Source organism: Miniopterus natalensis, chromosome 8, assembly GCF_054644295.1.
Source record: "Miniopterus natalensis isolate mMinNat1 chromosome 8, mMinNat1.hap1, whole genome shotgun sequence".
Classification (NCBI taxonomy): Eukaryota; Metazoa; Chordata; class Mammalia; order Chiroptera; family Miniopteridae; genus Miniopterus; species Miniopterus natalensis.
The window spans coordinates 392,472-614,238 of record NC_142088.1 but is presented as its reverse complement, the minus strand read 5'-3'; the positions used below and the strand labels follow the sequence as shown (position 1 = coordinate 614,238).

The 221,767-nt window shown below is 59.4% G+C and overlaps 8 protein-coding genes across 8 annotated transcripts; 4 read left to right on the top strand and 4 right to left on the bottom strand.

Annotated features, from left to right (window-relative positions):
* Window positions 1–2,153: 2,153 nt before the first annotated feature.
* On the bottom strand, window positions 2,154–11,263 carry MAB21L4 (mab-21 like 4). The gene is made up of 5 exons (XM_016203606.2): window positions 10,613–11,263; window positions 6,727–6,952; window positions 5,082–5,235; window positions 3,424–3,780; window positions 2,154–2,596 (listed from the first exon to the last, which is right to left on the bottom strand). The coding sequence occupies exons 1-5, from the start codon at window positions 11,094–11,096 to the stop codon at window positions 2,504–2,506; spliced, it is 1,314 nt and encodes a 437-aa protein (XP_016059092.2). The 5' UTR covers window positions 11,097–11,263; the 3' UTR covers window positions 2,154–2,503.
* A 5,430-nt stretch (window positions 11,264–16,693) lies between these two features.
* On the top strand, window positions 16,694–61,394 carry CROCC2 (ciliary rootlet coiled-coil, rootletin family member 2). Its single transcript, XM_087819461.1, has 30 exons — window positions 16,694–16,771; window positions 22,741–22,891; window positions 23,825–23,973; window positions 25,897–26,003; window positions 26,970–27,135; window positions 27,425–27,522; window positions 28,071–28,298; window positions 29,372–29,468; window positions 29,540–29,629; window positions 29,731–29,937; window positions 30,162–30,361; window positions 31,101–31,283; window positions 31,798–31,942; window positions 32,212–32,349; window positions 32,659–32,808; window positions 35,499–35,692; window positions 37,426–37,553; window positions 38,013–38,182; window positions 38,810–38,986; window positions 42,292–42,405; window positions 45,483–45,626; window positions 48,574–48,791; window positions 49,303–49,462; window positions 50,127–50,273; window positions 51,621–51,945; window positions 52,164–52,345; window positions 52,852–52,972; window positions 53,226–53,359; window positions 58,502–58,651; window positions 61,223–61,394. The coding sequence occupies exons 1-30, from the start codon at window positions 16,694–16,696 to the stop codon at window positions 61,247–61,249; spliced, it is 4,578 nt and encodes a 1,525-aa protein (XP_087675587.1). The 3' UTR covers window positions 61,250–61,394.
* Window positions 61,395–66,545: 5,151 nt separating this feature from the next.
* On the top strand, window positions 66,546–112,200 carry SNED1 (sushi, nidogen and EGF like domains 1). The gene is made up of 32 exons (XM_087819466.1): window positions 66,546–66,758; window positions 76,377–76,664; window positions 77,652–77,792; window positions 78,466–78,628; window positions 81,207–81,332; window positions 81,657–81,770; window positions 82,566–82,679; window positions 83,460–83,573; window positions 87,449–87,574; window positions 87,727–87,828; window positions 88,089–88,202; window positions 88,703–88,819; window positions 89,512–89,628; window positions 89,815–89,931; window positions 90,097–90,210; window positions 90,502–90,675; window positions 94,021–94,134; window positions 94,722–94,835; window positions 95,191–95,304; window positions 96,202–96,315; window positions 96,728–97,024; window positions 98,248–98,431; window positions 99,023–99,135; window positions 99,757–100,038; window positions 101,131–101,275; window positions 101,368–101,450; window positions 102,006–102,098; window positions 102,758–102,874; window positions 103,278–103,365; window positions 106,512–106,595; window positions 107,376–107,413; window positions 107,660–112,200. Exons 1-31 carry the CDS (start codon window positions 66,546–66,548, stop codon window positions 107,410–107,412), a joined length of 4,233 nt encoding a protein of 1,410 aa, XP_087675592.1. The 3' UTR covers window position 107,413; window positions 107,660–112,200.
* MTERF4 (mitochondrial transcription termination factor 4) lies at window positions 111,274–116,944 on the bottom strand. Its single transcript, XM_087819464.1, has 4 exons — window positions 116,866–116,944; window positions 115,326–115,824; window positions 113,545–113,729; window positions 111,274–112,942 (listed from the first exon to the last, which is right to left on the bottom strand). The coding sequence occupies exons 1-4, from the start codon at window positions 116,884–116,886 to the stop codon at window positions 112,586–112,588; spliced, it is 1,062 nt and encodes a 353-aa protein (XP_087675590.1). The 5' UTR covers window positions 116,887–116,944; the 3' UTR covers window positions 111,274–112,585.
* A 2,331-nt stretch (window positions 116,945–119,275) lies between these two features.
* On the bottom strand, window positions 119,276–140,358 carry PASK (PAS domain containing serine/threonine kinase). Its single transcript, XM_016203639.2, has 18 exons — window positions 139,789–140,358; window positions 137,924–138,151; window positions 136,199–136,431; window positions 135,477–135,647; window positions 134,749–134,889; window positions 134,104–134,238; window positions 133,670–133,930; window positions 132,311–132,470; window positions 130,900–131,050; window positions 128,224–129,518; window positions 126,876–127,057; window positions 126,359–126,526; window positions 124,453–124,578; window positions 124,213–124,347; window positions 122,702–122,901; window positions 121,807–121,940; window positions 120,318–120,464; window positions 119,276–119,737 (listed from the first exon to the last, which is right to left on the bottom strand). Exons 2-18 carry the CDS (start codon window positions 138,117–138,119, stop codon window positions 119,592–119,594), a joined length of 3,981 nt encoding a protein of 1,326 aa, XP_016059125.2. The 5' UTR covers window positions 138,120–138,151; window positions 139,789–140,358; the 3' UTR covers window positions 119,276–119,591.
* A 3,862-nt stretch (window positions 140,359–144,220) lies between these two features.
* Window positions 144,221–157,319, top strand: PPP1R7 (protein phosphatase 1 regulatory subunit 7). Its single transcript, XM_087819956.1, has 10 exons — window positions 144,221–144,230; window positions 144,580–144,744; window positions 148,318–148,370; window positions 149,038–149,103; window positions 149,650–149,780; window positions 150,131–150,293; window positions 151,801–151,917; window positions 152,726–152,830; window positions 154,857–154,943; window positions 156,342–157,319. Exons 1-10 carry the CDS (start codon window positions 144,221–144,223, stop codon window positions 156,516–156,518), a joined length of 1,074 nt encoding a protein of 357 aa, XP_087676082.1. The 3' UTR covers window positions 156,519–157,319.
* A 4,815-nt stretch (window positions 157,320–162,134) lies between these two features.
* On the top strand, window positions 162,135–184,052 carry ANO7 (anoctamin 7). The gene is made up of 23 exons (XM_087819462.1): window positions 162,135–162,251; window positions 163,166–163,223; window positions 164,621–164,763; window positions 167,582–167,689; window positions 168,337–168,473; window positions 169,405–169,462; window positions 170,241–170,351; window positions 171,243–171,408; window positions 171,902–171,992; window positions 172,517–172,613; window positions 173,752–173,895; window positions 173,961–174,098; window positions 174,715–174,813; window positions 174,917–175,019; window positions 175,905–176,016; window positions 176,258–176,312; window positions 177,534–177,631; window positions 178,708–178,838; window positions 179,860–180,065; window positions 180,157–180,299; window positions 183,154–183,244; window positions 183,691–183,810; window positions 183,936–184,052. Exons 1-23 carry the CDS (start codon window positions 162,147–162,149, stop codon window positions 184,050–184,052), a joined length of 2,631 nt encoding a protein of 876 aa, XP_087675588.1. The 5' UTR covers window positions 162,135–162,146.
* Window positions 184,053–186,066: 2,014 nt separating this feature from the next.
* Window positions 186,067–218,338, bottom strand: HDLBP (high density lipoprotein binding protein). Its single transcript, XM_016203642.2, has 28 exons — window positions 218,159–218,338; window positions 216,638–216,702; window positions 215,226–215,337; window positions 213,405–213,562; window positions 212,097–212,312; window positions 207,679–207,885; window positions 207,349–207,564; window positions 206,624–206,830; window positions 206,380–206,487; window positions 205,108–205,212; window positions 204,731–204,809; window positions 204,333–204,472; window positions 202,874–202,978; window positions 202,639–202,752; window positions 201,652–201,738; window positions 201,362–201,493; window positions 199,239–199,457; window positions 196,947–197,168; window positions 196,639–196,857; window positions 195,775–195,913; window positions 193,556–193,701; window positions 192,761–192,865; window positions 192,397–192,531; window positions 191,128–191,271; window positions 189,266–189,451; window positions 188,625–188,741; window positions 188,392–188,520; window positions 186,067–188,248 (listed from the first exon to the last, which is right to left on the bottom strand). Exons 1-28 carry the CDS (start codon window positions 218,262–218,264, stop codon window positions 188,162–188,164), a joined length of 4,005 nt encoding a protein of 1,334 aa, XP_016059128.2. The 5' UTR covers window positions 218,265–218,338; the 3' UTR covers window positions 186,067–188,161.
* Window positions 218,339–221,767: the final 3,429 nt, after the last annotated feature.

Here is a 221,767-nt window from a genome sequence, read left to right as displayed (position 1 = left end):
TGACTCTCTGTCCCTTCCCTCTGGCCCTCACTTGGGGTTTCTGGGTGTACTCAACTCCCTCAGCCTCTCTCTAGTTTGAAGTTTCAGACTAGGCCCCCCTCTGGCCTACTCTGGACCAGGGCATGCTCTGGGCAATCCCAGCCAAGCCCACATTGCCAGGTCCTCACGGGTCCTAAGATCCCCCAGGAGGAAGGTTGGGCAGGTGGACTCCGCAACCCAGCACAGCCCTGTGTCATTGTGTATGGAGGGGTTGGCCTGGCTCTGCCCCGCCTCTCACCTGAGTGTGGCTGGTACTGGGGTGGGCCCTGAGCGGACCAGAGGCCGTCCGCTCCGGGGTGCTCATGGCCATCAGGAGAAATGGGCACTATGGGACACTCCCATCACAGCTATTGTCAGCACAGGACCTGAGAAGCCAGAGGGTCTAGAGTCCAGAAGGCAGGGGTGGGGGCTCTTCCAGAGGAGGCCAGAGAGTTTGGGGGCCGGGACATGCAAGGCCACATGGGTCACCTTCAAGACTTTGGACTTTGTCAAGCAGACACTGGAAATTCAAGCATAGGTACCATCCAGTGCTAGGTCCCCTGAGCTCCCCATCCAGTCAGCCCCCCCATCACCCCTGATCAGTTCCACAGGCAGTTGGGGTTCATATCAATGGAATCACACAGCATGCTCTCCAGCGTATCCGCTTCTTTCACTTAGTGCTTGGTTGTTGCAGGAATGTGGCAAGTCTTTGTGGCTGGGGGCTACTGCGTTGCACGGCTGTACCTCGACTGGGTGGCTGCCAGCGGGGGGCTGCTGGGAACACGGAGCTGATGGACATTCTCAGACGGCTTTGCGTGGACACCTGTTCGTTTCTCCCGGGTAACTACCCGGAGTGGAACTGTGGGTCATGCAGTGAGCACAGGCTTAACCGGAAGGCCCTGCTACAAAGTTCCCGGAGGTGGTTACAATGTTGCGTTCTCAATGTGTGACATGGCCCAGCGTCCTCACTTCACTTGGCCTTGTCTTGTCTTTTTTCCCCCAGCGGGTGTGAAATCGAATCTAATTTGGTGTTATTATGTGTTTTCCTGATGATTGACGGTGTTGAGCATCTTTTCGTGTGTTTATCGGCCATTCGTGTGCCTGCTTCTGAGAAGAGTCAGCTCCAGTGTCTGGCTCACATTCTTCAATTTTCGTCTTTTTATTGTCGGTTTGTGATAATTATCTGATAGGTTCTGGATACTGTCCGATAGGTTGTCATGAGCATTTTCTTCTATTCTGTGGCTTACCTAGACTCATTTTCTTAATCGTGCTACTTAAAAAATTTTTTTTTGTTAATTCTCACCTGAGGATATTTTTTCCACTGATTTTTAGAGAGAGTGGGAGGTGGGGGGGAGAGAGAGAGAGAGGGAGAAAAACATTGATGTGAGAGAGACACGTCGACTGGTTGCCTCCCAAACACGCCCTGACTGGGGGCAGGGATCGAACCTGCAACCGAGGAACATGCCTTTTACCAGGAATCGAACCTGCAACCCTTCAGTGCCCGGCGACATTCCAACCACTGAGCCACACCAACCAGGGCTCCAGTGGTTTCCATTCAATATATAGAAGCACAGTTCATTTTTCTCTGTTTACCTTGTATGTCTTGACCTTGTTACATTCACAAAGTCTAATAGTGTCTTCCTAGATTCCTTAGAGTTTTCTATGGAAATCATCAAGTTGTCTGTGAATAATGACGGTTTACATCTTTTTTTCAAAAACTCACGCCTTTTACTTATTTTTTCCTGCCTCATCGCAAGGAGCCTATACCCCGTGGCTTGTGGTGGGCAGCTCAGGTCGTGCCGTGGCCTGGGGTCTCGTGGCTGGGCCCATCCTCCGCTAGGGCCCCGCATCCTGCCAGACGCTACGCTTTGAACAGTAGACTGCTATCCTCTGCAGCAGAACCTCGGCTTCCACGTTAGGGTTTTCCAGGGACGCCATGTGGCGCCCACTCTCCGGGGACCCCGGCCCACAAACCTGCTGGGTAGCCAGCCTGTGCTTCAGCCCACTCAGAACTAACAGCCTCTGAGCCACCCAGCAAATGGACCCTCCCAAAGAGGTGGTGGCCTCTCCAAAATCTACCAAGGCCCCGTCTTGTTCTCTGTGGTAGGTGGGCGGGAACGAGAACCCCTGCTATCTGTTGGAAGTGCATTAATTTATTCAAGATCAGACACATAGCATTTCTTCTCAGGGTGGCATCCGACACAACAGAACGCACCCTCAAGGTCCAGGTCTCACTGGCGCAGACACTCAGTGTTCAGAGTCCTGATGGCACCAGACAGGTGGGTGGACACAAGTTCCAAGAAGCACACGGCCCCTCTCTTCCTGGAGATGGGGCAGCTGGCCCAGGAGGCCTGCAGCCCTGCACTTAGGCTCCCATGAGGCCATCCCTGGGACAAAGTCCCTCCACCACCCACCACCCGCCTCGAGGTGCAGGCTCCGTGGGGCCTCCGTAGGGCAGCGCCCGACAGCAGAGCTGGACGCCCGCTCAGCTGTCCTCTCCACCCAGCGTCTTGGTCTTGCGGAAAATGCTCTGCATAGCTGCGATCCGGTCCTTATCCTGGATGTGGAAGACCTGGAACTGCGGGCGGGGCGGGGACAGAGGGGTCACAGAGACACCTGGAGTCCGCCACAGGGCCCCAGACACAGCGTGGGGCAACATCTGCTCCCTGGCCACTGGGCATTCCTGCCTCTGGGTCTCTCCTGGACAGTCCCCCCTGCAGCTGGATCTGCCTCGGTCCCCTCTCCCTGGCCTTCCCCACACGCAGGCATCCCTGACGGGCCTGACCCCGAGGAGACTCGGCCAGGTACTTGCTGAGGGCTGAATGTGGGTCACCCCTCCCGCTACCATCACTCCATGCCCCCAGGTGTGCCCTGGGAGGGGACATGTTGGCTATTTGGGGTGCAGGAGAAGCAAGTAGGGGCTCCTTGGGGTAGGAGAAAGGAGGGCCGGCAGAGCTGGTGGAGCCTTGGGGCTTGAGAAGCACAGCTGGCAGAGCAGGCAGGTACCCCCAAATGCCCAAGGGACATGACATGGGACTGCTGGGCCCAGGGGTGCAGCAGGAACCTGCTGGTGAGGCCCTCCCTCCTGAGGAATGGAGCCCAGGGCAGCTGCTGGGGCTCTGAGCTCCAACTGCGGGTTTGGGGCGGTTCTGGGGGGATGGGCAGGCTTGGACATGCTGCCCCGGCTCTCAGGCAGCGGCCCTGGGCCTGTGGGGCCACTGGTGGGCAGGGGGCGGTGTGACCCCCAGCGTCACATCTTTCCCTGACAGAGGCTACCCAAGGCCTGGCCTGACCCAGCCTTGCTCACGGTCCCGACCCTGGGGCGGGGGGCGGCAGGGCGGACCCGGGCTCACCCCACTGAATGTGACCCGGGGCCTGCCCGAGCCCTCAGCTGCCCATGCCCACCTTGTCCAGCAGAACGTCAAAGTAGGCGGTGGCCCAGTAGGCGGGGTCGCTGGCGGGCAGCTGCAGGAGCGCCTTGACCCCATGGCCAATGCGTGGCGGGGGGTTGCGGCCCAGGTGGGTGGCATGGATGCGCAGGGCCGCCTCGGGCTGGCTGGCGAAACGCTCCACGCGCAGGTAGAGGGCGTGGAGGTCCAGGCTGGTGCCCTGCAGCAGGTTGCACTCGGGGTGGAGGAAGTGGGGCAGGTTCCTGGTGGCCAGACAGCACAGCAGCACCACCAGCAGCCGGTACACGGCGCCCTGCAGCTCCGCCCAGTCCTCGGGCGCCGGGAAGAGCACTGAGGCCCAGAGCAGCACTGTCTGTGGGAGGGGGAGGAAGGCAGCGGGCCAGGCCCTCGTCCAGGGAAGGGGTGGGCAGACCAACTAGCCCTCCCATCACCCCCGCCCCTGGAGCCCCCGGCCCATGGGCACTTTCCCCCCACTCTTTATGCCTCCCCTGGGTGTCCCCACATGAGCCCCAGATCCTCCCCACCCGCTGCGCCCACCTTGGTGCCTCCCTTGACTCCCTGGGGTGGGGGCACTGCAGCTGAGCAGCACCCCCCCGACCTCCCCTTCACAGCACCCCCACACCAGCCACCAGGGTCCTTCTCAGGGGAGTCGAGGTTCCTGCCCATCCTCTGGGCCTTTCCTCCTGCTCCATTCCCACGGACTCCCACTTGTGCCCTGCAGCTCCACCCAAAGAGCCCTGCCCTGCTGCATGCCCAGTCCTAGTCTGTGTGCCCAGCACATCTGGGCCCAGAATATGTCTGAAAGCCATAACTGGACGTACTTGGCTGCCCCAGGTACCCTCTCCCACCCTGGCCCTGAGTCCCCTAGCCAGGGACCCCTCTCCTGTCACACAGCTGCTTTGCATACCCCGCCCTCTCTCTCTGCCGGCCCCATCACCCCTAGTTCACTGCGGGAACCACCATGTGTCAGACCCCGAGGGACCCTCTCAGAAGTTAGCACCCCCTCGGTCGTGGGGTGGAGTCTCACGGGGGTTCCTGGTGGAGTTTCTTCTGCACCAGATGGGGCCACATCTCTTAACCTGCCCTTGTCGTGGAGCAGCCTGAGACTCCACGACCCCACCCGCTCCCCCTGCCCCACCCTGCGAGCCCCTGCCCCTGCTCTTCTCACTGCCCGAAGGTGCCCAGCCTCAGGAGAACATGGTTCCAGCCCTGTCACAGCGTCAGTGAGCAGCAGGGAAGGGGCACCAGGGCTGAGCTGGCTCCACTCAGAGACGAACCCCAGCAGGTGACACTCACAGACTCCAGGCTGGAGGGCAAAGGCATTGGGACAAAGGGGCCTCCCAGGGCTGACAGGGGCTGGTGGGCATGCCCGCTGTGTGCAACCCACCCCAAATGCCAGGAGGACCCCGAGGTCACCAGTCTTGGGATGGCAAAGGTGGGTCTGAGGTGCCACCACACTCAGAAGCCAGATGTCACCCGCGAGCCTGGGCCTTGCTCCCCAGGAACCCAGCAAGGCCTCGGAACCCTCTGTGTGGAGCTTGTGCAAGGCGTCCACCAGTCAGAGTTGGCACAAGGGTCCAACCTGGGGGCCTCCTGGTGATAGACAAACGCCCAGCAGAGTAGGTGCAGGGCTCCTGAGTCCCCTACACATACCTTCAGGTGGTCGAAGGTCAGGCCAGGGCTCTGGCCACTGTCACACCAGCTCTCATGGTTGACCCGGTCCAGGATGGAGAGGCTGTCCAGTCGATGGCCTGGCAGGCAGCCCAGCGCGCTCAGCAGCCGGGTGAGCAGGTAGTCCGTGGAGACCCTGGGAGCCCAGGTAGACACACCCCTCCTGGTCAGCATTAGGGCCTCACCAGGTGTGACAGGCACACTGCATCCACAGATCATCCCCAGAGAGGAAAGCCTCCCCCGGACAGAGAGCTCCTGGGCCCCTGGGGGCAGCCCAGTCCTGGCAGCGGCTGTCGGGGTACACGCAGCTGGCTTCACGCGTGTTTCAGGAACGGCACACAGAGGCCTGTCCATTGTGAAATGTCTCATTTTCACACAGATACCCCAGCCCCAGAGCTCGGAGGGACAGGGGGAGCCTTTGGGCCAGCTAGGCCCTTTTGTGGGGACAGGAAGGTGCCATGTCACCAGCCCAGGGTGGAGCCGCTGAGGCTCCTGGTCCCTGCCAGAGGTGTGGGTGGAGCCACCCCAGCCAGGTGGGTGTGATGTCTCCCTTCCACACCCCATCTGGAAGCCTGCCTCTACCAGCCAGCTACAGACCAGGAAGGGGCCCCAAATCCTGCCCCCAGCAGTGCCCACGGAGCAGGACACACAGGAGGCGCTCACTGCGTGCTTGCCGAGTGACCGAGGAACGGGACCTGGGGATGGCGCCCTCAGGTCCCCACTCTGTGCAGTCTCAACACTGGACAGCCATCTGTCCCCTGAGTCTGTGGCGGGCAGGGCACAGGGAAGGCCATTTACTTGCAAACAATGCCCAGCCCTTCCCCTTTCTCAGGGGCCAGTGGTCAACACCAGCCTGGACGCAGGCCTGCTCTGTGCAGAGATGGGCCAGGTGGGTGGAGGTGGCTCCCAGGTGCTCTACTGAGCCTTTCTGAGCAGCAGAAAACCACAGACAGGCACAACCAGCTTTATAAATATCATCCATCTCTAAGAATGAACTCAGGCATAAAAGCCACTGTGGATACTTCACCCCAGCATGAGAGCTGGCAGGTGGGTCAGCCTGGCCAAACCACAGCGGCCTGCGTGTGAGCTGTGTGGATCCGGACGGCGCTCACCGGGCCCTGGTATAAGGTCTGCAGAGGGTTCAGCTTCTGCCCTGTGCCCCACAGAACTACTCAGGCTCCCTTCCCAGCAGATGCTCCTCCCTCTCCAAGGCTGCTGGGGTCCTGGGCCAGGCAAGGGAGGGGACATCACAGCTGAATACTGTAGGTGGGGACTCCTGGGAGCGGGGACACTAATCTGGGAAGAGCAGCCCACAGGGAGAGTCTAGCGAAGCCCCAGAGCTAAACTGCCTCCTGAGGCCCTGACCAGCCTCCCAGCTGCTCCGGGAACCTGCTGGGACCCTGGACAAGCCACCCGTCCTCTTTGCTGCTCTCCCACGGGGCTGGGTCATGAAGGGCTCCGCTGCACAGCCCACTCCCCGAAGCTCCGAGGGGCATCTCGAATTCCCTCAAGACCCCCGTAATCTTGGCGTGGTACAGGCGCCCATGGGGTAGAGGCGGGCGGGGAGCGGCGAGGTGTGACTCCTGCCAGCTCCCCAGGACCCCGCCGACCCGAAGGTGCCGCCTACCTCCAGAGCTGGGCGCTGGCGGGCACCAGGGCCACCTCTTGACTGATGATCTTTTTCAAGCTGCCTTCAGGGAACCCGGGCGCCCACTGGGCCCCCTCCAGGGCCGGCACCCGGTGCTTCCACCGCACCACCGGCACCACATGGAAGCGGATCGTTCTCCAGCCGCTGGACACCAGCAGGGTCAGGTGGAGCTCCTCCTCCCTCAGGCTGTCCGCCTTCAGAGAACCTGCAATGACCGCCCTGCTGGCCCTGACCTGTGCTAACCCTGCCTTCCCGGGACGCTCTGCCCTCTCGTCCCACCTCGGCCCCCACCGGCAGCCCCCTCCACCCCCTTTACCCCACCCGGAGCTGCAGCCAGGTGTGGGGCTGCCCTAACCCCCCCCCCCCCAGCTCAGGCTGTGGCCGTATTTGGAGGTGGGGCCTTTGAAGAGGTAATGAGGTGAAATGAGGCCATGAGGGGGGTGTTAAGTCTGGTCCTCATGGCGGAGATGTCAAGGAATCCCACCCAGAGGGGAGGCAGGCGAGAGGCCTCAGGAGGAACCAGCCCTGCCCACACCGTGACCTTGGACTTCCGACCAAGACTGGGGACCAAGTTTCTGTTGTTCAGGCGCCTGGCTGTGGTATCTGTTCCGGCCTCCGGCTGACTCACACCCTGAGGATGCCGATCGTTCAGCTCAGGAGGCCGCAGCCTGCGACACTGCGCGGAGGTTCTCCTCTGGGCTCCTCCCAGGCCCCCCTGAGCTCAGCTCTGCTCTGCCTCCCTGGCCACGTTCCCTGCAGCCCTCTCTGCTGCAGGAGGGGCAGCAGCTGCTGGGCTGGGCCAGGAGAGGCCACCACCCCAAGAGGAGCAGTTCTGCCCCAGGGGAGGGCCCTCAGCCAGTGGTCTCTGCACTGCACCATTGACTGGGTCCAGGGACCCTACCTGCCCAACCCTGGGGTCCTGCACAGCAAGAGGCTGGGTCACCCCAGTGCCCAGGTGGCTCTGAGACCTGGCCCCTCTCTCAGGGAGGAAGGTGAGGAAGGGTCTCTAACACTTCCCTCTAAGTGGCTTTTAGGCAAGTTTGTACCCCAATGCCCAAGCACCCCCAGTGCCTCCTCTGTCTTCAGGAAATGAGTTGGGGTGGGTGCTTTTAGTGCCCCAGCACCCCTTTCCAGGGCCCTTGCCCCCCCATGCCCTTCTGCAGAGAACAGTCACTGCTGTTGGGCGTGGCCAGAAGATCAGGTTCTACCTGATGGGCAGCCTGGTGCCCGGTGGGACACTGAGGCTAGGAGCCAGCACTGGGGGCAGCCTCTGCGAGGGGCACTGAGCTCAGGAGCCCAGGAGAGTTGGGCTAAGGTTGGACTTCCAATCACACCTGCTCGCTCCCTCCCTCCCTCCCTCCCCCTGCAGTCAGGCTGGGGCCCAGGAATCCCTGTTTCAGACACACCTCACAGGAGGTTTCCCGGGGTGTGAGCTGGGCAGCCTGAACCTTGTCACCTGCAGGGCACACTTCTTTTTAAGGGAAGAGTCAGGAGGCCATGCTTGGAGGGGCTGGGCAGGGCTGGGAGGGGAAGGACAGGTCTGCTCGGGAGGGAAGGAGGGAGGGAATGAGCGGTGTCCCTGAAGGCCTGGGGTTGGGAGCAGCAGGCTTGGTGCCCAGCACCCAGAGGCCCTCCCTGAGGCTGACAGTGGACAAGCCTGTCCACCCTAAATTCCACTGACACCTGGGGGCATACAGAACATTCCCGAAGAAATGCTTCCTGCTTCCCTCCCCACTCATACCCCACGAGGCCCAGCCCAGAGCTTATTCCCCTAACAGAGCCCCAGACCACCCAGGAAGGGATGTTCCATGGGGTCATGGGGTTGGAGCTAGGGAAGTGGGGGACAGCGGGCTCTCTGGCCTTTCCCCTCAGTTGTTCTTCCCCGCATCTTACAGCATACAGTTTGCCCTGGACAGTACATGGCCCTGGGGGGTCCTGAAGGAAGGAACCTGAACCCCATAAGTACACCCCTCCCCCCAGTCTCCTGCAGGGCAGCTCTTGGGCCACCTCCTGAGACCCAGCTCAGGGCAGGTCCTATCCCTACCACCTGGGCCACTCCATCCCCTGAATGGGCCTCAGTTTCCCCATCAGTTAAAAGAAGAGACTTCAGTGATCCCCAACCCCTCTCCTTCAGCACCTGAGGCACCTGCCATGCAAAGCTACAAGTGGCTTCATTTGGTATCTACCACTGGTCACACATTTTGTCTATGAAATGGTGGCTTGGAAGGCGGCCAGCCACACCTGCCATCCATCCCAGCCACTCCCCACCAGCCTGGCCTGGTCTCACGGTTCCCAGTGGTTCCTAGGGCCTGGGGTGGGCAACCTGAACCTTGTCACCTTCAGGGCACACTTCCTTTTAAGGGAATGTCAGGAAGCCATGCTTGGAATTTCCCTGCATGGCCAGCTCCTGGGCGTAGCTGCCTTCTCAGCCAGGATGCTGAGGAGCTGAGCCAAGGGGACCTGGGGACCGAGAGGAGGGGCCTGGCAGCCCGGAATGTGCCTGAAGCACCCAGGGCCGGGCAGAGCCTTGTGCTGAACCAATTGGCAGGTTTGTCTCCCAGGCGGGCGAAGGGCCTGAAGGTGACAGGGCCAGGTGGGAACAGCCACATCAGGTCTGGAAGAAGATGGAAAGGCCCTGCCAGAGCTGCCTGCGATAACTGGAAGGTTCAGAGATGATCAGATAAGATGTCTGCAGGCCGGGCTTTAGGAGCACCTAATGACAGGCCCGGCCACCCAGCAAGGGCAGTGTCTATCATCAGCCCTGAGAAGGGGTCACCTGCCCCAGGTCACCAGGCAGGTCTGGGGAAGGGCTAGAGTGGGAAGCCACCCCTCCCGTGTGACAAGTCTGTCCAGAAGCCCGGCCACCTTCCCAATCTTCACGGCAGCCTGGAGAAGGGTGCCCCGCTTCCCCCAAACCCACGGGAGGAAGGCTGGTCCTGTGCTCACAGGCGGCTGAGGTTGCCATGCCACCTGGTGGGCCCGAGCCTGGAGCAGGTCACAGTCCCTCAGGGGGTCTGACCACCCCCACTCACTGACCTCATAGCTAGACTAATACCAGGTGGCAGCCACCACCAACACATACCTCTCCCTCCCAAGGGAAGCAGGACCTTCTGTTTCAGTCCCTAATCACCTGCCAGGACAACCTGCTGTCTTTTTACTGACCCCCCAGGAGGATGGGCTGCCCTGGGCCCTGCACAGCCCGCACCTTCCAGCCCCTCACTGTCCCGGGGGGACGGGAGCCTGCTATTCCGGGCCCTGCCCACCTTGGAGCTCCCCACATCAACAAGGCACCAGAGGTGAGACCGAGGCCAGACCCCTGGCTCACCTGAAGGTACCTGCCACAGAGCCCACTCTGGGCCCAAGACACCATTTAGCAACTGGGCCATGAGCTGAACCAGACCTGTGCACACATGTGCATGTACACCCCCCCCACACTCACATGTGCACGCCCCACACTCACACTTGTGCACGCTCACACAGGTACATGCATTCACAGCCCCAGTCACACACGCACATATGCACACATGCATGCACAGTCCTCCCAGTGCAACGTGGCCGGAGGCTGGAAGTGGGGGCAGCTGTGAGGACCGTGGGGCCAGCTGGGACAGACAGAACCGAGTCAGGGACCCACGTGAAGATCAGCTGGAAAACAGCACCTCTAGCCGCTTACAAAGTAACATCCACCAAAACGTGACAACCAAAATCACCATGTAACACTCAAGTAACAGGAAACCTGTCTTCTGGGAACTCAGAGCCATGTTCCCCAACTCGTGTGCCCCTGACACGCACGCTGGGAGCTCACACACATGCACACCCACTGCCATCACCCCTGGGCACCCACATGCGTGCACAGAGGCTGTGCTACCTGGCGCGATGAGGCCGTGGTGCTTGCAGTGCACTATGGCAGCCACCAGAAGGTCCTTGAGGACACGCAGGACCTTGCTGGGCACAATGTGGCCGCAGCACTTGGCGCCGCCGTCCAAGGCAGAAGTGAAGACGTCCTCGGTCATCCACTGCTCCAGGCCAGTCCCTTCCCTGGGGACACCCAGGCGGAAGGACACTGGGCCATTGTCCGCCTTGGCGGCCCCGGGCTCCTCACTCAGGAGGGCCTCGGCGTCCACCCTCAGGGGCACCTCCATATCTACTGGGCCGTCCGAGGAGCGCAGGGCGAACTGCAAGGCCTCCAGGTCCCGGGAGTAGTCCACCAGGAAGCGGGGGTCCCGGGCGTGCGCGAGCTCCAGCACAGTGAGCAGCACGTCCTCTGCGCGCTGGTAGTCCTGCGCCCGGGGCGCACCCCGCGAGCGGATGGCCCGCAGGTAGTGGTGCCACAGGGGCACCTGCACCGCCATGGCCGGGGCCAGGGCAGAGGACTCGGCCCCGGAGGGCCAGGCTGTGCCGAAGGCTGGAAGCAGGCACCTGCCCAGGTGAGAGCAGGTCCGCAGGTGGGGCACGGCTCGCTCAGAGCAGAATTCCAGAGTGACGTGGGTGCAGCAGGTTAAATAGCTGAACCCGTCCCAAGCCTTTGAAGTGAGGGTGAGTCAGCCATCAACAATTAGGAATGCCACAGGCGCAGAGAGGGGCTGGTTACGGGGGCGGGGCCTCGCTGGGCTCCTTCCTCTCCAGGCTGAGACTCCCCCCCAGGCCTGGCCTCCTCCCGCCGGCTGTCCCTGGAGGTGGGGGCCTGTTTCTGGTCTTCCCCCTCCCACCCTTACCCCAGTAGCAGCAGCCTCAGGGTCCCTGCGACATCGGGGGGGGCCTCCACCAGATTGGTGGTTGGACACAAGGCATCCCCTTCTCTCAGATGTGAAAGGTGAGGCAGGGTGGTGGCTGCCCCAGACCCTGAGTGTGGGGCCCGCCCCTGCCCACCGCCTCCCAGCAGTCTTTCTCTGAGGCAGCCTGGAAGCAACCAGCCTCAGGCCAGGGCTGGGGGCTGCATTTCCATAGTAACCTGAACATCCCCTCAGGCACCTGTGCCCCCACCTTAAAACTGGGAACCTCAAACTTGGTGCCCACCAAAGTCCAGGTGTGAATCCAGCCCCTACCCATGGCAAAGCCTGTGTCCAGTGCCCCCGATGCCCACCTCCAGCCTTGGGCCCTCAGGTTGCCCACTACCCACCCAACCTGGCCTTCAGCCTAAGAGGAGCACCCACCTGAGCCTGGAGCTGGAGCCAGTCTGGTTCTAGGGGAAGTCTCCTTGGCTCCACCTCTTGGGGCTGGAAAGCCCCACCCTGCCAGCCCCTCCAGTACCTGTGCTGGGCACCCTGCCCGGCACAGCCGCCTCCCTGCTCAAGGCTGTGCAAGTCCCAACCAGCAGGTGGGAGCCGCCCCTGTGATCCTTGGCCCCTCCAGGCTGGCCGTGTGCATCAGGTCTTCCCACTGGAGCTTCTGCAAATAGCGACCATGGAAACGGCCCCACGGAGATGGCCCCAGACAGGTATCACAGAGACGCCACCCGCAGCCCACCCGAGGAGCTGGGTGCCTGAGTCAGAGCTGTGGGCAGAACCGGGATCCAAGGCACTCACTTCCTGGAAGCCTTTCTGAGGATCTGCAGCCCCAGTGACTGGGCCTCTGCTTCCATGCCTCCTAGGATGGGGAGCTCCCCACCTGACTGGGAGCCCATTACACAATCATGCAAGAGACAGATTTCCTTCCTCCAACCTGGCCCAGTCCTGTCTTCTGGGGTTGCCCAGAGCACGTCTGCCCCTCCCCCAGGACTGCTGCTCAGACTCAAGGACCATGTGCCCTCACCCCCGTCCCACACCACCTGCACCGGCTCTATTCCCTGCACACACAGACCTTTACATGACCACCCCCTCCCTGGTCTCCAGGGGCCTCTGGCCTGCAGGGAGGGGAGTGGCTGCAGGGGAGCTGGCCGGGCAGCCCTCGTCCTGACGCTCCGTCTCGGGCCCTGTCCGGGCTGTGGCTTCCGGGTCTGCGAGTCGGATTCTCACTTTCCTCCATGTTCCCAGGAATCTCATAACTGTCTCCTGAATCTGCCCAGGGGACGAGTCGGCCTCTGTCTACGCAAAGCGCCCAGGGCTCGGAGTCAAGATGAGGGTCCAGCTCCACGCCCGACAAGCTGCCTGTGGGGGACAGTGGAGCAGGGGCCCTCCCGCTAGACTGGGGGTGGGAGGGGTCACGGTCCTGAGAGCAACAGCAGTTGGGAGAGAGACAAAGTCAGAGTGTCACACTGTCCCACGCTGCCTCCCTGGGTGGGGAATGCTCCTCAGAGTATCCCGGAGCCGGCACGAAGGCCGGCCCCAGCAGGCAGCTGGGCAACGCCGTGAAGCTGTGGGCAGGTGAAGGCGGGAAGGTGGACATTAGTGGCACCTGGACCAGGCAGGGCAGAGTGGCAGGGCGGAGCTGCTGGCACAGGACACGCAGGTGCCTGCCAGCCTGGCCAGCCGTGGGCCTCGAGGAGCCACTACCCCAGAGGCCTGCAGGCCACCGCCCAGGCCTATCGCCCTGCAGACCCGGGGGGCAGTGTGGCTTGTGGGGGGGGGGGATCCGGCTGCAGAGCAGGGGCCTGGGCTTATCAGGCACTTTCCATTGGGGCCTTGGTGGCTCAGGAAGGGGACTGCCCACGGCTCACACGCCGACCTCGATTTCGTGTTTGTCCCGCTTCCATCTTCCCATGTAACTCAGGGCGAGAGCTCGGATCCTGTATTTCAGGAATCCCCAGACGTGCTGGCAAGGGGGCGGCAGGGGCCTTCCACCTGAACCCTGCATCTCAGCACCAGGTGAGGAGGGACGATCCCAAGGTGGCAAGGGACCTGCTGAGAAGGAAGAGCAGGCTCCCCGGGAGGATTCCCAGCCCTGCCCCCCCAACAGGACACCACGGCTGCCACCTGCCTCCTCCTCCCATAGGGACCCAGCCCTCGGGTGTGCCCACAATCTCGCACTATCTCCTGCCACCCCTGCCGCTCCTACAAGCAGGAAACACGCAGGACAAGGAGATGGGACAACTAACCCCCAGGTTAATGGAGAGGCTGGCGGAGCAGGGAGACCCTTTCTTGCAGAAAATGCAGTCGTGCCTTGGCTGGGTGGATAAGCGGTTAGAGCGTCGGCCGTGGGTCAAGGGCACGTACCTGGGTTGCAGGTTCAACCCCCAGCCCCGGTCGGGAGCGCGAGGGAGGCAACCAATCCGTGTGTCTCTCTCCCTTCAGTGTTTCTCTCCCTCTCCCTCCCCTCCTCCACTCTCTCTAAAAATCAACGGAAAAAATATCCTCAGGTGAAAATTAACCAAAAAAAAAAAAAGAAAATGGAAATGCAGTTGTGCTGGGCTGGGGTCAGGGGGATAAATCTGTCTGATGGGGGCTGTCCCAAAGCCAGGCCTCAAGCTCGGGCAGGCGGCTAGGGGAACACAGACACAGTGACCAGTGGCCTGGGGCGCCCACCCATTGGGCAGCAGGACGGTCAGCCTTGGCACCAGTCAGCAGTTCGGGGCAGCGCCCCAGCCACAGTCGGGAACAGGGCTGTATTTTGGTACAACCGAGGAACGCACAGCCTGCTTCCTGTCGGCACCTGGGGGGACACGCCCGTCCAGGCTGCGAGCCAGGCTCAGCTGAGCCACGGCCACCGGCAGGAACCACTCCTGTCCTTCGGGAGGGCTGTCTGTGGGGTGGGCAGGTGGATCCTCCAGGAAAGCGCAGGTCCCGGGGGCAGAGAGTCACAAGGTCACAGACAGCGTTGGGAAGACAGGCAGATCCCAGAGCCGATTGGGGCGGGACCGGCAGCCGGAGGCCAAGAGCAGCCAGGACAGAGGACACATTCCTTTGCAGCCTCTCACCCTCTTCCCCGGTTGTCCTCTGTGTGACCCATCTTTGGAGGACACGTAAGGACTGAGTGTCTCATCCGCAGCAGGCCCTGATGTCAGGGCAAGGCCGGGAGGCCAACCAAGGGCGGGAGTGACCGGCCGAGCACCGGGAAGTACAGAGCTTTCGTGTGAATGTTGAGGTTCCCTCCCGCCTTGGAGAGGATCTGGGTCATGGGTGACAAATTCTGGTGTCCCCGGGGCCAGCAGGGGACAGAAAAAGTAGAAACCAGCCGAGTTCCTCCTCACCTTGCCCAGTCCCTGCCCAGGCCCTGTGTCCCCCTGCCCGCATGTGGGCCCAGCACTGCCAGGACTCGGATTGTCCCAGAGAAGCTGGAAATGCAGAGTGTGTGGGTGACACAGTGGGGCCACGTGACATCCAGAGAGCTCCCCGCTTGGAGGAGGGAAGGGTGACAAACCCAGAGAAGCCCGTCTTTGAGGGCCTTCCTGCACTGACAAGGGGAGGTGGCCACATGCTGGACTGGAGGTGGGTGAGTCTGCCTCCCGCTGAGCACTTTCCGGGGGCCCCCAGGAGCAGGCAGGTTCAGGGCCTGGTGAGTCAGGCCGTGAGTAAGGACCAGCTGTGCACCCCCTGAGCCTGCCCTGCCCACCCGCCCGCCCACAGAGGTGCTCTCTGCATGGCAAGGACCCCATCACGCGTTCTACTCATTCCAGAAAATTCTTTGGGGCTGTGCCCAGGCCCGGGCTGACTCTGCCCTCCAGCAGCCCTGGGGACAGATATGCTGACCCACTCAGTGTCCATCCCCACTGGTGGCCTCGGAGGGACACACCCCATCCCCAGGGCCCCCAAATGGCCTCCTCTCATCAGAGGGACAGTTGCTCCTGGCCGCAGGGCCCACTCCAGCACTGCCCCTTCCCAAGAGGGACTCCTGTTGGCATCAGCCCAGCTGGGGTAGGTCCTGCTTGGAACAAGGATGCCCTGAGGGGATACAGGTGGGGTGGGACTCTGGCCTGGCTGGACATCCAGTGCCAGACTCAGTCCAGAGGCCCCAGGAAGCTTAGTGGGGAGGGACAGAGCTCTGTATCTGCAGGGACCCACCACCCTGCCTCTCTCCCTTCACCTCCCCCATTGGGACTGGGTGCCACCAGCCTGATGAATAGGCTGGGAATGTCTCTGCTGGTCCTTCGTGTGGCTCTGGGACGGTTCAGGTGAATGAGCCGGAATGAGCCTCCCCTGGCAAGTATGGAGCACGTAGCCGCCCGGCCAGTGTGGCTCAGCTGGCTGAGTGTAGTCTCAGGCACCAAGAGGTCGCTGGTTCCATTCCCAGGCTGGGCTGCAGGTTCGATCCCCCAGTAGGGTGTGTGCAGGAGGCAGCTGATCGATGTTTCTCTCTCATTGATGTTTCTTTTTCTCCCTCTCCCTTCCTCTCTCTCTAAAATCAATAAAAACATATCTTTTTAAAAGATGAAGCACATTACCCATGGAGCAGATACCCTGAAGGGCCCAGAGGGAAATCAGATTCCAGAGGGCGCGGCCAGGAGCAAGGTGAGGGGGACAAGGCCTCCTCTGGCCCTTGGGCAGGTGGCTTCCCTTTCCCAGGCCTCGGTTTACTCACTTGCTACACACCAGAGCCCTGTTGAACTCTCGGGTCTTTCCCAAATCTTAGGGAGCATCACAGTTCTACTCTCCTCAGGGGGAACCAGTGGTCTGCACGCCACATCCACTGGCGCAGCCACTGAGCACATGACTCTCCCCAGGGCGACTGCCCAGAGGAAGGCCCAGGGCCCTTCCCCGCAGGTGTGGGGGCCGTGGGGAGAGGCCAGCCCCTCCCTGGGTGTGGTTGCTCAGGTGGACAGCTTCATCCAGGGCGTCTCCAGGTCTCCGGAGAAACGGCTTCCAGACAACAGCGTTCTTAGTCCCCATGGCAAGAAGGCCTGCACTCCTATTTCCAGGGAAACCCAGGCCTCAGCGTCGTGGTTGCCACAGCAACGCCTAAGCCTCAGTCGTCCACAAGCTCCCAACCCAGAGAGGGCAGCTGGGAGCCCAGGACAGGGGAGCAGGTGCTGCACAGGTGAGGGGCCGGTGAGCTGAAGGAGGCCCTGGCCAGGATCCCAGGAGGAGACGCCCCGCCTGGAGCCCAGCTTTCTCCTGGGTCCTGTGCTCCAGCCGAGATGAGTTCTGCCTCCAGCGAGCCTGGCAGTGGGGATGCAGCAGAGCAGTCCCAGCTGGGGCTGGACACCGTGATCCAGGTCAGTGGGGTGGCTGCCCTCCAGCACCCTCCTAGGAGCAGGCTCCAAGGGCACCTTGAGAGGGAAGGGACCCTGCAGAGGCCACACCTCCTCAGCTCAAGGTGCTCTTTGCGCACACTCACGTGGTCAGCAAGAGCACACATGGACACACACACAGTGCAGACTGACTAGGAAAGGGGTCTGGAGGCCTCAGCCAGCTGGTGAGCCCCCTCTTGCTGAGCCTCGGGTTTGCAGCCTGCACACAGGGTGGGGGACGAACCGAGGACCCTCCCAGGCTGACCTCTGGATCTAGTTTACTGCTTCTTTTGCGGTGAATGAAGTGTGGGTGCCTACAGTCCTTCCCCAGAGCTGCTTATCACCTCTGCCCATGGGTGAGGGGGTGGGACTGTCCCCAGTGTCTGTCCTGTGAGGTCCAGAAGTTCTAGTTCTGACTTTCTCCTGCATAACAACATCAACAATGACTGGGAACTGTCCCTGTGCCCCTCTCCCCTTCGTCCAGCTTCCCAGACCCAGCCCACTGTCCAGCCCTGCCACCCATCCCACCCCCCTAGGTCACCCCCTTGGCTGCCACAGCCAGGCAGCCCCACCCTGACTGACCCCAGGGGATCCCAGGCAGCAGTGACTCCGGGTTGTTCATTAACCCAGTTCTTAGAACCTTGGAACTGCCCTGGGGGTGACGTGGTCCTACATAAACAATACAGGTCCCAGGGAAGAGCAACTGCCCACAGTCGGTGCCAGGCGGTTAGATAGCACGGCAGAGTCAGCACACACATGTGCGTGCACACACACACTCACAGACACGCACCACACCACACACACACAGGTGCCCGCACAGGACAGGCGCGAAGAGCCTATTTGAGTCAGGCTGATAAAATGAGACAGGTGAGGTGGCCTGTGTGGGTGACATTCTGTCCAGCTCCCGCGGGCTCTCAGCTCAGCGGGTGGGGGGGTTTGCACACAGAGTGTCCAAGACCTTCAGGCAGTGTCCCATTGGTCCCATCAACCCTTGAGGGTTCCATCATCCCCTCCAGATTTGGGGGAAATAGAGGGTCAAGGGTGGACACAGTTGCCATAGTGACAGGCTGGTTTGTGAGAGAAACACTGGATGGCATCAAGGTCGGTTGTCGGTATCAGTGCTTGGCAAGCGTAGCTGCCCACAGGAAACCGCCATCTGAAGGCCACAAGGAGCCCTGTGGCCAACACCTGTTATTACCCAGCGGTGATTGGGATCTTGGGGCCATGACAAGGGGGTGAACAGGCAGGCAGGCGCCACAGAGCCCAGACGGGCCTGTCCAGATGGGGTGTCAGGGCGGCAGATGGGGAAACTGAGGGCCTGGGCACCGTGCGGCTGGAGGGTGGGGGGCCTCATGTGCAACCAGGCTTGAGTGTGCTCCCCATTTGGAGAAACCTACTGACGCCCCACCTGCTCCAGCCAGAGCTGCCGTCCCACCCTCGGCAACCCCCTCCCCCTCCAGCCCCCACGTCCACTAGGGCCTCATCAGAACTCCAGCCGCCCCCGGCGCGGATTCCTGTGGCTTGTTTAGGATCTTTATCAAGACGAAAGCAGGCTCGTATGGGTTCTTTGTGTAGCACCACACCTGTGGCTCGGTGTGCTCACTGCTTTCTGGTTCTCCACACTTCTCATCCAGTTCAGTTAACAGCCATTGGACTGGCTTCCAGTTGGGCCTGTCATGCACAGCACAGCCATAAACATTCCGGGACACGTTTCTGGGGGCCGCGTGTGTGCATCTCTGCTGGGGACCTACCCCGGAGGGCAGACACGTGTCCTGGGTTGTGTATGTGCGGTTTTGGTGGATGCTGCCCAGTGGATTTCCACAGAGGTTGTACCAGCCAATCCACAGGGTGCTGGGGCTGCTTGCTGCACACCCTGGCCAACACTTGGCATTTCCTACGATTTTCTTACACAGCCGTTAGGGTGAATGTTCCAGGGTTTTACTGTCATTGGCCCGATCACTAGTGAAGTTGAGTGTAGGTCCCTGTGTTTACCGGCCCCTTGGATGTCTTCTTCGGTGAAGTGTCTGCTCTCAATTTTTGCCCATTTTTCTGTTGTGGTGCTCTCTCTTGTTATTACTCTTTTTTACTGATTTGAATGCAATTGTATAAACTGGAAACAAGCCCTTATTGAAGACGTGCATGTGCGTGCCGGTGCGCGTGTGCAGACTTGGGAGGCCCATCCTGCTTCTTCGCGTCTGCTGTTCCCTCCACCTGCGCCTCCTCTGGCTGTTGATCTCTCACTTATCCTTCAAGGCCCAACTGGCCTGCCGCCTCCTCCAGGAAGCCTGGGTGGGTTCTGGGGACGTAAGAGCAAATATGACCAACTGGGTCATTGCCCTCCCCAGTGTTCCTTGACATGAGTCATTCTGCAGTTGGTGATTCATACTTTAGGCTAAGTTTTCAGTCATTTGTGTGTGACTGGTCTGAGCCCGCTGTGTGCCAAACATCAATCATGCTGGGGGCTGGGGTGGGGGCCCGGAGGTGAATGAGAAGGTGTCCCCCTCATCCCCAGTGCCTGGACCAATGCCTGGCCCGGATCGCCCCTTTATTATTAATTGAGGACCAAACTGCCACCCATGAGAAGCATGACCCTGCCCCAGGGCTCCAGGGCTCAGTGAGAGAGCTAAACTGAGCAGGGCTGAGATACACATGGAGGGGCCAGGTGCTGCCCCGACACAGAGCAGCTCTTTCTTCTAAGGAAATGGAGCCTGGCGGGTGGCCACCCCGGCCCAGGGCCCTCTCTGCAGCAGCCAAGCTGCGGAAGGATGGCCAGCAGACGTCCGGTGTTGGACTTGGCTGGGGGCCCTGTCCTCAGATGTGTTCCTCAAGCTATGCCCGCCCCTGGTGAGGGTCCGAGCTACCACCTGGGGGTGCAGGGAGGCCCATGAGGGTGCGGCTGTGGAAAGGCTCAGGAGGCTCTGAGCAGGCAGGGATGGAGGAGGAAGGCGGGCGGTGGGCAGGTGTGGACTCAGGTTCCTCCGCGTGGGCTCAGGAGGGTGCCACACTGGGAGGACACGCGAGGCCAGCATGCCTGCTGGACCCTGGGAGGGTACTGGCTCAGTTACAGCCGTTGAGGGCATTTGGGGGCCCACAGGTGGGGTCGCAGTCCTAACGCTGCCACTCATGAGTGTCCGACCTTGAATGAGTCCCCAACTTCCTCACCTGTAAAGTGGCCGTGAGACGCTGGCCTTTTGGGTCGAGATGATGGATATGAAAGTGTTTACTGGGAAACCGTGAGTGGCGGGCGGCCGCCTCCCTTCACAAGCAGCACAGGGAACTCACCTTTCCGTGGACCAGCCAGGCCTGCATCCGCCAGAGCCCAGCAGGGCGGCCTCCTCAGCGCCCCTGGCAGCCACGGGGTGGCACTGCTGGGCCGGCCCTGCCCCAGCGCCAGCCTTCTCCCCTCGCGGGGACTGGCTGCGTCCTGGAGGAGCTGGGGTCATCCCCTGGACGCGGCCTCTCCGGGTGATCGTTATTTATTTTATAGCTTTATCGGTTTCAGAGGGAGGAAGGGAGAGGGGGAGAGAGAAACATCAATGATGAGCCACTGATCAGCTGCCTCCTGCAGGCCCCCCACTGGGGATCGAGCCCCAACCCAGGCATGTGCCCTGATGGGGAATCGAACCCCGATCGCCTGGATCCCAGGTCCACGCTCAACCGCTGAGCCACACGGGCCGGCTCCCGGGTGATTTTAAACGGGAGCCTGGTGCCCCTCGGTGCCCGCCGCCGGGCTCGCCTGGACCCGGGGCCCCCTAACTGGGGTCTGGGCGCGGGGAGCCTCGCCCGCCTCTGGAAGCCGCTGGGTGGCCCTGCCCTGGACCCCACAGGCCCCCTGCGCGCCTGGAGCAGGAGCCCGCGGAGCTGGTGGCCTCGCCCTCGCCGCCCCCCACCTGCGGGACGCACCCCCCCCCGTCCTCCGGGGGGCCGCGGGCGAGGGCCCCCCCGGACCTGCACACGCGCTTCCACGGACGGCAGGCGGCACCCCCACTGTCCCGAAGCGCGCCCGCGGGCGGAGCGGGGACCCCGCGCGATGCTCCTGGACTGGTCGCGCTCCGGGGGGGGCCTCCCGGGGCCTCGGGTCCGAGGGGTGGCGGGAGGGGCAGGGCCGGGCCGCTGAGCGGGGCCTTTGGGGAAACGGGCGTCGGCCCCGGCGCCCCCTCCGCCCACCCGGGGTCCCGGGGCGCTGCCCGTGGCAGGGGGACCCCGCGACCCGCCGGGCGGGGCCTGGAGGAGGCGGCGGCGGGTCCGAGCCGGTCTGCGCAGCCCCCCCCGTGTCTCCGCGGGGTCCCCCTGCCACGGGCAGCGCCCCGCCCGGGCCGCAGCGGTTCGCCCGCCGCCCGCACCCGGCGCAGCTGGAGCCCATTAGGCGCCGCGCGGCGCGGGACCGGCCGATGGGGGACCCTCTGCGCGGGACCCGGGCCGCCCCTTCCCGGCAGCGCGGGCCGCGGGCCAGGCGGGCGGGGCGGGGGCGGGGCCTGCGGGCCGCCCGGCCTCAGTGTCGGGGCGCAAAGGGCTGGGGGGCGGCGCCCCGCGCCTCCGGGTCAGGGGGCGGCCGGCGGCCTTGGCGCCGGGTCCGCGCTCGGCCCCAGGCGCGGCCCGCACGTGCCCTGCCCCCCCCAGGGCGGCGCCGATGCCCACCCGGAGCCGGGCTGCGGAAGGCGCCCCCCGAGACCCCCGGGGCTAAGGTCCAACCCGCCGGAGGGGGCTCCAGCCGGAGCGGGGCGGCGACCCGGGGAACGGCCTCCGGGGCTCAGTCCGGACGCAGAGGGACTCGGCCCCGCTGCCCGCCCCGGCTCCTGCGGGGGTCAGAGCCGGCCTCACCAGGTGTCGCGCCCCAGCCGGGTGGGGGGGCCCAGGGGTCACTCACCAGGGCCCTGAGCTGGCAGGGAGATTTGGGGTGTCACAGGTGGGGGAGCAGGCAGGGGCTCTGAGGGGCCACAGGGAGAGGGCTTCCAGGGGAAGGGGTGTCTGGGACTTGGGGGGTGACAGCAGGACCCTGGTTTGCCACCGTGGAGAGCCACTGGCAGTGGACATCCATCCCCAGAACCCCTGGGAATCACCCGGTTACCCCTTAATAGTTAATTCACAGCCTGAAAATCAGACACCCTGACTGCGGCAGGGCAGGGGGCTCACTCCTGGGTGATCTTACCTGGTCTCCAGTCCAGAGGTTTCCTGCTGGCTTGAAATGCCCCCCCACCCCGAGTTCAAAGGCCCCTGACAGTCCTCCCCACGGCCAGCACCACAATTAGACCCAGAAGAAAGGCCCCCCCCAGCCTGGGACCCCCAGACCAGGCGCTCCCCTTGCTGTGCCCTCCTGTGGAGCAAACGCCCCAGGCCGAGGCTGGTCAGCTGCTCCGGAGGCCACCTCGCTCTCCTCCCACTGCCCCCCCCCAGGGCCCACAGGTGCCTGCACAGCTGGCCTTGTTCTGAAGGGAGGGGTGCATGTCCTGACACCAGTTATCTGCCCCTCCCCGGTGGGTTATGTTGGTGGGGTTCAGACCCCTCTCTGGCAGCCCCCACTGTGGAAACTTAGGCTGCCTGCTGCAGGTGGGCGGGGGGTTGGGGGCCCTGAGGGCCGAGCGAGGGCACTTGCCTCCCAGCACCCCTGGAGAGGTGCACGTGTGAGGGCTCAGGCCAGCCCCTCAGAGGCGAAGCAGTGCCAAAGGCTGAGGACCTAGGCCCGGCGTTCTCGGACAGGCCCTTCTCCATACTTCCTCACTGGTTGGCCAGGTGGTGCCAGGACAGGCAGGCGCCACCCACTGTCCAGGTGGAGAAGCCAAAGCACCGTCTTGGGTGATCTCAGCCTCACTCAGTCCTCTCCAGGGCATTTTGATGCCCCGGGGAAGCTCCATGGTCACACACACACCGCTAACTCCACTGGGCTCATACGGGGGTGCCTGGCAGCTGTCCAGGGGCCTGAGAGCCACAGGTGTCTATGGGCGGGTGTTTTTCAGAGGCTGGAGGACACTGTCCTGAGCCCCACGGCCAGGAAAGAAGACCGGGCACTGACCGTGCGTGGGGAAGGCTGGCGGGCCTCACCCACCCCCCTGCCTGCCCGAATCCGTGAGATCGTGGCCGGCAGCCTGGGCGAAGAGCCACCCCAAGGTGAATGGAGGTGGTGGGGGAGGTGGTGGGGGTTAGGGGACACCAGGGGAGCTGCTCAGCCAACGGCTGGAGTCCAGCTTCAGGGGGCCGAGCCTCCGCTGTCCCTGACAGGCCCCTGCTGGCCTGTCACCTTCCTGTGTGAAGGGCCACAGAGCCATGCCCTCCAACAGGGTGGCCCAGGGGGTCCTGTGTCCATACTCACTGTCCTCACTGCTAGGCCACAGGGACCTTCCCAGGCCAGCACTGCCTTTGTTTGTGACACATCTGTGACCATCAGCCGCGGTTCCACCCGCATTTGTTTCTCATTAGATGAGGGAAAGCCCTTAGGGTTGCCACTCAGGAAACAGATGCTGATCAGCCCCCTGCCCCACTCCTAGAGCTGTGCTCACCCAGCCCCCAGGCCCCCTTGAGGCGCCTCCCCGTTGCCTTGCCTTTCAACCGAGGAGCTGGCTTCTGACCTCAGAGTGTGCTCATAACTCCGAGCCAGCCTGACGCCCCCTGTGTGGGTTGCAGGACCCCTCGTACTGAGGGTCCGTGTGCCCCCTGAAGGAACCGGGAGCTCGCTGTGTGTTAAGGAAAGAGAAGCCCCATGTGTGGTTAGAAAAGCAACTCTTTACTTGGGGATGGGATCCGGTTACACTGAATCAGCAGTTCCCACCACTTCCCAGGGCCGGGGCGCCCCCACTCCGCTGTGATTGGTTTGGGGATCACCCTGGGCATGGGTCTGTTTTGGGGGTAAGGATGTTGATAAAAGGCAGGGAAGCAGGAGAAGGCCCCCTGACCGGCGAGCAGGCGAAGCCCAGGGCGTGGAGTCTGCCTCCCCCACATCCAGTCCCGGGGTCAGACCAGCCGGCAGTGCTACCCTGAGGCCAGGGCCGTGGCTGCAGTGGGGGCCTGGGTTGGCCCCCCTGCGGACCCCGGTGCCTCCTACAGGGCTGCGGGAGCTGCCAGGCGCCTCGGCACAGGTGCAGGAGGAGAGGGAGCTCCTGCAGGAAGAGCTGTCCCGGCTGGAGGGCCTGCTGGCCCAGGTGGGCACCGAGCGGGATGAGCTGGCCAGCAGATACCACGCGGTCAGTGAGCGGGTAAGTGGCAGGCCAGAGGGTGGCAGGCAGGCCCAGGGTGAGGTGGTGACTGGCAGTTGGACCAGTGGAACCGTCAGCAAGTCTCAGGATGTGCGTCAGCCACAGAGTCCAAACCCTGGACAACAATGAGGAAACTGAGGCTGAGGTGGAAGGTAAGGGCAGGATGGTGCCAGGCCACCCCTGGCTCACAGCCCAGCAAAGGCATTGACTTGTGCCAGCCTGCCTGGGAGCCCTGCAGGTCCGCCTGGTCAGTCCTGACCATTGGCCCAGCACCAGCCCTCAGCCAGCACCTGCCCGAGCAGGGAGGGCCGCAAGCAGTCGGCAAGGGAAAGGAATTGGCCCCAACCCTCAGGCCTAGCTTGGGGAGAACTGGCTCCACCCCCAGCCCCACCCCTTCCTGACAGCCGAGGACCAGCTGTGACCCTCCTCCTGGGTCATCCTTGCTCTGTACCTTCCAGAGTGACCAGCAAGCTGCAGCAGGAGGCCTATTTGGTCATAAGGTGTGAGGTGGGGGGGGCTCCCATTATATGTGGGGAAACCGAGGCAGAGAGGTGAAAACACTTGCTCAGAGCCTCTTTCCTGTATCTGCCACCCAGGCATGACAGCTTCTGAGGCAAGACTGGATGAGGGGGGCCGGGCCAACAGTGTTGGGGGCTCAGAGGCCCTGCTGGGTCAGCCCAGCCCTGCCTTTGCTGTGTTCAGATCCCCCTTGCTCCATGTGGCAGGACAGATGACCCCACTCTCCAGATGAGCAAACAGAGGCTCATAGCAGCCAGAGTGCCCAGGGCCCTGTTGCCATTACTGGGGCTGAGCCCACCACCAGCGACAGTGCCCTGTGCCAAGTGCCTGAGGGCCCCAGGGTGGGGTGCCCTTCGCCCCAACTCCCACACTGTGGACACCCATTCTCATGGTTGCCTGCAACCTCAGGGAGCCTGGGGCAGGGCTGTGAGGTGAGGGTCCTTCCCATGGGGTTCGGGGCAGAAGCCCTCAGAGGTGCTCCATGAACTGCACGCCCTCCCAGGGCCTTCTGGGGCCCACTGGTGTGGGGGAGGGGGTGTTCCTAGCACAGGGTGGGGAGATGTTGGGAACTGGCCAGTGGGAATAGAGGCCACAGAAATCCTGCGGACAGATCAGTAAACCTCATGAGTCAGACCTGAACTCCCAGGCCCAGCAGCTCGGCACACGCCCGGGCTCCCTTGTTCTGCACCAGAGAGGCAGAGCCTCCCACAAGTTCCCCAGGCGAGTGGGGGTCAGGGTGGACAGCGAGACTGCTTCCTGATGCCTCCAACCCCCGTGGCAGCCCCAGCCCCTGGATCCACCTGGGACCTCTGCCCCCTCCTCTCTCATCTGGCTGGTGCTGAGGAGGGGACACTTGCCTTCCCGCACCCCTGGCCCTGCGTCCCCAGCCTCTGACTCTCCTGACCTTCTTACCTCCCAGCCCCCCACCAGCCTGCCTGCAGGCCTGAGTCCCCTCCCCTGACACCTTAGAGTGTGCTCTGAGTCAGCACATCTGAGGGGACTGGTACCTCCTTTCTCCTAAGAGCCCCAGGGCCCCCATCTGCTCAGGCTCTGGGGCAGGCCTGGTCCCACATGGGGGGTGTGGTTCCCGCCCACCTGCTGGAGTTCTGAGCATAGGAGGAGCATCTGGAGGGTGGGACCCCATACTCATTCCCTGTCACCGAGGATGATCCCAGGGCTTCTCTGCAGCTGGCTGTCCTGCCCCCTAAGTGACCGATCCAGACCCTGGAGGCCACCCCCTAAACTGGCTGCACACCCTTGATGCAGGGGCAGGGTGCAGACGCCCACCCATCTGACCCATCGTGTGGAGGAGCCTGAGCTTCTCCAGACCCACACCCAGCTTGACCCCAGCCCCTTGGGAGGGCTTTGTACTGAAGCTGTCCCTTGGACTAATGTTCCTCTCAGCTGCAGGCCCGGCTGCAGACCACAGAGGCCCGGCTGCGGAGGTCAGAGCTGGAGCACAGCGTGGACCTGGAAGAGGCCCTGGGCCGTTTGGAGGCTGCAGAGCAGAGGTGAAGCCAGGCGGGCACAGCAGTCAGGGCTGCAGGGAGCTCGGCCATCACCCCGAGAGGCAATGGACCCCACTGTGCCTTGGGGCTGTGGGCCAACCTCTTCCCCAGGTGGCTCTAAGTCAAATTCGCCTGTAGGAGTCAGCTGCAGGCTTCGGGGCTGCTGGGGGGACCAGCGGGGGACTGAGGGGGCAGAGCAGGGTGGGGACCAACCCTGCATGGCCTCAGGTGTGGGGTGCAGGTCCCACAGGCCATGAGGGTCTCCCTGGCCCTATACCTAAGTATGTCCCAGGCCTGAGCCCTCAGTGTCTCCACCTGCAGCCCTGGGGAGGGTCAGGCGTGGAATTTTTCTACTTCCAGCACTCGCCCATCCTTGGGGACTGGACAGGGAGGAGAGTGCTGGGAAGCCGGCTGAAAACTAGTTTTGAGGGGGAATTACTGAGTGGAGGCTCACGCCCCAGGAGCAGAGAATGTCCTGCTGTGGCCTTGCTGCCTGGCGGGGAGGTACTGGCTCTCGAGGGTGGGTCCCCCAACATGGTGGGTTTGGCGTCCCTGAGTGCAGCCACCTGCAGACCTGTCCTGGAGAAGGCCCCCAGGTCACGGTGGGGGGGCTGCCCCTCCCCCATCCCCACATGCCCCACTGCAGGATGGCACCTCCCCCAGCCCTGCCTCTTTTCTTTGTCTCGGGGTTCACCTCTGCACCCAGGATTGAGGAGCCAACCACAGTTTTGTGGGGGCAGAGTCAGGAGAGCTCAGAGGGGGAGAAAAAGGGGGCTAGGGTGGCACCCAGATGCTGGCCCTGGTTTGGGGGCCATTGGGGACCCACCACAGATGGTCAGTGCTGTTCAGGGGCATGCAGGGGGTTGTCCTGGTGCCGGCTGGGCCCAGGAGGTTCGGGGATGGGACTCAGAGCTTCTCTAAGCAGAGCCACCTGCCCACGTCCCACCGCTGTGGTCCCTGCCCTTCCAGGAGCACCGGCCTCTCCCAGGTGAACACCCTCCTGAGGGAACAGCTGGAGCACATGAAGAAGGCCAACGACAGGCTGGCCGACGAGCTGGCCCGGACGACGGGCAGCGTGCTCCACCTGCGGGGCGAGCTGGAGCTGAGGGAGGCTCAGCGCTGGACCGAGAGACAGGTGCTCCTGCCTCCACCCCCTGGCAGGGACACGGGCTCCAGGGCCTGTGGCTGCTGGTGGGGGGCGGCGGGGACTGGGACAGGGACAGGGGAAGCTGGCCTCAGCTGTGCTTCCTCCCGGGGCAAGGCACTGGCCATACTACTGCAGGACGGGGTGGGCGGGTGGGGCCTGGCCCAGTGTGACAGCTAGAGGAGCAGGTTGTAGAGAATGGATGGTCGTAGGGCCCCTCACCGCCGAGGCCTGGGCTTGCACCCGAGGCGGGCCCAGGCCCTTCCTTTCAGACTCAGAGTCACGCCTGGGGCTGCAGCCCCGGGAATTCCTCCTCCTGTGGAGACAGGTGACAGCGCTCCGAGCACACCTGGCTGAGCTGCGATCGGCCTCTGAGAGGTGAGCCAGCCACCCCACCCGGGTGGGGGAGAAGGGGCATCTGGCGGTGGCCCAGGCGGTGGCCCCAGGATGCTCCCATGGGCACAGACGTTTTGTCTCACAAACCCCTGCCCCAGCCCTGCTGGACCTCGGGGGCCCTATGGGGGTGGAGGTGGGGCTGGAGGGTGAGAGGGGGCAGAAGCACCAACACACAAAGGGCAGCAGGTGAGGGTGCAGGAGGGGAGGAGTTCCCTGGGTCCTTGCCGGGTACCTCTCAGGCCTGCCCTGGGTCATCGAGGTACCTATCAGCACCCCGTTTGCACACAAGAAAGCTGGGCTCAGAGGGTCCATGTCCTCTGTGGCCTTGCCCAGCTCTTGCTCACCCCTCCCCTACTGTTACATGGGGACAGTGGGAGCCTCTCCTGAGGATGGGGGTGAGGGGTCTGCTAAGGGCAGAAAGCAGGACCCATGTGACCAGACCCTGCCCCTCCCAGCCAGGGTGAGACCCCGTGGGCCTTGAGCCCACGGCGGGTCCTGAGCCTCCCCTGAGGGTGCCGCCTTGTCCCCAGGGGTCTCTCTGACATGCAAGCAGAGGCAGCGAGGACAGCCCGGCGCCTGCACACGGCCTGCCTGAGCCTCGACTCCAACCTGCGGCTGTCGGCCAGCAGCTCGGCGAGCGCCCTGGAGCGGCAGGGCCTGCACGGTGCTTGGCTCGAGCAGCAGCTGCGGGACAAAGTGCGAGAGATGCTGCAGCTACAGGGCCGCTGGGATGCGGAGAAGGTGGCACTGCAGGCCAGGTGGGACCCCAGCGGGCGATCACACAGTGAAGGTTGGAGGGGAGGCACCCTGCGCCTTCTCCCTGTCTGCCCAGCAGCCGGGGTTCCCAGTGGCAGGCAGGCGTCATTCTAGGGGCCACATGACATTCCCATGGATGGAGGAGTCCAAACTCCTTAAGCAGCCCTGGAGGCCAAAATTAGAGCTCTCCAACTGTAAGGGTCTCTGTGGACACACATGGACTGTCCCTGTGGCTGGCTCCCGAAAGTGGAATTTTCAGGCCTAAAGCACGTCCTTCAGGAGAAGGCGGCTGGGCTGGGCTGGGCCCACCTGGGGTCCACACTTCAGAGGAAGCGTGGATATTCTGCACACAGAACCCACGTCTAGGGCTTGAAGTCTGTTTCCTTCGGCAGAAAACGGGGAGACAGCTTCCCACTAAAGACCACAGGGCACAATTCCTCAGAGCCTGGGTGCCGAGAGCTCATGTGGCCACAAACACTCTGCCAGGCTGACAGGATAAAGCCTGCACCCACATGGGGTGCAGGTGGCCCAGTATATCCTGCAGGGACAGCACCCCAGGCCGGAGCAGAGTGCCTGGGGCCACGGGAAAGGAGACCCAGGTGCCATGGGGAGCCAGGCGCCTTTGAGAAGAAAGCGGGTCCTGGGAAGGAAGGGGTAAACACATCCTCACTCACCGTTAGGCTCGGGGTGGCTGAGAGGTGGCCCAGGCAGGGCAATGGCACGCAAAGGCCCCCGAGTGAGCTCTGCATCTGCTGGGCCCCAAGGACAGGGCAGGACCACAGAGGCCACCAACCACGAGGCTGCAGAGCTGAGTCAGGGTCAGCGTGGGGGCCTCGGATGCCGACCTTGGGGTCTGGGCTTTACAGCGGGAGTCATTGACGGCTAGAGTAGGAAAGAGGTATCTGATCAGACCGGGGACTGAGGCCCACTCAGACTGATGTGCCAGTGCCTGAGCCCGGCCACACCACAGGCGGAGGGGTGGGATTCAGCCGGGGAGTCTCCAGGGCCAGCTTTCGCCTTGGACTCCGTGCTCTGCACTGACCACTCTGCATCCCGACCCCTGACTTTCTGGCAGACTCTCCGAGCAGACTCGGCTAGTGGAGAAGCTCACAGAGCAAAACTCACAGAAGGAGCGAACCATCTCTTCCCTCCGAAAGGACCTTCAGAGACTGGTGCGTGGGGCCTGGGATGCAGCGGCTCCGGGTCGGGCACGTGCCACCTGCTGAGGGTCTGCTCGGTGCAGGAGTCCCGGCGCGGTGGGGGCCAGCTGGCGGCAGACAGCCTGAAGGAGGAAGTAGAGTCCTTGCGGCGTGTTTTGAGCATCATCATGGAGGTGCGGGCCATCTCGGAGGCTCAGGGGGCTCCCCGTCTCATGGGATAATCCGGAAGGTCCCCCCTGGCCCTGGCCCTGAGCACTCTCCCCGCACCATGAAGGTGGCCCAGGCGGACTCGAGGGGCCAGGAGCTGGTGCAGAGCAGCAGCCCTGACAGGGAGAAGGCTCGGGGTCCACGGAGGAGCCCCCCACGTATCTCGTCCCCTCAATGGGGCACATCCCCACCGCGGGCCCGCTCCCCATCTGCCCTGGACCCCACACTACAGGCCGTGCAGACAGCCATAGAGAGGCGGCGGTGGCAGGAGCAGGTGAGCAGCCAGTGCAGAGCTGTGCCCTGGTCCCCACCTGGGCATGGAACCCACGGGGTTAACAGGTGTGGCAGCTGGGCCCACCCCTGAGCAGGACCCACAGGGCTTCCCCGGAGCCCCACAGCCCCCAGGAGGGGCTCTATCCTCAGTGCATCCTTTCTGGGGCCTGTGGTCAAAGGCCTGTGCAGGCCGGAGGGGGCTCATGTCACGCCCGCCCCGAGCAGGAGCTGCGTGTGCAGCTGAAGTCCTCCCAGGCGGTGGCGGCCAGGCTCCGGGAGCAGCTGTCCGAGAGGCAGCGGGAGCTGCGGGCCTGTCGGAGGCTCCTGCAGGAGCGCGAGCAGGAGCGGGAGGACCTCCTGGACAGGCTGGAGGCGCAGAGCCAGGAGACGCGGCGCTGCAGGGCGGCCAGCAAGCTCCTGGGAAGGTGGCTGACCGACCGGAAGGGCTGGGTAGGGCAAGGCGGGCTGGCCCGGCCGAGGCCGGACAGAGTGGGCAGTCCCAGCCTGGAGCGCTTTCCCCACAAGGCCTTCCGCACAGAAGGGAGAGGGCCGTGGTTCCTGGGGACAGGTGGGCCCCTCAGCGTGGGGCAGGAGGGCCGAGTCCAAGGGGCATTTGGGAAACGGGGCTCAGGGGCCAGGGCCGGAGGGCGCAGCTGAGGTCATGTCCCTGGCTGGTGGGTGATGTGTGGTGAGGACTCAGTGGGTCAGCTTCATGCCGGGAGCTGGATCTGGAGGGTCCGGGGCCCTGTCAGGACAGGTGAGTAGGACAAGCAGATGTGGAGCTGGGGAGGGCCCAGGTGGGGCGTGTCCCTTCCTTCCAGCAAGTTCCACAAGGACTGGCAGAGCCCGGCAGGGGAGGCAGAGCACTGAGTACAGGGTCGCACCAGGAGCAGCAGCCTTCGTGTTTTTGGGACGCATGGGGCCACCAGGAGGGGACAAGCCGCTGGCCACGCCACCTCGCAGGCCGTCCTGGGGCTGGAGGAGGCTAGATCTTCTTCGCCCCTCCACACATTTCCCTGAGCTCCTGCCCCGAGCAGCACCACGCCTGGCACCCACCCTGCCCTGCCCGCTCTCCTGGCAGTGGGCTGAGGCTGGAACGTACCCGGTGTGGGTCTCCCGGCCCCTCTGCCAGTGTTGCCCCCACCTTGGCCTCCCTGCTCCCAGAGAGAAGAAAGCTCTGGAGACGGAGTTGGAGGAGCTGAGGGGCAAGGTGGACTCTTGGGCCGTGGACAAGCAGAGGCGGGAGGCCGAGAACGCCGAGCTGCAGAGAAACCTCCTGCTCTGGGCGCAGCAGCGGGAAGAGCTGGAGCAGCAGGGCGAGCGGGGCCGCAGGGAGCTGGAGACCAGGTGGGCTGGGCAGGAGCTGTGAGCCTTCGGGCTGAGCCGGCCTCCTGTGGGCCTCAGTGTCCGCACCCAGTGGGAGGACCACTTCCTTAGCAACCTTGCCTCGGGGAGCGGGGACGCCCAATGAGACAGCGGGGGTGACAGGCTCTCCAGGGTCCCTGCAGTCTGGGCCACCACCCCGACACCCACCCAGCATCCCCCCAGTGCCTACCCCAGCACATCCACCACCCAGGCCCAGGAGAGAGGGTGCCCCCGGCATGTATGCACATGCCTCACCGAGGCGAGTCCACTGAGGCATAGACCGAACCCCACCCCCAGCCGGGAAGCAGGGTCCTGGTTTGGATGCCACCCTGTGGACTCCCCAAGTTCAGGCCTCCAGAGAGACCCAGGGCTCCTCTGGGGCTCCCTGGGCTTGGAGGGAGTTGCAGACAGCCACCCTGCCCACTGGGTCCTGTGAGGTGACCCGTTGTGCCCTGAACCCACCTCACACCCTCTGCCTCTGATTTGGGGACCTTAGTCAAGGGCACCTGGAGCAGCTGGAGGAGAAGGTCTCAGGGCTCAAGAAGGAGCTGGTGTCAGCCCGGGAGGCACTGAATGCAGCCCGGCTACAGAGGGACCTTCTGGAGAGTGAGAGGGAGGCCCTGCGTGGCACACTGGCCCGGGTACGCCTGTCTCCCACCTCCTACCTCCCTCTCTCCCACCAGGCCACCCTGTCATCTCTCCTGGCTGCAACCTTAGCACCCAAGAGGCTGCTCTTTACCCCAGAGGCCTCCTCAATGTGGGATTCCCTTCCCCTGTCCTACCCAGACCTCCAACTCGCACACACCCATGACGAGGGGCTCGCTCCCTCACTGACACCAACAGCTCTGCCTGGGAGAAGCTCCTCCCTGGCATCCCCACTCAGGGTGACCGGTGCCCTCCCCTGCCCTAGGCTGAGTCCAGCAATGCTGACCTGGAATTGCTTGTGACCCGGCTAAAGTCGGAGGGGGTGCAGCAAAGGGACTCCCTGGCCACGATGGCCGCCCTGATGGAGGGCCTAGCTGAGGATAAAAGCAGCCTGACCCACCTGGTCCTGCAGGTAAGACCAGGGCCCAGTGAGTGGCCTTTGTCCTGGGCCTCACAAGTCCCAGCTCTGGTCTCTGAGCCCAGAATCCTCCCTGCACCCGTTCTCCCCCATTTTCCATTCCCAGACTGAGCGCAGGTTTCGGGGGAAGAGGCCCACACAGGGACAGCAGCCGGATGGGCCCGTCAGGCCTTCGGGAGGGGAAGCCACACCTACCTGGGCAGGCCAGGGAGGGGTGGTCAGCCCATGGGGGCTCTGGCACCTGGGGCATGGACCCGACGCTGACCCCCCCCCCACCCTGGGCAGCTGCAACAGGAGGGGGATCAGCTGCGAGAGCAGGAGCGGGTGCTGAGGCAGGAGCGGGCAGGCGCCCGGGAGCGGCTCGAGCAGGCAGAGCAGCAGCTGCAGCAGCTGGAGGGGCAGGCAGACCGGCTCCGGCAAGAGAGGGCCAAGCTGCAGGACCAGGTGGGCCAGGGGAGGGGTCTGCAGGGCTCCTGGCTCTGGACCCACCCTGCAGGGCGGCCCCTTCCTCTCTGTGGTGTGGACAGGGCACAGGCCACCTTACCCCATCACCCGGCTCAGGATGTCAGTGCCAGGGCTGTCTAACTGCAGTGCTGACTGACTGGGCAGGTTCTGTGGTGGGGGCAGGGGGCAGGGGGTGGGTTTTCAAAGAGGAACCTATAAATCATGCCCAGCCCAGTACCAGAATTCAACATGTCACCCTCAAGTGTGATGTTTTCTGTAGCTGTTTGATAAATATCCCTCATCCGATTGACAATGTTCCCATTTGTTCTTTTCAATCATGAATGGGTTTCGAATTCTGTTCACATTTTTTCTGTATCTGTTAAGATGACTATATCATTGTTATTCTGTTAACATGAATGATATTGGTTCACTTTTTAATGGTAAAACAACCTTGCCTGCCTGAGACGAACCCCACTTAGTCATAAGTTAATAGATATTTTATATATTTTTTTATTAAACTTCATAATATTTTGTGAAGGATTATTGCACGTATAATAAGGGATGAGGAATACTGGCCTATGATTTTCTCCTCTCGTAATGTTTTTGTCAGATTAAGAATCGGGGCCTCCTAAAGTGAGTTGGGAAGTGTTCCTCCTCTTCTGTTTCCCAAAGCGTTTTAAAATTGCTGGGTTTTTGGTTGTTTTTTCTACATGTTGGTAGAATTCACTAGTGAAGTTATTTGAATCTGGAGTTTCGTTTGTGAGAAAAGTTTCAATAACAAATTCAGTTTCTATAACAGATAGAGGGCTACTCAGGTTTCCTATTTATTCTTGTGGCCGTTTCTCCCGCCGCATGTTGCGTTTGCCCTTGGCCCCTAGGGCCCTGGCCCTGCATCACGTGAGAGCTAACAGATACTCCCAAGGGGAATGTGAGTAGAACGTCGGGCCCACTTGAATATGTGTCTCTCAGTAATCAGGCCCCTTTGGGTCTTGGCTGCCTTGGTATCTCTGCAGCCTTCACACTGATATGCTGGAGGTATAGTGGGAAGGTTTTCTACCTGCTCTAGGTGGGATTATTGGCCTTCAATAATCTAGTTCACCATTATCAGAAGCAGAAAGTTCTGGTTTTTTGTGTGAAGGATATTTTTGCTGGGTATAGACACTAGGGTAGTGAATATTTTCTTTCAGCATTTTTATGGATTCATTCCACCATCCTCTGACTTTCATTGTTGCTGTTTGGAAGTCAAACATCAGTCTTATGGTTGCTCATTTAAATGTAATGTCTGTGGGGTTTTGTGCCTCTGATTTTTAAAGATTTTTTTTTTAATTTTGGTATTCAGAAACAGTATGGATATATCTATGTGACATTTCCTTTGAATTTATCTTTTTAGGGTATTGTGGCTCATTTTAAATCTGTGGCTGGATGCATTTCATTAAACTTGCAAAATTCCTGTCTATCTGTTCAAACATTCTCTCTCCAATTCTAATTATACAGATGCTGGGCCTTGTCCTATGTGCCTGTTACACTCTTTTCTGTATTTTCCATTATTTTTTCTCTTCATGATTCAGTCTGAATACATTCTTTTGTCTATCTTCCAGATTACTAGTCTTCTATTCTGTCTAATCTGTCATTGAAACATTATATTTATTAATTTTGATTATCGTGTTTTTAAATTATGTTGTTTGTGTTTAGTTTCTAGTTCTACGGTGAAATTCTTCATCTTGCTATCCATCTTCTTGAACATTTAATCACAGCTATTTTAAAGTCTGTGTCTGGGAACTCTAAGGAGGCAGGAAGGCATCTGTGTTTATTTGATGTTCTTACATGTGGTTCTTACATATCTCCTGATATGCCTGGTAATGTTGATCAAATATCATATACTTTAAAACTATAGGAATAATTTGATGATGCTGTTCTTCCAGAGAGGATTTCCTTTCGGTTCTGGCAGGCAGTGGGGGTAGATGATCACCATAATCCATCCCTGAGGAATGGTCTGTTCTGATCCACCCGACTACAAGGGTGAAGCCCTTCTGTGAATACAAGTAGAAAGCTAGGGTGTTTACCAGGGCCCTTCTGCTTCCATGGCTCAGAATTTGAGTTTTTGGACCCCTGAGGCCATAATACTACCAGAAGCTCTCCTTGACTTCCCAATGTCTCAGCCAAAACTTTGAGATCAGCGCACGCTCTGAAGAGGGACGAGATGCTGGATGGTGGGCTTTTTCCTCGTTTCCCTCCTCTCCATGATCTCACACAGCTCCTTCCCTCCCAGCTGACCTGGCAGCTCCCAAGGCCTTGTTCACATTCCGTGATGTATTTCGTCTAGATTTTCATGATGTTCTTGGTGGAAGTGTTAGTCTGCAGCAGTCGGGTCCTCCATCACTTTGTACTTCCATTTCTGTGCAATGTTTCCTGCCCCCGTGGATACTTGTGGCCTGACCAAGGTTACCATGTAGACTGACGGCTGGGTATGCTCGGTTCAGTCACTCCTCCATCATGGTCAGAGTAGAGGCCCCTTTTGTGTTAGCACATGAGCACTCGGAGGTCCCGTGTGTCTTACATCCCCGCTCCTCTTCCTTTCCCTCCATGTCATTCTCTGTGAAACTTCTCCTGAAGGCCTTTTCCTTGAAGACGTCCCCCACCCCTCCCACTCCCTCTTTTTCTGCTGGACTTTCCCCTTCCCCCTCCTCTAGGTCACATGCAAGAAACAGGCCCTGGAGGAACAGCTGGCCCAGAGCCTGCAGGACAAGGAGGCCCAGATGGACACTCTCCAGAGGGCCCTGCAGGAGAAGGAGGCCTTGTCTGAGGAACGAGCCCAGCTGCTGGCCAAGCAGGAGGCCCTGGAGACCCAGGGCCAGCTCTCGGCTGAAGAGGCAGCTAACCTCAGGTACCCACCGGGGCCTGTGGGCAGGGTGTGTCGGCATGGCCTTGCCTCCGGAGAGCCTGCAGTGTGGCAGGGGGCAGGCATTCGCTTAGCAACCGTAGGGCAGGGGCGTATGTCTACTTGGGAGAGGGGCTGTGAGTGAGGGGCCAACACAGTGCCTGTGGGGGGGAACATCTAGAAGAGGTGGATCCAGTGAGCACCCTGGGGTGAAGGTCCTGTGAGAGGTGCTGCACTGGTTGGTGGTAAGTAGCAGAAGGAAGACATGGAATTGCTCATGGATCTGAGAAGTTCAGCACACACATGGCTTCAAGCAAGGCTTGCCCAGGCCCCCTAACTTGTGTGGGCTGCGCGTGGGCCGTTTGTGTTCAGTGTCTGTGGTGTGTGCGTCGCCCAGCACAGCAGAGCAGAGCAACAGTTAAAACTTGCTCACCGGCTGGTTAATACTGATGTGTTGGCTTTAAAAATTCAAAACACCTCCCCTGAAATGGGGGCTGCGGTCAGGGCTGTGCCTCAACCCAGGTGTCCTCTGGGCAGAGAAGCAGAGGCAGCTTCTCCTGTGATGGAGCCACACATGTGCGGTCTGCTTCTTGGAGCAACTCTTTTTTAAAAAAAATCTTCACCCAAGGAGCTGAGGATATTTTTTCCACTGATTTTTTAAATAGAGAAAGTGTACAGGAGGAGGTAAGGGGAGAGGAGAGAGAGAGAGAGAGAGAGAGGGAGACCAATGTCGGAGAGACACAGCAATTGGTTCCCTCCCACATGTGCCCCAACCCCACTGGGGGCAGGGATCAAACCTGCAACCTAGGTACAGGCTCTTGATCAGGAATTGAACCCGTGACCCTCTGATGCACAAGCTGACCACTGAGTCACACCGGCCAGGGCTCAGAGCAACTCTCTATGTGACAAGAGAACAGGGAATAGAGTTTCTTCATTACGACCAACAAATGCACCGTAATTCCCATGACATTCTGCCGTCCACCAGCACCGAAGCCGGGTGCCATTGCCCAGCCACAGTGAGCGCCCCGTGAGGCATTGTTGGTTCGGTGCGTGTCTAAGGTGCTGACACCTGAAGGTGGGGTGTCTGGCTCCAGGACAGTCAGCCTAGCCAGCACTGCATCTTATCTTTACTTTAATCTTTTGGTAATTGGATGCGTGGTTGTGATTTGAATTTCTTTGAGTACAAATAATGTTGAGCAAGTGTCATATGTTTATTAACCATTTGTGGGGGGTTTTGAGAATAACAGTCATTTTTCTCATTTTTCTGTAGGGTCAGCTGACTTTCTGTCATTGATTGGTAGGAGCTCTTTGTATATGACGGCTGTGGACCCTGTGTATATTTAGTGTAGTGTTTTTCTTCAAGTCTGTGCCTTGTCTTTTACGTTGGTTTGTGGGATCCTTTCTGCATGGAAGCTCCCCCTCCCCATCTTCTAGTGTATTCACACCTGTCGGTCTCTTTAATTTTGTCTTCCAGTTTTTGTGTCTTTCTTACGAAGGTTATAAAATACCCTTCTGTATTTTTTTCTACTATGTTTATAGTTCTAAGTTCTTTGGTGGTGGTTTTATTTTTGCATTTAGCTTTTAATCCACTTGAAACATTTTTGTGTGTGGGATCCAATTTGTTTTACAGATTTAAGATGAAGGAGATGTCCTCTGTTTGTTCTCTGACTTATCCGCCTGGCCTTGGCGGACACTGGGATCACCCGGTGACTGGCTTGCTGTCCAATGGTTCTCTGCAGGGCCGAGCGGGATGCACTGGAGAGCAGCCTCTATGAGGCCCAACAGCTGGCAGAGCAGCTGCAGGCGCAGCAGGAACATCTAGAGGGAGAGGCCCAGAGTGCCCGGTGTGCCCGGCAGGCCCTGCAAGGTGCTCCAGCAGCTTCTGCCTCTCCTCTCCCCATATGGCCCAGAAGGGCCCCTCCTGTGGAGTTCAGTCCCAGGGTGCTGCTCCTGGTGCCTCAGGAGGGGCACCAACTCGGGCCTGGCGCTCCCGTGGCTGAATGGGTCCTGCCGCTGCTGTCTGTGAGGGGTGGCCCTGCCCGGCCTGCTTCCCGCTCTGGCCTGGGATTCAGCCCTGGGCCAGCATGGCAGCCCCTGCCCCATCCCTGAGCCCTCACCCCTGCTCAGCCCACCCTGCCATGTAGGCCATGTGTGGCCCACCCACCCATGGGCCGGGCCATAGCCAGGACACCCACGCTGCTGTGGGGCCCTGTCCTCACCTGCTCCTCAGAGTGGTGGCTGTCACTCCGCAGGGGGTGCGCACAGGCCACGGGGCAGACCATGGCACGGGTCCCCGGCCGGTCCCAATGCACCCGTCACTTTGCAGTGGAATTGGAGCAGCTGAAGAGTGCCTGGGAAATCCGGGAGACAAAGCTGGAGTGGGACGTGGGGCAGCTGCGGCGGCAGGTGGCACAGCAGGAGCGGGAAGCACAGCTGGCCCTGGAGAGCCAGGCACTGGCCCACCGCGAGGACCTCGCCCGGCTCCAGAGGGAGAAGGTCTGCTTGCCTGGGCCACCAGCTGCCACTCCCAGGAGCTTACTGTGTCCCAGATAATGCAGACTCTCCGGGGAGGGGCCCTAGGAAACCAGGCAAGGGCGAGGGGCCCGGGCGACACTGAGGCGGGGGCCAGAGAGGACCCTTCATAGGTCAGGCGGGTAGCTAGGGTGGTGGGGCTGAGCCTGTGTGGCCAGGTCCTCTCCCTCGCAGAAGGGGCCAGCCCTGGGAATTGGCCGACCTCCCCGCAGTCTGAGGCCATAGCTAGAGGGCACTTCATTGCCCATCTGAGCCACACACACCCCCCGTCACAGGCTCCTGTGGGCTTTGATTGACACATCCACACATCGTGGTTTCTATGGTGCGTGGTGCACTGTGGAGGGCTCAGGAATGGCCTGTGAACTGTTACTTCATGTTGGATAGAGGAGGTGGAGGCCCAGAGAGCCCCTTCGCAGCTCTTGCTCCAGTAACGCTGCGTGAGACAAGGGGCATGCAGCTGGTTGGGCTGGACAATCCCGGGGGCCCTGTCCTGCTAGTGTCCCGTGAACCAGGTCTCACTCAGGACCACAGGCTGGTTTAGGTGTCCTGACCTGTGTGGCCCTCACAGCCTATCCCTTTTTCTTGGCCCAGGAGACCTTGAGTCTGTCTCTGACAGAACAGAAGGAGGCAGCAGCTTGCAGGCTGGAACAAGAGAAGGAGCTGGTGGCAAGAAGTGCAGCCACGAGGGAGGCTCTGAAGGAGGAAATTCAGAGCCTGAAGCACGAGCGGGATGAGAGCCTCCTCCAACTAGAACACAAGATGCAGCAGGTGATGGGGGGCTACGAGGCAGTGGCCATCCTCACTTCCACTCACCTTGCCTCTTCTGACCCTGCAGGAGGGCTGTGTGTGGGCAGCCTGCTATTGTAGTGTTGGCCTTCCAGAGCCGGCTGGAGGACAGAGATTCACCCACCTACCCATCTACCCACTCATCTGTCCATTCACCCAGCCATCCATCCATACATCCATCCACCATCCATCACCCATCCACCATCCATCCACCATCCATCCATCCACCCATCACCCATCCACCCATCCATCCATCCATCCATCCATCCATCCATCCACCCATCACCCATCCACCATCCATCCACCATCCATCCACCCATCACCCGTCCACCCATCCACCCATCCATCCATCCATCCATCCATCACCCATCCACCATCCATCCACCATCCATCCACCCATCACCCATCCACCATCCATCCACCATCCATCCATCACCCATCCACCATCCACCCATCCATCCATCCATCCATCCATCCACCCATCCCCCATCCACCCATCCATCCATCCATCCATCCATCACCCATCCACCATCCATCCACCATCCATCCACCCATCACCCATCCACCATCCATCCACCATCCATCCATCACCCATCCACCATCCACCCATCCATCCATCCATCCATCCATCCACCCATCCCCCATCCACCCATCCATCCATCTATCCATCCATCACCCATCCACCATCCATCCACCATCCATCCACCCATCACCCATCCACCCATCCACCCATCCACCCATCCATCCACCCATCCACCCATCACCCATCCACCATCCATCCACCCATCACCCATCCATCCATCCATCCATCCATCCATCCATCCATCCATCCATCACCCATCCACCATCCATCCACCATCCATCCACCCATCACCCATCCACCCATCCATCCATCCATCCATCCATCCATCCACCCATCACCCATCCACCCATCCATCCATCCACCATCCACCCATCCATCCATCCATTTATCTGTCCATACTTTCATCTGCCCATCCATCCATGCATCCATCCATCCATCCATCCATCCACTCAACTGTCCCTCCACTTGTTCATTATTCATTTATTCAACTGAATGTCCATTCTATCCACACACTCATCTGTCCACCCACGTGCATGGCCATCTCTCCACATACTCAATTGTCTGTTCAGATACCTCACTGTACTTCTATCCATCAATTTGCTTGAACATCCCTCTAACTAGCCACATGCCCAGTCATCGATCCACACCACTATCCAACCACTCACTTGACCATTCATCTCTTCCTTCATTTAAACAGCCTTCCCTCTGTTCACACACTCAGCTATCCATTCATATCCACCGTTCATCCATCTGTCTGACTGTACATCCATCTATCTGATTAGCCAGCCATTCATCCATCGATGTACCCAGCCATCAGCCACCCACCTGACCATCAGTCCATGCAGACAACCACTGGCCACTCTCCTGGCCACCCTCCATCCCCCGGCTATGGAGATTCAGACACTGGGCATGTAAAGGTTACCCTCTGGGTCCAGGCCCTCCAGTTTACTGCAACACCATGAAGCACTCACTGTTCAGTGAATGGAAGGACAAGTAGGCGCAGTCACATGTTGTCACACAGTGGGACACGACTCTCAGGTGTTGGCACAAATGACAAATCCCAGGGGAGGGAGTCACAGTAGCAGGAGTCACCAGGGTTTATTGCCAGACTCCCTGCATTTCTAATCTGATTCCCACAACACTCTGAGGTACATGCTCTTACTGGCCCCATTTTACTGGTGGGAAAATTAAGGCTCACACATGGCGACGGCCTTGCCCTGGGCTGCGCAGCACACCTGCCGGGCCCTGGGCCTGTGCTCTCGGCTGGTCCACTGTTCATTCCCTGAGAAAGAGGAAGGAAAGGTTTTGCAGCTGTGGCCACATTTTGGGGGTAGGACCATAAAGGAGGAGCAGGAGGTTGGGGAGGGAGGGAAGGGAATTCGGGGATGTCTGCGCAGAACCCCTGAGGTTCCAAGATTCACCAGAATGATCCTCAGAACTCAGGAAAGTGCTACACGTACGATCACAGTGTTATTTAAAGGACACGAGTCAGGGCCGGCCCAGTGAAGAGACATGTGGGACGAGGTCTCTCCCGTAGAATTGGGGCACATCACCCTCCGGCACATAAATGTGGATAAGGTTTTTCACTGGGGTCCTCGCATGGTTGTGGTTCACGAAACCACTGGCCACGTGGTGGGACTCAGTCCCCATCCCGTCCCCGGGGCTGGGTGGTCTCAGTGGCCCACAGCCCGAGTGCTCTAATTCACCCCTGGGGGGGGCACGGCCACCCTCTCCCCAAACTCGTCAGGCAGCCATGAGTCACCTCTTAGAGTAGATTCAGGTGTGGTCCTGGGACCCAGGAACAAAGACACTCCTCATGTGCGGAATTCCAAGGGTGTAGAGGCTCCCCCCAGAACAAGAACCCAGACCAAGTCTTTGTTATGAAGGAGCCTCCCGAGATCGCTGTGCACAGAGGAGCAAATAGAAGTTCACGTTGCGACCCCACCTCTATAACACAGAGTCCGAAAGGCACACGTGTGGTCCAGGCCTTTCTCTTCCTGGGGTCGACCTGTGTTGGGGACCTTTCCACATCCGTGTGCTCGAGGTGTGATCATTCCTCTCACAGCCAAGGTGCTCAGGCGCTTGGGTCAGGATTTTGTTGGCCTTCTACCTGCGGACGTCTGGGTTGTTTCTGGTTTGTTGCTGTTATGAGCAATAACCAACGGCCCTGAGCAGGCCATCCCGCACGTGTACACGCACATCTCCAGGGCCCCACGGGCCTGGGCCTCCGGAGCCCATGCACCTGCGACCTTCAGGGTCATTGCCAAATTCCTTCCATCTCCTGCAGCCCTTGGGGGCGCTCACCTGCATCCCTCACTCTTGGCGACACGCAGCATTTTCAGAGGCTCAGATTCATAGAGGTCCCCACTCTGTGCTCTGCGGGAAGCGATGCCTGGAGGGGTTGGGGGCTCGAGGGGAAGGGGTCTGTGAAGCCCTTGACCTGCGCTGGTAGGAAGCAGGTGTTGGACAAGTGCACTGTGGGGAAGGGCCAGTGCACCCGGAGGACAGGGTGGGGTAGAGGGGTGGTGCTGCCTGACTGCAGGCACAAAGGGTGGACCATGGCAGATGGGGCAACAGGCTCCCACCCAGCTCCCGGATGTGGCTGTCCTTGGGGTGCTGCCCCCTCCAGAACAGGGGTGTGGAGCCAGGAACACGCTGTGTCCCGCCAGGGGCTTCAGCACCCAGCACCCCACTGTCACACTAGGCGTTGTCTCTGAAAGAAGCAGAAAGGAGCCGGCTGAAGCAGGAGCTTTCAGGTGCCACAAGGGAACTGGAGCGGGTGTGGCAGGAGGCCCACAGCCAGCAGGAGCAAGCAGAGGTGAGCCCCCGAGCCCCCATCAGCCAGCCCCAGGCACTGGCAGGCCCCCAGATGCACCCTTTCCGCCTGGTCCCAGGGATACATTCCTTTCTATCCTGGCCCCCAAGCCTCAGTTTTGGGTACATCCAGGTCTCCTGCTGGGAGGGGACATTGTCCTGTTGGGATGGATGGGAAAGAAAGGCCGAGAGAAGCACGTCTAGGGGTAGGTGCTGAGGGGTAGGTGCCAGTTCCTGCCCCCCCCTCCCCCCCCCCCCCCCGCATGCCACAGGCACCAGGGACTCGCCAGAGAAGGGAGGGCCTGGGCTGCACATGAGCCAGCAGCAGAGCCCAGGCCTGTGTCCCCCACACCCACTGGCCCCCAGCCTTACCTGTCCGTGCATTTGAACATAACTGCAGGAAATGGGACTCGCTGGAGGGGCTCCTTCCAAAGGAGAAACCAAATCAGGGGAGGCCGAATTTACCTGAGGCAAACCCTCCCCGGGAAGGACACCCACGGAGAGTCCTGTGGAGCCTGGAGAGAGGCAGCCGGCCACAGGCCAGGAGAGACCCCAGGAGGCAGCCGCCTGCCCTCGACAGTGGACAGAGGCATGGAGGCTGCTGCAGGCAGCCAGCTGGGGTCACCTGGGACCCCTGACTCCTCTTCAGGAGCCTGTGTCTGGGGCAGGGCAGGGAGCAGCAACTAGGACTCTGGGAAAGCAGTAACTCTGGGGCCTTGTGTCCTTACCCGTGGGCACCCACTGCCGTCGTTGACAGGGTGGCCTCAGCCCATTAATGAAGTGGGCAAGGCGGAGGCAAGGGTCTGCCCACAGGGGGAGGTGGTCAGAGCGAGGTGACAGGACACAGATGGAGAGGGAGCTCGGGAGCACTGCCTGCGGCTGGGGTCGGACAGCTGCCCTGGGGGCCAGCCCTGAGCAGACACAGGCTCCTGCCTCTGTCCCTCCAGCCCTGGTCACCTTCCATGCCAGTGCCTCTCTTTCATTATTAACCCAGGGTTATCCCTTTCACCTGGTCCCTCGTGTGTCCCTGTCCCAAGGGCACATTCAGATGCTCCCTTGGGTTGAGTGAATGACTCGGGAGGAGTGAATGAGCCTGGGGACGCGTATGGACTGTGCTGCCAGGCCCTGAGCTGCAGGGACTGGAAGTCCTGGCTGGGAGGCCCTGCAGTTCACCATGACCTGCGGGCAGGGGGCAGGGGCTATGCGGTGGACAAGGGGCTGCAATTAGGAGCTGGCTGCCTGGTGTCTCTGCCCCTCCTACCTGTCAGGTGCCTGGATCCCTGTCACTCTGAGCAGAGCAGGGGGGGCTCCCAGCACCCAGGAGAGCCTTGCCCCAGATCCTTGCTCCCTGTAGCCCCCTCAGGCTCTGTCCCACCCCCTGGCCAATGGCCCTTCCATGGACACGGCCAAAAGGGGTGTGAGGGGCCCTGAGGTTGTGTTCTCCTTCCTCCCACCCCCGCAGATGCTCCCTCGGCCCCTCCCCAGCAGCAGGAGACTAAGAAAGCCCCTCAGACCCTGAGAGCTCCCCCCTTTCCCAGATCTCGGGGCCTGCTGGGGGCCTCCCCTCTCTGTGGCTGAGTATCCCCCTGGGCTGCGGACGGCCTGCCAGCCAGCGGGCTCTTCAGGGAGCTCATTAAGTGTTCTTCAGCCACCTCGGCTTGGAAAATGGAAATGAAAACCCACCGAGAGGGGAGGGAGGGAGAAAGGCCAGCCAAGGAGCACCGGCTGTGGGTGATGTAAGAACGAGCCCACTGCGGGTGGAGGGGCTGCGGGGCTGCGTCCTGTCACCCACGGTCCTGGGGGCGGGAGGGGGGTGGCAGGGGCCATCCTGGCCCAGCCACACTGAGTGCCCACCAGAGCAGTGCCTTCGGCCCCCAGTCACAGGAGTGGTACAGCAGGAGCGAGGACAGAGGAGGCTCCTCACAGAGAGCAGGAGGCAAGAGCTGATCGAGCCCAGTGCCCTGGGCAGGGGAGTGGGGCATGTGTCCCAGAGAGGGGTGCAGGGAGGCTGCAGGGGCTCCTGTGCCTCCTGGGAGCAGGAAGCCTGCTCAGAAAACCCTCAGACCAGCCTGGATCCCAGCAAAGGGGCCGGGCTGGGCCTAGGGCTCAGGTGAGTAGGTGGCATCCTTGCTCTTGGACAAGGAGTCACCTCTTCCAAGTTCCCATCAGCCCCCAGGAGGAGCATCTTGGGTGCTGTGGCCACAGGGGAGCAGATTCTCTGGGCTGAGTCCTGATATTCGAGGATGTCTGAGCGACCTGAGTGTGGCCTGTGGTCCACGCAGCAGTGGCCCCCCTGAGAGAGGCAGGGACTGTGGGTGTCACCTGATCCTTCCTGCGGGTTTGAAAGTTCAGGAAACCGAGGGTGAGGCTGACAGAGGGGCTCCTATGGTCACCTGGACCCTGGGACAGGGCCAGTCTCCCTCCCCCAGTACTGCCCTGTCTGCTGAGGGGCATCCAGCTTTTCTTGCCCTATGCTGATGGGCAGGCCCTGGAGGCACCTTCTCTGACACCCCAGGCCAGAGGGTGCAGGATGTGGGGTGATCCTCTTATGCTACACAAGCCTGAGAGGGCAGAAGCTCAGCCCCTGGTGCAAATGCCAGCCCCACCCAGCGGCAGGAGCCCAAACCCAGTGTCACCTGAGGGGAGGGTCTCTTCTCATTTGCCGAACAGCCATTTCTGGCCACTCACCGCTCAGCAGAGTGGGCCTGACAGTGGTTTAGGCAGGAAAGGGGTTGGCGCTGGAGCCCCGCCCTGGCCTGGCAGCCTGGGGACCCCAGAGGAAAGGCACAGGGGATGGGGGAACAGGGTCAGCCCCTCCCCATAGGGACTCCTCTCTGGGGCCTCTGCACCATTGTGTCCACTTGGGACCTGGCATTGGTGGCACTGGCTGTGGTCAGGATCAGAACTGGCCCCTGGAGCCCCGGCCTGGCTCTGGCCCTCACCTGCCTTGTGCAGCCTGAACGAGCCGCCCGTTGGTCCCAGGACTTCGTGTGGCTGCCCACGTGGCCCTGAGCAGACCACTGGGTGCCCAGGCCATGGGCGGCGGCCCCTTGATTCCTCGTTGGCTACTGCTCCCCCCAGGCCACGGTCAACGCCACGGTGGCAGAGCTGAAGGCCCTGCAGGCCCAGTTTGAGGACGCCATCGCGGCCCATCAGAGGGAGACCACGGCTTTGAGCCAGAGTCTCCGGGAGATGGCGGCGGAACGGAGCCACATGGACAGAGAGGTGAGGGGGTGCCAGGAGAGCGGAGAGAAGGCAGGTGTGACCTGGGGTGGGAGGGGGAAGTGGACCCTTAGCCTGGAGACCCATCCATCGGACACGCTGTAGGAAGATCCCCGGTGAGCATCGCGAGGCGTGGACGCCTGGGACTGAGCCCTGGGGTGGCGTGAGGCCGCCGTGTGGCGCCTGGAGCAGAGGCAGGAAGAGTGCAGGGCGGTCCTGCCCGGGCTGGACACGGGCCCTAGGAGCCCTGTGATGGTGTCCGGGGTGGGGGCAGTCTTGGGCAGGGTGAGCACCCCGAGAAGCCCCCGAGAGACCGGGTGGAGCTCGGCAAGCAGGCAGGCTGGGGAGGTGTTCCTGAGGCAGGTTTGACAGCGCTGGAAGAGGGGAGGGCAGGAGGGCATGGGGTTTGGGCTGGGGGAGGGTAAGCGGCGCCCAGGTGGGGCCTGCGGGGACGGGGCTCGTGCACCCCGGGCAGTGTGCCAAGGCTGGCAGGCAGCGCTGACCCAGCTCCTGCACTAGCTGGAGGCTCCGCGGGGGAGGAGAGGGGCTCGCCCGCCCCAGCACCGGGGCAGGCCGGGTGGACGGAGGAAGAGAGCGTGATTTAACATGACAGGCTGTTTACTTTGGCCCCAAAGAGAAAGGTCTCCTTTCAACAGATTTCAAAGTCAGGCCGGTCAGCGACCACACGGGGAAACAAAATGAGGTTTTAAAACTGGGGGAGGGGGGAGGAGCTGGGAGACGTACAAGTTCAGGTTCTCGGAGAGGGGCCCCCAGAAAGGGAGTGGGGGATGGACTCGGAGCCTGGGGGTGAGGGGGGAGAGGAGCACGGAAGGGCCCTCGCAGGCGCCAGGCTGGCCAGAGTCACCATGGAAACCATAACATTTTCACAGCCCTTAAACTGGAGGCACGTCCAGGCCCTGGCAGCCCTGACCAAGTCCACACATGTGTGTGTAGTGCACACACACGAACCCCTGCAGGGCTCAACACATGCACACCCCACACCGCATGCCCACATATGCACACAGAAAGTGATGGTGCACATACACACATGTAAACACGTGGACACCATGAAGGACACACGTGTGCAACAGGCAGCACATGCACCTCCACACATGCATGCATGCTCATGACCATGCCATGTGTTCACACACACATGTTTGCAGGCACACAACCACATGCTCACCATGCTGCGCACATACACACATGCACGCCAAACGTGTGTGCTCATGTGTGTGCACACGTGAACATGCCACATGCAGGCCAGGGCCCCTAACACCCCTCCCCTCCTCTGTGCAGAGCTCTCGGCCACCTCCCTGCAGGAGATTTCAAAAGAGGCTGTTTATACAATTTCTAGTAAAGAAATAATTATTATAATCACATTAAGCGATTTGGCTGTAAAATTCCTGTAAAAGGGATGGTTGTTCTCGGGAGGCGAGGGCGGTGGGTGGGGGCGCGGGGGAGGGGCCGTTTGTTTTGCTCCCTTTCATCCCTCGCCGCCCTGGGAAATGGAAACGGCCTCTTTGTGATGGATCGGCCCTCGAGCTGGTCCTTGACCTTCAGGGCGGATTTCTGCTGAGCTCAGCGGAAAACGCTCCACACAGCTTGTGGCTCCCACATGTGGGGGGTGGGAGGGGAGCAGAGGAGGGGCTCGGGCCCTTCCCAAAGACAGAACAACAATAACAGCGGGCGGACACGGGAGCCAGGCCGGCCAGGGCCTGGATAGGGTCCCGGCAAAGCCGCCAGCAAAGTGGGGTTTGCTCTTGGCAAACCGGCGCCTTGACATGGCCCAGAGTTCCTGCGGCTTCCCCTCCCTGGCACAGCCACTGGCTGCCTCTGCCGCCTCCTCCTCGGGGAAATGCGAGTTGGAACAGAGCTCTCTCCAGAGTGTCCTGGGAGGCAGGAGATCGAGGGCCCGGGACAGGCTCCTCGAGCCCCCACCCCACAGCTTGGGCACTGGGGGCTGGGCTACCCCTTCCCCAGGTATGGACTCTCCCCCAGACCCTCCCAGCAGGGCTGAGGCCAGGGCCCTTGCGCCCAGGGTGAGTGGGGCCCCTGACCCCCTCTGCCTTGGAGCCTCCCCTGTAGAGCCTGGTGTAGAAGACATGAGTCCTGGTTCCAGGTGGTGTGTCCCACCTGCATCCTGTGCCCCTCCCCAGCCAGCCCCCGAGGTGCAGGCTGGACATGGGCCCGTGGCTCCCACTAGGTCCAGAGCCTCCTCTCGTCGACCCCCACTGCCCCCTCAGGTTTAGGAGGCCTACACTCCCGAGCTCCATGCAGAGCACATGTGATGGCAAGAACTCTCTGCCCGAGCAGCTAGGCAGCCTGGCCCAGTGGACCCTGGTACCAACGGAGGATTCCAAGGACACCAGAGACCCACCCTCCCCGCTGCCTCCTGTCCCCATGGGGAACCAGAGCTGCACTGTGCGGGGATCAGGAACCTGGGCCGCCAACACTATACTCACACCAGGGCAGACGGTGACACTGGGTGCCTCACTGCTATTGAAGGAGAGGAGTGGACACCGGGCCCAGCAGGGGGCCAGGGCCATCAGGCAGTGGTGGCTGGACCTGGGTGGGGAGAGTGTGGGCAGAGCTGTGCCCATGCAGGCCTTGCAACCAGTGGCCATCGGCCCTGGGGTCCAAGGAGGGAGCACAGGGCAGGGCCAGGGCCAGGAGAAGTCAGGCAGTCACCTGCCTGGGCTCTGGGTTGGCCCTGATGAGCCACCCTGCAGCCTCAGTGGCAGTAGGGGAGGTGACCACAGGTTGGCAAAGCTGGGCTGTCTCAAGTACTTGGGGGACAGGGCCAGCGGGACACCAGCACCTCGGACGTGAGCCCGAGGCCGTGTGCTGCCTGTGGCTGTCCCCGGAGCAGCAGCTCTGCCTGCTGGACCCATAGCTCCTGGCCCCCACCCCGACCGGTCCGTGGCCCCCAGAGCTGCCTGCTCTTCCCCAGGCCAAGAGGCTGCGGGCACAGCTGGAGGAGGCCCGGGAGGGGCTGGCTGCTCTGCGCAGGGAGCTGCAGGGCAGTGAGGACAGTCGCGAGGGGCTGCGCAGGGAGGTCGTGGAGGCCCGCCGGGCACTGGGCGATGAGGCCCTCGAGAAGGACGTGCTGCAGCGGTCCAACTCCGAGCTGAGGGCTGCCGTGAGCAGGGCCCAGCAGGAGAAGGCCAGGTATGGTGACAACCATGGGGATGCTGCAGGGCGTCCTCCTGGCCCTAAAGCCCCTGTCCCCCTCCCCTCACTGTGTTAGGACAGTGGTGTCCCACTGAGCTGGGCCAGGTGATGGGGGGTGGATACACCCACAGACCCAAGGTGCCAGCTGCCAATCCAGACGGTTGTCATTGTTGGCCACAAGAGAGAGACCAGGACACACAGACCTGTCCCTGCCCTCAGGCGGTTCCCCTCCAGCAGGAAAGACAGGCCCTGTGGAGATGTCCAGGGTCGGAGGGAGGGGAGTGATGGCAGGAGGGGCTGGAGACAGAGAGAGGGGCCAGGCAGCTGGGCACTCGGACCCACTGTGCCCATCGGTGACAGGCAGCCCCAAGGAGGCTGGGCTTTAGGACACCACAGGCGTGTATCTCTAGAGTGAGGCAACAGCCTGCTGGGCAGCCTGAACAGTGACCCCGGGAGATGTCAGACCCCCAGGTGGCCCCCCAGCCCCAGCGGGTGACACTCCGCTCAGCTTTCAGAGGTCCAAGGAACAGAAGGAGCAGAAGGTGCTGGTCCTGGAGGAGGCCCGAGCTGCCGCCCAGACCGAGGCTGCCGAGCTGCGGGCCAGCCTGCAGGAGGCGGAGCAGGCCCGGGCGGACGCCCACCGGGAGCTCCAGGAGCTCCGCAGACAGGTGAACAAGCTCCCTGGAGCCTCTCAGGCCTCCCCCGGGCCCCAGCTCCTCTGGCCCCCCGGGCACCCCAGGCTGCAAGGCAGAGCTGGAACACTGGCTATGCCTTTGGAGCCAACAGAACCCTGCTCAGAACCCTGTTCCCGGGTGGGTCTGCCCCGTGCGGCACCAATGACCAGCCTCAGGCCTAATGGCCTAACCCAACCATTCTGAGGCTTAGGAGCCTGAGGGTCAGGAATCCAGCCTCAGGGCACCGAGAGGAGCTTGGCTCTGGGCCGCAGGGAGGTGGCCCCCACAGCAGGGGCTTGTCGGCAAGGACTGGGCTTACCTGGAGGAGCCTCCTCTCATGTCCAGTGGCTGATGCTGGTGGTCAGCCGGGGCCCCCGGGCTAGTGTCGGGCTCTGAGCTCCATAGGGTCCTGGCCCCACCCAGGGCGAGGCGCCAGGTGTCTGTGGAGTGGCTGAGGGTGGAGGTCTGAGGGCAAAGGTCAGAGGGCACTGTGCAGACCCCTGTCCAGAGCAGGACTTAGCCTGAGCCCCCCCAGAGTGTGGGGAGCTGCCGGGAGGGAGGCTTCCTCCCAGGACACCTGAGCAGAGGCGGGGGTGCAGGAGGCTGCAGGGCTCCTGCAAGGGGACGGGGGCCCCATCAGTGCTGCCCCACCCCCTAGGTGAAGACACTGGAGAGGGAGAGCCAGAGGAAGAGCCAAGAGGTGCGCCAGCTGCAGGCCCGGTGCGCGCAGAGCCGGCAGGAGGCCCTGGAGCGGCAGAGGCAGGAGGCGGAGGTGGAGGCTGCCCTGGAGGACACCCAGAAGCAGGTGGAGGGCTGAGGGGCCCCAGAAGGGGAGGCAGAGGTGCAGGGCCGCCCAGGCCTCGCTCTGCCCTCGTATGATCATGTTTGAGTACAGGACAGAGTCTCACCCAGGTGAAGAGGGTTCCGGTCCTGGGACAGGCAGGCCCCCCTCAAAAGACCCAGTTCTCCAAGAGCTTCAGGGCCTGGAGCTCACACCCACACCCACACCTGCACACGTGTCCCCATGCCCCGACGCCTGCGCACATACGGGCAGGCACTCTCCCCCCAGCTCCCCCCAAGCGCCTGCACACACCGGCTTGAAAGGCCCTCTGTTCAGTCCCAGGCCCCGCCCCTCAGGTTCTGTTCGTTGCTGTGGCCAGGTGGCCTCAGACCCCACACGCAGCCTGCAGAGGTCTTCCTGGGCCTCGGCCTGTGTGGGGCTCCTGGGTTCAGACCCAGCGTCCTGCGCAGAGCGGGGGTCATCAAGCACCTCCCGTGCCCAGAAACATGGGTGCCCCCCCATGGCCCGTGTGACCCCCGTGCGACCTCACAGCCCTCACCTCCATCTGTGAATGGGGTCGTTATACTGTGGCCACCCAGGGAGGGCGATGAGATGAGGCCCACCTGCGCTGGCGCCAGGCCTCCTACCCCGGGGGCTCACAGTCTGGCAGGGGCTCTGGGCCCGGAGCTGGGGCCTGGCCGCCTCCTCCCCCAGCCTGTGCACTTCTCGAGGGGTGGCAGTGTCCCCGCTTATTGCCCTGTTCACTCACCTTGAGTGAGTGGAGGGCGGGGGACACAGTCAGGCCACGGCCAGGGGGATGAGTAGCAGCAGAGGGACAGCAGGGTCAGGGAGGGAGGGAGGGTGGCCCAGCGAGGATCGGTGGGGTGCGGGGGCTGCCAGGGAGAATGCCAGGGGGCCACCAGAGGCTGGAGTGAAGAAAGTGGGAGCAAGGGAGGCCCGGCCAGGGAGTCGGGAGAAGCCCCCGGCGCCTCTCTGCCCCCCAGTCCTTGAGCACTATGTGCGGGGTGGAGGACATTCCACTTATGCAAGGTGTCACCCTGTGGTGGGGTGTCTGGCACCCCAAGGTTCCCCAGACAAGCAAGGGACTGGCCGCAGGAGGGGCAGCGGGGGCCATGGCCCTGCCTGGCCCAGGTTTTCACGAGGCTGCCAAGGGGGCTCCCTGCTGCCTGCCAGGATGTGCTCCATGGTCCCGGGGTGCCCTTCCCCACCTGGGCTCAGTGTCTCTACTGCCCCAAGTGGGCTGCGAGGAAGGCCCTTGGTCCCCCAGCTGTGATATGCTAGAGGCCTGGGGCCAATCTCCAGAGGCCCTTCGTGTCCGGGCTCCACCTGAGCCCCTTGGCCCTGCCACAGGTCCTGCGGCTGCAGCGGACCCTGGCGGAGGTGGAGGGGCGCCTCCAAGAGAGCCGCGGGGCCGAGCAGAGCCTCCGGGCCGAGCTGCACAGCACCACCCTGAAGCTTCAGCAGGCCAGCGGCGTGGCAGATGGCCTCCGAGCCGACCTGGATGGGGCCTGCCGCCGGGTCCACAGCCTGGAGCAGGAGCTGGCCTGGGCAGAGGGCGCCAGGCGGGATGCGCAGGGCCAGCTGGGCCGGCTGTGGTCCACACTATGCTGCGAGCTGGGGCTCCGAGCACAGAGCCCCTTTGCCTCCCCTGGGCTGCCCAGCTCCCCCACGAAAGGTCAGTGTCTTCCGTGGCTTCAGGGGGTCCTTTCCCAGCTCCACCCCCCAACCTGGGCCACCCCCACCCCTCCCTGGGCCTCACACTCGGCACAGTCAGGGCCTGGAGCCTGTGCCCCCAGCTCCCTGTGGTGGGGACAGCAGAGAGAAAGGGGGACAGGGCGCCTGCATGTGTCACCGAGCCCTCACCAAATCCCCTCAGCCCTCTCTGTCCCGCAGGCTCAGAGGGCTCCCAGGGTGGCTCTGTGCGGCACAGCGCCAGCCCCCCTGCCAGGTCCCGCTCACCACTCCGATGGCCCTCACCAGCGCCAGGACAGCATGGCCGAGTCGTGGACATGGCCTCCGTGAGGGACTCCCTGAGAGGCTTTGTGCAAAAGCTGCAGGATGCCCAGCGGGATCGGGTAAAGGAGGCGAGGAGGACCTGCCCCTGGAGCTCTGGGAGATGGGAGGGGCCGCTGACTCATCCGTGCGCTGTCCATTTGTGCAGTGACACCCACTGGGGTCCAGGGCAGGGCCATCCCCATGCCCATCTCCTGAAGAACCATCCCCAGGGGCTGACCAGGTCACCTGCAGAGTGTCCCCAATGACCTTCACTTGGGACCAAGCTCCCAGCACCTGCTCGCATGGGCTCCCTATCTTGCCACCCCAGGGGTGCTCCTCCTGACCTGCCAGAGAGGAGGGGCTGTGGGAAAGACCCACAGTCATGGCAGGACCTGTTCCCCCACTCTATGTGCATACCCCAAACCTGGACACCCAGGCCCAGCCCCCTCTCCAGCTCCTCCATGTCCTCCCCAGGGCTTGTCCTGGGTGTCTGTAGGTTGTCCGCCAGACCCCCAAAGCCTCTAGCCTGGCATCTCGGCTCTCCACTCCCCCACCCCCTGCCAGCTGACCTTGGTCTTTCTCCCAGGACACCTGGCGCTCCCAGGTGGCGAGCCTGAGCGGCCGGCTAAGAGAGGCGGAGAGGGAGCGTGCCCGAGCCCAGAGGCACGTGGGGCGCCTGAAGGAGGCGCTGGCCCAGGCGGAGGAAGGTGACCTCCTTTCCCCACCCACTCCTGGGGGTTCCCCAGAATGCCCACTCCTGGCCTCCAGCGTGCAGTCCTGGGAACAGCTCAGGCTTGGGCCACGGGGTAACACCCAAACCAGCACCTCCCCGAGCTGGGGAACAGTGCTTCCCCAGAGTCCCTGAGAGGCCCTCCGGCCCGAGATGGGAGGGGACGCTCCCCTGTAAGGCAGTCCCTAGACCTCGGGAGCCAGCAGGCTATGGCCCTGCTTGCCCCCCAGGCTGGCGCCAGGCGGAGGGGAAGACGGGCCGCGCCCAGGCCTTACGGGCTCTGCAGAAGGAGGCGATTCAGAGGCTGGAGAGGGAGCACCTGGCGAGTGTTCGGGCAGCAGGCCAGGAGAAGAAGCGGCTCCAGGTGGGGACCCCACACCCCAGGGCAGGGAGGGCCAGGGGAGCCTGAGAGGGCTGCTGGGGAACGGAGGTTTCGGGGCCCTGTGGGCAGGTGGCCTCGAGGGGCACTAGGTTCCCAAACAGCTGTCTTTGAGGTGGTCCTAGGCCTTATTTTACAGATTGGGGAAACTGAGTCTGGGCAGAGAATGGCTTGGCCTGGGTGGCAGAGCCAGCAAGGGGCAGACCCTGGCCTCTTTCTGTGGCCACACCAGCAAGCATGGGGTGGTCCGGCCTTGTTGCTCTCGTGGGGTCACGTCTATGCTGCTGTGGGACCTTTTCCTTAACCTTCGCCCGAGGATATGCTTACTGAGTTGGAGAGAGAGAGAAACGTTGATCGGTTGCCTCCCGGTATGCGCCCCAACTGGGGATCGAACCCACAACCTTTGTGGTGTGCGGGACGACACCCAAGCAACTAAGCCACCCGGCCAGGGCACGTGGGCCGTTTTTTACCCCACGTCACTCCACATGGAAGCAGGTTGCACAGGATGGACTCAGTAACTGTCCCCAGTGTGGCTCTGTGCTGGGGCTGGTGGCTGGGGGGCCGCAGTTTCCAGTGAGGAATCGGGGCTCAGCGAGGGGCCGGCTGGGTGGTGGGGCTGGCCAGGCCTCCCCCTCACTGCCCTGCCCAGGCCCAGGAAGCTGAGGCTCCTTGAGGACCTCGGGGGCGTGGAGAACGGTGTTCTCGGAGGAAGCACTGGCCCTCGGGAGGCCCTTGGGTGTCAGGCCCCACACTGGGAGGTTGAGGCTGATGTGGGCAGCCGAGCAGAGGGGACTCGTGGGCAGGACATGGGGCAGGACACGGGCTCTCAGCCCCACAAGTGCCACGAGCTGCGTCAGCCCTCTCCAGTGCCCTGTGAGGAGGACCCCGGATGAGTCGGGGGGGGGGGATGGCCCTGCAGAGGAGGGCGGGGGCCAGAGAAAGCACGGAGGAGCCCAGCCCAGAAACGAGTTGTGAGATCAAAGGCAATTTCTGCTTCAAGACCCCTCGGCAGAGTCTGCTGGGTGATAGGCTTGTGGGGGGACCGTCCCAGCGCCCAGGGGCCTGGCTGGGCGGTGGTGGGACTCGTGAGGTGCAGGCGTCTGAGAAACCAGGGGTGGCAGGCGGGGCTGAGTTCCATTTTACACATATGTTCACCTGTATGCGTCCTGCGCACATTTGAAAATAAAGTCGAACGCTACCTATTAACCTGTACAAAGACGAGACTCCAACACGCCGCACAGCCCTGTCTCCTGAATTTACATGGGCTCAGCAATGAGCTGAATTCTCCCACCGCGAGTGTCCCCGTTGGCAACGTCTCCTCTATTTCCAAGGGTCTTTGATTTGTGGATTTTTACCAAGTGCTCTTCCGAATCCCACGTTCCTCGCTGCTCCAGCTCTTCCGGGTCTGGAGGCCTCTGCGCCCCTCATCCACCATCTGTCCCGCATTCCACGCCCCCTGCTTCGGCACGGCCCACCCGGCCGGCACTCCTGCCCTTCCCGTTCCCACCACCACCCACCTTCCACCAGCCTGGCTGCCGTTTCACCTCCGCCTCCGAGTCTTTGCCGTTTCTGGGGGAAAGACCGTGCTGCGGGCTCTTCTGGGCGTGGTTTGTATGCTCTGTACCTGTGTTAATTTTTCTCCTTGATCAAGAATTTACCCAACTTTTTAGTGAAGTGTGTGCACTAAAATCTATTATGTCAAGTTTTTCTAGAATTCTGGCCATTACCATTTCTCCTATGTTTTGGCCCATTGGTTCTGTTCACCCTCCATCTCTCAGGGGCCCTCCAAGCTCTGGTCTCCAGGTCTGAGGAAAGTTTTCCCAAATTTTGTAACTTCCTGGCCATTGCGGTGGGCGTGGGACCAGGACTGAGACTCGCCCAAGCCTCCGGCCATCCCAGGCCCTTTTGACAAACAGCCGACCCAGGCGGAAGTGTTTGCCCTGGGGCTGCCCGGCCCTCCCCGTGGCGTGAGCCAGAGCTGGGCCTGCAGGCAACTTTCACGTTCACGGGCTGCGTTTCTCTCCGTTTCACATAAGCCAACGTGTTTGTCAAGAGAAAGTTAATTAAAGACATATTTTTCTAATTAAATGGTAGGCTGTGCTGTGCAAACAGTAAGATTCTTGTTTGAGAGCAAATCCCTCCCGTTTCCAGGGCTACCCTGGGGATTCACTATATCAACGTTGGAGAAGGAGCCCAGGGGGTGAGCGCAGCCGGCCTCACCCACCCCCGGTGACCTTGAGGCAGAGCCAGGTCCCAGCCTCGCCAGCTCCGGGCTCAGAGTGTCCTCTTGGCACCCGACTTGCCACGTCCGACCCCACCGGCTTTCATGTGCCCCAGTGCCAGCCTGTCCCATACCCTACCTCCCTGAGAACACTCCCCAGGCCTGAGCTGAGCTCAGTCCAGGTTCTAGAAGCAAAGCCGGGGAGCCCCCGGCCCCCCCAGGCACATGTCCGGGGCTGGGGCCGTGAAACTGATTCCTAATGCTTGGTCAAGAATGTCGGCATCTGTGTCTCCTTAGGGTGTTGCCTTTATCAGCATTTTTTGTGTGTTAAGGTTATTTTATCTTAAGTGAATTGGTGAGCTTTCCATCTTTTCCCATCCCCTGGAATAATTCGATAGCCTAAGAGTCAAGCTTTTTTAAAGGTTAGATTGCATTTACCTGCCAACCCGCCCTCCTGTCACCTTAAATTCACTTTAACTTCATCTCCATCTCTTTCCTGTCATGGGTCGTTTTCAGTTCTCTGCCTCTTCTTGGGTCTGTTTTTGTCACTTGGCTGTCACCCACCACATATATATGTGTGTATGTATATGTATATATATTAGGGTTTTTAAAAAATATTTTTATTGGTTTTTTTAGAGAGGAAGGGAGAGGCAGAGAGAGAGAGAAACATCCATGATGAGAGCCATTGATCGGCCGCCTCCTGCACGGCCCCTGCTGGGGATGGAGCCGGAAACCCTGGTGGGGAAGCGAACCGGGACCTCCTGGTCCGCAGGTCGACACTCAGCCCCTGAGCCACGCCGGCCGGGCTCCCCGTATGCTGTCGAGTGCGCACGTGTTTACCTCGTCGTGGTTACGAGTGTGGTGGTATCTGCAGTTAGATCCGCGTCTGTCCCGGGTGTCGGAGACTGTCGGTCTGTCCTTGTGCCACTTGCCAGCAGTTCATCTCCTTCACTGGCCTTTCCAAAGAGTCAGCTTTCATCTGCCCTCTAGCTTCTGTCCGGCTTATTTATTCCAGCTTTCATCTTCGTTAGCATCCGTTTCGGTGGTTGGCGCTTTCCCGATTTCCGGTATTGAGCCCGTGTGTTTACGTTTGGACTTTCTCGCTCACTAGGAACAGTATTTGCTGTCAGCTGTGTTTTCCCTAGTTGTGGTTTGCTGGGTGATGCTTGGCTTTTTCGTATGAATTCTTTTCCTTTTTTCCCATTTTCTAGGACTTTCCGTTTTTATTTCTTCTTTAATTCAAAGGTTTTTCAGAAGGATAATTGGATGTTTGTGCCTCTTTTTGCTGCGACGTCCAGTCTCCCTGGCGAGAGGGTGTGGTTGGGCAGAGGTGGGGGCCTTTGATCAGCTTCTGGGTGGATCTGGGTTGATGCTCCTGGCTGGCGGCTGGTTGCTGGTTGCTCTTTGCTTTCTTGCGTTCCTTTTGTCTATTTGTTTGTGGTAGGTTTGGAGGAAAACTGGCCAAACTGATTGCGAAGTTTACAGAGAAGAGTAGACGATTACAATGGATTTAACGCAGCAGGAGGGGTGGCGCAGGCTGGACAGCGAGGCCTGAGGCACGCGCGGAGTCCAGAGGTGTCCAGCTGTCACTAATTGGCACCAGACCCTGGGCTCCTATCTGGGCCACCAAGTCCCACTGTGCAAAGTAAGGGACTTCAAGCCCCTTATATCTGAGCAATTCTGGGGCTTATTGTGTCCTGGGACTGGCCGGAAGGCGGAACCAGCGGCCAATGAATGGGTCTTGACACCCAGTGGCTGAAAAGGTGTCAGGCCGAGGACCTGAGCTCCAAGGCCCCGAGGACGGGCGTGGAAGGCGTGGCATGCTCCGCTCCTCACAGAGCTACAGGCAGGCTGTGTAACGAGCCCCCCACCCACTGTGTGTGCCCGAGGCATTTTCCACCCTTCCTTCTACAAGACCCTCGCTTCTCAGCAGGCCTCAGAGGGCGAGGCCTCTTACACCCCCACCCATCCTCCTGGTCCCAACAAGAAGCCCGTGAGATGGCGTCACCCCCTTACACAGATGGGGAAACAGGCTGGGGCATGGTCCACATGGAGCCTGCCCCAAGCCCGGCTCTGCCCTGCCTGGCCCCCAGGTTGGAGCCACAGGCTGGACAGTCACGCTCTCCGGTGGCTATCGGGACTTCAAAGTGAGCTGGGTGTGGGGCCTGCTCGGCCAGCCCCGTCTCACACAGGATCGGGACTCAGAACCGGGGTGACACAGGAAATGGGTTGCTCAGCGGGGTGCAGGGTGGTGCCACAGATGTGCCCTGTTCAATGTCATGGCAAATTTGAGTTCCGTGGACATGTAGCCCTTACAAGAGGAGCCAGAGGCTTCATGTAAGTGGTCTGGGCCTCTTCCAATACTGTGAAATATTTAGGCCGCGTTTGAAGGAAACCTCAGCTTTTCTACTGGAAAATGTGTACACACAGAAAATTATAATTTTCAAAATTGCAAGGGAGGGTGAAACGTCACAATTTTAGGGACAAGCATGGCCCTCCCTCCTTTCCTTTTCAAAGTACTAGCGTTGGCCCTGTACTAGTGTACGGGGTCACCCTACCTGCTCTGGTCACTCCTGCCTCCCCTGAGTAGCCCTCCTGTGCCAGTGGCCAGCATCCACTCCAACATATAGCGAGAATGAAGTGAGAGGATGGGCCAGTGGCCCCTCAGACAGTAGCTGGGGCCTGACTGCTGTGGTCACTGTGGAGGAGGCAGGGGAGGGACTCCAGATGTGTCTTCCAGGCCACTCTGGCCGCAGCACCGAACCTGCCAAGCAGAGCCTCCTTCCCAGGACCCTGTGGCTGTCACAGGCGGCCCGACTGTGCACAGTGTGCCTGGGCTGTCCTCGCCTTCTCAAAACCAGCGGCCTGCAGCAGTCTGGGCAGACGCCCTGTGTCTCCCTCCCCAGGAGCAACTGGACGCGCTGCACCAGGCCCTGGACGAGAGCAGAAGGCACAGCCAGGGCCTGGCCCAGAGGAGTCGGCTGCTGGAGGAGCAGGTCGCAAGCCTGGAGCGCAGGTGCCAGGAGGCTGAGCATGCACAGAGGCCCCTGCAGCAGGTGAGGCCCCCAGAGGGCAGGGCCCTGCATCCCTCACAGAATCAGCCCCTGGGCGTGAACGGAGGTCCAGGTGTTCAGGCACCACCCAATGCCCAGCTGACAGGAATCTGAGGAGGGAAGATACATGCAGGGATTCCCTGCTCCAGGACTACCCGAGAGCCTGGCCCTAGTGGCCTGGCCCCATCCAGGTGCCCCGGAGGTGGCAGCTCAGGGAGCAGGGATTGGGGTGTGGAGGGGTGCAGTGCTTGGAGAGGCATGTCCTGCACCCGGCCTCCTTGCACCCCAATGGGGCCCGCCTACAAGGGGAGCTCATGGCCTTGCGTGCACACTGGGTGCTGGTGTGGGCTCTGACAGGTGGTCCCGAGAGAGGGGTTCAGGGGTTGCTTGCTAGGGATGTGTCCTGCTGCCCTGGAGGCCTGGCAGATCGGGGTGGAGAGCCTCTGTGAGCACACCTGGGCCTCATTTGGGCAGAAGGTCTTACCTGTCCCCCAGCACAGGGACCTGGAGGTTTGCTGACACAGACAGAGGCAGGGCTCAGGGACACACACCTGCCACCTGGGCACAGACATGCACACAGCTGTCACCCCACCCTCCCTTGCAGCACTGGCCCCAGGCAGGGCTTCAGGAGAGGCAGCCAACCTGGACTCACCTGTGCAAAGGGACTTAGGTGTCTGTCACTCATGGCTGTTCTAGGCATGGCCGCTCAGAGGGGCTGGGGGAGGCTGTGTTATGTGACAGGCTTTGCAGGGGCCACCGCAGGTCCAGTGGATCCCTGGGCTTATCACTGTGTCACCTGGCTTCCTGCGGGAGCAGGCCTGTCTGGTCTGGGCAGAGTGGCCCAAGGGCAGAAGGACCAGGGGACCACAGAGGCCAGGATCAGCCTCATTGACTGGTGGGGTGAGTGGCAAGGAGACACATGCCAGGGGCTCTCAGACTCAGGGGCTCCTCAGAAGGAGAGATGCCCCGGAGGGGTGTGGGGTGTGGGGTGGGGTGTGTGGACACCAGTGAGAAGAGAGGAGGAACGGCCAGGGCCAGGGACCAGGGAGGCTGCCACCACCCCAGGTGAGAGGGGGGCTGTTTAGTTGTATCAGGATCAGAGGCAGAACCAGGCGCAGCCGGGATCCCCACGGTGGTGAGGGAGGAGTGTGACGGCTGTGTGTGCACTGACCACACGCCCCGAAAGGAGCAGTGGGGCCCTGGGCAAGGGGACTGCCGGTCCTGGAGCCTCCCTGAGAGTGTCTGTCCCATGTCCCAGGCAGGCCCTGGCCACCGGGCACACACTGTCCAGCTGAGGTGGACTCAGGGACAGGAGGGTTTTCCAGAGGAGATTGGCCAGGTCCAAGGGGTGACAGTAGGGGGAAGGGACCTTGGGGACAGGATTGGGGTCTGGATGGGGCACAGAGACCAGCGGGCCAGGACAGGCATTGATGGCCACTGGCACCTTGCCCATGCCGGGCCACCTGCCCTCCTAGGAAGGCGGGTCAGCTGGCTGGGTACAATCCCCAGGATTCTGTCGCTTCTCCTGAAGGGTGGGCCTAGGGCAGAGCCACTGAACTGGGGGAGCTGAGGCCCCCTGGCCACTCTTGGCTCCTGGGGGCTGAGCCTTAGCCGGATGGCACTGCCCGTGGGGGAGGAAGGAGCAGCTAAGGAGTTCCAGGAGGGCAGCCGTGAGGGCCGCAGGCCCATAAACCCTTTACTGGTGACTCAGGAGGGGAAGCCCAGCCGGCCATGTGTTTGTTTTGGACCTGGCGTCTCTGTTTCCCAGGCGCTGCCAGGGCTGTCACTGGGGTTTAAAGAAACAGGACTTCCTTTCGCGAGGGGAGGGTAAGGGGGGACTCTATGCTTCTCGGTCCTGAGAAGGGAAGAATCCTGCTTTCGTAAGGCGCTGAGCACTGACCCCTGACCCCATAGCCGCACCCTCAGGCTGCTCCCCCACGCGCAGGGCCCTGAGAGCCCATACCCCGAGGGAACACCGCCGGGGCTGAGCAGGACCCGCAGGGCCGGGCGCAGCGGGCAGTGGGCAGGCCTGGTGCGAGGAGAGGGCTGCCCGGCTGCTGACGTGCCAGTGCCTACAGGGCTTCGAGGTGGGAGACCATCCCCAGCAGCACCCACAGGCATGTCTGGGGGTCAGTTCCTTCCTCCAAGGGGATCGTCCACAGGGGCAAACGGAGCCCCACCAACCTTCCCACCAACACTCTTTGTCTCCTGGTCACAGGGTGTTTAACCCCCAGCTCATTGCTCCTGCCCTGTGCCCCGCATGGGAGGGTGGGGTGGCGACCAAGAAGGGGGCTCTGGTCAGGCCAGCAGAGGGCAACTGAGGGATGGAGGAAGGAATAGTGGCCCCAAGGGCAGGTGGGCAGCAGCGAGGTGCCCAAGTTCTCACCCCAGGTAGAGGCAGCAGGGTGGGTGTCCGGGATGGGAGGTGGGACTGTGGGTTCCTGTGTGTCTGCCAACGTGTCCATCCCGTGCATAGGGGAGCCAGGGACTGTGGCCTCCCAGCCCTTCCTGTTACAGAGCTCGGGGGCCCTGGCCTGCGGCCAGCCCGCCATCTGAGTCCTGCCCCATCCCCAGGTGGCCAGGAAGGAGCATCGGGACTAGGAAGCACAATGGCAGCGACAGGCCCACCTTGCCAGGCCTTCCCTGCCAAGAAGTGAGCCCTGACGCCAACACCCCCGGAGGGCTGACCAGCCAGGGGAAGAATCACAACTGTGAAAACCGATGCTCGGGCGGCTCCGGGGACACACTCGGCGGGGGGGCCTGGTGCCGGCAGGGGGCTCAGGGTGCAGGCAGCCCGAGCCCACACTCACCCCCAGAAGTCCCACGTCAGCAGGCAGCCTCTGGTTCCCAGGCCACGGAGCTCCCCACACTGTGTGACAAGGCCCCTGCTGGCGCCGGCTACACAGGGCCTCCTCCGGCCACACCGGCCTGGCACTGGGTCTGCGCCTGGACGTACGATCAGGACAGACCCCAATGGCCAGGCTCTGCCAGGCCAACTTCCTCGACTCTGGAAACACAGGGAAACATGGGGGAAACATTTCCATCAAATGGAGCCAAAAACAGAACATCCAGGGAGGCCAGCCCCGGCCTCCCAGGCCCAGAGGCTGCAGAACCTTCCGCATCCAGGAGCTGCAGGTCTGTCTCGGTGGCAGGTGACTGGAAATGGCTCAGTCATGCCCACGACTCACAGGTCGGGGAGGCTGGGGGCTTAGAAGCCGGACTTGCCGAACCTCCCGCTGTCCCATCCCGTGAACCCCGGGGGACCCTGGGAATCCAGCCCTGTTGCTATGGAGACGAGGCAGTCATCTTCACCTGTGGGCATTACTACTCATTTTCCCCATCAGCGCAGGTTAGAGTGATTTGCTTTCCTCTCCAAATTGCCTCTTTTGTTCTGTACCAGTTGGCCCAGGACTCGCATGGTACCCAAGGTCCCTGTGAGCCCAGCTCAACCCAGGAACCCCTGTCATACCCTGGAGGGCGCACATGGGGGCAGGAAGGGCCAAAAGCTCTCGAAGCCCGTCCCATCCCAGCCCCTGTCAGCTGTGGAGCCTCCTCCCCCCGCCCCCACCCTGGCATTGAGGCCACGGTCAGCTGTACAGCCCTCCCACCCTGGCCACTGGAATTAGTGGCCCGAACGTGTGCCGGCCCTCTGTCTCTTTCAGGATGGACCCAGGCTTGTGTTCTGGTTGACTTTAGACATGGAGTCACCATGTGCTGAAAACTCTGCAAAAGTCTGGTCGTGGCTGTCTGTTAAGGAGGATTCTGAAGCTCAGCTCAGGCTCAGAGAGGACAGCGAGGTGGCCGTTAGCAGTGGCTGCTCTGCACAAAGGAAGTGTCAGGGGGAGGGGCGCACCCCGTTATTCACCCACCTGCGGGGGGCCAGTTAGGGCAGGTAGCAGCCCAGCAGGCAGGTGCACCCCACTGCTGGAGAGTGTTCCCCAAAACGGGGATGGCAGGGCCTTGGGAGAGAACGCAGGGCACTTGGGGCCTGGCAAGTTCCTGCAGCCCTCCCTCCCCTCCAGGTGGGCCCTTCCCTGTGGAGCCCCCCCACCCACAGAAGAAGGACTGGAGGGATGGGGTGGGAGGCAGGAACCGGAGCTGGAGGCTGGAGTCAGGTTAGCACCTTGCTCTCTGAATTCCTCCTCCGCCCATGGGTGTCCCCAGTCACACCTTTGGGACTGAAGCTCCTGCACGGACGGACTAGGTGGTTAACCAACGTGCACGGGTGAGGGGGCATCTGCTTCAGCCCTGAAAAGGTCGGGATGGGTTCTCGAGGTTGAAACGAAAGCCGCCCACAGTTTGACCACAAACTCCCGGAGGTTTCGGGGTCCTCCTTGCCCGTCACGGGACACAGCCAAGTGCCTGTGGGGCCTCCGAGAGGTTTGCCTTTCAACCAATAGTTCAATCAGTGTCGGACATAAAGTGGAGTACTTGGGAAGAAGAGGGTTTTTCTAATGGAAATAAATTGGTGTTTTCATGAGCGTTTCCCGTGGTGAGTGTGCGGGCCTGTGGGCTTTAGATTCTACAACTACTGAGGAGTTACAAGAGCTTCCCCGGCCTCGCCACAGCCCTCTGGCCTCACAGTTTACGGTGAGGAGGCGGCAGCCAGGGGCCCACTTGGGCCTCACCCACCCCTGCCACCCGATGAGGCTTTGGGCACAGGGTCCTGTTGACAGGCAGACAGACTTGGGCAAGGCGGACGGAGCGAGGTGAGGCCAGGGGAGGAGGGCTGGGACAGGGCCCATCCTGGTGCCCAGGCTCGCGGCAGAACTGCCGCCCTTCTCAGAGTCTGAGGGAAAACGCGGGAAGGGGGCGTCTCCCACCAACCTCTGCTCCCTGGAACTTGGGCCAAGGCCCTTGGGTGTGAGGGAGACCTGCCAACCCATGTGGAGGCCTGCGGCCTGAGAAGTCCAGCGGATCCCGGCATCCCTTTGGGAGTTGCCAGCTTTGCAGGGGAGCCCCAGCTCTGCCCCTCTCCAGCCGTGCAACCCCAGACAGGCTTTCAGGGGAACCACCTGACCAAGGGCACCAACCTTCTCAGGTGTCAAAGGACAGGCCTGCAGCCCACAGCAGGAGGGCTCATCCCCCCGAGAGAGCAGGAGAGCCACGGGGAGATGGACAAGGCTGCCTGCAGGAAGCCAGGAAGGGCCTGTCATCACCCCAGGGCCTGGAGGGCCGTACCCGAGCCCACCTGTAACCCACTCACAGCCTCTCCCTGCAGAACCTCTAGCTCTGAGGGTGCCAGCTCCTCTCCATTTTCCTGAGCTAAAGCAGCAGCGAACATTCCAGGAGTGAATGTTGACGCACATTCTGAGGTCTCCCTAAGCTCATAGCAGAAACCTCACCATGGTGTCCAGGTGTGGGGGGCTCCGCAGAGCCTCTGCCCCTCACTGCACACAGGGAGGAATCAGTGGGCCTGGGTCAGAGGGCTCCAGACATTAGCTCTGTGAACAGCTGGGCACCCTGAGCCAGGCGCCCACCCTCTGCTTCGGTGCACCAGCTGCACCCACCCAGCCTCACTGTGGTGGCAGGAGCCAGACCTTACCTGCCCCTCTGGGCCCTGTGACCTCCGACCTCATTCCCAGAGCAGGTGGGTGGTTACCTGGGGCAAAGGCTGTGGTGTCACCTGCATGGTCTGGGGATATCTGTGCCCTACTGGCTGCCTCTTGGGAGGAAGGAGGGAAAGTTGGGGGGTGGGGCATGAATACCCCTCTCCCAGAAGCCCCCCCCCAGCCCTGCAGGGAGCAGCCCCCTGGGCCAGGTGTGGACACCCACCGCCTCACCCTGCATGGAGCCCCCGGTCCTGGGGCGTATAGAGGTCGGCTCTGGGCTCCCCCACCTAAACTGCGCACACACTCAGGCCCTAAATTAAAATGTCACAGGCCTGCGGGGAGGCTCGGGTTTCCTGCCGCAGAACACGAGCCTGCTTGATAAAACCATTTGGGTTTTGATAAATGCGGACTTTCTGTGGCCGAGACAAAGGCGCCCTTGAGTCGGAGGACCCACAGGGCTCATTGCTGAAAACGGTTTCCTGATCATATTTTTAGCACCTGAAAAAAACCCTTTTCCCCTCCTTTTTTGCCTGTGGAGTTATGTTTTTGTGTTGTGTGTGTGTGTGTTTAATGCAATGCCCAGTGGTGGTGAGGCCCCGCGTTAACCCCTGGTCTGCCAGGCCGGGCTCAGGTCAGCCCCGGGTGAAGGCCGGCTGTCTGGGTGGCCGGGGCCTGAGCGCCTCACAAAGCCACCGGGAGTGGCCGCGCTGGGAACCCTTGTCCTGCTGCCCGGGGCGTCCGGCCCTCCCACAGCTGCACCTCCTGGGACTAAGGCGATGTTTGGGGGAGCTGGCTGTTGGGGTGCTGCTCCTGCAGGGCCGGCCTCCTGCGTCTCGCCTGGCCTGGCTGCATCCTCAGGGGTCTGTGTCCACCGCGGCCCCTGAGTCTCGCTGCCACGCAGAGACCCTCCCACCGGCTCCTGAAAGCCAGCTGAAGGGTGCTCGCTCTGACTGCAAAGCAACCTGCTCACAGGACATCTGGGAAAATACAGGAAAACACAGACAAGTGTGACCCCGCAGGACCCGGCGGCTGCCGAGGCTCCTCTGCTCATCTCTGGGGTGCTCCTGTCTCCAGGCGCTGGGGGTGGCCGGAGTGACCACCACCCAGTGACCACCATCCAGTGACCACCACCCAGTGACCGCCACCCGGTGACCACCATCCAGTGACCGCCACCCGGTGACCGCCACCCGGTGACCACCATCCAGTGACCACCACCCAGTGACCGCCACCCGGTGACCACCATCCAGTGACCACCATCCAGTGACCGCCACCCAGTGACCACCATCCAGTGACCACCACCCAGTGACCGCCACCCGGCACCGCGCTCGGAGCGGGGCGCGCAGGGCTGAGGCCCGGGAGCCGCCTTGCGCGGGGCGGACCGAGGTGAGCCGGGCGCCCGCGGGGGACGCGCGCAGAGGGGTCGCGGTCAGCGGTCCAGCGGCAGAAGGGCCGGGGCGGAGTCCGACCTGTGGGCTCTGAGGCCTCCCCCCAGGGCCCCGGGGCGCCGTCAGGCCCCCCCCAGCCCCGCCCGCGCTGCCCGAGGTGCCCGCGCCCCCGGAAGCAGGGGCAGGACGCCTCGCGCACCGCCCAGGCCCCGGGCCAGGGGTCGCCCCGCATTTAACCAACGGGGAGCCCCGCCCTGCGCGGGAGCCCGGGGTCCGCGGGTGCGGGCGGGGCAGCGCGGGGACCCTCCGGCCTCTTCAGAGGGTTCACCGGGCACTGCCCGCGGCCCCCTGAAGACGCTCTGGCCGCGGTGGCCGGGCAGCCACCCGAAAGCCCCCGGCGCCGCCCCCCCTCGGGCAGCCCTGCGCTCCGACCCGGGACCGCCCCGGGGGCGACCCTGCGGACTCCCGAGGGGACGGCCGGGCTCGCAGGGCGCCCGCGGAGCCCCCCTCCCGGTGCCGGGGGGGACCAGGGACCGGGGGCCGCGGGCTGGTCCCGCACGTCCCACAGGGCCCGTGGGAGCCCCGAGCGCCCCAGTCCGAGCGCCGTGCGCCCCGCGCTCCCGCGGGCCTGGCGCTTTAAGAGCCGCCGATTTGCATGGCCCCGCCCCGCCGCCAGGCCCCGCCCCGCCCCGGCCCCGCCCCCCGCGGCCGCCCCGCTGGATATTTAAATCGCAGCCCAGGGGCGGGGCGGCCCGGACCAGGTCCCGCGCGGCGCTGTCCTCCGCGGAGCGGCCCCGGGCGTGCGGGACGGGCGCGGGCGCGGGGCTGCCGACGGCGCGGGGCTGCCCGGACACGCGCTCGGCCCGCCGGCCACTCCGACCGCGGCTGGCCCGGGGGGCCGTCCCCCGCTCCGTCCCGCGCCGTCCGCGCTGCGTCCGTCTGTCCCGCCGCCGGCCGGCGATGCCGCGCGGGGCCGCCTGGGCGCTGCTCCTGGCCGCCGCCCTGGGGCTCGGCGCGCGCGGGGCGCGGGGCGCGGTGGCGCTGGCCGACTTCTACCCGTTCGGCGCGGAGCGCGGCGACGCCGTCACCCCGAAGCTGGACGACGGCGGCTCGGGGCTGCGGCCGCTCTCCGTGCGCTTCCCGTTCTTCGGCGCCGAGCACTCCGGCCTCTACGTGAGTACCCGGGGCGCTGCCCGCGCCCGCCGCCAGCCCTTGGCACCGCGGCGGCCGAGGTGGAATGAGGACAGCGCTTCCTCCGCGGCCGGGCCGGACGGGGCGCGGGAGAGGCGGGCGGGCGGGCGGGCGGGGTGCGCGCTGCGGCGGCTGGAGCGCGCCCGCCCGGCCCGGCCTGCGGCGCGCGGCGCGGGGTCTGCGGGCCGGTGCCCGCCCGGCCGGCCCTGCCCGGCTCCTCCGCAGCCCGCTGCTCGCCCGCTCCCAGGCGAGCCCTGGCCGCCGCGGGAAAGAAGCGCTGCGCTCCCGCTGGACGAGCGCCCGCGGGAGCCCCGGCCCTTCCCGGAGTCTCCCCGAATCCGGGCTGGCAAGGGGCTGGGCGGCCTGGCGCGCCGTCACCTCCAACACCCCTGCCCAGAGCACAACCTGTCACTCCACCCCGTCACCCCGCACCACCATCAGCACCCCCCCACCAGCACCCCACCGTCAGCACCACCCCCACCAGCACCCCACCATCAGCACCCCCCCACCAGCACCCCACCGTCAGCACCCCCCCACCAGCACCCCACCATCAGCACCCCCCCACCAGCACCCCACCGTCAGCACCCCCCCACCAGCACCCCCCCATCAGCACCCCCCCACCAGCACCCCACCGTCAGCACCACCCCCACCAGCACCCCACCATCAGCACCCCCCCACCAGCACCCCACCGTCAGCACCACCCCCACCAGCACCCCACCATCAGCACCCCCCCACCAGCACCCCACCGTCAGCACCCCCCCACCAGCACCCCCCCATCAGCACCACCCCCACCAGCACCCCACCATCAGCACCCCCCCACCAGCACCCCCCGTCAGCACCCCCCCACCAGCACCCCACCGTCAGCACCCCCCCACCAGCACCCCACCGTCAGCACCACCCCCACCAGCACCCCACCGTCAGCACCCCCCCACCAGCACCCCACCGTCAGCACCACCCCCCGCATGGCACCTCCCTCACGGGCGCCAGCACCACCCCCATCACCATCCACAGCTTTGGCAGCAGGGTCATCCTTAGGCACCACCATTCCTGTGCCCTATGCCCCCCTCACCACCTGGGCCACCAACATCCTCCCGCCCTCCACCACTGGCCCGGGCAGCAGCAAGGCCTCCTCACCTGGGGGCAGCGTTCGCTGGTGTGACGGTGCTGGCAGGAGGCAGCCGATGTCTCTGTAGATGCGACCGCTGAACATCCCTCTGGGCGGGGATTTGGACCGTGGGGCAGGACTGACTTCGGGAGCGTGGGGAGAGCAGGACAGGGCTGTGCTCGGGGTCTGCCGCAGCCGGAGGAGCCCCCCACATCTTGGAAATGGGAAAACATGTTGGTACCATCTTCACACAGCACTGCGTCAAAATGTCCCTTGGGAATTGGGCCGGGCTCACCTTCCCCACCCAAGGTCACAGGTGAAAGCGTTGTGAAAACGGTCGGCCCTCTTACCAGCTCGCTGAAAACACCGGCCTTTGCCAGAGCAGCAAAAGAGAAGGCTCTGAAGTGGACAGAGCCACTAGCAAAACAAATGGTTTCATCAAAAACCAACATTCCGGCTGCTAACAAAACATAAGTCTCCACAAGAGCTTTTTCCTGAAACAGATATTATTTGAAAAACACTCGCCCATGTGGACATAGTGAGCCCCTTCACTTTCTCTTCACTCAGTAGGAAAGACAATGGCATTCTCGAGGGGGCGATGCCCAGGACACCTGGCCTGAAACAACTATGGGCTCTGAGTCAGGGAGGGACGCGCAGGCGGGTGTGGAGGCCTTAAAGCTGCAGCCAAAGGAGAGGAGGGAAGGCATTTATTCTGAGGCAAGCAGGTCCAACCAGGTGCCCTCCACACCCGCTCAGGGGGAGAGGACACTTCCCTGATGCCCCTGGCTCCCACCTTTGTCCAGCAGAGCACAGGTGGGCCAACCCTGAGCCCAGATGCCTGTGTCCAGCCTAATGAGAACCCTCTATGGGCTAGCCCCCCATCCCTAGACCCTTTCCCCTCAGCCCCCAGCCCATTGCTTGGCAAAGAGCAGGCTTGTTGAGTAGAGGGAGGGAGGGAGGGAGGGAGGGAGGGAGGGAGGGAGGGAGGGAGGGAGGGAGGGAGGGAGGGAGGGAGGGATGGGTGAGTGTATAGATGGATGGGTGGGTGGATGGATGGATGAATGGGTGGGTGGGTGGATGGATGGATGGATGGATGGATGGATGGATGGATGATGGGTGGGTGGATGGATGGATGGATGGATGGGTGGGTGGATGGATGGATGGATGGATGGATGGATGATGGGTGGGTGGATGGATGGGTGAGAGTATAGATGGATGGGTGGGTGGATGGATGGATGAATGGATGGATGATGGGTGGGTGGATGAATGGGTGGGTGGGTGGGTGGATGGATGGATGGATGAATGGATGAGTGGGTGAGTGGATGGATGGATGATGGGTGGGTGGATGAATAGGTGGGTGGGTGGATGGGTGGATGGATGGATGGATGGATGGATGGATGGGTTGATGGATGGATGAGTGGGTGGATGGATGGATGGATGGATGGATGGATGGATGGATGGATGAGTGGGTGGATTATGGGTGGGTGGATGAGTAGGTGGATTATGGGTGGGTGGATGAATGGGTGGGTGGGTGGATAGACAGATGGATGGATGGATGGATGGATGGATGAGTAGGTGGATTATGGGTGGGTGGATGAGTAGGTGGATTATGGGTGGGTGGATGAATGGGTGGGTGGGTGGATAGACAGATGGATGGATGGATGGATGCCTCAGCCCTGACAAGGCCCACTTGTCACATGGCTTGAAGTTAGCGGTGATGCTCTTGGACATCAGTGCTTTCTGAGTCTCCATGGAAACAGCACACAGGCTGTGGCCCTAGCAAGGACTTGGTCCTGTGGGAGGTGTGGCCCCCTTTCCGGAAGGCACCCAGCATTGTGCTCTTCTCAGATCATAGCAGCTGTATGTGCTGAGCTGTAAGGCTCTGAAAGCCGTGGAGAGTCATTCTATTGCTAAGGTCCCACACTAGCCAGGCCAGCGCTGCCGGGAGCATGGAGCAGCAGACCGCTGAGCGGACTCCCCTGTGGATGCTCATGTGGTCTGTGGGTAGAGATGGTGGCTGTGCCAGGGCCTACGGGACTGGCCAAGGTGGAGTGTCCACCAGGGTGGGAGGGGAACTGAGAGGCAGCAATTCTTCAGAAGCCCCTTGCAGCTCTGGCCCTGGGTGGGTTCATGCAGATGCAAAGCAAGGTCCTGCTTCATTTGTCACTAGGGGCTGCTACTGGTGGCTTCAGGCAGCAGGTCACCACTCTCTTCTCTTCCTTCGTTGGGGGAGGGTGTGCCAGGCGGGCGGCATCTGAGAAGGCACCTTGTGAGGGGCCGAGTATCTTATAGGGGTGTCGGGGCCAGGAAGGGGGTGCAGGGTCTGTCAGTTATGTCTCCAAGACTGAGCTGTTGGGGTGGTGGAAAAGGTGTGTGCCCTCGGGTCCCTTCCACCTGTCACCCCAGGCCCTCCTCCAGCCCCTGCTGGCCCCTCACCTGTGCTGCTCTGACCCTCTGACCCTCCTTGTTTGGGGGGCCAGTCCCAGCATGCAGAGCTGTGAGTGGGAGCTTTGGTGGGCAGTGCACCCGTGGAGCTCAGAGGGAAGGGGCGGTGTTGACAGTGGACTTGACTGAGGGAGGCTGAATGCCCACCTGAACAACCGTCCACGCCCTTCATCCCCCAGATCAGGGCAGCCAAGACTAGCCTCCGTTTCCCCTCTGTGCAGCAGAGTGCCCCCTTCTGAGTATGCCTGTGACATGTGTCCAGCCACCACTGTCACAGCTGTTCTGGCCACCAGCTCCAAGCCATCTAGGAAGCCCGCCCTGACCCACAGGGACAGCCCGGTGGGATGCAGGCAGCCTGGGAGCAGAGTCCTGCGTCTTCTGAACCCACTGAGCAAACCTGTGAGAGTCCAGCTCTCCTTCCTGCTGTGGGTGCCCTTGTCACTCTGCCCTTCCTGCTGGTGCTTGGGGTGGGGGACCGCAGAAGGAAGGAGATGTTGGGGGGGGTGGAGTGGGAATCGGGCAAGAGTGGCGCTGGCCCCTGCCCGGACCTCCTCCTGGAAGCCTCCTAGAGGACAGGCAGGACAGTCAGCCCTGTACAGATGAGGAAACTGAGGCTAAAGAGGCAGACCCAGGGCCCTCAGACTCCGGAGTCCAGGTGCCTTCTTACCACTGCAGCCCAAACTAGCAGGGCCCAGCCCAGGTCCTGCTTCCTCCGGCCACCGCACAGGGCTTGCATCCAGCCCCGGAGCCTCCTTAGCGCCTCCCTCCCTTCCTCTGTCGGCAGCTGGGCCTGGTAGCTCCACCTTGGAAACATGTCCACTTCCCAGCACCGCAGTCACGGCCCTGGGCCAGGCCACCGTCCCCACTCGCTGGCCTCCAGCTCCATCCCTGCCCCTCGAGCCTGTCCACAGGGCAGCCAAGGAAGCATCACCAAGTGGGAGCGGGACCCTCTCTCTCTGTGCCTCTCCCCGGCCTCTGTTTCCTGCCCTCACCTGCCCCTGGCCTGGAGGCTAGATGGCCTGACCCCGAGCACCTCACTGGGCAGCAAGCCTGGCCAGCTGGGAATGACCCAGGTGTCCCCACTCCTCAGCTCTCTGGGACTCTGTGAGGCCAGAACTTCTCAGCTAGAAGTGACCAGTTGCCAGACTGTCTTCCCAGAGAACTCACCATGGAGACCTGGCATGTCCCTTCCCCGTGGACTCCCTCACTAATTCGCTCGCCCACGTCGCATCCTGAAGTCCTGCCTGAGCCCGGGCCGAGCCCAGGGGCGGATGCTGTGGCATCAGCGTGTCACTCGAGAGTTGACATCGCTGTTTGCCGCCTTCTTCCCTGTACTGTGAGGGCTTCTGGGAGGAGCTGGCTTCTGGCGGCCTCAGTCCATGCTGGTCATGGGATGATCCACAATCCTACGTCCAAATTCTCCCTGGTCTGCTTCAAGCACAGTGAGGTCGCCACGAAACAAGCTTGCCCTTCACACAAGTTTCTGTTGCGTGTCTCCCTGCATAGTGCGTGAGCCCTTTCCGGTGCCTGGGGTGTGTAAGAGCTTCTTGGTGACAGTGTGACACTCCCTCCAGTCGCTGCGCCATCTCGTTTTAACCAATCAAGTTGCTGACTGTGGGTAGTTTCAGGGTCTCCCATGAACTGATGTCGCCGGTGCATGACCACCCTGTGTGTCCTTTTGCACAGCTCCCACTCTCTCCTTTCCTTACGGTCAGCTCCTCCATGTGCACAGGCTGGGTCCGAGGGAACATGCTTCTCACAGTGTCTCCCTCCTGCCCTGTCACCCCGAGGGCATTCTCCCCCTCACCCTTCTCGCCTAAGTGAAGGAGCCCCCTCACCTGGCCTGGGTTCGCCTAGAGGCACCCACTCACCCAGCTCCGGCATCGTCCAGAGCAGATCCCAGGGTGGGCCCCTGCAGGGTCACCTGGGAGCATGAGGAAAATGCAGAGCCCTAGGTCCCCACCCAAGCTTGCATGGGCCCCGAATCAGCCTGAGGGCACCCACTGGCCTGCCATCCTGCTCATTGTGACCCAGACACCTTAATCCTGCAGGCACAGGTGATGAAGGACCACTGCCCACCGGCAGGCAGGTCCAGGGCCCTCTGTGGAGTTGGGCTCTGGCCCTAGAGGGGCACCTGGCCAAGGTGTACTGGCAAAGAGGTGGCTTTGCCAGCGATGGGGAGGCAGGAGCTGGCTAGGTATACACAAGGAAGTGGACGGGCCAGGGGAGGGGAGGACAGCAGGAGGGACAGGACATGGGAGGGACAGGTGTTGGAGGAGCTCAAAGGGCTGGGCCCAGAGAAGGCAGTGCCATGAGCCCTGCAGGAGACCAGGGTATGGCCACAGGGAGGCCCTGGACAGCAGACCACAGGAAGTGCAGCCTGAGGCCCACAGTCCAGCTGGGCTTGGCCTGGGAGGGAAGGAAGGGCTGGTCCCCCAGCACCAGCTTCTCTTTCCCATCCTCGGGAATTCCTCCTTCACTCCCCACCCTCACCCCTACCCCACAGCCAAATGGGCGCTGGCTCCACTCAGATGCCCCTCCCCCAGGAAGTTGGCCCTGGCTGTTCCCGGTGGTAGCGCCCTCCCCTCCCAGCCCTCAGTCCTCTGGCAGCCCCAAGTGCTGTTCCCCCAGGACCTCAGCATGCGGGTGCTCAGCCCAGAGCCAACCTTGCTGCTCCTCGGGCTGGGTGTGCACCGGGCTCCGGGCTCCGGGCTCCGGGCTCAGACTGACCTTACCCGTGGACCCAGAGGACCCTGCCCACTCACTGCCCTGCAAGCAGTTTTCAAGTCCCAACTGTGCTGTGGGAGGAACCCTGATTACCCAAAGAGCTGCCAGGAAATGAAAGACATGGCCTCAGGGGCTTTATTGTTTTATTTTTGGCAGAGAAGACAGAGCAGGAACCAAGGCCCGCCCTCTTGGCTCTGATGCGTGCAGAGCAGGGTGCTGTGGCCGCACACGCAGGGTCCCTGGCTCCCCTCCAGGCTGCCCCCTCAGAGCAGCCCCTCCGCCCAGGGAGGTGGCATCGGCCAGCCCTCACGCTCTCCCGCCCACTCAGGACCAGCCGGTCCCACTCGCACGCTTTTGGCTGGAAGTCGCCTCCAAGAGGCTCTCCGGACACTTCCGCTCCCTCCTGTTTCTATCCAAGTCGGAAATGCCACCCCCCAACCCCCAAGCCAGCCAGGGCCAGCCGAGTCCTGCAGGAAAGGCCTGGGTCCCTGCAGGCCAGGCCCTGCTAACCACACATGTCCCACCCCTCAGGTGAAGCATGGGCCTCCTTCATGCCCCAAGGGCCACCTGGAGTTCACAAAGTCACTGGGCTTCCTGTAGCATGTGGCCTCAGGGCCTCCCCCAGCTGACCAGCCACTCCCTTCCCAAGATCCTCAGCCTGCTCAGAGGGGCAGGATTACCCGCCTGGGCAAGGAGGGTGCACCTGCCAGTCACCCACCCCAAGCTCAGCTCCATCCACCACAGGCAGCCTGTGAGCAGTCCCACCCTGGGCTCTGAGACCCAGTGGCACCTTGGTTTTCTCAGCAGCACATGCTTGGATACCACGGAGGTGGCCCCTGTTGGCCAGGATAATAATGCTGACACTGACCCTGAGGTCTGAGCTTGACCTACAGGGAGGATTGGGAGGCTGCGGAGGGCTGAGCACCACACTTCCCCCCTTTCCACCCATGGGTTTCCCTGCATCTCTGCGAGGGTCCCGCTGCACTGGGCTGGGCTGACCTCAGGCCCGCGTGGCCCCTGGTGTGGGCAGCACGTCCCGGGCCCCAGACCAAAGCCGAGTCTCTGAGAAGAGCGTGCTGGTGGGCCCCCTGTGCAGATGAGGGGTGGGATCTAGGATGTGCGCCAGTTCACAGGGCTCGTCCGGCAGGGGGCCTGGCCTCATCTTTCCTGCTTCCATGTCTGTGCTGCGTGTCTCACTAAGTGCTACTGAAAGTAGAAGAATAATAATAAAACTGGTATTTTGCGAGAGGTAGCCTTTGCCGGGCAGCTCGCTTCCCTGGGCCCACCACACCCAGCCCTGTGGTCCGGGTTCTGCCCACTCCCCACCCACACAGGACGCTCAGAGTTCTCGTCTGGACCGGGGATGTCCAGGAGGCTCCTGTCCAGGGGACTGGCCTGCCAGCAGCCTGTGTGCCCAGTGCCTGGCCCCACTGCCCGCTCTGCTGTGGTCCTGGCCCTGCCCTGCCCTGGCAGGGAAACAGGGCCGACTTGTTCTGCCTCCTTCCTGGACCCCAGGCTCTGGGCCCACACCCCATGGGAGGCACACAGGAGAGGGGAATGTGGCCAAGTGCTGTGGGTAGGCTGGGGCGGCCCCTGCACACACCACACACACCTGAGCTGGACTCGCACTTCAAAGGCAGGAAGGAAACCTGGTGGGTCTGCAGAGTGGGGCCAGTGGGGGAGGCACACAGGAGGGGCCATGCAGGCAGGCCCTGCCCCAGCAGGTGGCCCGTGGTGCCTGTGGCAGCACCAAGTCCCAGTACCGCCCTGGGAAAAGCCGGCCAGCGTCCGTGGGGGACGTGCTCTGTCTCAGCAGCGCACAGCCCTGCTCTGCCTGGTCCGTGGGGGGGGCTGTGCCGCCCTTTCCGCCATGAGGTCCGGGAAGAGGGGCAGCCTGGGAGGCCCCTCCAGCAGCAGCCTGGCCCCGTCAGTCCAATCAGGGGCCCAGGCTGCTTCACCAGCAGCTGCAGTTTGTTCCCATGTTAGCAGGACCCAGGTGGGCATCTTTGGTGGGTCATGCTGTGCTGTTCCGGTGGCAGGTTGGCCAGCAGGCTTTTTCAGCAGAGGGCCAGGTAGTGGGCACCTTCAGGCTTGTAGCTGCGACTAGCTGCTCTACTCCCAGCCCCACAGACAGTACATGAGCGAGTGTGCGTATCTGTGCCAGCAAAGCGCCTGGGTTTGCAAAACCAGGGGTCCGCTCAGGACAGCCACGGTCCTGCCTGTGAGTAGGAATGTTTATATTTTTAAAGGGCTGTAAAAACAAAACCAGAAAGAATGGAGAGGAATGTGCAGTAAAGACCATATGGGGTCCACAGGCCAAAAAAAGGCACTGTCTGGCCCCTCAGAGAACAGCCCCCTTGACCCCGACCAGGCCATCTGCAACAACCAAAGGTCAGTGAAAACCTAGTGTGTCTGGTCATGAAGAGTCAGTCCCCCGGGTGTCCAGGGTGACTGCTCCCAGTTCCGCCCACAGCACTGACTGGCCTTCCTGCAAGCTTCCCAAGTTGGGGCTGTGGCTGGAAGGCCGCCGCCACCCAGGGGACCTTCTGTGACTCGAGGGCCCATGAAACCAGCGGCTTCCCTGGGTGCTGAGTGGGAGAAAAGGCTCCCCAGGGGTAGCGCCACTGTTTCACAAACACCGAGGTGGCTTGCCGCCTGAACCGTTTCCACGAGCCCCCCACTCTGCTGGGCCCTGCCCTTCCCTCGTTAGTGGTCAATTTCAAGTCAACCCACCCAAAGGGGGGTACCGGGCTGGCGAGTCACAGGCCTCCACCGGTCACACTCAGCTTCTACAAGCTCTCATCCCATCAGCGCTTGATTTTAAACAGGGTGTGGCTGGGCCCCGCCTCAGCTCCCGCTGCGACCCACCATCCTGCTCCTCCTAGAATCCCGGAGTCTCTGCGGAGGGGCCTGGGCGGGCTCTGTGGTGCCCTCACCTCTGAACCTGCAGTGCCAACTGCTTCCCAGCACGGCTTCGCTGCGTCCATCCCCACAGCCCTGCACAGGCTGCCAAGTCCAGTGTTGTGATGCATTTATCCTGTTTCCTTCTGGATAATTTTTAAATTTTGACCTCTTACCTCTAGGTCTTTGATCCATTGGAGCTAATTTTTGGATATGGTGTTAGGTGCCGAGGGGGTCCCCTGTCCGGGACCAAGAGCTGTCAGGCCATCCTGGGACACACACACCCCCCCCAGGGGCTGCTCCCCCTGGCAGGGTGGCTGTGGGGACGCTGGGGGGTGGCGCACCAGCCCGCCTGCCGCCCGGGGCCCCCGCCTGCCTGCCCAGGGCCCCCATCACCCCTCTCTGGCTTCCTGCCCTGACAGGTGAACAACAACGGGATCATCTCCTTCCTGAAGGAGGTCTCTCAGTTCACCCCAGTGGCCTTCCCCATCGCCAAGGACCGCTGCGTGGTGGCCGCCTTCTGGGCGGACGTGGACAACCGGCGTGCAGGCGACGTGTATTACCGGGAGGCCACGGACCCCGCGGTGCTGCGCAGGGCCACGGAGGACGTGCGGAGCTACTTCCCCGAGCTCCCCGACTTCTCTGCCACCTGGGTTTTCATCGCCACCTGGTACCGCGTGACCTTCTTTGGTGGCAGCTCCTCCTCCCCCGTGAGTTTCTATCCTGGGGAAAGGAGGGGGTGCAGCTGGGCCCTGGCCTCCCTCCAGGGCCCCCACCTTGCTGAGGGGTGTCAGCCATAGTGGCTGGTCCATGCCTAGGAGGAAAAACAGGGTTCAGGTGCGGGAGTCACTCACCAAGGTCACAGAGCCTGACCCTTCCTGGTCCCCCAGGAAAACCCCCGGCGCCCCACCTGGGAGAATAGCTCCCAGGCTGGGAGAAGAGGGGGGTGATGTGTCAGTGGGTTTTCGGTTGGGAACACTTCCCTCCTCCAAGGGTCGGACAGGAGGTCCCCACCTCTCACACTCCTCACTTGTGCCAAATAGAACAAAGTGTGAGCTCAGGAGAAACAGGGCACTTTGCCCAGCATGGTGGGTGCTGGTGGGTCGGTTCCCCAGGTAGGTCCCCCCAATGAGGACAGTGCTGTCCCTCCCGTGGGCCCGAGAGGAGGCACTGAGAGCAGAGCAGTTCTCTGAGCAGTTTGTTCACATGTTTAGCCCATGTTTCTGTAGGGGCACCTCTGGGGACAGGCCCTGGACAGAGCAGACAGGACAGGGCTCTCCCTGGGGTGTCACAAACTACCGTGTGATAAAGGTGCCACTCCGCCTTCATGACCGTCGCCTCCTGCTGTCCTCAGAGCTCTGAGTTAGGTTCACACCTTACTGAAGGCAGTTTTGTGGATTTGACCAAATGGGCACGAACCTTCTGTGGCCGTCACCCCCACAGGGGACAGTGTCTGCTCCTGGCCCCTGTGGCCCCCACATAGTGTGTGCCTCACTCACTCACTAGGCAGATTATTGGGGGGGGGTGTTGCTGGCCTGTGCTAGGGCCCCAGGCACTGGGGACACAGTGGAGGGTGGAGGACCAGGCCATTGAGGTCCTGCCCTGTGGCTGACCGTCTAGTTGGGGCTGGTGGATGGGGCAGGGCCTGGGAGCGGGGACGGGGGGACAGCACCCTGTTCAGGCCTCCCTCCTCGCAGGTCAACACGTTCCAGACTGTGCTCATCACGGATGGCAAGTTCTCCTTCACCATCTTCAACTATGAGTCCATCACGTGGACCACAGGCACACATGCCAGCAGTGGGGGCGACGCCACTGGCCTGGGGGGCATCGCGGCCCAGGTAGGGGCCCCTGCTCCCTGTTGCCAGCACAGTCATGAGCTGATGAGACCGGCAGACACCCACCACCACCCCATCACCCCCCCCCACACACACACACTCACCCACTGCTGTGCAGAGGCCAGGGGGAGGCGATCGGAGCCCTTTCACAGCCCAGAGCCACAGGCACACCCTTGGGCCAAAGACACCTTTGTGCTGACCACACTGCTGGCCACTGCAGCAGGGACAGGGTCCTGGGATCTGTGCACTGCCTCCTGACTGCCCCAAGGTCTGGCAGCGCTGTGGCACCAAGGACCTTGGGCAGCAGGAAATCTCAGGTGTGGAGGGCGTGGTGCCAGTGCCCAGGGCCTGCCAGTCCTCCCTCCGGCTGTACCTCCCCTGAGGGTGCACTTGCCCCTGGCCCCAGGGGAGACCCAGAGCCCAGCATGAGATACTGGAAGGGAGTAGGGGTGCCAGCCCCAACCTGGCATTGGTTCAGGGAACTGTTAGGTGCCCTCAGGGCCTCACACTAGCAGGGACACCTTGCAGGTGCCAGGGAGGGTACCCCTGAACCTTAGAGCCCTCTGGCCTACAAGGCTGTCCCTCACGCGAGCGCTTTGACCTTGGCCACCCGGGGAGGTGGGCGTCGGGAACCTTAGGGAGACTGCGGACCTGGCCCCTCTCCACACCCACCCAGGCCGGCTTCAACGCGGGGGACGGGCGGCGCTACTTCAGCATCCCCGGCTCGCGCACGGCGGACATGGCCGAGGTGGAGGCCAGCACCAACGTGGGCGTGCCCGGGCGCTGGGCGTTCAGAATCGATGATGCCCAGGTGCGCGTGGGGGGCTGCGCCCATGCAAGTAAGAGCAGCGAGCGAGCGGCTCGGGCGCCGGGGAGGGCGGGCCGGGGAGGGGCGTGGCCGGGGGCGTGGCCGGGAGGGGCTGGGGGCGTGTCCGGGCGTGGTGGGGCGTGGCGGGGGAGGGGCCTGGGGGCTGTGCCCACGCAAGTAAAAGCACCGAGCGAGCGGCTCGGGAGGGGGAGGGGCGTGGCCGGGGCGTGGCCGGGGGCGTGGTCAGGCGTGGCCGGGAGGGCGTGGCCGGGGAGGGGCCTGGGGGCTGCTCGGGGCCCCGCCCGCCACCCGCCCCGCTGGCCGCTGAGCCTCGGTCTCCTGGGGGGGCCTTCGCGCCTGTGCTGCGGGGCCGGAGGGACCCGCTGGAGCCCACGGCCTGCGGTGCAAAGGGGAGGAGCCCAGGCTCCTTCCTGGGCCGACCGGCCCGGGGTCGCCCGTGTCCCCCGGACCACCTGGGAGGCAGGCGTCCAGCTCCCCCCGTTTCACCGGTCCTGCTGGGACTTGCAGCTTGTTTGACAACCCGGGCATCCATCTACCCAACGGGAGGGGTACACCCAGGGGCCCCTGACACCCAGAAGGCCTTCCGGCTCAGAACACACAGCAGAGGGGGCAGGGTCCACCCCAGGAGAGAGCTCGTGACCGCCGGGGACAGTCGGACTGGCCGCAGAAGGGTGTGTGGCCCTGGGCGAGTCACAGACCCTCCCGAAGCTTTACTACTTGTAGACAGAGGGAGGGGTGTCAGTGGCTGACGCAGCCACTCCGCCTAGAGGGGCTGATCACAAGCCCTGCCAGGCCCGGGCCATTCTGAGGCCGAGGCCTGGACCTCTCCACGCGGACTCACTCACTCCCATGGGCACCCAGGCCACTGGGAAGGGCTGCTTCCCCGAATATCAAGTGGGGGAGAGACCGGCCAGGGGGGCCGGCGCACACCCCGAGGTGGGGCCAGGGAGGGCGTGCTCGAGGGACAGACAGGACACCAAGGGCCTGCGCAGGACGCTTGGGGTCAGAAGACTCACAGAGGGCTGGGGATGGTGCCCCCGAGAGACGCCTGGGAACCTGAGCCCACCCACTCGCTGGGGCACAGAATAGCCCCCAGCTGAGGGTCTGAGCATAGGGGGTGAGGGGCTCACAGCACCAGAAGCCCGGGAGCAATGATTTTGCCCCCTCCCCCAGATTGGCAAGCGGAGCACCTAAGAGCCAAGCCCTCCTGCAGCCCCCGGGGGGCCAGGGCTCTGGGCAGTGGGGGTTCTGGGGCTGCGGATACCTTGCTGTCAGGTGCTTCTTTGGGTGGGCGAGGGAGAGCTCTGGCTGCTTGTCATCTGCCAGTGGCCAGGGGCTTGGGTTGTAGTTGAGGAGTAAGGTATGGGTGCAGGTGTGGACAGGTGTGAGTGGGTGTCGAACAGGTGGGGACAGGTGGGTGAGCAGGTGTGGGCAGGTCTGTGCTGCTCTGCCCAGGCTGCAGGCTGTGATCCTGAAGAGGGTCCACAGTCCTTCGTGGACCCCTTTTCCATGTAGAGGTGCCTCCCCCACTGCCCCAGGCCCCTGGGGGGAGCCGACGGAGCAGGCACGCTGGACCCTCCAAACCAGCTGCACAGAGGCCCTGGGAGCACGGTGCCGGGAAGGGTCAGCCCCCTTGCATCTGCACCCACACAGCTAGCCCAGGAGATGGAGCCAGTGGGGATCAGTCCTGGGGTTACACACATCGGCTTTACCAGGAAGAGAGGGTCGTTCACCCTGAGAGGAGAGGCATCCACACCTGGAACTCTCTCTCCTGAGCAAGGCTGGTCAGTCAGCCACCTGAGTGACATGTGGCTGTGATGGAAAGGTACGGTCCCACAGCCTGATGGCAGTCTGGGCCACAGGGTCCTTCCTGGGTGTCCTCCCCTCGACACCATGCCGGCTCTCCCTGGGGCCCTCAGGAACTCGAGTTTGAGACCTTGGGACCCTGCCATCACCTGCCAGTCTGCTGACTAACCACAGACTCCCAAAGCTCTGCTTCTCCATAGGGCTCCATGGGCTGCCTGTCCTAAGAGGCTGGGTGTGGGGGCCGGGTGACCCTCAGGGACTCCAGGAGGCACCCCCACCCCCACCCGGCCAGAAGCACCAGCTTGAACAGCTCTGAGCACAGGCCTGGTTTTGCCCGATTTGTGTAACTGAGGCAGCGCTGGGGCCAGACTGCAACCCCTGGAGGGTCTGAGGGGTTCCCCCTCCCCCTCTGGCTCCACACAGGGATCCCCTCATCCACAAGGAGCACTCGTGTCTCCCTGTGCTGCTGGGAGTCCTCGGGTCCCTCTTACTCTCTCTGAGGGTTTGGAAGCTGACAGAGTAACAGGACAAGCAGGTGCTGCAGGTTAGGGGACTCTGGAGAAGCCTGCTCTCCATGGGCAGCCAGGGTCACAGCTCGGGAAACAAATGTCCATGGGAAACTCAGGTGGAGGGCCGACATCGGTGGCCCTGGGCACCCTGCCCAGACCTGGGAAGTAAAACCTTGGACGCTTCGCCACAGGCGGGCGACACAGCCATTCCTTGGAGATGGAACCTTTGGGTTGGGGCGGGCAGGGGGGTGACGCTCCGCTCCTGTGTCGTAGCCTCCGTGTGCCTGGCCCTGCGCCCCTGCCTCAATGGCGGAAAGTGCATTGACGACTGTGTCACCGGCAACCCCTCCTACACCTGCTCCTGCCTCTCGGGCTTCACAGGGAGGAGGTGCCACTTGGGTGAGTTCGCTGATGGCACTGCCAGCTGGGAGGCACTGGGCTCTGAAGGAACCCTGGAAGTGCAGCCAGTGGCCCTAAGAGCCCAAGATCAAGGGTCTCTGTCCCCATGGTGGGAGGTACATGTGTGGGGCACCACTGGGGGCGCCAAATACCATGGCTTCCTGACAGCACACTGGGTAGATGCTACAGCTGCCCCTCTGATCCCACTGCCCCAGGGGTGAGGCCCAGGAAGGCCAGGTTTACTGTCCCTTCACCCGCCCCCCCAGGTATGGCAGATCCTCCCAACCTGGTTCCTCCACTGAGGCCCAGCCGCCCGTTTTTCAGATGTGAACGAGTGTGCTTCCCACCCGTGCCAGAACGGTGGGACCTGCACTCACGGTGTCAACAGCTTCAGCTGCCAGTGCCCTGCTGGCTTCGGGGGACCCACCTGTGAGACAGGTAAAAGGAAACCACCTGGGCCCCCAAGTTCTGCTGGCTGCAGGATGGGCAGCCTGGGGGAGTGTCGAATCTGATGTGCCACAGAGGGCTTGGGACCGGGCACTGGCCATCCAGAGAGGCCTGAGGGTCCATGGCAGGAGCACACCCCCTGCTTGGAGTGGTCAAAGGCTGGCTCAGAGCCGGCCGAGCTCCCTCCTCTGCTGCCCACAGACCTCAGCCACCAAAGCACCTCCATACCTGGGGGGTGAGGCCCTCCCCCTTCCTTCCCTGCCCCCCAAGACTCCAGGGAGGGCTGCGCAGCTCTTCAGGATTCATCCGGTCCCTGTATTGAGTTGTCCGGGGACAGGTGATGTAGCTGGGGACAGGCGGTGCCCCCCCTCCCTGGCTTTGCTGTCAGTGACCACCAGGGAGTGGGGCAGGCCGCGTTCCCTGTGGCGGGTGGGAGGGGAAACGGAGGCAGGCTGTGCCCGCTCACGCCCGCTCTGACCCGGGCAGAGCCTCTGCACCTGTCCCGGCAGCAACGTGAACCCCCCGCCCCGCCCCCAGGACCACTGGGGTCCCTCCTGCACCCCTGGGCACTGCACACCCTCCGAGGCCCCGTCACAGGCTGTCCCCCGCCAGGCTGGGAAGAGCCTCCCTGGCAGTGCCCCAGAGTCCCCCTTGTGGGTCAGCGCGCCCACGGCCTGCGGAGAAAGCCCCGAATCGGAGGCGGCGGGTGGGGACTGCGCGGGTCAGGGCCCCACTGCCCACGGGCCGCTCCAGGGCGCCAACGGCCCTCCGCCCTCCGCCCTGCAGCACAGTCTCCCTGCGACGCCAAAGCCTGTGCCAACGGCGGCCGGTGCCAGGTGGTCAGCGGCTCCGCGGTGTGCGAGTGCCCGGCGGGCTACACGGGCAGCGCCTGCGAGACCGGTGAGTGCCCTGCGCTCCCTCGAGGGGAGGGGCGGGGCCGGGAGAGAATGGGGCGGGGAAGGGGCGGGGCCGGGAGAGAATGGGGCGGGGAAGGGGCGGGGCCGGGAGAGAATGGGGCGGGGAAGGGGCGGGGCCGGGAGAGAATGGGGCGGGGCGGGAGAGGGGCGGGGCCGGGAGAGAATGGGGCGGGGCCGGGAGAGGAGGGGCGGGGCAGGGGGGCCGGGAGAGAATGGGGCGGGGCAGGGGCGGGGCAGGGAGAGAATGGGGCGGGGAAGGGGCGGGGCCGGGAGAGAATGGGGCGGGGCCGGGAGAGAATGGGGCGGGGCAGGGAGAGGAGGGGCGGGGCAGGGGGGCCGGGAGAGGAGGGGTGGGGCAGGGGGGCCGGGAGAGGGGCGGGGCCGGGAGAGAATGGGGCGGGGCCGGGAGAGGAGGGGCGGGGCAGGGGGGCCGGGAGAGAATGGGGCGGGGCCGGGAGAGGAGGGGCGGGGCAGGGGGGCTGGGAGAGGAGGGGCGGGGCAGGGGGGCCGGGAGAGAATGGGGCGGGGCTGGGAGAGGAGGGGCGGGGAAGGGGCGGGGCCGGGAGAGAATGGGGCGGGGCAGGGGCGGGGCCGGGAGAGAATGGGGCGGGGCAGGGGCGGGGCTGGGAGAGAATGGGGCGGGGCAGGGAGAGAATGGGGCGGGGCGGAGAGCTGGGGCGGGGCGGGGCGGAGAGGGCGGGGCTGCCGGCCGGTGCGGCCCAGGTGCGGTCCAAGGCCCGCTCCGAGCCCCGCCCGCCCGCAGACGTGGACGAGTGCGCCTCCAGCCCGTGCCTGAACGGGGGCTCGTGCGTCGACCTCGTGGGGAACTTCAGCTGCCTGTGCGCACAGCCCTTCGAGGGACCGCGCTGCGAGGCAGGTAATGGCCCCGTGCCTCCCACGGGCGACCGCGCTTTCGGGGTCACCGCCTCTTTCCCTCCCTGTCCGGCTCAGCCCCACCCCGGCCTCCTGCACTGGCCTGTCCCCCGAGTCTCCCACGGCAGGGAAACTGGTCCTGACTGCGCCACCCACGAGCAAGTCGGTTGTCTGGAGCCTGGTCTCCCTGTCGCCTGCGGGGAGGGATGACACCCTCGGGCCCCTCTTCCCGCTCGGGGGGGAGAGCACGGACTGTCTTAACACGCTCCCTTCCTACCCCAGACCCCTGGCCAGGCAAGGGAACCACTGACGGGGTCGGACAGAACACGGACCTTTATGTACTACTGGCATGAGATCTGCTAGTTTCTATTCTATTCCATATTGTTTTAAATGCTGGTTTTGACTCAGATCAATTTAAAGACCAACTAGACATTACAACCCACAGACTAAACCCTGGGCTTTCGTGCTGAGGCATCACCCAGCCTCCAGCGGCCTCAGCCCGTGCCCAGGACAGCTGGGCATGCGGCCGGGCAGCTTCTCCCCGGGAGATGCTCGGGACAAACTGGTCCACTTACTTTGAGTCTAAACACTGAAGGAGGAGCCCTGGCCGGTTTGACTCAGTGGTTAGAGTGTCAGCCCACAGACTGAAGGGTCCCGGGTTCGATTCCAGCCACGGGCACATACGTTGGTTGCAGGCTCAATCCCTGGTTGGGGTGTGTGCAGGAGGCAAGCAGCTGGTGCGCCTCTCTCACATCGAAGTTTCTCTCTCTCCCTTCCACTCTCTCTGAAAAGCAGTGGGAAAAATATCCTCAGTGAGGATTGAATAAAAACTTAAGGAGAAAATTACATTTACCCACCAGTTAGAGGCAGATGGACACTGTGTCCTCAGAAGAGGGTGAGGCTGAGCCGTGCAGAGGGGAGGAGGGAGGCACTCTGCTTGTCTGGCTGCTTAAAATCACTCTATATGTCACAGTTTTCCTTGCCCAGATCTTAATCTAAATATCAGTGCATTTAACTAAACTCATCAGAAAACAAAAGTGATTTCAAAAGGTTTTGCCCAGAAACCATGTGCCATACAGACAGACAAAGCAAACGGGGAGAGACAACAGGACTGACCCCTACCCCTGATACCAGCTCATTACACAGCACAAACCTCAACGTTCTAATCGGATCCAGCAAGAAGTTGGCCAGAATTTGGAGATTATTTTTAAAAGGAGAGAATCTAGCCTCCTGCTCCTTAGCCGAGAAGGATCAGCTGCACTAGAAACCTCCCTCTCACCATTAAGAACTAGAAAAACAGGCAAAACACAAAACAGTTGCTTTTGGCCACTGGACAATGGACAGCACAGGATGGTCCCTGAGAGGGGGGAATGAAACGAGTGAGCCCTGCAGGTGCCCGGTTCTGCCTGGGGGCAGCTTCCAGGCCGCTGTGCCCTGAGGGTCCAGACTCCAGTAGTCCTGAGACAGAGACTTGAGCTTGGTGGCTGGAACCTGTGGGGGGAATATCAGTGAGGACGCGAGGATGGAGGTGCTGGGGGCAGGGATCGAGCTCTGAAGTTCTGCAGACGGACTCTTGAGCTTTGCTTAGCCCAGTCCAGGTGGGCAAAGTCTTTGTGGCTGGAAGCCAGAGTCAGACAACCCCTGGCTCTCGGCAGGGTCAGAGTCATCGCCTTGGCAGCCCAAATGGAGGGAGCTCCTTGCACCCAGGGCCAGCACTGCTCAGAGTCCTCAGTGTGGCGTCACCTTAGCAGTGGGGATCAATAAACGCTGAACTGAAGGAGAATCTGACCTGCCCAGCAATCTGAAGGGAAGTTGGAAGGGATCAAATGGATCTCAAGTAATTTACCACGTTCCAGAATCAAATCCTGGGGGGGGGTACAACAGTGCCCGGGACCCCAAAAGATAACATCAAAATGTGTCAGGCATTTGAAGATGTAAGAAAATATGACCCATAGCCAGGAGGAAAATAGATCAGTAGAAACAGAGGCCAGAGATGACGGAATTAGCAAACAGGAATACGTAATCGCCCAGGAATACGCTCCATGTAGGAGATAACAGAGAAACTTCTAGAGATGAAAAGTACAGTGTCTGAATTTTAAAACTGCACCGGGCAGTATTCCCCGCTGGCAGACCCTGAAGACGGAAACACCGGGAACCTGAAGGGAGAAAACACGCAGCACAGACAGAGGCTACGACCCGAGTGTGGAGTCCCAGGAGGAGGGAGTGCTGGGGACATAGAAAGTACATGAAGAAACATTTGCTATATTTGATGGAAACCAAAACCCACATGTCCAAGAAAAGCTTGACAGAAACCACATGAAGCCACGTCACAGCCACACGGCCGAAAACCAATGACAAAAAGAAAATCTTAAAAGCAGCCAGAGGAAAACGACAAAATCCAGACGGAGGAACAGGGACAGCAGCCGGCCCATCGGAGGCTCAAAGGCCAGCTAGTAGGGTGGCGTCTCTAACACGCAGAAAGGAAAACACGACCGACCTACTTGCAAAGATGCACGTGAAATGAAGACTTTCTGGCAGAGAAAACTGAGAGAACTCATCACCAGCATATCTGCACAGCAAGAAATGTTAAAGGAGACTCCTTAGAAGAAAATCTGGGTGTGCCCCAAGGAGTGGAGCGCCCCAGAGATGGTAAATGCATGAGCAGATCTCATTTCTCCTTTTATCTTTAATCACTGTAAAGGTAATTTTGAAACAATCACAATAAATTTTGGACTGTATAATATATACAGAAATAAACTATATGACACCAATAGCTTGAAGCAGTGAGCACCAGCTTTTTCTGTGAAGGGCCAGGGGTTACTATTTCTGGCTTTCTGGCCACGTGGTCACAGCTATTCAACGCTGTCAGCTTAACACAAAGCAGCCAGCCACAGACAATACCTAACGACCGGGCACCAGTGTCCAAAGAAACGTCATGTTTAATATCAGTGGCAGGCGAGACTTGGTCTGTGGGCCACAGTTTACTGACCTCTGGGTGCAGGGAGTATGACATTGGCAGGTCCTTCCATTACATATGAAGTGGACGGAGGTGTCTGTGACCCTGAAGGAGAGAACGGGGACGTCCCAGGGGTGATGGCACGTGCGGATCCTGACTGCCTGGGGTCACACAGATCTACACAAGTTAGAATTCGTGGAAGTGTGCCTCGAACAAAAGTCAATTTTACTGTGTATTGATTTAACAGATAAATTCTGAAGCTGCGTGAAGACACTGAGTGCGGACGCAGGGAAGAGGAAGGGGCGGGCATCGCTCCCCCGGCTTCTCTGTAGAACAAAGACTATGTCAGGGACGAGAGGCCTGTCCTAAGGACAAAGGGAGAGATCCACCAAGAGGATCCACAGCTCTAAATGTACCATTAACATGAATCAGGATTCTCGAAGCAAAAGCTAACGGAACCACAGGAGAAGGACCACTGTCGGTAGAGAGGCCAGGACTCCCCGCCGGGCACCGCCAGCCAGCCTGGCCTGATGGGCTTCTACCCCACGTTCTTCCGGCATTCAGGAGCACCCACCACGACGGGCCATCCTGCCACCGTAAAACAAGGCTCGGCAAATTCTAAAGGATTGTGTTCTCTAACCACAGCAAAATTAAACTAGAATCAACAGAAGGGTGTCTGGGAAATCCAGGTATTTTACTGAATGATGCTCGAGCAGAACCGTCTGGAGGCCTCCAGCCTGGCGGGGCCCTTTGGTGCCCACGGTGGGCCCTTCTCACCCTGCGGCCTCTTCCTGCTCCAAAGAGGGGGCTCGCCGGGGAGGGGCAGCGGGAAATCAGCGCCCAGGAGACAGGCTCAGGCTTACACTGCACTTGGCCCTGGGAACAGAGCTTAAAACCCCTGGTGACCGCTGTCTTTCTTACAGGAAGCCGCCTGGTGCCCGACCCCTGCCTCTCCGCCCCTTGCCAGAACGGGGGCACCTGCGTGGACGCAGATGAGGGCTACGTGTGCGAGTGCCCTGAGGGCTTCATGGGCCTCGACTGCAGGGACAGTGCGTGTGGCCAGGCTCCTGGGGCTGCGGTCAGGGCTGGGGCCCCTGTGGGTGTGCATGCAAACGGCAGACAGAGAATCTGTGAGAGCGGGGGGCGGTGTACACAGCAGGAGCACCCCCACATTGAAGGCTCCTCCCTCTCTCCGTGGCAGGAACCCCTGACTGTGAGTGCCAAAATGGTGGCAGGTGCATCGGGGGCAACACCACACTCTGCCAGTGCCCCCCAGGCTTCTTTGGGCTCCTCTGCGAATTCGGTAGGTGCCCAGAGCTGGGGCAGGGGACACCCTGGGGACACCACCCTCCGAGCCAGGGTTTGAAGGTGGCTCGGGCCTGGACCAGGATCCACAGGTGCAGACCCTGGAACAGTGTGTGCCTGGCCTCCACCCACCCCGGGGGGCTGGCACCAGAAGTGCCTGACCCCGCGTCCCCGCGGGGTCAGTGGGCCGCGCCAGCCCCGCCCTCGCCAAGGCCCCAGGCCCCAGGAGGCCCTGAGCAGGGCTCCTTCCTCGCGCAGAGGTCACGGCCACGCCCTGCAACATGAACGCGCAGTGTCCCGACGGCGGCTACTGCATGGAGTACGGCGGGAGCTACCTGTGCGTGTGCCACACGGACCACAACGCCAGCCACGGTGAGGGGGGGGCACGGCACGCCCGGGGCTGGGAGGGAAGGAGCGGCTCCCCCGCCGGGCACCCGAGAACCTGCAGTGGGAGCGGCCCACCCCTGGGTGCCCCCACCCCTGGGTGCCCCCACCCCTGGGTGCCCCCACCCCTGGGTGCCCCCACCCCTGGGTGCCCCTGGCCATCCTCTGTTACACGGGTTGGGCGTCCACCCGTCCTCCCCGCAGCGGGAGGGCACCCGGCCGCCTGCAGGCTCCACGCAGCGCCTCCCCACGGCGGGCGCAGCCGCCACGCTGTGAACACGCGCCGCGCGCAGCGTGATTAGCGCCCCCTTGCCCCCCGCCCCCCCCACCGCCCGGGACGCGAGTGGCGGAGACTCGCCCCGCCCAGCCTGTGGCTGCGCTCCTCCGGCGCGTGGAAGGCGGGGCCAGTTCTGGGGACCCGGGAAGAAACCCCTGGAGCCCGAGGGAGGCGGGACCCCGCGGGTGGGCTCACGAGGCGCCCCCCGCAGCGCTGCCCTCGCCCTGCGACTCGGACCCGTGCTTCAACGGAGGCTCGTGCGAGGCCCAGGACGAGTCCTACACGTGCGAGTGCCCGCGCGGGTTCCATGGCCGGCACTGCGAGAAAGGTGGGCGCCAGCACCCCGGGCCCGCGCCCTGCCCCGCACTGGGCCTCGGGGGAGGCGGCTCCCGCCCGCACCTTCCAAACGGGCTCGGAGCCGCGGGCGGCGCCTTAGACTCGGCGGAGCCGTCACTCGCCCAGGAGCTGCGCCCTGGCCCCGCCTGCGCCCATCGCCGCCCCGCCTGCACCCTGCCCATCGCCGCCCTGCCCCCGCCCATCGCCGCCCCGCCTGCGCCCTACCCCTGCCCGCGCCCTGCCCCGGCCTGCGCCCTGCCCGCGCCCATTGCCACCCTGCCCATCGCCACCCTGCCCGCGCCCATCGCCGCCCCGCCTGCACCCTACCTCTGCCCACGCCCTGCCCCCGCCTGCGCCCTGCCGGCCCCCATCGCCACCCTGCCCGTGCCCATCGCCGCCCCGCCTGTGCCCTACCCCTGCCCGCGCCCTGCCCATCGCCACCCTGCCCATCGCCACCCTGCCCATCGCCGCCCCGCCTGCACCCTGCCCGCCTGTGCGAGTTGCAGGGCCTGGGCAGAGGAGCGGTGGGAAGGGCAGTGACCCCGAGGAGGAGTGGGGGTCTCCGGACTGCTGTGGCCCCTGCTGCCGCCAGGCCAGGGCGGGCAGGGCCCACGGGTGCCTCAGGACTGAGGAGACACAGGGGGTGTCGTGCGCCCTTGTTCACCCTGTCCCTGTCCCCCGCAGCCCGGCCACGCCTGTGCAGCTCGGGGCCCTGCCGGAACGGGGGCACCTGCAAGGAGGCTGGCGGCGAGTACCAGTGCAGCTGCCCCTACCGCTTCACCGGGAGGCACTGTGAGATCGGTGCGGCCCTGCTCGCTGGGAGTGGCCAGGAGTGGGGCTGGGCACGAGGACCCCGACCCGCCACCCCACCTGCTTGTCAGGAGCGTCCCCGTGAAGGCCCCGGGCTCTGGGATGTCTGGGGACCGAGGGAGGGGCAGAGGTGGTGGGCACTCAACATCTGACCCCAACAGTGCCCTCTGCTCCCAGGGAAGCCAGACTCCTGCGCCTCGGGCCCCTGTCACAATGGCGGCACCTGCTTCCACTACATCGGCAAATACAAGTGTGACTGTCCCCCAGGCTTCTCCGGGCGGCACTGTGAGATAGGTAAGGTGGGCGCAGGCCCGCTGGAGACAGAAAACAGGCCCGGCACAGCTGGCACAGTGGGGGTAGAGGTGCAGGAGGCAGAGTGGCACAGGAGGGGACGTCCCTGTGCAGCCCAGAGGCCAGTGGGGAAGAAGTGATGGGTGACAGTGTCCCGTGACCTTGCAGCCCCCTCCCCCTGCTTCCGGAGCCCCTGTGTGAATGGGGGTACCTGCGAAGACCTGGGCACAGATTTCTCCTGCCGCTGCCGAGCAGGGTACACAGGACGCCGGTGCCAGGCGGGTGAGAGGCCTGGGGGGCTGGGTGGGGGCACAGGAGTTCTTCCTAATCCTGGAAGAGCAGAGGACAGTGGGCAGGGGATAGGAGAGGACAGAGGAGGACGTCCGGGGACCGAGGGAGGGGCAGAGGTGGTGGGCACTCCGCACATGAGCGCAGCCTTCCTGGAGGCCGAGGCACCTTCACTGTGGGACGGGCTGTGTGGGAAGCGGGGTCCCCGGGCTCTGTGGCCTGGTGGGCAGTTGTGGGGCCGGGCAGGTGCCCTACAGTGCAGAAGGGGCTTCTGTGTGCTTGCAGAGGTGGACTGCGGCCCCCCCGAGGAGGTGAAGCACGCCTCGCTACGCTTCAACAGCACACGGCTGGGCGCGGTGGCCCTGTACTCCTGTGACCAGGGCTACAGCCTGAGTGCCCCCAGCCCAGTCCGGGTCTGCGAGCTGCAGGGCGTCTGGAGCGAGCCTCCCCAGTGCCACGGTGATGTGCGGGCCCTCTGGGGTGGGGCCGGGCGGGCAGGCAGAGCCGGTGAGGCCCACACCCTCGGTGGAGGAGCCAGGGGCGCAGTTCTGACCCTGGCTCTGCCCCTCCTCCCTTTGTTCTTCCTGTGACTTGAGGCCATAACCCCCTTGAGGGTGGGGACAGCCGGTGCCAGCTCCACTCCTGAACACTCACTAAGGGCTCCCCATCCTCAGAGCAGCCCAGACTCTGCAGGGGAGGCGGCTGTGGCCAGGAGGGAGGGAGCCCAAGAGCAGAGTCCTAAAGAGGGAGGTCAGGTTCAGGCCACACCTGCTCCGGGCCCCTCCCAGAGCTGTGGGATCAGACTCCACACTGACCAGGCCCGGAGGCCCCCCGGGTGTTGAGGGATGCTGCTCTAGGGGCATCGCCCAGGCTCCCACATGGCCTGGAGGCAGGGCTGCTAACACAGCTGGGCACAGATTACATTCCAGTTGTTAATCAGAAAATCTGTGTGATGTTTGCACGTTTCACGAAACAAAGACAAAAGATCGTAGGGACACTGAGGGCATCCAGAGATGCATGGGGCACACAACACATTCTTATCCCCCAAATGCCCTGCAAAGCCCAGCCTGTGCACCTGTTCAGGTGAAGAGCCCTGGATGACAGGCGGCGGCACCGGGCCTCACACATCTTCTGTTTCCTCCCGTCCTTCCCGGCCCTCAGCTGGGGGGTGCTGCCTGGGAGACACCCCTCGGTGCTGTCGGAGGAGGAGCCAGTGCCCCGGGGAATGTGAGCCCTCAGCCAAGACCCCTGAGAAGCACAACCACCTCCAAACCACAGCGAGCGCAGGTGGCACATCCTGCCCAGGGGAGGGGGCGAGCGTGTGACACAGGAAGACACATGGGCAGTGCACTGGCTGGAAGCAGCAGGACCGATGCACAAATGACCAGAACTGACAGGAGAAGAAACAGAAAATATGAATATCCTTATATTTATTAAATTTGATTTGTAATAAAAAACTGCCTTCAAAAAAAAAGGCAGGACTAGATTTTCAGAACACTGGTGAGTCCTACCAAGCATCTAGAAAGTAATAACACCCTGTACTAGCTCTTTTAGAAAACACAGGAGGAAGGAGCATTTCTCTACTTGTTTTAAGAGACCATTATTTCTGTGATACCCAAACCAGAGATATTACACAAAATGAAATTACAGAGAACATTCCTCATGACATACATACAGAAATCCTAACAAAATATCACTACATCAAACCCAGCACTACATAAGGAAGATAATACATCATAACCAACTGGGATTTATCTCAAGAGCACAGGCTGGTTTCACCTCTGAAAATCAACCAACGTAACTCACCACAGGAGGAGACGGAGAAAACCACAGGATCACCTCAATAGATGCAGAAAAAATTCAACTATCATTAAAAGCTTAATAAACTAAGAACAGAAAAGGATTTCTTCAACCTGATAAAGGGCACCCATGAGAAACCAGGCTCAAAGGTGCCATCTCAGCAACTCCTCCGGCGTAGGCCTGGAGACTCCAGACGGGCGCGGACAGGAGGAAATAAGGGCGGGTCCGCTGGAAAGGAAGGAGTGGCGATGACACCACCCAGAACACAGAAAACGCTAAGGAGAGTCTACACAAGGAGCTGCAGAGCTAATGAGTGAATTCAACTAGGCCACAGGAGACGGAGTCAACATACAGGGCCGGTCCTATTTCCATATCCTCGCAGCGAACACTTGGGAAGTGAAATGAAACAAAATTATGCACAGTGGTGTCAAAAGCATGATAAATTCTTGTGTGAGAAATTCACTGAGGCTGAAAGGATGCACTTCAGAAAGCATGAAAAGCCTCACAAGAGCCGGAATAAAATGTTCACGCGCTTGGGGAAATAGTACATCGGTCCCCACCTCTCCCCTACGCAACAATTAGTTCCAGATGGAGGAAGGATTCCAATGTTTCTTTAACTATCTATTTTTGTGTGGAAAATACAGGTAAATATTTTTTTGGCCTTGGGGTAAGAAAAGATGCTGTAAGCCAGGGAAAAAAGTACTAACTATTAAAGGGGGACATGGACAAACTGACTATAAAAGTTAGGAATTAAATTCATCGGCCTTAAAGGGAGCGAGATGTGAGCTACACACTGGTTTCCAGACCCACAAAGAACTCTGTGAACCAGTGAGACACGCGTAATGCACCCATCGGAGACACGCCCAGATGCGTGCAGCTGGCCAAACTTCTGGAGTCGGAGAGGCCCTCGTGCTGACGAGGATGTGGGTCCACAGATTCCTGAGAAATTGCTGGAGGAAGTGTGAACTGTTTAGCACTTTGAAAACCACCTGGTGGTTTGCCCGTGGAGCTGACCATTCATCTAAGCTGTGTCCCAGCAACTCCACCTCTCGGTGCACAGCTAAGGGTGCTCGTCCACACCAGGAGATGGGAAAGAAGACAGACAGAAACACTTATATTATTTTTTGCAATTGCAAAGAGTCTAGAACCAACCCAAGTGAGCACCAAACAAGGATGGGTAAAATACAGTACAAGCCCACCGTGGAATATCAGACAGCAGTGAAAAGGAGGGGCCCACGGAGACCCACAGCAACATGGGGAGGTCTTATTAACGAAGTGTGGGCAGAGAACAGTACTTACACCACTGTACCCTGTCGATAAAGTTCATAAGTATTTAGCAAAAGCAAAGCCATAGACAGTATTGTTTAGGCAAGTCGTAAAAATTTAAATTTAACGAGGCACAGAGATGATACCCACAGAAATTCGTGTCACACGGGGTGGGACATGCACTGACCTGATAAGCCCGTCAGCATTCTAGCGCCCAGGCTGGGCGCAGCCCCCGGAGTCATTGTCATTACCACTTATTTACTTACAAAGCATTCAAATTAAACTTTTCTAAATTAAACATTCGAATTCAGGAGCACAACTCCCAGTTTAAGAAACGCCTGGGCGAATACTTTTTCTGGGTAAATATTTTAAAGTACTGGTTTTGTACATGATTGTTATTAATTGAATTGGCAAGACTGGGGCCGTCCACCCAGAGCCCTGGAATTGAGTCCCACAGCATCTTCTGAGAACCCTCAAGGCCATTCATTATTTGTGAACACAGCCCAGCACCCAGTCCCCGGTCTGCATGAGTGGGAACCTTCCCCTCCAAGGGTGCCCTCCCTGGATGCTGCCACCTCTAAGCACCAAGGGGACGCAGAGTTCTGCCGGGCTCCTCAGAACAAAGCTCATTTGTGTGCATCTTAATTTCGCATCAAGCCACTGCCTCTAACGACGGCAATGTTGCTTTATTCTCGGGTCTCTCCTGGTGCCCATGCGCTGGGCACTCCTCTCTCCCAGAAATTGATGAGTGCCAGTCCCAGCCGTGCCTGCACGGGGGCTCCTGCCAGGATCGAGTCGCCGGGTACCTGTGCATCTGCAGCCCCGGGCACGAAGGAGCCCACTGTGAGCTGGGTAAGGCAGCCTAGCCTTCACCACGGGGCAGCAGCTCCGGCAGCCTGGCCGTGGCCTGCCCCAGCCGCTCCTCACCCGGCTGGCGTCTGTCTGGGCACTGCCGACACATTCAAGCCCCAGCCAGCTCTGCCTCCACCTACCCGGGGAGATTAGGAGTTTGGCTGAGATGAGGAGCTCGGCTGACCAACCGTCTCCCCTGCTCCTGCAGACTCTGGCCTCAGGAGCAGACAGATGGGGTTCAGAGAGGGCGGGTCACAGTCCTGATGCCTGGCCAGTGCTCCAAGCTGGCAGAGGGAGGGGGCCTGCCATGTGCACTGCTGGACTAGCCCTGCACCCCTCACGCCTGTGTGGGGCTCTGAGCCCTGAGACAGTGGCCCTGCCCCAGGAAGGGCCAGGCCTAAGACATCGAGCCTGGGCAGTGAACTGCAGGAGCAGCAGGGGTGGGGGCTTTATGGGGCAGACAGTGGAGGGGGCAGGTGTGAGGCAGAAGCCTCAGGCCGAATACAGAACCTTGAGGGTCCTATAAGCCTGTGGAGGCCCGGATGGGGCCCGGGTAGGGCCATGAGCCCCATGTCCTTTCTCTGCAGAGACGGACGAGTGCCAGGTGCAGCCCTGCAGAAACGGAGGCTCCTGCAGGGACCTCCCAGGGGCCTTCGCGTGCCAGTGCCCCGAAGGCTTCACTGGAGTCCGCTGCGAGACAGGTAGGGGCTGTGCTTGGGTGGGTCCCCCATGCGCCCAGGCCCTCACCCACACTTGTGATGCCCAGGCACCCTGGGCAAACCTGTTTTCTGAAAGTAGACCCTGGGCCCCTCAGAGCGCAGAGGGGAGGGGGCAGTCCCCATGGCTCTGGATTCCCTGGGGGGCAGGACCCCAGGGGTGAGGAGTGAGGGGAGAGCCGGGCACCCACCAAGGATGAGAGACTTCCACCCCACGGCTTGCCCACACGCCCCTGCCCAACCGCTCTCCTTGCCGCCCCTTCCCTTCTTCCCGCTGTCCTCTCCTCCCTCCCCCAGACACCCCCCTGCCGCTCGGGCCCACTCTCTGGGTGTTCTCCAGAGGTGGACGCCTGCGACTCCAGCCCCTGCCAGCATGGAGGCCGGTGTGAGAACGGTGGCGGGGCCTACCTGTGCGTCTGCCCAGAGGGCTTCTTCGGCTACCACTGTGAGACAGGTGCGGGCACGGCCCCGATGCTCCTTGGGAGACTTCCACGCTCCCCCACCTCCCCTGCTGTCCCTGGATGGCCAAGCTCATTGCAGCCCAGGGCCCAGGAACCCCCATTCCTAAATCTGGAATGGTCTTCCCATGGGACATGCTCCTCCCAGATGAGGCCCTCCATGGCCCCCGACTGTGGTGCCCCAGCTCGTCCTGCCCTCTGGGTTGTCTCACCTGCACTTCCTCCACTTGCTGGTCACACCATCCTCCTAGAACAGGTGTGTCCTAGGGGGGCTGACCTGCCTTGTGGGCATGTCCCCAGCCCGCACTGGGTCTGGCTGGCAGCACTCAGCTGTGCAGAGTGGACGGGTTTCCAGGGACAAGTCCTGTGACAGGGCTGCAGGCACAGGAGCCTGCCTGGGGACAAGCACAGTGGGGACTGTTGGGGAACAGACCCGGGGCAGGCGGAGGCCGGGGCAGGCGGAGGCCGGGGCAGGGTAGTGGCTGTGACAGTGACAGTGACAGTGACAGTGACCAGGGGCTTGCTGCTTGTTTGCAAGTGTTTCCTGGGGCCGTGCTGGGAACCTGTGGGCCCTGCCCTGGCTGCGGAGCTCCAGTCCACAGGGCAGAGGGAGGCCATGGAGGGGCCAGCGCTGCACTCACCCACAATAAGCCACTGCCTACCAGGGCACCTTGGTGGCTGGATGGCCTGGCTCAGTCAGAAGGCCACCTACCTGGCCTCTGGCGAGCCCTGCACCCCCATTCTAGAATGTTCCCTCTCCCACGCCCATCTCCCAAAAGCTGCCTGATGGTGCCACCCACCTCCACCCACACAGGAACTATCAAGTCCCCCAGGAGCAAGGCCCAGGCCTGGTGACGCCCCACAGCTCAATGCTGCTTTCCTCCCTCCCCCAGTGAGTGATCCCTGCTTCTCCAGCCCCTGCGGGGGCCGTGGCTACTGCCTGGCCAGCAACGGGTCCCACAGTTGTACCTGCAAAGTGGGCTACACGGGCAAGGACTGCGCCAAAGGTGAGGCATGAGGGCACCAGCGTGAGGTGGTGAGGCCTCAGTCTCCTCCCTCAGTAGACATCCCAAAGAGCAGGCCTCGGGCCGCGGCTCCCCACCGCCCAGGCAGAGCGTCTGAACAGCTGCTCACCCAGGATCTACCTGGGAAGCAGGTGGCATAAATGCGGTCACGTGCGTGCATGGGACCCTTCAGGAGCTTAAGTGCGGTCACCCGCGTGCACAAACCCATCCCGGGTGCAATGGCCAGAGACCAAAATGAAAAGGCGTCCCCTCCGGGTACCAGGAGTGGCCTCCTCGCCAGCAGTGCCCACATCCAGGCCCTAGAGCCACCAGGCTGGGCACTGCTTGGGGTCCGGGGCTTCCACGGCCGACAGCTGACCACCCCGTTCCCTTGTTTTTGACCGAAACTCTGAAGAGCTCTTCCCACCAACGGCCCTCAAGGTGGACCGAGTGGAGGAGAGCGGGGTCACCATCTCCTGGCACCCACCCGAGGGCCAGGCCGCCAGGCAGATGCTGGACGGGTACGCAGTCACCTACGCGTCCTCTGACGGCTCCTTCCGCCGCACGGACTTCGTGGACCAGAGCCGCTCCACCCACCAGCTCCGGGCCCTGGCGGCTGGCAGAGCCTACAACATTTCCGTCTTCTCGGTCAAGCGCCACGCCAACAACAGGAACGACATCAGCAGGCCTGTGGCGCTGCTCACCCGCACGCGTGAGTTCACCGGCGCTGTCCGCCCCAGACCCAGGCCAGGCAGAGACAGGCTGACAGATGAGACGGGCAGGACTAGGGAGCGAGGCTGGGGGAGGAGTGCAAGGGCGGGTGCTGGAGGAGTATGGGGGTGCCCAGGGGAACCAGCCCAAGTGTGGGTAGCTGGGGGGCAGGCCAGGTGTCAGGCGGCCACCCCGATGTGGCTATAGAGGGGGCAGCAACTAGGAGGGGCAGCGACCAATGTGGGCAGCAGGGAAGACTGTTGTGGGGAAAGGGCAGTGGGACAGACAGGAGGGCGGGGGCCCCTAGGGATGGTGGAGAGCACTGGGGGTGCAGCCTGGGAAGGGGTGCTGGGGGCTGGAGGGAAGAAGTGGACTGGGGGTGGGGTGGCCCTGGGCAGTGCTGAGCTCCCACCACCCCAGGTGCTGGGAGGCAAGGTCCCAGGGAAGGAGGAAGAAAGCACCCCGGGGCCCTGTGCCAGCCCTTGCCAGGCGCTGACGTGAGGACACTGAGGGCCAAGTGAGGGACGGACAGGGAGTGAGGACAGGCGTGCTGTGGGGAGGACAGCAGAGGCTGCGAGGACGCCCCAGGCCAGCGGGTCAGTGTCTGGCAGCTTGGGAGCCCTGGGGGTCCGAGGTAGGAGAGGGACCACCTTGAGCCTGGCTTTAGGAAGAAGCCCTGTCGAGACTCCTGGAGAGGCGTCTGCCCAGGAAAGGCATCTGGGAGGAAGATGGCCTCCCCTTCCCATCAGAATGGGGTCTCTACCAGGACACTGGGGGGAGGAGGGACCACTGCCCACTGGGCTGGGGCGCTGCAGCACCTGGCCCCTTCTCCGGGTCTCACAGGACTCTCCTGGCTTCTATTGCCAACAGGCCCCAGCACCACCCAGACAGTCACATCAGTACGACCAAAACAGCCAGAGAAAAGACAAGGGGGGGGCCAGGATCAGCAGAGGAGGGACCCCACTCCCCCCACCCCCCCGGCCTCTAGCAGAGCTGGCTGGCCCTTAGCAGCCCCTCCAAGGCAGGAGCCTGGGCGTGTCCACCTGACCGAGGCCCTCCTGTGGCTAAGGGATGCAGTCAGCAACCCGGGCTGGCCGCTGCCTTACTCAGACGCCTCTTCATGACCCCCCAGCACCCTTCCTGAGCTGCATCTGCTGTTTCAAGACCCCTGCCTTCCCAGGGGTGAGGGGGTGCTGACAGGCTGAGCAACCCTTTGTCTCCCAGGACCCCGCCCTGTCGAGGGCCTTGAGGTCACCAACGTGACGGCCAGCGCCATCTCCGTGCGGTGGGCTCTACACAGGATACGTCACGGCACCGTCACTGGTGTCCGTGTGTCCATCCGCCACCCTGAAGCCCAAGAGGACCAGTCCACCGATGTTGACAAGAGTGTGGACACATTCACGTTCGGGTAGGAGTGCGGCCGGCCTCCCTCCCTCTTCCCAGCTCCCCTGGGGTTGCCTGCTGGCCCCACCCGCCTGTTGGGTGGGTGTGTGCCTCCTGTGTCCACCCGGTACCTGGTGGTCCGCACAGGCACAGCCGCTCGCAGCCCAGCTCACTCCTGCCCCTGCCTCCTCACAGGGTGGAAGGGCCCCAAGGGCAGGGACACCCTAAACCTCGGGGGGCTCTGTCTCCTGCACAAGGAGTGAGACACACTGGCCCCCGGAGTCGAGCCAGTCACGCCGGCCCCTATGAGGGAAAAACGGACAAATGACATGTTCAAACCTTAAACCAGGCATGTAAACTCCTTAAGCCCAATTACCACAAACTAACAACAAAACTGCAAAGTGAGTAAAATTCAAATGACCATTCAAAATAGCTGATGGAAATAACCACTGTAGTGGCCACACTGCGTCTCAGACTCCAGGCCCCTGGGGTCAGGTCCACGTGGAACCCGTGGTAGTTCTGACCCGGCTCAGGCAGGTGGGCCGCACCCCGGAGGAGCCGCAGTCTGGCAGCAGAGCCGGACACAGCCCGAGGCTGTCCTGTCCCCTCCCCGCAGGGCCCTGCTTCCTGGGAGGAAGTACACGGTCCGGGTGACCGCCCTCAGTGGGCTCGGCGCACAGGAGCGTCTGACCGAGAGCCTGGCCTCAGCTCCTCTGCACGTGTGGACACGTGAGTACCTGGCGTGGCCGCTCACGGCGGACAGGGCCTTCTGGAAGCTAGAACCCCCTCCCGCCCACTGGTCCTCTCCACAGGGTCCTGAGCACAGGGCCAGAGGAGCATCGGGCAGGGAGCCCATGCTGTCAGCTCCGCTGAGCTCCACGGGGTCTCATGGGGAGCAGATGGGTCCTCACGGCCCCTCCCTCCCCCAGCGGGTGGGCAGAGCAAGCACCGAGCACCTGCTGTCAGCAGTGAACCTGTGAACAAGGTGGAGGGGGGACAGGTGGCTTGGTGGGAGGGAAGGTGTGAGCAGGGCCTGGCCAGGCGGGACCCACTCCCCTTATCTACGTTCCAGGGCAAGGGGTGTGTGGCCATGCTCAGGGGGGTCGGAAGTGCCACATAGGAGGGGACACTGACGGTAACCAGGCTTAGTGGGGGTGGCTCTCAGGGCAGGAGGAGGGTGCTGCAGACCCCCCACCCCATCCCCCTTCAGGACCACGGCATCATCTACAGTAACTACATCTGGCTTCCAATGTGGCTTCTGCAATCCATGTCAGGTCTTTAAACTGTGTCCTGGGCACAAGACCCCATCAGCCCCCTTTACCTTCCTCCCCCGCTCTGTGCCTCTCCCAGGGCCTCTGCCGCCAGCAAACCTGACCGCCACCCGAGTCACGGCCACCTCTGCCCACGTGGTCTGGGATGCGCCCGCCCCAGGCACCTCGCTGGAGGCGTATGTCATCAACGTGACCACCAGCCAGAGCACCAAGAGCCGCTACATCCCCAACGGGAGGCTGGTGTCCTACACTGTGCGGGACTTGTTGCCCGGGCGGCGGTACCAGCTCTCGGTGACAGCCGTGCAGGGCACGGAGGGCGACCAGCTGCACGGGGAGCCCGCGCACCTGTACATCATCACCTGTGCGTGCAGGGCTGCAGGGGGGGCGGGCAGTGGGGCTAGGCAGGCGCCCTGCACCCCTGGACCCTCACCCGGTGCAGCCACTCTGTCCGAGGGACATCAGGCAGACAGCATAGAAACAGAGCTGTGCTGACGGGGAGAGTTCATGTGAAAAGCGGTGGGAGGAAGGGTTCGTGGACAGTGGGTGCTTGGTCAGCACGGTTCAGTTTGGACAAGCAGCATTTTGCTTTTCACCTCTGTGGACCCCAGACGGGCTGAGCAGTAAATAGAGAGCATCACCCGAAAACAGGCGCCAAGAGCAAGCAGCGGGAGGACCCCAGCAAAGCAGGGGCCCAGGGAGGGGACTTGCAGCCAGGCCAACCCCTGAGGGGCCGCTGGACAGGAGCAGGAGAAAGAAAGGCCAGGACAGCCACAGGCACGGTGGCCGGGGAGAGGGAGGAATGGAAGCCAGAGTGGATGGACACGGGAAACAGCTCGGAAGCACGGAGGCCCCTACGGGCCACACTAAGAACATGGGCCTGCCACCAAGCGCAGGGAGGCCCCCGGGTGCCACCCGGTTCTGCACGGCCACGCGCACCTTAGAGCTCAGGGCGTGCTGTGGAAGAGGGCGCGTCAGCACGCAGCCTGCTCAGAGTCAGACCCAGCTCAGCTCCGGGTGCACCGGCCGGGCACCAGGCAGCTGGGGCCCCTCCATGTGCCGGCCAGGGGGCGAGGGGTTTACAGGGGAAGGACAGGGGCTGGAGCACATGGACAGGTGACAAGGACTCACAGGAAAGCCACACCGTCACTCTCAGGGCAAGTGTGGGGTCCAGGGGAGTCCAGCTGGGTCAAGAACCTGGGCCCAGGGTGGGGGCTAGAACCAGCCCCCTCCACACAGCCAGGCGGGCAGTGTCCGCGTCCCAGCAGGAAAGCTGCAGCGGCTCCTCAGGTGGGAAGCGGGGCTCAGGGCTTCTCAGGAACCAAAGCAGCCATTCAACCCCCAGGACAGTCAGGGCCCTTCAGAAGTTCTCTCTGAGCAGCGGGGCAGGACGGGGGCAAAAGGAAGCCCCAGACCTGCCTTATGTGCCCCCCACCCTGTCACCTGCTGCCTGCAGCCCCAAGGGACGGCACCGACAGACGCTGGCACCGGGAAGGGCTCCACCCACGGGTGCTCAGAAACAGACCAGTCCCCGGGCGCCTGCCAGAGCTGCGTCTACTCAATGATCGTGGGGCTCCTGAAATGCCCACCCAGGCCCCCAGGTACACACCCCTGCTGTCGGCCCCCTCAGGGTCACCGGGCGTGGCCTCAGGCTTAGAGCTCCACAGGGTAACCCCAGTGACTCTCCCAGCAGGTTTTCGGAGCTCATGGACGGCAGAGGACGAGTGAGTGCCAAGTTTGGCGGCTCACCAGGCAAATCGGTCACCGTGAGGTCACGTGAGTACTAGGCCAACCCTAGTGGCCTCTCTGCCATTCAACCAGCCCCCAGTACAGGAGGGACGAGGCCCCTAACCCTGAGCTCAAAGATGACACCCAGTGCCTGATGTGGGTCTGGATGGTGCCATGGCCCTGGCCTCAGGTCAGCAGGAATTGCTCACTCTGTCCCGGTCAGAGGAGCCTTCCTGATGCAGCCATGTGGGCTGAGGGTACAAGTTGTTGGCAAGAGGCTCGGCCCTGCCTTGGGCCACTGGTGACCTTCACCAAGAAGCTTTGGCCAGGGTAGGGGTGGAAGCCGGGTCCCTGCAGAGGGTCAGCAGGAGGTGAGGGGTAGGCCCCCCCCTGGAGAAAAGCGGGTCCTACTGGAGACAGTGGTGGAGCCCACGGGGTCTGTGCCCAAGTTGGGGAGCCAGCAGTGAGCAGGCATCCTGCTCCTGCCACACGGGACCGCCCCACACCCTGAGAGAGAGGCAGCTCAGGAAGGCAGCCGGGGACAGTCCTGGGCGTAAGGCCGCAGGCAGTGTGGTCAGCACTGCTTGTCCTGGTTTCTCCTAGAACCCACGGCTCTGGTGCAGCTGGAGGACGCCCCCAAGCAGGTCAGCCTGGCCCTGCAGCACCCTGAACGTGACGGTGACAAGGATGTGGGAAGTAAGTCAGCAGGCATGGACATCAGGGCTGAGCCCCTGGAGTGGGAACAGGATTGAGGCTCCCCCGGGAAAGCCAGACGCCCCACCCAAGAAAGGCGGCACTGGCACCCCCTCCTTTTACAGGCCAACTACCCAGATCTGCCTGAAATGTACAACCCCCCCTCCTGTCCCCACCCCCAAATCTGGCACACACACACGCCCAAGAGGAGCACTGAGCAGAGGGCAGGATTTGGGGAGGGGCCACACGCCTGGCTGACCCAGACCCAAGCCTGCAAGCAGGGCCAGCAGCGCCCCTGCTGAACCAGGCTACCCAGGGCTGAGACTGTCCCCAGCAGGGTCCTCCATCTGGAGAGAAGGTGGGGGGGGGGGGCAGGGCAGAGCTGGGAGTCTCTCCTGAGGCCACCAGTGCCCGACCTTAATCTAAGTGGTGACTGGAGGCTCCTCTGCCACGGAGGGCTCAGCATGGAGGGTCCCAGCAGGACCGCTGTTTGAACCCTAGACCTCAGGTAATGGGTCAGAGCCGGGCATCTCTGGCCCCAAAACAGGCCCACCCCCAGGGCACAGCGGAAGGAGTTGGGGAAGCAGGAGGCAGCAGCATGGCAATGCCAGCAGGCCTTCCTCTGGGGTCCTGGGGACTAACTGCTCCTGGCCTGTTTGCAGACACCCCTGGGAACTGCACAGAAAACCCCTGTCAGAATGGAGGCACCTGCATGCCAGGCGCGGACACCCACAGCTGTGACTGCAGCCCGGGGTTCAAAGGCAGGCGCTGTGAGCTCGGTGAGTCGGGGCCACCCAGGCCTGGCCTCAAGACACCTGTACAGCAGGCTGTGACGAGACTGTGGGGCCCAGGGCGGGTGTGCCACAGGGACCTGAAACCATGAGGTGCCCAGGCAGGGAGTCACCGCCTAGCACGTGGCTGACAGGTGCTGCCTGGATGAGAGGGGCCTGGGGACAGCCACCCACAGTGGGGGGAGGGGTGAAGGGGCCAAACGTGGTGGGAAAGAAAAGGGCCCCAGGCCTCCCTCAGAAGACTTGGGCTGAGGCCAAGGTGGGTGGACAGTGAGCCCTGAGGGGAAGCTGCCTGCGGGCTCCAAGCCTGGGTGCGGCCCCCCAAGGGTGTGGGAGACGGCAGCCCTGGCCTGAGCTCCTCCTGAGCCATGGGCTCTCCTGTGCTCTGCAGCCTGTAAGAAGCTGCCCCAGCCCTGCACACGCCTATTCTCAGAGACCAAGTCCCTGCCGGTCTGGGAAGGAGGCGTCTGTCACCACGTGTAAGTTTCAACTTCCCACCCCTGACCTCCGGAAGGGCTTCCACAGTCCAGCTCACCCAAAGGGGCTTATGATGTCCCTGCCGTGTGACATTAGGAAACTGAGGCAGAAAGGCTGAATGTGTCTGAGTGTGCAGCTGGGAGCAGAGGCACGGGAGGCCTGGAACCCCAACCCCCTGGCTCCCGACCCCTCGGGCAGCATCAGGGCCCCTCCCTGGATGGCAGGGTCCTCTCTGCCACAGAGCCCCCAGAAAACTAAACAGCAGCCGTGAGGGCTGGAGTCTTGGTCCTGCCACTAAGTGAGGATGTGGCCCTGGGCAGATCACTCGTGCCTCAGTGTCCCCGTCTGAAACGGGCTCTGGAGGAGAGTTCGCCTTGCTCACCTCTGAGGACCTTTCTTGCTAACGCTGTGACTCAGCCCCTCACAATGTGATCAGTCAGCAAATACGTCCGAGCACGTCTGCGAGCCGGGCCCAGCTCTAACCTCGGCACACGCGGTGAACAGGACAGGCCCGCGGTGAACAGGACAGGCCCGAGTCCAGAGGGAGACCGCCACCCACAGGGAGCACGGGTGTGTGACAGGAGGTTCCAAACTGCACTGGGACCTGGGGCTCTGCATTGATGGGACCTGGGTTCCGGGCAATAGCAGCCAGCAGCTCCGGGCCTGACTAGGCGAGCCCCCCGCCTGCCAGAAGCTCTCCGCCGTCCTCGGTGGGGGCTGCTTTACATCCAGCCTCACAGCCCTGGTTTTCACTGCAGGGCCCAGACCACATTTAATGACCATGTATGTGGCTGGACTGAGTGCACCACGTCGCCTGTCTGTCCCGTCCGCCCTGTTGCCTTCTCTGTCCTGCCCGCTTCCCTAGTTTCTGAAGGTTCTGCTTTACCTCTCCTGCTGGCTCACTGGTGATACTTATTTGGTTTGATTTCTTAGTGGATCTTGGGTTGGCAGTATGCTCATCACAGGTCCCTTTCCTAAAGGGAAGGCGCCCGCGACAGCAAGCTCCATGCCCGCCGTCTGACTACCGCCGTCAGACTTGTGCCTCCACACGTGCTCTGAGCTGCACAAGGTTGTTTTCCTCTCAACAGTGTCTTTCAAAACGTTGAGAGTAAAGTCTTTGTATTCCCCTGCGCGCCCGCCATCTCGGGCACTCACCCCTATAGCGCAGGCCTGCGGGTGGTGAGCTCTCGCCACCGGTCTGGGAAAGCTTTCACGTCACCTCCACTTCTGAAGGCTGTGGTTACTAAACAGAGAGCTCTTGGTTGACAGTGTCTCCTTTCAGGAAAGGAGGTGGGTCGGCCTTTTGTCCTTTGCTTGCCCGGTTTCAGGGACTGCGAAGTGTGTCCCCACCCCCACGGCTGTTTCTCTCTTCATTGCTGGTTCTGGGAAACTACCTCTGACACGCTCGGTGTGTCTGTGCGTTTACTCTCTGGGCTTTTAGCTTTCGTCACACTGGGGAAATTTTGGCCGTTATTTCTTTAAAGCTCGTTTCCTGTCCCTCCACTTCCCTCCTTCTGGGATCCGCTCAGGCACATGCTCGGCTGACGCTGTCCCACAGGCCACTGGGACTCCTTCCTTCCTTCCCTCCTCCGTCAATCCCACGGACCTGTTCTCCTGCAGTGTCTAACTTACCACTAATCCCGTTGGCAAAATTTCCGTTCTGGAAGCTCCACGTAGCCTGAGAACCTCCATCCCTCTGTTTACATTTTCCTTTAGATCACTGACCACGCGGAACAAATTCACAGTAGTTTTAAGGTTCTTTCTGCTGTTTCTGTCATTGCTCTCATGTCTCAGTGTTTTTCTATTGTTATTTTTTTGTCTGTTTATGAGTTTCTAGATTCTTTGCATAATTTTTTGAATGTCTTGTAATTTTTGCTGGATGCTGGATGTTGTAGATTGCACTGCGTGCTGGATTTTTAATTTTTTTTATTATTTTCAAGAATGTTGGTTTTTTTCCTGCAAGACAGTTATTAGGGTTTGATCCTTTTGAGGCACCTTTGTTCTGGGATTAATTCCGCCCCATGTCTAGGGCCTGGCCTTTCCGGGGTTTCTCTTCCTATGGAGTGGCCTCTTACTAATCAGATCTCTCCACTCTGGCTCTCAGAACTTTCACCTCCTCGGTAGTTGTTCTTGCGCAGCCTCATGGGGTTTCACCCTGTGAACACACAGCTTACCTTTCAAGGGGGCCCCTCTCCAGATCTCTGGGGCTCTTCTCTGCATGTCTCCCCCTCTCCGGTGCTCTGCCCCACAAAGTCCAGCCACCTCTGCCTTCCCAACTCCAATCTGTCTCCTCACCTCGGTGTGGCCACTGCTCGGATCCCCCACCCGAAATGCAGTTCAAAAAGTGCCTCCAGAATGAATTCCAGGGCAACCAGGGGCTCATCTCCTCCGTTTCCCTTCTCTCGGGGATCACAGTCTTGCTCTGTTTGGTTTCTGGAAAAAGTTACTTCTTACATTCCGTCCAGTTCTCCGGTTGCTACACTGGGAGGTAGTTCAGCTGTTACTCCCCGATGCCCAGAAGTCTTCCCAGAGGCCTTACGTCCCGCTGGCTCTCCCAGGCTGAGCGCGTGAGCTGGAGCTATACCCATCAAACTCCCTGGGTCTCTCTCTCTCTGAACAGCTGTGATGTCGGAATTTTAAAAAGAACCCAAACACTCCTGTTCATTACCATCCACAAACCTGGGAGAGGTAGTATGAATAATTCCCGTTTCACACAAAACAGGCTTAGGTGTCAAGACGGGCTCACAGTGGACAAGTCAGCAGGCAGGAGGCAGGGTGTGAAGTCAGCTCTCTCGCTCCACGCCACCCACATCAACACCTGCGTCTCCGAGGTTCTCGCACTTCGTGGCCTGCCCGTCGACAGAAGTGGCTGTAGCATCTCAAGGCCCCAGGGCCAACTGGCCGGCTCTTTTTCTCTCAGTGTCATGTGACTTTGTCAGCACTTCTCAAAATGTACACTTAAAATGGGTGTGTCTTATTTCACGTAAATTATGCCTTGGTAAAGTTAATTTTAAAAGTTGCAGTACATCCCTATTAAGAAAACAATGGCCTTTCACCTGCACGGCTACCTGGCACCATGCAGCCCGGGTGAAGCTGCTGGGCACCATTCTGCTCCAGTCCCTGGCTTGACAGAGCTTTCCTGTGACAGGTACAAACGAGTCTACAAGGTGCACCAGGACATCTGCTTCAAAGAGAGCTGTGAGAGCACAAACATCAAGAAAGCCCCAAGCAGGTGCGTCTTGGGAGGAGGCCGGGCTTGTCCTGCTGCGGCTCACAGGGCCACGGGCAAGGGTGGCCACAGACCTGGGGCTGAGCAAGGCGGTATGCTTGCCCAGATGTGCACGCGCACACACTCAGGCGGGAGCAGCTGGGCATGGTGGGGGTGCGGGAGGTCAGAGGTGGGGCCGGGGGGTCACAGGGTGGGTATGAGGCCCGACTCTGGTCATGCATGTGCATCAGCATCTGGTCTCAAGCTGGGAAGCGTGAGTGTTAGGACAGGCCCAAGGACGTAACTGCACATACAGCAAGTCTCGGTTTACTTTCTATCCCGACGCCCAGGTTCTTTCCCTAAAGGGCTCAAGGCAGCCGCGAGAATTACTGTAAAAGTACTGAGTACAAACATGCTTTCAGAAGAGCCGAGTCTGAGCCCCAGGCACAGTCTTCAGGCCCCCCAGTCACCACACACTGGGTCTGTGTCCAGGAAAAGCCAGGTGACAGTTCACCAAGGCTGCTGCTGGTGCGAGAGCGTCCGTGTCTCCCCCAGTAGCTCTGTCCGCCCACACACCACCTTCATGCCACATGAACCACCAGCCAGCGTTTCCGCGTCAGTCCAGGGGGGCGGGCGGCACAGAGACCGAAGCGCTACCTTCGGCATTGGGCGCACTGGTGGCGTCCCCACGCTGGGATGTGTGTAAGCTTAGGAAAGGGGGTGGCAGCAGGCGGCTGGGTGGAGGGAGCCACAGGGTCACAGGCCCAGTTTCCTTTCATAAGCCACCTTCTCTGTTTCTTTCAGGAAACAAAATAACAGTCCAACACTGAAGACAGCGTAGGGTAGGTACTAGGCACGTTCCCGGGCCAGCGGAGCTCTGTTAGGAAAGCCCCGACCAGGCGTCAGACTCCCTGGGGGAGCCGGGGGAGGAAAGAGCGCACAGGCCGCCCAGCAGGCAGACCTGCGGTGGGCAGTCTGCAGGGTGACAAGGCCTCTGCCCTCGGCGGGGGAACCGCTCTGTCTCAAGGGAACCAAGAAGCAGGGTGGGTGACACGGGGATGCTAGGGACTTAAGGGGGTGCTTTCTAGACCCCGTGAAGAGCCATCTACTGAAGGAAAACACGGGGTGTGGGGCCTTGGTCACAACTTTTGGGAGGTCCCAAAGGCTCTGTCGCTGGGAGAGTCCTAAGCACCCAGAAACCCTGAGATGAAAGCAGCTTCCTGACTCAGTTTCACCCAGCATTTCCCAAGCCCCTTGGGAACTCAGCCCCGTCTGGGCCCACCTGCCCACACATAAGTGGCCCAGGTCTTCACAGTCACTTGGAAGACACCGAGCTTCCCACTGATGTCGCCAGGCAGCCTCGGCAGCTCTGCTCTCATTCCACCAGTGAGCCTAACAGTCCATCCCCTGTGCGGCAGGAGAGGGAGGCGCCTGGGTACACACAGCTTCACACAGGCCATGGTTGTGACACGGCTGAGGGATGTTATCAGAGACCACCAACAGCCAGCAGCAGAAGGGCCTTGCAGCTGGTGGTGACCAGGCAGCAACCGCAGGCAGGAAGCACCAAGAGAACCATGGCCTCGGAGAGCCATCCCTTCAGATGTGAGGCCACTCAAGGAATCACCCCCACCTCACGCTCCAAAGACACGCGCATCCAAAGCACGCTACGAGCCCTGCAAGCAATCAGCACTGGGATCAAGAACCCACAAACATGGATTGGGTTTAAATACTTATAATGCAGCCAGTCACCTGAAAGAATGAAAAATTTTTTAAAAAGTTGCTCAAGCCCATTTCTATAAAACAAATCAGAAACCCTCCCCTAATCATCGAGAACTGGCTTCTAAAACACTAAATTCCTGACACAAAGGAAACACCGACAGGCAGGGCACAGAAACACACAGCCAGCCACCCCAAGACCACCACAAAAAAAACGCATTTCCACCCAGAGCAATGGGCAGCATGCCAGCAAGGAAAGGTCCAGGGCATTGCTGAGGGGGAGCAGCCTGTGATGCTGCCCAAAGGTCCCTCCCCCTCAGGACACAGTCAGACCTGTCCCACCCTGTGTGCTGCCACATGAGAGCGCACAGGCCTCACAGTTTTGATGCGGCAGACGGACGGCCTGGGGCAGCGAGTCCAGACACTAAGAGAAACAAGCAGCTGCCGTCTCAAAGAGGAAAGGGTACCATCTCCTGATGCCCGTTTTGTTCTTTCTTCAAAGGACTCTGGCCGTTCTTGCTACACTCCACCAACCTCACGAGTTTCTAAAGCCCAGGAAGATGAAGTCTAATTTGGACTGACAAGGACACCCTGAGCGACAGGGTCCTGGCTGGAATCTGTCCCTTCTGTGGCTTCCCTCCTCCAGCTTCTAGAAGGCAGAAGGCCTGGCGGGCCCGGTCAGGGAGGTCCTCGGGACGGACACCAAGTCCCACCGAGCTGGAACCCAGACCCCGTTTCCTCCGTGGCAACCTGTGCCTCTGAGGAGCAGCAACCGAGTAGGGGGAGCCCTGGATGAGCAAGGTCTTAGCAGAGCCTCAGCAACATCCAGAAACCAGTTCCAGGTTATAAATCAGAGAAAGAATTCTCCCTTTGAGACCCAACAGCCAAACTGAGAAGGAGCTGCCAGGCGTGGAGGGTGGGGCCGGGAGGTGGGGAAGAGACTGACAGGGCACAGGGAAGCAGGCTCACCTCCCAGCACATCATTTGCTGAGGGAGGTGAGGGCTCATGATCCATCACCCGACCAGGTTTTGAGAGACAGCGTTCACAGTGACGGAGTTTAGACCCTTTCAGTACCACTTCTTCCGCGAAGGGTGAGGCAGGAGGTATCTTTGGCTTTGTGAGCCAAATGGTCTCCATGGCAATGGCCCAGCCCTGCCCTCAAGCGCACACAGCCATGGGTGTACCTGACCTGGTGAGGCTATTTCCAATAAAACCTGATTTACAAAAACGGGCCACATCCCCTGGGCCACACAGGCTAACCCCACCGAGGCTCCGGCCTGATGCAGAGAAAGCCACCCCGGATAAGTCACACCACAGCACCAAAGACCCTCCGGAGCGTCATGGAAGCCTCACGCAAGCCCCACTTGGAGATGAGCCTGGCAGCAGCCGGGCTCCTCCGTACAGGTCTCAGTAATGAAGATGTACATCCGGGGCAGGCGAGGCCAGAGGATGTTTAAGATCCTCTTAGTCCATGACTCAGGCAACACTGTTTCAGGCCACCAGGCAGCACACACCATCTCCACACCCAACAGCGCTCCAGCAGATGGCATCATCACCACACCTTCTGAATAGCTCTCCTCCCTGCAAGTGAGGTTGTGACCAGCCAGCCCACTTCTACCTGCTGGGCACTTCAGCAGCCAACCTGAGTCAGGCCTGCAGCCGCAGGAAGAGACCTTCCTCTCATCTTTATAAAACATTTTTAGAGAGTTAAAGAGTATATTTTGTACTTCCTACTTTTATCAAAGTCATGTGCATATGTCTGTGTATTAGATGACTTGTCATTTTCAGAAAGGTTAAGTCACTTCACAATGTCTCTACTACACTCCAGAACGTCCATCTCAGGGCCACCGAGGGCATGGCTGCACTCCATGGAAGGGCTCCAACCCAGGGTGGAATGAGAACCACAACCACAGACGCGTGCCGACTCCTGCTGCAGCACTGCGCTGTCACTATGCACCCAGTAAGCTACGGAACCACCAGCAAGTGACAAGAGCAAGTGGCATCACTGGAAAAGCAGATGAAACTTTCTACGGTCACGTTAATGACCTCGAGCCCCTCGGCCACGAGGCAGACGTGAACGTGCTCCAGGTTTCAGCTCAGAAGCATCTGTTTCTACGAGAAAGTCTACTGAATCCAGAGGTTGTGCTGTGTGGCCTTACGATAAACCCATTCTGATGCTGTACAAATTAAGTATCTAGTAAGAAGACTTCCTGATTCTAAAGGGAATTATAAAGCCTTAAAACATTCCAAACGAGCTTCCACATGGCTCCTTCGTAAAACTCTTCCTTGAAAATACTCAACGTTCATCCAAGGAAATCAGTAATAATGGATCAGGAAACTATCAGGGCATAAACATTTATTTTCTGTCAAAATGACGGGAGCAACCTTGAGTTGCAGAGCTAGCCACCTGCTCACGGCTGGGTGGCCTGACCATGCAATCAAGCATAGATTTGGGATTTAGGTTTCCTCTGTCCCGACTGAACACAAGAACCACACTGTAGGCTCCAGGGAACATGCCGGCCACGTGGACACCACAAAATGGAGAGTAAATGAAAACACTGGGACATAGTGAAATGTCTTCCTTTTCAATAATTTTGTCTGTGGCCAGAAAGGCAGTTAAGACAAAAATGTCCCCTTCCCCCCCTGCAAGCGGCTGTCAGAGGAAATGAAGCCGCTCTGCCACCAGGGAGCCCAGCAGGCAAAGGCGACTCCATGTTACCGACCCCCAGCACCTTCCCTTGGCTAGACTGCCTGCTTCCTGCTGGCCAACCAGGGCTACGGATGTCTGGCCCACCTGTGTGGAGTTCCCTAAGCTGCTTGTTCTGCACGCAGTATCCCTTTCTCTGCAATCCACTGGAGCTGGGAGAAAGCAAAAGCATGACTGTTTTGAGTCAGCGCTGAAACCCCCCAGAAAACAGAGCTCAAGTCTGCCAACTGCATTCCAGTGTGGGGAAAGAAACTCTAAAAATCAGCAATTTACTATCCTTTTAAACAAAAGAAATAACAAACATAAACCATTTCAAACCTGGGGTTCTCATGAGCAGACGGTCACATTAGAGCCATGTCTTCACTTCGGCCCATGACACTTGGGCTGGTCACTCTGTATGGACAGTCCTGTGCAACACAGGGCATTTGACAGCAGCCCTGGCCTCAATCCACTGGGCCCCAACTGCTCTTTCTCCTGGTCCTAACAACCAAAAATGTCTCCAGATGTTCCCTGGGTCAGGATGGCCCCAGGTGAGAACAAGACCTGACAGTATTCTCATATGGTCTGCAGGAAGGAGCTGGAGCCTCACAGTTCTAGGTGCTGCCAGCCTGAACTCTGGTCACATCACCAGAATTGCCCTCTGCAGCATCAGCCCAAGAAAGGGGTGCCCAGAACTTCCTAGGACAACCCACTCTCCCCCATCAGAGCTCATGCCATCAGGGCTGGGCCTCTGACTCCAACCCTTCAAATCACTGCTTGGACCCACTGGGTTCTTGAGGGGACTTCTTCCCCGTTGGTGTCATGGAGCGCTCCCTGGAATGACACCACCAGACCCTTGGCCCCACCCAGTCCCACCTGGCCCAGCCAGGTGCTCTTCTCCCCTGGCCTCAGAAGCCCCCTGTAAAAGGACGCTCCACAGCTCCTTCTGTTCTGGCTCACCCCAGGTCAGCACCGCTGGCAGCTAGAGATGTCAGGCCCCAAGTGACCTGCCGGCCATTAGCGGGCACGAAAGCCAAGTTCCCTGAGCTTGGGGCCAGGGCGCACTCCTCACAGAGAAGTGCCCAGTGCTGTGCTGGCAGGAGGAAGCCAAACATCACTGACCCACTTCCCCTACTCTGCTGTACACTAAATGCAACTATGAATAATATTTTTGGATTAAAAACATGAGTATTTTTGTGGAAATAAAGTGCTATGATGTACTGAAATCCCCCTGCCTTCTCATAATTGTATCTTTATCGCTAGAAGGAAATGTAAAATGACTGGAACCAGAAAGACCCTCATCCCCCACACTGTCATGGAACATCACCCACACCTATGACAGAGAAAATAAACCAAATTCCGATGCACTGAGCTCCCAATTCTAACAGCCAGGAGTGAGTCTTTATTTCCAATGGAGCAGGGCTCTCCCCGAGACCTGACAGCAAATCCAACTAGCACACCTCCTCCTTAGTCTGACCTACTTCTCAGGTGACCTATAATAAATTTCATCAAAAGACCAGTTTTGGAAAGAAAAATCACCTGAGCAGATCCAAGTGAAGCTCCGGAAAGCTTTGAGAGAATCAAATGTCCTTAATTGTCTCTGGGCCTTCATCACAGCTCCTCCTCCTGGTCCTCGCCCTCCTCGGCCTCCTCCTCACTGGTGCTTTCGTCGCCAGACATGTGGCTCTCAGACTCCTCTTCCTCCTCCCGAGCCAGGAGCTTCTTAAAAACCTCAAACTCCTCAGCAGAAGAATGGGCTGTCCTTGCCAGAAACTCCGCTTCTGAAACCCTGAGAATGTCCTTGACAAGAGGGTTGGGAATCTGCGTCTGCCCCTTCTTGTCTGGGGTCTGGTACCGTCCCAGGCGTTCCAGGAACGTATGTCTCTGCCTGATCTTGGTGATGGAGTACTGCAGGAAGTCAGTCTTCACCACGTCCGTGTGCTTCACCCCCATCCTAAAGTAGGCATACTGGAGACACAGGCAGGTTAGGGTCTCGGGGCGGGTCCTAGACTTGTCCAAAGTCACTGCAAACAACTGTGCAAAAGCATTCAGGAAGGGCACCTGACCGACACAGCAGGGTATCCTCTGACACCCATGTCTGCATGGTGGCTGACAAGTTTCAAAGCATTTTCAAATTCATATTGAGAAAAATGCAGCAGAAAATAAAAGGCAGGAGGGAGAGATTTAAGTTCTACTTTTCTTCACATGGGGTAAGAAAACGAGCATGAAAACATAGGCCAAAAATTCAAAACCATCTAGGGATTTGAGCTAAGTCTGACGATTGTTACCAAAAAAACTAGGACAGCTGTCACAATCTGAAATCTACATGCAAAACAGGCTCTAAAGATAGAAAGGTTTAGCTAGTTTTAAATTAGCTATTTCAAACAGGCCCCACCTGGACTCTGAGAACGGGGTGGGGTCATTCACCATTAACACAGGGAAGCTGCAGAATCATTTTAACCTGCACAGACGAGAAAGAACCAAAACCAGGTTCTTTGGACGGGGGGGGGTCCCACGCTTCTTACCCAGAGCCCGCTGCCGCTCCCCCACTCAGCCTCTGCCACTCTCACCTGGAATTTGTATTCCAGCTCACCCGAGTCCTCCCGCAGAACATACGGGCATCTGTGCAAAATCTCGGTCACTTGCTGCGCTGTGAAAAGGCACTTCTCCCTGAGCACCCTGACGATGCGGTCAATGTCCCGCTGATGCATGGTGAAAATGTCAGGGCAACAGTAAAGCACCCTCTTCAGTTTCCCTGTAGAACATAAAAAGGGCAAGTACATAACTTCAGGACATTCCAGAAAAAGGGGCTAGCAGCACCTGGCTCAAGCCAGCATTTTCAAAATGGACAAGGACACCCCCCCCACGCCAGCCTCCAAAGTCTTCCCAGCAGCACCATGGAAGTAGGGGACCAGAACAGCCCATCGCCCCACTGCCACCCTCAGACTCGACAACAACACACACACCCCTGATCCCCGGTGTCCCTGCCTCCTCCTAGCCTCCCAACTGAAAGGTGCCTACTCCATAGTCAGGCCTCCTCCTGCCTCCTCACCTAGAAAAAAATTCTCCAGGGAAGGACTGGAAAAGCCAGAGAGTAAGAGGGAATAATAGCGTCCCCCATTTGGGGGCTTTGGGCTGAGGTTCCTTCCATAATAAAGCAGTCGTGGAAGCCTGAACTCATGAAAAGGAGTTCCATGACAATAATTAATGGGGTAACAACAAGGCACAACTACAAACTCCAATGTCCAAGTTAGTGGGAAGACCACATATTTTATCCAAATAGGCGCTTTGAGTGAAAGAGGCCCTATTAACTGCGTTAGGATAAGTGCATAAACCAAAACTACCCTAGAATTGGGGCATATGGTTTTCTAAGGACAGTTGGGGGAAAATTAGCACCTGGAAACTTAAAATCACTTATTTAAGCTGTTAATTAAACTCTTCCTAACAGCTTAGTCAGTCACTGTCTTGCTAAAATGTGTCAGGAATGAATTTCAGAAGTTTAGACTTTGTCTTTGCAGCTTCGGGCCGTGCTGAGCTTACCCATTTTTAACAACTGCGGGTAAGACACTGAGTTTAGCCTATCATATTACACGCAGTAGTCATCTGTTAAGAGAAACACACGCTGTCTTTTGCGCACTTTCTGGACAAGGAGGCCTATTGAGATCCTCTGAAACAGTGGATCTGCCAACCTTTTCTCCTACAACATTTTACCAGTAAGAGTCAAGAATGGGAAAAAAAAATAGTGGAACTCCTGTGGTCAAAGTGGAGACACTCATAGACCCCCAGCCTCCTTCTCCAGAGGCCCATAAAGAGAGCCAATGGACTTCTAGGATCCTAGAGGCATGAAACCTGATGGGGTGGGAGTAAGGGGGTGTCTGAAGGGAATGGCCACTCCACCAGGTTCCCAGGAATCTGGGAAGATCTCATGTTCCACAGCAAGTCAAGACGCCCAGCTGGAACCCAGTCTCTACAAGAGACTCCGTAAATCTCTAGCTTCACATCACATGGACACAAAGCACTAAGACCACATCAAGTTATTTAAACGTCAAAGGTACATATACCCACTTACACAACATCACATATCAACACCTATCTGCCGAGCACGCACCACGTGCCCACCACCCTTCCAGATGCTGAGTCCCCACGGGGAACAATCCAGACAATCCCTGTCACTCAACTCCCCTTCCCTCCTGCAATATCTGCTGCAGCAGTCACTCCTCTGCCTCACCTTCAAACCAAATCACACAGAAATCTCAGAACTTTCCCCCAGAAACCTCCCAAACCCATCTCACTGAGGCTATTTGTTCCCCAGCTCAGACTTGGCACTATATACACAGTCCACACGTTGTACCTTCTCCAAGTCCAAGCTTTCGCAGGTAACCAGAGCGCTTCTTCATGTGCGTTACAGGCAGTTTCAATAACTGAGGACTTTTCTGCAACACCATGCACACGGGCTCGGGGTTCACACCCAAGAGTATTAACTCTGAGATGACGCCCAGCAACTGTTGAGGGTGGGGACGTGGGTGTATACGGAGCAATTCCTGAACATGGGTGTCAGTGAAACCCATGTCCAGGAGGGAACTGATGACCTCTTCCTGCTCCAAGAACCGTCCATCTGCAGGAGCCCTTTGCTTCTCAAGGAGGCTCTGACTGAGGCTTGTCCTGCACTCTGGTTCCTGCAGGTACTTTCTGGGTTCAGCAGGGGGTAACCCTTCAAGGCCCCCTCCACTGGAGGCTGTGGTCAATTCACGCAGCAAGGAAGCTGTTGCCCTTTTCTGTTCTCCAAGGCAAGGCGTCCGCCTAGCGATGCTGGCCCAGGCGAGGGGGATCAGGCGGTGACAATCCAAGACCTATAAGATGTAGCACAAAAGTGAGTCACTTCCTCAGCACCCCATGTAGTGGGAACCACAGGATTAGAGAGCAGGGTCCCACACAAGCATAGCAGTTTTTATAAGACATCTGCAAAATCCTTTCTGAACTTAAAAAAGCCTATAGAAGGAGGTTCAGACACAAAACACAGCGCTGCGAGAGCACAAAAATCAGAGCCAAGCAAGTCTCTCTTAGCTTTCGCGGCCACAACTAAGGGGACCGGCATGGGGGACAGAGAACTATTTCAAGGCCACCTGGTAAAGTTCTGGGGAAGGGCTTTTCTTCTATCTGTTAAGGTCCAGTGCCTGGGGTCCTGCAAATTTAACTCACAATAAACAAGTTAACAAGAAGAAAACAAACAGTTTCTTAATGTTTACAGAACCTAACCAAAGAGGCAGATCCCTAGGTGGCCAAAGTTGGAACAGATAGTAACAGAGAGAGAGGGACGAGGGGAAAGGCTTCTACCGGAGAAACAAATGGGTTTTCGGGGGAACAGGGAGATAAGTCTGCCACCGTGTTTGTTTCCACAGATGCCAGTGGTCGTCTTTGTCCTCATGGCCGCGAACTCCCAGGAGAGGCTCGCGGCCGCCTCACTCCCAGGAGTTTCTGCTTTAGGGGTAAGGGGAGCGCCAACAGAGCTCCCTGCTGTGGCTGCTGAACCTCCGGGGTCCTCAGTTTAAGATAATTTCCATGCCGACTCGGGGCGAGCAGGGTCCCGCTCCGGACACCTGGACCCCGCGAGTCTCCGGGGTCGGCGGGTGTCCCGTGGCTCGCGCACCCGCCTCCCGCCTCCCCCGCCCGCGCGGCGCTCACCGCACACAGGCCGCCCGGCGCCCCCCCGCCGCCCGCCGCCACCCGCAGGCGCCGGCTCCCGGCTTCCCTCCCGCCCGGCCGCCAGCCCCGCTGCTGCCTCTACGGGCCGGGGGCGGCCCCCCGAAGGCTCCGGCTGCAAGGCGCCCCGGCCTGTGGAGAAACAGCGGGCGGCTCCCCAGCGAGGAGCCCGGCCCCCCGCGCGGCCTCACCCGCCAGCCGTGCGCCGCCATCGCGCGGAGACGACGCGGGGACGCCTGCGCCGGAAGCGGAGCCACTTCCGGCCGCTGCAGTCCGCCGCTTCCGGCGTCCGGGGTGCCGCGCCGGCGCGCGAGAGCGCGTTCCGCCCTCGTGGGCTGCGCCCGCCTCCCGCTCTCCGAGGGCTCCGCGAGCTCGGCGGGCGAACGGCTCCCTCCCCGGGCTCCAGGACCCCCGCGTGCAGACCGCCGCGCGCGGCTCGGCCACCTCGCGAGGACCGGCCTCCCGGGCCGCCGCACGTGGGAGGACGAGGCGGCTGGGCCCAGGGCCGGTGTCCGCGGTGCTTATGGCGGGGACGCCGAGGACGCGCCCGGGCTCCGGGCTCCGGGCTCCGGGCTCCGGGCTCCGGGCTCCGGGCTCCGGGCTCCGGGCTCCGGGCTCCGGAGTCGGCCTCGGGGCCCGGGGACTGCGGCGCCTCCCCCTCGGCTCGCAGCCCCCGCGGGCCGGCCTCCTCCTGGGCGGAGGCGGTGAAGGCCCCGCCGGCCGACAGCCGGAGGAGACGCGGGTTCCCAGGGCGGCGCCCGAGGAGGCCGAGGGGGCGCCGGGGACGGGGCCCGGAGCGCGGGGGGCTGGCACCGGGCTGTTGGCCGTGCGCGGTCCCGGGCCCGCGCCCTCGGCCTGCGAGCCTGTGGTCAGCTCCGCCCTGCTGTTGACCGAGTGGCCTCGCCTCTTCCTCCCGCCCTCTGGCCTCCAGTCAGGCCAGGACACCGCGGGCTGTCCCGTCACCATGTCCGTTCTAAGTTTCACGCTAGACCTGCACTGATTCGGACATGGCGCCCACGCATCTTCCCTAAAGGGCGACGGTGAGTGAGCCTGAGCCCCACTGGAAGACCACACCCCCGTTTACAAGCGTTTCTTGAACTGAGAAGAGGGATTTGACTCTCACGTGGATCCAGCTTACAGGGGATCTGCTCTTTGCCAGGCCCTGGGCTGGGTGCTAGGGTGTATCTCTTTGAACAAGGATTTTATCAAAGAAAAGGCAGGTTAATCTCTCTTAAGACACTCATCTGTCAGCACCTCAAAGTAAGTCATGGTGATGCTTTTACACCCAAAGCCTAAAAAAATCCCATGTGCCACCCCCACACCCTGGAAAGAATCAAGGAACCTAAGTAGCACTGGAAGTAAAGGGGCCGCTGCGGGGTAGGAACTGCTCTAAAAGTCGACAGCATCTTCATTTTGTTCTGAAAACTTTGCTCTCTGGACTCAGACTTGGGACATGGGACAGGAAAATGTGTCAGCCTCAGGCTCAGAACTTTTCTACCCTGATGCTTTCTGCGAAGAACACTCAAAGTATCAGAGCTTCTACCACCATCAAGTCAGATGTGTTTTAATTATTCTTTCTTATAAAGGAGGAAGCCTTGGAGAGCGAGGACTTGGCATCAGCCCATTGCGCACCTCTCTGAAGAAAACATTCTGTAGCTTCTCTTGTGTTTCAAGCATCATCAGCACTATGAGGATAAACGTTTGGGGTTTTCCACTCTTGAAAACAGTTCGTAGAACATAAAGCAATGCATTTGAATTCTGAAGAGTAAGCATCACTAACTTTTTCCTACACACTTTAAAAAGCAGACCTAAAACCCTGCTTTTCCTGTCCCTGATGGAGGAGGAGACCCCATCAGCCTCTTGTGATGGCAAAAGGACTCAGGCAGCACTTTCTAAAAGGAAGGAGATGGTGAAGTCCCATGTCCTAACTGTTGAAAATACAGTGAACTGTTATCTGAACATCTAAAATAACATAGTGAGTGGTTCCTAAATGAGCACTAGAAACAGCACAGGACCACTGCAGGCAGCCTGGCTCCCAGCATCTTACTGAGGGCTCTGGGCAGCAGGAACCTTGGAACCTGCAGAAAGTAATGACGTGGGAAAAAAGGTGGAGGGGTCTTGGGTTTGGGGTTTTTTTTTTCCTGCTATGGGGTGGGGGATGAAAGAGTTTCCTCTTACCCCTGACCACTCCCTCCCCTCCAACAGATACAAAACAGAGGCTGGATTTCATGTGCGCAAGCTAGCTGACTGTTTCAGAGGGGCACTGGGACCTGAGCAAGAGTGGGACAGTGAGTCAGGGCTGGATGCCCCACTTCATCGAAGAGGGGGACCTGGGCTGGCCTCAGGATGTCTGTGGGTGCTAGGGAGGTGCAGTGGGTGGACATCAGAGTCCAGACAGATGGTGGGCCAACCCTAAGAAGCTGTGCATGGACACAAGGGAAGTGCTTGAGAACACATACTCCCAGTCTCCTTAGACTGAGCAAGCTGCGGAGCTTCCCACCTGGGGAGGGACCCCCCCCCCCAAACTGCTTGAAGCTGAACATCTTTCCAGTGCTCCCCACACTGGCGTTGTCCAAGAATTCATACAGTCCAAGTCGGTAATTTTTTACTAACAAAATTGCTTTAATTTGGGAAATGTTCAAGGAAATAAATTAATGAAATACCCTGGTCATCAGTTCTATAAGCTCTACCTATGCGATGAGCATAGACTGAGTCAGAGGAAACAAGACATATGCACGTGTACAGAAGGGACGAGTTTGAAGAGGCCTGTGTGCCTTTCAGCTCACAGCACGAAACTCGACTGGACTCTGCAGTGTTCCAAGGTCACGAGAGAAATGAACTCCATGTCTCCTTTATAAACCTGAAATGATATAGCACCACTGGCTTTTGTTCTGGCATTTATCAAACTCATGAGTTTCTAGGTGAACTGGGCTCCATCCTGAGGATTACTTTCCCTGAATGGACGGGGCCTGTTAGGGGGCGCCCCTGGCTCTGGTTGCTGAGCTGCCTCACTGGGGCTCCTGCTCTCCATCTCCAGACTCACGGTGGACAGGACTCCGCTTTCTGAAGAAAGAAGATGATATTTTATCACATGCTAACAACACACGATTCTCAAACACTTTGCTCCTCTTTGGAAGAATTCCTAGGAGCCAAAGACATCACATGGACCCTTCAAAACCCAACAGGCAAAGCCCCTGAGTTCCTGGACTGCTGAGGTGCTGCAGGGCTTCCACGCCCAGAGCCATCAACACCAGCTGGGCCTGCCTGCTCAGAGCAGTGGTGACAAGACTCACGGCTGCTCCTGCCTGCTATGTGGCCAGGAGCCTCCTGAACAGCCAGGACCCCCAGGGTATTGCACTCGTCTGTGGCCTTATCATTCCCTCAAACCATTGCAACTGCACTTGGTTCTTAAAGCCCTAGCCCTTGACCCCTCTGTAGGTGCCACATCGTCACAGGCTCCCATGGGCACTCCCCGAGCCCTCCATGGCCCACAGCCAAGCTCTGAACCTGGTGGCATTCAAGGGCCTCTGAAGCTGAACCTAGCCCCAGTTGTTCCACAGGTGTAAACCCAGGACAGCATGGACCCAGAAGGCAGCCTGGGGAAGCTCCTTGCCCTCCCTGGTTCACAGGCCACGCCTCTCACCTGGCTTATTTATTCCACACACCTCCTCCCAGGTGTAGTCAGCAAGGTTCACGGGCTGTGTCACCCAGGGGTCTGTGACCAGCTTCTCCAAGGTGGTGCGCTGCTCGGGGACAGGCTGCAGCAGCCCAGACATGAGGTTCATGAGATCTGGGGACATAAAAACCCGCCCTAGACATGGGGCTGGGAGACCATCAGTGGTCCAGGCTAGGGTCAAGTGGAAGGCATCTCAAAACCACAGGTCCTCTCTGCCCCCATGAGCACCTCCGACTGGGCAGGAGATAGCCCTGGAACCCCCATTTTTAACTAGTATCTCAGGGTTTGGGGCACACGTGGCCTCCAGCTGCACTTTGAGAAAGGCTGCAAGAGCCACCTGTCACCTCTGAAATGAGAGCTAGGAGTTTGAGATCCTGCCTCCATCACTCAATGCATGGAGGTCCCTAACCATGGCCTGTTCTCGGGGGCTCTGGCTGTGTGGAGCCAAGAATGACAGGGCTGGTGTCACAGGACAGGGCAGGGAGGCAGCACAGGAGTCCTAGGACCCAGAGGTCAGCGAAGCCCTGCAGTCCTCTCCTGGGCCACTATCGGCTGACTATCACCCCTCAAACACCCATGCCGCAGCCCTGCCTCATGGTAGGAGGAGGGGCCTTTGGGAGGTTACCAGGGTAATTGGAGGAGGCCCATGTGATGGGGTTATCGCCCTTATGAGGAGAGAGGCCAGAAAGCTCACTCTGTCCCTCTCCACCACGTGAGGACGCATAGAACAGGCTGCCGTCTACAGGATGGGAAGAGGCTCTCACCAGGAGCTGAACGGGCCAGCGCCTAGACCTCGGACTCCCAGCCTCCAGACTGAGAAGTAAACGTCTGCTGTTTGAGCCCCTCGTCTGTGTGAGTGTTGTGGCCACCTGAGTGACTGAGACACAGGCTTCCTACCCAAGCAAAGAATCAAGACACAGACTTCATGCATGAAGACACTTGTCACCTCAGTACTTGTAACAATAAGTGGCGACTGTGGAATCACAAAAGGTCAAGATTGGAAGGGACCTCAGAACCCTGTGGGCCAGCTGAAGAATCGGGAAGTCCTTTCCGGCCACAAGCCCACATCTGCCTCCCTGTGCTGGTCCTCACTTCAGAAGCAAATGGAGCTCACACTGCTGGCCTATGGGGAGCTCAAGGTGTAAGTGACGCCCCTAGGCTTCCTTCCACGGAGCTGTTGGGGGTCAAGTCCCTCCATTGTCCCTCCTCCCCACTGATGGTCACTGCCATGGCCAGGCCCACAAGCGCTAAGGTCTGTCTCTCAGAAGACCGGCCCTGTGATCCAAAGGGGAAGCTCATAGGAATAGAATTATTGTGATGTTTTAAAGTCAGATTCTGATCATCCTGTTCAGATCAAATATGAGAGGGGTGGAGAGAGAGAGGGTGAGGCATCAGCTGTGACAACAGCTCTGGGAGACAAAAGGCAGGGAGGGATGCCGGCTGCAGCCCTGCTCACCTTGCGACACCAGGTACGGGGCATTTATTGCAGCCTCCATGGTCTCCTCCAGCTCACAGAAGGGGTTTTCCTCAAAGATGAGTGTGTACAGTGTGACTCCCAGCGACCACATCTCCAGCTCCGGCCCCTTGTATCTGACAAAAGGAAGCACTCAGCATGAGGCAGCCCAGTCAAGGCGAGTGAGCCCAGAGTCCCTAGTCACCCAAAATGCTGCCCAGTGAGGCTCGCTGTGCTCCTGACCACATCCTCAGCGTTGGGCATGTGCCAGAAAAGGAAGGAGACGCAAAGCCGGGGTGCTCAGGCAGCTGCCAGGGCAACCAAATTATATCTTAAACTCCAGGGCTCTTTGTGGACAATCCCGATCCCCCTTCACTGTGTCACTGTCTGTGGCTCTGGATGTGCACAGAGGTGATGGGGTGGTTTATTTAGCACCCCCACCCTGCTGCAGACAAAAAGCCTGAACAGACACCAGGGCAGCCCACACCCCAGGGATCGCTTCTCCCAGCGAGATGGCACCTCTGGCCAAGGTACCGTCTCCACATGGTGCTGCCTGTTGCTGATTCCCTACTCTACTGATGGCCAACCCAACATACTTTATGGGAATAGATTATTATTCCTGTCGTCAAAATAAGCCCAACTAAAGAAGACTCTTCACTTATTTGGAGAGTCCCATCTTTTGGGATTCCTTTATCTTTTCCTTAACTTCTAATTGTATAAAACTACACACGTAAAAGTTGAGAAAATCATGTAGGGAGCCCTGTACCCATTGCCCAGCTTCCCCGGCCAACCTTCCTTTGCCCACCTGCCCACTTTCCAAACACCATCCTTTATTCCTCAACACTCACTTTTCCCACCTCAAATTCACAATGCCGAGGCCCTGCAGTGTGATACATACGGGTTCCCCATGAGGACTTCAGGCGCGCAGTACTCGATCGTCCCACAGAAGGTGTAGAACAGTTTGCCCCTCTCCAAGTAAGCAGCGGAGCCAAAGTCAATGAGCTTGATGGTGAAGTCCTCAGCAATGACAATATTCTCGTCCTTGATGTCGCGGTGAAGGATGCCCTTCGAGCGCAGGTACCCCACCGCTGACACCAGCTGAAACCAGGGGGCACAGGGCTGCTTACAGAGCAGTTCACGCAAAACACACATTTAAAACAAGGACTGATGAGCAAAAAAAGAACAGAGAAAAAACCGGTCCCTAACTCATAATGGAACAGTGACAGGAAAGACGGGTTGCCACAGACACACCCAATGGACCCGGAGGCAGAGCGCTTCCCGGCGGTGTGCTCGCCTGGCTGGCTCACGTCACCCCGACAGGCCAGCAACGGGAACACGCGACTCCTTACAAACGGCATCGTTCTTGTTACTTGTGATGAGGACATAGCATGAGATCGGCCCCCTTTGTGCCTGACACAGCTCCGTGGCCACGGGCACTGGGGGGAGTCGCAGACCTCGGGCTCCTTGCCTGTGTCACTGAGACCAGGCCTCCCGCTGCCTGCTTCTCCCACACAAACACGTGATTCTCATGTCCTATCTCCGCGCCACTGAAAAACCTCCCCAGCAGACATCTACTCACTCATCACCCAAGCCCGACCACCTTGGGAGGAAGGACACAGCCCCCAAGCGGAAGCTACAGACACGTGGTGGCACTTTAGTGTGTGGGGGCTGGGCACTGATGGGAAGTGGCCCCAGAGAAAGCCCAAGTCCGGCCACCGGGTTCAGCAGAGTTCACACAGCAGTGTAGGGGCAGAGCTGAGCACTGACCCATGTCCCCAAACTCCTACTTCAGGGCTCTCACAGCTTCTCAAGGAGCAGTGGCAGCCACACTGGCCCCAAGGTGTGCGGACTCTCAGCCACATGGACTCAGAGCCATTCCACTGGAAAAGGCTCTGTTTCTAGGAGCCCAGGGCGATAGCCTGTGCTCTGGAAGGGTAATGTTACTGTAATGCACCACCATCCCCTGGCCCTGGGACAGCCCTTCCAGGACACCCTGCTGCACATATGCCTTAGAGTGGGTGCTCCGCGAGCCAACCTGAACAGCCACACCGCGTGGGCACCAGAACAATCCCTGCCACACAGGTGAGTGTGGTTTCCTGGTCATGAGCAGCACTCGGGTCAAACCTGTGTTGGACCTGAGAGCTGCTGGCGCACACTGAGGTTGGTGTGGGTATTCTGTGTGTGTAGATACTGTCGTCATTAACCCCACCTCCCCAGTCATTCCAGGGTGGTGTCTGGCGTCATCCTACCTTCCCTCCCTCACTTTCTCTACTTCAACCACAGAATCCTTTTCTCAAAAACTGAGGGGTAGATGCAGCCCAGAGAGGACCGAGTGTGAACCCTGATCTCTGCAGCCTCCAGAACCAAGCACCCCAGCCCACGCTCCCCACATGGCTCGGGCCGTGTCACCTGTCGGAAGATGTAACTGGCCAGAGGCTCATCCAGGTTGGGGTGGCAGTCGATGAATGCAAAGAGGTCCAGGCCGGAGCCATGCTTCTCCATCACGAGCTGGAAGAAGCCCTGGTTCTCGAATACATCCAGGACCTGGGGAGAGACAACCCAGTCCAACACTGCCCAGATGCCTTGGAAACGGTTTAGGACGTTCCCATGAGTTCCAGCAGAGCGTCACTGGACGAGAATCGGCTCCACCTTGATGATGTTGGCATGCTCCACCCTGGACAGGATCGATATCTCCAACGTGACTTTCCCAAGTGTGGGGTCCTCAATCCAACAATCCTCCAGCACCTTCTCCTTCTTAATAAACTTCACCACCACCTACAAGGAGAGCAGAGGGGAGGAGCAGCCCCATGGGACCTGGTGACCACACTGGCTCATGGCAGCAGATGGGGCCCCCACGTGTTCCTCCCTCAGCCCCCAGGGATATGAAAGAATGTGGTAATGAACTCTGTGGCACAAGGACACATGCGGTGGGTGGATGGGATGGCACCGAGCCCAGGGGCTGAGAAGCCACAGCCTCACTTGAAAGGGAGGCCCCAGAGACCTGGGAGCAGGTGTTCCCCAGAACACCCCATCTCACCTTGACTTCTCAACTGAGGACCAGGTGTCCAGGCCAAGAAAATGGAACTAGATGCCTGAGAACCAGAAAATACTCAAACACCCTTGTCCACACCCTTGTCTTGGGTTCTAAGACTAGTCAGAGCTCAGCAAGGTTGATGACAAGATCAGTGTAAGAAAAGGGGTGAGTACAATGAATGAGTCTCTTAGAAAGTGTAACAAAAAATATTCTGTTCATAAAGAAAGCAAACCCTGTAAGTTGCTGAATGGTCACCTTGCAGTGAGTGCCCACACACGGCTGAAGGAGCCACTGGGCAAGCAGTGACCGTAGGCCAGGCCTGGTCCACACTTCAGCAAGACCCTGGACAATTCGACAAACTAGAGAAAGAGCAGCATTAATTCATTGAAAGTAAGGAAGAAAATGAAAAGAAACAAGACAAACACTTGATGAGTAAAATGGACAGTTCTTTAGCAAGTCCAGGGAAAAAAAAAGCATACAGAATTCACACAGCCAGGGGGACACTGCCAGCCGCAGAAACACGCAGACAGACTGACACTATAGGCACGACGCACAGTGCCAACCATGCAGGCCTCCCGTAACTGTGACAAAGGTGTATAAATATAAATGAAAAAAAAAACAGATAAAACGTGGGCAAGCCAAATTCAGCAAGGCATTAAAAGAACCTGAAAGTGCCATCGAGGCCTGATTCATTCTATTGGTAAAGGAAACACCGTATCAGTAAAGGACGTGGTGCTCTCAGCAAGTGCTGAAAAGACAGTTCATAAAACACTCATTCTTAAAAAAAATGCAGTGAACTGAAAACAAAATCTCCTCAAACAAAAGGTACTCATCAGGAAATACAAGGGTATCTGCGATGGGTGGGGAAACAGCCGGAGACGGAGGCATACCTGTCACTTCACCTCTGCAGGTCCTGCCCGGTGACAGGAGGGAAAGAAAAGAGAGGTTCAGGAGACACAAACAGAGGAGAGACCACTGTCATGACCCAGAGGAACAACTGTTCATCCAGAAAATCACAAGGGACCCACCAAACAGCTGTCAGAAGCAGGAAACAGATGCAGACTCCTGACGGCATCAGCCTAGGTACACAACTCTGCTAAAGTCCAATAAGCATGGCCCTCCTGGGATTCAGCAGGCTGGGCACACGACACAGGGCAGTGTTTGAAGGGATGGGAGGCACTGTCCCCAAGTGACAAACACACAGGCAACTACCAGTCACCTCCCAATAGGCCTGGGACTGAGGCTCATCCAGCAGTGGGATACGTGAAAGGCCAGGACCCCGGGCCGGGGGAGAAATCCTGCAGGTCTGAGCCTGGTGCATGAAGGGACATGGGTGCCATCTGCGGTGAGTCTGAAGCAGCAAGCTGACGGCCAGGGTTGAGCATGTTGACTGCGGGGAGAGGCCTCCTCCGGGCATCCAGACCCCGCACAGGGTGGACACGTGCTGCACACGGAGGACTCCTACCCACCGAGTCCTACCCGAGGTGGCCCAGTCCCACCTCCCTCCAAAGGCCCAAGCACCTCCTTATTCTGATCCCTGTCCAGAGCAGTCCACACGAAGCCGAAGGCCCCGCTGCCCAGTGGGCTCAGCGTGCTGTACTTGTGGGAGTATGCGCCCTCACAGGCTGCTAGCCCCTCCAGCTCCCCAGCCTTGGGGGACTCCTCAAACCACGGTCTGCCTCGGAGCACCTGCACATATGAAGGAAGGCGTGAGGGACCACACCCAACCAACAGAAAGGAGGCGGCAGCAGGTGGGCCCATCACCCCACCATCCCCTGCAGCTGTGGGGTAAGCAGTCCCTGAGCCCTGGGGGGCCTACCCCTCCCGTGCCCACAGGGACCCAGCCTAAGAGCCAAACTGGACACACATGGAAGCATGTTCACACCTACCCTGCAGATGGGCATGCCAGATTTGAAATACTACATGTGGGTTAACACGTAGGACATTAGAAGACAGACAGAAACAGGGAGAGATGCTGACAGGAAGACACTTCCACTCAGAGAGGTGACCCTAAGGCTGAGCCAGCGCAGACACCCACCTCCCCCGGGCTGGGCCCAGGATGCTCACACGCCGAGTGCGAGGAGCTGGGCAGGCTGGCCAGCAGCAGACAGGTCCGCGTGGCCGAGGCCTGGTGGCGGAGCAGGAGGTCTTTCACCAGCCAGCAGCAGAACAGGGGAGCAGGGCCTTGGAGCTCCACCCGCTTCACCTCAAACTGAATACCTGAGGGGGGGCGAGAATGCACATCCCTCTGCGGACTTCCCAGCGACAGCGTCATGATGGAACGAGCATGCACTGGGCTGCACGGAGCCATCAGAGCATCCAGGGCAGGGGCAGGGGCAGGGGCCACCTGGGAAAAGCCGAGCTCAGAAGCAGCATCACCTCCACCTGGCGCAGGGCCAGCAGCCTGGCACATTCATGGCAGCCAGAGGCCAAGGGAAGCACTTCAGGGATACCTGTAGCCACCTACCGACTCGGAAAAGCCTGGAAACCTGCCCTGAACATGCTGACGGGAGAGGCTCTGCCTCAGGGGGAATGTGAACAACCCAGCAGCAGCACGGGGGCCGGCTGTGGGCGCCCGAGTTACGCTAACTATGGGCACTCCGTGTGTGTGTGTGTGTGTGTGTATATGTGTGTACGTATGTGTGTGTGGGTGTGTGCATATGTGCACGTCTGCCCTCTCACAGCCTCGGGGTACAACTAAAAAAAGGTTTTTATGGGGAGTGGGGGTGTTTACGGGTGATTTGATTTTATTTTCGTTTATATTTTCAAGTATTTTTTAAAAATGAAGTGTGTTACTCAAATACACTTTCAAAGTTGAGGAAAAAAGCCTTAGGGATCAACAACACAAAACCAGCGGCAAACTGGGTAAAATAACGTGACCTGTTCAGCCGTTAAGACAATTACCAGGAAAGTCAGCTCTGGGGGCTGGTGGGCGCGTCGCCCCTGCACCAAAAGGTGGTGGGTTTGATTCCCAGTCAGGGCGCACACCTAGGTGGCAGGTTCAATCCTCGGTTGGGGCATGTATGGGAGGCAACCAATAGATGTTTCTCTCTCAGAAAAAAAAATTAAAAATCAATAAAAACCATATCTTCAGGTAAGGATTAAAAAAAAAGAAACAATTACCCTCAAAGGGGCAAGTGAAGGGGCTGGGTCCCAACACCCTCCCAGAGCAGAGCCAGGCAGAGATCGCCTCGCTCTGCAGCCCCAGTAGGGCTGGGGTCCTGCCCGGGAAACCCCACTGTAATCCTGATATGCAAGGAGTGAGCTGTGACATCAGGTCCTTGAATACATTGCTTCTGCCAAAACTATTGTCGGGGAGGACGCCTTGCACCCCCTGCGCTCCAGGGACTCTCCTGGCGCCCCAACTGCCCCCCGCCAGGACATACTCAGCAGTGAGCCATCACGGTGGCAGCAGCTCCCCACATAGGTGCCCTCCTGGATCCTGCACTGCAGGCTGGTGGCTCTGGGTGTCACCGAGATGTCTCTTCTCACAGGTGTGGAGGTGGCCTGGATGCCCGGCCTGGGCTCCTCTAACCGGCATGCGTCCGCGGGGCCAGCTCCCAACCTGGGAAGGATATAGCCAGGACTCTCTCTGCTACTCGCATCATCACATGCTGAGGTGTCAGACGGTTCTGTTGGATTGAGGCCCAGACGGGTCTCACATAACTGCCGGCCTTCGCCAAGATTGAAATAGGTGCCAGTCAGCAGTAGCAGCTCCCTGTCGTCCAACACCTCTGCCCTGTGCCCGTGCAAAGCGCTCACATCTACATCGGAGCCAGCCAGCGAAGGGGAGGCTGTCCCCAAGAGCTCAGAAGAGGCACAGGAACAGTTGGAAGAAGTTCGGTCTGCCCACTCGCTATAAAGCACGTCCTTCAAGTTCCAGAAAAACGAATTCCCATCGGCCTCCGGGGCATCCACTGCATCCAGGACACCCGGGAGGTCTGTGGCTAGGGCGTAGCAGGCTGAGGAGCTGCCCGAGTGGCCACTATACAGGTCTCTGCCTCCCAGGTCACACAGCGACACAGGGGCGGAAAAGTGGGTAGGCTCGGCCGGGATCAGCTCAACAGAGGTGACACCGCGAGGTCCCCCAAAGCGCGACTTGGACAGCCGCTCCTTCAGTAAGCAAGTCTGCAGCTCCTCCCTGTCATCCTGCACTCCCGGCCACTGCTCCTCCAAAGTAGGCATAGAGAGCAAGTGTTGCGCTGATCCTGAGGGACCCAAGGGACTGGGGACCACAGCCAGGCTCATCTGGGGCGTGCTCCGCTCAGCTCCATACCCCGGGTGCAGCACCAGGAGGGCTGCCCCTGCCGACTGCCCCGTGGCATCAGCCAGATGGATGGAACTGCTCGCAGTGCTTGAACCCATGCACCCCCGCTGTGCTTCCTGGGACAGGCCACACACTTCACCCTGGCTGCTGTCCTCAGCCGGGGTCAGCATTTCAGAATCTTCACAGGAAGCAAACTGTCGTGTGTCCACTGAGGCAGACCTGCTTCCCCCCAAAAGCTCCTGTCTGAGGTTCTCTGTTCCTGTGGGTTCCTGCTTCTCCAAGACAGTGTCCTGCTGGTCCTCAGGCAATGACAGCTGGCAATGGTCTGGTGGGTTTCCTTCTGGAATGTTCCGCTCGTCCTCAGGCGATGGCCGTTCCTGGGCTGGTGGGCTTCCTTCTGCAATGCTGTCCACCCTGGGGATTATAATACAGATAACACAGTTACTTAGGAACCACAAGAGTCAAAAATAGAGATCACATGAATTTCCCTCTATGAGACACAAAGCATTTAACAAAATAAACTTATGACAGAAAAAAAAACAACTAAATTTTGTAATTAAGTTAAAAAATAAAGCACCAACATATTTCCAGCTAATCACAGGTTGAGCAACGATTAATCAGTCAAAGCCAGAAAATATGAGACCACATGCTGAAGGCTCACGGAGGGCAGGAACAAAGGGAGAAGGGACTGGAGCATTTCAGACCCCGCATGAAATTAGACAGTGACTGGCCACAAATACCATCCAACTTGATAGCCAATGGAAGGACCACGAGGCTGGCGAGAGCAGGGCCTGGCGTGGGGGTCAGCTGGTTCCGAAGAGCTGGAATGCAGCCCACGAGCCCATTCAGCATGGGGTGGGGACTGAGGAAGAGGCTAACACTGTACAGACAGGTCAACTGAGGGGAGACCTGGGTCAAGACCCCTCCGGGTGGCCCAGCCGCTGTGTACATGAGTGTGTGCATATGGGTACACGCACACAGAGCAACATGCACGGTGTGGTCCATTTGTGTACATGAGTGTGTGCGTATGTGCACGTGCACAGGGAGCACACACACACAGTGATCTATTTTGTCAAAGGAACAGGGCCGGTCTACATGAGCACACAGTTTCCCCGCTGCACAGGAAACAGTCTCGACGGCGACAACTGCTGACAGCGGTTCCCTCCGGAGGAGGTTGGGAGACAGTCACTGGGACTTTTACTTGTTACCAATATTCTTCTGTACTTTCAAAAAGTACACGTTCACTCACATATTACATATTTTTAAAATAATTTCAAGAAGACTGAAAAACACAACACTGTGGATAAATCTCCCAGGCACAATGATCAAGAGAACCCAGATACGGGGAATGCGTAGGTCAAGCTCAGGGACAGCCCAGGATCTGCATCCAGGCCCCAGGGCAGTGAGGGCACCGAGTCCTGGGCAAAGCAGAAAGGCCCACCCCCACCCAGTGTGGCACATTACTGCCTGTTATGCATCAGATTTTTAGGGAGAAAGCTGGTTGAAAACACACCAAAATGCTGTATACAATAGAATGTGATAAATGAATAGGGGACTTTTTATTCCTACTTTTCTAAATTTTCCAAACTCCCTAATATGTACTTCCTTTAAATAGAGTACCTTTCCATTTAAACACACACAAAGAGAACAAATTCATACAATTTTTAAAATGAGAAAATTGTGCTTCTATCAGTTCCCTGGAACCTACATAAATGTTTCCTTCCAGGTGAAATGGGGCTGTCACACAGAGGCTGCTGGGGAGCACCAGGCAACCTGCACCTTCCAGAGGACTTACCCAGGAGTGGGTGGGGATGAGAGGGGAGAAGGAAGCTGGGCTCCAGTGTCCACCTGGGCCCGGGTCCCCTTGACGGCCTCTTGGCTTCCCCCTGGCTTTGGGGTCCTGTCTGGGGTCAGCATGTGATCACCAGCCAGCACGACATTAACCCCTGGATTAGTGACAACAGCAAAAACAGTGTTTTCCGTTTGTAGGCAACCCTGCTGAGATGAAGCTCCTCATGTCCCAGTGACTCATGTCCCAGTGGGGCTGGGGTAACCTGACCTACTAAATTCCACCCGCCCCATATTCGCAGCCTGTCCCGGATGCGGCCACCTCTGGCCACCCCACAGATACCCAGTCCAGGCCAGCACCCTCTGCCCACCCTGCTGCATTGTCCTGGGCCCTGCACTTGGCCAGCATGACCCCACTAACACTAGAGTCGGCCCAAGGCCCTCCAAGAGTTCCGCTCTGACTTGGGATAAAAGCCACCATCCCTAAGATGACCCCCACAGCCCTGCCACCCAACTCCTGCTACTCTCCCCACCCGCCAGCTAAGGGCAGTGAGAAGGCAGCCAGGGAGCAGGAGTGGGCAGAACTGGGTACAGCTTCTCGCTCCTTGTCAAGGGAAGGTGAGAACCCAGGAGGCTGTGGGGCTCCCCACTCCTTCCCTGCTCCTTTAAGCCCAGGCACCACTGCCACAGCCAAGGTCCAGAGCAGGGTCCCCTCAGGGAAGGAGCTGTGAGCTCTCAGTCCTCACTAGACACTAACACAGTCACGGAGTGGCACTCAGGGCAGGTGCGGGAATAACTTTAAATGTTAAATTAAAAATACAGTGGGCCTAGCCGGTGTGGCTCAATTGGTTGGAGCATCACCCGGAGTATCAAAGGTGGTGGGTTCCATCCCGTAAGGGTGCATACGAGAGGCGACGGGTCGATGTTTCTCTCTCAAATAGATGTTTCTCTCTCTCTCTCTCTATCCCCCCCCTCCCCACACTCTAAAATCAATAAATATTTCATCCTTGGGTGGGGGGGAGATTAACAAAAATTAGAAGTACAGTGATTAACATGATGAAGAAACCCTGCTGTGACTTTAACTTCGGGCTAACTTGATAGGCTACAACAGTTCAACCTCGAACTACATAAAACTACATAAATCCACTTCCAAGAGACAGCAATAGCTACAGTGTCCTACTTACGGCCTACAGGGACAGACAGGCACATGGGGGAGTTCTGGTCCTACCCTCTGCCACATTAGTGGGACACAGACGTGTCCTGTCCCAAGGAAACCCTGAAGGCCCAGAGACACACAGAATCCACGCACACAATCCTCGCTCACTCCCCATCCCAACTGGCACTCCCAGGCCCCAGCTCCCTCCTGTCCCCAGTGGAGGCTCAGGCAGGCTCCCTGAGAGAAGGTGGCCCAAGCTCACCCTTGGCCGTGGTCCAGCTCTGCAGGGGGTCCATGGTGGTATCCCCAGGCCCACTCGGGTTGCCCATGTCCAGGCGGCTGACCGGGTCTGGCAGTGGTAAGGAGCTGTCGTATGCAAGGTCCATGTAGCGGTAGAAACCAGGGATCAGAAAGGTGATGTTCTAGAAAACAAACAGCAGCACTCAGAACCAGGAGAATCCTGACCTGCCGGACCACCCACCACCCCTCCTGGGGGGTGGAAACAAGGTGTCTGGCTCTGGGATGTCATCCTCTAGGTGAGGGAGACCCCTCTGATGCTCAACATGGAATTTGTGACTTTTCCCCTTTTTCTTGTAAAAGAGAGAAAACACACTCTGAAGCTAGTTCTCCAACACCCACTCACTCTCTGAGCCATGTCTGGCCTTGGGCCCATGCTCTTCCAGGCCTGGGAGCCAATGTTTGCAAGCTTCCTATTGCATGTGTCCTGGCACAGGCCCTTGGGCAGCAGGAAACCAACCCCTGGGGTTCAGCAGGGGCCTGCACTGCTGGCCGTGGCCCCAGTGTGAGGGTCTCGGGCCCAGGACTGCAAGGATGGACACTTTCTCTGAACCTGTGTGCAGCCCCTACTCTCAGGATGCCCTCGGCCGTGTGAATCCAGAACACGTTCCCACCTATACACTCTGAGGGACCTGCCAACCTCAACGCTCCTGCGGGATCCAGTGTCCAAAAATCATGCCAACTGAGTACTAACTTCAACTAAACTATGAGCCTGGGGAGGACATCACCCCAGCCGACACCATGTGGGACAGAATGGGCCATCCCATTTAAAACTCAGCTCAAAGGGATGATTTATGACCAGAACACATGACTGCCACTTGGGCACTAACTGACATAGGACCACTCAGCAGTCTGGGGTGAGAACAAGGGTGGTCACCACCCCCAGCGCCTGGCCCCTGATGTACAGAGACTCCCATCTCCCACCTTCAAGAAACTGAGAGAACACCCAACCAGGGAAGGTCACAGACACACCTTCCTCCCAACAACAGGCTCAACAGCTCATGCCCATGGCTGTGAAACAGACCCCAGCCCGGATCTCAGGCCAGACCCACTCAGGACGGGGGCTTTGAGGCCAGAGCCCCTCCCTCTCCTGGGGAAGCTCTGGAGATGGTCTAGGGGGTCAGAGCACTCAACATGGGGTCTAGAAAAATGAGTGGGCAAGTGGGGCCGTGAGCAGAGAACTCCTTTCGGACGACGTGCCCCCCGGAAGATGGCAGCCAGATGAGAAATGTGGAAGCACGGTGCCAGGGGCGAACGCACACCCTCACGTGGGACATAGACCAGCTTCCCCACAGGGGATGTGGCCTGCCACACAGAGGCCCACCTTGCCCAGGAGCTCAGCCCTCCCGTAACCGAACAGCATCAGGGCAAAGCTGTGGTTGATGCCATAGATGGTCCCATCCGACAGAAGGGTGATGAGGCCACTGATGGTGGAGAACACCCAGATGGACGCTGAGTAGCCCCGCTCAGGAGCAGCCTGCCCGGCTTCTACCTCCTTGCGACTGGGCTTAGGTTTCAGCTTTAAGCTCAGGGGGAACGTGGCACCATCCTTGGCTCTTCCGACAGACCTCTGAACCCTGAGATTCTGAAAGAAAGACACACCACTGAGCAAACACCCCACGCGCCGAGCCCTGGGTCTCTTCTGCTTTAGATCACCTACCGCATGCCCGGCATGGGGGCTTCCCAACATCCAGGGCCCCACACCTCCTCCTCCCTCCTCGGTCTCCCAGGGAAGCCAGGGCAGGAGTCAGGGCCCACCTGGGGGACAGGCTGGCCAGGGGCAGGGAGCTGCATGGAAGGGACCAGGTCTGTGATGCGCTGCCCGGCCACTTCGTCCACACACTCGTAGCCGTGCAGGTGGGCAAAGACGCTGTCGCACGAGGTGATGGTTCCCTTGGAGGAAAAGCCAGCACTGTGATAACAGCTTCTCGTACCTCAGCCCACACTCACCGAACCTGTGACACCTTCCAGCTACTCCTCCTGCAAGAGGCACACGTGGACTTCTACCAGGCCGGCTGGCTCCCCCGGCCACATGGACCTCAGCTGTTCAACCTGAGGCATCTGCAGAGCCCAGCGCAGCGCAGAGGCCCTCAGCTAGTGTACATCCCGTCCACAGCTCACACCTGCATGCGGCCACCATCCCGAGGGCCTTACCTATACCGTTTCATTGAAGTGTTAAAACAATCCCGTGAGTGGATACAATCATATCCTGATTTTACAGATGAGGAAACTGAGGCACGGTGAGATAGGGTTCCTTGCTCAAGGGCATGATTACTAAGGGGCTCAGCAGATGGGGACAACCCTCCAGAACCCCAACATTGTTGCTGCCCAGAGGCCCACAGAGGGAACGGTGTGTGTGACATGCTGGGGAGGAGATGTGTGGTCAGGCTTGTGCAAACTCACGTCGCTCTGGAAAGACACCCAGGCCGAGACCCTCTCCACAGGTTCCAGCACGACCACGCAGCACAGGCGGGGCTCCTGCCTCACCCTCTTCATCCACACGGACACCGGGATCCTCTCCTGGCTGCGGCTCACGACCTCCACCTGTGAGCAGGGACAAGCTGCACCTGCCGCCCCCCAGCTCCAGGCCCTCCCCACTCCAGGCACTTGGTGCTTTCAGGCTCTGCTCACCTGCCTGTCATTGGGAAATCAACCACAGTGCAGACAAGGTTTCTGCCACTGAACCTGACGATCCCTGAGTGCGTGTCCTACCAGAGGACTAGATCCCATTATCAGCAGTATCTGTACCTTCTCACAGAAAGACACAACACGTGCTGCGTCTCTTCCTCTTCTCAACCGTAAGTCCCTAAGACGGGTAACTTTTCGGGTATAGTGGGCTCTGTCTAACTTCTTCCTATGCCTGAGGCCCAGCATCTAACATGCAGATCAACCCATCAATGTCCAGACTGGGCATGTCCCATGTGCCAGCCCCCAACAGCACCAAACAGCACGTTTCTCTCTCAGGACCCTGAGGTGGAGCCTGCAGGTTTGCAGGTGCTGTCAGGCCAGCTTCTGCACAAGCAGCACCAGGCTAGGCCAGTGGCACAGCTTCTGTTCCTGTGGTGTCCCCGCCCACCCCCCCCCACTACTCTCCCCACTGTTCCCCAGGCTGGCAGCCAGCCCACACTCACCACTGTGCCAACCACCACAGCAGCGTGACCATCGGCCTCCATGTGCTCCTCGCTGAGCGCTTCCACCACGTCGCAGTCCGGCTTCAGGAAGAATTGCATGAGTTTCTGGCCGATCAGGTCATGGCTGCTGTACCCCAGGAGCCGGCAAGCGTTGTCATTGGCAACCAGGATCTGCATGTGGTGGAGAGAAGGCACCAGCATCACCAGCAGTACCCTCAGACTCCAGGAACAGCAAGATGACCCAGGCACCCGCGAGGGGGGAGACCCATCCTCTCCCCTCCATCACCGTAGGCAGGCTCACACAGTGACACCTTGGGACCTCTGTGTCTGACCGAGTGGAAACAAGAACATCCCAGACAAGATGGGCGTGTCGAAACCAGGAGGCAGCGGTGGACACACATAACTCTTCCAGCATTAAACCTCTTTGCACACAGACACAAGCGTTCGTGCCAACACGTTTAGCTCAAACATAAGCACCGTTCTTATTTCAGTTGGGCCAATACTCCCGCAATCATGAGGAAATAACAGGCCCTGTCCTCTCCCTGAGTCCGTGTGTTTGACTGAGTCACATTTAGGTCTTGGAATTCACATTTCTTTTGTTACCGTAGAGGTAAAACCAAATGTTTTCTAATCACACTTAAAACGCAAATACCTCCGAGTGAGGTTACAGGTTGAAGGCACAGACCCCAACCCCACGCTGCGGCACAAAGCACAGCAAATACCTCTGCAGTCTTGGCATCCACGGTGAAGACAGCCTTGTTGGGGTTACCCGCGGGGGCCGGGAGCAGGGGCGTGGAGCAGCCCAAGGACAAGCCACGAAGCAGCGAGCAGCAGGATGTGCTGCCCAGAGACCCAGCCGGGTCCGCCTGCTCGGCTGTGGTTGGGCATTGCACTTTCCCTGTGCAGATATTTTGAGCAGCCAGTGACGAGAGACAGTAGGAGCTCCATCTGTCTTCTGGACAGAAAAGAAAGGAAGCATGAGACCCAAGGCTGCCAGGAGCTCACTTCCTAAACACAGGAAGCCCACAGCCTGGCCCCCAACCCTGCAAAAGGAATAAATTAGCCTGCAGCTGACTCACATGTGGACAGTCCTAAGCCCACCTAAGCACTCCAGGGCTCCAGTCAGCAGAGCTGTGTCCCTCAGACCTCAACACTTCCCTGCAAATAACACTGAGGTCTCTGCCCATCAGCCAGCCAAGGGGCGCTCTCCATGTCGTGTCCATCATTCCAGAACCCACAGCCCAGCTACTGCCCTGTCACTTGTTGCCAGAAAGTGACTAATTCAATGCTACCTGCTGTCTCCTTCCCTCCACTCTGCTGAACTGGTTCCCCCTCACCTCCAGAAAGTATGCTCTTAGGAATACCTCCAGTGGCTCCCCGGCTCCACCCCAGCCTCCTGCCTCCTATAGTGCCTGCCTCAGTACAGTGCCCTGCCCCTCCCCTTCCTGGCCTCTCACCACTGCCAGGCTCAGCCTCAGATCCCCTACTCCCCTCCAGACTCCGGCAGCTGCCCCCCATCTCAGTATTGCCAGCCTCCCCTAGAGGCTCAAAAACCACCAGAGTCACCCTCCTGTACCTCTGGGTCCTTCATTGAGGAGCCCCCACCTTCTCAGTTAGTAGCCTCACCAGACCAAAAACCCAAGGTCAGCTCCACTGCCTTGCGCCTCGGGACACACACTGTGATGCCAGCTCTGCCTCTGCTCCCTAATGTCCCGTCCCTGGGCCAGCACACCTGGCTGAAGCCCAGTCCTGAGAGGTGGCTGCCTCATGACCCTCAGCCCCGCTCTGTCAAACTGCTCCTTCCTCAGGACCAGACCCCTCCTCCCTACCTGCAGCCCATCCTCTGGTTCCTTGCAATCTCTCCTAACATCCCTGTGTTCCAGGACCACCCAACTTCAAGGGTGCACCCTACTGTCTCCTCAAGCAGTTCCCCCCAGACGATGAGCCCCTCAAAGGCAGAGTGATGCTTTCTTCCTCACTGTATTTGGGCCCATGGGTGTCTGGGCTCTGGCTGACTTGGAGAAGTCAGTGAACAGGTGGGCAGTGGAGGCCCAGCTCCCAGGCGACCCCAGTACCCCCGCCCACCATAGCTGTGAGCTGGCTGTCCCCACCCCGTCTGCTCTGCCCGGGTCCAGGAGGGCCTAAGTCTGCAGTGCAGCCAGCAGGTACCAGCTGAACTAAACCAGCACACCCACATCTCACCTGCAACACAGCCCAGCCCGGGACAGCATTCCCCACACAGTAAAGTGAGACAGCATTTTGCTCTAATTGACCCTGAAATATGGGGAAAAGAATTCCAACTGCTGCCTGAAAAGGACTTTCCTGCCTAAGAATCTCATAGAACAGACACAGCAGGAAGAGCCAGCGCACAAGGTGCACCTAAATCTACATTTGTCTCTGCAAGAATAGAGGCAACACGCCCACAGTGAACACAGGGAGGTCATCACCGGAGAGTGCAATCCTGCTCTGGCAGAGTTTCGAGAGTCCATTCCTTCTGCTCAGGTGCCTGTGGGCTGAGGACACAGACTTGCTGGGCTGGGGGGAGGCCTGCGCAGCAGGGCCCTCAGTGGGCGCCAACGAGGGCGAGTCCCTGCGCAGGCACCTCCAGTCCTCTTCCAAGGCCGGCGAGCCTCTGTCCTCCATCAGGAGACCGTAGGCTGTGGGACAACCGTCAACTAGAAAAAAAAAGGACCCTGATCAACACCTGCAAAGCGAGAACGTGAAGACAGTTTGACCAACTAATTCTCCCCAAGGCTGCGTTAAGCTCAGCCTCAAAAGACACACACCCAACTGCCCTCTGGGTCAGAACATACAATGTGAGGATAGTAGAACTAAAGTCCTGCTAAAAGCTCTTAAGATGCATGCACAGAAAGAGATGGGAAGGAAGAAAAAGAGGGGAAATGGACCAGAGTGGGAGACGGCCGTGGGAAAGACCAGGCTGCAGGTCAAGAAGAACATTACTGATGCCACAAATCAGGTGGGTCCGACCAGTTGCACCCACAATCACCCACAGAGCTTCCAAAAACATAGCAATATAAGGCCAAGGCTGAGAGTCTGCAGATGGACCCACAGTCTGGAGATGGGCCCACAGGAGATTCATGTTTTTAACATTTTATTTTTAGATACTTGTAGATTTTCATGCAGATATAAGAAAAAAATGCAGAAAAATCCCATGTGGCCTTCACTGGGTTTCTTCCAATGGTGACATCTTACGTAACTACAGTATAGAAAAGCCTCCTGGAGTCCTGGGCCAGGGGGTCTTGAGAAGTGAGGAGTCCCAGGGCCGGGGCAAGTCCCATGAGAGGAAGGAGCACTTTCCACGAAAAGACCCACAGAGCCTGCATCATCCAAACTTCAGGGAGAGGTTTCCTGTCAGTCCAGCAACAAGCTGGCATGGTAAGGACACAACAGCGTAGGGTCTTCTGGGTCCGAACTTGGGTGGTGGGTTTAAATGGCTCACTTTACTGTTATGATTGACAACTAATACTGCATTTATCCTCTTGTATGAGTCAACTAGTATACACTGAAAATTCAGAGACGTTTTATACACACATGTACATCCAGCATGGAATCCTGAAAAGCAACAGCTGAATGAGTAGGAAGATAGAAAGAAAGAAATTGTATAAGAAACCCTCAGAATGCACAGCTTTCCTTCAAGTAACAACATTTAATGTCACGGGCTTACGCTTCCTTCTGTAAGCATCTACTTGGACTAATTATTTCTGCAATAAATAACTATAACATGATCCTAGTTTTCTACTACAACCAACCTATAGACAAAGCACAGAAAACTGATTACAGCCTCAGACTACATTGTAAATGTTACAAAACTTTACTTTGTAAAACACAAGTATTAAAACTCTTCAGACTACATTGTAATTGTTACAAAACTTTAGTTTGTAAAAGTAACAAGAACCAGGAGAAAGGAAGAAAATGTGAAGGGAGGGTTAGGGCAAGAAATGCTTTTCATGAAAAGAAGAGTCTTAAATTGATAAACCAGGAAGTGGATGCAGGGAAGACAAATCCTTTCCCCTCTGCGCTTTCTGCACCATCTGTGGTCCCTCGGGGCCAGCCCAACGCTGGGGCACAGCCCAGCCCCAGGGACCACAGCCTCCCAGGGCCTCTGGCCTGAGCAGAGGCCCTGACATCACAGCACCTCAAGTCACTTCCTTCTCTCAGGTTTAAGTGTGAGTAGAGCAGCAACCAGAAATATGTGTAAGGCCAGGCCTAGGTTTGTAGAATAGTTTTTTATTCTTTTAAGCAATGGCAGTTTGGGGCTGGGGGTGGTTTGGGGAGCAGAGTGGGGGATTACCGTGGGAAGCTGAACCCAGAGACCCTCGTGGTGCCTTAGCGTGATCCTACTCCTGCTGCCAGTTTCTACCCCAGAAGGTGTGAGGGGCCCCGCTCAGACCAAACAGAAGCCAGGACAGCTTTGCAGGGAGCTTCGTGGAACGTGCTCCTTCCTCGCGTGGGAGAACTTCTGGAGGCAACCATCTTTGTGCGGCTACAACACGACCTAGGGAGCAGAGAGCTCCAACCGCCGCACCGCTGCTGTGCAACCGAGAGCGGAGGCGGCCGGGAGGAAGCCCGCAGGTGGACGGCAGAGGGGAAGGCGGCGAGGGTCGCTGCGCCACCGACGAAGCCGCCTTACCGCCCGCCTTCCTCCGGGCTCCAGGGTTGGCACCCCAAGCGGTACCGGGGCGACGGCTGCGGTAACGGAGGGTGCACGCAGGACCCTCGAGGCGGCGCGGGCAGAGCTGAGCCTGGCACGTGGGCGTGAAGCGCCTTCGCAGCAGAACCCCGCAGGCAGAGGTGCGCGCCGACCCTGGGGCGGCCGGCAGAGCTCGGCCCGCGTGCGCGGGGGCAGCCAGAGCAGGCGCGCATTTCGCCGAGATCGCTCCGGGGCGGGGCGGGCGGGGGAGCCGGGGAAAGGAGGTCTAGCATCAGAGCGGGCGCGGGGCGCGGGCAGCCGGACCCGCCGAGGAGGCGGCCGAGACAGGGGAGGCGCGGCGCCGAGAAGGCTGGCGGAGCGCAGCGCAGGAGAAGCCGGCCCGGGCCGGGCGCCGGGCGGCGGGACGCGGGGGCACCACGGCGCCGCGCCCCTCCGCGGTCCCCGAAGGCGCCGCGAGCCCCACCGCCCGGGGTGCAGCGGGACCGGGCCCCGCGCCGGCGCCGCACGGAGGCCCGGCGCTAACGCCGCGGGAAGCGCGCGCCGGCTCCGGGGCAGGACCGGGCGCCGGGGGGGGGGGGGGCGAGGCGGAGCCGCGGAGGACCCGGGAGGCCGCACCCGGCACCACCGGCCGCGGGGAGACGCGCCGCCACCCGGGCCGGACCCGCGCCCGCACCCGCGCCCGCACCGCGGGGAGCCGGCCGCGGCGGGGACGGGCGCTCGGGGGAGGCGCGTCCCAGGGCTGCCTCTCCGAGCGCAGGAGCTCACCTGCAGCCGACGACCGACACCGGCGGAGCTGCCTTCCACCCGCCGCGAGGAAACCGTTCTTCGCCTCCAGCCTGGCGGCCAATCGCAGAGCAACTTCCGCTGACTGACAGGCCCCATAGGCCAACCACTGGCCCCTGTGGGCGGGACTTAGCGAGCTCAAACGGGAAGCCCGCGCTAACCGTTGCTAAGGACGCACCCGACTCCTACGGCGCCTCCGAGGAGCCAAGAGACGGCGCCTCCGCCAGCGCGGCCCGACAGCGCGGCTCCCTCCGGTCTCGGGGCTGAGAAGGATGAGCGGCGTGGGGCGCGTCTCTCGGCGGCCTCGCCGTGGGGGCGACTCCCTCGCGGGCCCAGCGCGCCGGCAGGGCCGAGGGCCGACGGAGGCTGTGGCGCCCGCCTGGACTGGGTCAGCGTCCGAGGTCTCGACCGGCTCTCCCGGCGCAGGAGGCGGAGCCGACGCCGGGCACGAGCGCGGACCCCCCGCGCTGAGCGGTCACCGGAGGCGGCCCCTTCGCACAGGCTACGTCCGCGCGGCGACCCCCGGACACAGCCGCGGCCGGTGAGGCGTGGAGGCCCGACTCTGCAGCCCCACGCAGACACCCGCTACGAGCCAGCGCATCGCTCAGATTTTCCTCTCCGCTCGCCGGCAGCCATGGCTCCGGGCGTGCACTTCGGCAGCCCCTACCCTTTTCCCGGCTCTCCGCCTCCTGACGCCTCCGGGCGTTCTTAAATTACCTGTCCGGGGGAGGTCAGGCGCAAGCCTCGGGGACGGACTACAACTCCCATGAGGCGCCGGGGCCGCGCAGGCGCCTCGGGGTTTCGCCCCTGAGCTGGGATTCCATTGGCTGGGCCAACTCTGAGCCGGGAGCCCTGATTGGCTGAGGGGCCTGAGGCGACAAATTCCGGAAAGGTGAAGAGCAGCCAACATGGCGGCGGAGCGCGGAGCGGGCCAGCAACTGTCGCAGGAGATGATGGAGGGTGAGCAGCCCCGCGGGGCGGCGGCCGAAGGGCCTAACGGGTGGGGGACGGCGGCCCGCACCGGCCTTGCCCGAGAGACACGGGGCGTCCCGCCTCCGGCCGCGGTCCGGCCGGCTGCGCGACCCCTGACAGCTGCCGGCCGGCTCGGAGGGGCGGGGGCGGCCGGGCAGGCGCGGCAGCCCCGGACCCCGGGCGGAGGGGACAGCGGCGGCGCGAGCCGGGCCGGTGGGCGGGGGCCGGCGGCGCGGTGGTCTCGCAGCCCGGAGCCTCGACTGAACCCCGGCCTGACCCGCGGGTCGGTCCCCACGCGGCTGACGGGGAGACGGGCCCGAGGGGGCGCCCGTGTGAGCGCGGCGGCGGCGGGGCTCGGTCCCGCGGAGGCGAGGGGTGGCGGGGAAGGGCGGGGGGAGGCCGAGGCCGAGGCGCGGACGCACAGGCGCCCCGCGGGCCCCACGGGCCGGGCCGGGGCTCGCGCGCTGCCCTCGCCGACGGGGCGCGCGGGGCGGCGGCCGCACCCCGCAGCCGGCTCCGGTCGGGCGGGACGGGTTCAGCCAGGTCCCAGGTGGGGGAGAGCGAGGGAAACCACGGAGCCGGGGCAGAGGGCGAGTTGGAGCGGGGACACCGGTTTTGGTGGGCGTGGGGCGTCCGGGGAGGCTCCTGAAGGGCCCTGGACTAGGGGCCCGTGGGCCTTTTTGATTCAGCGAGGAGGTGCCCCTTCCTCTCCTGCGCTTCCCCGCGCTCGCGCCACCCGCGCCCTCTCCGCGTCGTGGCCGAGGGCAAATACGACCCGCGCCCAGGCGGTCTCCCCCTCCGTCTCCCCCGCTCGACAGCCGGCTCCGACACCTTCCGCGCCCACGGCCAGTCCCTCGCCAGCCCCAGGGCCACCCTGCACCCTGTCTGTCCCGTGCCCCAAAGGCCAGAGCCCCAGGTTTCAGACCGGCGCCCTTCCCCAGCCGAGCCCCCTCCCGGGCGAGGCCCCGCAGAGCCCGCCCTCCCGGAGCCTGGGCCAGTGCCCGTGCCTGGCAGCAGGTGCCTCGCTGCCTAAGAGCAGAGCGCTCCTGTGGAACCTTCCAGAGCCAGATGGCACAGAGCGGAGAAGCCGCGCCTTAGGGCGCATCTCGCTAATGGACGCGCAGAGCATGCCGCGGGCGGGCGCAGTCCCCGGGGACGGAGCTCGGTGGTGCCGCTCCGGCTGCCTGGGGTGCGACCTGCCTCTACTAGAACTCTTTGCAAAACAAAATGACACTGTTTTTGCTATTCAGAATTTTTTTCATGAAAGAGAAAATTCTCTTTACGGTTCTGTCATTAGTGAAACAACTATATAGTTCTCTCTTAAAGATAACGTGGCATAAAGTGAATTTTGGAGAAGCAGGGAGTACTTATAATGTATTTATTATTAAATATCTACTGCTTTAATAAATGTTAAAAGCTAGCTGCTTCTGTGCCTTTTCTAATTTAGTTCTGAGCAACTCTAAGATACAGTTGCTATACTAGCTCCCTTCTGCAGATTTGGAGGCTAAGGCTTAGAAAAGGAAGTAACTTGCCAAGCTGGGCCTCCAGGGGCAAGGTGCACACTCAGGAGGAGCCATTGGCATTCCAGAAGTTTTCAGAGTCAGATCAGATTTGGATTTTAGAATCCAGTCAGAGTCTCCAGCAATGGAAAATAGACTAGACAGGGTCAGACAAGCCACAGAGAGAGACCAGTTAGTTAGGAGGCCCAGCAGGAGCCCAGGCCACAGGCAGTAAGTAGCTGAGCCAAGGCAGTTACCAGGGGCAGGGAAGAGGCGCAGATTTGGAGGTTTTCAGGTGGATTTCACAGGGGTGTTATGTTTTGTCCCCCAGTCCTTTCCTGGATGCTTCCTTATTAGGCCCAGTGGGAGACAGAGAAATGAAACAGAACTTCCTTCCCCTCTGTAGATAAGCTGGAATCAGGAACAAGAAATCTCTCAGGTTGATGATTCCAAGTAAGTTCTAAGTGCTTTGGGCCTTCCAGACAGACTTCCAAAAGAGGCTGTGAAAGAAAGGACAAAGGAACATTATTTTACAGTTTTGCCAATGAATTTTTACCAGTCTGCCACATTTAATCACTGCCTTATTTATTAATTCAAAAAATACTTATTGACAAGCCCTTCAAAGCTTTGAGCTGGCGGGCGTCACGGTCGTGAGGGTTAGCATCCATGACCTGCACAGGGGCAGTTAGCGCCATGGGCCGTCTTCTCCTCTTTCACTAGAGCTCCCGCCCACAGTCTGATTTGAGTCAGTCTTGATTTCTTTCAGAACATGGGCCTGTGAACTGGGCTGGTTTTCTTGGCCACGTGGATAGTGGAGCATGGATGAAGGTACGTGGTGGAAGGGTCACAGTGGTCCCTCTACGCAGATATCCAGGCTTCACTACATTGTAGCATTCAGACATTTAATCACAACATCCCAGGGCTTTCAGAACACCTGGCGACTCTTCACGAGTTCCTTGAGGGCAGGAACCGTGAGATACTCACCTTCATGCCCGTGTCGCCTCCCTGCCCCGTCCCCGCCCCATCCCCAGTTCTCCCTGCCACTGTGCAGATGGTGCCTGGGACATGGAAGACACTCAAATGTTCATTGAACCGAATTCAACAAATGTTTCTAAGTGAAGTTTTTGACTTACAACTGGATGCCAGTCTCTTATATGTACTTCAAAGAGAACATGAGGTGGATGGGAATTCTCACTGATCTGTGTGCGTTCAGTTGACAGGCGGGTCGAGTCTGAAGAATCGGGCGACGAGGAAGGGAAAAAGCAGAGCAGCGGTATAGTGGCAGACCACAGCGAGCACAGCCTGAAGGATGGAGAGGAGCGGAGGGAGGAAGAACCAGAAGGTATCAGGCCCAGTTAAGAACCTTGGTCACTGCAAGGGTGGGTGCAAGCAATGCTGCACATGACCTGTCCCCCTTCCCAAGGTGGCGGCATGTGTCATCCTGGGGAAGACCACTGTGCTGGGTGCTGGTCTGCTAGTGCAGCCACAGAGGCCCTCGGTGGGCTGGGAGCAGGGCCCCTCGGAGATGCCCCCCTAGCCAGCTGGCTCTGACAGCACCTGCAGGCAGGGTGCCATTTTTCTAATTACGCTGAAGGCAAATACTGTTGATGATATTGGTACTAGTGTGTCACCTGGGGCAGAACCAGAAAATTGTTTTATTAACCATATGATCAGAAAGTGAGATTTGCAATAAACATTATGGCTGACTACTATGCCTTTTTCTTTTTCTTTTTAAAATGTTTTATTGATTTCAGAGAAAGGAAAGGAAAGGGAATGAGAGATAGAAACATCAATGATGAGAAAGTCACTGATCGGCTGCCTCCTGCATGCCACCTGCTGGGGATCAAGCCATGAACCCAGGCATGTGCCCTGACCTGGAATCAAACTGTGACCTCCTGGTTCCTAGGTCGAAATTCAGCCACTGAGCTACACCAGCCGGGCTGATTCCTGTGCTTTGAATTCCTACCGCAGTCACACATGGCTCTCAGAATAGCACTGTAATGTCTCAGGGAACCAGGCCTGAGGGTGGGCTTCTTCCTGGGTATTAGGAAAATCCATTTATGTGGAAAATGTCCCAGTGGCCTCATGTGGTATTAGTGAATAAGAGGAACAGCAGTGTGAACCCGGATACAAGAGGCCAGTCCTCAGCATGTGATGGTAGGTTTCTCACTCCAGCAATGATCTTAGCCCATTTGCTTGTGGCTTAGGAAATCGATTTACATTGAAAAGAATGAGAGTAGAAACCATATGAACAGACAAAGAGCTGTCCAAGATATAGTATTAGGTGGAAAAAGCCCCAAACAGCATTCATGTTAAGATCTTGTTTTTATTTAAAGACTATTAATAGTGTGTGGTTTTACCTACTCAAGGAAGAAAACATATCGAGCTGTTATTGAAGGTTGTTGACCTCTGAACAGCAGGTTGGTGAGGGCCTTGTACTTTTTGCATTTTCTAGGTTGATGTACAATGTATGGATGTTTAAGGTAGTGGTCATACATTATCTTTCTAATAATAAAAACAAAAATTTATAACAACCAAAATAACTTTTTTTAAATATATCTTTTTTTTTTTAATATATCTTTATTGATTTCAGAGAGGAAGGGAGAGGGAGGGGAAGAGATAGAAACATCAGTGATGAGAGAGTCGTCATTAATCGGCTGCCTCCTGCATGCCCCCGACTGGGGACTGAGCCCACAACCCAGGCATGTGCCCTGACCAGGAATCAAACCACGATTTCCTGGATCCTAGGTCAATGCTCAACCGCTGAACCACGCCCGGCCGGGCCAAAACAAATTTTTAAAACAGCATTGTGCTCTCTGTGCCAGTGATGATTGGTAACTATGGCAACCTAATTTTAAAGCTAAGGAGATTACCACAAGAGTACCTGTCACGTTTTAGAACTGTAGTTGATATTCTGGAGGTGACGGGGGTGGGATAAGTACACGGGAGTGACGGTGAAAGCTTTCAGTGCCGTCTGACTGAGGCCTGAGAAGCCAAGCAGGGGGAGCATCAGCTGTCCTGACGCATGAACACCGCTGCTTGTGCTGGACTGGAGAGGTGACCGAGCTCTGTGTGGGCTTCCTCTGCCTAGCTGGTGAACACAGGCTCACTACAATGCGCCCAAGGGCACACAGTCCCAAAGTGGAAGAGCTAGATTTGAACCTGGTTATCTAACCCCAGCATCCCTTCCTCCAGATAACTAGCTGATTAGAAGTTTGTGGGGAATAAACATTTTTGTGAGTCCTTAGAGAAAGCAGGACTTGCTCCTACCTGTATTTAAGTCTTAATTCAAATAAAACAAATTCAAACATGTCAGCTGTTCCCTTTTACTTATTTTCCCTAAGATATCACAAGACACTGTCTAGGCTAGTAACTGTTTCAAAGGTTAAGCTGACCTTTTGGGGGCCTGTCCTCTGCTGGATGGATTACAGACAGAACCCCTTTAAGCCGGGTAACCACGTGTTCTGAGGAGCCGGAAAGCCCTAGTTTCCACCTGCTGGCCCAGCATGATTGTCTGTGGTGCCCTTTCTACTATGAAGTGTCCTGGTTGGGACACTGAGTGACCAGGTGCCCAGCCTCTACTGCGTAGCGTCTCTCACTGCAGCATCCTAGGTCCTAACGGTGAATGTAGGCTGTCTTGGAGGAGGGGCCGGTAACTTGGGTACCTCTCTCAGTTTTGCCTAGCTTCTTATATTTAATTCTTAGGTTGGTGATATCCCATAAAGTTATGGATAAACTGTAAATGACATTTTTTTAATTTAGCCTCAGTCAGTCATTATGGAAAAGATATAGTGAAAAAACTAGTAAGTGAACTCAGCTGGTGCTTCCCAATAAAACTGGTCCTGTGTCAGGTGCACCCCCTGAGGCCTGCAGTCCAGGGCCCAGGCTTACCTCGGGAGATGGGCCACAAACACGCTGCACTGCAGAGGTGGGCGTAGTTCTGCTGTAGGGAAGGGGCAACAGTGGGAGCCAGGCAGGCTGGTAACAGCCAGTTCACAGGAAGCAGACACAACGGCAGGCACTCACTTCGACCTGGAGAAGCTCCGTGAGACAGGAGCCAGCTTCTCCAACAGAACATGAGGGAGCAGAGAGGGTCCTTAGAGAAATGCCCTCTAGCCAATATGTGACCTTTGGATCCTAATTCAGGCAGAACTCACTCAGTGGGAGAAGACAGCATAAGACAGTTGGTGAAATCAAGGAACTACTGTTATTCTTTTTAAGAGTTTAACCCTTTTAAACATAAATGTTCAGATAGGTTCAGGTGAAATGAAGATGGGGTGGGGGGCTGCTAATTCGAGGTGTGAACTCCACAGCAAGAGTGGTTCTTGCAACCCTCCTCGGGCACCTGAGGTCCCAGGAGTCTAAAGCCCGGTTGCAGGGTGAGGGTCCTCTGCTGGGATCAGCTCCTGGCCTCCCAGTCGAGAAGTGTGTTTAAATTTTTAAGCAGGGCTGATCCTATCTGCTGAGCCATGCCTCATAGATGCTGGGCCACTTTCCAAAGCAATAAAAAGCACATCCTAGAACATCTGATATGCCCAGTGCAGTCTATAGTCAAATGGCTTGATTTATTGCCACAAACGGGGGGGGAGGGGGGGGGCCTGCTGCCAGTTACGCAGCTCTGGGTGTCACCAGAAGTGGTAGGTGGGTGGCCAGCCTCAGACCACATTTCCTTTCTTGGGACACTCTGTGGTGCAGATGGGAGTTTGGAAACAATTCCGGAAACTAGAAAGGTGACCACAGCTGACACAGAGTGTTACTTGGCTCTCCTGCCATTCAGATCCTCCAGGTATCACCTGCTGATGTCTCCTCTGCGTCCATTCTGAGCCAGGCGGCCTACCTGCAAGCTCTTCATGAGGCCAACTGCTGCCTCCTGCCATGGAGGCTCTGAGTGGGCTCTTTCCTCTTACTTTTTTAGGACAAGAGCTGCCTGTGGATATGGAGACCATTACCCTGGACAGAGATGCAGAGGTAATGCCGCCTGCTCAACCCAGCCTCAGGGCAGAGTGATGGACACTCTCATGTCAGGTTATCTTTTTTGGAGGTGCCAGATTAGTAAGCATCCCCTAGGGGAGGTTGTCCAAGCCTCCCTTTGTGGGTCAGATCCCTTGGGTTCCTATTGTTTTTAATAGTGATTAAAATCCCATTTCTGTTTAACTGTAGTGACCTTTAACTCATAAACCAATGGGTCTAATGTTTGCATTGTAAATGTGGGGTCCTAACATCCCCAACTGAAAAGCAGCCACAATCCAGGGCTTGTGGAAGACTGAGAAAGCAGACCACCTGTGCATAATAATCAACCACGGAGCCTCTAGTGGTGCCCTGGTAGGTGATCCTCCTTGCAGCTTGTGGTGTGCTCAAAGGCGCTAGGGGCTGAGAGGAAGACTTTACATACCGTGCACTTGGAGGCTTAGTTTTACATAAAACTACGATAAATCATAGCTAAACCCACAAGCATCTTGAAGTTCACCTCCATGTCCCTATCACCTGTCTGCTGTAGACTCCCTTGTGGCAATGCCTCAACGATTCTCCCTCACTCTCCCCTCCACCACCTAGCAGGCCTCCTTTCAGCTCCTGTTGTAGGAAACAGGGCTTCAGGCACTTCCCTCAGCTAAGCTCAGTTTCTTTTCTGTTTCAGGATGTTGACCTGAATCACTATCGCATTGGAAAAATTGAAGGATTTGAGGTTCTAAAGAAAGTGAAGGTGAGAGGTCTGTACTTTCACATGAGGTGACCTTGTGGCAGTCCAGAGCTCGTCCCACCTTCAGGATAGGTAAATCCATAACTGAGAAGCAGTTCTGAGGCAGGCACAGTCCCACAGGAGGTGCCACCTACATCTGCTTTGACTTGAACACGGCAGGTTCGCAGAGCAGTGCAGGTGTCTGTGACTCAGCCAAGTTCAGGCCGCAGCTCTGACCCACCCCTGCTCCTAGAGCCTCAGTTCAGGGCCTGCAGCTGAGCCTACACCAGACCACAGTCCTGAACTCGCCTGAGTTAAATCTGTTTTTCAAAACTGAACCCAAGGGTTTGCTCTGCCAGGAAATAGTACACACCCCAAACTGACCAAGGCCTCCCTCACCTAGTAGGTCTGTTCAGAATGGCCTGCCTGAGCCTCCCGTGTGTGCCTGCCATCCTCCCCATGCCAGCCCCTTTCCAGACAACAACGGGAGGAAAACCACATCCCCCCACAAGGCTTTTCCATGACCTCCCTGCGTGTTGCCTGTGTCAAGTGTCCTTTTTCCACCCCCAGACACTCTGCCTCCGTCAGAATCTAATCAAGTGTATTGAGAACCTGGAGGAACTGAACAGTCTCCGAGAGCTCGACCTGTATGACAACCAGATCAAGAAGATTGAGAATCTGGACACACTGACAGAGCTGGAGTGAGTCCTGAGCCCCAGGGATGGCCAAGGGCCTGACCTGTGTCCCCAGAACCAGTCTGTGCCCTGGCTTAGCCCTGGAGAGGCCACCTCTGCCATTGGGTCCTGCTCGCACCTGGCTCCATAGGTGGCATCAGCTTGCCTGGTCCCAACCTGCACATAAGCCTTTGGGTGGAGGCTGCTGGCTGGTCCAGCCGGGAATGGCATGGTCTCTGCCCCCAGTGCAGCCCCTAGGAGCTGGGCACTGGGGGCCCTGGAGGATGCTCCTGGGTGGGATGCCGCCCTGAGGCAGGTATATTCTGAGTTCTATGTAGCCTGTGCACATTAAAAAATGAATGTTTTGTTCGTTCCAGGATTCTAGATATTTCCTTTAACCTACTGAGAAACATTGAAGGGGTGGACAAGTTGACACAACTGAAAAAACTCTTCTTGGTCAACAATAAAATCAATAAAATTGAGAACTTGAGCAACTTACATCAACTGGAGATGCTGGAGCTGGGGTCCAACCGCATCCGGGTAGGTGTGGGCACGTCCGGGGGACAGGAAGTGTATTTTCCATATGGTGTGATTTTATGTATTTACTTTTTCCAGAAACAGAAGTTTTGTGGGTTTTTTAAATAGTAAGTGGGATCAGTGTTAGTAAGAGTGTGCCCAGATGGAGCAGACAAGCCTGCTGCACTTAGGCTCACTTGCTCTCCCTCCCAATCACTGCTAAACTCTCAGCAAACCATCCCAATCATGTTCTGCCTGAGGCAAACTGGTCAGCCCCAAACACTTGGCTTCTAAATGTGCGGATGGTTGTGTTTCTGGGGGAGCCTGCCTGACATGACCATGTATTGAGCAGAGGGGCCAACAGTGGCCTGACTCCACTGGGGCACAGGAAGCCTGGGAAGCATCAGACTGCAGTGGGATGAGAGACTGGGGGGAAGGGTCTGGTTCCATGGAAGCAGATGGAGTCCTGACCCAGCTGATACAGCCACCTGGAAGAGTTCGGGGAGGGGGCCTGGGAGGGGTCACAGGAAGACAGCCATCAGGGGGAAGCAGCCAGCAAAGAAGAGAGAGGCTTCCCCAGACAGAGATGAGGCCAGTGCCAACCAGAGGTCCTTCGTTCCACTGACATCCCAGCGAGGCCGAGGGCCATGCCTCTGCTCCCACTGGCCTTTCTGAGCAGCCAGCTCAGGTGTCTTTGAGCACATCTCCCCTCCTTCCCTGTGGGAAGCAGCCCTTCATGTGGCTTTTGGGAGTTTACAGCAGATGGCTGTCGGTCTGGCTTGGCCCTTGAGAGCTGGGCAGGACACAAACCAAAGAGGTGGTTGTGGTGAGGGCCTCTTGTGACAGACACTGTTGGCGGTAATATGGCAGCAGACAGCAAAGCCTCACGTTTAAAACCAGAGAGTAGCCATGTCAGTGTTTTATTAAGTGTCTCTGTGGCACGTTCCAGGAGAAGGTGGCTCGTCACAAATTAGCGCAGGCGGTAGCAGTTAAGGGTATCTCCCCGAGGCTCCATCCCCACAGGCCCCAGCCAAGTCCTGCCTCGATGGGCAGAGAAGCTGCACCTCGTGCACTTGCGGGGTTCCCGCCGTGCTGAGGAGGGAAACAGATCTAGTCGGTGCAGCTTCATTAACCCTGCTGTGCCCGGAGCTCAGTGCTCAGCACCACTGCGGGGAAGACGAGGAAAGGGGGGCGAGGAAGAGGGGCACCGCCAGGCCCTGCTGGGGCTCGCTTCTGGGGAGACCAAGGCCGACAGATGCACTGTAACCCCACGCAGACCAGCAGGGGAGCATCTGCTCAGAACCCCAGAACTGGTCCACGGAGGGAGGTTGAGAGTAAACCCAAGAGACAGGCCTCGGACCCTTCCTTGTCCTCGGTATTTTTCATTCTGTGCTTTCAAGTAAGATTTCACTGGAACATTTCCAGAGTGAGACAGTAACTTGCCTGACACTCAGGGCCAAGTCCAGAGAGCACTGTTCCCCCGGGGAAGCAGGCGGCCCGCGTGCCAACTGATGCTCTGCCCTTTTCACAGGCCATTGAAAATATCGACACATTAACCAGTCTGGACAGTTTGTTTTTGGGGAAAAACAAGATCACTAAACTTCAGAACCTGGACGCACTCTCCAACCTGAGAGTCCTCAGTATGCAGGTACTGCTCAAGCCTTGTCCACCCCCCAACCCCACCTGCAGGGGCCTCCTGGCCTCACCGCCAGGCCAGAGCTGCCGCTCAGCACAGTTTTCTCTCCCGCTGCGCCCATGACCAGCACTGCATCACAGGCAGTGGAAGCCTTAGATCTCACACACACAGCTCCCGTGTGCGCACCTGCGTCAGACTAGCCCTTTGTTCTTTACGGCTCACATTCCTCATCCTGGTAAAAGTCCCAGGAGGGTTTAGGCAAAGGGGCATCTTCAGAAGAACAAGTTTGTTCCACGTGTTCCTGACCATTTGGCTCAGGGGTAGGCATGGTTCCCTCTGCTCTGCGTTTGGGAATCGCTCAGCACCTGGGTATTGCCAGGCTCACAAGACCTTTTCCGTCTGACCCGGAGGCAGGATGTGGCGGGTATTCTGACAGGGCCTGGGTGTGGCGGTGCCTCATACTTCAATCTGAGTTACAGTATATCCCAAAAGAAATGAAAAGAGATGAGAATTTATTTTAAGACATTCAGTGGTCTTGACACTTGAATCCTAAGCTGATTGAGGTAAATGCCCCCCCCCCCCCCCCCAGTGCATCTAAAAACAGTGAGTTCTTTGCATAAAGACCTCCGACCTTCACCGTGAGTCGCAGCCCAGGACAACAGACTGGAGGTGCTGTCCTTTCTCTTTCATAAGCCCCTGCTGCCCATTTTAAGTGGGATGCCCTGTGTCCAATCCTCCAGCAAGAGAAACTTCCTTTCCTAAAAGCTGTTGTATCTCACGCCCTCCACACATTCTGACAACTGTCGGCTCTCCCTCCCAGAGCAATCGGCTGACCAAGATCGAGGGTCTGCAGAGCCTGGTGAACCTGCGGGAGCTGTACCTCAGCCACAACGGCATCGAGGTCATTGAGGGCCTGGAAAACAATGTAAGACCCCTGTCTACGGGTGGTGGGCTTAGGCTGCCGCAGGCTCAGGCGGCCGGCAGCTGGCCAGCAGCACACTGCCGCCTCTGAGCTGGCCTTCAGTAGGTGCTGCCTCCGGAGGTTTCTCCTAGAGACCTCCCAGCCCTGCAGATGGAGCAGTTCCCCTTCACCAGGACATGCAGGACAGCCCCCTGAGCAAGCCCTGAGCTGAGGGCCCCACCACGGCCAGGGTCAGCACAGGCAGTGAGGGCCCCACAGGGCAGTGTCCACAGCATGGCCTCCAGCGGTACTGTAGGCATTTGCAAGGGTGCACCTTCCTCCTCCTCACCATCCCTGGTGAGGACAGGCCTGTCCACACTCCACACCCCCACCCCAGGCCTGCTGCTCAGCCCAGGGCAGCCTCAGGTGCGTGAGTGAGGGGCAGCTTTGCCCGAAGCTCCCGCAGAGGCCCTGACCCTCCTGGTTGCTTTCTCAGGGCAGCCGTCAAGCAAATGAAGGGCTCTGCTCATTCCGTTTTCCTGGGTTGCTTTGCTCTCTCCAGTGGTCAGCAGTTACCTGACTGGTCACTTGCTCATGCAGACAGCATCTTGATCAGGAAAGGCTCCTCCAGCCTTCACCTCAGCCCCTGGCCTAGCCGCCATGAGTAATGTTGGGGGAAACGATGTTCTGAGTTTCATGCCACAAACATCCACATAAAATGTGGGGAAAGTTGGGATTTGCCTGTGGAAGTGTAGTCGCCTTCTCTGTATGTTGAGGCGTGGTTCTGAGGTGGGACTGGGTGAAGCCGTGGGACTGGAGCTGGCAGGTTGTGCTCAGAGAGGCCCAGGCCTAGGAGCCACCGCCCTCGGATGAGTCACAAGGTTAGGACTCCCCAGGCCTCTGAAACAACAGAAACAGAGCGGGCGTTGCCCTGAAGGTAGTTACCTGACTATGTGTGTCCCAATCGAGCGACTCTTCTCCTGGGACCGCTTGTCAGCTAGAACTCAGATACACACCTGTACTTTCTACTGAGTTTTATCTCCCCCCTTACCTGGCATTTATTTTTGTGTTGGGAGGTAAGGTAGTAAATGTATATTTTTCCCAAATGGCAAATCCCCTGTCCCAACACCACAAACGATCCCCTCCGGCTCCTTAGTGCTCCTCCACTCTGCTCTCCACTGGGAGTCGGGGCCTCTGGTGCCTGCTCTCCCCACTTGCCTTTTTTTGGGGGGAAGGGAGGAAGAGTCTTACTGGTTTGCTTTCAAAACGTTGTCCAGCTCCCCAGAAAAACATGAGGAAGTGCGTGGCTCTGTCCTCAGAGCTTCAGGGTCGGTTCTGGCAGCAGGGACCCCACCCTGCTGCTGAGCCTATGCACGGAGACTTCGGGGAGGTCAGATCCTGCGTGTCTCAGGCACTTCAGCTCTGCCCATTTCTGCACCTGCACCTACTGCAGAACATGGGCAGCAAGCTGGAGAGACCTGCCGTCAGGGACGTAGACCTGGCCTGTCCTTGCCATGCCCCTACCGTGCACCCAAGGGCTAGCCACAGGCCCCCCTCTAGTCCCTATTAGCTCTGAATCCCCCAGAGCATGACGGGCGCTCACCAGGCTAAGGACAAGTGACGAGCCAGCATGGGTGCCAGCTTCTGTGGACACAGCTCCAGCTCCTCACTGGGTAGTTCGTGGGGGTGGGACATGGGGGAGGCCCACAAGGAGTCAGACACTAGGGCCAGAGACCTCTGAGTCAGCAGAGCTGCTGGCTGCATGCTTGGGGGGAGGGAGGGTATTTTAATTTAATTGGGATGTTCTTTAACTTTCCCATGAACTTGGGAGGCTTGGCCTCAGAGTCCTGGGGTGCAGTAGAGAAGGGGAGACAGGACCTGGTCAGAAATGGGGGACAAGGCAGAGGAGCCACGCACTTCAGAGCTCTGGGTGGTGTCATTGTCCCTGTCAGCGTGCCCCTGCTCTGAGGGCAGCTAGGGTGGCTGGCCTGTAGTGCTAAGCTGTGTGCATGGTCATGGAGGTAACCCAGGACAAACATTCCTATTTCAGAACAAACTCACGATGCTGGACATCGCAGCAAACAGAATCAAAAAGATTGAAAATGTCAGCCATCTAACAGAGCTGCAGGAATTCTGGGTGAGTCGAACACGGCCAGGTGGCGGGTGAAGTGGTTGATGAGTGTGGGGGTGCAGCCTCAGGCTGTGCAGGGTGATGGGGTGTGCGCTAAGACGGCCGTGCACGGAGGTTGGAAGCTGGTGGCAGCTTTGTCTGGGCCAGTGGCATCAGCATCACCAGGAGCTTGTTAAAAACGCGGGTCTCTGGCCCACATACCCAACTGTCTGACTGGGTGGTTGCTGTGCAGGTGGAGGCGAGCGCCTTGTTCCGTGGGGTTAGACCTGAGCATTGCCATGTGACCAGAGGGCCACACAGCTCAGAGGGCCGGGTGTCCTCAGGCATCACCTGGAATCTCTTCAAGCTGTCCTATTGCTGCAGTGTGGCTCGGGGAGTCTGTCCAGTCAGTTGGAAGAGAAACGGATGTCAGGGGTCTGCACACCCCTCTAAGTGGGCTGCAGATGATGGTGAAGTCGTCCTCGGTGTCAGGATCCCATGGGTGTTCGAGGCATGTTTACTGCTCATCCCGAAGCTCATGCTCCTGTGATGCTGTGGAGTGAGCATTGTCCTCAACATGGTCACTCTTAATTCATGCTGTGGACCCTGCTGATGTCCTGTCTGCTTTCATTTCCTCTCAAAGGGTCATCCAAGTGTCCCTAGAACACAGGGGCCCATGTGAAAATGTCCCTTGCCTCTTATTAAAGCACTGAGCCTAGGGTGGTGTCCCATCTGGTGCTAGATCATGCCAGGGAAGCCAGACCAGACAGCAAGGAGGTGGTGTGCTGGGCTGAGCCCCGTGCAGCACCCTGAGGGAAGGTGACTGCTGGAGGGCTGGGCACATCGCACTGAGGGGATTTGGCTCTGAAGGGACCAGGAAACCACACAGAGAAACTAAACCAACCAGAGACAGGAACTGCGTCACAAGGGGGTCACTGGCAGAAGGTTTGGGGACACAGCTGACACTGAAGTCGTGTTTCTGAAGGGTGGGGTTCCTCTGCACGCCCTGCAAGAGACAGCATGTGGGACATGGGCTGTGAGACAGGGAGGGGCCAGCAGTGCACCTGGCTCCCCAGGAGGCAGGCGGCTGGGTAGCACCTGCCCTGGAACATGGGACGCTGTCCCTCAGACCACCAGTGGGCAGGGCAGAGCCGCCTCTGGTGTCCAGACACTTTCCCATCTGGCTGACAATCCTGGGCTCCAGTCGGGTGGAGGGTGACGAGGCGACAGTGAGCAGGTGCTCGTAGAATCTGCCCGTGAGGTGACTCCTTATGTTAAAGACGGCCGTGCAGAGCCGCGTGGGAGCAGCGGGCAGGAGCAAGCAAGCAAGTCACAGAGAAGTGACAGCTGCTCATAAATACATGCGCGCTTTCTGTCTCGTTACGTTTTCGTGTCTGTGTGCGTCCGTCTGTGTGGTCCCCGCAGATGAACGACAACCTCCTCGAGAGCTGGAGCGACCTGGACGAGCTAAAGGGAGCCAAGAGCCTGGAGACGGTGTACCTGGAGCGGAACCCCCTGCAGAAGGACCCGCAGTACCGGCGGAAGGTGATGCTGGCGCTGCCCAGCGTGCGGCAGATCGACGCCACCTTCGTCAGGTTCTGACCCTCCTCGCCCTCACCTGCTCCTCTCTCCAAATGAACTTCCCGGCCACGGTTTTTTAATCTACCTGTTGCTCCTGAATCGTCACTATCAACGGTCACAACCCAATGGCAATAAAAGGCACTGAGTGATCACTGCCGTGTGTCCGCCGCTCGCGCTCTGAGAGGCGTGCTGTTCCTCGCACCACACGGCGGCCTCTGCTCTGTGTCCCCTCAGGAGGTCACCCAGGCACCTGTGTGCTGCTGGGGGGCATTCAGGGCGTCCCAGAGGCCTGAGGCCTGTCAGCCCAGAGCTTCCCAGTCTTTTAGACCAGTCGATGCCAGTGTTTAAAACACTTTATATATTTAAAAAGAAACCAAATGGTGGGTAAAGGTGGCTCGGCCCTCTGCCGTGACCCTCAGCTCCCTTAGAGAGCAGTGGAGTGTGCGGGCCCGGCCCCCACCGCACCCCCAGGCCCTCTGAGGTCACCTTGCCACTCACAGAAGGTGCACCCACCTGAGTCTTCTCAGTCTTTGCAGGGAGCTCACCTTCAGCCACCTGTGACGTTGCCTCCCACTCTGACCCCATTCTTCTGTCGGCTCGTGTTTTTTAAAATTTACCTCAGCAGCCCCACGTCTGATTAGTCTGCGTGAACCTGGTCGTCCTTGGGTCTCAGTTCTCCTCAGCAGAATGAGGACCACGCGTGGTCACCACAGGGCCCCTGCTCCCCACTTTCCGGAGCTGCCCGGCCCAGTGTAGGAGCCACATGCTGCCACTCGTGGCCGGTTCGGTTCACGTTTAACTGCGTTAAAATAAAGTGGAATTAAAAACTCAGTTTCTCGGTTGCGCTCGGCACATCCCAAGTGCTCAGTAGCCACCTCTCGAGGGCAGCCCGCCTGACCGCCAGGGAGTCCTCCTGGCCGGCACTGCCCGGGGACCTGTGACACCGCCGTGCACAGGCGGCCCTGGGAGCCGGAGCACGTGGGAGCCCTCGGGCGGCGGTGATCCTGGGCCAGGGAAGCCGTGGGCATGGCAGTGGTTGCCCTAAGGTTGAAGGTCATGTCAAGTCCTGACTTGAATCTTTGCCAGAATAAACTGACCTGACTGAGCAAACTCCGGGGGGGGGCCTCTGGGGTGCCGGCCAGCCCTCAGCCAAACACCATGTGTCTGGGACAGAGAGACGCGTTCAGACACGAGGTTCAGGATGGGGTGCCCGCGTAGAAAAACTTATCTCACCCCAAAAAGAAAAGAATCCAAGTAAGGAACTTAAAAAGGAGGAATGCTCACCCTGGTGTAGAAAGGGAGCAACAAAGTTTGTGGGAAGATGGGAGTTTAAAGTAACTGCTACACAACTAGGAAAACCCTGAACCTTCAGCAAGAGGGTGGGGAGGAGACTGGGGGCAGAGTGAGGCTCTGTCCTCACGGGGTGCAGGGCACAGGGGAGCCCGGTGGAGGGGACTCAGACCGAGCTGCAAACTGAAATCCAGCCTGTCCTCCCCCTTCCGGAAGTAACAGGAAGGCTGAAGGGAAGGGGCCCTGTGCTAAATCCAGACAGTCCTAACCAAAGGCCACCTGTACTTTCGAGAAACTCTAATTAAACTTTAAAATTCATATGGAAGAACAGAAGGCCCACACTGGTCACTGAAGCTGAAAAAGCCCAGTTGGCTTTGAGGATACGTAGGAGAGGCGATTTCCTGCTGGATCCTGCCAGCTGCAGACCCACAGTAACGGGGGTCAGCGGGGCCCAGGCTGCAGACTCACTGCAGTGACAGTGGTCAGCGGGGGACCCGGGCTCCCGTGCACACTGGGTGGACATCACCGCCCCGTTCAGGGCCGCCTGAGGACTGAGAACCTCAGAAAAAATGTGGGGAAACCTATTTGGGAGCTCAGAGTGGAGAACCTAAAACCCCAAAGAGCAGCCACGGGACAGGTTTTGATGGGTTTGTGACTTATATAAGAGTGAAAATCCCCGTGGAGCGGAGAGCACCCGCGATGGGCCAGCGTAGTGAGCAGGAGGTGTTGCCGTGTTTAAAACCGGCGCCAACACTAGAGGTAAAGAATCCCCCACGTCAGGGAAAAGACAGGACTCTGGGCAGAAATAGGCGAGGGCAGGAGCAGGCCATCAGAGGAGCCAGAGGGCCACCCACAAAGAAGTGCTCGCTAGACAAGGGGACCCCGCGTGGGAGAGGAGCACCCAGCCTCGCGCACCTGGGGACACCCTGGGCTCCCACCCTGAGGGCCGCCAGACCACGGCCAGGAAGTGCTTGTCCCTTAGGGAGGGACAGGAGGGCTCCAGGAGGGACGCTTACAGCCGGACGGGTGGGCTTGGGCTAAGCCCCATCGAGGCCCCTGGGGTCTGGGCCAAGGGCACCGGTGAGCACAGGGCAGCCTAGACCAGCCCTCTCTGAGCTGCAAGAAGACAAAGCCTGGGGCTAGTTCCAGGTGGGGGCAGCAGGGGCACTACCGCTGGTGCAGAGGGGGAGGGCGCCCCTCCCGCCGCCGGGCCCAGCAGAGGGGGTGGGTCAGACCACGTAATTAGTAGGAATCGTGCCGGTGCCGGGTGATGCGTGCCTGGGAAGGAGGCGGGCGCTGTGGACGGGCCGGAGCAGGGTGACCCTGAAGAGGGGCCGAACGGGTCAGAGCCGCACCGGAGGGGACCCACGGACACCGGGAGGAAGAGGGCAGGACCGGGGCGAGGGGACACGGGCAGAGCAGGCTCTAACACCCGAGGGTGGGTGGCAGGAAGGGCCTGGGGGGGTTGCGATGGGGAAGCTGAGGCTCGGGCTCGGGCTCACCCGCTTCCGAGCCGCGGCCGGGGCGGGCGGGCGCCTGGACCAGGGGTCTGAGCACCTGCGGGCTCACCCGGCGCCCCCGGCCCTGGCGCCCCGGACCCCCAGGAGCCCGCCGCCCCGCTCGCTCAGCTGAGGAAGGCCTGTTGTCACGCCCGTCGCTGGAAGCTTTTTATTCTGACTTCCACTAAGCGGACAGGGCCCCTCAGTTTTCAAATGTGATCCGCTCCGGGCGACCCTTCGAGCCTGAGCGCCGGCCGCGGAGCTGGGGCACGCTCCTCTCCCTGGCGCCCTCCAAAACCCAAGCCCTTACTTCGGGTTCACGGCGTTCATAAACCGAAACGGTCGTCAGCGGAGACGTTGGAAAACCGAGGAGCCACTGCATTTCTAAATGTTACATAAATGGATATAAAAGGCTGTAGTCAAATAAAGCTGGTGTAGCAAGGCCTGGGCCGGGGCTCTTCCTGCTGCTGGGGACCCAAGGAGACACCCGTGCTGGTTGCAGCCGGACCCCCTCCCTCCCCCTCCCCTTCCCCCCTCCCCCTCCCGTCCCCCTCTGTCCCCCCTCCTTCCATCCCTCCCTCCCCCCTCCCTCCTTCCCTGCCTCCCTTCCTTCCTTTTCTTATTTTTTAAAACTGCAAAAGTAACACAACTTGGGGAAATGTCGCATCGTAGGACACTGCGGAAAATGGAAACAACCTCACCCAGAGTGAGCCCTGGTCCCGGTGCCCCCCAAGCCTACGTCCCTCCAGGGCTCCAGCTCCCTGCTCCCAGATGCTCTTCTTGGACCAACAGCCTTGCGGCCGCCAGAGCCACTCTGCCACCAAGACCAGAGACCCCCGAGAGCGGCCCTCTCCCACGCCTCCCCTGCCAGGGCCCCTGGGGTCGTTCTGAGGCCACCTCCTTCCTGGCAGCCTGCCTCCCACTCTCCTTGGGCCCCAAGCCCCTCCTCAATCCAGTCCTTGCACAGGACACCCCCGGGGTCTGTGCGGGGACAGCTTGACCCCAGACAGACATCTCGGTGCTGCTGCTCTCAGGCCCAGGATGACCCAGCTGCCGCCCAGCAGAGCGAGGGAGAGAGCCTGGCCACTGGGGCCGGACCCTTCATTCAAGGGCCCCCTGGAAAGGGTGCAGGGATCAGGCTCGGCTCCAGCCAGGACGAGGGCCTGATTGAGGGGGTTCACGGGACGGCAGCCACAGGTGGCAGGAGGGCTGGGAGGGTGAGGGAGGGGGCTCCCAGGAGACAGGAGCAGGGCCCTGGGGAGGAGGGCTGGGACCCCTCTCACAGATGGGCCCTGAGCTGTCGGAATGTTCCTGAGAAGCCACACCCAGGAAATGACGGAGCTGGTTCTGCCACCTGGGTCCCCTGATGTCCTCGCGGGCACAGCACCAAGTGAGGATGACTCGAGCCCACCTGTGGCCGTCCAGCTGAATCCCGCCTCTACCTCACCCTCCATGGCGGCAGCTGGTGGGCCCTGAGCTCCCTAAGCAAATAGGGGAGAAAGCTTTTGCATTCCGGGGAAATGCACTGCCTGTTTGCAGATCCCAGTGCACACCCCCTTTGCAAACAGAGGCAGGTCCTGTTCCAGGGGACTTTATCCACCCCCGTGCCAGGGCCTGCCCTGCCTGCCCATTTGCTGGGCGAGGGTGAACATCACTGTCTGCACGGGGCTCCCAGGCAGGGTCCCACCCGAGCAGCCAGCCCGGACTTGTTGCTCAGACCAGGCTCCTGCTGAGGCCTCTTCTGGAAGCCACTGCACCAGGTGGGGACCGTTCACTTCACATGGGCACAGGGAGGAAGGTGGGCAGGTGGACTCTATGGAGGCTGGTGAGCATCCGAGCCCATCAGGGCTCCAAGGGGTGGATTCTTCAGGGAAGCTGGCACCCCGAGACCTGGCACAGAGTCTGCTCCAGGCCCCAGGGTCATGAGAAGGGCCAGGTTCTCAGTGTGGCTATGGGCAGGGCACCCCCACCCTAGGAAACTCAGTTTCCCCACCTCTCCAACGTACCCACAGCAGAGCAGGTCACTCCTGGGCCTGTTGCTCGGGCATCCTCTGTCGCTTCCCTTCTGAGCAGAGCGCTGAGGAGGCCCCCTCCCTGCCTGCCTGCAGCAGCAGGAACCCCACACCCACACCGGCTCCAGGCTATCTGGAACCTGGGAGGGTCGGGAGGTGTGGGCTCCAGGTCCGCCCCCCGCCCCTGCCCTCAGCTTATCTGGACTAGACAAACCATCCCCATCCCCTCTGCCCTCCCGTGGCTCCTCTACCAGCACAGCCTCCCAGCCACAGTGGCCCTGGTGATGTCCCTCAGGACCACACTGGTCCTGCTGGGTGGACAACCAGCCCCTGCTCAGGTTCAGTCCCCTTCCAGCCACAGGGCTTCTCCCACTCTTTGTCCCACGTTGCCCAACCCATCAGCTGTAGCCGTGGTGACTGTCTTCCCCACAGACACCCAGAGGCGGGGAGTGGGGAGGGCTCGGGGTCGGTGTGGCCGGGCCAGCATCTCAGCCAGGCCTGGGACACCCCAGGAGGAGCCAACTCCCCATCTCTCTCTACTAAAGGGTGCCATCTGTCCTCGGCAGGTGAGCAGAAGAAAGAGGGGCACCTGTGCTCCGAGCCCACGTGCAGGGCCGAGGGGAGGGGAGCACTCACCGGACAGACAGATGGGCAGCTTCCTCTCCCAGTTCTGGGGTCTTCACGTGGTCCTGGGTCAGACAGCTCGGCCTGGCCCAGCCTTGCCTGAGGCCCCTGGCCCTGTTCTCACCTGTCAGGTGGGTCTGAAGGCCATGTGGTGGCGGGGCCACATCTCATGTGTCCCCTCTTTCCTCTGGCGCCCACCTGTTCCTGGTGGGTGCAGGAGCAGGATGCTGCGGAGACGGGCCCCAGAGGAGGACAGTGCTGTCCTGATCAACATGGCCCCAGGGATGGAGAAGGGGGACTCTTATGGGAGCATATTCAACACCTCACAGGTAACTAACTCTCCATCGTCAGGGGCTCTGGGGACAGGAAGCCCTGCACAGCCCCCCCCTACCCCGGCCCTGGGCTCCAGGCCATGGTCTATGGTGAATACAGGAGGGTCTCTGAGCCCCCACGCCTGGGATGGACACAAGGACCCTGGAGACAATGACCTGGCTTGGGGTGGGGGGGAATGCATCTGGAGACCCCAAACCCTTACCTCCTGTGTCCCCAAGCTGCCTGGGAAGAGGGAGGTGTCACAGTGAGGTCACTGCCTGCCTTGGTGGCCCTGAGGGACGTGTAGAAATCCCCTGGGATGGCTGGACGAGGCCAGGGAGGTGGAGGCAGGGACAAGGCCAGATCCCTCCAGTGCGGTGGGGAGAGAGGGGGATGCAGGGCTCCCACTCCTGGCCCTGGGGGGGCCCAGACACCCTGAGTGAGGTTGTCGGGAGTATTCCTAATCCTCCTGGGCTCCGTGTCTGCCCCCGTGTGCTGTCCACCCTAGCCCCACCGCTGAGAGCGGACACAGCAGCCCCTTCCCACTGCCCCACAGCATAGCCCCTGGGGGTGGGGGACACAGACCTCACTCACCCAGAACAGGATTCCACCCTCCGGGCACATGACCACCTCTGGCCCGTCCACAGAGCCACTCACAGGGCAGCTCAGCTCCCCTCTGGCCTCTGGAGCCTGCAAGGGTGGACACCCTGGGTATTGGCCACGCTGCCTGCAAACCTGACCCTTGCCCACAGCCTATGCCAGCTGCTCAGAGGCCAGGCAGCAGGAAGGGCCTGTGGCTGCCTCACCCGGGGTGTGCCTGTGAGCCCCCTGCCCACACCCAGTAGTGGCTCTCTCCACTGGGCCCTTGGTGGTCCTGGGTGGTCCAGGGCAGGGTGGGGGGCGTCCTCACCATGAGGTGTTTTTCTTCTAGACGGATGAACACCAGGCAGCCACTCACAGGGCGGGGAGCCCTGCCAAGCCCCGGATCGGTGAGCCCCTCCCTGTGTCTGCCAGCTGTGCCGGTGTTGGTGCTGGGGGTGGGGACACAGATAGGGTGCCCATGGCTAGTGGCAGGAGGACAGCAGGTCTGGGTCATCGGACTCTGTGACCAGGCTTCCCCTCCCCCACCCAGCACTCTCTCCTGAGGACCAGCTCTAGCGCCAATTGTGCTGGGAAATGGGGTGAGGGCCTCATAGTGAGCAGAACACAGTCTGGGGACACAGCAGGGAAGGGGTCTCTACTAAGGGGCTGGAGCTGGAAATAACTCTGGAGGGCAGAGGGAGCACCCACCTCCCTCCTGCTCTGGCCTTAGGACAGCTTGGAGTCATCTCAGATTCTTAGGTTTTAAATACATTTTTATTGATTTTTAGAGAGAGGAACGAAGAGGGAGAGAGAGAAATGTCAATGATGACAGAGAAACATTGATCAGCTGCCTCCTGCACGCCCCCTACTGGGGAGTGAGCCCAAAACTGGGGCGTGTGGCCTGACCAGGAATCGAATCCACAGCCCTTCGGTGCATGAGATGATGCTCAACCGAGTCACACTGGCCAGGCCTACAACTGATATTTGTATGTTGATCTTGTATCTGGCAACCTTGCCAAACCTGTTATTAGTTCTAGCAGTTTTTGTAGTGAATTCCTCTAGATTGTCCCTGTCCGAGGTTGTGTCCTCTGCAGATGGGTCGTTTCGCTCTCAGCTTAACTGCTTATTGTTTGGGGTGAGTTCATTCCTCTTGCTCATGTGCATTTCACCTGAGAGTATCTCCCTCAGCCTAGAGGCCTTCCCCTGGTGTTTCCTGCAGAGCAGGTGGGCGGGGATTTTAATTCTCCCAGATTTTAATTCTTTGAGGAGACCTTCCTTTAGCCTCATCTCTGAAGAACATTCCTCTAGAATGAGAATTCCAGTGTTCGGTGTTTTCCGCAGCACTTTAAACATGCTGTTTTAGTGTCTTTTGTCTTCCATAGTTTCAGTTGAGAAATCAGGTGTCTATATTCTTATTGCTCCTGAGAAATAACATGTAGGTTTTTCCTCTTTCTCTGCGAGTTCACAGCAAAGACGCACTGCCCATGGCTCCCCTAGCTGGAGTTTCCTTATCCTGCTTGGGGAGCACTGAGATTTTTTATTCTTTGGATTGATTTTTTTTTTTCCATCTGATTTAAAAATTCTTGACCATTTTTCTTTAAAAAGTGCTTCTTCCCACTTTCTCCTGGTTCTCAGTCGACGCTGGGTTGGACCCTTTGACCATGACCACAGCCTCTTGTATAGAGAGGTAGGCCAGGTGTCCAGGTGCTTGGCTCCTACTTCCCACCGGCACCTGGGTGCCCCAGCTGGGATGCCGGTACCCCACTCAGCCCGTCCCCCTGCTTCTGTCCCTATTGGCTCCCAGCAGACTTTGTCCTTGTTTGGGAGGAAGACCTGAGGCTGGGTGAACAGCAGGACAGCACAACCCAGGACAAGACAGAGACACACAGGGCCTGGCGGGAGACCTTCCTGGATAACCTTCGTGCGGCTGGGCTGCATGTGGACCAGGTACATGGGATTGGTTGTGGGCAGGGCCCAAGGCTCTGCAACCACAAGGCCTGCGGGTGTGACACCCAGAATCCAGGAACAAATCAAGCCCAGGGTCCTGCTGGGTGCACCTACCCCCCTCCCCCCCAAGTAAACCATCAACCCATCATAGCACAGGGAGCTCGCTCATGGATGCCAGAGCCCTTTAAATTCACCCAAAAAATCAAAAGCCCTCTCCTCCATTCACCTGTCCCACCTCCAGCATTAGAGCTTCTGTCTAGGTGTGACATTTGTAATTATAACTCTAGTGTGCTTATAGGATTTAACAGCTAAAACACCCTTTCACGGATACGATGTCAGTTATAATAGCTGGTCCCACTTCAGCTGCAGGGAGTGTGAGAAAGCAGGAAGGAGCTGTGTGGTGCCATTGCAGTGGGGGCTCCTGGGCAGTGAGTGGGGCTTGGAGCAGCGGGGATCGGGGCGCAGAAGTCTGGTTCCATCCCATCTCTGCCCCCATCCCAGGTCCCTCTGCATGTCCCCTGCAGCGTCCGCCCTGCTTCCTCACCACCTTTCTCCGTCCCCAGGAGCAGGCTCTGCCATCATGCATCTGTCTTCCCAGCCCCAGATAATCAATCCTGAGCTTCATGTTAATCACGTTTTTATGTTTCTTTATCATTTGAGCACAATTTAGTTATTTATTTTTAATTAACTTATTTATTTAGAGAGAGAAAGGGAGAGAGAGAGGGAGAGAGACATCGACTTGTTGTTCCATTTATTTATGAATTCATTGGTTGCTTCTGGTATGTGCCCTGAGCAGAGATCAAACCTGCGGCCTTTGCGTAGCGGGATGGGGCCCTGACCAACTGGGCCACCCGGCCCGGGCTCTTGAGCACATTTTATGTTGCCGAACAATGTGGCTTAGTTTCAGTTTGAACTTGATAAGACAGAGTTGTGCTCAGTGTGAGCTGACGTCACGCCTGCGTGACCCGCCTGCATCGTTGGCGCAGCGGCTGCCGGGCGGCTGTCCCTGTGTAGAGGTCTTGCCGGGGACTCTGTCGCTGTGTACTTATCTGTCATGTGGACGGATGTTTGACTTGCTCCCGTTTGGGGCTCTCGCGAAAAGGGCTGCCGTAAACTCTCACATGTGCGCACGTGTGGCCCTGTGCCCGGGTGCGGGAATTTGCCCCGAGGGTAGAGTTGCTGGCCTGGGGGTGTGTGTGGCCACCATGCCCCTAGCAGTGACCTGACAGGCACCCTGTCAGCCATGAGCGCCGCGCTTTGCTCTGTGTCTTCTCAGCACTTGGTTTTGTCTGACTTAAATCTTTGCCCATCTGGTTGGTGTGAGGTGCTACCTCCCTGGGGTTTTAAGCTGCATTTTCCCTGATTCCAAACGAGATGAGCATTTCTGCATGTTTTTGACTTATCTGTGTTTCCAATACTGTGAGCTGCCTTTTTCGATCTTTTGCCCTGTTTTCCACGGGGTTGTTCACCTGTTTCCTTGCCAGCGTAGGGGCAGCTCCTATACTTTGGACCCTGCTCTTTGTTGGTTCCCAGTCCAGCGGGCCCGTCACCGTCACTGTGGTGTCCCCCCGTGGTTTTAACCAGTGGGGATTCACTTCCACCTTGTGCCTGTCCCTTCCCACCCCCCCGGGGCTCTCATGTTCCTGCTCATTGCCCGGAGTTAGCAGCACCTCCACCCACTGCTCAGCCGCCTCCCCGAGGCCCACGTTGGCCGCACTCCCTCCCAGAGCTTCCCTGAGTGTTGGTGAACATGTACCAGTGGGAGAGGGTCGAGAGCTATCACCCTGTCCCCTTCTGAGTTTGGGTCCACTTGTCAGTCGGGGAGTAGGGAAGAAAAGACGCCCCCTCCTTATGCAAAAAGTGTGGTGGACGGGTGTGGCCAGATGAGTTTGCGAAACCTTCATCCGGAATTGGGCAAGCTTGCCTTTTAGTGGGCGCAGAGGGCACCACAGGGCACCAGTGCTCAGCTTTGCCCAAAGTGCCCTCAGTCCCCAGTCTAAATGGCAATTCTCAGCACACATCACACTCATCTGGGGCAGAGGCCCATGTCCGCCCCTCTGCGGGGCCTGGGCACTGGCTTCTGGGGAACCCCAGATGGAGGCGATGTCGTGAGGGCTGAGAACCGCGGGTCCTTAGAAACAGGTGTATACTCAGTAGACACTTAATCATGGGACTAAAAGTTCCCAACTCAGGGCTCCAGGAGTGCCTGTCACATGTCCACATACACACGCACACATGCATGCGAACACAGTGATGCCACTCATAGTCACATCCACATGTGCACACTTCTAATTTACACACACAACATACACAGATGCCCAGAGGTTTGTCAGGGGGCCAGTCATTCAGTATCTGAAAACCAAGAGCTGAGCCTATTTATTGCCTGCTTGAGTCAGGGAGCTGGGCTGCTCAGGCCGTCACTCTGAGCTCAGATGGGGGCGGTGCGATGTCACAGGAGTGTGGCTGACGCTGGCCTCCATGCTTGGCTCTGAGGGTGCGGTCACAGAAGTGAGCTGTCACTTATCAACTAGGTTTAAAACCATGGCTGGTTAGTTGTTACCGTGGCTACAGAAACATCTGCCTCTTCCTAAAAGTGTGAATGGACACACACCCATGTGCACACACCCCCATACATACACACACATGCGTGTGCACATGCACACACACACACAATGTGCACAAACATGCGCCTACTTGTGCACCCATACAGACATGCACACAGGTGCACACACAGGTACAGGTATGAACATGTGCAAACCTGCACCCACGTGTGCACACGCGTGCGCGCTCAGGCTCTGACACAGCCCGGTCCCCACAGCGTCACGTCCAGGATGAGGGCAGTGTCGTGCACCATGTCCTCCTCAGTGCCTCCTGGGCCGTGCTCTGCTACTACGCCGAAGACCTGCGCCTGAAGCTGCCCCTGCAGGTGGGTACCTGGGGGCATGGGCGCAGAGAAGGCCTGGAGGTCCCCCAAGCCAGGGCTCCTCATGCCTGCACCCCCTGGGCTGGATGCCGTGTCCAGTGCTGACAACTTGAGGCTCCCCATTGTTTCCCTCAAGGCCCCTCCCGGCCGTCATCACGCTGCTCCAGGAAGCTCTTGGGCAGACAGGGCAGGGCGGCCCTACCCCCAACCATGGCGAGTTCAGGGGAGATAGGGAGGCGTGGGCAGCAGCCATGGCTCTGAGCTGGCCACCTGGGCCCTCTAGCTTCAGACCCCCACCAGGCCACCCGTTGAGGGCCACTGCGGGAGGGGGAAGGGCAGCCGCAGCCCAGGGGACACAGGGTGGAGGGGCAGCCGGTGACTTCAGGGTGCCATGCCTGGTGGCTGCTCTGACACCTACGCTGAGTCCCTTTGACCATCGTGGTATTTGGTGGCCAAAGGGACGTGTGACCGTCTGAACCTCCCCGCCTTGAGGGTCTCTGGGCTTCACCTGGGCCAGTTGAGCTGCCCTAGAATCCGTTCCCTCGCTGAACCCTTCCCCTGCTGTTCAGTTTGCAAATCCGCACATCCCACCCCACCCCACCGCGCCCATCTGCTCAGGGGTGGGAAGAACAAGTGGTGATCCCTTCCAGGAGCTGCCTAACCAGGCCTGCAACTGGTCAGCCAGCCTGCTGCAGCGGCTGGGTGTCCCCAACGTGCTGCTGGAGGATGTGCCCGACATGCCCCCCGAGTATTACTCCTGCCAGTTCAAAGTGAGCAAGCTGTCGAGGTGAGAGGCGGTGGCCCTGCTGTGCCCAGGGGACACAGCCAGGGGTGCATGCATGAGCGGTCAGCGAGTGGCGGAACTAAAAGTCCGCATTCCCCCAAACCTTCTCCTTTCTGGAGCTTTTCAACCAGGGAGCGTGAGTGGCAGTTGGGCAAGCTCAGCCCACGTCCATATCAGTCAGGACAGGCAGGCTGTGCTGTGGACAATTGTCCCCCAGACCTCAGTGGCTGGACACACAGCCCATTTCCTGCTCAGTGACATGTCCACAGTGGGTGGCAGGGTCTCCTGGGCCCAGGCGGCTGGGAGCCCTCCTGGCACAGCTGAAGCAGAAGGTGGACATGGTCAGTCCATACCCGCTGCTGGTGGCACCTCTCCTGTGGGCGCGTCTCGTGGCACACCTAGCCTGCAGACTGGGCCGTGTCCAGGCATGGTGGGGACTGATGTGGGTGACCAGCAGTGAAGCCCCCACGTGGTCTCACTGCCCACGCCGAGAACACCTCCCTTCTCTGCTGGGGACATTCAGCCACACTAACTCTTGCCCCCGCCCACGGAGCTTCCCAAGTCTCTGGCATCACAGGGAAGGCCCTCTGGTCCACCATCCCTCCATGCCGGCCACCACCAGACGCAGCCATGAGGCCTTTGGTCACATGCTTGGAGGCCACAGGGCTCCTCGAAGAGCCTGGGGCTCCCACACTGTCCTGCCCTCGGCCAGCCACTGTCCCGGGGTGGAGGGACGTCTGAGACATCTGGACAATGTTCTGTGACCCCCTCCCTCCAGAGAGGAAAAGGCAGAAATGGGATTTGATTGTGTGCCGGGGGGGCGGGGGGGGATGGTGGCTGTTCCCCAGCGTGCAAGGCGGAGGCGGCGTGATCCGTGTGCCGTGTCCCTGCCCAGAAGAGCCGTGGGCTCTTCTGACATTTCACATGCCCACAGGTTCCTCCACAGTGACAGCCAGGACAGCTTCTTCACCAGCACAAACAGGCACCAGATTGTGAGTGGGGTCCCCAAGGCAGTCCCCACACCCTCACCTGCTCTTGGGAGCTGGCCGGCCCCAGACCTCCCAGCCCGAGATCTGGGCGCAGGAAGGCTCTTCTGTGGTTGGACCACTGAGGCCAGGGCTGGGGGCTGCAGGCACAGGGGTGACCCACCTCACTGCACTCAGTTGGTGCCCTGCTCAGTGCCCCCTGCAGGACGCTCCCCCAAGGGCCCGGAATGGATATTAGTTACAGACTTGTGGGACAGACAGCCATGGCCACTGGGCCCAGGTGGGCCCTGCCGGTCAGCGAGGAAGGGAGCCAGGGGTCCGAGCATCGTCCCTGAGAAGGGTGGGCTGAGCCAGACTGCTCCAGGATCTGTGACGGAAAGGGGCTAGGACAGGCCTGCCCGGGACAGCCCCCTGCTGCTGGCCACCAAAGGGGCAGAGCACACGCCTGACACAGCCATCCAGCCGGAGGCTGGCTCTGCCCAGAGTGGGGTCCAGGGCTGGCTGTGCATGGCCAGGGCCAGGGGTCAAATCCAAGCTCAACACCTGCGCACCCGTGATCCTGGCCAAGGTCTTGCGATCGTACAGTGGAGGATGCCCGTCCCACCTCGGGGTGTGGGGTGCGTGAGGGACAACAGGGAGATCTGGGCGCAGGGAGCACCCTCTTCCTTTGTCACCAGAGGGCTGCGGGGGGCCGGCCGCGGGCTCAGCCCCGAGACGGAGGGCCAGGATGTCCCCACCTGTCGTCACATGATAGGTGACCTGTACCCCCCACCCCCACCCCCAGCTGTTTGAGATCCTGGCCAAGACCCCGTACGGCCATGAGAAGAAAGGTCTGTTTGGGGTCGACCAGCTGCTGTCCCAGGGCGTCTTCAAGGCGGCATTCCCCCTGCACGAGGTGAGGCTGGGGTCTGGGGCTCCAGGGCAGGGTCTCGGGCCCGGGCATGGGGTGAGCTCCCAGATGAGCGGTCCTGCTGTCCACTCCAGAGGGTGTGGGGGCAGCTGTAGCCAGATGAGTGGCCTGCTGGGGGATGTGACCAGGTCATGCTGTGGCCTGTTCAAGCCCTGGGCAGCCAGGACTGCCCTCTCGTCCCAACAGCCCACAGGCCCAGCGCCACAGGCCCAACAGCACCGTCTCCACCAGCAGCTTCCCTCTTGGGGAGAACAGTGAGGTCCCCCATGCTCCCTGCAAGTAGGGTAAACTGAGGCAGTGGAGGGCTACTACCATCGTCCTGACAAAATGTCCACTGTGAGGTCTGGAAGCTGTTTGCACCCTGATCCCCCTTCCAGGCCTCAGAGCTGCAGGAAGGAGCCGCAGGGTGAGGGCAGGGGCAGGCCTGCAGCCACCTGAGGTGCCAGGGGCCTCCTGAGGATGTGTAGGGGAGTGGCCAGCTCCACCTCGGCCGCAGGGCATCCCTCTTCCCGCCTCTGGCCAGAGCCGAGAACCCGCAGCGCCTGGCACAGCCGGCCTCACTTGCCTGGTCGATGGGGAGATGGTACAGCACCGGGCTGCAGAAGCCCACCCAGAGGTGCCGGTCCACCCTGGACCACAGCTCAGCTCCTCCTGGACTTGGGGCCCTGGGAGACTGAGGCACGTAGCTCAGATGTCGCCTCCCAGAGAGGCCTTCCCAGACCCCGCAGATCCCCCAGACCCCAGCGTTGCTCTTTCGTCCTCGAGCAGTAACCCCGAGTCCAGGACTCAGGGGTGGGCCTTGCGCAGTGCTGAAGCCCCACACCCAGAACAGGGCCCAGACCAGCTGAGCCCTGCCCACCGGCTTCTTGTCCCCAGGGACCCTTCGTGACGCCCCCGGAGGATCTGCACACCCCTGGCCTCAGCCAGAGGCAGATCCTGTTCCAGTACTGGGCCCGCTGGCGCAAGTGGCACAAGTACCAGCCTCTGGACCACGTGCGCAGGTACTTCGGGGAGAAGGTGGCCTTCTACTTCGCCTGGCTCGGTGAGTCCCTCCCGCCGCCCCTTGGGGCCTCCCTGGCCCCCGACTCAGTCTTCAGGGTAACAGTCTGCTAATCTGTGTCTCCAAGAAGGGAGAGAGCACAGGGGCCGGGCTGCCAGCCTGCTGACCCCTCCTAGGCCACCTCGGCCACCAGCCCAGGGCCCTCTTAACACCCCAGCCAGGGACCGGGACCCCCCTCCTGCAGGCAGGCCTCCTCGCTCCAGCCCCCAGTGTTCCTGGCTCACCACACATGGCCTATGAGAGCCCAGGGCAGAGGCTAGGACGAAGGGGCTGCCAGGGAGGACCCCTGACGACCATCCCCCCCACACCTACCTCCCAGACGATCTGCCCCAGACCCCCTGATTGGATGTGGGTCCCTGGGGGACAATTGTGTCCATGCAGGCCCCCACCCAGAACTCAGCCCAGTGTTGGGTGCACGGGCCCATCCGGGGTGCTGACAGCGGACTCCTGGCCCCCCACCCGGCTCCCCCTGCAGGGTTCTACACAGGCTGGCTCCTGCCGGCAGCCGTGGTGGGCACGCTGGTGTTCCTGGTGGGCTGCTTCATGGTGTTCTCAGACACACCCACGTAAGTGCCCTCTCCCTTCCAGTCCCAGGCCTCACCCTGTGTCTTCGGGGTTGGGGGAGGTGGTGAGGGACCCCCCACATGCCAAGGCCTGTGTAAAGCTGGGGATGGAGGTGAGCGCTGGGCACTTCCCCGCCCTCATGGATGTCACAGAGGGCCCCACAGACCTGGCTGGAAGAATGACAGGTAGATAGGGGTGCTCCCGAGACTGACCATTGGACAAATGTGCCTCCAGGCGACACAGGTGGACAGGGGTGTTCCCAGAATGACGCAGGGAGACAGGTGTGCTCCCAGGCTAATTTTATTGACACCCTGTTTCTTGTAATAGTGTAAGCTTTTCTTACAATAAACAAATGACAGGGCTTGAGTTTTACTTTATTACGGAGCTGAAATTTCAAAAAGTTATCTCAAAAAGTATCATCGCCCATATTTTAAAGAAATGCTGGGCTGGCAAAGGCAGTGGGGGAGGGAGAGGCAAGGCAGGCCTGGCAGGAGGCCCCCTCTCCGGCGCCCCCTCCGCTCTGAAGGCAGGAGCTGTGCAGCAGTGCCCACAGCTTTGAGATGTGCCCGCTCTGCCTCGACTGCCCCTTCTGGCTGCTCTCCAGCGCCTGCTCCCTGGTCCAGGTAGGAGGGTGGGGGCAAGGGGAGGGAGGCAGTTCCCGGTCCTGGTCCTGCCCCACCCGTGACCCAGCTCTGTGGTGCCCACCTTGGCAGGGTGCCTGTATCATAGGTGGCCATAGGTGGGCCCTTACTATCACTGTTGTTATTGTCTCTAATGGACCAAGGTCAGCCCAGCCGGAGGACCCCCAAGGCAGACAAAGCCGGAAGCTCCCAGGGCACACACCGGGGAGCAGAACCGCCGGCTTAAGAGGCCAGGGGCAGGCGGCTCCTTGGAGTCCTTGGCCCCCGCAGGCCCCCACAGCAGCCCAGCACACTGTGGGCGTGTTAGTGTCCCACGGGGACAGTGGCCTCGTGGCCTTGCCTGCATCCCACACACACTGGGCCTGGAGCCCTGGTGCAGAGTTGGGCCCCAGACCACACACCTTTGCCACCCCTGGGCATCCACCTGCACCGTTTCCTAGGGCTGCTCTAACAAATCGTAACCGGGGCCTGAAACAACAGGAATTATTTCTCCACAGTCTGGAAGCCAGAAGTCCAACGTCCAGGCGTTGGCAGGGCTGGCTTCTCCCGGAGATGCTCTCGCTCCCACTTCTGGTGGCCGCACCTCCCCATCTCTGCCTCTGGGCACTGCACCCACTCCCCTTCTCTGCTTTCCTAAGGATTTGTCACTGGGCTCAGGGACCCCTAAGCCAGGTGCTTTCGTGTGGACACCCCCACCTTAATTACACACCCAAAGACCGTTGTTCCAAATAAACTTACATTCTGAAGTTCCAGGTGGGGGCCACACTCCAGTCCACTCCAGTCCACCCTCTGGCCCCCAAACTTCATGTCCATCCCATAGGCAAAATGCAACACCCCCAGGGTTCTAAACACATCATGGCTTTAGCTCTAAGTCCAAAAATCTCCCAAATATCAACCGTTCGAAACGTCCCGAGTCTCATCTAAATCACCTACGTGGTTATGGGGGAGACTCGGGTGTGGTCATCCTGGGGCAGCATCTGCCGTCCGCAGCCCCCGCAGGAAAACGAGTCACCTGCTTCCAAAATACAACGGCTGACAGGCTCAGGACAGGTGTCCCCATTGCTCAGGGGGGAAACTGAGGCACGGCCGGGCCGCTGTGTGAACGGCCCGCCCCCCGCAGGCCGGCCGGCTCTTCGACCACGGGGGCACCGTCTTCTTCAGCGTGTTCATGGCGCTGTGGGCCGTGCTGTTCCTGGAGTACTGGAAGCGGAAGAGCGCCACGCTGGCCTACCGCTGGGGCTGCTTCGACTACGAGGACATCGAGGTGAGTGGGGCCCCGGGCGCGGCCCCCCCCCCTGAGGCCGCCGCTGAGGACCGGCTCCCTTCCAGGAGAGGCCGCGGCCCCAGTTTGCCGCCTCGGCCCCCACGACAGCCCTGAACCCCGTCACCGGCGAGGAGGAACCCCACTTCCCCAGGAGGAGCCGCATGCGCCGCACGCTGGCCGGCTCCGTGCTGGTGCTGATGATGGTGAGGGTCCCGCCGCCGGTCCCTCCCCTCGCACCCCTTCCTCTGAGCTGCGTGGGGCGGTTGTCGTCCCCCCTGCCCCCTGGGGCCCCGAGACACTTGCTGCCCCAGAAAGGCCCCCGTGGGCCTGGGCTCCAGGGAGGGGCCAAGCTCAGGTCCAGGCTGGGGGCCTGGGGTGTAAGACGTGGGTGTGGGCGGGCCGGGGGCTCTGGGAAGGTTTCCCCACAGAGGTGGGCCGGGGGCATCCCTCACGCTGGGGGGATCCCAGCTCGGGTTCCTCCAGCTGGGGGGCTTCCTAGCGCAATCCTGCCCTCCCCTCCCCAGATGTCAGGAGTTTCCAAGTTTTGGGTGGCAGGAGGGCAGGGTGGGGGCTGGCTGGTTGGTTCTCAGCACCTGAGGCCAAGAACAACCCACAGTGGCTCCCCTGACACCCAGGCATCGTCCACCTGTAATTTTAAGTGGCCTCCCGCCCCCACCCTCCCCTCCTTGCCGCCCTGTTCCCCCCAATAACCCACTGGGAGAGGCACAGGGCACAGCCAGGTCTACGGGTAGGAGCTGTGGCCCCAGGGTCCTGGGGTCCTGGGCTCGGCGTGGGTCTCACAGGCTGGGCCGCCCGTAGGTGGCAGCGGTGGTCATGTGCTTCGTGTCCATCACTGTGTACCGCACCACCATGGCCATCCTGGTGTCCAGGTCGAACAACACCCTCCTAGCGACCCGGGTGAGCCTCCGCCACCGGTTCCTGCTGGGTGGGGGCGGCTCGGGACCACCCCGGGTGCAGCTCCTGCTGGGCGGGGCGGCCCTGACCCACCTCCTGTCCCCAGGCTTCGCGCATCGCCAGCCTCACCGGCTCCATGGTGAACCTAGTCTTCATTCTCACCATCTCTAAGGTCTACGTGGCCCTGGCCCACGTCCTCACACGGTGGGGTGAGTGGCCAAGGCCGGTGCTGAGCCGGAACCGCCCCAGCCCCACCCCAGACCACCACTTCCTTGCAGATCCACAGGGCCCTGTGTCTGAGGCACAGGTGGGATGTGGGACCCCCCAGCTGTGAGCAGGGCCTGGGGTGGGGACAGGAGGGTCCTCCGGGGCACCCAGGCCTCGCCCCTGCTCCCTCGCAGCTGAGCTCCCCTGGGAGGGCCTGCCCAGCCCAGGCCCCTGCGTGCCGGCTTTCTCAGTGTCTGAGAGGCAACTGGGGGTAGCTGCCGAGTAGTAAGCTCCTTCCCTCTCCTCCTTGGTTCTTCCCCCACAGGCCTGCCTCTCCCCCCACCCCCATTTCCTAAGGACAAACTCCAAAGAACCAATCCTTCATTCTGTAATTGTCTATTAGCAGCCCTGGTCTAGGAGTGGGACAGAGAGCTCAGTGTCCACCTGGGGAGGGGGCTTTTGGGTGGGCGGGTGTCCCACGGGTGCCCCCAGTGTTCCTGCAACAGTGGGGCCCTGTGCGCCCCATTTCCGGCCTCAGGTGTTCCCTGCAATTCACCTTTTATGCCCCCACCTCCGTCTGTCTCAGCACCAGCCTCCCAGGCAGGGTCACCCCAACCTCAGACTGTCCCTTGGCCCTGCCTCTGGCTGCTCCCGGGGCCCACCAGTCTGTTCCCAGCATTGCTGTGGGTTAGTCGCCTGCCCGGCTCTTCCTCCACCGACATAACGCGTTTAGATGATTTTGAAATGAGAACATGGGGGACGCCGCACTCTGCCCCCCTCCTGAATGAGCTTCTGTCCAATCCCTGGGGGACGCGCTTTCCTCGCTCCCTGGCCAGTGAGGTGGTCACGGGGCCGGGCGCGGGGGACTGAGGAGCCTCTCTGCCCAGAAATGCACCGGACGCAGACCAGCTTTGAGGACGCCTTCACCCTCAAGGTGTTCATCTTCCAGTTCGTCAACTTCTACTCCTCGCCCATCTACATTGGCTTCTTCAAGGGCAGGTGGGCACCTCACCCGGCCCTGCTCCTGCGCTGCCCCCTGTGGGTCCCCCTGTGGCCCCCGATGCTCAGGGAGGGCAGGGATGACGGCCTGGAGGCCTGGTGGGGACGCAGCTGTCCTGGCCCAGGGCCTCGGGGCCCCGGGTCCACCTCGAGGTTCCTGCAGGTGCCACGAGGGAGGCACAGTGCAGGCGGGGGGACAGCACCTCCTCACTCGCAGCCTCGGGACCTCCATCTCCTCTAGGTTTGTGGGTTACCCAGGCAACTACCACACCTTGTTCGGGGTTCGCAACGAGGAGGTGAGTGCGCGGGGACTGACGCCCACGGGTCCTGCCCCTGACTTCCATCAGAGCCTTAATTTGCAGGGATCCTCTCTGCCCCTCCCCCAGGGCCGCAGCTGCCCCGGGACCCCCACAGCAGCCTCCTCACAGCCACTCAGGCCCCCGCCCGGCACAGCCACCCACAAAACACAGTCCTGTCCTCCTGTGTCACCTTTCCCCGCGCTGACCTGACTCTCACACCTGAGCTGAGTCCTAGCCACTGTGCTGGGCTCTCAGCCACTGTCACTGACCAGAGCTCCTCTGGGGACAAAGGCTGGTGACTGTCACGGGGCTCGGTGCCCCCTGTGGGCACCTGGGTTTGAGCCTGCCCGCCCTTCAGAGACACGGTGGAAAGCCCCTCAAAATTGTCCCCAGGCGTCTGGCTCCTCCCTGGCTGAGGGCATAGGCTAGGTGGGGCTGGAACCGTCCTCAGGTGGCTCTGGGCAGGGCGGGGGGGGGCCTGCCGGCTCCTGCTGACCACCTCACCTGAAAGACCTCTCTGACCAGAAGGGCTCCCTCCTGCCCATGGTTCTGGGCTGTGACCCCACCCACCGCTGCCGGCAAGGCGTCCGCCCCCAAGGAAGGCTCTTTATTTTACCACGATGGGGAGGGGCTTCTCAGGGACCGGGCAGCTGGCCCCCAACTTCAGTCACCAGTGGGACAAGTTCTAGACTTAAGCAGAAACAGAGCCCCTGGCTCCTGTACTGAAGCCAGACAGGTGCCCTGGGTGCAAGCAGCTGAACAGTGCTGCCCTGCTGCCCAGCACTGGCCACGCAAGGCCTCAGGCAGGTCCTCCTCACCCCCGGGGGGCAACATGCCACCAGCACAGGTTCCCCTGTGCGAGGTGCGCCGTCTCAGGAGCTCCCCCTAAAAGCCCCTGGGCGCCCCTCTCACTGGCTGGAATTGCCGAGGCTGCAGGGTGGGTGCTCCGCAGAGCCACAGGCCAGTGTCAGCCCCACACCGCCTGGGCCTTCAAAGGAAAACTGGGGTGCTGTGCAGCAGTGGCTCTGGTCATTCCCATGCACCGTCCCCCAGGTGGACCTCAGGGAGACGTGGGGTTTGGGGGAGGACTTACGCAATCCGAAAGGTAGCCACAGCATGTCTGAAAGGGAGGTGGGACATGGGCCACCTTCCAGGGTTAGGGGGGGTGGGTGGGCATGAGGCCCCCTCCCCTGCGCTAACCTGGAGCTTGCTGTGCAGTGTGCGGCCGGAGGCTGCCTCATCGAGCTGGCACAGGAGCTCCTGGTCATCATGGTGGGCAAGCAAATCATCAACAACATGCAGGAGATGCTCGTCCCGTGAGTCCCCCACCTGCCCTGGGCAGCATCCAATGACCCTGGGACCGGCAGTGGCTGGGGACAGCCCCGGCCCAGTCCCAACCTGGAGAATAGGTGGAGGGAAGCCAGGTGGGCCCCTCCTGGACCTGGCTGCCTCACTTGCAGGGGAGGGGAGGGTCTGCCCCCCCATCCACCCTATGGGTTCTGTGACACCCCCACCCCGTGGTTGCTGTGTGGGCATATCGAGTTCTGTCCCTTCCAGCTTCATTGAGGGAGGAGGCCCACCCTTCCTGTAGCCCCTGTGGCCAGCGGTTTTGAGCACCCCCAGCCAAGGCAGCACCAGAGGGGGTCACCAGGGGAGGCCCGAGCCTCAGGTGTCCAGCCACTGGGGTCCTATCTCCCCCATGCCACCACCGCCACCGGCACCACTGTGGCTCCTGTCCTGGCAACCGGGCCCTCTCCCAGGCCAGAGCCCTTGCCATGACTGCCCAAGGCTGGACCCAAGCTGGGCATCTTCCCACCTCCCCTGCACACCTGATCGTCCCAAACAGCACAGACTCCCCTGGGCGCCTCGAACCATAGCCATGGGACCTTGGCCAACCCACGGCTATCTTTGGGTGCAGTCCATGCTGTGCAGCTGAATTCAAGGAGATCACGAGTCTGGAATGTCGCTGGTGCCTGTAGGGGCTGCATGAGTGGTGGCAAAGCCACATACACACATTCCCCAAGTATGACAAAGCATCACAGGCACACATGTTCCACATACGATACAGCAACACACACGTCCCCTGCTGGCACAGCGATGGCCTCATCGGCTCCCTTCTACCTCAACACAGCTCTTGGCACCTCTGCTTTTCCCAGAAGGAATCCATCCCCCAAAGCTTCCCTGAGCAATGGTCACTTTCCTGGGGGCACTGCTGGGGGCCCAGGGAGGGGCTACCCTCCCAGAAGGATGCAGATGCTCTCGGGGTTCTGCAAGGCCTTGCCCACTGTGCCCGTCCCAGGGCCCAGACCCTCCCCATGCTGCCCTCAAAATGCAGAGCAGCCAGGACTCTGCTTCAGAAGCAAGAGCCATGTTCCCGGTGTGCCCCCTCCAGGAAGCTCAAGGGCAGGTGGCTTCGCTCCAAGAAGGGGAAGGTGGCTTCAGCAGCTGTGGGCCAGGCCCCCTGGGAGGCGGACTACGAGCTCCTGCCCTATGAGGGCCTGTTTGACGAGTACCTCGAAATGGGTAGGTGCCCCGGGGGCCCCCAGCCTCAGCATTTCTCTGTCTCCCTGAAACATGACCCGGGTGTGGACAGGGGATCCCTGGTGGAGCCAGGCCTGCAAAGGATCCTGAAAGGACTTGTGGGGGTCACAGTGGGGAACGCCCATAAAGATAGGCCGAGGATGGGAAGGGGCAGCACCCTGGGCACAGGGCTTGGGAAGAGGGCCCGGGGCAGTTGATGGGGCTCTCCTGGAGTGGCCTTGATCCCCCCCACCCCAGAAAGCATCAGCTAGAGCCTCCTGCAGGGGCTAGGAAAGAAGCCAGGCTGGTGCTCCGGAGACCAGGCACTAGGGCTGGGGACAACTGCCCCCAGAGTAAGGCTGCACCTGGGAGGTGACTGGCCTCAAGTCCCCTGACCGCTGGAGTCCCATCTGGGAGTTGATTCCAGAAATTTTCTCGATGCCCACACTCTTTGCTGGACCCTCAACCGTGCGGTGGCCAGGCGGTGGCGGGCGCCTGTGCTCATTCCCTGCACAGGGTGATGTGCTGGGCGGGGGGCAGGGTCTTTGTCTAATGCGGGCGCGGTCCTGCAGCCCAGGGTCTTCCTCTGAGGTCCCGGCACAGTCGTAATGGAAAGTGTTGGGTCTGAGCCAAACGCACCACCCTGAGCTCGCCGGCAGCCAACGCCAAGGGGCCACAGTAGGGCGTCCTCGGGGATAAAGGGAGCAGACAGCGCAGTGCTTTTTCATAAGCGAGTGGGGTGCACCCCGCCCGTCCCTAGGCCGCTGGGCAGCCGCAGTGGGGCCGGTGCCCTCCTTAGCGATTTCAGAGCACCCGGGGGTGAACGGAGCGGGCAGCCCCCGCTCGCCGTCCCGCCCGAAGCCCGCAGGGGACGGGGGGGCCCAGGCCCCAGGCAGCCCGCCCCGCGCCCGCAGCTCCGCGGGGCAGCCCGGGGCAGTGCGGGCCTCCTGGGGCGGGGCCCGGGGCCGCGGCGGAGGGGCGGAGGGGGCGGAGGGGGCGGCCCGCGGTGACCCCGCGCCCGCAGTGCTGCAGTTCGGCTTCGTGACGCTGTTCGCGGCCGCCTGCCCGCTGGCGCCGCTCTTCGCGATGCTCAACAACTGGCTGGAGATCCGCCTGGACGCGCAGAAGCTCGTGTGCGGGCGCCGGCGGCCGGTGGCCGAGCGCGCGCAGGACGTGGGCATCTGGTTCCCCATCCTGGCGGCCATCGCGCACCTGGCGGTCACCAGCAACGTGAGCGCGGGGGGCTCCCGGGGCGGGGTTCCGCGGGGCCGGGGTTCCGCGGGGCCCGCGCCGACCGCGCCCGCCCGCCCGCCCGCCGCAGGCCCTGCTGCTCGCCTTCTCCTCCGACTTCCTGCCGCGCACCTACTACCTGTGGGCGCGAGCCGGCGACCTGCGCGGCTTCGTCAACTTCACGCTGGCGCGCGCCCCGCCCGCCTTCGCCGCCGCGCACAACCGCACGTGCAGGTGAGGCCGCCAGGTGGGGGCGCCAGGTGGGGGCGCCAGGTGAGGCCGCCAGGTGGGGGCGCCAGGTGGGGGCGCCAGGTGGGGGCGCCAGGTGAGGCCGCCAGGTGGGGGCGCCAGGTGGGGGCGCCAGGTGAGGCCGCCAGGTGAGGCCGCCAGGTGGGGGCGCCAGGTGGGGGCGCCAGGTGAGGCCGCCAGGTGGGGGCGCCAGGTGGGGGCGCCAGGTGGGGGCGCCAGGTGAGGCCGCCAGGTGGGGGCGCCAGGTGGGGGCGCCAGGTGGGGGCGCCAGGTGAGGGCGCCAGGTAGGGTCGCGGGGGGGGGGGGGGGGCGCCAGGTGGGGGCGCCAGGTGAGGGCGCCAGGTAAGGTCACCAGGTGAGGCTGCCAGGTAGGGTCGTCAGGTAGGGTCGCCAGGTGGGGGAGCCAGGTGAGGTCGCCAGGGGGGGGGCGCCAGGTGGGGGCGCCAGGTGAGGGCGCCAGGTAAGGTCACCAGGTGAGGCTGCCAGGTAGGGTCGTCAGGTAGGGTCGCCAGGTGGGGGAGCCAGGTGAGGTCGCCAGGGGGGGGGCGCCAGGTGGGGGCGCCAGGTGAGGGCGCCAGGTAAGGTCACCAGGTGAGGCTGCCAGGTAGGGTCGTCAGGTAGGGTCGCCAGGTGGGGGAGCCAGGTGAGGTCGCCAGGTGGGGCCGCCCTGAGGACAGACTCGGGGAGCAGGGCCCCAGGGTAGGGAACAGGGCGACCAGACGCCCCTGGCCTCCAGCCCTGGGCTTCCTGCCTCAGACCGGCCACCAGCTGTGGGACGCGGGGACGGGGCGGGGACTTCGGGGACCCATCCTGCTCACCCCAGGGCGGGCGCGGGGCGGGGCGGGGACAGCGGACACGCACACACGGCGGGGGGAGCTTCTGAAAATCAGAGGCCACCACCCGCACAGTTGAAGCCCGTGAAGTTCCCTTTTGTCATCAATTTTGGTAATTTTTTTGGTTTTTTTTTTTACAAAAAACCCTTTCAGTTGAGCTTTAAAATGTAACGACACAAATGTATTCATAATATTCTCTTAGGTTTTCTTAAGCTCCCCTGTTTTTGTATTTATGGCTGCATTTTCTTTCCAGACATAGTCTGTGTCTTCTCCTTTCTCTTAAAAATCAATCTTCCGGAGTTGAAGTCTCAGCGCGTTAGTTTTCAGTCTTCCTGGGGCTTTAAGAAACAAATTCATGTCTATAAATTTACTTGAATATACCCCTTAGCAGTCCCATTCCATTGGGGCTGAGCACCCACCTGCTGTCCTCCAGTTCTAAATATTTCATAACTTCAGTTGTGATTTTCTTATTTATCCACAAGTTATTTAGGAGAGTAGGTTCCCAAACGCACAGCTTTTTACATTGAATTATACTTGACGGGCACTGTTATATTAGCTTCAGGTGTACAACGCACTGATTCGGCGTTTTGTTTTGTTTTCACACCCCCCCGGGATATTTTTTGCATTGCCTTTCAGAGAGAGGAAGGGGGAGAGAGAAACATCCCTGTGAGAGAGACCCCGATTGGCTGCCTCCTGCACGCCCCCGACTGGGGATCGAGCCCACAACCCGGGCATATGGCTTGACCGAGAATTGAGCCGGTGACCGCCTGGTGCAGCAGATGCTGCTCAACCCCTGACCCACACTGGCTGGGCATTGTTCTACAGTTTTAATTTTACTATTAAAAACACACAGAAAGTTTTAATCATTTTTAATCACATCTATTTGGTGCATTAATCTATGTGGCTACAGGAACTTCTTACTCTGAATTTGTACTTCTTCTTGCGGAAGCGTACCCTTTAATGGCTCTTTCAGGGATGGTGTGTGGCTCCTGAACTCTTATGGATGTTGGTTTTTATGTCTTAATCTATCTTTCTGTCCTTCAAATAGTAGGCATAAAAATCCCAGGTGGAGAGCTTGTCCCTCGGGTTTTCAGAAACATGCTGTGGTGCCCTGGCTCTTCCTGTTGGAAGCACACATACGTGGCATTTGAGATTTTTTCTCGTTTCCTTTATCTTTGTCTCTAACAGCAGGGATCAGCCGTGATAGGGTTTATTTAAGTTTCTCACTGAGACTGAGACGAGTGGTCTAAGGAGTGGTGTTTCCTTAGTCCCGGAAGCGGCTGCATTTTATTTCTCCACACAGATCCGCCCCACCCACCCCCCGCGGAGCCCCCATTACGCTGGCGCGTCTGTTTCTCCTCATGGCTCCTGAGTGCTTTCACACCTTTCAGGCTCTCCGATGCATTCAGGGTGACTTTGCCGTCACTGTCCCCCAGCCCCCTGTTCTGCTGTGTCTAGTTCAGCCACTTACAGTCGATCCCACTCATTGAGGAACTTTTCTCGGTGACATTTTTAACTTACTTTTCCTACAAAGCTGGCCCTGGCGATGCTTTCCACGGAGTGCAACACCCAAGTCTGTTACAAAATGGGGTGTTCCCTCTTACCACAAGACATTGATCCAGGCAGTCACAGGGTGCCTAGGGGACCCTCGGTCCGAAAGGGCAGTCAGAGCTGAGAGCTTACAGTAGGGGGAGCAGAGCTGGGCAGCAGCCCAAACAGAGCCGCGGCAGCACAGACTTACCAGGTGGCCACGACTGGACGCTAAGGACCTGTCCACTGTGGGGCCCGGGTTAGCCTGGTAGGGGAACGGACAACCCAGCTCATCCTTCCTTTGGGACCACAGTGAAAGCTAAGTGCTGTCAGAGAACACTGCTGGGGAATATTTCCCTCTTGGGGAACCCTCCATGGTAAGCCAGGCCCAGAATCATAGGATCGGGGAGGGAAAAGGTGGAGGTGCTGAGGAGTCATCTGCCTGGCTCCCCGCACCAAGTCCACGTTTCCTGCAGGTATCGAGCATTCAGGGACCACGATGGGCATTATTCCGGGACCTACTGGAACCTTCTGGCCATCCGCCTGGCCTTTGTCATCGTGTTTGAGGTAGCCGGGGCACCTCCCAGGGCCCTGTTGGCTTCCCCCACTGGCTCTCTCTGCCTTAGCATGATGGCTGCCCCCCGCTTTGCCTAATCGCACCATGTGGCTTGGTTGGGGGGTCGGTGTGCCCAAAGGAATAGAGCCCCGGTCTTACGCTCTATCACCCTGGTCAAATCACCATTCTCTGCGTCATTTTCCCGTCTGGAAAGGGGAGCTAATCCCTGCCTGGACATCAGAATGATCTGGGCGCTGTGCTGTGTCCAAGGGAAGCTCCATGGAACCACAGCAGCAGGGGGTGGTCTCTGTGGCCGTGAAGACACTGCTGCTTTCCAGTTCACCCATATCTGGGGAGCAGGTGCCCATACCTGGGCCCGTGAAGGCCACTCTGGGCATTTGTTTTACCAATGGGTGGGGTTCCCTCTCCCACTGCTGGTCCTGTCCCCTGCTCCCAGCATGTGGTATTCTCCATCGGCCGGGTCCTTGACCTCCTGGTACCTGACATCCCTGAGTCTGTGCAGATCAAGGTGAAGAGGGAGTACTATTTGGCCAAGCAGGCGCTAGCCGAGAATGAGGTGAGCCCCCACCCGTAGCCCTCACCCACCTGCCGTGGCGTGGTCCCAGCCAGGCACTCTGCTGCCAAGCAGGCCGAGGTGAAGTTGGTTTAATCACACTCTCCTTGGCCACCCCTCCTGGACAGACTCTCTTTGGGACTAATGGAGCCAAGGATGACCCGCCCCAATCCTCAGCGGAAAGCCTGGGCCCACAGCCTAGGTGGCCAGAAGCCAGCCGAGCCTCCCCAGTCCCTTCCCTCTGAGGTCACAGGGATCACAGCAGCTGAGGGTCCTGGAGCCACACCCAGCTGGAGGGCAGAGGCCTCGGCTCAGGAGAGGCTGTTAAAGCCTTCCCACCCCGGGGAGCCGCAGCCTCCCCTGCCCCTCTTCCACTGCCTTGGGCTCCTGCCCCCTGCCTCCCAGGCCCTGGCTGCAGCCCACACTGGCCACCTCTTTGGAGTACCCAAAGCCAGGTACCTACGGCAGCGGAACCTGGAGGCCTGGGATGCCATGCCCAAGGGAGGGCCCCCACTGTCTCCCAGCCCCGAGCCAGTATCTCCTCACTCCCGGGGCAGACCTGCTCTACCTCTGAGATGCTGGCTCCACCACGCCCCTGCCTCTGGGCATGCTGCCTGCTCGCCCTCATCTTCACTCAGAGCTGTGGCCTTCCAGGCCTCAACCCTCCACTTGGAGCCATCCTGGGCCCCTGCACCCCCACCCCGCCCACCTCTCCCTGCTCACTTCCCACTTGCCCCTCAGCCCTCACATGACTCATCTGCCAATCCAGCCAGTGGACCGGGGTCCTCAGTTCTCTCTGGTGCTTTGCTGTGCCTGCTGTCTTTGGAATGGTGGAATGACCGCTCCCTCTAGGCCCATCTGACACGCAGAGCCCTGCCTGACCCCAGCACCTGTGCTCCAGGTCACAGGGGAGTCAGCTCACCCCAGCACCCCACTCCCTCCCCACTTCCCTTTCCCTCCCAGCTACCCGCAGCCTCTCAGGCTAAAAGGAAGCAGCACTGTGGGCTCCCTCCCAGGCTGCGCCCCGAGGCTGGGAAGGCCTGGAAGGAGACCGTTTCATTCCCTGACCAGTGAAACACTGGAGTTTTCTGTGTTTACACACAATCGTCTCCAAAGTTAGGAGCAGCATGCTTCGTGGTCAGCTTCATCACTGACTGGACGTGCACCCCTCCCACATCCCCCTCACGTTAACTCAGTTACCCTACCTCTACGCCACTGTGCTTCCCCTCCCCTGGCACTCCTCTGCCTGCACCTTGTAATTCATGCCGGAATAAACCTCCAGATACTGTGTGACCACCGCCTCCCTCAGGGCACACAGTCCAGGCTGACACCTCCAAACAGCATCCTTGACAATGTGGGGTCACTAAAAACTCCCGCTCGGACCTCGGGCAGCCTTGTGCCCACTGCAGGCGGCATTTCTGTGAAGTGAGCAAAGGAGGTGCCAGTTGGCACTGCTTTTGGGCATCACTCACCACTCTCAAGGAAGGGACCGTCCTCTGAGCAGCAGAGCCACCCGGCAGTGAGGCCCATGGCACCCCCCATGCTGCGTCCTCACGATATCCACAACTACTTTCTTCCAGCAGCTGCTCTATTGCTATCTCAACTTTGTGATTTTAGAGTAAATTTATTGAAACATAAGGAAATAATCGAGTTGTGACTCAGGCTTTCCTGAAGCAACACACCACTTTAGTCAGCATGGTTCAGGGCGTGGACTCTCCCGCGTGACCGGGCCCCACCCAGAGCAGCCACCTCCGTATGCCGAGGAAGCAGAGCCACCATGTCTGACCGCGAGCTTCCACGTGGTGCATCACGGGCTGGCCCATCCTGGCTGCCGAGCTTTGCTCCTTGAATACAGATGCTGCCCCCTTCCTCCCTCCCCCGTGACTGGGGTGGTTCCTCCACTGACACCCCCCCCCCCACCCGCTCAGTACCTGCCTGGGGCCGGGTGCCAGTCCTGGGGACACACAGTTTGCTGATGGAGAGAATTCAGGCAGAATCCTGAGATGAGCAGGGCAGGAAACTGCTTCACAGCAGGTGAGGCCACAGGAGCCCAGGGACAGGCAGCCACCCAGCAGTGACTACCGCTGACCTCCCACAGTGGCCTCTGCAGGGCAGTCAGTTAACCCAGGGCTGAGAACTGCGTGCCTGCTGGGAGAGCAGCACCAAAGACAAGAACTGTGCAGGGATGTCCGTGACCACGTGAGCATCCCATGGACCGAGCACACACACGGGGCGTGACAGACAAGCCTCGGCACACAGTCTGGTTTTGGGTTTTATTTAGAATTTATAAAATTCCAGTGTCATCCACATTCATGAGCCTTTACACGTGTTTGCATATAATCTCCAAATTCCAAAGTTAAGGCCAAGGGATGGATCGTAACTGTGGACACACGATATGGAAGACAGTCGACAGGCGAACGGACACTCGGCCCCACCCCCGCCCAGGGCTCCCCGAAGCAGCACCAGAGGTGGCAGGAGGGCCCCGGGCACAGCCACCTTGTGAGCTTGACTCACAGCCACACAGCGAGACCCGCACAGTGTAGGAGAGGGGGCTGCACCTACATTTAGGAATAAGTGCAGATGTGCAAACACCTGTTGGGACAATTAAAAATCCACCGTTGGGGGAGGGGGTTGGATGCCATAGAAACACAGGAGGAGGAGGTTTGGGCAGACACCAGAGGGGGAGGAGAGGGCAGCACACTGGCCGACAGGAAAGGCTCCCAAACTCATGCAGACGGAAGGGACCCCCAGGACCAGGGAGTGGGAGATGGTCCTGGAGAAAGGCCAGACGGCGCCTCTCCTCTCCGTCTCCATCGACTCCCCTGGTTTGGGGTCACCCAGCCTATTCAGCTGAAGCATGTCTCACCCCACCCACTGCTCCTAGAGGGGCATGTGGAGGCTGCCAGAGCTAACGGGACTCGCAGAGGCAACTGACGTCAGACGTGAGTTATGCAATTCTGGCCTATTTAGGAATTTCAGCCTAAAGATTGCGAAGCTGAGCAGTAAGTGAATGAAAAACTCCATGAAAAGGTGGTCAGAGAAGAAGTGACTGTCCCTGGGGAAGGGACAGGTGAGAGGCAGCAGTCAGCTCCTCTAAGAACTCAGTATCTGGGTGAAAACTCCAGAGAGGCTCAGTCACCTCCATGGAGGCAGAGATGGGGACCTGAGGCCAGACAACCCGGAAACCAAGGGCCCATCTGCGGCTTTCACAATACCGCTGAGGCATATTTCCTCTCCAGAGAGCACCTTTGCCACGCTGGCTGGGGCTGGGCACCCTGTCAGGCCTGGAATGACCTACTACGCACCTGACAAAAGCAGGCTCCCTTAGCAGGACCTGCTCTCCAGTGCAGGCCCAATGACAGCCTCTCCCCACCCCAGGAACACAAAGCCACCTCTGAAGGCCAGTTCCAGGGCCTGCACACAGTGTCTGTGTCAGAGAACAGCCTATGGGTGGTATGTGTGCTCCCCATTCTGGACCAGCACACTGGCTGCTGACCACTGGCCACCTGAGGGTGAGGGAGGGTGCGGCCCGGGGCTATGGCGGCCTCAGCAAACCAGGCACGCGTAACCACCAGGGCATCGGAATCAGGAGGCTGAGCACCGGGCTGGCACCCCCTTGGCAGGAGACACCACACTGGCTCTGTGGCGTGGGAGGGGGGAAGCGGAAGTCGGTGCAACAGGCCAGCTTGGAGGGGCAGTGGGTCTCTGCCTCTCCTCTGCGGGCCACCCCTCTCCGTCCCCACGGTTCTCAGCTCACAGCAGACCCAGATGGCAGACATGCAGCCTCACCTGGAACCTGGTCCCCCTGGGTCCGGGCGCTCCAGTGCGCACGCTGAGCCTGCCTCCCACCCTGGGGTTGGGCTCAGCGGACTGTGGCAGCGGGAAGGAACTGGACTGCAGTCCAGAGGGCTGCACGGCAGGCAGAAGGAAAAAGAGCTGGGAAAGGAAGAGGGCGAGCGTTTGGCTTTTCTAAAGTCAAGGAAATTTATTTCCTGAGGTCACAACACAGGAAGTGGGCGCAGCCCCAGCTGTGCAGCACTCTCAGTGGGGCCAGGGCCTTGCTGACATGCCGGTGGACCAGAAAGCTTGCCGTGAAATGTCCAATCGCCTGTGTTAGTGTTCAAACCGTGGAAAGCCGGCCCACAGCCAGGGTCGGGCAGATCCTGAGCACGCGCCGGGCGCTGGCCAGACCCGAGGACCAGCCACACGCAGCGCAGGGCGCCGGGCTTCACTGTGAGACCTCGGGGAGGGGGAGCGTCAACAATTTACGGAGGGTCCAGCTGCTGAGTCAGATTGAAACAAACCGTTGCGCGGTGGGTTTGGGTCAGCAGGCTGGAGGTTTGTTTTCTCATCATTATCGTTTGGGGCCCCAAGGGAGGGTCTTGGGAGCCACCTGAGCCCCAAAGCTGGGAAATTCCTCAGAGCTGCTCATATCCGGAGCCTGTGGGGACAGAGAGGGCACAGCTTTACTAAGCAGCTCCAAAATGGCCCCATCCTGGGTCCACCAGTGTCTGGTGAGTATGGCAGGTACCCACCCCACTGCCCAGGCAGAGGGAAGGCACCGGGGATGAGCAACCATCTGACCTTCTCACTACTGTTGGCAGTCCAGGGAGCATCCCGCACCACAAAGCCCTTGGAGGGCGCCTTGGACTCCTCGTGGGCTGGGGGCTTCATGTACACCTGCAGGACCTCGCTGTCCACCACATCAGCCAGCTGTGGGCACAGGCGGGGTCAGCTGGCAGCAGGGATGCCCAGCAAGCACCCGGCAGGCATCTGAAAAGGCAGGCACGTGGCCTCCGTGCCCCAGGCTGACTTACGTATTCTTCCTCCAGGTTGAGGATGTGGTCGACGGCCTCCTCCACGTGCTCCGGGAGCCCTGTCACAGTGACGCAGTTGGGGTCCGGGGCTCCGCTCTGGGGAAAGCGAATGTCCACCTGGAAGGAGCACACACACAGAAGCTGAGGCGGCTCTGAGTGGCTGTCAGGAGTTTTGAACTAAACAGCAGCCATCGGGTGTGGCTGGGGCAGTCCATTTCTAGTATTTTCCCCGAGTTAATGAAAACTAAGGACCTGGTTTGTGGGTGTTGCCTTGTCATCACATCTGAGACCAGGGCACTGGGGGAACACTGGTTCAGAGACCTCGTGTTGACGCACAGCCCCTGAAGACTGGCAGCCACACCTCGGGATTGCCACCTTCTCCAGGCCAGCACAGGGCACTGACCAACAGCATCAACTACACAGCTGAGACCCCACTTGACCTCACTGCCTTAGGGACCAAGCACCTGAGCCTGGGGGGTCTGCCCATGAGTGTGGTCAGCAGTCTCGGCATGAAGAGGCCAGGGGTCCCCAGTGTCCCTTACCGACCCAGGGAGGAAAGCTCCGGCAGTGGGGAGCACGCCCACCTCACCCGCGGGGCTTGCAGGACTCGCACACCCATCCCGGTGGGACAGAGGACGCACCTTGAATTCATCCATGATTTTGCGAATGGCTTTGCCACGGGCACCAATGATGCGAGCGTGGACACGGTGGTCTAGCGGGACATCCTCAGAAACCATCTGTTCAAGTTCGCCCACAATTTTCAGGATGGCGTCCCGGGCAGCCTCTGTGTTCTTCTCATACCCTGTGATGGTGATCTGGTCCTGTGGCTGACAAAGGAAATCCCGTCAGCAGAGGCCATGCCCGAGACTCCCGACTGGGAGGAGCACAGGGACCCGAGAGCGTTGGCTGGACTGAGGGAGGCGGGCTTCCTTCAGCTCAAGGGGAAAGACCAGTCCACTCAGAAGAGAAAGAAGGGGGGAAAAAACAAGGGTCCAGTTAGCTCCTGCCTCCTCCCAAACCCCACCCAGGAGACAGTCACACGCTGGAATAGAGCAGCTGCCCACACACAGGGCAGGACGCTGGCAGGGGAGGGGTCATGGGCGGTCCCACAGGCGCCTGCCTGGAAGTCTCTGGAGATGACCGACCTGGAAGAAGGTGCCAGGTGGCATGGGCGGCCTCCATATCTGCGTGCGCCGCCCCCAGCCTCCCTCCTGCCCTACAAATGTGCAGGCAGAGAGTGAGCAGAGTACATGATCATCCAAAGCACAGAAGGAAACTAGAGAACAGGGTAATAACCTCAGACCACTTTCCTAAGGACAGGAGACTACTCCACCCATTAAAAAAAGAACAGAACACAGTGTGAGAGAACCAGAGAACAGGAACAAATACCTAGAAATGGAACAGGAACAGGGCCTTAGAGACCCACCTGGGAGAGGCAGAGAAGCCCCAGGAGTCCAGGGGAAGCAGATGCACGGGGGGGGGGGGGGCAATTCCTACCCGGTCCCTCCCCAGCAGTGCCCAGAAACCTCTACCGGCCAGTGAGGCCTTGCCAGGGCAGTGCCGAGCACAGAGACTTGACATAAATCTCACAGGAAAAAGCTGGGTATGAAAGATGAGGCCATCTGACCCTACATGATTCATGGGACGTTAGCAGTCTAATTATTAAATAGTGACTTTATAAAGTGAATAATTATATGGGAAAGTTGAGGGAAGTAAAGGTGAGGTGCTGGACAGGACTAAATTCTTAAAATCAAGATAACTAAAACTCAAGTCAGAAGTAAAAAAGAGCAGCAGTATAAACACAGTCCTTAGAAACAGGTAAACAGAACAAACGGCAAGAACCACTGCACCTGGGCAGGATCAGGGCAGGGAGCAGAGGAGGGACGGGCTCAGCACCCGCAGGCCGCCTCCCTCTCTGACCGACCAGGGAGAGAAGCAGGCAGGAGACCTGCCCCGACGCTCAGACGAAGGCTGGAACGTGTGGTGGGGCCAGGCCAATCTGCAGAGGCTTGCTGGGATTTGCTGGCGGGAAGGTCCTGGTGAACCATTTCTGGGTACTCTGTTGTGCTGCAGAGATGGCAGGAGCCCCACGAGAGACTGGGCTCTCTACCTCCCCTGGGGCCGAGAGGGAAGACAGGCAGGAGGCTGGGCTGGGCCCAAGGAGGGCCATGCAGCGCAGAGGGCGCGCACCTCAGCAGGGCTCCGCCTGTGTGGACAACTGCCGGACCCTGCGAGGACCCTGCCGGAGCCCCCAGACGGGCACAGGAAAAATGCCCTAAGTCCACACAGCAACACGACTTGACAGGGCAACCTCACCCGGCTGGCATGCATCAAGGCGGGCCCAAACCCAGGGCCAAACTCAGTCCTGCAAGACCTGCCACTCGGACCCTGCTCTCTCGCTGCCCAGCTGGCCACCTCCTGTGCCTGGTCACTGTCCCCACGCCAGGACACGAGTCCACCTCCCCCAAGGGTTCCAGGTGCCGTCTGACTGGAGGTCTCTTACCTGGCTGCCATCGTCCTTGTCAGGAAACTGGATGTTGACGTCATGTTCCTGGCGGATCTGGGTAATCACCGCCCCCTTTCTCCCAATGATTTTGGGATGATATTTGGGGTCGACAGTGACGCTCAGCTTAAAACTCCTTAAGGCCTGTAGGTGAAACGAGCAAGGATGAGGCCAAGGGCAGAATGAGCCTCGAGCGTCGCTCACCATCACACCATCCACGGGCCTCCATCCCGAACCTGGATGGCGTCACTGTTGCCACAGCAGCAAGAACAAGCTGTGACTCTCCCGCAAGTCTGTGCCACATCCCAGCTTCAGCGAGAACAGCCAGAGCCTGGACCTGCGCAACCAGGTCCATGGAGCCCCCAGAGGAGGACCTGAGTGGTACCAAGTGGGGCTGCCTGCTCCTAAGCTGTGGAACAGGATCTGAGGAGTAGGCATGAAAAAGGCCAGAAAGCCCAGCCGGCGTGGCTCAGTGGTTGAGCATTGACCCATAAGCCAGGAGATTACGGTTCGATTCCCGGTCAGGGCACATGCCCGGCTGCGGGCTCAATCCCCAGCAGGGGCCATGCAGGAGGCAGCCTGTCAGAGACTCTCTCTCATCACTGATGTTTTTCTCCCTCTCCCTCCCTCTCTCTGAAATCAATAAAAACATAAAAAGAAAAAAATTAAAAGGTCAAAAAGAAACCAGGGAACTAAGTGCTGGGGGATATAGCCCCAACGTGTGTGGCCAGACCCCAAAGTCCTTGCCTCAGCTAAGACAACGGGGCACACCCGACACTGGGATGTGAGCCCAGTCACGCTCTGATGAAGGGTCTGTACCTGGCATAACCTACAACCACACTTTCAGTGCCTAGGACCTGCCCCCGAACACCAGCTCTGGGGAAGGGCTGTCATCCAACAGTAGGGAAACCACACCCACCCTGGGCTTAGCACATCCTGGGGTGTCTCTGGCAACAGCTCCTGGGCCTCCCAACCCTCTCTTCCCTGTGAGGTTGAAAGCACCGCCAGGTCTCCATATGTACTTGGAAAAAACTAACAAACACGGAAACCTGTCGCTGCTACACTGAGACCCCCCACCACTGTTCTGACAAAGGCTCCCCATTCAGCAAGGCTTCTGAACGCTGACTGGGTTGGTCTCCAGCTTCCTGATTTAAGGGGTCACAGTGTGGCCAGGGTGTTGGGTCTCTGAAAGCCCCTGGTGATCAAGTGTGATCATGGCTGAGAACTATGGCTCAGGAAGAAGCGTCCACAGCCCCGCCTGGCACTCACCCGGTCCTCCTGCTCTGCCTGCAGCTCCCGCACACGCTCCAGGAGCCCTGCCTTGGCCCGGTCCAGGTTGGAAGCGAGGCCTGTGATGGCGATGACATCGGACTGCAGCTCAGGTGCTGGGACGTGTATATTCACCTGGTGGAGACGGAACAGACCCAATGTACGTGGTCCCCTCCGATGGCCAGCTTGGAAGTCGTGACCAACCTGCCCATCACAGTTGGCCAGGGACACCCTCGCAAGCTGGGGACACGGAGGTTGGGTCCTGTGAAGCTTGAGAACACAGAGCTGGAGGGCCCTCCTCTGGAGAGGGTGTGACAGTCACTCCCACAGCTAGTCTCCAGGGACAGGACCTGCAAACACTCACCTCAAACTCATCCATCATCTTGCGGATCCCGCTTCCCTTCTGCCCAATGATGTACCGGTGAAGGTCAAAGGGCACCTCTACCTCAACGGTGACAGGAACCAGTGCCTGCAGGGAGAGGGCTGCGCGTCGGAACCTTCCACACTGCTCCCCTGGACTGAGAAGGCCACCGCCAACCCCAGAGAAAATGGGAAAGGCCGTGGAGTCCAGGTTAGGGTAACACGGGTAGAGCGCCTTTCAGACCCGGCCCCAGCCTCTGCTCCTAAACATAGAAGGGCCCTTGTCAAAGCAAAACAATGGAATAAAACAAATCCAGGAAAAACGGGACTTGAGATCTAGGCAGGGGTGAGGGTGCCCTCAAACTCAGAGGCCACCCCAACTCCCAGCCTCCCAGAGGTCAAGAATGGACTGTGACCAATCCCTGGATGTGGGGCCTCTCTCCTGTCTCTCAGCTCAGTGCAGAGACAGCTTTGTACACTGTGCCCCACGTGCAAGCAGCGCTCGGCAAGCACTCGCTGCAAAGATGACTCAACCTCACAAGCCCCAGGAAGGTCTGAATATCCCCACCTCACGGATGGGGACACAGACCCTCCATTGGGCTGCCCTGGGAGGGACAGCAGAGCCTGCAGGCCCAAGGCTCTTGCCAGGTCCTGGGCAAGGAGACACCATGGCCTGCAGCTCAAGGCACGGTGCTCGTGTTTAGGACTTTATAAAGCGACAAGGCTCATGAATCTGCCGCCACCAGGGTGACATCACTCAGCTACCCTCACTCCCAGGGCGGGGAGGAGCCACACACACCTCCAGGGCTTCCTTGGCAGCCTCACACTTTTCCTTCCGGCCAGAGATGACGATGATGTCACAGCGCCTGGGAGAGCCAGGGTCGGCCTCCCTGCTGTCCCCGGCATCCTCACCGTTCTCCTGCACAGCCGGCTCTGCACTGTGACCTGCGGAGAGCAGGGGGCAGGTCACACAGGCCTCGGCCGCACTGCCTCACCTTCAACAGGGACCAGAGTACTCGAGACACCAGGAACTGATGGCAGAAGGGGTGAGGGGGGCCCACCAAGTGCGAGAGGGGAGGACAGATGTTCCCACAGCCCAGGAGACCTGGTGCTGGGAGGAGGCAGTAGGAGGGGCTTGAGAGATGTAGGAGGGACAAGGTGACACTGCACCAGCTTCTTCTGCCTGGGAGAAAGTGCCAAGAATAAAGGGACCTGAAACAAGACATGGAAGCAGCTGGCAAGGCTCCTGTGGGCCACGCTGGGACCATGTGTGCACCCAAATGAACACCAGAACAACATTCCTGGTTGGAGGCAGAACCCAGGAGTCTGTCCAATATGAATAAACGAGTGACTGGATGAACAGGCCGGCACAGATGCCCAGAGCCACCATGATTCTGCATCAAAACTGGGCGATGCTTCAAAACCAAAAAAACCTGAATGTCAGCTATGAGCTCGTAACTCACAACCAGATCGTCAGATTCTGATGAACGAGCCAGGGTTACCACAGCCAACGTAAGAGAGCATCCTTACTCTTAGGAAACAGCCACATGGATAAGAGGCAGGTCTGGAAATCGCTCAAATGATTCAGAGTACGCAGTGTGTGTGTGTGTGTGTGTGTGTGTGTGTGTGTAAAAGGGTGGGTGGGTGGGTGAGAAAGATGGGGGAGGTTTGGATAGTGAGTACACAAAATACATTTTTGTTTTGTGCAATTTTTCTTAAGTGTGAAATTACATCGAAATTAAAAAGCAAATACTCAAGTATGAAACGCAACATTTATGATCTAACTAGTTTACTCAAAACAGCCTATATTCCCAGAAAAACGGAGGTGCTTCAATGGCCACCATGAGCCTTAGAGGTCAGAGTACCCCAGGTGCACTCAGCAGGCTACAGGCCCCCAGCTCGTCCCGGCTCAACTGGGCGGGTCCACGGACACTAGTCACAGAAAGAACCATTCTTTGGGATAATGCAAGGAGCACACAGGACTTACAAAGTTAGATCTGAGACAGAAGTTGGATCCTACTCACAGGTCACCTCCTGCCCCATCCCACCCTGGGGACAAAAGCAGAACCATATGACAAGCAAGATACTGGGAGCTGAAGAGCCATCCCAGAAGGGCAGCCAGGAACCCAGTGGCAATCTCAGGTGGGTCAGAGGCTGCCATCCCTTCTGCCACTGCCCGGCCTCACGAGGCACAGGACCCGCAGGGGGTCAGGGAGGAAGGCTGCTGCTGTGCAGAGCAGGAACAGCCTCACCACAGCTTTCAGAGCGCCTTCAAGGGGCATGGGGATTGGACCTGGCTTTCCCTGCGTAAGAGGTTGCAGGTGCTCTCTCCTCTCTGGCCTTGTCACCAGCTGCAAGCCTCTAGCACAGGGATAGGGAACCTTTTCCCTGCCATTTGGATGTTTATAACATCATTCTCAGGCCACACAAAATTATCAACTAAAAAATTAGCTAGGAGCCTGGCTGGCGAGGCTCAGCGACTGAGCATCGACCTAGGATCCAGGAGATCGAGGTTTGATTCCTGGTCAGAGCACATGCCCTGGTTGCAGGCTCGATCCCCAGTTGGGGGAGTGCAGGAGGCAGCTGATCCATGACTCTCTCATCACTGATGTTTCTCTCTCCCTCCCTCCCCCCCGCCTTCCTCTCTCTGAACTCAAAAAAGACACACTTTAAAAAAAAAAATTAAAAATTAACTATGGAAAAAGCTCCTAGGTTTATTGAACTTCAAGTCCCCCCTACGGTTGCCTTAGCAGGACCATATAGTCCATGGGCTGAATGTTCCCCACCCCAGCTCTAGGACAGCTGAAGGCTACCTCATCACCCTGAAGCAACTGATGCAGCCACTGCTGGGGACCATGGGGCCTGAGCCTCTGGAAGCCCTGGGTCCCCTGACGTGTCCAGCACCAGAAGGTGGAGCTTCACCAGGACATGAGTCAACCCTCTGCCCTGCCTCTCCCCAGGCCAGGACCATTCACACTCCTGCCTCCCACCCAGCACAGAGCTCCCTGTGGGACCCACCTGGGTTCTCCTCTTTGTCTGGGAATTTAATCTGAACGTTATAGTCCCGAGTGATTTGCTGGATTCTGGAACCTTTGGGGCCCATGACGGAGCGGTGGTATTTCTGGGGTATGGCGCACTCTATGGTCACCTGGGCTTCCTGGGGGTGGGGCACAGCAAGAAGGAGAGTAACAAAGGCAAAGGTTAACGCTACGGTCGGTTCATGTTCACACCACCTTCCTCTGCAGCCATGTCCAGATGCAGACAGCCCCTTTCCAAGGTGAATCCCGGGCTCATCTTAGGATGGGGTGTAGGGAGAAGGGGTGTGGGTGGGGCCACAGAGAGGTCTCCTGAAACATTTCCCCAAAGAGTAGGAAAGCATCAGTGGTCCATGCACACAGAACTGCCTGGCCGCTTGCTCCCACACAGAATTTGAATATAGCATCTGATCTCTTTCCATACACGGAGCCCCTGCCCCCATCCTGAAGGCAGGTGGCCACATTTGTCCCAGGTGACAGGACCTACAGACGCTGTGGCTGTGACTCCACTTCTAAGGCCACAGCAGGCGAGCGCCAGGAGACCACAGAAGCCCAGTTCTTGGGCTGGTTTAGGAAACCCAGGGTGTCCTGTGGTCTATCCATGGCCTCAGTGACAGTCTCCATCACCCTCCTGTCCTCCCCCTGGAGCAGAGGAGGGAAGGCAGCGGGTCCTGTGCACAGTGCCCTCCCTCAACAGGGAAGCCTAGCTGCTGCTCACAGGCAGCCTGCACCCACTGCAGGGAGGGTGAGGACGGGAGGGGCCTGCCACCAGAGGGACACGTGGGGGTCAGGCCCACCCCCAATTCTGAGTGGCTGCCAGCCAAGGACCCCATGCGCCGGTGCCCACCAGGTCCTCGATGATCTCCTGGATGCGCTTCCTGGCCGCCTCCACACACTCCTTGGCTCCCTTGAGGGTCACTTTGTCGCTCTGGGTGCCGGACCGCGGGAAGCTAACCATCACCCCACCATACTCCTCCGCGATTTCCCGCAAGACCTGGCCTCTTCGGATGACAAAATGGCGGTGGTGCTTGGGGTCCACCAGCATGCAGTCTTCCACTACGTTATCCTGAGACACGGACACAAGACAGGGAGGGGGGGACTGATGGCCAGGCCCCGCTCCCGCTGCCCAGGCGGCGCCAGGGAGGCCGGCCTCACCAGGTTCTGGATGAGGGCCTCCAGCTCCCGCTGCGCCTCCCTGACGGCGTCCTCCTTGCCCACGATGGTGATCAGGTCCTGGTCCTTGTCCTCCGCCGTCGGGAATATAATGCGGGCTCCGGTGGTGTCACGCACCTTGCGGATCTTGCCGCCCCCCTTGCCGATGAGGAACTTGTGGTACTCCGGCTTGGCGCGGATGTCGACGGTGAAACTCTTGGTTTGCTGCAGAAATCAAGCCCACAGGTGCTGGCCTGATGCCACCTGCCCGGCCCTGGAGCAGGTGAACAAGAGGCCTGAGGGGACAAGAGAGCGGGGTGGGGCTTACCTCACACTGTCCCAACGTCCCTAAATGAGGCTAATCAAACAAATGCGTGGCCACTAGACTGACCACCCTTGTACTTCTCTCGGTCACAGCAGGAAGCAGGAAGGCCGTCAGAGCATGCAGACCTGCAGCCCCAAGCCTGCCACTTGCCAGTCCTGACCAAACCTCTGCCAGGGACTAAGGGGTATGAGGTGCAGGGGCACAGCACAGGTAGAGTGCTCCCAGTCCTGGGCTCTGGGTGAGCCAGAACACAGCCAGCAACGTCCCAGCCTCACACTCAGAGACCCTAGCCGACCAGGGCCTCATCTGACACCAAGAAACTGGGGCCCAGCCCTGGCTGGTATGGCTCAGTTGGTTGGAGTGTCGCTCTGTGCACCAAAAGGTGGAGGGCTCCGTTTCTTGTTAGGGCGCACACCCAGGGTTTGATACCTAGTTGAGGCAGGTGTGGGAGACAACAAATTGATATTTCTCTCTCCCCGTTCCTCTCTCTGAAATCAATAAAAATGTATTAAAAATGAAAAGAAACTGGGGCCCAGGAAAGGCCCCATCATGGGGACCTTGCTGTGACGCCAGCTCCTCCAGCAGATCCACCTGGAGGGACAAGCTCCTCCCCGCTGACTCTGCCATAAGCAGGAAGAAGAAACGCAGGAAGAGCACAGCTGAGTCCTGTTGCCTTCCACGTGCTGATTCCACAAAACACCAGAGATGCCTCCGACTTCAGACAGACACTCGCCAACAGAAGCATTAGGAAGCTAATGGGTTAGGTGGGCCCAGTCCAGCAATACAGTAAAGTACGACACAACAAAACCAAGTGGGGTCTCCCCAAAAACACAAGGGTGGCAAAACATTAAAAAATTTAAGAAAATAATCTAATATGCACACCATATAACAAGTGATCATGTTATGGATGCAGAAGCCTTTGACAAAATCCAACACTCATTCCCAATAAATTCTCAGCAAACGCAGCACAGAAGGGAATGCCCTCGACCTGATAAAAGACCCCACTTGAGTACCCCGAGATCATCGACAAGGCCAGGCTGCTTGCTCTCACCCCTGCTACTCAACACACTGGAGGCCCTGGCGACACAGCAAGACGGGACACACAAGTGTACAGATCAGAAAGGAAGAAGTGTACTGTCCACTCACAAGTCACGTGTTTTACATAAAACTCACAACAATCCACAAAAAAAGCTAATGGAACAAGTGAGCTTTAGACCAGACACACAAAACAAGGCCAATACACAAAATCAAACATATTTCTACACATGACAATAGGGACTATGAATGTACCATAAAAAACAAAACAAAAAGTGAATAAACCGTGAACTCGACCTGCATGCTAAAAATGACAAATGCCAATGAAAAGTGACTTAAATCATTGGCGAGACAGACTGGAAGATTCAGCCCTGAAGAGTCTCCCCAATTCGATCTTTAGCTTCAACATAACCCGAATCAAAATCCAAGAAGGTGTCCCCCTGGAAATCGACGCTGGCTCCCAATGCCTTGGAGGGGAAGGGCCTGGACCCGCGCCACAACCTGAGGAGCACAACGCTGGGCTGCAGGACCTGCCCTCTCAGGTGTCCCGTTGAGCCAGCCACTCCCACCTGCGGTGTCCCTGGAAAGAAGCAGCGTCCACACGCAGACTGGGAGACGGTTTGACAAAGGGACAACAGTGATTCAATGAAGAATTTTGGGGTGTGATGGGCAAAACAAGTTATTGCAGTGGTGGTCACACCAATGCTGTTTGTGAACATGCATTAAGAAGGATGAGTTTTACTGTACAGAGATTATGCTTCTTAAGCTAAACAACAGACTTTCTACTTTATAGACGTGAGCAACTGACTTCAGGAGGCCCTTCAGTAATGGCAAAGCCAGAGGCATAAAGGTACACGAGGTTTCCTGACTTGCCACAAAGAAAGGGTATGTGAAGTTTCCACCCTGAAGAGGATCCCTCGTGGAGCGGCACTCACCTTCTCCTCTGCCAGGTGCAGAAGCTGTTTCCTGGCCTTCTCCACATCTGAGGACGGGCCCCTGATGACGACCGTGTCACTTCCCGAGCCTTCCACGGGGAAGTGGATGTGGACCCCGCCGCACTCCTCCATGATGGAGCGGATCAGACGGCCCTTCGTGCCGATGAGGGAGTTGTGCAGCTTGGCGGGGATAGAGACCTCCACCTCGGCGATGTTGGCCTGAAATCACAGGGCACAAGGGAGCCACGTTTTTGTGTGGCAAGAAGGGCGAGATTGAGAGTTAGCCACAGTCAGTGTGGTGGGTATTTAACAGGCCTGGTGCAGAGGAGCCCAGAGCCCCTGTGCACGTGTGCGTATGTCACACACAGCGCAGAAGGGAAGCCGTAATGCCAGACCATAAGCAGCGCTGCTCCTTCAGGCCCTCTCTGGTGCCAGCAGAAGGCGCAAGCAGCAGAGACAGGTCTGAGGTGCCTATGGATCACCCTTTTCTATTAGAACCCTGTGTGAAGGGCTCAGCCTGCAGTCAAGATGGAACAACAGAAACTGCATTTATCTGCCCCAGGAAACAATGAAGTTCGAGACACTGGAGACAGAAGCACAGAAGGTGGGCCCTATGACTGTCCCCTGGTGGAGCCCCTGTGTCGAGGACGCAGAGGTGACAGTCCAAGGAGGCCAAGATGCCAGGAACTGACGGGTCAGTGCCCAAGGAGAGAGAACATGGAGAGAGACCCTCACACCACAGGCAGACTGCCCAGGCCAGGGCAAGAGCCAGCTGAAGAGTGAGAGGACTGGGGACAGCAGCTTGGTCAGTGTCCACATATACGGGATCTGGGTGTAGTGCTCAGAAGGGTCTCACCCCAAGCGGGAATACCTGGACCTACACCAGCACCACCCTGGTCGCACCTAACAAAGGAGCAAACTGTTTCAAAGTAACTGATGAAAGAACATAAAAGCATCCAACACCCGCCCCAGTAAACTTTGTAACATCTGGTGTAATAAAAAACATGGGATATGCAAAGACACGGAAAAAAATGACCACAAGGATAAACCAGAAAACGTCCCAGCAACGACACAGAAGGTAGAAACGGGGCCGAGGACACTGAGACAGGAATCTTCACTCTGTGGCCTACAGTCAAGCCGAGGGACAAGGCTAAATGTGCCAAGTATAAACACAAAAAATTCAAATTGAATTCTACAGGTGAATAGTATCTGAAGTGAAAAATATAGGTGGGGTCACAGGCAGATTAGACGTTGCAGAAAACTAATGAACTTAAACTCGTTGAGAAAAACGCAGCACCGCCTCTCTAAGTAAAGGCGCCAGTGGAAGGCAGGACATCCCGCTGCCTAACACTCAGTAATCAGACTCCCTGAAGGGGAGGGCAGGAAAAACTGGTAAGAAATAATGACCCAAATTTTTCCAAATTTGATGAAAACTATAAACTCAACCATCCAAGGAGTTTAAGGAACCCCAAGCAGAGAAATATGAAAATGACAAAGCTGGTGACACAGTAACAGAACAGCAGAGGGCCAGCCTGCAGACTAGGGTGATATCGCACGTCTTGTCAGGAACCACCTAATATGCTGTACATCAATCACATCCATTAAAAAAAGGAAGTACTGACACGTGAAAACATGGGTGAGTTTCAAAATAATTATGCAGAGCAGCGAGACTCGAGTAGACGCTATGATTCTCAGACAATCACGTAAAAATCCAAACTCATCGACTGTAACACAGCAGACTGGGGGCTGGAAGGGGTGGGGGGTGTTGGGGGAGTGCATGGGACAGAGGTGCTAACGGGAACAAGGCTATTTCAGGGTTAATGGGTTAGTTCGCTATCTTGACTGTGGAGGTAATTCCATGGACTTTCACATCTGCCAGATGTATCCAACCGCACACTTTAAATACATGCAGTTTCTTACATGTTCACTTTTCAAAAATTGGGGGGGAAAATATCGTAAGCCCTCAGAACACAGACATGTCCCAGCACGCAAGTCAGACGCTACCACCGCTCAGGACCTCCGTGAGCACCGCCAGAGACCACTGCCCTGACCACTGCTAATCCGGGAGGGGCTGGCCCTCCTGACCCCAGGCCAGAGCCATCCCACAGCCAAGTCCCCATTACCAGGTCTTTCTGGATGGACAGGATGCGGCTCCGGGCAGCCTCGCAGTTGGCCCGCTTGCCCGTGATGACAATGGTCTCCGAGTTGCTATTTTCTGCTGGGAGATCGATCTTGGTGTTGCTTTCTTCACGAATCTGCGAGGAGAGGCAGCGGTGAGAAGTGACTGCCACCGTGACATTTCTAACCCAGGGCTGAGAAGTAAGGCCTCCCGTCAAATCTAAAGCCAGCGTGGCACAGGGCCATGTGGGCAGGGCGAGAGGAGCCACGAGGCAGGAACAAGCTGGCCAGTCACCTTTTTGATATTTGCGCCTCCCTTCCCAATGATGTTCTTGTGAAACTGCTTGAAGATCGGGACGGAAATTGAATAGCTATTTTCCACCTTAAACACAAGAGAGACGGCCCGATTAACTGTCGTGCTAGAGTCTCTTCCATCCTGAGGGCAGTATGAAATGACTACCACCCAACAGACTTTCTCCTGCTTCTCTCCCACTGCCTGCCTTTGGAAGTCTGTCATGAGGGCAGGTGAGATGCCTCTTCAACTACCTCACCTGGCCTGTTACAGTGGACAGGTGCAGAGGCCCGAGCCCCCCTTTATAAAAACGTGGCCTGCTACAGACCCTGAGACCTGTCAAATGCATGTTCCACAATCCAGAAGCAAGCAAACTGGCCAGGTGCCCTCAATCGGCCCTCTAGGGTAAAAGAGAGTCCCTGCCACTATAGGACGAGAGCAGGCTGGGGATGCACAGAGGCCAGGACACCAGGGTGAGGAGTGAGCTCAAACCACCCAGCACTCTTGGGCAGCAAGGTGAAGTGAGTGCTGGGGAGCCCACCCAGCCTCTCCTCCAGGGGTCACAAGCTAAGTGCATGCCTGCAAGGGCCGTGGAGAGCACAGGGCCACCTGCAGCCTCCCCAGCAACGCGCCCCCCCCCCCCCCCAGGTCGAGGGAGGAACTATCCATGACACTACTTGCACGGGTCTCTCTCCTCACTGGATGGGACAGTTTCCTAGGTGTTGGAAGACCCCTGAAGGAAACAAGGTCACCTGGCACAGGACACGGGGGATCTCCCCACTTTAATTCCATGGAACACTCGAGTTGTGACAATTCCTGCCAGTCTAAACATCAGGTGCTGAGAGGTGGCATCACGACTTTGTCCCAAGTCCCTGAGATGGCAGACCCACCAATGCCAAAGTTTGCTCCCTGAAGCAGGAGCCCTGATGCACATGCCCCTCCACCCCCCACACCACTGTCACACGACGAAGGACGGAGAGAGTCTCCTACCAAATCGGCCACCATCTTCTGCATGTATTTTGTGCATTTTTCCACCTCATTCTTGGGCCCTCTGAGTTGGACAATATCACTTTTTTGTGCTGGGTCTGGAAAGTTGATGATAACCTAGAATAAATCACCAGGAGACCAAGTCTGATCATTGGTGAGGACTCCAAAACTAAATATGCCCAAGGGCCAGCCAAACCAATCCTGGAGGATCAGCAAAATAAGGCCACCGGGAAACTACCTCTGGGAATTTGTCCCGAATTTCACGGATGCGTTCACCCTTCTGCCCGATGATCGTGCGATGAAACCTCTGCTCGACGATTAGGTCCTTGGTTCGCTCATTTTCCTGAAGACACATCCAAACGGGTGACGTCACTTACTGCGAGCAGGGAACCACCGCCCCACAGCACGAGGTGCCTGGGAGTCCATGACCCCAGAAGGCGAGCAGGTGGTGAGCCAGGAGCACTGGCCAGTACACAGTGCCCACTGGATTCCTGTCCGGCCCACCCGCTGCCCCCCAGCTGCCCTGGGGGTATGGTGCTCTCCTGGACACAGTGCCAAGGGAGAACCAAAATGCAGACAGAGCCCTCCAACCAAAAGCACTACTGCAGCAGCCAAATTACCAGAGCCCCTCACTCAGTGCTGTGACCTTACAGGAACCAGGGACCTTGGCCTGGTGCTCTGCACAGCAGGGAGAGACCCCTCACCACCAGGAAGCAGGGACTGCCCAGTGTGATAAGGCAGTGCTCAGCATGGAGCACTGACCCATGTGGTCCTCACCTCCTCCAGAGGGCCCGTCAGGAGGTACAAGAGCAGGCACAGAAAGCACGGAGGGGACTGCCTATCTATCCTATCAGGGAGGTTCTGGAGCAGATGGGCATCAGAGTGACAGAAACGAGGGCTCAGCACTCCAGTAACAAGATTCCAGAGCAAGGGGCTGTGGATGCTCAGGATGGAGCTGGTTGGCGCAGGAGAGAAGCCAGGACATGCCCAGGCTGAGGAGTGAGCTCGGGAACAGCCTAGCGCGGTGGGAGGCCATGCCATGCCCTGTATTACCGCCAAGGACACAAAGTCACTGCTGTAAAGCTGGCCTCCACTGTGGGACCCCTGGCACAGTACCATAAGACATAACAAGAATATCCAGGTGAAGGCAGCTGCCCGGGGGCATATCCTGCCCTGACGAAGCAGAAGTCCTACATCCCTGGGCTTTCCTGACAATCTGCACATGTTCATGCTGACCTCTGAGCAATCCTGCAGCACTGGACTCATTTGGAGTCATGTGCAGCCCAGGTTGAGACTCACTGCTGTGAGGTTATGCGCATTTGACTCAGGTGGGTGCTGGCAGCAGGCCAAGACAGCACAGTCCTTTAGTCTGGAAATAGGGAGTAAGGCCCACTGTGCCCGCCCCCTTCCCATGTGCAGATAACCTCACACCAATGGTTCAACCTTGGACACACACCAGTCACCTGGGTGCCTTAAAGAATCCAGAAAAGTCCCTCACAGTCCCTGGAGTTGGCACTGAGATGTCATGGAAGCCAAGGTCTGGCCAGGCCAAATTCCCCACTGCAGACATTCAGAGCCCCCTCGCATAGCAGAAGCCCAACAAGAAGGACATGTGGGGACTCCCTTCTCCGGACAGCACCTGCCAACACTGCTGCTCTGCCAAGGTGCCTTCCCCCAGGACCCCTCCCAGGGCTCACCATACGGGAGGCGAGCTCCAGCAGCTCCCGCTTGGCCTGCTGCACGCCCTGCGGGTCCCCCTCAATGCGGATCAGGTTGCTCTTCTCACTGTCGGGAGGGATGCGCACAGACACCTTGTACTGGTCTTTGATTCTGTTGACTTAAGGACAAAAGGAAACATTTTGGACTCAGACTCTACTACGGGCCACTGATGATGAACAACCTAACCAGCAGCCCACAGCAGGAAGGACAGCGCTAGGGCTGACGGGGACGATCCCCGGGTGCCCTCCCCACGGCCCTGTGGGCAGCTCAGGACAGTGGCCCGCTGACACTATTCACCTCGAGGCCAAGTAGCCAGGCGAGGACACCCACCCAGACACCGTGGCTCCCCCGCCACCCTCCTGCCCGTGCCCCTCACTGTTGGCTCCGCTTTTCCCGATGAGATGTCGGTGGAACTTGTGGTCGACACTGATCTCCACGTAGTCCATGCGGTGACTCTGCAGAGACACAGGGTGCGTCCATGAGACGAGAGGCTGGGCATCCAGAACCATAGGCGAGCTGGCAGCTGCTGCCTTTTTTGACCACTCGGCCGTCGGGATTGTCACAAGCCCGTCCCTCCGGCCCCGTGAAAGACCCGTCTTCAAAATAAGGTCCTCTCCAGGCCTCAGAAACACTGCTCACCTGCTGGGCTACCCCTTCAGCTCTGTGCCCACCCACGTGAGACCCGACGGCCTCGAGACATGACGATGGCCCTGTCCTCAGTTCACCAGCACCTGAACCGTCACAGGGCCTCACCAAGTCTTTCACCATGGCCTCGATCTGCTCCTGAGCCAAATTCACATCCTCCGTGGGGCCTTCCAGGGTGATCTTGTCCTCGCCTTCTGTGAACTCGATGTGAACCTACACACCAAAACAAGGGACAGTGAACACGGGGTGGCACCATGGCAGCGACCGATTCCGAAATGCTTCACGAGGGTGCACGTCCACCACCACCACGAAAAGCTGCAAAGGGGTCTGAGAGACAACCATTATTTTGGTACTAAATGTAGTCTAATCATCTTTCCTTTATCAACAGCAAGAACCTTGAAGTCCTTCCCACTGTGCTTGCCACCAGAATCCCCTCCTTCAAGCACATCACACCTCAGCATGCCTCCTGTACCGCTCACTGTACAGTGCCTACTCCCGCCTGGCCACACGGAGGAAGAGACAGCTAACCCGGACGGGATTTTAACCCAAGTAGAGCCGCCCAGCGGTGGTCCCCAGGCAAGGCCACTGCACTCCTGTTCCTAACACAGCAGGTAAGGAGGTGACTTTGCAGAAGCCTGGCCCACGAAGCCATCACATTGGCGTGAACCAGTTCTTTGATGAACAAGTAAAGTAGCTGCAGGGTAAATGGGAAACAACACCCACACAGGAGTCCGACACGGGGTGTGGCCTCTGCTGTCTCCATCTGTTCAAGTTCCCGGGGACAACTAAGGCCTCCAGGACACAGGTGCGGAAGACAAAGCCAGGGGCTCCACAGTTGACACAGTTTGTAGAGAAATTTTGCTCTTCAGAATTTACAGACGTTAACAATTAGGACGTTGTTATGCCATAGTAACTAAGAGAGGTGTTCCTGCTCTTTTTCTCTTTGAAATATGTTTTTATTGATTTCAGAGAGAGAAAGGGAGAAGGAGAGAGAGAAACATCAATGATGAGAATCATTGATCGGCTGCCTCCTGCACGCCCCCTACTGGGGACTGAGCCCACAACCTGGGCACGTGCCCTGACCAGGAATCCAACTCTAACCTCCTGGATCCTAGGTCAAAACTCAAGCATTGAGCCACACATCAGCTGGGCTGAGGTGTTTCTTAAGATATTCATCAAACCTAACACACACATTCTCTCTGGTTAAAAAGACCAAAAGAATGGCAGAGACATTTAAAAAAAACTTATTCTAATGTTTAAAAATCATGGCATAGTCTTCAAAGGCACCCACAGAATCAACAGTAACACCAACATGAAGGTCAGCAGCGGACGACAGAACACAAGGCCAACCCAGTGTAGCAAGGCCACATGTTCACTCACCTTTGGCATCTGCTGAGTGATCTTGGCCAGGTTCTGCCCCTTCTTGCCAATGATGAATCGGTGAAGCCAGGAAGGAGCAGAGACAGAGGAGACTGTAAAGCTATTGGCCTAGAACAAGCAAACCAACCAGTTGGTCAGCAGTGTCCAGGCTGTGTGAGCACCAGGTCGCTCAGCGGGGCTCAGGGCCAGCGAGCGCCCCAACCCAACACGGCCCTGTCCCTGGATCCACCTGGGAGGCAGTTACCTTGGCATAGACTTCAGTCAGCGCCTGCCCTAGCTTTTCAGGCTCCCCTCGAAGTATCACAGTCTCGGAGATGCTGTCGGAGGGTGGGATCTCCACAGAAACTCCAGTTCTTTCTAGAATCTCCTGCAAGGAATTGCCCTTGGGCCCGATGACATACTTGTGCTGAGATTTCTTCACCTCCACCGCGATGGTTGTGGTCTTCTTTTTCTATGTAAGAGTACCAACAAGATGTCAGAGGGGAGGGCACCGGGGGGGGGGGGGGGGGCGGGGCAGACCGTTGGCAGGGAGCAGGACACGGGCCCGACTACAGCTGCGGAGTCCTTGGAAGGAGAGATGATGGCCAGCTAAGCCCACAAACCCTACTCATCAAGGGTTGGGTTTTCTCCTCAGAAGAATCACCTAAGAATCTGTCCAGCTCAGACTGATCACTGAAACCTGGAAAAGCTAAAAATACCAAGTCCTCTCCCCACGCTGAGGAACCAGTGTCAGGCCTCAAAGTCACCAAATGGATCTAATGGCCTCTCAAAGACGTGGCCACTTGTGAGCAGTGTGTCCAGCCCTGTAGCAGCCCCAGCCCAGGGCAGAGGAGTGGGGGCAGTGGGCAGCGGGAACAGCCTCCAGCATAGAGCTCAGCCCCCCTCCAGGGACGGAAGGACAAGGAGCAGCACTGGCCCTGACCATCCTCTGTTCCTGCCCATGGGGTTTCCCTCCCCCCCCACCACTACCTTTTCTTCGTAAATCTTCTTGATCCGAGCCACGGCCTGAGCCAGCTGCTCCTTCTCCCCGGTGAAGACGATCTCTGTCCGGTTGACGCTGGGAGGGGGGATGTTGATGCGTGTCCCTGTCTCCTGCATGATCTCACTGACCAGTCGGTTGTAGGGCCCAGCGATGAAGGGGTGGAAGGCCTTCTCCACTTCCAGCCTCTCTACAGCACGTTTGTCCTGGAAACAAGAGAACAAAGCTGAGCACAGGCCTGGGAACGGCCTGAGGACTGACAGGCCTTCCAGCATCCGGGCTGAGGCTGCTGCACACACCAGGCCCAAAGGTGGGCTCACCTGCTCGGCAGAGATGAGCAGGACTTCATGGCGAGCTTTCTCGATGCCCTCTTTGGTGCCGGTGATCCTGATCTGGTTACTCGCGTCATCTGGCCGTGGGATCTGGATTTTGGTTGCAGTTTTTAGCTCCAAGTCCTGCAGTTTCTCTCCATTTTTGCCAATAACAAAGCGATGATGCTCTTTGGGAATGGCAACAGTTGCTGAGGCCTGCAGCAGGCAGAGAACCAAAGAAAACAGCATGCTTCTGTGTTCTGAAAACCACATTTTTCCATGATACTCACTGGCTAGAATACCATTCTCACCCGTTTTTGCCGAGCTAACCCCACCATCCTTCAGAGCAGTCTCAGGTTAAACATCTCCTCCTTGGGGACGCCTGACCTGACCCCAACCAGGGTATGTTTGAGGATGGTGTATTCCCTCGGCCCCGGATTACACTTCCAGCTACTACAATCATTTAATGGTAATTTTTTGTTCAATATCTTCTCGGCCCAGCCACAAGCCACCAGGAAGACAGGGACATTCAAGTACATCTGACTGGTTTCCCACGTTGCGACTCCTAACACCACACTGGGACACGGTGGGGGCAGGGACATACTAGACTGACCAGACTCAGTTCTGCTTCTGGAGTCCTGGCTGTCTGTTAACAAGCGTTTCTCCCTAACTCCTTTACAACCAATTCAAACAGACAACTCATCTGAGTCAAGAAAATGGAAACAACTCAAACCCAACAAACTTCTTGAGGTCACAGAGAAGCCTGAGAGGAAAATGGGGGTTTCTAGTCTTTCTCTCTACAGAAAATAGCCAGCAACTTAAAACAAAACAAACACAACCAGAAGCAAAGTGTCCCAGCAAGAAGTCACAGCTTCCCTTCTCCCGCAAGGGGTACAATTTCACACAGAACATTCCACATTCAGGACAGAAATGGGAAATCGTATCACAGGGGCAATACTAACACAGGAACTGAGACCACTGGCTTCTACACTGTGACCAAACGAGGCTTATTCCAAAAAATGGTTCAATGTTAGAAAATCCATTTATATAATTTAGCATATTGTTAGATCTATGAAGAAAAAAATCAAATGATCACCTCCACAAAATTTAACCCTATTCATGACAAAAATGTGCAAGAAAATAGAAGCAGCAGAGAAAATACAGACAGGCATTCGTGCAACACCTACAGCACAGACGTGGAAAAAACTTTCCCAACAATGACACAAAATAACAAACTATCAATCTGACTACAGATTAATAAACTCTCACAAGGCAGATCCGCACGACTGAGAAGGGTCTCAGGAGCCCTAATACACTCACTGCGCACGGTGCACAACTTCAACTTGATGGGAAGGGCAGGACAGACAAGACAGGACACAGAGAGAAGAAAAGGCCCTTGGACGAGGAAAGGTGCTCCATGCTGCTCATCAGAACAATGTAATAAGAACTTACTCAGCTGCCTCTCAGCCTGAATCGGGCGAGCACCAGCTGGGCCTGGCGAGGCCGTGGGGAGGCAGTGGAGCGTGAGGGCACAGCCCCGCGGGGGGGATCTAGCTGTTACGGCAAAAATCACAGCTGCCATTACTGCTGACCCGGCCACCTCACTTCTAGGAAACCAACCCCAAGATACACTGGGTAAAACAGAAAACAGCATGTGCACAGGTTTCCTGTGACAGGATTCATTACAGCAGAAGCTGGGCAGCCGCCCAATTACCCATCAACAGGAGTGCCGGAGCAATTCCCCACACACCGCACCCCACAGCTGTAGGAGGGCCAGGAAAGCTGCTATGTGCAGACACACAGACACCTCCATAAGATGCCAGGAAAAGCACAGCTCAGGGCAACCGATAGCGAGCTACCTTTCCACTCCTCCTCTCCAACCCAAACAGGGAGGGCGCGCCAGGGCCAAGAGGGGGCTCTGCATGCACCTGCTCACACAGCCCTGGCTGTGCCACTACCAGATGTTTAAGTAACTTTTTTTTTCTTAATGTGTTTTTATTCATTTCAGAGAGGGAAAGGGAGAGGGGGAGAGAGAAAAAGAGACATCAATGATGAGAGTCATTGATCGGGGGCAGCCCGCAACCCGGGCACGTGCCCTGACCAGGAATCGAACCCCAATCGCCTGGATCCTAGGTCAACACTCAACCGCTGAGTCATGCCTGGCTGGGCAAAGTAATTTTTTTTTAAACGCTTTTTGACTTGAGAGGGAGAGGGAGAGAGACAGAGACGAAGAGAAACACTGATCAGTTACTTCCCACAACAAAATGAGCCACACCAGTCAGGGCTCAGTAATTTTTAAAAATAAATGACTTCAAGGGATTGTAAAACCTACGACCCTTCACCTTAATTAGAAGGGTCAGAAACTCAAGAAACTTCCAGCTACAAACATCGAGGATTCTTGGACAAACAGCAGATTTTGGGTCTGTGGAAGGACAGTCCACACGTCTATGAGAAGTCAGGAAGCTAATGGAGGTGGAGGGTCCTGCCAGAAAGCTGCAGGAAGCCAACTCAACCGCTGGCCGAAGATGAGGTGACTTCAGCTGAAAGGACTAATAAACACATTAAGCATCCCTCCTGGCTGGTGTTGCCCAGTGGTCGCACACTCTCCTGTGCACCAAAAAGGCGGCCAGTTTGATTCGGGGTCAGGGCACATGCCCAGGTTGTAAGCTCCAATCCCAGTAGGGGCGGGAGGAGGCAGCCTATTGATGTTTCCCTTTCACAATGATGTTTCTCTTCCTCTCCCCCCTCCCTTCCTCTCTCTCTAAAATAAAAAAAATTAAAAAAAAAAAAGTCCTAATGACACTAAAAAGAATAATGAATCACCAGAAAAGAGGCAAGAAGGGCCAACTAACTAGTCTAAAGACTGATGGGGAGGAACAAGAACCTGCCCTTCCCACCCCAACTGCCGGGAGGAAAGCTCCTCATAGAGCACGTGCTGACACGGGGTAGGGGGCAAGAAAGTGCCACCCTGAGGGAGCCAGGCAGCCACCAGCAACACTCAACGCCAGGACAGCAAAGATGAATCGGGAACTTTATAACGGACAGATCCAGCTGAAGACACCTCGGTCTATGGACCAATCTTGGGATCAACACTAAGTACACAGCACCACTCACAAGTTTTCTTGCCAAAGAAATGAGTTGAACGTGAAAGTAACCAAGCCCCTAGACATAACCACCAGTGTACAGGAAATAACGACGGACAGTAAAATAAAGCAGACACCTGCTTGTCCCCCCAAAAAACCAAGGGCGTTAAAAAAGTAGGGAGACGCACTGATGAAGAATGAAAGGACTTGAGGCTGGACAAGCACACGGCGGGCAGTGCGTGGCCAGTGGCCTGAACACACCAATGGGGGAAGTTCATGCAGACTGGGAGGGATACGGGCATGTTAACAAATTACTATTAATAAGTGAGTTAAAAGCAAAGTGGTTATGCAAAAAACACACAAAAGATTGAGGGGCACCGCACTGATTTATTTATAGGTGAACGTGCATCTGGGTTTTGCTTTAAGGTCATGATGTGGGTCAGGGACAAGTGCCTTCCAAGTGTCCCCTCTCCCACCCAGCACTCAATCACAAAGTAGTCAGATGCGGGCCAGCTAGTAGATAACAGCCAGAGTCTGCGAGGTTACCACGCACCAGCCAGAACAGGAAGCAATTTACACACAACAGTCCCCACTTCCTGCACTGGATGATTCAACTCCCTCAATCTGGCAGGGTTAGGGACTGTCCCAAGGCTCCATGTGGCTGAGGCAGTGCTCCTCCTCCTGCTAAGCTATGCCCCCAGCCTCTGCCCTGAGGCCTCTCCTGCATCTGACCCCCGTCTTTTCACCAGATGTTCTAGGGGGAGCTTCCCCTTCAAGCTCATGGCTCAGTACCATGTGGGAAGGCCCCCAGTTTTAAGTAAATCTACAAAAGCTCTATCTGTGAGGACACTCTGACAGGGTCCTGGTCTTTCAGGGACTCCCCTGGGGAGAAACGCACCACAGGTTACCTACACATTTCAACAGTTTCCAAATAAATCCCAGTTCTAGTATCGGACTGCCCAGGACTATGGAACTGGTTTAAAACAAACTTCGAACCTGTAACTTCCCATGCTGTGTACTTAACAACAACTCACCCATCTGTGCCTGGTTTGCACTTGGAACGGCCCATCCACACCATCACCGCTACACCATCAAGCGAGAGAGCTCAGCTTCTTTTAAATGTCTCAAACCCCGGGACAGCCTTGAACTTTCAGTTCATTCACCCAAATAGCACAAATGGGAGATGTCCCAGTTCTATTACTGAGTTAATGGTGTTTCACTAAAAATGCCAGGAGGCTCCAAATGTTGCTGTCCCACCTCTGAACTGTGAGCCTGCCCCACTGGTGGGAACCTGAGGAAGTTTGAGGTCACCCACTCGGGAGGACCGAGCCAGGGGACACCCACCTGCGTCTGCAGCCTGGCAACAATGTCCTTTCGGGCTTTCATGACGGCGTCCAGCTTCCCAGAGACCATGATAGAGAGGCCCTGGTCTTTGGCAAGAGACAGCTCCAGGTGGGCGCCCGTCCGCTGCATGATCTCCAGGCAGATCTTCGCTTGCTCTCCTTCCCCAAACTGGTTCATGTCTTTGTACCTTCTCTCCTCCAGGGGCACGTGGAACACCTGCTCCCCAACAGTGCAAAGGCAGGGCAAGCGATCAGGAGGAGGAAGACGGCATGTGAGTGTTTGGGCACTGCACATTGGATCTGTTCATCCACCAAGAGCCACCCCTCTCCCCACGGCCGCATGGCCCATAGCAGGGAAGAGACGAGCAGAGAGCACCTCAAGTCCGGAGGCTGGACTTCCAATGAAGGAGCAATGACACCCAACACAAAGACAGGGAGGGCAGCAAAGGAGAGGAGGGGAGCTGAGTGGCTGGGTGGGGCGGGTGGAAGGAGGTTCTGAGGATGGCCAGGAAGGGCCTTCCTAAGAGTCAAGACACAGCCAGCTGAGTGGTATCAGAGGTGATGAGTGGAAGAGAGAGGGTGAAGGCTTAACAAAGGCAGGTGTGGGAGCAGTGTGAGCACGGCAGGTGTGCGAGAGGCAGAAAGGAAGGGGCCAGACCCCTCGGCCCAGCCTTTGGTGAGATGGTGTCAGCAGGAGGACACGTCTCACTGCCAACTTGGGCCCTCCAGCTGCCCTGTGGAGACAGGACTGAGTCTAACACACTAATCCATGTGTTAACAAGATTGGGAGAAGCCCATAGCAAGAAGGAAGGCCAGGTGAAGCTGGTTGTGAATCTGGGTTTGGAGAGGCGCCCTCTCAGCACACAGGTAGCAGTCAACAACCGTGACCCACCATCCTTGGTTCAGCAAGTAGAGATGGGCTTGCGGAGAGAAAAGGTAGCCAGGAAAATGGTGCTACAGAAGGCAGAAGACTGCTTCAGGATGGTGGAACACAGAGTAGACAAGACAGACAGGTCTTGTGGGAGCTGCTGATGGGGGAGGGTGGAAGGCAGGGGCAATTTCAGGAGTTGGAGCAGAGACAGAACTACAGTCGGCTGGAAAACAGGAGGCCCACTCCTTCTGGGTGCTGGGGACACAGGTGAGCGTGGGAACAGTGTACTCTGTGGAGCAGCCCTGGGGGGTAGGGGCATATTTAACCTGAAGGCCTACTCCCTCTATACCCCCATGCAGTCTCCACCAGATGCTCCCGCTTCCCCCTGGGAGGGGCAGGTGAAGCGTGGCCCTCCTATCTGCCCAATGAAGCTACTACCTGAGTGATGACGGAAGCCTTGATGGGCCGGATCTTGTTACTCCAGGCGCCTGCGGGTTCCTGGGCGCTTTCCAAACAAGCTGCTTTCTCAGGGAGTGGGGGGAAGGCATCCTTGTAGGTTGGAGGGTCACTCTCTTCTTCTGAATTTAAAGTGGCAACTGGACCAGCCAACACAGATTAGGAGCAAGCACATGGCTTTCAGTATTAGATGAAAACACGCTTAGAGACTTAATGTCAAAAAACAACACTAACTGCTGGAGGGGCAGCTCCCTCTCCTCATTCAGGGGTGGGGAAGGCTTCAGGGTGAGGGCTGCACGGGCCAAGCTCTGAACCTGAGAGTGAGGCCCCCGCCCCGGCAGCCTCCCTGTGAAAAGTCAGCTCGGACACTGGGCACCCCATCTCCCATGATGGGGTGAGTCCCTTGAAGGCAGGCCTTGCTCCCCCCACCCCCCCGGTCTTCTAATCCTCTATTTTTTTAAAACTACAATTAGGACAATGCCTGGCACAGAGCTGGCCCTTAAAAATTTGCAGAACAAAGTCAACACTGTTGCCAGGCAAGGCCTCTGTCATGGACAGTGTTGGCAAGAACTCCAGTGGGGATGCCGTTCCATCACCTCCACCCTCCACAGGGAGCAGCAAGCGCTGGAAATTGGGTCCTCTCATCACTACCCACTTCTGTGCTCCATCCTCACTGTTCACACTCCTGTCCCAATAGCAACAGCTCCGTGAAAGCAGGCGCAAGACTGTTTGGGATCAGCCCAGGTGCTGGGCCAAGCAGTGTCGCAGTGGCAGGGCCTGATAAACCTGCTATAGGGGTGTGTGCCCAGAGCAGGGAGGTGAGCTTTGGGATCAGACAGGCCTACATCCAACTGCAGGGTCACCACTTCTGGCCGCGAGGATGAGCTATCCCCAAACCCCAATAGACATGGTGCTGGCCAGCGCTTGGGTTCTGTCACTACCTTGCATCTGTCCCTCATCTAGGAAGGGATACGACTGGAACCCCATAGGGCTGCTGCAACAGCTGGAAAGTGCCTGGCCCTGCAGGCACTCATATCAAAGCTGGTGCAGTGTCCAGGTCTCCACTGCCCATGGATGAGCACTGGAAAGGGGGCCCGGCCCAAGTGACCGACAAAGTGAATTTTTAAGTTTAATTCCTTTAAACTTAAGACCTGATACCCGATTCAGTTATTAGAAAACTTAAGAATGTTTGGAATAACTTGGAGTAGAATAATCTACTCTTTCAAGTGAAAATTGCATAAAACTGAAATACAGATGGTTTCAGATGAAAATATGGTATGCAAATCAAGCTGTCCTGCTTTTGTAAACGGAGACCAGATTCTGTAAGAAATAAAGTATTGTTTTTCCTGTCTACATTAAAGAGATGCCAAAATGACAATGTTTTAGACACATTCCTCTGGGAGGAGTGCTCTCATCCATGGCCAGCTGCTTCAGGGCGCTCAGAAGGCAAGGCCTAGCCTTCAGTCCCATGTGGGCTTCTGACAGTGCTCTGGGGTGCTGGTCCACAGCCCAGATTTAGTTGAACACAACTGGGAACAGCAATTTTCAAAAAAGAATCACATTAATTACCAATGGTCAAATTCATCAGCTTCCCAGAAAGTTGTCCACATTTTAAATCTCACCGAGTCCAGATTCACCTGCGACTCCTGGCCAGTTCCGCCCTGCACACGAGGGCAACGCAAAACCAGGTGCACAAAATAGGTTGTCCCTGGCCCCACCCCACAACTACAGGGTCAAAGGCACTTCTACAGACTTGCAAAGGGCTTGGAGGGGAAGTTAAAAAGACCGTGTACAGGTTGTCACCTTTGATCTGTTGCGGAACCAGCCCACTTCGGTGTTCAGCAAAGCTCTCTTGGGTCAAAACTGCAACGGAGCTCATGGTTGATGGCGTGCCCAACACGGTCCGGGGGAGCCACTGCAGGAGGATGAGAAGAGGAGAGTCAGGCACAGCCAGCTCTCTGCCATCCCCCAAACTATTAAGCTTTCAGCCAAGGTTTAATTCTCTTTTACCAGCAAACTACACCCCACTTTCCCCACTTACACCCTCCAACATAAGATGACAGATACCCAACCTCTCACCCAGTGAAGAAAAGAGAAGTGCAATTCAAGGAGGGTCCTTGGACAACTGTCCCCTCAAAAGCTGCCCTGCAGCTAAGCAGACGGAGGCTCTGGCTGAGAGGATCGGCACCAGGGTGCCAGGGTCCTCTGAGACAGTCTACACCCCACCCACCGGGCTGACTGGAAACCACCACACTGGGCCCTGGTGGTACAGGTCAACATTTGGAAGGTTCTCCAAAGAGCTATCTCAGTTCTTCTGTCCATCTGTTAGCCCAGGTGCCTCCTGACGCTCATAAAATGTACCACATGACAGCTGCTACCAAAAAGCCCATCAAGCAGCAGAGGCCAGGCTCTCATCTAAGGCCCGGTGAACTGAACAGTCCTCAATGCTGAGGGGACTAGCCAGCAGGCAGGAGAGCAGCCTTACCATACTCTGTGGCAACAATGTAGTAGCAAAAGGTAGCAGGGACTGCCCAGAGGGGCAATCCAGTGCCTCTGATATGTGCCAATTGGTCATTTTCTAACATCCCATCGCCCAGGTGTGGGAGGGGACTTGTCCAGGTAGAACCTGGCACAAGGGCACACAGTTCCTCAGGTGGGGCAGGAACTGTACCCCACCCCTGAGCTGTGGTACTCAGTGGGTCTCCATGGGACGGACCCTGGCTCTCAAAACCACGGCTCCCTTATTTGGAAAATGGACACTGAGGCCAAAGGTGTTAGCTTCCTCCCCCAACTCCAGGTGAGCCCCACGCTACTACAACGAGGAAGAACCCCTCTTCTCACAATTATGTACCCAGTGTCCTGTACCACCTTGGCAGGAAAGGACAAGAGGGTCAAATAATTTAATTACAAGAGTGAATTTTTGCATAATTTTTACAACTTAGACCTCTCTCCAAGTTCAGGAAAATTAAGCTCTGCATTAAAGATAATCGATGTGCAAACTCAGATAATCCTGAGCAAACATAATTCACACTTAAGGAAAAAAGACTAAAAATAGATGGATGCCGAAGACACACCTGAGGGCACGTGCGTACACACTGCTCCTGCGGGACCTGTTCCTCTCAAGAGCCACTAGAAACTTCAGGATGACATGTAACAGAAGAAAGTGCACACACAGCCCCGGACAGAAAGCATTCAGATAGGACAGTCCAACTTACCAGCAAAACGGTCAGTAGCCAGAAAGTCCGTCCTGAGGCCACCTGTGTCAGCCTGCCAGCTTTTGCTAGTGTGGGGCAGGAAGAGGGAGGGAGCAAGAGAAAAGCAGAGAAAAATTATTTATCTGCATTGTACACAACAGATCCTTTTACCTCCCAACCAGAAAGGGTCAAAACAGCATTTAGGCAATTCTCTTGGGGGAAAAAAATGGAAGCTCTACTCTTTGGCCATTAGCTTCAAACAAAACATATTACAGAAAAGCCTGAACTACCCAGAACTTTTAGAGGACAAGTCTCCCAGGGACCCTGAAGGAGTGATCCCCAAAAAGCCAAAACTTTTTTAAGCGTAACTGCTTTCAAGTAAAATCCCCACAAAGTTGATGGTTTGTTCTGCATGGTTATGAACATTTCCCAGTGCCCCTGTCAATCTCTGAAAATTGAGCCACAGGGCAAAAGGTCCTTCTGACACTGCGCTACGGTGTCAGAATGTGGAAAGGGCCTCTGAGCTCTTAAGGGTGACTGAGTCACTGTCATTAGAAGCCCCTGGTTCCTTCTAATCCACTGAGCTTTAGAAACCAGGCCTGAGAGCAGCAGGGCTGGAAGGAACTTTCCAAGGCTGTCTGGGGACAGCCAAGAGCTACTCTATGAATTAAGAGGGTGTGGGTCACCTTGCCTTGGGGGACTTTGGGATAGGGAGGCTGCCAGGTCAGTTACTTCTGCTTTAGGCAAAATGCCACATATGCAGGACAAGGTGCATTGAGCTAGACTTAATGATGGGGGTCAGGCATGGGTCAGAAGTGGGAGAACCGAAAGCACTAACAGAGCACCCCCCTCATGACACGCAGGGTGCAGGAGCTAGGAAGAGAGCTCATGGCAACCAGAGGTGTGCCAGAAGACTAGAGGCAGTGGACCAGCAGCACTTCAGGATCTTAGAAATCTCTGGATGCAGGGCTTGAGCCACATGGGAAAGTGCTACAACCCCACAGGCCTGAGCCTCTGTGGGGCCGAGTTCCACCCGACACACAGATGCAGCCTGAGACCAAAGGGGAAGCCAGAGACAAACTGGCCAAGACTATTTATTTAGTCAGAATTTGTGTCCAAAAAATTCTAATCTGCACATTTTAATGATGAAGGCAAGGAAGAAAAAAAGCCTTTCCATTGAGCAGTGTCAGAGCAGCACGTCCACCCAGCGGGCCTGACAGGTGGGAAGGGCGAGCACTCCGTGGGACTGACTCCCAGGGTCCGGCCAGTCAGCCAGTCCAGAAGCAAGATGGAAGCGTTCCAGGTCCAAACACTGACAGGGAAGCCAGGACCCCAGTGTCCAACTGACCCTCCTTTCTCAGAACTCCCACGGGGGCTGCACACACTCTTGCCTAGTGACCTTCCACTCAAACAGCTTCCCACTCCAGGCTGTCCCAGACACCAACGTCACTTCTTAAAACCCACCGACACCCACCTCTTAATGAGCCAGTTTCACACACACAACCCCAACAGCCACTCCCTCTCCTCTGTGCCCTCACTGACCAGTCCTCCATCTTTCCTGGATAAGGTGAGTCTTCATGTCCCAGTGACAGGCACACAACAAGCCCGTGGAGCGGTCATGTCCATGTCCCCTACAGCCACAGACCATGACGGAATCCCAAGGATCCCTTCTGGATCTGCTCACACACCTCCAGTCAACCCCAGCTAGCCTCCCACTGGACACAAGAAGGACGCAGCCGAACCTGAGGTGTGGAAGCGAGAACCTGCCGCGGAGCCTCAGACGTCCCCACCTGTGCACAGGCCCTCGGGAAGCTGAGATCAGAGTGGACCCCCAGAAAACTCCAGACTGGTCTGACAGGACATACTAGGTCTCCCATCTCCAGATTTCAAATGGCAGTTTGCACCCGAAACGTCACAGCTGAATAGATTATGTGAATGGATTCAATTAAGCTATAATAGATTTAACACCTAAGGTTCTGACATCATCAAATAAGACTATTATTTTTCTTATAAATTTCTCAAAACCCCACCTTTAAGGAACCTGCTTTAAATATGTATGAGGACCCCTGTGTAAGTCGGACCTCAGCCCCTCACCTGAGGTTCTGGGGTAAAGCCTTCTAAAAGGCCAGTACCCACCCCCCCCCCTGGCTGCAGCCCCACCTTCACACAACCCCCGACAGACCTACCCTGCTCACCGAGGTCTTTCCACCAGCCCACGCGCAGGCCTGGCTTGGGGTGCTCTCCACCCTAGCTCCCACACCTGATACCCTAAGTGCCCAGGAGACCTTAGGAAGGCCGGAATAACAGAGGCCAGGCTTCTGCCACCCCAGTTTCTCAGTTGTAATAATGCTGCTCACATCAGGACCGAAAGGGACCTTAGACCCCACTCCACCGCATCCTCGACCACCAGACGGGCAGCAGCAGGCCTTGCGAGGAGCCGTCAGAAGTCGGCCTCAGCTGCGCCCCCCACACACACCCCGTCTCCCCTCGCCCGAGGAGGAGCCCGCCTTCCCCGCCTCCTCCGGCGCAGGCTGCGCCCCCGCCTCAGGACTCCCCGCCTCTGCCGGCGGCCCTCAACCACCTCCCTGCACTGAGCGCCCGGCCCGCAGGAGCCTCAGGCCGCTCAGCCGGGACCGGGCGCAGCCCTCAGCGAGCACGTCCGCAGCAGAGCCGCGTCTCCGGGAGAGCACGGCCCGCGGCTGGACGGCGGCGGGGGGGCCCACACTCTCCTCCCCGGGAACGCCAAGCTCCCAGCCCCGGCGGGTCACCCCTGAAACTTGTGCCTAAAAAAGCCACAGTGGAAAAACCTTTAAAGAACTGCACTGTTTTGCTTCCAAAAACAAAGTCTACGCCTTGCCAACCGCATTTTCGGAAGACAGCTCTGCGGAGCGCTCCTGAGGACGCGGCCTCCAGGAAGGGCCGGGCCGGGCCCCTGCGCGCCCGCAGCCAGCTCTCAAGGCGCTGCTCTGGCCCGCGAGCCCGGCCGGCGGCCCGCAGGCCCGCGCCGTCCGGAGGCCGCCCGCCCGCGGCCGCGCAGCTGCCACCTCAGCAGCCCTGCCCCGGCGGGGGGCGGGCTTAAAGGCGCCGGAGCCGGCCCCCCTCCGCGCTCTGCGCTGCGCTCCGCGCTCCTTCCCGTGCGTCTCCCTCCCAGCTGCGCTCCAGCCCCGGACCCGGGCCCAGCCGACCCGGCGGCGGGCGGCAGGTGGAGTGGGCCCGACGGCCAGGCCCCTCCGGCCGCCCCGCGGGCCGGCGTGTGACCCCTCCGCCGGGGCAGGGGGACACGGCCCAGCCTCCCGCGTCACGACCCGGCCCAGGTCCCGCGCCCCTGCGGGTGGGGGGTGCGGAGGGAGCGCCCCCTGCGCGGGCGAGCGGCCGGGCGGGCGGCCAGCGGACGCGGGCTCAGGAAAGTTTCTCGCTCTCCTGTGCCAGCGCCGCGGCCCATGCGCAGTAGTGACACGTAGCCGGCCCCCCCCCCGCCCGCCCGCCGGCAGAGGAGGGGGCGCCCGCGACCGGGGCGGGGAGCAGGGGTGCCGACCGGCGGCCGGGGTGGGGGCTCAGAAGGCGACCCCGGCCCCTCCCCCGCTGGCCCGGCGCCCGCTCCGAGGTCCACGTCGGCAGCCCGGCCCCGCCGCCGGCCCCGCCCCCGGCGCCCCAACTTTCCCGAGCAGCCCGGCGCCGCTGCCCGGGGCCCGCGCCCCCAGCCCTGCCGCCTGGCCGCCCCGCGCCCCGCGCTCGCTCACTCCTGCGGTGCCGCCGGCCGGGCCGAGCCGAGAAAGCCGCGCCGCTCCCGCTCCGAGGCCGGCGCACGGGCCCCGGCGCCTATATAGGGCGGCGGCTCCAATCCCGCAGAGACACGTCAGCCGCGGCGCCCCGCCCGCCGGCCCAGCCCCGCCCCTCCCCGCGCACCCCCGGCCCGGGGCTCCGGCTCCGGCGCCTCCCCCGCCAGCGCGAAGCCTCGAGGGCAGCGGAAGCGACCTGCCCCCGACCCGTCCCGGCGCCCGCACCGACGCCCGCCTCCTGCGCCCGCTCACCCGCGGGCGGGAGCCGCCCCTCTCCCGAGCCCAGGCCCCGGGCGGCGCGGGCGCCTCTGCCGCGGGCCGGGCCACACAGGTGTGCGGGCAGGAGCCCGGCCTCTCGGCCGCGTGGCGCCGCGAGCTCACCGCCCTTCCATCGGGGTCCCCGTCTAGCGGAGACGGAGGCGCGGCCTGAACCCGACGGGGGCGCAGACGGAGTCCCAAGGGACGGGCGCGCGGGGGCACCGTGGGCTCTCCGGCGGGACCACCCCGCACGGGTGGGGAGCGGGGTGGCCGCCAGGGCTCGCTCCGCACAGCGCACAGCCTGCAGTCACCCGGGGGCGTAACTCAGGACGTCGGGCGCCGGTGGGAGCTGCCAGCGGCGAGCTCGACCCCATGCACTTTGGGGGGAACGGTCCCAGGGCAGAGGCGGGAGCAGGGCCTCCGCAGTTGCTCAGTCTGAAGACGACGGCTTCCCGCTGCCTCTGGCACAGGCAGGTGAACGAAAGGCCACACTTGGGGGGCAGTGCCAAGGAGTCCCTCTTAACTGGACAGAGGCATGACTGAAAAGTCAGGAATGGCGGGGGGGGGGGGGGGGGTCCTACAGATGCCCTGGGTACAAGGGGGAGTGTGACACAAAAAATCAGGGCTTCACACTGGGAATGACGCGAGATGTCCCCCGGGTGGCCAAGCGGCATGTCCAGTGGCAACTATGTGCGCGCTGAAGGCCAGGGGAGCAGCCCAGCACAGTGAGCGAAAACGCCAGGGCCGCTCAGGACATCGTCGTGGGACAGAAACCCGGGAGGCCGAGAAAAACCCGCCATCGGAGCCAAAGACATGGTCATCAAAGCACTGCCCTGTCACCAGGAAGGTGCCTGGGCAGGGGCGCTTCCTTAGACTCCTAAGGGCCTCTCTAAGCTCCAGGAACTCTTCAGTACCCCTTCCATGGTTATTACTGCGGTCTGCAGGTAGTCTCTCCACAGGGATTGCCCAACCAGCAACTCGGACAAGTGTGTTCTGTCCATTTATTTCTGAGGGCTCAGCCCTGGAGTGGGGAGCAGGGAGGGCGAGGGGAAGCCTTGAGAACAGCAGGCGGGTCTGCCATCAGCTTCCAACCAAGCCAGGAAGTTGCCACAGG

What these genes read in the sequence shown, in the direction of transcription:
- SNED1 (XM_087819466.1), top strand. Translation starts at nt 66,546, where the DNA reads ATGCCGCGCGGGGCCGCCTGGGCGCTGCTCCTGGCCGCCGCCCTGGGG. An exon ending in TGGGCTCCTCTGCGAATTCG is followed by an intron (nt 87,829 to 88,088) that starts GTAGGTGCCCAG and finishes TTCCTCGCGCAG; the next exon opens with AGGTCACGGCCACGCCCTGC. An exon ending in GGACCACAACGCCAGCCACG is followed by an intron (nt 88,203 to 88,702) that starts GTGAGGGGGGGG and finishes CGCCCCCCGCAG; the next exon opens with CGCTGCCCTCGCCCTGCGAC.
- MAB21L4 (XM_016203606.2), bottom strand. Translation starts at nt 11,096, where the DNA reads ATGGCGGTGCAGGTGCCCCTGTGGCACCACTACCTGCGGGCCATCCGC. An exon ending in CCACGGCCTCATCGCGCCAG is followed by an intron (nt 6,953 to 10,612) that starts GTAGCACAGCCT and finishes CGGTCATTGCAG; the next exon opens with GTTCTCTGAAGGCGGACAGC. An exon ending in GCCAGCGCCCAGCTCTGGAG is followed by an intron (nt 5,236 to 6,726) that starts GTAGGCGGCACC and finishes CTGGGCTCCCAG; the next exon opens with GGTCTCCACGGACTACCTGC.
- HDLBP (XM_016203642.2), bottom strand. Translation starts at nt 218,264, where the DNA reads ATGGTCTGTGGCTGTAGGGGACATGGACATGACCGCTCCACGGGCTTG. An exon ending in TGCTCATCTCTGCCGAGCAG is followed by an intron (nt 207,565 to 207,678) that starts GTGAGCCCACCT and finishes TCTTGTTTCCAG; the next exon opens with GACAAACGTGCTGTAGAGAG. An exon ending in TCACTCAGCAGATGCCAAAG is followed by an intron (nt 205,213 to 206,379) that starts GTGAGTGAACAT and finishes TTTGGTGTGTAG; the next exon opens with GTTCACATCGAGTTCACAGA.
- CROCC2 (XM_087819461.1), top strand. Translation starts at nt 16,694, where the DNA reads ATGAGTTCTGCCTCCAGCGAGCCTGGCAGTGGGGATGCAGCAGAGCAG. An exon ending in CCCGGCTCCAGAGGGAGAAG is followed by an intron (nt 38,183 to 38,809) that starts GTCTGCTTGCCT and finishes TTCTTGGCCCAG; the next exon opens with GAGACCTTGAGTCTGTCTCT. An exon ending in GCCCAGCTCCCCCACGAAAG is followed by an intron (nt 51,946 to 52,163) that starts GTCAGTGTCTTC and finishes TCTGTCCCGCAG; the next exon opens with GCTCAGAGGGCTCCCAGGGT.
- PASK (XM_016203639.2), bottom strand. Translation starts at nt 138,119, where the DNA reads ATGGAGGACAGAGGCTCGCCGGCCTTGGAAGAGGACTGGAGGTGCCTG. An exon ending in GGGCTGAGCTCCTGGGCAAG is followed by an intron (nt 132,471 to 133,669) that starts GTGGGCCTCTGT and finishes TTTGTTTTCTAG; the next exon opens with AACATCACCTTTCTGATCCC. An exon ending in CCAGTTACATCTTCCGACAG is followed by an intron (nt 122,902 to 124,212) that starts GTGACACGGCCC and finishes CCCTGGTTTCAG; the next exon opens with CTGGTGTCAGCGGTGGGGTA.
- PPP1R7 (XM_087819956.1), top strand. An exon ending in AGGTTCTAAAGAAAGTGAAG is followed by an intron (nt 149,104 to 149,649) that starts GTGAGAGGTCTG and finishes TTCCACCCCCAG; the next exon opens with ACACTCTGCCTCCGTCAGAA. An exon ending in TGAGAGTCCTCAGTATGCAG is followed by an intron (nt 151,918 to 152,725) that starts GTACTGCTCAAG and finishes TCTCCCTCCCAG; the next exon opens with AGCAATCGGCTGACCAAGAT.
- ANO7 (XM_087819462.1), top strand. Translation starts at nt 162,147, where the DNA reads ATGCTGCGGAGACGGGCCCCAGAGGAGGACAGTGCTGTCCTGATCAAC. An exon ending in TCGACTACGAGGACATCGAG is followed by an intron (nt 173,896 to 173,960) that starts GTGAGTGGGGCC and finishes GCTCCCTTCCAG; the next exon opens with GAGAGGCCGCGGCCCCAGTT. An exon ending in CCGTGCTGGTGCTGATGATG is followed by an intron (nt 174,099 to 174,714) that starts GTGAGGGTCCCG and finishes GGCCGCCCGTAG; the next exon opens with GTGGCAGCGGTGGTCATGTG.
- MTERF4 (XM_087819464.1), bottom strand. Translation starts at nt 116,886, where the DNA reads ATGGCGGCGCACGGCTGGCGG. An exon ending in TGGCGGCGCACGGCTGGCGG is followed by an intron (nt 115,825 to 116,865) that starts GTGAGGCCGCGC and finishes TACATCTTATAG; the next exon opens with GTCTTGGATTGTCACCGCCT. An exon ending in AGCTGGAATACAAATTCCAG is followed by an intron (nt 112,943 to 113,544) that starts GTGAGAGTGGCA and finishes CTGTGTCTCCAG; the next exon opens with TATGCCTACTTTAGGATGGG.